We start from the raw sequence: 288,358 nt of genomic DNA, 5'->3' as shown, positions 1-288,358 counted from the left end.
GGGCCCGAGCACTGACAGTGCGAAGGCCCTATTGTAATTGCTCTGTTTATTATTATTATTATTATTATTATTATTATTATTATTATTATTATTATTATTATTATTATTATTCCGGCAAATGAATTGGCCGTTTGAGGGCCTAAACATGCTCGAAAACTCATGAAATTTTGCACACGCGTCAGGTCTGGTGAAAATTTACGTATTTTAATGTTCTCAGACATGGCCAGGGAAAATTAGCTCAGTAGCGCCACCTAGAAAAATGAAAAACGCGAGCCCCCGGTATGGGTATGACCTACATGTTTGAAAGTCGGTACACCTATATAATGTTCAGAGTCGAACAAAAAAGTCTATTATGGCAATGTCCTAAACCCAACAGGAAGTCCGCCATTTTGGATTGAAGGTGACATTTTGGCTCTGATTTTACCGTTTCCATGCCTTGTACTTTAACGAACTCCTCCTTGGGATTTCGTCCTATAAACTTCAAATTTGGACAGTGTCAACTACACCCTTGTGCCATGTTAAATTGCGGAGCTTTTGAGTTTTCACAATACTATGAGGCCGTGGCGCCATGGCGAATTTCGATGACTCGCCATCAAAATCTTATTGCCTCTCATTTTGTCATACATTTTCTGACCTTGACCAAAGTGAACACATATGATAAGGCTCCACCCCTGAACATATTTCAACTGCCATATTTGACATGAAGGACAGCGCCACCTAGTGGGAACAGGAAATGTCATGTTTTACACTTTGGGGTACAGTATTGTGATGGGTGACATCTGCAGCCTCAAATTTCTCCAGGAAAGCCTTAAGGAGTTGGTCTTGGGTTACAGTGAAAACTGTGAGTTTTCACGAAAGGGTGTGACCCCAGCAGCATGGCGAACTTTGATGTCACGCCATGAAGAAACAAATTAGTATAACTCAATGAAATCCAGTCTGATCAGTACCAGACTTTACAGGCATGATGTCAGACCCGCCCTGAACAGATTGATGTGCCCATTGTCGGAAATACGGACAGCGCCACCTAGTGGCAACAGGAAATGTCATGGCTTTAACTTTGTTGTACTGATTTTCACAGGTTGATCGTGGCCACCTCAAAAGCGGTGAATATCACCATCAGTCCCTCGTGATGCTTCAGTGCAAAAATTGTGACTTTAAACTGAATGGCGCACCCTGGTGGCAACGCGGTTCATCATGAAAGATGAAGTGGCTTTTGAGGGGCTTGGAAAGTTTATAGAGGCTTGAAATTTGGCACACACCTCCAAATGGATGAAGGCCTTGTTGTTATGTAACCATTTTCCTTGAATAGCGCGAAATGGCTCCACAGCGCCCCCTACAATATTTCAAAACATCAGCCCCTGCTCTGTGTTTCATCTATGAGTCTGACACTTGGTAAGCTTGTGTAAGATATCAAGATGTACAAAAAAGTCTCTTGGAGCAATATCCCAAATCCAACAGGAAGTCAGCCATTTTAAAATTAATGTGTAATTTTGATGACATTTTCCCCCCTTTTCAGGCCTCATACTTTGACGAACTCCTCCAAGGGATTTCATCATATTGAAGCATTCTTCAGTGTGTAGAATCTAAAGACCTTTGTGATGTTAAATTGCGAAGCTTTTTCCGTTCAGGGAAACGGGGTGGTCATGGCGGCACGTAGAGTTTCAATCACTCGCAAAAAGCAGTAATCTGCTGTCACTAAAAAACACAATGTCCAATCTCTCCCAAAGGTCGCAGGTGTGATGAGACTCGAGCTTGGAAATGTTTGTTATGCTATTTGTCAATAATGGTTAGAGTGCCACCTAGTGGCATGACTATAATCCTGGTTGAATAAGATGAAATGTTAGCTGGTGATTAAAAGCATGAAATCCATCAATGTGACATCACATCGGACGTGCCGGTTTGAGGTGTTGGCAGTGGCTCGACGTGCCGGGGGTGCGAGGGCCCTCATAACGCTGCTTGCAGCTTTAATTATTAGGGCCCGAGCACCGAGAGTGCGAAGGCCCTATTGGATCTGCTCCGTTTCTTATTATTATTATTATTATTATTATTATTATTATTATTATTATTATTCAGGCGAAACAAGGGCCTTTTTGAGGGCCTAAACATGCTCAAAAACTCATGAAATTTTGCACACATGCCAGGTCTGGTGAAAAATTTTGTATTTTAATGGTTTTACATATGAGCACTGGGAAATGGCTCTAGAGCGCCACCTATGCCTTGTTAAATGCAGCCCTACGACCACATTGTTTGAGCTACATGTATGAAATTTGGCACACATGTGTATCATGCCAAGACGAACAAAAAAGTCAGTGGGCCCATTGACGCAAACCCAACAGGAAGTCCGCCATTTGGAAGAGAAGGTGACATTTTGGCTCTAATTTTGCCATTTCCATGCCTCGAACTTTTGCGAACTCCTCCTTGGGGTTTGATTTCATAACCTTCATATTTGGTCAGTGTCAACTACACCCTTGTGCCATGTTAAATTGCGGAGCTTTTGAGTTTTCACAATACTATGAGGCCGTGGCGCCATGGCGAATTTCGATGACTCGCCATGAAAATCTTATTGCCTCTCATTTTGTCATACATTTTCTGACCTTGACCAAAGTGAACACATATGATAAGGCTCCACCCCTAAACATATTTCAACTGCCATATTTGACATCAAGGACAGCGCCACCTAGTGGGAACAGGAAATGTCATGTTTTACACTTTGGGGTACAGTATAGTGATGGGTGACATCTGCAGCCTCAAATTTCTCCAGAAAAGCCTTAAGGAGTTGGTCTTGGGTTACAGTGTAAACTGTGACTTTTCGCAAAAGGGTGTGACCCCAGCAGCATGGCGAACTTTGATGTCACGCCATGAAGAAACAAATTAGTATAACTCAATGAAATCCAGTCTGCTCAGTACCAGACTTTACAGGCATGATGACAGACCCGCCCTGAACAGATTGATGTGCCCATTGTCGGGAATACGGACAGCGCCACCTAGTGGGAACAGGAAATGTCATGGCTTTAATTTTGTTGTACTGATTTTCACAGGTTCATCGTGGCCACCTCAAAAGCGGTGAATATCACCATCAGTCCCTTGTGATGCTTCAGTGCAAAAATTGTGACTTTAAACTGAACGCCGTACCCTGGTGGCAACGCGGTTCACCATGAAAGATGAAGTGGCTTTTGAGGGGCTTGGAAAGTTTAAAAAGTCTTGAAATTTGGCACACACCTCCAATGTGGTTAAGGCTTTGTTGTTATGTGATCATTTTCATTGAATATCCCAAAATGGCTCCACAGCGCCCCCTACAAAATTTCAAAATCACAGCCCCTGCTCAGTGTTTTATGTATGAGTCTGAAACCTGGTAAGCTTATATGAGATATCAAGATGTACAAAAAAGTCTCTTGGAGCAATATCCCAAATCCAACAGGAAGTCAGCCATTTTAAAATTAATGTGTAATTTTGGCGACATTTTCCCCTCTTTTCAGGCATCGTTCTTTGACGAACTCCTCCAAGGGATTTCATCATATTGAACCATTCTCCAGTGTGTGGAATCTAAAGACCTTTGTGATGTTAAATTGCGAAGCTTTTTACGTCCAGGGAAACGGGGTGGTTATGGCGGCACTTAGAGTTTGAATCACTCGCCAAAAAGCAGTAATCTGCTGTCACTCAAAAACACAATGTCCAATCTCTCCCAAACGTCTCAGGTGTGATGAGACTCGAGCTTGGAAGTGTTTGTTATGCCATTTGTACATAATGGTTAGAGCGCCACCTAGTGGAACGACTAACTAATCATGAATGAATGAGTTGAAATGTTAGCTGGTGGTTAAATGCATGAATTCCATCAATGTGACATCAGATCGGACGTGCTGGTTTTAGGTGTTGGGCGTGGCTCGACGCGCCGGGGGTGCGAGGGCCCTCATAACGCTGCTTGCAGCTTTAATTATTATTATTATTCACCCCAAACAAGGGCCTTTTTGAGGGCCTAAACATGCTCAAAAACTCATGAAATTTTGCACACATGCCAGGTCTGGTGAAAAATTTTGTATTTTAATGGTTTTACATATGAGCACTGGGAAATGGCTCTACAGCGCCACCTATGCCTTGTTAAATGCAGCCCTACGACCACATCGTTTGAGCTACATGTATGAAATTTGGCACACATGTGTATCATGCCAAGACGAACAAAAAAGTCTGTGGGCCCATTGACGCAAACCCAACAGGAAGTCCGCCATTTGGAAGAGAAGGTGACATTTTGGCTCTAATTTTGCCATTTCCATGCCTCGAACTTTTGCGAACTCCTCCTTGGGGTTTCATTTCATAACCTTCAAATTTGGACAGTGTCAACTACACCCTTGTGCCATGTTAAATTGCGGAGCTTTTGAGTTTTCACAATACTATGAGGCCGTGGCGCCATGGCGAATTTCGATGACTCGCCATGAAAATCTTATTGCCTCTCATTCTGTCATACATGTTCCGATCTGGACCAAAGAGCACACATATGATAAGGCTCCACGCCTGAACATATTTCAACTGCCATATTTGACACCAGGGACAGCGCCACCTAGTGGGAACAGGAAATGTCATGTTTTACACTTTGGGGTACAGTATTGTGATGGGTGACATCTGCAGCCTCAAATTTCTCCAGGAAAGCCTTAAGGAGTTGGTCTTGGGTTACAGTGAAAACTGTGACTTTTCGCAAAAGGGTGTGACCCCAGCAGCATGGCGAACTTTGATGTCACGCCATGAAGAAACAAATTAGTATAACTCAATGAAATCCAGTCTGATCAGTACCAGACTTTACAGGCATGATGTCACACCCGCCCTGAACAGATTGATGTGCCCATTGTCGGAAATACGGACAGCGCCACCTAGTGGCAACAGGAAATGTCATGGCTTTAACTTTGTTGTACTGATTTTCACAGGTTGATCGTGGCCACCTCAAAAGCGGTGAATATCACCATCAGTCCCTCGTGATGCTTCAGTGCAAAAATTGTGACTTTACACTGAACGGCGCACCCTGGTGGCAACGCGGTTCATCATGAAAGATGAAGTGGCTTTTGAGGGGCTTGGAAAGTTTATAGAGGCTTTAAATTTGGCACACACCTCCAAATGGATGAAGGCATTGTTGTTATGTAACCATTTTCCTTGAATAGCGCAAAATGGCTCCACAGCGCCCCCTACAATATTTCAAAACATCAGCCCCTGCTCTGTGTTTCATCTATGAGTCTGACACTTGGTAAGCTTGTGTAAGATATCAAGATGTACAAAAAAGTCTCTTGGAGCAATATCCCAAATCCAACAGGAAGTCAGCCATTTTAAAATTAATGTGTAATTTTGATGACATTTTCCCCCCTTTTCAGGCCTCATACTTTGACGAACTCCTCCAAGGGATTTCATCATATTGAAGCATTCTTCAGTGTGTAGAATCTAAAGACCTTTGTGATGTTAAATTGCGAAGCTTTTTCCGTTCAGGGAAACGGGGTGGTCATGGCGGCACGTAGAGTTCCAATCACTCGCAAAAAGCAGTAATCTGCTGTCACTAAAAAACACAATGTCCAATCTCTCCCAAAGGTCGCAGGTGTGATGAGACTCGAGCTTGGAAATGTTTGTTATGCTATTTGTCAATAATGGTTAGAGCGCCACCTAGTGGCATGACTATAATCCTGGTTGAATAAGATGAAATGTTAGCTGGTGATTAAAAGCATGAAATCCATCAATGTGACATCACATCGGACGTGCCGGTTTGAGGTGTTGGCAGTGGCTCGACGTGCCGGGGGTGCGAGGGCCCTCATAACGCTGCTTGCAGCTTTAATTAGGGCCCGAGCACCGAGAGTGCGAAGGCCCTATTGTATCTGCTCCGTTTCTTATTATTATTATTATTATTATTATTAGGGCCCGAGCACTGAGAGTGCGAAGGCCCTATTGTATCTGCTCCGTTTCTTATTATTATTATTATTATTCAGGCGAAACAAGGGCCTTTTTGAGGGCCTAAACATGCTCAAAAACTCATGAAATTTTGCACACATGCCAGGTCTGGTGAAAAATTTTGTATTTTAATGGTTTTACATATGAGCACTGGGAAATGGCTCTAGAGCGCCACCTATGCCTTGTTAAATGCAGCCCTACGACCACATCGTTTGAGCTACATGTATGAAATTTGGCACACATATGTATCATGCCAAGACGAACAAAAAAGTCTGTGGGCCCATTGACGCAAACCCAACAGGAAGTCCGCCATTTGGAAGAGAAGGTGACATTTTGGCTCTGATTTTGCCATTTCCATGCCTCGAACTTTTGCGAACTCCTCCTTGGGGTTTGATTTCATAACCTTCATATTTGGTCAGTGTCAACTACACCCTTGTGCCATGTTAAATTGCGGAGCTTTTGAGTTTTCACAATACTATGAGGCCGTGGCGCCATGGCGAATTTCGATGACTCGCCATGAAAATCTTATTGCCTCTCATTTTGTCATACATTTTTTGACCTTGACCAAAGTGAACACATATGATAAGGCTCCACCCCTGAACATATTTCAACTGCCATATTTGACATCAGCAACAGCGCCACCCAGTGGGAACAGGAAATGTCATGTTTTACACTTTGGGGTACAGTATAGTGATGGGTGACATCTGCAGCCTCAAATTTCTCCAGGAAAGCCTTAAGGAGTTGGTCTTGGGTTACAGTGAAAACTGTGAGTTTTCGCGAAAGGGTGTGACCCCAGCAGCATGGCGAACTTTGATGTCTCGCCATGAAGAAACAAATTAGTATAACTCAATGAAATCCAGTCTGATCAGTACCAGACTTCACAAGCATGATGTCAGACCCGCCCTGAACAGATTGATGTGCCCATTGTCGGAAATACGGACAGCGCCACCTAGTGGCAACAGGAAATGTCATGGCTTTAATTTTGTTGTACTGATTTTCACAGGTTCATCGTGGCCACCTCAAAAGCGGTGAATATCACCATCAGTCCTTCATGATGCTGCAGTGCGAAAATTGTGACTTTAAACTGAACGGCGCACCCTGGTGGCAACGCTGTTCACCATGAAAAATGAAGTGGCTTTTGAGGGGCTTGGAAAGTTTAAAAAGTCTTGAAATTTGGCGCACACCTCCAATGTGCTTAAGGCTTTGTTGTTATGTGATCATTTTCATTGAATAGCGCAAAATGGCTCCACAGCGCCCCCTACAAAATTTCAAAACATCAGCCCCAGCTCTGTGTTTTATGTATGAGTCTGAAACCTGGTAAGCTTATAGGAGATATCAAGATGTACAAAAAAGTCTCTTGGAGCAATATCCCAAATCCAACAGGAAGTCAGCCATTTTAAAATTAATGTGTAATTTTGGCAACATTTTCCCCTCTTTTCAAGCTTCATACTTTGACGAACTCCTCCAAGGGATTTCATCAGATTGGACCGATCTGAAGTTTGTGGAATCTAAAGACCTTTGTGATGTTAAATTGCGAAGCTTTTTACATTCAGGGAAACGGGGTGGTCATGGCGGCACTTAGAGTTTCAATCACTCGCCAAAAAGCAGTAATCTGCTGTCACTCAAAAACACAATATCCAATCTCTCCCAAACGTCGCAGGTGTGATGAGACTCGAGCTCGGAAATGTTTGTTATGCCATTTGTCAGTAATAGTTAGAGCGCCACCTAGTGGGACGACTATAATCATGGTTCAATGAGATGAAATGTTAGCTGGTGGTTAAATGCATGAATTCCATCAATGTGACATCACATCGGACGTGCTGGTTTTAGGTGTTGGGCGTGGCTCGACACGCCAGGGTGCGAGGGCCCTCATAACGCTGCTTGCAGCTTTAATTATTATTATTATTATTATTATTATTATTATTCAGGCGAAACAAGGGCCTTTTTGAGGGCCTAAACATGCTCAAAAACTCATGAAATTTTGCACACATGCCAGGTCTGGTGAAAAATTTTGTATTTTAATGGTTTTACATATGAGCACTGGGAAATGGCTCTAGAGCGCCACCTATGCCTTGTTAAATGCAGCCCTACGACCACATCGTTTGAGCTACATGTATGAAATTTGGCACACATATGTATCATGCCAAGACGAACAAAAAAGTCTGTGGGCCCATTGACGCAAACCCAACAGGAAGTCCGCCATTTGGAAGAGAAGGTGACATTTTGGCTCTAATTTTGCCATTTCCATGCCTCGAACTTTTGCGAACTCCTCCTTGGGGTTTCATTTCATAACCTTCAAATTTGGACAGTGTCAACTACACCCTTGTGCCATGTTAAATTGCGGAGCTTTTGAGTTTTCACAATACTATGAGGCCGTGGCGCCATGGCGAATTTCGATGACTCGCCATGAAAATCTTATTGCCTCTCATTTTGTCATACATTTTCTGACCTTGACCAAAGTGAACACATATGATAAGGCTCCACCCCTGAACATATTTCAACTGCCATATTTGACACCAGGTACAGCGCCACCTAGTGGGAACAGGAAATGTCATGTTTTACACTTTGGGGTACAGTATAGTGAAGGGTGACATCTGCAGCCTCAAATTTCTCCAGGAAAGCCTTAAGGAGTTGGTCTTGGGTTACAGTGAAAACTGTGACTTTTCGCGAAAGGGTGTGACCCCAGCAGCATGGCGAACTTTGATGTCACGCCATGAAGAAACAAATTAGTATAACTCAATGAAATCCAGTCTGATCAGTACCAGACTTTACAGGCATGATGTCAGACGCGCCCTGAACAGATTGACGTGCCCATTGTCGGAAATACGGACAGCGCCACCTAGTGGCAACAGGAAATGTCATGGCTTTAATTTTGTTGTACTGATTTTCACAGGTTCATCGTGGCCACCTCAAAAGCGGTGAATATCACCATCAGTCCCTCGTGATGCTTCAGTGCAAAAATTGTGACTTTAAACTGAACGGCGCACCCTGGTGGCAACGCTGTTCACGATGAAAGATGAAGTGGCTTTTGAGGGTCTTGGCAGGTTTATAGAGGCTTTAAATTTGGCACACACCTCCAATGTGACGAAGGCTTTGTTGTTATGTGATCATTTTCATTGAATATCCCAAAATGGCTCCACAGCGCCCCCTACAAAATTTCAAAACCACAGCCCCAGCTCTGTGTTTTATGTATGAATCTGAAACCTGGTAGGCTTATAGGAGATATCAAGATGTACAAAAAAGTCTCTTGGAGCAATATCCAAAATCCAACAGGAAGTCAGCCATTTTAAAATTAATGTGCAATTTTGGCAACATTTTCCCATCTTTTCAGGCACCGTGCTTTGACGTACTCCTCCAAGGGATTTCATCAGATTGATGCAATCTCCTGTGTGTGGAATCTTAAGACTTTTGTGATGTTAAATTGCGAAGCTTTTTACATTCAGGGAAATGGGGTGGTCATGGCGCCACGTGGAGTTTCAATCACTCGCCAAAAAGCAGTAATCTGTGGTCACTCAAAATCAAAATATTCAATCTCTCCCAAAGGTCGCAGGTGTGATGAGACTCGAGCTCGGAAATGTTTGTTATGCCATTTGTACATAATGGTTAGAGCGCCACCTAGTGGAACGACTAACTAATCATGAATGAATGAGTTGAAATGTTAGCTGGTGGTTAAATGCATGAATTCCATCAATGTGACATCAGATCGGAGGTGCTGGTTTTAGGTGTTGGGCGTGGCTCGACGTGCCGGGGGTGCGAGGGCCCTCATAACGCTGCTTGCAGCTTTAATTATTATTATTATTATTATTATTATTATTCAGGCGAAACAAGGGCCTTTTTGAGGTCCTAAACATGCTCAAAAACTCATGAAATTTTGCACACATGCCAGGTCTGGTGAAAAATTTTGTATTTTAATGGTTTTACATATGAGCACTGGGAAATGGCTCTAGAGCGCCACCTATGCCTTGTTAAATGCAGCCCTACGACCACATCGTTTGAGCTACATGTATGAAATTTGGCACACATGTGTATCATGCCAAGACGAACAAAAAAGTCTTGGGGCCCATTGACGCAAACCCAACAGGAAGTCCGCCATTTGGAAGAGAAGGTGACATTTTGGCTCTAATTTTGCCATTTCCATGCCTCGAACTTTTGCGAACTCCTCCTTGGGGTTTGATTTCATAACCTTCATATTTGGTCAGTGTCAACTACACCCTTGTGCCATGTTAAATTGCGGAGCTTTTGAGTTTTCACAATACTATGAGGCCGTGGCGCCATGGCGAATTTCGATGACTCGCCATGAAAATCTTATTGCCTCTCATTTTGTCATACATTTTCTGACCTTGACCAAAGTGAACACATATGATAAGGCTCCACCCCTGAACATATTTCAACTGCCATATTTGACACCAGGGACAGCGCCACCTAGTGGGAACAGGAAATGTCATGTTTTACACTTTGGGGTACAGTATAGTGATGGGTGACATCTGCAGCCTCAAATTTCTCCAGGAAAGCCTTAAGGAGTTGGTCTTGGGTTACAGTGAAAACTGTGAGTTTTCGCGAAAGGGTGTGACCCCAGCAGCATGGCGAACTTTGATGTCACGCCATGAAGAAACAAATTAGTATAACTCAATGAAATCCAGTCTGATCAGTACCAGACTTTACAGGCATGATGTCAGACCCGCCCTGAACAGATTGATGTGCCCATTGTCGGAAATACGGGCAGCGCCACCTAGTGGGAACAGGAAATGTCATGGCTTTCATTTTGTTGTACTGATTTTCACAGGTTCATCGTGGCCACCTCAAAAGCGGTGAATAACACCATCAGTCCCTCGTGATGCTTCAGTGCAAAAATTGTGACTTTAAACTGAACGGCGCACCCTGGTGGCAACGCTGTTCACCATGAAAGATGAAGTGGCTTTTGAGGGTCTTGGCAAGTGTATAGAGGCTTGAAATTTGGCACACACCTCCAATGTGACGAAGGCTTTGTTGTCATGTGATAATTTTCATTGAATATCCCAAAATGGCTCCACAGCGCCCCCTACAAAATTTCAAAACCACAGCCCCAGCTCTGTGTTTTATGTATGAATCTGAAACCTGGTAGGCTTATAGGAGATATCAAGATGTACAAAAAAGTCTCTTGGAGCAATATCCCAAATCCAACAGGAAGTCAGCCATTTTAAAATTAATGTGTAATTTTGGCGACATTTTCCCCTCTTTTCAGGCTTCATACTTTGACGAACTCCTCCAAGGGATTTCATCAGATTGGACCGATCTGAAGTTTGTGGAATCTAAAGACCTTTGTGATGTTAAATTGCGAAGCTTTTTACGTTCAGTGAAACGGGGTGGTTATGGCGGCACTTAGAGTTTGAATCACTCGCCAAAAAGCAGTAATCTGCTGTCACTCAAAAACACAATGTCCAATCTCTCCCAAAGCTCATAGGCGTGATGAGACTGGAGCTCGGAAATGTTTGTTATGCCATTTGTACATAATGGTTAGAGCGCCACCTAGTGGAACGACTAACTAATCATGAATGAATGAGTTGAAATGTTAGCTGGTGGTTAAATGCATGAATTCCATCAATGTGACATCAGATCGGACGTGCTGGTTTCAGGTGTTGGGCATGGCTCGACACGCCGGGGGTGCGAGGGCCCTCATAACGCTGCTTGCAGCTTTAATTATTATTAGGGCCCGAGCACTGACAGTGCGAAGGCCCTATTGTAATTGCTCTGTTTATTAGGGCCCGAGCACTGACAGTGCGAAGGCCCTATTGTAATTGCTCTGTTTATTATTATTATTATTATTATTATTATTATTATTATTATTATTATTATTATTATTATTCCGGCAAATGAATTGGCCGTTTGAGGGCCTTAACATGCTCGAAAACTCATGAAATTTTGCACACGCGTCAGGTCTGGTGAAAATTTACGTATTTTAATGTTCTCAGACATGGCCAGGGAAAATTAGCTCAGTAGCGCCACCTAGAAAAATGAAAAACGCGAGCCCCCGGTATGGGTATGACCTACATGTTTGAAAGTCGGTACACCTATATAACGCTCAGAGTCGAACAAAAAAGTCTATTATGGCAATGTCCTAAACCCAACAGGAAGTCCGCCATTTTGGATTGAAGGTGACATTTTGGGTCTGATTTTACCGTTTCCATGCCTTGTACTTTAACGAACTCCTCCTTGGGATTTGGTCCTATAAACTTCAAATTTGGACAGTGTCAACTACACCCTTGTGCCATGTTAAATTGCGGAGCTTTTGAGTTTTCACAATACTATGAGGCCGTGGCGCCATGGCGAATTTCGATGACTCGCCATGAAAATCTTATTGCCTCTCATTCTGTGATACATGTTCCGATCTGGACCAAAGAGCAAACATATGATAAGGCTCCACCCCTGAACATATTTCAACTGCCATATTTGACATCAAGGACAGCGCCACCTAGTGGGAACAGGAAATGTCATGTTTTACACTTTGGGGTACAGTATAGTGATGGGTGACATCTGCAGCCTCAAATTTCTCCAGGAAAGCCTTAAGGAGTTGGTCTTGGGTTACAGTGAAAACTGTGACTTTTCGCAAAAGGGTGTGACCCCAGCAGCATGGCGAACTTTGATGTCACGCCATGAAGAAACAAATTAGTATAACTCAATGAAATCCAGTCTGATCAGTACCAGACTTTACAGGCATGATGTCAGACCCGCCCTGAACAGATTGATGTGCCCATTGTCGGAAATACGGACAGCGCCACCTAGTGGCCACAGGAAATGTCATGGCTTTAATTTTGTTGTACTGATTTTCACAGGTTCATCGTGGCCACCTCAAAAGCGATGAATATCACCATCAGTCCCTCGTGATGCTTCAGTGCAAAAATTGTGACTTTAAACTGAACGGCGCACCCTGGTGGCAACGCTGTTCAACATGAAAGATGAAGTGGCTTTTGAGGGTCTTGGCAAGTTTATAGAGGCTTGAAATTTAGCACACACCTCCAAATGGATGAAGGCTTTGTTGGCATGTGATCATTTTCATTGAATAGCGCGAAGTGGCTCCACAGCGCCCCCTACAAAATTTCAAAATATCAGCCCCTGCTCTGTGTTCTATGTATGATTCTGAAACCTGGTAAGCTTATAGGAGATATCAAGATGTACAAAAAAGTCTCTTGGTGCAATATCCCAAATCCAACAGGAAGTCAGCCATTTTAAAATTAATGTGTAATTTTGGCAACATTTTCCCCTCTTTCCAGGCACCGTTCTTTGACGAACTCCTCCAAGGGATTTCATCATATTGAACCATTCTCCAGTGTGTGGAATCTAAAGACCTTTGTGATGTTAAATTGCGAAGCTTTTTACGTTCAAGGAAACGGGGTGGTCATGGCGGCACGTGGAGTTTCAATCACTCGCCAAAAAGCAGTAATATGCTGTCACTCAAAGACACAAAGTCCAATCTCTCCCAAAGGTCGCAGGCGTGATGAGACTCGAGCTCGGAAATGTTTGTTATGCCATTTGTGCATAAGGGTTAGAGCGCCACCTAGTGGAATGACTAACAAATCATGAATGAATGAGTTGAAATGTTAGCTGGTGGTTAAATGCATGAATTCCATCAATGTGACATCACATCGGACGTGCTGGTTTTAGGTGTTGGGCGTGGCTCGACACGCCGGGGGTGCGAGGGCCCTCATAACGCTGCTTGCAGCTTTAATTATTATTATTATTATTATTATTATTATTATTATTATTATTATTATTATTATTATTATTATTATTATTCCGGCAAATGAATTGGCCGTTTGAGGGCCTAAACATGCTCGAAAACTCATGAAATTTTGCACACGCGTCAGGTCTGGTGAAAATTTACGTATTTTAATGTTCTCAGACATGGCCAGGGAAAATTAGCTCAGTAGCGCCACCTAGAAAAATGAAAAACGCGAGCCCCCGGTATGGGTATGACCTACATGTTTGAAAGTCGGTACACCTATATAATGTTCAGAGTCGAACAAAAAAGTCTATTATGGCAATGTCCTAAACCCAACAGGAAGTCCGCCATTTTGGATTGAAGGTGACATTTTGGCTCTGATTTTACCGTTTCCATGCCTTGTACTTTAACGAACTCCTCCTTGGGATTTCGTCCTATAAACTTCAAATTTGGACAGTGTCAACTACACCCTTGTGCCATGTTAAATTGCGGAGCTTTTGAGTTTTCACAATACTATGAGGCCGTGGCGCCATGGCGAATTTCGATGACTCGCCATCAAAATCTTATTGCCTCTCATTTTGTCATACATTTTCTGACCTTGACCAAAGTGAACACATATGATAAGGCTCCACCCCTGAACATATTTCAACTGCCATATTTGACATGAAGGACAGCGCCACCTAGTGGGAACAGGAAATGTCATGTTTTACACTTTGGGGTACAGTATTGTGATGGGTGACATCTGCAGCCTCAAATTTCTCCAGGAAAGCCTTAAGGAGTTGGTCTTGGGTTACAGTGAAAACTGTGAGTTTTCACGAAAGGGTGTGACCCCAGCAGCATGGCGAACTTTGATGTCACGCCATGAAGAAACAAATTAGTATAACTCAATGAAATCCAGTCTGATCAGTACCAGACTTTACAGGCATGATGTCAGACCCGCCCTGAACAGATTGATGTGCCCATTGTCGGAAATACGGACAGCGCCACCTAGTGGCAACAGGAAATGTCATGGCTTTAACTTTGTTGTACTGATTTTCACAGGTTGATCGTGGCCACCTCAAAAGCGGTGAATATCACCATCAGTCCCTCGTGATGCTTCAGTGCAAAAATTGTGACTTTAAACTGAATGGCGCACCCTGGTGGCAACGCGGTTCATCATGAAAGATGAAGTGGCTTTTGAGGGGCTTGGAAAGTTTATAGAGGCTTGAAATTTGGCACACACCTCCAAATGGATGAAGGCCTTGTTGTTATGTAACCATTTTCCTTGAATAGCGCGAAATGGCTCCACAGCGCCCCCTACAATATTTCAAAACATCAGCCCCTGCTCTGTGTTTCATCTATGAGTCTGACACTTGGTAAGCTTGTGTAAGATATCAAGATGTACAAAAAAGTCTCTTGGAGCAATATCCCAAATCCAACAGGAAGTCAGCCATTTTAAAATTAATGTGTAATTTTGATGACATTTTCCCCCCTTTTCAGGCCTCATACTTTGACGAACTCCTCCAAGGGATTTCATCATATTGAAGCATTCTTCAGTGTGTAGAATCTAAAGACCTTTGTGATGTTAAATTGCGAAGCTTTTTCCGTTCAGGGAAACGGGGTGGTCATGGCGGCACGTAGAGTTTCAATCACTCGCAAAAAGCAGTAATCTGCTGTCACTAAAAAACACAATGTCCAATCTCTCCCAAAGGTCGCAGGTGTGATGAGACTCGAGCTTGGAAATGTTTGTTATGCTATTTGTCAATAATGGTTAGAGTGCCACCTAGTGGCATGACTATAATCCTGGTTGAATAAGATGAAATGTTAGCTGGTGATTAAAAGCATGAAATCCATCAATGTGACATCACATCGGACGTGCCGGTTTGAGGTGTTGGCAGTGGCTCGACGTGCCGGGGGTGCGAGGGCCCTCATAACGCTGCTTGCAGCTTTAATTATTATTATTATTATTATTCAGGCGAAACAAGGGCCTTTTTGAGGGCCTAAACATGCTCAAAAACTCATGAAATTTTGCACACATGCCAGGTCTGGTGAAAAATTTTGTATTTTAATGGTTTTACATATGAGCACTGGGAAATGGCTCTAGAGCGCCACCTATGCCTTGTTAAATGCAGCCCTACGACCACATCGTTTGAGCTACATGTATGAAATTTGGCACACATATGTATCATGCCAAGACGAACAAAAAAGTCTGTGGGCCCATTGACGCAAACCCAACAGGAAGTCCGCCATTTGGAAGAGAAGGTGACATTTTGGCTCAAATTTTGCCATTTCCATGCCTCGAACTTTTGCGAACTCCTCCTTGGGGTTTCATTTCATAACCTTCAAATTTGGACAGTGTCAACTACACCCTTGTGCCATGTTAAATTGCGGAGCTTTTGAGTTTTCACAATACGGTGACGCCGTGGCGCCATGGCGAATTTCGATGACTCGCCATGAAAATCTTATTGCCTCTCATTTTGTCATACATTTTCTGACCTTGACCAAAGTGAACACATATGATAAGGCTCCACCCCTGAACATATTTCAACTGCCATATTTGACACCAGGTACAGCGCCACCTAGTGGGAACAGGAAATGTCATGTTTTACACTTTGGGGTACAGTATTGTGATGGGTGACATCTGCAGCCTCAAATTTCTCCAGGAAAGCCTTAAGGAGTTGGTCTTGGGTTACAGTGAAGACTGTGACTTTTCACGAAAGGGTGTGACCCCAGCAGCATGGCGAACTTTGATGTCACGCCATGAAGAAACAAATTAGTATAACTCAATGAAATCCAGTCTGATCAGTACCAGACTTTACAGGCATGATGTCAGACCCGCCCTGAACAGATTGATGTGCCCATTGTCGGAAATATGGACAGCGCCACCTAGTGGCAACAGGAAATGTCATGGCTTTAATTTTGTTGTACTGATTTTCACAGGTTGATCGTGGCCACCTCAAAAGCGGTGAATATCACCATCAGTCCCTCGTGATGCTTCAGTGCAAAAATTGTGACTTTAAAATGAACGGCGCACCCTGGTGGCAACGCGGTTCATCATGAAAGATGAAGTGGCTTTTGAGGGGCTTGGAAAGTTTATAGAGGCTTGAAATTTGGCACACACCTCCAAATGGATGAAGGCATTGTTGTTATGTAACCATTTTCCTTGAATAGCGCAAAATGGCTCCACAGCGCCCCCTACAATATTTCAAAACATCAGCCCCTGCTCTGTGTTTCATCTATGAGTCTGACACTTGGTAAGCTTGTGTAAGATATCAAGATGTACAAAAAAGTCTCTTGGAGCAATATCCCAAATCCAACAGGAAGTCAGCCATTTTAAAATTAATGTGCAATTTTGATGACATTTTCCCCTCTTTTCAGGCCTCATACTTTGACGAACTCCTCCAAGGGATTTCATCATATTGAAGCATTCTTCAGTGTGTGGAATCCAAAGACCTTTGTGTTGTTAAATTGCGAAGCTTTTTACGTCCAGGGAAACGGGGTGGTTATGGCGGCACTTAGAGTTTGAATCACTCGCCAAAAAGCAGTAATCTGCTGTCACTCAAAAACACAATGTCCAATCTCTCCCAAACGTCTCAGGTGTGATGAGACTCGAGCTTGGAAGTGTTTGTTATGCCATTTGTACATAATGGTTAGAGCGCCACCTAGTGGAACGACTAACTAATCATGAATGAATGAGTTGAAATGTTAGCTGGTGGTTAAATGCATGAATTCCATCAATGTGACATCAGATCGGAGGTGCTGGTTTTAGGTGTTGGGCGTGGCTCGACGCGCCGGGGGTGCGAGGGCCCTCATAACGCTGCTTGCAGCTTTAATCTTTTACTGCTATTCACTGACGTGCTGGTGAGTTGAGAGAACGGTCGAGTTCCGTCTCGTAAAGTTCACACCGCTTTTGGAAATAGTCCGAAAGTAGAAGGGCGTGTGAGCAACCACTCTCGTCTCTAATACCAGCGAAGGTGATAGCAGCTGTATTGTGTATATATTACTTAAACAAAAATAAGTAAATACATAAATAAGATTGGTAATCAAGCAAGTGAAATTAAAACTCACTCCTGCTGACGAGCAGTGGTGAGAAAAGAAAAGTCCAGACGCCGGACAAAAACAGTGTCTGTAAACTGAGAGATTTAAGAAAACAAAATATAAACAGTCAGAAGAACAGAACTCAACTGCCAGTTTAGTAAAACCAGAAGACGAGACACTGTGCAGTTCCCACAATCTTTTTAGTAAACCATCACTCACTCCTGCAGCCGCATCTGCAGCAACACCCATATCAGGAAGAACATAATAATCCTTTATTAAGTGAAAACTAGAGATCACAGTAGTTTTGTAGTAGTTTAAAAGGGTTGAAAACAGACCCCACTGAGTAGATATAAATATAAAAAGTACGAAATAAAGATGAACAAAGGGAAAGTTACAGTAGAAATTATCTTTAGAGTATTTGAAATTAATAATAGCAAGGATAACAACCTGTAAAGTGATATTAACAATGAAACACAGTTGGCATGATGACCATGCCCACAATGTATAAAATGAATATAAAGCAAATAATTCACACGAAAATATTTTAATAAAATAAATAAGGTATATTAAGGCTGTGTCACTGTTCAGCCAAGGACAGTGTGTGAAAAGGTAACTGTCTCCACCCTGGGAAAAGGATGATTCTGCAGGTCATCTGAAGCCCTTGATGGATACAAAATAAAATATAAATAATATATTATAATAGAACTGCCTGGTCCGCCATGCAACAGAGAGAACAAATGTGACTGCAGATTGGATGAATTCTAAATTATCTGTTTGCTGAATAAGATGATCCTAACTAACAAATTGGCTCAGGAGTAGTATAGTGGTACACACTAATAAAATATTATAATATGCTATTGCTGTTATATAAGACAAAGAGGATAATATTAAAAATGACATAATATTAATATGAAGAGGCACCTTAATCGGTTATGATGTGAGGTGGATAATTGTTAAGCAGTAGTCTGCATCAAGCTTAAGGTTTGCTGAAACTCAGTGTAATGACATGTGAGATGAAGACAATACGGAGAATAACTAAACTAATGAAGTGCATAGAGGCACTTGACCAGCTTGAAACCTATCATTCTAGAATGACACATTGCTGAGATATAGAGCACACCTATAATAACAACCAATAAGCAAAACCCTGTAGACAACAGCTACAACTACAGGATTGAGAAGCTGAATTAAATATGTAGACACTGCTAAGCTGATGAGCATGTTACACATTTTCTTTTCTTTTTATTTATTTGTTTCTTTTAGAGCAGAAGCTGCTGTAACACACCCAAAGAAAGACTCTAGGTCTGACCAACCGTCTCAGTCGTGGGCAAAAAGAGGACAGTCAATAAAATTCTAAAAGATAATTTATTGACGAAAAATATATCAAGAGATAAAAGATAAAACAGTCCAGTGTCCCACTTAAGAATTGTATAAAAACACACAGTCCCAAGGCCAGAGCCAGCTATGCCACACAGCCAAGTTGCACCCCACATGTTGCCTTTAACAGGGTTAGAAGTTGTCCTTGGAGACCCACCACCCTGCAAGCATATAGTCAGTGGTCACTCAAGCCTCTGGAACTCTGCTGCCTTTAGGCTGTGGCATATAATAGGCCCTGGACTGCACAGAGAGACAAAACGACACACTTAATATAAAATTCATAGCGCAAAACCAATCCATCCCAATCATATCTGATTTCATCACATTACATACCTGCACAGAGAGACAAAACAAAACAGCAGTGGTTGTAGTGTGGGCTATAAGTAGACCAGTGTATCAGTGCAATCAAGTACACCTGCCTCTAATTAGTCCAACCCCATTCCAGCCATTGGCTCACCAAAAATGTGACAACCACAAAACCACTCCCAAACCCAGTGCAACTTCACACAATAATATGGAGCTGAATTAACACAGGCACATTAGTCTACCATGTTACAAGCTGCATGCTATTAAAAGCCAACATATGCAGACTTCTGCCTTGTTCGGATGGCAGCATTTTTCTTTTTCTTTTGTGTCCTGACACGTTTATGTTTTTTGTTTTTGTTTGATTATTTTGTTGGTTTTGGAAACGAATTTAAACGAACTTGTGACCATACTTGAGAATCACAGTGACACATAGTGATAGGCATATGATTGAAAAATGCCTAGGTTTAGAGCTGTGAGCTATGAGCTGTGAGCAATGCAAAGTTAAATATATATATATATGTATAAATGGGAAACAACCCTAACTTGAAAGTTTGAAATGTGTGAGATCCATGCATTGTTTGAAGAACTAGAAATTATCTAAAACTGCCTTAAGTGAAAATGTAGAGTTGCATCTATTCTCCCAAACAAAAAAAACAAAAACCAAAAAAAGGGAGAAGCATTCTGTAACTTAAAAATAAGGCTGACTGTTGACAACAGACTAAAACACTAATTCGCAGGTGGCTATCAGGAACAGAGAGGCGAGCAAAGTCACAAACACCAAGGCCGCAGACAGCCACGCAGAAACAGCAGATAACATAGAGACAACGCCTGCTAGAACCGTGGAGAGGAAGGTCACTTCACACGAGATTGTTGCGCATGTGAAATACACAAAGATAAACAAATAACCATTTATATAGACAGCCAGTATGTTTTCTCTGCTGTGCATCATTTTGCAAAAAATCTGGAAAACCAGAGGAATGATTACACCAACTGGCAAACCAGCATGCCAACCTCTTACAACGCCTACTGACTCTTTCATTACTACAGGCAACAATTTTGCTGACAGAGCAGCAAAATAGGCGGCACAACAGGCAAACATCACATTGATGGCAGTAAACACACATCAGATTCCACTGGATGTGTTGAAAAATGAACAAAAAGCAGCAAGCACAGCAGAGCAGGCAAAATGGCTAAAACACGGTGCAGTTCTGACAAACGACTTAATGATGTGTTATGGCAAGCCAGTGTTGCCAAAATTCCTCCACAAAATGGCGGCATTAGTGACTCATGGCTGTACGCATTTGTCAACGGGGGGACTGACCAGTATTGTCAACTCTCATTTCTACACTGTAAATTCTACACAATACTCTCATTTCTACACTGTAAATTCTACACTGTAAATTTTGAAACCTCAGCAAAACAATTTGTCAGAACATGCATGACGTGTCAAAAATGTAATGCTCAGGGAAACCTGAGACCACACAATCCATATGGACTTTATTGAGCTAAATGAATGCCAAGGGTAAAAATACACCCTAGTGGTTATAGATGTATTCTCAAAGTGGCCAGAAATCTACCCAGTGAAAAAGGCAGATACAATTTCAGTAGCAAAATGTATGTCTAAGTTGTAGGAAAATAAAGAGATGATTGTAAATGACGAAGAATGTAATGATGTCTATCAAGTGTCTTGCAGATCACAGCCCGGTGACTGGGTTCTGATCAAAGTGCTCCAAAGGAAAAACTGGAGCTTGCAAAATTGCGGAACGACCATCCTGGATCCATCAGAGTCACTGCAGGCGTGTCAGTGAAGCCATCTAAACACAGCTGACGGCAGGCTTGCCCGCTTGTTGTGATCTCGCCCGGTGGAGGGGTCAGCTTTCCTGGCCGGGGGGTCTACTCGCGACAGGAGGGTGTGTCCCGTCGTCATGAGGTGGTGGCTCTTAACAACTGCAGCGGCCCTGACCATGGCCGGGCTCCTCATCTTTGCTTCCGTGAGGGACAATAAGTCACGCTATATGAAGAAAAGGCAGACACTGTATGACAAAGGAAAGTACACCAAGTTTCCCCATGGCTATGCCACTAATTTCTGGTGGCAGTTTATGAACACTACAGCTTACTTGAATAATAAAACTGACTGCTATGCAAATACACTTTCTGCCCACCGAGGAACGAGAGGAAGTGTATGGACTGTTCACTCAACGAAACCTGTGCCAGTAACGCGACACTGATGAGCCTCAACTGTCGCTCCAACTACAGCTACCGAATGATACTACAAACAAAGACTCATTACCAGACAGGATGTGCACGGACGGCACCAAGCAGTAAAGGAACTAGAGTTTCGCATCTGAGGAGGAGTGAAATTCTTACAGAGCTTGATCCCCGGCATTGGAGTTGCCGAGGTGCGGGATCACGTGGAAATCAACCGATATGCTCTGCTGCGACACATCAACTTAACTAAGGCCCTGGGAACGGCCTTAGCAGGAGAACAGCAGGCCATCAGAACGATGGTGCTGCAGAACAGACTGACACTAGACCTGCTAACAGCATCACAAGGAGGAGTTTGCAAGCTGATCGGGGAAACATGTTGCACTTTTATCCCTGATGGATACGAAACTGGAGGAGACATTTATGAAGCTTTGCAGAATTTGACCGCTCTGCAAAAATATGTCACTGAACACACACCTGGAGCAGCTACAGCACAAGGCTGGCTTGACTGGCTGTTCAGCGGTTCATGGCTGGCTGCTGTAGCAAAGCCATTTTTTCTTCTAGGTCTCATCATGATAGCACTGCTCATATTAGTGTTGTGTGTGTTGCCATGCCTAAGAGTAATGATTTCACAGATGATAACAACTACAATGACTGCTTATGTTGCCGTGCCTGAAGAAGAACAACATCCCGTTGCAATTCTGTTAGAGGAGAACTTGTACTAGCTGCTAATAAATGACGTGGTGATTAAAAATGACTTGTCAAGTGATCATGCACTGATTAAAACATTAGTAGGTTATGCAAGTTTTCATGCTTTTATTTTTTTGAAGTCTTGAGTTTTAAACATAAAGTTTTTCATTTTAAATATAGTTTTCATCCTTTTATTTTTTGAAGTTCTCATCCTTTTATTTTTTGAAGTCTTCATTTTAAATATGAAGTTTTCATTATTTTACATATAAAGTTTTCAATTTAAGGTTTGCATCATTTTAAATATAAGGTTTTCATCCTTGTATTTTTTGAAGTTTTCATTTTACATATTAGGTTTTCATCATTTTTAAATATAAAGTTTTCATTTTACTTTTCATCCTTTTATTTTTTGTAAGTTTTCGTTTTAAAATATAAGGTTTTCATCCTTTTATTTTTTGTAGTTTTAGTTTTATTATTTTTTCTTGTTTATTCCACTTGTTATTTCATTTACTATGATTTTCATTTACTATGTTTTTCTTTTTATTATTTTCTTTTGTTTTATTCTTTAGACCAAATGACTGCCATTTCTGCTATGCTGACATTTTGAAAATTTTGAAAATTTAAAAATTGCCTAAGATACTTAATAAATAACCTTCATAGACAATTGTTGTATACATTTAAAATAAGTTAAAACAGGAGGGAATGTTACAGGAAAAATGTTTCTATGTTTCTTTACCTTCTTTTAAATGTGCAAGCATGCCCTTTTGTCTATGGTTAGATTAGTTTAGAATTATCTTTTTAGACTTTCTCAGCAAAGACATACTGTTTTGGGACATATTGTTTTAGATTGTTTTATCTCTCACAGCCTTCTCCCAGCTCTCTGCTGACGAGACTAGCGCCACATATGGAGTTGTTTATTTTATTTGTTTTGTATTTTCTTATCCTGTTCTCACTGTCTTTCCTATAAAAATTACCAAGCCACTGTGCATGGTGTGAGTTGTCCTTAGCAGCTCACCCGTGTACACGTTTGATAAAGAAAGTAACTTTGTCTCATTGTGTCTTTATTTCTCCTGGGTCTTTTACAGAGTTTTCCCCCAACAGTTTCTAAGTGGAATTGACAATTTAGTAGTCTGTTTCGTTTGTTCTGTTTTGAAACTTAAACGCTTTAGCGGCTGCCTTTTGTGTAGTTTGCAATATTTGCCTTTATTTATCTGAAAAAGTCTCATGTTCCTTAAGTACATCTACCCTGTTGAACTTATTATGGGAAATAAATATTTAAATAAAAACAAGCTGCTGATTATTTCACATTTTACTTGTGAGCAACGGCACATTTAAATCTTACAAATATAGTTATTTGGCTTATATCGTGATAGATATCGTTATCGCCTGAAATGAAAAAAACATATCGTGATATGAAAAAATCTCATATCGCCCAGCTCTAAATAGCACTGATAGTTTTGAGATATCTGAGGTGATGCCACTGAACTGATGTCTTCTTAGCTGGGACATATGATCGACGGTTATGAATTCTTCTGTACAGATGTCACTGGGCTTCGTTTGAGCTTGACGAATTGCGCCTCAACATTAAGGTTTGCCAATAAATCATGTCGAACCACTTGTGTGTTGAATATCAAATACTGTAGGTGAGAATTTCCACAAGCTATCTGTCTCTTTCCTCATGCAATCCAGGTAGATGACATCCTACTACTTATACCACATCCATGTCACCTTGTACTGCTTTGGATGATATGCCCTTTCCTCAAACATCCAAAGCACAAGTGATTCTCATAAATCAAAGCTTTCTTATCATCAGTGTTCTTTGCTGCAAAGGTTGAACACTTAGCAATACCATGACTTTCATAACTGCAGGTGATCGAATGTTTGTATTTAGTGCTCTAGCTCTCTTAGGCAATCTCTCCTCTGGGTTTTGGTATTCATTAAGAATGAAGGTGCTACTGGATTACAAATGACTTTACAAATTTCTCTATTTCCTCCACAACTACTGGGCTTCATTTGTACAAAACACGTTCTGGTTGCTTCCTAAGTAACTTGTGATTTTCTTCACAGTAATCAAGGATGGTAAGACCTTTGACATGAGGTATAGCTTCAGCGCAACCTTAGAAGAACCTTAGAAAAAATCTGCAAAGTGCTAACAGATCATTTGGAGCTATCTTGGGCCATTTAAGCAACTTGATTTTGAAAGCCTTTCATATGACAAATGGACTTTCATACCTCCCTTCTTGAATTGCAAAAACACTCTGATAGGTGCTCTCTGTCTTTGTGTAAGAGAATCCCTCTACATCCTTATGTGCCTCTCCTGCAAGATAATGCTTTAGATAAAGCATTGTCTCATTCGCTGGGAGAGGTTTATGACCTATAAGAACCATCAATGAGATTTTTCATTCCACAAATTGTTGAGGATCACCAGTAAATGTAGTGGGTTCTGGAACAAGTAGGCAATTTAAGCTTGGTGAGTTTGTAATTGCTTGAATTAGGCTGATCATCTCTTGACTTAAAGAGGCCATAGAGATTGGCTGTTGAATTTGAAATAGCACAGCACATGGATTTAATACATGTTGCATTGTTATTTCAAGAGCCTGATTTTGTTTCACGATTATTTTCACCATCATGCCATCATCACCTACTACTATATGTTTGTACTCCAGATGCTGCTATTTATTATGTCACTGTTCAGTTGTAACTTTTGTAACTGTATTATCTTCATGGCGCTTCAGATGCATTTCTGTCTGGCTTTATTTCATATTTAAGTGTATGTAGTTTGGCTTTCTGAGCTTGCATCATTTTAACATCCTTTGCCTATTCTTCTGTGGCTATTAGTTCTGCAAGTACTTCAATTTGTTCACTTGAGTATCAAGGACAGGGGCTTAAGTATATGATCGAAAAGATCAAAATCAAACACATTTTTTAAAAAAAGTAAATAGTAACATGTAAGTAATCACTGAGTCGCTGACAGGTGGTCAATACCAAACTGCTTCCAGGTGTGTCAGCAAGAAAAGTGGGAGAGGCAGCTAGGCCCCTAATCTGAAACACACAACCAGAGTTATAACAAACACACCCACATTTACACACTGATTGGCTGCTGAGATTGAGCAGCCGATGGATCCAGTGGATCCTGGGTTCAAATCCACTGGGTAGTAAGGGCCTTTGTGCTGCAAGTATAAAATGTGAGAACTACTGCACCATCTTCAATGAAAGAAACCACACAGTGAACTCTGTCAGCATGGGCATCATTACCAGCAGCATGTGGTCTCAGCTCTCAGGCTTAAGAATTCAAGTTTTTCAGTCTTGTATTTAAGAACAACTGTACTAAAAGCACATCTTTCTATGCATTGTTTTTGGCCCTTGTGTTGCAACATAACCACTTGCATTTGACGCTCTGGGTCTCTATCCTGTATTTCAAAGGAATTGTATTATTTTTACAACTTTTTGAAATACTTATGCAAGATGAAACACTCAAAGATAAACAAATTAAATGAAATAAGAATCATTTCTCAACAGCACTAAATAGGATGGTTTGCATGAATGTGAAACACAGAAACCCTTTGATTAAAAAATAAATGAATTACAAATGCTTCATTTTGCTTCATTTGAACTATAAAGATGAAAAACAGAAACGTAATCTTTTCTTAAATGATATTTAGTTTAGATTGCACAAATAAAAATACCACTATTTGCACTTAATGATTTCAACATACACAGACTTGTAATTTCCTGGTTTTTAGGAAATGCTTTATGCACTAACTGCATGTAGTAAAGACTTTTTTGAAATACTTAGTAAAGCGTTTATTTACCCATAGTTAAAGAAACTGAACAACATAATTTCTTTCCTTTCTTTTTTAATATATAACTTTCTTTGCATTTGATGGTGGGATTCGTGGCCTAGTCTTGTACATTAGAAGTCCATAGCTAAGAATTATGCAGACGCTGTCTTGATCCTATCACACTTTTCCTGTGACTCAAACCCCACAGCCGTCTACAATCTCTAAACTCCTTGTTATAGACATTACTACAGTCACCATTTATTACCATGCTATTTGTCATGAGTGTGGTGGATATTGCTCATACTTTGAAATCCACAGCGTCTGCACAACCCTGTTAATTCCAGACCTTGCACTATATGACTCTCTACAGCTACAAAAATATGAGGTACCCATCCCTCATCGTTATTCCTCAAGCCTCATTCCACTCTGTGAAGTATCTCCACGGTGCACTGGACCATGGCACAATATATTACACTTTACAGCTTGAAATATAAAATACCGACCCTGCCACACAAACATTTAGGTGGACGACCAAAGATTAAAGTATTTTAGACTGTTTGGATGATGTCATGTAATTTTCCTGTTTAATGATTCCTTTACAAGCAGTTTTTTTTTTCCTTTTTTACATCGAGTAGAGAATGGATGGATGCCTGGATTCACACTTTCACTTCAAGAACAGTTTTCTTTGCCATTACATATCAAAACAGCAGCACTGAAAGGATATAGACCGCTGACAATCTATATATCTGCATTTTTACACATTTCTCATGTACTGTGTGGTTAAGATTCTCTGTCACAGTATGCTCCAAGCAAACTTGTTTGTACAATGTATCATTCAAATGCTTCTGAAGTGTTGATGTCAAAATTGCCAACACATTTGAAAGAAGGCAACAATCATAGGGAGAGTAAAAAGGGGAAAAATGGTAGCCTTCTAGTCTCTGCTTCATGACTTTTATGGTGTTGGACTTCTGTACACACATACAAAGAAGACCAATGTAATATGAAGAATAAAAGAGGAGGACCAGAGACAGAAGGTCGATCCCTGATGCCTCCCATACCTCAATTGTTTTGACCAATTTGTTGTGTAAATTACTCTGATTCAAGAAGCTTCTGGACGGAAACCTCTTGTAATTTCGAGGTAACTGAAAGAAGTGTTTCAAATATCAACAATTTCTATTACCGAGCATCCTGACCTCCAAATGAAATTGCCTTGTTTCTAACCACTACAAAAAGTGGCTTGTTAGAGAAATATTGACATTAGTATGTACACATGTGTACATACCAAAGCAACTACTGATCCTTTTTATGGTAATCACAGTGTCATTTCATCTGTGCTCTTCACATTCCAGTGGGAAATCCTCTGTACTTTTTTCAGTTGTAGGCTGTCATTCTATTAGGTGACTCCACCATCCAAATTCTAATATCCTCCTCATTTCTGCAATGTGCCACACAATGCTACTCGAGCTGTCCTCCTTTCTCTAGTTTAATATGTCCTTACACCGCTGATCATTTTGGTTTTTAATAATTCTCTGCATAGTGTGCCATTAAGTCGCTTTCCAACTATTTCTGTCACACATGTAAAAGTGATTCTGATTCTGAAAAACTCTTCAGGGACCCAAATGCAATTAATATTTCATGTTGAACTTTGCAGAAGATCAACATCTCTTGGTTATAATGAGATTGCATCTCCATGGACTATAAATTATTTCTGAGAGTTTTCAGCTCCCATGATATGAAAATGCCAGTCTGGCTCTTAAGGGAGCAACATTGCAATCAATTTCCTAATGCTAAGTGAAAATGTCAAGAACATTCAATGTTGATTTGCCCTGAGGCCTTTGGTGTTTAGCTGAAGCTCATCATTAAGTGTATATACTGTAAGAAATCTCTATATAACAGTGCTGTCTGAACTGCTTTCAAGGAGTCATTTTTAAACCAAAAACATCAGCCCTGATCCTCCGCAAGCTCTGCCTTTACACAACAGGATAATAGAAAGGTGATGAACCAAGATACATGTATGAACTGATGTGGCATTTTGTATTCTCAAAAACCTCATTTTGGTAGGAAGTCCAAGTCAAATACTAACACACATCAGAGTGCACCTACAATTTTTGTCCAATATTTCTTCCTCTGTGTCTTGCAGGGGTGATGAGCACATAAATGTGAATGAAATACATATAAATCAATATGCATTGGTAAATGTATGCATTCGATGATAACACCTTATTCACAAACACATTTGACAATGTTTGCGATGAACACTGGAATCACTTGATTCACTTCAGTCTTGAAAATGATCTCATCTTCCTTTAATCCCCTCAAAATCTAATGTAATCTGTTAATGACTGGATTATTTATCATTACCTCAAACACAGTATATATATAATTATTAAAATGTTAAATAATTTATGCTTAATATCATGGTGGTTGCCAATGCAATTAACTCATTCTTCATTTAATTTAGATAGTCTTTAATTTTTAAAATATTTACAGTTTCTATAACTTAAAATATACATAGAGAAAAAGCGTACTGCAATGATTAATAATAATCGATAATGACAATATTGACTTCATGTGAAGTCACATGTATGCGACTGTGCAAAAGCATTGAGCTTTGAGCTCTTAGGTGCAGTGGTTTACTGGAAATATGAAACATGTGTGGACACGTAAACACAACATATCAAGCAAAAACAGTTTGTACAATTCTAACGTGCTTGAAAGTCAGTATTTCTCTCAGCATTTCTCTCCACCCCTACAGTGCCTCCTCTCATAGTCTTTGACTGACTTGCTCTTTGTCTTTCACCTCACCCAGGACTAGTTTTCCTTGGGAGTCACTGCCAAGAGGCAAAAGCAAAAGCCTTCAATGTGGGACGCACAGACACCTCCACCATGGTTAGGTGGCAATTCATGGAGGGGGTAACCAAAAACTGCCAGTTTGCACCAGAAATTTGAAACCAGTATATGAGACCTGTTGCCTTTTCATTTCAGTTCCTGTGTTTGGCATGCCTCTGTTCAACTATCATAAATAGTTTTTGTCCTTCACTTACGCAGTTTCCTCAAATTTTTTAATGACGCACTGCACACATGTGTTGGTGTCCGATTTAATGCCGGCCACACTGCATTAAAATGATAATGTAGTATTGCAGCTCCATTATTCAACGTCCTTTAGTTCTGATTTTGATTCTTCACCAACTCTTAAAGGGAATCTTGTTCTGTTTTGCCACTAAATCCTCCTTTATGTTCAGCAAATGGTAACATTGTTTTTGATCTTGGACTGAAAAGTGGCAGAATTTAAACTAATAAAAATGACTTGAAGCCATATGCTTTGGAGATATAAAGTTATTCCCAAAACTTGAAGTTGGGAATTGTGTATGAGCTGAAAACTGTTTTCCAAGCTGCATGACACAGTACAAATTGTCTTTGGTTTTGTTCCTTCCACATTACACATCATTAGATCATTTGATTAACGGAGCTTTAACAAAAATGCATTTATCTAAAAATAAACTAGATCATGTCTTTTGTATTGAAATCAAAGAGTTCTCTGTTTGGATGGGCTGAGCTCATCTACTGAACATGAGAAGTTTGCACAGTGCTCGAGCTATTGTTGTTTGTAGTTATGTGTACTGCAATAATATAAAGCTGTTGCAGTGTGATCCTGTCAAAGCTTTGGTGCAATATGCAGATAAAGCAGTAATCCTCCCCCTCCTAGCCTGCATTTATAGAATACACTGGAGCTGTGGGTCCTTCTTATTGAATTTCATGAAATTCAGGTCATTTCAAGCAGAATGGCTGTGTTTACATAACTGTCTTGGGCCTCTTGAGGTGAAGGCTTGTTGCCTTATATCAGCTGTCCCAACTGAATGAGGTGAACTAGACCCCTTCTCCACTCCACCTGTCTGATAAATGGCCTGGAACCAATTCCCTCGCTTTGCTTTTTTATGTCGTCACCTGTCTTTGATGTCATCAGATAATTGCTCCTTTTAGAACTCGGAAAGGGCCACTCAGCAGTCACGGGATGGAGGAGTATCCATGGCGACAATCTTTGTTATTCCACACTGCAAACAACTGTTTATTGTACCCTGGATGAGGAAAACGCTTTTGAGTGGAGATACTGCACATCTGGTGCTGAGGGAAAAGGGAGGCAGAGAGAGACAGACAGAAATAGAAGGAAAGAAAGACATGGTGAGGGAGATTGGAAAGTAAGATGAGAGGCAAACTAGAAGGATCATATTTTTTTATGTGCGAGTTAGTGACATAGAGAGAGTGAGACAGGTATTTAAATGGATTCCAACTGTTCAGGGACTGAAAAGAAAGCAAGGTGGGGGCTTATGTAGGGAAAAAAAACAAATCAGTGGGTTTTTGTTTCCTGTGTTCACAAAAGGTTTTTATGTGCTAGCACTGATCCTAACCATGCAGGAGAGATATAAATGCCCACACTGGCTACATGGATAGAAAGACAATCCCTGTAGATGGCAGATAGTGCAGCCAAAAGTTTCATAAAATGAACATTTTAACAGTTTCTGTTCAAATCTGCCAGTTTTCTATCATTTTTCATATATTGCAATCACGCTTTATATACAATTTCACAATTTTTTTTATCAGTAATAAATTCATAGAACAACAATGTGAATTATTTCAGGGCCTGTGATTCTGCTGGATCCATCAGCTCAGCAGTCCCCCTCCTCTATTCCTATATTAGACTTGATGACCAAGCTAAACTCCACTATACGTCAAAGCACTTTGAATTACAATCTTCTTCACACGCCAATGCAAAAATGAAATTGGCCAGGCCACGTTTTGCAGTTATTACCAGTGGATATTGCCAAATGCAATTATGGCAGAGAATGCAGGCCTTCCAGCGAAGGTTTGACTTTGACTTGCTGCTGAATTAACTTTATTGTATATCTACAAGGTGATGAGAGTCAGGCATATTAATGTTCTGAAATGATACAGGAAGAACAGCTTCCGGTAAAACAGATGAGCACATAACTGGGACTATGAGACTGCTCATACAAAGAGAATGTTTAGTGTTGTTCACAGTAGGGTTCACTTTTAACGCCAAGTAAAATGGTGAGGGTTTGTTGACAAAATATATAAGAACTTATCAGCAATGCACACTCTGTAGAAAGAGGATTTATTACACGTTTTGAGTAAATGAGCATGAAGCCATATTGTGTGAAATTGCTCCCTTTCTGCAGACATTTTTGTTCTTGGTTATACATGGACCCTTGAATATATCTCTGGAGGCTTGTCCAGCATTTCTTTCCCTGCATTGCATGTTAATGGCACTAAAGAGAAAAGACTAGGTTTAAAGCAGGATGTGGAGGAGAGGAAAGGAAATTATCCAGAGAAGGAGTAAATAAAAAATTCTAACAACTCAACTAATGGAAGTAATCATAGTGGCTCTCAGTGCTTGTTCAGAACATTTTGGATTTCAGATCCACGTCCTTTTGTTTTGTGTATTGCATTTTTGGAGGAAATTATGTGTTCCATATTGTACCGGTTTTGTCTCCCTGGAATTTGATCCAAATCCACATTTACATTTACATATAAATGTGTATTATATATTAACTTTATATCTCTAAATCATAATTTCTTCTTTCATTCTTTCATTTTTGGATCTTTCTACCTTTGCCTTTTGTTTGTACCCCCAAGAAAAGCATCTGCAGTCAGTTGACATTGTTTAACTGCCAAAAAATTTTTTGCAGATAGACAAGAATGGATGTGTGCGTCATCAAACATTGTTTAGAGAGTGTTGTATGCTGTACACTTTGTAAAGCCCTTTGAGGCAGAGTTGTGATTTTGGGCTGCATAAATTGACTTGATTTGAGATGCAAAGAGGGGAGAAAAATAGGACAGAGTAAGTGATAGAGAGGGGAAAAAATGAAGCACTGCAAACTGACCGCAGCCTGAAAGAGAATTACAGGCAGGGAGAAACAGTAAATGATAATGATTGGAGGGTAAATGGAGCAAGTGCACATGAAAGCAGGCCAGTAAAAAAAAACAGAAGAAGGAATTTTAGAGAAACCAGAAAAAAGCCTCAGTGTTATGTGGGCCCATACATCTGAGTGTGTTTTCCAAGACACCATATGAATCCATGGATAATGTGCACTAACACAGCCAGCAAGTAGTCTAAAAACCTAACATAGCTGCTTTCCAGTTTACAGAAGTCTCACTCCCCATGGAGTTTCACTCAGGGAATTCTTGTCATTTTGCAAGGCTGAGTTTTGCAATCAGTGCAGTGTATTGTTCACACATCTCTGTTAATCCTAGCCTAGTCCTGGTGGATTAGAGCAGGCGAGTCCTCTAGGGTCTTGAGGCTCAACTTTATTGATACTCAGTGTTGTTCAGGGGGAGAGAGAATGTCCTGGTTTTGCAGGAGGAGAATCAGATATTGTTCCACTGTCTGTACATTTTTTCCATTAACTTGTCGCCGTCACTTTAATCCCACCTGATGTATTGCAATTTTTCTTTAGCATAACATAAAATCTGTTATATGATGACATGAGAAATGTTAGCGTTTGTTGTTTTATATGTAAGGGAATATGAATCCAGGCTTACATGAAGGGAAGCCAATCAAAGAAGATGTATAGTATTACTAATTGTAATAAATTACCAGTCAGGAAACCACTCTGCATAATTCATATTTTGTCAGATTGAATATTGTATCCACTGTATATGCAAAAAAGACTTTAACAGTGTCTGTGTGCCGGGAATTAAAATTCTCCTCTCTGCTGAGGGACATAGATGATCTCCAAACATGTATATGTCTCTGTCCAGATTTACTGAAATGTAGTTGAATATATCTGTTTATTTGATTCTCACTTCTAGGGATTTGAAGGCTTTAAAATGCAATTTTGGTGAATCCAATCATTTTAGGCACATAGTAAGGCAAGGGAAAACAACTGGAAAGACATTACAGTATGAAAGAATATAAAACATACTCGTGTTCCCCATGCAATGTTATGTAGTGCACTAATCTCAGTTCATTCAAATATAGCAGAATAAAAGAGGGAACCCATGCCCTTTGTTCAAATGAAGCTACAAACAGATGTGCAGATAAAAATAATACCTTTTGCCCAATACAAAAAGAAAAACAAAACAGGCAAACAAATAAATAAAACATTTAATTATCACAGTATGAAGTCAGTTAGGAAGAATAAAATATTGTCATTCAGTTGCTGCAAATGTTGTGCTGTGTGCAACATCTGCTGGTCTACCTTTGTAACCTTAACGGGCTGCAGGTGCTGTCACATGCTGTCTGCAGTGACAAGGTCACTAAGAAAAACGCAAAGTATAGAAAAAAATGGTCGGAGTTTACGTCTTCTGCAAGTCTTGTAAATGTGATAACTTGAGAACAAGTCGACGTAGGATTTTGAAATTGATACCATAGATGGAGAGGATGAGCAGTAGCACTGGCGGTCGCCAGATTTTTTATTTTTATAATAACCATAACTAATTTTATCGTAGGTAAGCAACAGAACTGTAAGTTGTCCCACTTATTGACTGTAGAGAGCTAAACATAACTCCTCATGAGTCAAAATATATTTAGCAAACTTATTAAGTGATTGACTAAGTGACTAAAACTAAGACCCACAATGACAAACCCATAATATTTATAACCCGTTGGTCAAAGTAATACTCCAGACATTAAATATTGCTTGAACAATATTTAAGCATCACCTCAGGCATAAATGCCAATTATTTATTCACTTTTTAAATAAAAAAAACATTAATTATGATTCACTCATTTATAAACTACACTTATAAATTTCAGATGTAGATGCTTTCGGCACTTCAAAACAAAATAAATAATTAATTTAGTCATAATAAATATATATTGGTAATAAATAACAGTAATGTTTCTGTTTATGTGTGGAGGACGAGTTTGGTGATGTAGTCTCAGGTTCTAGGGGAAGAAACTGCTCTGCCTCTATATGCAGAGTAAACACAGTGTGGCCGGCGCAGGTATTGTCTTTAGTATCCTTGGGGTCTGCACAGACACTCACCTCATCGACATCCTGATGCTCCGTCGAAGTGTTGGTGATGTATTTGGGAGTTTTAATCACCCACCGCAAAGCCTTTTGGATGCTGGGCTAGTGCATCACATACCAGTTTGTGATGATTTCAGTTAAAATGCTTTCTATTACAAAGCGGCTCAACCTTCAGAAGATTGTGTGAACTTAAACCCTCCGGTGTGTTTTTGTCTGAACAGAAGCAGTAAAATGTTTTTGACTTTTCTGCAGTTCAAATTCAGCAGTCTTTCCAAAAGCATTTTTTTTTTTGTTTTCTTGTGACACTTTTGCCATTTCTCATTAAATGTGGTCATGACCCTTTTTTCCACGCTGCTTTCATCACCTCCTCGCGGTAACTGGCGGTTTCGCTGTTTGTCTGCATTTTCTTGTTATCCACTGCTGTTTTTTTCCCGAGGCCTTTTGCATCAAAAATGCAGCACCATATTTTACAGTCTTCGGTAATTGAGCTCTTCCTCTTATGTAATCCAGTGCCTCTGAATGCTGCCTGTGTGCTGATGAGAGATAAATCTCTGGCAACATGTTGAAGTTCATACTGGAAGCTGATCACAGGACCTCTTTCGCCAAATTATATACCGTCTGCCTGCTCACTTTATCACAATACCCTGGAGAGAAAAGCAGTAACATAAGCATTAACATACCAGCTGTCTGACAAACTGACTGCGTGAAATCTAAATCAATGAAAGTTTCAAAGTCACTGGACATTTTTAATATGATTTCATTATTAGTATGCACATATGGATTCTTATAATTATAGATTCACAAACAAAGTGCTGTTTCAGCGATTTTAGCTGTGAATCTCCACTGAGGGGTAAGATTTGAAAATATTTCGGGATGCTTTAAGAGTAAGGATCACTCTACTGGTAAGGCAGAATTTGTACTGACTCTGCAAATGTTGATAGTATATTTCTCCTGGGTCTGCGCAATCAATAACAGCTGAGACAGGCATATATTATCACTATACTGTATAAACCCTATCCTTTCCCATTTTTATGTAGCATTTTCCCAGCGGGAATCTTTCTCTCCACTTCAATCAAATTTGCTCATCTTAACTCATTCTTCCCATTTGGAAAATTAATAATTTCAGCCTTTGATGGCTTAATCATAGCTCAATTTTCAAAACAAAGCTTTATCTGAAAAAACATTGTTGCCTTTTTACTAATAAGAATAAAAAAGGTTATCTGTGCATGCACAGAAAAAAAGGATTTAATCAAATGAACAGTACTCAGAAAAAGACAAGCAACTCACAATGACAGTAATTTCAACTTTTTTTTTGTTCAGTAGGCAAGTTTGAAACATTTTAATACAACATTTCATCCAAACAGCTCTGCAGAAAACTCTGTTGACTGAAACGAAGAATCAAATTTCGTTGAAATTTAAACTGGCTTTGATAATGAGCATTACAAAAATAGTTCACTGTGTTTTTGACTGCAGATCAACTAAGGCTTTCATGTCTCCCATAGAAACAACATTTGCAGTAAATAAATGAACAGAAAAAAAGCTGATGGAGTTTGATCACAATCATTATTCCGCGTATTTCTGAACCACACATTATCTCTCGTGTGTTGTTATTAACTCTGACTAAATTATCATAATATTCTCCTTTTTTTAAAAAAAACTTTTAACACCAATATTTTAGATAACTCTCAGTGATGACAACTTTTGATGATAATCATAAATTGCTATGATGTTTGGATAAACATAGTTTAGTACATATTACATGTCATCGTTTTTTCATTGAAACACTCAAATTTTCGACCTGCAATTAAATTTTTGCCCAATTTACACTGATTTATAAAAAGCTGCAGAAAAATTACACTTTAAATTGGAAAAAAAAAATGGATTTGATTGTTAAATCTCCAACAAGCGATGTTTTCATTTTCTCTAGTATTGGTGTTTCAGCTGAACCGAAACACATTAACACTAATGCACAAAGATCTTGAGCTACCCCTCATTTCTTTATATTTTGCTTCCCCAGAGCGAGACTTTCTAGTACTTTAAAAATAAAATCTTGAGTAATAGTTCTCCAGGTTTTCTAAAATGCCTTTCATATTTTTTTCTTTGGACTTTAGCTGCTTTTTCTCTCATTATCAGTCAAGTCCTTATACCTGAACATTGTAACAGGATTTTTTTTTGTTAAGCCACTTAACACTGACATATGAAAAATTCAAGCTTACAAAATGTACCTGCTTAATCAGTATTAGCAAAAAACTGGCGTAGTGTGCAGTGAGTTCTTAAAAAATCTGAGGAAACTGGAAAAGTGGATGACAAAAAGATGATTTAGATCTAGAGCGGATGAACAGCATGTAAATGTGAAGTGTCTACAAACACACCGCCAATGCAGAGTGGGATCATCTTGACAGAGAATGCAAGTAAAGCAGCTAGCATTAAAAAAAAAAGAGCTTTGGATGTTTACTTAAGCCATCCAAGAAACCTGGAGAACTATTCCTGAAAACAAGAGTTTAGTCTGTACTGAAGAATAAAGGTGGTCATACCAAATACTGACTTTCAGTCTTGATATGTTATATATCCTTATATCCTGTATTGTCATTTCTCTTTGCATATTTGTGTTTCAAAAAATCTTTGCCACTAATTCCCATTTTCACAGCAAATACCAAGAAATAATGGGTGGCTCAAGACTTTTGCACATTACTGTAAAATACTCAAAGACAGCACTATGAAGGTGTTAGAATGATCATCAAGAGTAGATAATTTCGTACAAAATAACCATACCTCCCTTCATGACATCTTTCACCTTCTGTCTATCTTGATCTCTGTTTCTCCCAATAACATTTAAAGGGTCTCTCAACATTCAAGACAAGAGGTCATCTGACAGGTTCCACTGCTCAGAAAAATGGAGCAGGAGCAAAAGGTCAAGGATTTCTGCCAGCCAGACAGCAAGTGGGTGCTGCTCTTCTCTGACCTGCTTTTTCTTCTTCTTGATGTTAAGTGGAAAGACTGGGAAAATGAACAGACAGTGAAAAGCTAAGAGGAGAGGGTAGTTACTGAATAGTGAGAGAGGAGTGAAAAGGTGAAAACTGAAGTTGTCATGGTCGGCTGTGTGGCAGGCAGGATGAGGACCCAATCGCAAAACTCACGGACTCAAGGGATGAACTCAAAAGGCAGCTTTATTGCTGACAAGATGACAGGAAAATACAAAACTTAAACTGGGCACAATAAACTAATACTTGGAGAGAGACACAGGGAAATCCACGCAGCATGAGGGAGACTACGACACAGAACTGAGGGAGACGCAGACATAAATACACAGAGGGTTAACGAGGGAAGTGGGAGCACACGGGGAACACAGCTGACACAGATAATCATAACGAGACAGGGCAGGAGTGAACACAACATGACGCATACTGACGAGAGACTGTCAAAGTAAAACAGGAAGTACAGAGGTTCAGACAGGAGGAGAGAGCACGGGGAGAACACAGACATAACAGGCTGGGGAAAACATGGAATAAAACACGAAAGGGGACAAGGGCTCATGAATACATAGAGGGGCACACAGGGGGTGAGAGTCACAAAGGGAAAGCACACAGGGAACCACATAACAGGGCAACTCAGGAAACAGAACCTAAACAGGGAACTGAATACAAAAATACAAGAGAACTAAGAATACTGGGCCAACACGGCCCAGGACCATGACAGAAGTGCACAGAAAAAAGAGAACAACAAAGGGGAAGGAGAAGAGGGGAAAGGATGAGAAAAACACGAGGGTTAGGCTGGGATGTAGACGACTAAAAGACTTCATCACATTATTATGTCATGGAAGTAAATGAGCAGCAAATTACAAATGAACAAAGAAAAAAAAATGTTAAATCAATCTAACAGAAACTCTCTGTGGATCGGGACTCAGGCGATTTGGGATAGGAATTCGATGTTTTTCTACTGAAAAGCAGGTATTGATCAGGATGCCTCTAAGATGCTTCCCTGTGGAGGTTTTCCTGGACCTCTGCCTACTGGGAAGAAACCTTTGGGCAGACCCAGCACACTCTGGAGGTATACACATACTATTTGGGAACATCTCAGGGTCAGATCCCAGAATTATTGACATCATGGTTGAGTATTGAACACAGACTAGTATCACTGTCATTGTCAATGTTTATTTTTCCTCATATCTGGGTCTTCCACATGTCTCTCATCTAACACTGTTGCACAGTTGCAAATACACACCTGGTGCTGCTTGTACAAACAACCATACTTGACTGGGGATGTCTGGGGATATACTCTCATATGCTGTTCATAAGATAAACCCGGTGTCTGCTGTTACTGCATGTATCTAAATGGCCTCAGTTAAAGGCCCTGTTTGTGAATGATGAAGTGTCACTGAGCGCTCCTTTAGATACATAAACTGCAGTCGGGCTGTGGCAGAGACAAATGGATGGACTCTGTTACAGGTACTTCTGCTGCTGTCCACTAACCTTAGAGTACAGCGCACAACATGCATGAATGCACTCACATCACACACAGTGACAGTCACATACATAAAAATCTAAACACGATGCAAACCTCTACAGAGAGCACAAATATACTACACACAGCAACCCCATATGGGTATATAAACACCTCGAGGATGCTTGCTCATGCGTAGATTACCAAGCACACACACTTCAATACAGCTTGATAAGAAATAACTTCACATACGCACTTTTACACTGCAGCAGCTTCCTCATCTGCAGCTTTTAGCTTAGCTACGAGTCCAGACTCAGATAATCCACATGATCGATGCTGATGAAGAAGTGAACAGGGGGAAAAAACACACGTAAAAAATAAAAAATCATGTCTTTTTATTTCTGTTTCTCTCTCAGTCCCTCCACCCACCTTTTCTTTTTTTTGCCAGTATGTAGGCATATATGACTCCTTGTTCGCCACCCTCAGTGTGTACTTTATTGGAATAACTACCTTAAAGCACTGAGTAAATAAAGAGAATACATTACCTGACTCTAATAGTGGTTATTGGAAATGTAGCTCTCACTATAGATTATTCAGGCGGCCAGCCAGCCATCTCTCCTTCAAAAATCATTAAACTTCTTTGCTCAGCAAGCACACACACTAAACAATCTAAACAATAAACCTGTAAACAACTGTGTAATAAAAAGATGTGATTCGATTGGAGCTTAGTGGAAACAAAAACAGAAGAAAAAACTATAAACACAAATACTTTAGCGATTATATGTATCTCTCTATGCATGAAGCTTTATCTCATCTGTGATTATTTTTGACACTGAATCATTTCAATGGTTTTTTTTTTACTTTTCATTTATTTATTTATCTTTTTGACCATCATAAAATCAATCAAACCCAAATCCGGCTTTGAGGCTGCTTCATCTAGACTGCATTACTTTCTTAATTTATTTATAACATATATATCAGCACCGTCAGATTTAGCCTGAAGGCTAGTTTTCATCTGGCAGGCTGATACAAGTAAAGAGAAACAAACTCACAAAACACACACAAGTAGTCCAAGTAATATTTCTTGCAGTTATCAGCGACAGTAGCTCGCTCCGCTCTGTTAATCGCTCAGCAGTTTGCTAAGTTGTGACCAATAAGAGGTAAAGGTTGCTCTAAAGACACCTAATTAGATGGGATCTGAACTATCAGTGGAGCTTAAATGAATTACTGTGTGTTTTTGCCTGGCGTGTGTGTGTGTGCATGTGTGTTTGTAAGTGCCCAATTAATGTGCACATCTTCTGCCAGTGTCAGTATCATGTTGGCAATTAAAACAACATGACTGAAAGCAAAGATGCTGTCTCAGAGGACCCAGAGCAGCGAGCACGGAGATGATATTATTAAAGATCTGTGAAGCAGCCGTGGAGCCACTGTTGCTCAAGGCAGAGACACTTAAGCCCCAAAAAGCAGTGTTGTCTTTCAGGTTAAATGTTGTCCCTGAAGCAAAAAAGCTGACATGTTAAGTTATTTTTACTTGGACTGTGAGCATATTTACAGGACACACGGAGAGACGCTGTGAAAATGCGTCGCAAGAGTTGGCAGCAGATGAAACGAAGACGGTGGGCGCTGGGGGTTTTTTGTGTGAAAGGGTTCATTTTAAGGCAATAGATCTTGCTCTTGGCAACATGTTTTGCCTGCTGACAGGCGCTGGATATGATGCAATAAGCCAAGTAATCTTTCCTCTCCAAGAGCTCTCGCTCACTCAGTCTATCACTCTCTGTTTCTTGCTCTGTTTTCAGTTGCCATTAACAAGGTGCCACAGGCAGCATGGTCCAAATTAACACCTACTGTATATTAACGTGATCTTCTGTGGGAATTACTGCTGCATCCAGCTGCTGGGAGAAATACTCTCACAGCATCTATGTGGTATTTTTCATGAAGAACTCTGAGATAATTAACCGAGTATTGATGTTTAAATCCAAGCTCAACAAAAATAAATAAAAAAATAAAAAGACTGCAAGTGAAGGTCAACAATTTAAGAATGTTTCTCAGCGTTAAATTGCAAAGACTTTGGGGATTTCATCATCTACATTATATAATTAGGCGATTTAGTAAATCCAGAGAAATCTCTGTACACAAGGGACAAGGCTAAAAACCGATACTGAACGTCCATGAACTTCTGCCCTCAAAGGGCCCTCTATTACAAACAGGTCTGATTCTGCTAATTGTGAGTCAATTCAAGTCAGGTCAGTTAATTTTTTTACTCCCAGTTTACAGCAACGGTCACCTCAAGGTGATTTTCTGATTGTTGGGGTTTTAAATCTCCAAACAATGCTTTCGCTGACCCCCACCTCTTTTAGGATGCACCCAGCGAAAATCCAGCATGTGTGAAGGAAAATGATAAAATGGATTTGCTTAGTGCTTTTCTACTATTACCCAGCACTCAAAGTTCTTTTTACTACAAGTCTCAATGAGCCAGTCACACCAACATTCATACAAGAGCTTGGTTCTATTCCCTCGTCTTGCCGAACATTCACACACACACACACACTCACAATCCGATGGATGCATCGGGAATTCTGTACTTTCCCAGGCATACTTCGCCATGCAGACTGGAGGAACCGGGTAGCCAATGGGGAACTATCTGAGTGGTAGAAGACCGTTACTACCTACTGAGCCACAGCTGTCCCGCTAATAGATTAATAGTTGCAATGGGGACACCTTAGCAGGCATTCCTAAAAATGCATAATATTAATAGTGAGAAATGCCTGATATGAACTCTTTTTTTTTCAAGTCAGGCATTACTGATTTCAGCAAGACAATGCCAAGCATTTTTCTGCATGAATTCCAACAGCATCCTCCATGGTGAAAAGAGTATGACCCCCTTTCACTCCAGACAAAGCAGACCATGAGCTGTCGGGCAGCTGAAGTGCCGTTTTAAGTAAAAATAGGGAAATATTTTTTGCTTTGACAGCTGTAGCTATTAGTAGAAAAAAAACCTTTAGAGATTGTTATTAAAAGGGTTGATGAAATACAGCTGTAATTCTCTTGAGGAGAGGATGGTTAACACAATAGAACTTACTGGACAATTAATAATTTCTGTGCTTGTCTTCCTGCCCTCTGATTTAAGGAAGTGAAGTTTGTTGGCAAACTGTTTGTAGAGAGAAAAGGTGCTTTCTTTGTGGCATAAATAAGGAAGTGAGCATTTATTTTCATCAGTCAAAAAGACAGACAATTTTTTTTGAATGATTTCTACCTTTAAAAACTGTTCAAATGATAAATAACATTTTGTTGGTGGATAATGGCAGCTACGCCTGTGTTTGGTGAATGGTGGGTGTCAAGTGCCTTGACGCTGAGTTCATCTCCTGTAGTGTGCGGTCCAAAAACTCCTGTTTTGTGGAAGTGAGTTAAAGACCCTTCAACTGTCTCTCAAAATTCAAATATTAGTATTTGGATTATTAGTGGCTCAAATCACATTATTTTAACAAGACATTGACTTGACAGGCATATCTATTGGGTTAAAAAAAAAATATATATATATATAGATAGATAGATAGATAGATAGATAGATAGATAGAAATCAGTCCCCGCTTTTACACTTGTTTTGTTTATTTTATTTATTTTGTGAGTATGCTTGCAGACCACTTCATTAGTTACAGCTTGCTAATACTGGGCTGAACCCCCGTTTGCCACAAAGTGTTGGAAACATTTCTCAGAGATTTAGGTCCATACTGACATGATAGTATCCATGATGGAAATCTCCAGTTCCACAACATCCCAAATGTGTTCTGTGGGACTGAGATATGGTGATAGCAGAGGCCATTTGAATACATTGAAGTCATGTTCATGGCACGTTACCCTGCACATCAAACGATCTGTACTCTGGTCATAAAAAGAATGGTCATGGTCAGCAACAACACTCAGAGGCTATAGACCCCAGGACTTTCCTACCTCTTTACTGCCACGCTTTCCTCAAACCAAATCCCTCTTTAAACTCATGCATTTGGTAGACACCTGTCAATGTTTGTACCTGAGACTGACTGTGTCTGTGACACACATCCACCTCCAAACAGACAGACAGATACAGCTGCTAAAGTCAAAACTGCCTTTGTGATTCCTCCTGCTACAGTAGACGTGTGCACGCACACACATACACACAAACAAGTGCAAAGTCATAACTGCCTCCAGGCAAACTAAGGGGGGCTTGTTCTGTTTAGAGTGGCCTTCTTCAGAGACTGTGTCACGCAGTCACTGTTTGTGTCACTGAGGCATGTTTGGTGCAGAGTCTGTCCACTGTTTTTTATCAGAGTTTTAGCCGAACATCACTTATTAAAAAGGAGTGCGCGATCCTCTGGGAGAAGAGGAGCAAACAGAAAGGAGAACAAATGAAGCGGCGGCAGCAAATGTTTGGCGCTTGCTGAAGGAGAGACAGAAGAGTTCTTTCAAATTTCAAACGCTGAGGTGAAGTGTTCCTCACCGGCTGTAATACTAACAATGGGGTCCGACTCTTCATCTCTCTTATACTTTTGGGTCTTTTGTTTTTTTTTAAAGCAGAAAGTGGCAGAATGGATTAGATATTGTTTGCTTTTACATTCTTTTGTGTTTGCTGTCCTTGAACACATGTCCTCCATCACTGGGATGAGTTATTGTGAGTGTGCTAGCGTGAGCAAGAGACAGTCTCATCCATCAACATTTGGACTACCCTATGAAACAGGAATGTTCTGTTTTTAACTAACCTCTGTTCTAAAAAGAAAAGAAAAGAAAACCCATACCTTAACAGACCCAAATCCTCATTTCTCCACATCAGAGGGGGGTTTTGTGGCGTTATTTCTCAGAGCCTCCGGTGTGTGATGGGCTGTGGGATGTGAGATCCTTGAAAAAACTATGACAGATCAAAAAGACCCTGAAGTAGGAGGGGGCGAAGCAGAAACGTGTTGTGCTGAGTGCTCAGTCATATCCATGTCTCTCTTACTTTCTCCTTGTCTTTTCCTGTTACCATTCCCTTTTAAGCCTTCACCCAGTCTTCTATATCTTTGGGCTTATATTAGATTTTGTATTATGTAAGTCTTCTTTTTCTATTTTAGTTTCTGCTCATCCACTCGTTTCTACAACTCAGCATGCTTTTCTTTCTATAATTTGCCTTTCAATCCACTTAGACACTGTTTCGCTCTGTTCCTACAGAAGCAAACACACCACCAGAACTAACATGCAGTAGAGCCTATACATTTTTCCACCTTGTGTTATACTCTAATATAATGCCACTTTGAGCTTGTCCCTCGTTCACAAGAGGTTACCACAGTGGGTAGCTCTACATGTTTGATTTGGCAGATTTATTTTTATTTTTTTTTACACCGGATGCCCTTCCTGACTCAACTCCAGAGGTGTTTCTGCGTCCTTCCAGGAAGGAGAGGTGTTATCCTCATGTTAATGAGGTCAATCAGAAGGAGAATGCTATGACGGCTTGATTGGCTTTATATAATAACGCTGACCTTCATGTGTGTTTATACATCAAATGATGTTCATGTACTTTATGAATTTATTGAGAGAATGATCATAAACAGATCAAACACCGAACTGCTGTCTTTACCTGAAGTGGTAAAATTATTTCCGCTTAATTCATGTCATTCACTGCTGGGTTTCCTTTGAATGCAACCTAAACACGTTGGTTTATTTTCCGTTTTCCATTTTGAAATCCCTCACAAGCTAATAAACTGACCTTAGATAATGGTCCATATTTATTAGTGCAAATTGTGTGTTTAAAATGTTTCTTTTCTCAGTACACAGTCCAGGCTTAGACTTTCCCACTGGGTGATTGAAAGGGACTGCTGTTTTCAGTCATGTGGTCACCTCTTTTCTCATGACCAAACCCCTGTTTAGCCTTTTAAATGTCCAGTGTTTTTGCTGCTTTGCCTCAAAATAAACAACTTAAATATCAGGGGGAAAAAGAAGAAAAAAGAGGTAGTAATTAATAATTAACAGCAGGTCTACTTCTTTGTTTACAGTTTATGCACTTTCCAAATTACTGTACCACCTTCAAAGAACTTGTTTAAATAAATGTATGTTCAATTTTAAGTGCCAGATGTTTGATCTACCTGTCTTGATCTATCTATCTTTCCTTTTTTTTTTTTTTTTTTTGCTTAACGCTCCATATAAACTCTATAAATGTTGGATATAGCATGTGCTGTTAGAGGACATGGGTCATAGTACTTCTCTGTGTTTAAGAAGAGCTGAAACAACTGATTTTGGCTACTCTCTAACCTACAGTATACTGAAATGCTTCTATAGAACCAGCATCAAACTACAAAATAAACCAGAATCAGCTAAATTTCACAGTTTTAGTCTTGAGGGCAGCTAAAGCAGTAAAGGCTAATCCCCCTGTTACCGATAGGCTAGCATTTTATATAAGCATCCTCTCCTCTCCTCTCCTGCTGGGTTGAAGGAAAGCTCCTGCGTCATCACAGTGCACCCACATACCTATATTACATTTAAGATTCCCAGAGTGATTGGGATTAATGCACTTCCACAACCGATTCCTTTGATATTACAGCATAGTTCAAAGAAGGTCATCTACTTCGTAATCCCATACAGCAGGAGCAAAATGTAATGATTATACAGTAATAGTCTTACACACAGTGTGACTCATAGTTGTGAAATATACTCATTTCTGCTCATTGGCTCACACCACAATCTGTATGTGTTTCTCTGAGCCTGTTATGAGCCTAGAGGTCATAGGTAGAGGATTAATTTTCCCAAAAGCATTTTAAGTGCATTCATGGTACTCTAACCGGCCACAGAGCAAAGTGATCAGATGGAGAAACCCGGGCATGGAGAGACAGAGGGGTTGTATGACATCCTCCTGTCCTATTAGTTTATTGTTTCAGGTGCTCTTTGGAAATGAAATTGTCAAAGAATCCAAGGAACTCTCTTTTCTAATAATATCTTAAATGGCTTTATTCTCATCTTTAACCTAAAACAAAGCCCTCCCCTGTGTTTTTGGCATACAAGCCTTAATCATCCATCATCATTTATGATGACATAATATCAGTTATCAGAACAGTAATCAATGCATCACAGAGACAGGCAAGAGACTGAGAATACATTTCTGTTTCACAATTTTGATTTAATACTTGATCACTTATGTGAAATAAATTTTATTGGCCTGTGTTGTCAGTTCCCTTTTAAAAACCACCAGATTTTACACATACAAGCAAAAGCAGTGTTCTCCACACTATGAGTGTGTTTTCTCTTACTCATAAACAAGCCTGGTAACTGTTACTTTACAGTGCAGCAGTAGGTGTGCGGTATTGATATGCGCTTCCTCATATAAAACATTCCTCAAATAAAATGAAAAATAAAGTGCATTTTTGTTTTGTTTTTATTAATTCTTTGCAAGATATTTATTATATCTAGAAAATATATTTATTAATTGCTTATAATCATTATTATTTGATAGAGTCTTCATTTATTTGACTACTGCTTTCTTGTACTAGTACCATAGTACTACCACTGCAATGTACATTAATTAATGAAGGTCGTGAGATGTAATTGCAAGCCTTAAATTAAATTCAACAATTGGCCCATACGTTAGACCTTTATTACTTTTACGTGTGTAAAAATGGGGGTTTACAAAACAATGTGCTGCTTCTTTCCATGCATGTGATCAAATATCCTCAAGTGGGACTGCAGCTGTTTTAATGGATTATATTTCATTCATTAGCTGTTGATACACCAGCATTCTTTGCATTGGTATTAAAACATTAATAAAACTTTTTTGAATCACTAACATAGTCTCAAAGAGAGGCAAGTTTGTGAGAAGAATGTAAGAGAAGGTAGAGGAAAGAAAGTTCTAATTTTCACTGGAATTATTCAAGATATTTTAAAGTGAAAATCCCAACTTAAAAAGCAATCCTTGGTGAAAAGGCTCCTTGCAGTGATAAAAATTAGATACACTGTAATTTTATCTCACATACGATCACCCAGCAGAGTATGAGCTAACTTGTCATGCCACAGGTGTCACCTGTAAACTGTCATGCTACTGTATGTCTCACATTCCTGTCTGTCCCTAGCCAGCCTGCCTTCATATCTGACCAACCTTGATGCCTTGGGCTTGATGTGTTGCCATGGCAATGCTTCAGATAGCCACCCATCTTGTGAAGGAAGCGGGCCTGATTGGGGCTTCTTCCTGAAAGTTGTTTTCCTCCTTCCTCTTTTAATGCCTGACAGCATTTATCTCTCTATCAACTGTAAGTGGATTTGTGTCTGAGATTTGCTTGATAGATGATAGCAGTTATACAGTGAGGAGGTTTCCTGCAACCCTTTTTATTATGTGGCCTATTTTTCTGAGTAACCCTCTAAACTATGTGCTATTATGAGTGTGCACACATGTGTATGTGTGTGTGTGTACGTGTGTGCGTGTGTGTGGACTAAATTTAGCACAGATTTTCTTGAGGTTGATGATGTAACAAGCTGTCTATGTAGTTCTCAATAAGCCTCGATGGAGAACTGCACAACAATCCTATACAAGAGAAACGAGTTAGACTCCCTCTCTTGGTTTTTCTCTGAGTAATTTTACTTTCACTGTCAGTCTGTTGTTTTTCCTGTCTTTCTCTAACACTCAAGGGACAGAAATAGAGAAGAGAGGAGGCCAAAATGAGAAGAGCCACAGGGAGATTGAGAATGCATCGTATCATAAATGCAATACCAGTTCCCATTTTAGAAGAAAAATGCCCATCTTCTTTTGCTTTCAACTCTCAGGTGGATTTGATGGCTAGACACTGGGCTTCATTTGATACCCATTTGTTTTAAGACCTTAAATACACCATGCACTGATAACCTGAGCATCACTCATCATCATCAGTGTGTTGGCCTGTCAAAGCAAACTGATAAGTTGCCCACTGCTTCGAGTGCTCAAGAACATAGGAAAATCACTCATTCCTTATTATCTATATGAAGATATATGACGAGCCATGTCCTATAAGTGAAAGTGTGATTTTTCATAATGGGCCTCTGCTCTCTTCTTTTCTCGTTTTTGCTTCTAAACAAACATTCACTCATATTTCTTCGTGACAAACTTTGATTGCTTTTATTGTTTCAGTGCTACACAGCTCATGACATGGGACGGAAACCCCGCGTGCCTCATGATAAAATGCATGGAAACAGCACAGGACACGTCTTGCATGGCAATACAACGATGGCTGCCGTCGCATATAAGCTATATACTGTAGCTACAACACTGAATAAACATGAGCTTGTACATTAACAGCGAAAGTTTCTATATTGATTTGTTTCACCGGTGGATTATTTTTACACCATCCTTAAGACACGACTAAAAGGGACTGTCCCTGAATGAAAGTCTGTGTATTGTTGTTGTTGTTGTTTTTGTCTTTTTGCTGTTTCTATACAGTCACTGAACATCCCCGCTCTCTGATTAACGTATCCGCATTTAAATAAACGTAAACGTTTTTCTTTTTTCTTTTTTTTTTACTCTGGTCATGGTCTGTGGAATTTGCATTTTATAATCTTCTTGAAAGCGTTTTGGAAGTCTTTGTTGAAGTAGGCATATATGATGGGGTTGAGGAGAGAGTTTGAATAGCCCAGCCAGTTTATGACTGCGCCCAGCCACTCGGGCATGTAGCAGCTCTCTGCACAGAAAGGTAGTACCAGTGCAACGATGAAAAAGGGCAGCCAGCAGAAGATGAAAGTTCCCATAATGATGCCGAGTGTTTTCACCGTTTTACGTTCCCTGGCCAGCGCGATCTTTCTCTTCGCCCCCGAGTTCTTTTCATTCATGTTTTCATAGCCGTGCGAGGAGGACTGAGGAGTGTTGGGCAGAGGCAAGTGCGTCTTTGAGTTGCTGATAACTTCTATGATCTCCAATGATTCGCCCTCGTCTCCATGCTTCACCGCGCCATTTACGCACGGAGAGCTGGATTTAGACTCATCCCCGCGCTTCCAGCCTTTGCCGCCGGTTTCTCCGTTGGTTTTCTTGTGAAAGATGGCCGGAGACACACTCAAGCACTTTTCTGACACTTTTGCTTTCTCTGCTTTCTTCACTGTCTTTCGAATCCGAAACCGAGCAGCTCTGAATATTCGTCCGTATAGAACTAACATGAGGATAAGAGGGATGTAAAAAGCTCCAAACGTAGAATAGATGGTGTAGCCCGGGTCCTGGCTGATCATGCAGGCGTCGGGGTTTGCCCTGTCTTCGGCGCTTCTCCAGCCTAACATAGGCGGAATAGAAATGGAGAAACCAATTAGCCAAGTGACGCTAATCAAGAACGCAGCTCTCCTTGGTGTCCGTTTATTTACATAGTCAATAGGGTCCGTTATGGCCCAGTACCTGTCCAAAGCAATTGCGCACAGATGCAGGATGGATGATGTACAACACAGTACATCCAGAGAGATGAATAAATCACAGATCTCCTGCCCCAGAGTCCACTTGTTTAAAACCTGATACAGGGCCGCCATTGGCAGGACCAGCACAGATACCATGAGGTCTGTCACGGCCAGGGATCCGATCAGATAGTTGGCCACATTCTGGAGAGATCTCTCCAGGGCGATGGCTGCCACGACGCACGCATTGCCAAATATGGAGCAGAGGATGAGGGCCCCCAGGAGCATTGAGGTAATAATCTGGTAACTTAGCACCAGATCTGGAAGAGACCCGGACCCCGTGCCATTCTCACCCCCGTTCCAGTCGGCAACCACGTCCCCCCCACTGGGGTAAACACTGGTCGCGTTGCTGTCGTTGTTGCTTGTGGTTATAAAATCCATAATGCAACCACACTCAGAGCGAAACTTTTCCCAAAGTAGTGGGGAGTAGTGGAAGAATAAGCAGGAGTCAGTCAGCCCCCTCAGACTGCTGCTGCCGCTGTGCGTTTTACCGGGTCCATCGGAGTTACCGGGCTCGTGCTGTCGCTCTCAAGACGCATGACGCAGACGTGCTTGTGAGTGCGTGTGAGGGGGCTGTGTATGTTGTAGCCCATGAGTGTTGACAGCCGGGTGCGCACACTGGTACTGCGAATCATCTGAGCTTGGTGACGCCGTGAATTCATTTATACCAACAGCTTTAGGTACGTCAGACCGGGAGGAGGTCGTCCTGGAGGTTTGTGCCTTTACTCTCCCTGTTGCTCAGTTTTTCATCACAGACCGCCGCCGAGGGTGCAGAGAGCTACTGTCCTTTTTGTATCTCCTTTATTTTACTCTTTGGACTCACTGAAAAAAGTATTTTGTTTATTTATTCATTTTTTAAAGTTTAGTTTTAGCCTTCATCGGAAAGGGTTGGTATCAGCCAGAACCAGTAACCAGGAATTTTTCCTTTCTTTTTTTTTTAATATAACGAGATATCAGAAAATTAACTATCAAATGAAGCAAATTTGTCGTTGGGCTACCTAAGACGGATACATTTTAAAAAAGAGTATCTATCGTCGGTTCCCATGAAGTTTTTGTGTAAAGCAACTTCGTTTGAAACGGATCTTTAAAAAATATTTTAAAACAGTTTGAACTAGAACCGAGTAATTCGTAAAGCGTGCTTACGAGTGGAGCTTTGCAATTTTGATGTGAAAGGGAGAAAAGTTCAAATGTCCAGAGCGCTGAGAGAAAATAGTTTCAGGACCAGGAACAGCTCCTCTGCAGTCCTGAAAGGAATGCTGCTGCCCTCTGCTGTACGCGAATGATATTGCACCAAATGGTGGACGTTGCTCCATCAGCGCATATGAGTTCAGGGTAGGTTGTGTGAGTACATTACAGGAAGGAGGGGGTTCCCTTGAAAACAGCTGTAGCCGTTGCCTTGTGTTCAAGTGTATTCGAGCCAACAAATAATGTCAGCTATGAGTCAGAGTGGAGTCTGAATAAACGCAGTTAGTGAGGAACTTCTCAAAGGGGAGGGATGGAGGCTGTGGGTGAGTGTCTGTTATGAGGTGATTGTATGAAAGATGAGTGAGTCTAAAAAACGTATTTAAAAAAATCTTAAAAGTTCTCATTGGAATTCCACACAGAGGCCCTAAGGCCAGGTGATAATTAAAAATTGAAAAAGAAAAGATATTTAGATGCAAAATCTCAATTTAGGAAAAGGGCCATGAAGTGAAAATTGCAAAAGCTAGAAATGACAAAAGCTTAAATGGACAACAAAATGTGTACAAACAGAGCACATAGTGGGCAATTTATATTTTCTCTATTTGTTGAAATACGTTTTTTCCTACAAATTACAATTACAATCCTAATTTGGGATAAGACTCATCCAACATCCCAGCCTGTGCCTCCAGGTGCCCCCCTCCTCCCCACCAAAGATAATACTCAACATGTTTGAAAAAACTCCAAAGTTCTGTTTTAAAAAAACCTTGTTCTGCATTCTTTTTGTTGGATGGTTTCAGTTTTTAGACACTTAACTTTGACTTTAACTGCGAGAATCTGCTGTGTTGGTTATACTGGAGTTTAAAATCAAAATGGATGTATTGTTTTCCCATCCCTCTGAAGCTTCTGAAATACCAGTACAATGATTAGATTAGAAAGTCTCATGCTCTTTCTGTATAGTACTTCCAGTGTGTGTGGAAATCAGCTGACACGACACAGGTAAATATAGCCTTGTGTTAAATTTGAAGGGGGAGGGTATGCAAGGATGTTTTAAAACATATTACCACTTTCAACCAAAGAGTGGTGAATCAGAAAGAACAAAAAAGTAAATCAAACTAAAATTTGGGGTTGTCACTGTGCCATAAATGGCACTTGTTCTCTTCCTTTTTCAAGGTACTTGGCAGGTAGGTTGTACAAAGCATCTTTGAGTGCTTGCCGCTGTTCTTTTGTATAACATCTGACTTTTATTTGTCTCTTGATGTAATTCCAGATTGACTGCTTGGCATTGAGGGAGCCACTCAATTTTCTCAGAATGTCAGCGAAACCAAAATCTAAGTAACAGAAGTACTTACAGTGGGGCAAAAAAGTATTTAGTCAGCCACCGATTGTGCAAGTTCCCCCACCTAAAATGATGACAGAGGTCAGTAATTTGCACCAGAGGTACACTTCAACTGTGAGAGACAGAATGTGAAAAAAAAATCCATGAATTCACATGGTAGGATTTGTAAAGAATTTATTCGTAAATTAGGGTGGAAAATAAGTATTTGGTCACCTCAAACAAGGAAAATCTCTGGCTCTCACAGACCTGTAACGTCTTCTGTAAGAAGCTTTTCTGTCCCCCACTCGTTACCTGTATGAATGGCACCTGTTTGAACTCATCATCTGTATAAAAGACACCTGTCCACAGCCTCAAACAGTCAGACTCCAAACTCCGCCATGGCCAAGACCAAAGAGCTTTCGAAGGACACCAGGAAAAGTATTGTAGACCTGCACCAGACTGGGAAGAGTGAATCTACAATAGGCAAGCAGCTTGGTGTGAAAAAATCAACTGTGGGAGCAGTCATCAGAAAATGGAAGACATACAAGACCACTGATAATCTCCCTCGATCTGGGGCTCCACGCAAGATCTCATCCCGTGGGGTCAAAATGATCATGAGAACGGTGAGCAAAGATCCCAGAACCACACGGGGGGACCTGGTGAATGACCTGCAGAGAGCTGGGACCAAAGTAACAAAGGTCACCATCAGTAACACACTACAACGGCAGGGAATCAAATCCCGCAGTGCCAGACGTGTTCCGCTGCTGAAGCCAGTGCATGTCCAGGCCCGTCTGAAGTTTGCCAGAGAGCACATGGATGATACAGCAGAGGATTGGGAGAATGTCATGTGGTCAGATGAAACCAAAGTAGAACTTTTTGGTATAAACTCAACTCGTCGTGTTTGGAGGAAGAAGAATACTGAGTTGCATCCCAAGAACACCATACCTACTGTGAAGCATGGGGGTGGAAACATCATGCTATGGGGCTGTTTTTCTGCCAAGGGGACAGGACGACTGATCCGTGTTAAGGACAGAATGAATGGGGCCATGTATCGTGAGATTTTGAGCCAAAACCTCCTTCCATCAGTGAGAACTTTGAAGATGAAACGAGGCTGGGTCTTCCAACATGACAATGATCCAAAACACACCGCCCGGGCAACAAAGGAGTGGCTCCGTAAGAAGCATTTGAAAGTCCTGGAGTGGCCTAGCCAGTCTCCAGACCTCAACCCCATAGAAAATCTGTGGCGGGAGTTGAAAGTCCGTGTTGCTCGGCGACAGCCCCAAAACATCACTGCTCTCGAGAAGATCTGCATGGAGGAATGGGCCAAAATACCAGCTACTGTGTGTGCAAACCTGGTAAAGACCTATAGTAAACGTTTGACCTCTGTTATTGCCAACAAAGGTTATGTTACAAAGTATTGAGTTGTATTTTTGTTATTGACCAAATACTTATTTTCCACCCTGATTTACGAATAAATTCTTTACAAATCCTACCATGTGGATTCATGGATTTTTTTTTTTCACATTCTGTCTCTCACAGTTGAAGTGTACCTCTGGTGCAAATTACTGACCTCTGTCATCATTTTAAGTGGGGGAACTTGCACAATCGGTGGCTGACTAAATACTTTTTTGCCCCACTGTATTAAAATGACAATTTTATCACAGACAGACACCTTTAAAGGGATACAAATCACCCTTTCTTGTCATTTGTCTTTGAAACAATTAGACATGACAGTCACTGCAAAAATGATAAAAGCATGTAATAAAAGCTAAGTGCTGAAAAAAAACGAGGATAAATTTAGTGCTTTCATTTAACTGCTCTATAAGTGATGGATAAAAGATCAGATTGCCAGGAAATGATAAATACATTAAAGAGACAAGACACTAGACTGACGCAACAAACTGACAAAACAACTTGGCAAAAGATGAGAGGAAATGTCAAGAATACAATGAGAATGAAGGAATAGAAAACAGGTGAGGGAGGTGTGAAGAGCCACCTTCACAATGGGAAAGGGTGGAAAGGATGATTATTTTGATAAATACTAATATAAAACTTCATGTAATAACCTTTTTAATAGAACCTCAGTTATAAAGCAGGCTCTTTAAATTCCAGTAACCAAGAACTGATAAATTGTTGGGATTTTGTCTGATTGTTGGATTTTCCTCTGTATTATTGTCACATCTTTACCCTACAGTATAAAGCACCTTCAGGCAACTGTTGTTGTGATTTTTGCCTATATAAATAAAAATGCATTTAATTGAATGTTTTTCATGCAGATCTTTTTTGAATTCAGGAAAAATAAATTCTGCTATGCTAGACCACTGAAATGCTTTAACAAGGAAGCAGCAGCAGCAACACACACACACACACACACACACACACACACACACACACACACTGTGCTGTGCTTATCAACCAGTAAGTGAAAAAAGCTGACACCACGGTTGTGGGCATGAGGGGAAAAAAGGTGGCTCTGGCTATTTCACTTGGTTTTTGTGAGTCTGCTGGTTCCATAGTGGTGTGCTTTCTATAGGTCATGAAGGACAATAGCAAGGCTGTTAACAGTGCACCTATTGCAGTGGGGCACACTATGGGGACTTTGTCTTTGTTAACAGAGTGGAATGCCCCAGTGGGCTAACAGGGGCAGGATAGAGAGCACCACTGCTCACCGCCTCTGCACTCGAACAGTCCCTGTAGCTCTTAAAAAGAGCTTCAATCTATACATCCAGAAGAAGTGGGAAAGAAGAGCAGGAAAAGGATGACAGGGGAAAAACCAGGCTAACTGGGTGAAGTTGCTTCAGATGTCTTCCACTGGTGGGCGAGGTGCTTCGAATGAGCCATGATGAGCTCCCATGTGGGAGCTTCTAGTGTAAATGTCTCGAACAGAGTTGGATGTAGCGAAGCTGAGGATGCTGGTGAGGAAACCAGTACTAATGAGACTCACACACCAAAAGTGGAGAGATCTAGGCAAAGGAGTGTAAATCCAGCAGGCGAGGGAAGGTCAAGCAATGTGCTGGTGAGACCTGCGCTGTCAGGTGGAAAAGCACGCAAAAAGACCTGCAGTGAGGACAACAAAGGAAGCTGGAGAGAGCAAAACCAAGACAGGGGCGAGGAGACAATAACTGCTGGAGATTTGGAAGGCAGAGAAAGAGGGAAAAGTATGGAAAGAAGAATGGCGGAAAGAGATGAAACACATGGAGATGAAGCACAGTATAGACAGAGAAGAGAAAGCATTGGAAGTTTGTCAAGTAATAATTCTGATCATCAGTTAAACAACATTTTGGAACTTGGAGAAGGATCGAGCAACTTGCAGAGAGGACACACCTGCTCTCGACTCCAGAGCACTGGCTGCAACTGGACCTTCACTTCCAGTTCAAACGCACTGTCCCGTCGGCCTGCTGCTCATACCAGGTCCATACCCCGGTCACCTCAGACACCTTTATCCAGACCAGCAGCAGGAGACTTGCACCTCTACTCACTAAGTTCATTCAGGGAGCCAGATCCATTCTGGGTGGAGGTGAGACCAGGGTCAGCACCTGGGCGATCTTTGACCTTCTATGAGCTAAGAGGGGAGGGAGAGGATGAGGGTGATGAAGAGAACGTGGAGGATGGTGATGAAGGAGGCAGCGGGGTGGTAAGGGTGATGAGTCAAAGCGTGACCTCAGCAGTGGCACAACCTTGTGTTCCTTGTGAGAGGAGGATGAGTAAAAGGGAGAGGAACAGGATTAAAAGTCTGAGGAGGAGACAGCGAAGAAGGGAGAAATGGAGACAAAATCAACAGCAAGAGAGCAGACAGGTGACTGGCACTGCACACTGACATCACAGAGGTTTAAGTATCACCACGAGATGAGTCACAGAGGCAGTTATTAGATCACTAAATGATTTAGTAATTACTAGATCCAGTAATTAATACCCAGGATAATTTTTTTTTTTTAATATGTAGTCTTTATGGACTTTAAGGATTAAAGACACACCAAATAACAAATGTTTTTAACTGAGTAAGTCCTGAGATTTATACTCAGGACTTACTCTTACTAAAGAAGTATTTATAGCACAACATGGCAGGTATATGTAGTAAAGAAAGAAAGAAACAGAGGCTGCATGCACATAATCACGTGGTACAAAACAACAGGTACAAACATTAGGCCTGTTTCTGTTTTGTTGTTGTTGGGGCTTTGTTTGTTTGGTTTTTTTGCACTGCATCTATTTTTCACTGTTTTTACTCATGGTACTTTATATTACAGCATACACGTGTGTGTGTGTGTCTGTTTGTTTCATCTAGACTCTGGCTCTCGAAAGCTATATCAGCAACCAGCTCATTTCAATAGCCATTGTGTGCGTGGTTTAAAGTGGGGTTACATCTGAATTAGTTGCATGATGAGGCTTGGGCAGAGAGCCCTTCAAAACCGACCAGACAAAAGAGCAGATTCCATTTTGATTGGCTGCTGCAGAGCTGCAGTCACGTTGGCAGACTGAAATTACTCTGACTGCTCTGTTACCAAAAGTCAAATTAGTTTCTTCGACACTTTCGTATGATCGATTTCCTAATCCTTTGTCCTCCTACAGACTGTGCTGTTTTTAGTTAAGATATTCCTATCTGTTATTCATTGGACTTGGTGTGTAAATAAACTGGGTCATGCAACAGGACCTTAGCACACCAGCAAATCTGCTAGCATGGCTGAAAAAGAAAGGAAGAAAGTCCAGACCTACTCCCAAATAAAATGCTGTCGTGGGACCTGTGCATGAACAAATGCCTGCAAATCTGAGTGAACTGTAGCAACGCTGTAAAAAAGAATGGCTCAGATTTCCCCCACAATGATCTGAGAGACTGATAAAATCATACAGAAAGCCATTATTTAAACTTACTGCCGCTAATAATAGTTCTGCAAACTACTGAATGATAGGGTATGCTTGGTTTTTCATACGCTGTGTCTCCATTGCTGTATAGGCTTGATAAATAGATAACGATACTGTAGCATATAATGTGTTGTCGTTCATCTGAAGCTGATAGACTAGCAAAAACCAAATGATTTCTTCTTTTTTTTTTATTATGTCCTAATAATAAAAAAAATAACGGATTTTCAAATAGGTTTGAAGGCGGGTGCATTTTGGTGTACACTGGATGAAGCCAGCTAGCTTCTTCCTTCTGCTTCCATTTATCCTAAGCTAAGCCAATCATCACCTTGCTCCTGCTCCACACCTAGCACACCCTTATATATTGATGTTCTCAGCTAACTTTCAGGAAAAAGGCATTTTTTCCTTAGACTGATAAAGACATTGAAAACCCAACATATATTCAATATGTTTTTAAACAATTACTTTTGTTACCCAGTACCCATTTCTTGCTCATTTATCATGTTGAAGCTTTATTTCCATTTATCAGCTCTGTGAAAATTGAATTTCAGAAATTTTGCACTTATTCTCGATTGGGAGAATATAAAAACCTAGAACACACGCTGCTATTGGGCACACTGGTCAAATACCCTGGTTTAGATTTTGGATTTTCACAATAAGTTTTATCAATATTTTGTACAATACAGAATGTTTTACATTTTTTTAATCCCCTTTTTAAACTGTCTTAACTTACTGCATTCATGTGGCTGCCTTCTTGGTTTGTGCTGGCTTGTTTGAATTTGTTTGTGAGAAAAGTGTCGTAGGACAAAGCTAGAGGAGATGCTGTTGTATAAAAACAAACCACAGGATGTGATTTCATCCTGAGTAATGCAGAGACGTTTAGTGTTGGCTTGTTTCCAGCTGCTGGAAAAAAGCTAAAATGTGGTTTTAGCTGCTGTTCTGCAGAAACACATTTTGTGAAGGAAATGCAAATTGTTTGTGGTGCAGCAGCGCTATCAAATAGAGCTTCACTCAGTTATAGGTTTATCTATAAATTAGCAGTTTTTTTTAGTCTAAACTTTGGTTCTGTATGTCATAGAGCACACTCTTATTCATTTATATACCAGTATATGATTGTAACCTAGACAAAACTGGCATGTCACCATACATGTTGCCAGGAGAGCCTCAGCATCTATGCTTACTTAGACACCCTGTGCTCTGTGTTCTCTCCTCTCTTTAATGACACACCTTGGGAGGATGGGCTGATGTGACTGGGAAGTCCCTGGAGCTCCCCCAGGGTGAGAAAATAGTAATTACTTTGGAAACACCCCCAGGATTCTTTTTAAACAGTGAAGCTTCAATTCTCAGGGGTCTGCCAACACAACACGTGTTTGAGGAGGCGGTGGGTGACTTGGAAAGCCCTAGCTACTATTTTAAAAAAAGAGCTTTTGTTACATCATGGAGTTATAGCTGGAATTTGGAACCATAAAAAGTGAGTGATGAGGATAAATTAACTGTTGAGGAGAAAAGAGGAAGTAAGGAAAGAGTGTAGCAGATGCTCTGCATGATGAAAGAGAATACTAACCAGATCCAAAACCCACCTTCTGTTTTTATCCAATAGAGGTTAAGAGGGCTCATAGTAGGGCTTAACTGACAAACTGCAACAGATATAAAGTGACACATCCTAAGATGCACCTCTATTGGTTTTCCATGAAGTAATAGGAGTTTGAACTAATGCCTATGATGGGTCAGAATGCTCTCTCTAACAAACAATGTTTATGCTTTACAGTAAGATGTGTGAAAATGTAGGTAGGCAGACATTTCACTTGACTGAACTCACACCTGACACCCTCATGTCCTCACACATATTATTATGCTGTTTGGATGGGTGTCAAAGAGGGTTACATTCATCAAAAGAGAAAAGAAATTCAAATAGAAGAGAACTGTGAAAGAGGACATTTTCACTTATATTTAATGCTAACTGGTAGCATCTTGTAGTGATAATTTATACTTAACATCTCATACGTGAAGGGTCAAATCTCTGGATTGCTCTCTCTTATTGCTGTTATCCAATCCTAGGCAAGATACTAATATAACTGTCTCAGAGGTTAGTCCATATAGCCAAAACTGTGCAAAAATGGGTTTTATCATTCTAATATTGGAGCTTTAAATATGCACACATGCAAACATAAGCAGGTTTGTGGTCACACAAGAAAAGATATTTTTAACAATTAAAATGTTCTTTTCTACTTCTGTTTTTTCCCAGAGTTCAACAGGAAACCCATCCAGCAGCAGCAGTGAGGACGATGAGGCCCTGACTACCGGGGACAGAGAGGGCTACATCTGCGCTGTCTGCTTGGATGTGTACTTCAGTCCTTACATGTGCCACCCGTGCAATCACATCTTCTGTGAGCCCTGTCTTAGGACGCTGGCTAAGAACAGCCCCACTAATACCCCCTGCCCCCTGTGCAGAACAATCATCACACATGTTTTCTTCCAAAAAGGTGAGATGATGAGCAAGGACCACTTACTGTATAATCACTTAATCAAACTTCCTCAGCACTAAAGACTGAATAAAGCAAAAAACAACTTCATGTAAAAATCTGACATTAAGGACAAACGATTTCAGCTATATTTTTATTCCTGTGTTGGTTGCTACACAACATCTAAGCTGCAGATTGTTCAGAGGGCCCAGCTGCAGATGTCCCACAGGGAGCAGAGTAGACCTAAGTTCAGCTTTGACCAGATGAGTCACTTAGACTGAGAAGACAAAATCAAACACAGTCTGAGCACTTTGATTCCGTGCTTTCTAATGGAAATAAGAAGTAGTATTCCCCGTGGGTGGAAATGAACTGTAATAATAGGAGCAGATGTTTTAGGGTTTCTTTAAACCAGTAAAAAGTGGAACCCTAAAGCTGTAGGGAAACCTTTTCACCACAATGTTAAGCAGTATAATAGTAGTTATTACTGTAATAATATATGTATTGTGTATATTTCTGTGGTGTGTGCTAACAAATGTATTTTGTCACCTTGGGATAATTTATTAGATACAATTTTGGTTTGATTTTGGTCAAATTTATGAATCACTGAAAAACTTTTATTATTCATCCCAGCCTATTTCTAGATAGTAGCATGGATTAGATGGTGAGGAGGACTGTAGAAACACTGAGGGCTCTTGTTAATGATTAGATGACAAGATTAGACTGTCGTGTTGATTACCAGAGCCAAGGTCACAGAACAAGGAGATAATCAGAGAAGCAAGTGACGCTATATGTGCTGTTAGTGAATGTGTTGAGTAAATCAAACATATCTAGCCAAGCTATGAAGAAGTGATTAAAATGGTCGGGTTTTTTTTATTGCATTAACTTTGTGTCTTTTTTAAAATATGTATTTATATAGAGCTAAACCAAACAGCAAGAACATTCTTTCCAAAGGAATACCTTTCCCGGAAACAGAACTTTCAGAAAGCAAGCTGTGCAAAGTGGCCTCTCCCGAGCTGCAGAAAACTCTTCCGCATCTTTGGAGGCAAGTTTTTAATTCCCTCTAAAGTGGGGTCATATTTAAGCAACGTCATCTGCAACAACAGCAAAACTATATAAAGATAAAGCATAGCTAGTATTTTATGAAGCTGCACTTAAAGAGCGCTGTTGTTTTGTGATTTTTGACAATATGACGCGTGTATGCTGTGCTACCTATTTATCGTAATTGTACCTCAAGGCCTCACAGAAGACTAAAAATAATCCTGTGCACTTTTCATTTGTATGAATTTGTAAATGTCTTCAATAGCAGCTCTAGTTGTATCAAAATCTGTCGTCTAACATTTATCAAAACACTGAGGTTATGTGTGTTAATTACCCCAGAGGAAATTGTTGCTTTTTTAACTACACAAAATGACTTATTTCTCATTTAAACCAGGCTTCCAGAGGCAGTCGAGTCCTATTGCTAGACGCCAGTTCCCCCACGGAGAAGGCTACCCTCTGGACACCATGGATTTCGAGGATGACACTCGTGGCTGGCGATTTGACATGGACATGGTCATCATCTACATCTACTCAGTGAACTGGGTTATTGGGTTCTTCATATTCTGCTTTCTTTGCTATTTCTTCTTCCCCTCTTTTTGATGCCCTGGCAGCAATTTTGGGGTAACATAGAAATAAGGTAAGGCTGAAGATAAATTTGGGGTGGGTGGGGGTAAAGGGGAGTGAGGACATAACATAAACATGATGCAGCGAGCATGCAAAGGGGGGTCAACTTAAGCTGTAAGGTTTAATGAAAACGCAGTGAGTGAATTTCAAGCAGGTGAGGAGGTGTAGTAGAGGAAAACCATCAGTGTGCTAGCTTCACATCTCTAATAAATCACTGAAATAAGGAAAATCCAGTGTTCTCAGTTTTGTGTCTCAACAACACGAACAGCATGTTAATATAACATGTTAGGCTGCAGTGTTTCAACATGATCCCATTACACTTTTCAATGCCTAAACTTTTGTTTAACAGCACAGCCACTTGAACTGTTCCCAGTGTGATTACTTTTCTAATGTCCAAGGACATATTAATTTCAATGTGAAATTTTTAATTACCAACTTCCATCCACTGCAGACACTTCATTTTTAAGATGTGTTACTGTTGATTAAACATATTGTAATGCAGCAAACACTCAATGCAAAATAAGTTTAAATTGCATCCTTGTTGTATTCCTGTAAGTGGAATTAACCAAAATAATGAGCAGATCTTAGTTAAAAGAAAACAGACTGATGAGGGTCTAATAAGACTGTAGAGGTTGGGTATCGCAATAAGAAAAACGAAACGAAACGTTAGAAAAACACACAAAAAAATGTGCTTTAAGGTATGGGAACATTCATTTGTGGTTTCATGAATGCTTTCCCCAACATATTACTAATGCTAATAATGCTTATACCTGATGGGGGCACCATGATGGTGGTGCAGTGCTCAGTACTGCTGGTTCTGGTTTTAAATGGTCTGGTCAGGTGAGGACTTTCTGTTTAGTTTGCATGTTCTTCCTGTTTCCCTTCATGCTCCCTCCCTTCTCTCTGGTTTTCCTTCCACAGATTTGGATGTTAGGTTACTGGTGAGTCTATATTGGCTACATGCATGTTTAGTTTAACTTATTACAATTTATATGAAATAACATTTAAACTTCATACAGGTTTGTAGATGCAACAAATTTTTATTTAAGACATTTTAGGTCATTTTTATTTTTTGCCAAAGAATTCACACATCTCACACATCTTACACATTTCAAACTTTTAGTTTGGGATATAAAAAACTCCTTTATTTGAACTTTTTCTACAAGTTTCCATTATTTCTATAGCAGCTTCATATAAAGTATGCACCAGGCTTTTAATCTCAGTGTGGATGCATTGCTCACAGCTCTAAAACTAGACATTAGTCAGTGCCGCTTAGCTTGCTGTAAATGATGGTTTAAGAAAATCTGTGTTTATTACATACTTCTGGTCCACTTTCCCCATACATTTCAATTTTAAATTATTTAGATCAACTTACATTGCATAAGGCTCAGAGACAAGTGTTTTTAGCTGGTTTCAGAGCTGCTAAGAAGTTGATTGCCACAAGATGGAAACTTCAAATGCTCATTTGGCAGCAATGGCTGCTCACTTTCATGGATGTGCTTATCTTAAACTCTCCATAGCCTAAATCTGTGGAGCTAAAGAAGGTGTAGTTAAACTTTGGGCCCAAGCTGTGGAGAATCTTAAATCTTTACTGAACTGATTGCTTCATTGGTCTCTGCTCTCTAGCCGTTCATCTCCCATTTTTTGTCTTGCCTCCTTTTGGACAAGTTTTTTTTTTTTTTTTTTGTTTTTTTTTTTACATTTTTTGTGTGTGGCTGTTATGGTTCTCTTTGGTTGTTTGTTTTTTGCTGAACTTTTACTGTAGTTGTTCATACTACTGATATGTTTATGGGTTTTTGTTTGTCCGAAAACATTGATCACAAAAACTTACTTTAAACTAATTGTCACTATACAGTAAATATCACAAACTAATTCTCTGCCTTGCCTTTTTTGTGCCACTAATATATGTGATTGCGTCTTCAACTCCACACGCAAGTCTTCCTTTGTGTTCATGGTAATGCATGTCAGGAAGAGCACTCCATACACATTCACTGATTTATTCACAATATCTGCTGCAAACTTTTCTATTTGTGGTTGTGAAAAGCAAGGAGAGAAAAGCACTCATCAACAGCCAGTAATTGATTCTGGCACTCTTATAGTAAAGCGGTGCCCATGCTGAAATAACGTATTTCCTGGATGATCTTTTGTGGTGTAATCAGACACACACACACACAAAACGTTTATTGATCAGTTACACATCTATATACTCATAATATATATAGTAAAAAAATAGTTTGTCTTTGTGCATTTTTAACTTTAATGTATATCTCAACCCCAACTGTGTTTTAGGGTCTGATGATAAAACTGCATTTTTATTAGTCGAAACGAAGCTAAATCTTGAACTATCCAAAATGTAAAATAAACGATACACTATCTACAAGCTGAACGTGCACTTTTTTCCAGTTAAGTAACGGTAATATAGCTATAGCCCACCCTTTTCATTCTTTATGTTAATTATATTCTTGTAAAGGTAGACGGACACACATGTAACAACAGAAACTTAAGCACTTGTTAAGTTAACCTGCATGTGAGTATAAACGCAGTAATAATTTGTGATATTAAAAACTAAAGAGAATCACTTTAGGCTCATTTTTAACGGAAGTGTTCAATTCATTCTTTTTTGTCTCCACTCGGTACTTGTGGTGGAGGTAAAGTGGCCAGTGACCTCAATTTCATACGTACAGGAGTTGATATGTCAGCATGGGGGAGGAGGGGGGTTGAGTTGATGGGCCCTATTAGTATTCGCGTCCTTTGGGTGCGCAGTGTTGCCAGCCACGTCAGGCCTGTAGCAACTGTTCTTCTACTGCCTCTCCAAGGTTAGATATAGGCCCTTCCTAATAGCTGGAAACACTCAAGGAAACAGACTGGGAGCCGACTTGAGACCGCGAGAGCAGGAATTAAGTTTTTCGACGTTTTCCGGCACAGTTGTACGCTGTGAAATTGTCGCCGTGGACACTGGCCGTGTTATTTCGTCTTAATAGGAGGTTGTATAGCTAAGAAAAGACTGTTACCGTCCGTCTTATTGGTGCTTAATGGAAACGCGCAATCATAAAAAATGGTTGCATTTGGAGAATATCCGTGAATGCGATCGTTCCCTCTTGACATCGGTGCGTCAGAAAAGACACCTCAGCTAGCTGGAGTCCGGGTTGGGTGTGAAGTCTTCACTGTGCACCGTGTGCTGCTGGAGTGAAGGTGACTTGCGCCCCGTCGCAGTCAAGGCAATGCGGAGAGGAGTCACGGGCTCTCATCCGGTACTTTACCTGCGCTCTAGGGCTCTTCTTGGGAAAAAATTGCTACCTTTCCCACATTAGGGGGAAAGAACGTAAGACATAGAGCAATAATAGCGTTCGAGTTTCAACACAGCCAATAGCTGGCGAAGGTGAGCTGAGCGTAAATCGAGGAGAGAATAAGGTGAACAGTAAGGTGCAGGGTGGTAAGGCAGGAAGAGAGAAAGTGGTGGAGTTTGGGGGGATAAGACCAAATCGTTCTGTCTTAGGGCTGTTTTAATAGTGGATGTGTATGCATGAGTTCTGCATCGAATGGGCGCAAAAATCGCCCCAGATCCGCCGGGAACATCTTCCAGATCGGCAAGCCTCCTTATCGAGACTCACAAAGGAGGGAGAGCACCGAAAGTACCCGCAAAGCCCAGCGCGCCGTGGCCGACTGCAGAATGGTAGGTTTGCGGCACGTTAGTGCCTGCATGGTGCCTCTGATAAGGAGTGCTGTGCTATTATCGCAACCTTTCTTTGTTTAAGGATGTTCCAATACCCCGTGCATGCACGCCGCACAGGCGACAGCTCTTAATAGCTGCAAAAAAAAGAAAAAAAAAAAGATTCTAACCCGGTCTAGCAGCCTAAAAATAGCTTTATGCATTTGCATTGCTTTGTCGGCAGTGAAGCCAAACAGAACACCTCGGCGTGCAGATTGACTGTGTGATTTGCATTTAAAGTGTGGAAAGCTGCTGGTGATTTGGAATGATTTCAGCATTGCCCGAATGACAAGATTACCCATGGTGGAGTGCATGATCTTGGCACATATGTGCTTTGACAGAAGCTGACAGGAATGATAAAGCCTACTTCACCCTTTCATACATCAGTGATCGTCATGGAGCCTCGCTGTTCGTTTACAGGACTACAGCAGGATGCTATGCAGGAGGTGCACAAAAAGAGCAGAATACTTGTGCCCCAAGCTCAAATTTCGTGGTTGTGCAGACAACCAAATTTAGCATGATGGAAAACCAACCAATTCAACAATCAGCTGGTTTATCGTGCAGTCTTACTTTGCGGGCTGTGCTTCACTTTCCGCGTTTTTCGCAAGGATCGGTGACTGCACATGTGCAAGGCTGCAATTTTCGAAATGAAGCACATGACAGTCTAACTGCACATGGAGCATTATTTGTCCCCATTAGTCTTTTTTTGGGGGGGGGGGGGGGGGCGCTGTAAAATGCTGCTCAGCATTTCCTTCTTGGCTGACGCGTTTTCATGTTGACAGGTCGGACTGAGGATAAAGACTATCCTGCAATTTATTTGTGTGATGCTTACTTGTCTGGTTCGTTAGGTAATAACTTTTTGTGTCTGTGTGACTTATTATCTCACTGTAATGCAGATCGTCCAAGAATTCAATACACTTGTGGCTCTGTACCGTGAGCTGGTCATCTCAATTGGCGAGATCACTGTCGACTGTCCTTCGTTACGGGCCGAAATGCTGAGGACCCGAACCAAAGGCTGCGAAATGGCGCGAACGGCACACCATAGTCTCTCCTTGATATCGGGGTGAGTTGGCACAGACGCTGTCCGTGGTCCTGAAAATGAAGAGCCATCAGTGGCTGAACGCTCTGCAACACTGCAGCGCCGGAAGTTAAAAAAAGTAGCTAATTTTACCAAAGTAAACCTGCACAAGTATCAACATTTGAGCTGCTGAATATTTTTTTTGTGTGTGTTTTTATAAGAATGTTCTTTCGATAGGCCATCTAATGCTTGTCCCATTAAAGGACTGATTTTTTTTTTTCGTGGTGGGCAAAGTATGTGGGAAAACAGAACATGAGATCAGCTTTTAAAAATCATGACATTTCTAATTTGTTAGAAGGAGAGCTTTACCAGGAAGCAATCACAACAACATACTGTAACTGATCACTTCCCATTAGCTGACCTAAAACGTTAATGCACAAAGTGGAGGGAAAGTGGAATGCTTCCCGGGACTAATATCTGAGATAATAGTATCAATAATGTGGAGCCAATGACGTTTTTTTTTCTTCTTTTTCTTGTAATTTATTGAGAGAGTGGCTTCTTCAGTACAGATTTTTTTTAAGAATCGGAATCCTTGGGAGTTTTTTTTCTTTTGCTCATCAAAAACAAATGATATCACAATGAAACAGTAAATTAAAGTGGTTGGATCCAAAGTTTGTTCACTGTTTAGTGATTCTGAGTAGATTTTCATGCTAAATTAGATTTCAAGTGGTTTGTTTGTGATGAAAGCTTTGATTCAAGATACAGGAAAACAGCTGTTTTAGGAGCCTGAAAGGACTGCTGTTTTGGCCCACAATATCTCCTCTACAATAGCGCCAGTAGAAGAAGGGCAAAGGGAGGCTTGGGATTTTAACATCCTCAGTGAGGCTAAGATGCCAGCCAACTTGGCACACTCAAACTTACTTAAATAACAATCGGACAGACTGAAGCCAGTGGTGAGAGAGATTTGAGGACGTCTGCAGTGCCAGCTGCTTGCCAAAGCCTGGGTGCTGCTGGAACAATAACAGCATCATGATTTATCTTGCAGAAGGGGCATATTCCTACCACTGGACATACTGTATATTTAAACCACGAGAGATCCTTTTCTATTAGAAATTATTTGTCACCATATTTTTTACAAGGTCCAGTTTTAAAAAGTGTTAAGCTGAATTCTTTTCTATTTTAATTCACTCTAGTGGGGTTTTAAAACTACATGTTTGATGCGTGACACTGAATATGTTCAGTGCACATCTCCCATCGTGCACATGCATGAATCATGAATGTAACTTTATTTGAATAGGAGCATTTAGTTGCTTTAAATAATAATATACCTTAATGCAGCAGGGCAGTGGTGGAAAATGAACCATTTCACTGTTGTTTTTCAACTGCATGGCTCATAATTATACACCTAAATACAGTTATACCTGTATCTGCAGAAAAAAGACTATTAGCCATTGAAACTGTGCTCTTAAATGTTCCAGCTTCTGCTGCTAAATGGAGATGGTGCAGTAGTTTTAGAGAGAACTCTTAAATTCTCACTGATAACAGCATCTGCATCATTGCCATTATTATCACCAGCACATATTCTAAAAACTCCTTCCCTAAAAGCTCTCTCGGCCATCTAAGTGTCTGTCTCCGCTACTAGAGACAGAGCTTGAATTAAACCAGTTCATTCCCCTTTAATAAAATAAACCCAGTGTGTCAGAATGGTTTGAATGATGCGAGGTCCCTCCGATGTGCAGGGGGAAAGCTGATTAGAGGGATAGCACTGGTGACAGCTGTGCTTGAGCAACAGTAAAGCGGCACTGTGACAAAACGGTGATGGCAAGGAGAAGCTTGCTGTTGGAAGAGGTGAATTCTAGAGCATGATTTGTGTGAGAAAGATTTGTACCAAGTTTCACGCCTTTTATCGCTGTCACTTTCCCATGTGATATTACACCCACTGGATATCACCTGCTGTTTCCCTTTGAAAACCCGATTAATATAGTTGTGAAGCTACTGCGATGTCTCATAAAAGCTAATGATCAGCTCCGGTTGAATGAAAAATATTGTGACGGGCTTTTGTGTTGCTTGAATCTCTTCAGTGCATTTTATTTATATATTCTCAGGGAGTTAAGTAAGCACTACATATAGACGCTTGCACAATCACAGAGACAGCAGCAATTTGAACTTTGCTGTAAAAAACATGGATAAGAAGCACAGTATGTTTATTATCATTGCAGACTCTATAGGCTTACTTTAAGCTTTGATTAGGAAACACTCTGCTCAAACATTTTAATGCATATTTGAGTTCATAAACCTCTCTGGCCTTAAAACCTGGTATTAAGAATTTGCTGTTATTCTTCAGGTTACAGATTTTCTGTAATCACGCACAGAAAATACCACGAGTATCACCAGGTCCAGCCCTCATTTATTCTCTTAAGTAAAGATATTTCCAAGTAAAAGCATGTGACTCGCATTTGTCACAGATGTGACACAGATGTGCACCCTCAAATTACAAGAACAGGCAGTGCATAAGTTACCAATGTAGGTGATCATATTTCTTCAACAGATATTGCATTTACAGTTTAAATGAGTCAAACAAATTAGACATGTCAGTAACACATCCTTAGAGTGGAATATATTTTTCTTCGTTTTAACTTTTTGGTTTAGTACTAATATTTATTTAAGCTGCTGCTGGTTTCAGACTCAAGATTAGCACATACACGGATGAATTAACAACTACTGTAATGCTCATAGAGACTTGCAGAGACTATTTTGTCTACCAAGTTCCACCTGGCTGGTAAGCTTTGTTCTCTTCATGTGCCATTTCAGGCCAGAGGACGGGGAAATCCACCCTGAGATCTGTAGGCTCTTCATCCAGCTGCAGTGCTGTCTGGAGATGTACATCACAGAGATGCTCAAATCTGTGTGCTTGCTGGGATCGCTGCAGCTCCACAGGAAAGGTTAATACACAGACAAGCCTCATGGATAGTTTATAGATAGTATGCTTTGTTTTGTTTTTAATTTTTTTAAAGAAACATGTGGACAAATGGGATTTTGTATCTCTAACGTCACCGTCATTCCAGTAATGCCATCACTAAACCGATCAGTAAACTCAAATAACTGTGTACAAATGACATAAATAATTTAGGTCAGTATCTAGTGAGGAAACACGATTAAGGCATTTCTCTGTGTGCTTTAGGTAACGACTCGTGTGGCCCTCCCGGCTTAGATGGTAAAACGGAGGAAAGCTCAGACATCCCCATTCTGGAGGACACCTCTTCCTCCCCCACTGACTGTCCTCAGCTCTGCTGGCTGGTGGCCACTGACATAGAAAACATAGAAAAGTAGGTAAACAAAGTGTGTTCTGTTGTGTCCTTCGGGATGTACGTAGGTGCTGTGTCTGCACTTGCGTTTTTATTATGATTTAACAAATATTTCACATATATTTTGGTGGGTAATCTGTTACATTTCCTATAAGAACATAATGCAAAGTATCGTATCACATTAAATTGCATTTTAATACACTGGGAATACATGTTGTATTATAAGATTCATTGGGATGTTTATATTTTTTTATCAGCTAAGGCTTTCTTGAAATTACATTTATGTAGTTTGTGTGGGTCTATAGTTTTACCTCACAGTTGGATTTAAGATTTGAGTTTACAAAACAATAAAAGTATACCAAAAATAATCAGATATTTGTGTCAAAGCTTCAACATTTCAAAACAAAAAGTATACACACTTATTTTACTACTACTACTTATTTTTCTAGACACCGTGTGTGTTTACGACTCCTGCTATGAAATACATTATGAAATAAATTGAAATACAGTCCCTAGGTTAACATTAAGTTAAGAGTTCGAGTTAGGGAGGAAAGTCTCCAGAAAATCCAATAATGGAAACCTGATTTTGTGCTTTTCTGAATGCGAGTATGTACTGCATATATTATGGATACTTTATGTACACAACATAAAAAGCCATTTGCCTTACTGCAGGGATATGAGGGAGATGAAGAACCTTCTCAGTAAACTCAGGGAGACAATGCCTTTACCACTGAAGAACCAAGGTGAGAAAGAAAATGCAAAAAGCAGTAACACTTTCAGAATTATTCATTGTGAAGCAGAGGTACTGGTTTAAGTGGACTGCATCGTAGCTCAAATGAGGAAAAATGCATGACTTGGCTGTGGTGTCTGTGTGTTCTTTCGCCCAGATGACAGCAGTTTGCTGAACCTGACTCCCTACCCACTAGTCAGACAGAGGAAGAGGCGGTTCTTTGGGCTCTGTTGCCTGGTAACCAGCTAAGGGCCCCGCCTTTGTGGGTAGGAGGCGGCAACAAAGACACCATTACCCACTGTCCTTCACCACTTGTGTCTCCCACCAATCTATTACTGCCATTTTCAAATAAATTGTCTCTTTCTCTTTTTTTTAACGGCTGCCCATTTTATAATTTTATTTTGTAATACGAAGAAGAATTGTAACTGCAGTGTAATGAAAACAAAAGTCATGAACATATATTTTAAGATATTTTGCAACAGATTTTCCCCTTTTTTGGTAAACGAAGTGCGATATCTGCTTGTCTGATGTAAAAGGGAATGAGAGTTTGTCTGAAATGATAATATCAATGTTCTGTTACTTCCACAAGCCTGAGTGAATGATGTGGATTTATGTTTTTATTTTTTTTAAAAAAAGGGAATCTAAATGTCCATTTTGTCAGAAATAATGTGATAACTTATGAACAGATGCCATTCACACATCTGAGGACGGCTCTTGCAATGACAAAGTTTTACTGTCGTTTGTCTAAGCTGAAATGACAGGTTTGTGAAGAATACGTTTGTGTATTACAGTCTCCGTTTTCTGTTCCTTGCTGTTTTTCTTCTCAATGTACTTAATTTAGTCTTCCATAAAACAAGAACCTGTACCCAACTTAAACTTTCCAGCTTCAAAATGGAATAGAAGATACAATAGTCAAAAGAAAACTTCTTTGCACACAATATCTATCTATAAATCGAGACATTAGACTTGTATATACACATACTCTTTACGCAATGCTCTCTGAATTATTTTCAAGGTTGCAGGTGGTTAGTAAAGAAGCTGTTGGTATAAGCAGAGAGCATCTCTCTCTCTTGGGCAGTCAAGCAGACAGAGCGCAGCTTATTAAATATAGTGATCACTGTTTATGGCAAGCTGAAGGTACAGTAGTCAAAGCTGATATAGGTCATTTTACATTGTTAATAAAACTTTTGTTATTGAAACTCATCCACCAGTGTTTGTCATTGTCTTGCATGAACTGAAATGTCCACCGGGTGGAGACAAACTTGTCTAGCACGTTCTGGTAAAGCTCAAACAGTAAAATTACACTGAATTAATTAGATAAATTGACTGTGTTAAATGCAAATTAGGTGGTTTGCATTCAAAGAACAAACATGTATGCCATTATTTGTGCTTTTTTTTCTCTCTGTCCTTCTTTCATAGATAGATAGATAGATAGATAGATAGATAGATAGATAGATAGATAGATAGATAGATAGATAGATAGATAGATAGATAGATAGATAGATAGATAGATAGATAGGAATTTTTTTTTTACCACATCTCACCCAAAAACCATCAATTTGTATGCATTATCCCTTCAAGAATGGCAGCTCAGATGCACTTTTAACACCTTTCCCCCAACTATCAGTCTTTGTGATCAACATCTCAAACCTAGAAAATCATTCTGCTGACCATAAGTATTTCTTGAATTGATGATAAAACATTAAGTAGTTGGTGTCTTCACAGCTATTCACGGACAGGTTCAGACACACATGCAGACGTGCATTCACACTGTGCGAGGGCTGCAAGCCAGAGGCAGGAATAGACTGTCAGCAGGGGTTTGCTTCGCAGGATGAGCTTTGTCGGGTTTAGTAAGCACAAGACATCTTTTGTGAGAAGCCCTACACTTTCTCGAGCCTGAAAAACAGATTTCCAAACATTACCTCTCAAACCCAACCAACAGTCCATTATGCTATGTTTGTCTGTGAGAATATTACATATCTCTTGGTCTCAATATTAGTAATACAAAAGAAGAAAGATCAAACATGACTGATGTGCTTTTTATTTATTGTTAATACAGTATTGTTCTATTTTTACGCATGCAAAAAATGTGCCTTTAAAGTGTGCTAAATCTTAGCATAAAAAAAACAAAAAACATTGGCTACACAAAAAAATTTGTGGAATATTTCAAAGTGGGATAATAAAAGAAGACCAATAAGAGAGGTCAGTCAATCAGCTCCTGCCCTGAATGCTCAGGAGGTGCAGGGCTGGATACTGACAACAAACACTTTTTCTCCCTTACATCGCCGAAGTCCTGCTTCACATTCACTCATGGTCTGTGTGGCCGCAGTCTCATCCTCTCCAACACGGACACACACGTTATACCCAGGGTTCGCACAATCTGCAGAGTCCTTACAGCGACAGTCATTGGCTTGATCTGAGAAAATCGTGTGAAGACAAACAGCATGAATTACTACAAACTGCTGTACATTATAATAGATCATTTGTCACTTCACATGTTCATACCATCGCAGTTCTCCCACATGTGGCAGCCGGTGCAACCTGTTGTATCACGCTGTGGCCAAATGCAGGTGCTGTCCTCTGCTGTCATATATTTCTTCCCCATACATTGCAATGCATTCATTTTGCACACATCCAGAAGGACCGATTTTCTACCTACAGCAGCTGTGGCACACAACTTCAAAGATGAACTGGCCGGTGGGCACAAAGCACAAAAAACACAGTAAATCAGTATCATTAGCCAGTTTGCCAAAACTGACATGACCAAATTATTTATTAGCAGAATAAACATACCCACACTCAATAGGCATTTTGCAAACACATTTTCCTCTGGAAGGCTTCTCCCACAGTTTACACTGCACTCCAGGAGCAATGCTTGGTTCTGGTGCGCTGTCTGTGGAATACACAGAAATCACTGTTCCACATTGTCTACTGATTCTCTACACTGAATGACTAAATATAGAGCTCATCATATTTCATTTTGTTACATAGCAGTCCAGGACAGTCCTTTAGCAGAGAGCTAAAGGATTATAAAGCTTGATGTAAAATTTACCTTGGATGCACCTGACGTCTGCTGGGTTTGGTGAAAAATCCAGACTGGGATTGCAAATAGCCGTGGCTTCGCCTGTTAGCCGTTTACCCGCTGGGCAGGAGAATGTTACTAACTCTCCTATGCCATAGGTCTCCTTTAAAGGAGAGGCTATGACACCATCTGCAAGGAGTCCAATCTGGCAACTTGTAACTTGAAGAAAATGTGTAATTTTACAATGTGACACAGCAATTCATTATTATGATACACTAAATGTTAAACTTTATTTACTCACCTGTGCACAATCCAGGCCGGGCAGACCAGGTTTGATCAGCAGTGCACTCTATGGTGCTGTGACCAACAAGATAAAAACCTTCAGTGCAGGTGTATTCAACTTTACTACCCACAAGATAAATGTCCTTTGGATCCTGTGACACATGTAATAAAGATAAGATCATCAAGTTCAACTTCTTAGCTTTGATGTGGGTATGTAACTCAGCTCGGTTCAGTTTTATTTATGTTCACAACAAGGGTTGCCTCAAGGCACTTTATAAGACAGTACCACTTGTAGTTCCCCTATGAGGAACAAGTGGCAGCAGGAAGAGCAGCCATTTGCCAAAAATGGTTGGAGGATGAGCACAGAGGAGAACATAGAGACACAAGGACAAAACACATCTCTATTATGGGGAAGAGAAGATATAAAATTCAGCAAAATATTTAAAGATAACTAATAAACTCAGTAACATTGAGGCAAACTCTCTTTCACTTAGATAGGAGATACTAGAGCTTCAGTTTCAAGTCTCTTCCCGTAACTCTTTTTCTAACACTGTACTGTGACTTTGTGCAAAACACTGTTCAAGCACTACAAAAGTAGCAGTTAGTCTGGTTAATAAATACTAAATGTTTGTAATCATTTGTTCCACACCATGGTGAAAATTTCTATTTTTACCAGAATGTAGCCATTGATCAGAGCAGGTGGGGTTCCACACTTCTGACTTGCTGGGAGAGTATAGTCGAAGCACTGAGGCTCCATAGTTCTGTAGAAAAAGTATGTGTTGCATAACTACATATTGATGAAAATCAGTTTGACACTTTCTCTTACTGGAAACTCAATGCAATGAACACAGTGCTTGTTACAAATATGTCACTAAATTCACGCAGCACAAACAAACAAACAAAAAACTCATAAAACCCACAAAACAAACTTAAGCTCTCACCTTAAGTATTGCAGCTCTTCATCTTCGCAGTCGGACGTCTCAGCTGGTTCTCCGATACAGTGCTGTCCCCCATTCTGAGGGTAGGGGTTAGAGCAGGAACGACTACGAGACCTTCGGCCCCCAGAGCACGATGACCAGGCAGACCAACAGGTCCAGCTACCATGGATCACTCCTTAATGACCAGAAATGGAAAATAAGAAATAGAAAGAAATTAAGGACAATAATAAAGTCTGTCTGATATTAGCCTCGATTAAATCCTACCCCCACCCATGATAGTGACTTAACCCAATTTAACAGTTTGTTAATTTCCTTGTTTTCATCCTGAAAGTAAGCCTGACACCAATCTCACATCTGCCAGCCCCACAGGGCTATTTTGGCATTTCTAAGCATAATCACAACACAAAAGCTAAAAGCTAAAAGGAAAAAGAACACTTGTTTTTTAAAGGGGGTTTTCACTGCAATGTGCCCCTTTTAGACTTTAAAAGTAACATTGGTGAGCTTAAAAAACTACAGTAATAAAGATCCTGTATGAAAGACAATACACACCCTGCTGCCCTTCTGCTTCAGTTCCTTGCTCACAGGCTGGTCCTGACGTGTTAGGCTTGCAGATGCACTTACATTCATCTCCATCCATGACAACCATTCCATTGTTCCTGCATGGCCGGCAGTGGCAGGGGGCACTTTCAGCAAGGTACTGATCTATGGCCCTGCGAAGGTAGAGCTTCTTCAAACCAGGACACTGAACCTCCTTCACCAGCTCTGACAGCGGCCGCAGCTGGAGAAACAATAGTAAAATAAAAGCGATGCAAGGTTGCATTAAGTGATAAGATGAAATCCATATAAGATTCATTAAACATTATGATCTTGCTTTTTAACATACAAATAGCTTATTTTACGTTCTCTTTACCTTTTGTTTTATGACCTTTGGAAACGACCTAACAGACTCTGCCCAGTTTGAGTACATTTCCCAGTTTCTCTCTGGATTATCTAGGTTCATCATATTCAGCGCTGCAATATGTGAGACACCTCCTCCCTCCACATCCACTTTTTTCAGATTATTGCTCCTCCTGGTTCCTATTTTTAAAGGTTTGAAGAGATAGTGGATGGCAGAAAAACTTATAGAGGTAAAGTGCTTTTATAGGTACTGGTATCTGTAAAATTATCATCCAAATTGTACCTGTGCCTGATGAGTGAGTGCTCTGGCCTCGCTTACACTTCACTGTGGTGATGGGGAATATGAGAATCCAGCGTTTAGTCCTTGAACATTCGTCATACTGCTCACTTTCGCTGACTTGAAAACAAAGGAAAACGTAAAGTCAGTGTCAGAAAAGTGAGGCAGGACTAAAGCAGGGCTTTATGGCAGCATTTTTATCAGCCAGATGTTTTACTTGGCATTGGAAAAATACTACCACTACAGCTGTGTGATATAGTTAAATCCAGCTGCAATTACAACTTGGATTTTTTTAAAAATAATATCGGACCACCTTATGTTATAAGGAAAATACATATTAATACACACATACATACATACATACATACATACATACATACATACATACATACATACATACATATATATATATATATATATATATATATATATATATATATATATATATATATATATATATATATATGTAAATTATATATACATATATATATATGTAAATTATATATATATATACATATATATATGTAAATTATATATACATATATATATATGTAAATTATATATAATTTACATATATATATGTATTATATAAAAACACCCAGCACGCCCCTGCGGGCGGTTTATCCTTCAAGCTCGGGTCCTCTACCAGAGGCCTGGGAGCTTGAGGGTCCTGCGCAGTATCTTAGCTGTTCCCAGGACTGCGCTCTTCTGGACAGAGATCTCCGATGTTTTTCCCGGGATCTGCTGGAGCCACTCGCCTAGCTTGGGAGTCACCGCACCTAGTGCTCCGATTACCACGGGGACCACCGTTACCTTCACCCTCCACATCCTCTCGAGCTCTTCTCTGAGCCCTTGGTATTTCTCCAGCTTCTCGTGTTCCTTCTTCCTGATATTGCTGTCATTCGGAACCGCTACATCGATCACTACGGCCGTCTTCTTCTGTTTGTCTACCACCACTATGTCCGGTTGGTTAGCCACCACCATTTTGTCCGTCTGTATCTGGAAGTCCCACAGGATCTTAGCTCGGTCATTCTCCACCACCCTTGGGGGCATCTCCCATTTTGACCTCGGGACTTCTAGGTTATACTCGGCACAGATGTTCCTGTACACTATGCCGGCCACTTGGTTATGGCGTTCCATGTATGCCTTGCCTGCTAGCATCTTGCACCCTGCTGTTATGTGCTGGATTGTCTCTGGGGCATCTTTACACAGCCTGCACCTGGGGTCTTGCCTGGTGTGATAGACCCCAGCCTCTATGGATCTTGTACTCAGAGCTTGTTCTTGTGCTGCCATGATTAGTGCCTCTGTGCTGTCTTTCAGTCCAGCTTTGTCCAGCCACTGGTAGGATTTCTGGATATCAGCCACCTCCTCTATCTGCCGGTGGTACATACCGTGCAGGGGCCTGTCCTTCCATGATGGTTCCTCGTCTCCCTCCTCTTTCTTGGGTTTCTGCTGCCTGAGGTATTCACTGAGCACTCGGTCAGTTGGGGCCATCTTCCCAATGTATTCTTGGATGTTCCTTGTCTCATCCTGGACTGTGGTGCTGACACTCACCAGTCCCCGGCCCCCTTCCTTCCGCTTAGCGTACAGCCTCAGGGTGCTGGACTTGGGGTGAAACCCTCCATGCATGGTCAGGAGCTTTCTTGTCTTTATGTCAGTGGCTTCTATCTCCTTCTTTGGCCAGCTTATTACCCCAGCAGGGTACCTGATCACGGGCAGGGCGTATGTGTTGATGGCCCGGATCTTGTTCTTACCATTCAGCTGACTCCTCAGGACTTGCCTGACCCTCTGCAGGTACTTGGTGGTTGCAGCCTTTCTAGCGGCCTCTTCATGGTTCCCATTTGCCTGCGGGATCCCCAGGTACTTGTAACTGTCCTCTATGTCTGCAATGTTGCCTTCTGGTAGTTCAATCCCCTCAGTTCTGACTACCTTCCCTCTCTTTGTTACCATCCGACTACACTTCTCCAGTCCGAACGACATTCCAATGTCATTGCTGTATAGCCTGGTAGTGTGGATCAGTGAATCGATGTCTCGTTCACTCTTGGCATACAGCTTGATGTCATCCATGTACAGGAGGTGGCTGACAACTGCTCCGTTCCGTAGTCGGTATCCGTAGCCAGTCTTGTTAATGATCTCACTGAGGGGGTTCAGGCCTATGCAGAACAGCAGTGGGGACAGAGCATCTCCTTGGTAGATCCCGCACTTGATGGTAACTTGTGCTATGGGCTTGGAGTTGGCCTCTAGTGTTGTACGCCACATCCCCATTGAGTTCCTGATGAAGGCTCTTAGGGTCCCATTGATCTTGTACAATTCTAGGCATTCCAGTATCCAGCTGTGGGGCATTGAGTCATAGGCCTTCTTGTAATCAATCCAGGCAGTGCACAGGTTGGTCAGTCTGGTCTTGCAGTCTCGGCTGATTGTTCTGTCTACCAGTAGCTGGTGTTTTGCACCTCTGGTATTCTTGCCAATTCCTTTCTGTGTCCCGCTCATGTATTGACCCATGTGCCTGTTCATCTTAGCCGATATGATGCCTGACAGGAGCTTCCATGTAGTACTGAGGCAGGTTATTGGTCGGTAGTTGGAGGGGACCGGTCCCTTCTTGGGGTCCTTGGGGATCAGGACCGTCCGGCCTTCAGTTAGCCATTCCGGGTGTCTTTCGTTAACTAGCAGCTGGTTCATTTGTGCTGCCAGACGCTCGTGGAGTGCAGTCAGCTTCTTCAGCCAGTAGGCGTGAACCATGTCGGGCCCTGGTGCTGTCCAACTCTTCATACTGGAGACCCTTTCTTGGATATCTGCCACTGTGATGGTTACTGGACCCTGTTCAGGGAGGTCGCTGTGGTCTGCCCTCAGATCCTCTAGCCACTGAGCATTGCCGTTATGGGTTGCATCCTTCTCCCATATGCTCTTCCAGTATTGCTCCGTCTCCAGCCTTGGTGGTGCTGTTCTCTTATTGTTCCCTTGCCACTGAGAGTACACCTTTGCTTGAGAGTACACCTTTGCTAGATGGATAGCGTAGTGGTTAAACTACACGCCTTTGGAACAGAGGATCGCAAGTTCGATTCCTGCCTGGGGCGTCTGTATCCAGTAAGGGTCCTAAGGCTAGACCCCCTATGCTAAGCAAGCCTACCGCAGACATGAGCGAGACAGATAAATATGAAGGCATGCCGGCTCGGACGTCGCCCGGATCAACAAGGTCCGCGTCAGGTGTTGAGGAACCAGGGCACCCTGACGAAAAGTGGGCTACTGGAACAAGAAGGCATCGGTGGGCAAGGGACGAAAACAGGGCGTTGTTGGAATGCTACTACGCAAGTAACCCCGGCGGAAGGGGCTACATGAATAGGATGAGGGACCTATATATATATATATATATATATGTAAATTATATATATATGTAAATTATATATATATATATATATTATAAATAATTTAATTACATTACAAACTGATTACATTTAAAAACACATTTTAGAAATTTTTGAGCATTTTTAGTCAAATGCATTTTTAAAAAATGTATATTACAACTATTACAAGCAATAGACACATGCAGTGGCTTGTTGTTTAGCACCTTAAAACACTGGGTAGAATTAACCACTAAGACCATATTTTTAAATTCTTCCATTACACTAGTGTTTTATGAATCCTTACCCATATTGTTTTCAGTTTCTTCATCAATTGTGGCAATAACTTTGAAGGAGCCTCCTAAGCTTCCAGCAGACAGGTAGTGCGTTCCAAACCTTTCCAAAATCTTCCTGTAGGCCGAGTAGTCATAGACAGATGGCAGTTTGACCAGTGCCTTCCAAAACGCCTCGGATATCGGGATGTACCGAGGAGCGTTAGTCTGGAACTGAGCTACCTCGATGTCATTCTTTAAAACTAAAAGCTTTTTGGTCTGTAAGAAGAGGAAAAAAAGGTTCCGTTTCAACATGAGATGACTTGTCAAAGGCATTTTTTATTTAAAGTGTTAGGTTTCTACTCACTTGAGTCTTGTCGTGTTGTTCATGAAAATCATAGTTGCGATATCCCGTGGTAGTCCCGGTTACTGTCTGCCTCTTGACAATATCCTTTGCATAGTGCCATTTGCTGGTGTACATCTCATCACTGAAGTCATTCTGGACTTTAACCTGGAATCGGGACAGGGGTTACAATGTCTGGTTTCCTCTAGTTTAGAGATATGAAATGCTCACCTGGACAACTTAACTAGATTTAGGGGAAGACCCTACAGGTGAATAAGATGAAACAGGTGAATTTTTTGTGTTTACAGAAATCTTATGTTAAAATGAGTCATACAAATGAGTCACTGTATGTCTAAAAATGAGCATAAATCTGAACTTTGAATAAAAACAGGTTTAAAATTATTGTTTCAATGTGTTGACATATATATTTACACTTTGTTAGTTTGTTTTTCCAGAGAGGACTTTGGACATCTCTTTTCAATCCACAAATCAGAAAACACCATCAGCAGCAAGACAAACTCTAACGAGCTGATTAACTTTATAAAGAGAAGATGATGAGATGTTGCAGATGATGTGAATGTATGTCAAGTTGAGGGCACCAAATGTGAGTCAATGGCCAAATGCCTAATGCAACAAAAAAAAGAGCAAAAGGCAGCAAGCCAATGGTAATAATGTGTGATTGAATAGATTAAAAAAGTAGAATAGGTAGAAAATATTGCTATATTCACTCCTTAACTCTAGAATACAAATCCAAGGGGTACTTTAAAAGAAATTGTGACCAAAGAAGTATCAGTATGAACTACAGTTCAAGTTCTTCCACAGGTACCAACCAAAAAGCTGTACTGAAGAGTACTAAGGGGCAGTCGATAAACAGAATTGTGAACGCCGCTGAAGATGGTGCGGCACTGGCCACCAAAGCTCTTAGTATTGATGACACTTTCTCTGCTCTTTCCTGACACAGCGTCAACCCTACAGAAACAACAGCGATTGTAGATTAATGTCTCAATGAATCATAAAAAATAAACATCTAGATCAAGACTTTTCTCTTACCCGAGTCCTAGGATCTCAATGTTCGGCGGAGGAACTGAGTTTGAACAAACAATGTATTCTGAAATGTCGCAGTTACTCTCATCAAGTCCATCTTCCTCACAGTCCTGATCTCCGTTACACACCAGAGACTGGCTAACACACTTCCCTGCAAGTCAAAAGACAGATAGATAGTTATTGTTTAACCACTTCAGTAGGATTAAGGAAGTGAGGGCAGTTTCGATTCCTACCCGATCGACAGCGAAACCTGTTTCCACATCCGTCCTCTATAGGGCAGCCTTGTGTGGTTTCACAGGACCTCGTCTCGCTTCGCTCTCCATAGCAACGGTTTCCACCGAACTGAGCGTAGACAACCATGGATCGGGTTCTTGTCTGTAGCATCCACAGGATGACAAAGAAATATTTATATAAAGTAATAATAATTTAATTAATGGCAAAATATCTTCACAAGTTTTAAAAATAACATAATCTTCTGATGGTGAAAAATCTTTATTATGAATACACTTTCTTGTACTGTACTGTATACAGTACGTGAAAATGCATGCAAATTTGTATGGGTAAGAAATTAGTTACCAATGAATCTCCCTGACCTGTAATTTGGTGCAGCTATCACATTCTGACCAACTGCCAAAAGGACCCCACTGGCAATGAACTTCCTGGTTACACATTCTTGAAAATGACGTTTAAATCAACATAACACGATATAAATGACAACGTATAAAGTTCAACAAGCACAATATATTTATGATTTAAAGCACAAAACGAAAACCAGATTTACCCCTTGGCAGTGAACAGGAAGAGGAGCCATGGTAAGACTCTTGCACAGAGTTGTGCAACTTTCTGAGGAGGAAAATGAAAACACAAAAAAGCACAGCAAAGAAAAGAAAGTTAAAGAAAGCAAAAGAAAAGAAAAGCTTTGGTAATAGCAGTCACCCACGGAAATATCACAGCAATGACAATACAAACTTACTCTTACTGAAATCACATCAGTGACATATTTTACAGAAAACTGAAAAATGTATCCATGCAAAATCTACTTGCCTTCATGTTGAGAGAAGCACAGCAACAGATGGATAATGAGCAAGATTTCTATGTTTCGTTCTTCCTAGGGAGTCCAGCTGTTGTAAATACAACACATGGAGCTTATCAGGTTTCAAGGGAAAATTTATGAGCATGTGTGTGTTTGAGAGAGAGAGAGAGGAATATCTTCCTGTCCATATTGTGAAAGAGGCAAGAAAATAATATGTTGGAAGTTCATGCCAAAAAGTTCTTCCAGAGAAGTCATTTTGAAACTGAACAAAGCTTCCTCTACTAAGAATGACCTTTCTCACAACAGATGCTTTTACTCATCAGTGGAGGGAAAACAAGGGTTTAATACAAACCGTCTTCAGAAAACCACCAAGTTACATAATAGTTCCACATTACCACAAGATTAATTAACCATTGCTTAGTCTTCCTTTAAGAAAATGCTTCATTACTTAAGGCAACACATATTAATTAATGAAACAATGATGAATTACAGTTTTGTGCCATTCAGAATTATTTAGTCATTAATCGTTTAATTAATGCCTGAGAATTTAGATTTATTCGTTGATATTTATGAAACACTGATTGACCAGTCACCCAATAATATAGCATCACCCTTTTGTGTTGTATTACGATTTACAGCAGCATTGATTAATGACTTATTGATTTATTTATCAACTGTTCCTTAGTTACTAACCACGCTTCAGTGTTTCTCCTTGTAAACTGTTATCTAAATGACTACTATCATTTTTAACTTATTCAGATGAGTGATTTTTTTGCATCTACAGCTCTGAAACAGTAAAAACAGACATACAGTAGTGATGCATACTGAGATGTGATTTATCCAACCAAACACTGGAGGGCAACAGAGATTTAAGAACTGTTTCCTCTTGGGTTAAATTTGATTCAAGCAAATTTGTGACTGTTTCTGATCTCCACAGTATTTATCACCTTTGAGGAAAACTGCAACACAGCCATTCTGCTTGAGCTCGATTATATCTTATATCTTCATATCTTAATATTCCTGGCATATATGCATGGTAAGGGAGACAGAGAGAGGTTGGGTGATGTCCATCACAGTCAGCTCTGCAGCTTCAAGGAGACATATCTCACGGCCAAACTTGAGATTTTCTGCTGTTTATGAAAAGCTGTTCCTATATGTGTCAAGGTTCTCACTAATGATGAATATATATTTGCTGTCTCAGGCAATCACGGCTTCATATTCATCACATAGTGGCAGCTCAATAGCAAAAACTGAGTGCTGCATCGAAATGCTTTTTAGCAGTCGCGGGGCAGGCGAGGTTGTGTTGCTGTGCATTGATTCCTGCTGCCTATCAATTCTAGCAATAACCAACCCACATTACAATTTAAGGTTGTCAAATGAACGCATAGTGTGATTGAAACTGAGGTAAAATGACAGGAAAGGGAAAGACATGTTGGAGATGAGAATATAGCAATAGCAGAGGAATAAAGCAGAAAAAAAAAGCTTGAGCAAACACTTAGTGCCCAAAATCTCAGCCCTTTATCCACTCAAAAGCTCCCCCAAGGTAACCTCCTTATTTAGAAGTCATTTTCCAGGTGCAGCAATTTTAGAACAAAGTAGAAATTGTGTGATATTTACCTACTGAAGTCAGGACCACTAAGTCCTGATTGCTGTTTCTCTGTTGTGAGGCCTCCCTGCATTTCCACGTGCATACTGCAAAGCCACAGGCAGGGAGAGCAGCAGCAACAGGACAAAGCAGAGCAGGCAGCGGTGACACAGATGATATGTTTTACGGAGCCTTGTATTACTTTATCTGCAATAGCATTACAGATTATTAGCCATGTGTAATAATGCCCGATCATTAGGTACTGTTACAGATGAAATGTTGTCATTTAAAACACACTGTGGGATCTTTGTGTGTAAAGGGATACTTAAACTAAGTTTCCTTTTTGGAATAAGTCTCGATTCTCTGTTCAGGCAGGGAAACACAATTTTACTGTTATTTGATCAGAGTGATCTGCTCTTTCATCATCAGTTTCATTTCAGCCACTTGTTTCTTGTTGTACTACTGTCTGGACATTATCTTATACCGCAGCAGTTCTAATTCTGCTTTAGACATCAAATTTCTTCTGATCCGTTTGACACCTGGTCCCAGCAGATTCGCAAACCTCTTCCACATCACTTGTGATGTCGGTCTGATGTCAAAAGCAATTTGTTCCAGCAGCTCACCAGTATCCATTCTGCAAATGTATCCGAGATATTTAAGATTTTGTCTCTATGATTGCACCTGGTCAGTATCCAAAGAAGCTAGTGTGTGTTTTTGTTTGTGTTTGTCAGTCAAGAAGTCACAAGTATTCCTCTACATATTTGAACTTTTCCTCTAGATCCTAAAACTGGTTGCTATGGAGGAGTTTACATCAGTTTTAAAAAAAAACAAACACCCTCATACAACCTTGGTAATTATTTCATTTAAAAATCTAATAATGTTTTTTTTAATCTGCATGTCTATGCAAATACCATACCTACAGAACTATGCAAAATGTCTTACCCTCAATTAATGCTTTATTAATTACATGTGATGAACTGATCTTTATTATATATTTTCCCTGTCATTTGAAATTTATATTTATTTATGAAACAAGTCTATAGGACTACCTTATTTCATCTGATCGGTATTGAAAAAAAGAAACATCCAGTCTAAGAGTAATGTTGAAAAACTAGTCCATGCTTTTGTCATTCTTAGGATGTAGTTTTAAGATGAAGGTGATGGTTGTGGCTAGCAAAGGTGAAACATCCATTACAAATGCTGCTATAGCCTCACTATCTGAATTTTGCCAACTCTATGCATAGAAGGTTACTGCAGATGTGGGCTGGATTTAAACTGACCACCCAAGATTTTTATTTTTCACGCACAAGAAGGTGAAATTATATTGGGTAATTATGTAGTAATAACCATTAAAGGAAATATATAATTAGGAGAATACTTTAGTCTGAGCGTGTCACCTCAGTTTATGATATAAACTCAAGGCAATCACACTGAAGTCATGCATATCTTTCCCCTGGACTTCAATAATGGATGTAAAAGTAATTTCCAGTATTTCTGAAATGACCACCTAATGCTAAATGACTCAGCTACTGTACAGCAGCAAGCCAAATCCCAGCACCTCAGGCTAGAATAACATTTGGCTCAGACAATATGCCACCAGACCATGCCCTCCTTCATTAGTTCTGCTTGTGTGGTTTTCATGATGTTCAGAGAGCCATCTTTGACCGCCATCTGCCCTGGAAGTTTGGCTTGCCAGAGACGTTAGTAAGCTGCACACACAGGGTGTATCAGTCAATGAATATGCAGCTTTTATCCATACTCATCTCCAGATGAATGTCCAAATTGTGTTACAAACATATTTAAGTATACTACAAGATTTTGAATGGTCAAAAAACCCCAAATCATCCATAATTATTTCTATTTAAAAGAATTAGGCCCACTATACATGTGCTGGAGCTTCCTAGCCTGGTGCTTTAGTGACTAAAGGGGTCATCAGATAAATCCAAGGACATGTGCGGTAATAAGAAACTGAACACCATCCATCCATCCATCATCCATCCATCATCCATTCATCCATCCATCCATCCATCTAATGTTAACCAGAATTGTTAAATACAAATAAAGATGGAGGAAAAAGGCAAACACCCTATAGTATATGGGTTGTCTGCTGATGTGGCATATTTATATGCAGACTGTTTAAAAATGAGTTGTGACTAAAAAGGTCATAAACCACCAGTGGCCACGGACCAACTCTCTCTCTCTTTCTCATGCCCCCTCTCTTGGTTGTCACAAGACTTTTAAGAAAGCTTTGCTTCCTCTGTCTCATTTCAAAGGTCATTAAGTTCTCTGAAACCTGAAAATTTGTGTTGAACATTTATTCATCTGTCCATCCAACCATCTGTCTGGGGAAGAGTTTGGTCACACCCTCCACAGGTCACCATCTATCAGAGGGCTAACACCAAGAGACACACAGTCATTCAGACTTACATTCTCATCTACAGCACAGCTAATTTAGAACCACCAGTTAACCTAACATACCTGCCTTTGGGCTGTGAGAGGGAGCAGGCCCCGGCTGGCCAGTGGATTCAAACCCAGGGCCTCCTTGCTGTGAGGCAACAGTACTAATTACCGTCCCGCCATTGCCCCAGTGTTGAACTTGTTCTTTACTCCGTTGCATGTTTTACACTGTAGGGTGAAGTGCATCTCAGCCTCACCCATAAACGATTGACCACATATTCTGTTTCCTTTTTTCAGCTGTGAAAACCGAGTTAGGATACATGTCTGCTTTTATCTCTGAGGCTAGAAATATATCTTCCAATTCCTAATTCCTTGCGTTTTTAGGACAAGGAAAAATTGTGTTTAGTTTGTTTGTAGCATTCCAATTACTTTTCTTCATTCTTTATTTCCTCTTCATGTCTGAGAGAACAGTTTCCATTCAAAGGATTTACTATACATTACCATATATATATATATATATATATATATATATATATATATATATATATACACATACATACATACATATGCCTCAGAGAAACAGCAATCAGGACTTCAGAACTAGAAACAAGAGTGGCTGGTAAAATTATTCTTCCTCCTCCACACATTTCAAACTTTTCTGAAACTGTGCATTTCACTGCTGCCCCTCTTTAAACTGTCTGAATGCCATCATCTCTACCTCCTACACCTCTACCTCCTCTTCATCTGTCTATTTGCTTGTGCGTGCGTGACAGAAAAAAAAAAGACAGACAGACCCAAACATGCACACATTTTTAAGCACAACAACACATTGGCATTTTTATCATTTCTTCGGGGGAAAATGACTGCAGCAATAACATCCAAGACTATTTCCGTTCATTTTTTTTTCTTGGCATGTCATCCATCAGTCCATTAACATGGTTTAGAAAACAAATAAAAAGCACACTACAAGAACATTTAAAGAATCCTCATATCACATAGAAAGGAATATAAACAGAGAAAGGGAAGTAGCTGTGCCATTCCTTCCCAAAACTACTGTAATGTGCAATCAAAGCACTTAATATCCATTCATTGAGCTAGTCTGTGGCTATCAAAACCACTCTGCTATTGCACACCGCAGCTTCCAAAGAAGGTTGATGACTGCTCACAGCAGTGAGTGCACTCAGTCAATTAACCTCTGTTAATAAGAGTAAAACAGCATTAACATGAGAACTGCATCAAAACTAACCTTTTTTAAGCGAATAACTACATGCTTAAAAACATTAACCTAACAAAAAAAGATTGTAATAACTAATAAGTGCATCATATTAGTCATCATATTAGATACTCTCGAAGGTGCACAGATGCAGGGGGCTACTCTCCACCTGAGTTATCTTTATTTCCTCTTCATGAGCAACGCCTTACTGCAGAATGGCAGATGCTGAATTACAAAACACAGTCTCAGTAAGGTCACCCTGGGTGCCGCTGCCCACCCACCTCCATCCACATCACCCTGGAAACAGGATGATTTTAAGATGCTCCTCTGCACAAATCGAGTAAAAAAAATGCAGCTATGCTGGCTTAAAAGCTGAAAATCTACATTAGATCTAGAGTACCGCCATTTAGTGATTGAATTAGATTAGAATTTTATTATAATGGCCATAATAATGATTTTGTTTTTCAGTCAAGCAATTAAGCAACCAAGCAACCACTAACCACTCAACAAGCCAGACACTCCTGAGGAAATGATACTTCACTTAATAGGCATAGAAGCTTTATTTGATCTGCCATTTTCCACTTAGAACAGAGTCACTTTGAACAAAGGTTTCCGAGTTTTACAACAGCAAAGGACTCTTCACATCAGAACATAAAGGCAGTGACAACAGTTTGGACCAGGAGAGACACAAATGTCCTTACAACACGGTTTGCAAGCATTTTAAAGTCTGCTCATTTGTGTGGGTTCATTCATGATCTGCATGGGCTAGTAAGAGTGCAACCTTTAAAAAATAAATTAATTTAGACATTTGTCTTAAAGGGAAGGAACATTTCCAGCTGAGATGCACGCATGCTCCTAACAACAATATGCAGAAAATAATCAAATTTATGCACAAACCTCATGGACCCTCTAGGTGTACAGAAAACAGTATAATATGTAGAAGATTTCAGTTCATGCAAAAAAAAGTAAAGTGTAAAATAAATATGACAAACGCGGGCGGTGTGGTAGTTCACTAAAACGAAGAAAATGTTGTTAGTGACGATATAATAATCTAAATATCTTACAATTTATCGGCAGTATACTATTTGCAGTTACAGTATGTAGAAACTCTCCACGATATAAAACATTTTAACATGAAACCACATCTTTAAACTCTAAAACTTGAACTCATTTTCACATTGAAGCATAATAATACAAACATGACTTTCTAGCTGAAACTCAGTCACTCACATGAAACTTTTAGAAATGGCACAGATACGCACGAGACACATACATTCACCAAGCCAAAGAGTAAAGTTTTCTGTTTTTGGCTTTACATTACTGAACTTCTTAACACTGTCCTGGCAGAATACATTCTCTACAGAAAATACCACACAGACCATGAGGTGTGTGGATATTTGACTAGTGTGTGTGTGTGTGTGTGTGTGTGTGTGTGTGTGTGTGTGTGTGTGTGTGTGTTTTCCATGCATAAAACCTTGCAACAAAAGATGTCTTTTTGAATCTCATTTCTTTGTACTTTTCCATCTTGATTTAAACCCGAGAAGCGAAAGAATGACATGCACCAAATATAAATAAGAAATTAATGTATTGCCCTAACATTGATACAGCAGAAATTGAGGGATTCATAAACATGAGCGATAAGAAGATGCTAAAGAGTTGCACATATATCTCAACTGAATATTTCTTGTATTATTTTCCTAGTGATAAAACATCATTGCCAAATCAGGACCCCTGACTCTAAATTATGATTTTTTTATTATTTTTTTTTTTTTAAATACAATAAGTCTCTGAGTGGCTGTGAAGCAGTCACCTAGTATTATGAAATACATGATATAGTGATGGAGCTCAGGGTGACTCATTCATTCATTCATATATATATATATATATATATATATATATATATATATATATATATATATATATATATTAGGGGTGCAACAATACTCGTATCGATATTGAACCGTTCGATACGGTGCTTTCGGTTCGGTACGCATATGTATCGAACAATACAAAATTTGTAATTTATTTTATCAACTTTCCTTCTGATGATGCTGTCTGTGTTGAGCACTCAGTGGATCTGCGCTCGACAGTGCAGCCTAGGTGGAGTAGTCGAACGCAGATTCACTGAGCGCAGGGCAAGCTAGCGAGACAGAAGTTAAGCTCTCCTTGCAACATGGCAAATTGAGCCTCCCCCACCCTCATTCAGATCTGGCGTTTGGAACTATTTTGGTTTTCATGTGACGTATGACCCTGAAGGTAAGCGCGTCATGGACTAAAGTAAAACAGTATGTTGGATGTGCCACAATGCTCAATTACATGGGTGGGAGCTAGTGTGTTAGCGCAGTTAGCTCGTTAACGTGTTGGCCGTCCAGCCCCACGCACGGGGCGATCCGCGGTAGCTCGTTAACGGAGATTTGCCGTGTTGTGGCGTTAACGTCATTTCAACGAGATTAACGCTGACAGCACTAGTGGGAACACAACGAATATGACTGCACATTTACTCCGACATCATCCTAGTGCAAAGACAAGTGGAAGCAGACAAAAACAACAAGCACGCATGCTACAAACTTTACCCAAGTCATTTAGACAGCCGTTAGCACATGATTCTCCTTATGGGGACCTGATATGTTTAATATGCTGCTGAGAGTATAGCCCAGAAGAAGCGTATAGTATAGCTTTTATTTTGGAAAGAGCCATTTCTCTGTAATAAACTCTCTTTTCCAAAGATGAGTAATTCCTCAATCAGATACAGGGCTCGCAAAATCGACGACGTCCCGACCAAATAAGACAGGTCAGGGTGAAGAAGTGACAGCCAAAGAAAAGCTTACCACAAAACGGAAAAGTTATGACAAATCAGACTATAAGGCAAAAATAAAGTGCAGCTTTATGGTTTCATGGACAAAATAATTTCTGTGGCTGCAATATTACGAGCTAAATAATAACCAGGGCTGCACATAAGTGGTCCGCAGGTGCGCATTCGCTGTCAAAATAAAAAACGTGCACAAGATAAGAAGTTGCAACGCGTGTTTGCGTACATAAGATTTTCAGGAGGAGGACAGACATTTGTTTAGAACTCTTAAAGATGTCGAAGAAGCTCCTTTAAGCAATTACTGTGATGTTCCTCCACCTCCAAAGAAATGTCAGGAGTCCGAACCACAAAAGAAGCGGAAAAGTATTTGCAGGAGGTGAGCTGGCTTCAAACAAATGATGGACGCACAGAGATGTGGTGCGGAATGTGCCGTGAAAATTTAATCAATGACAAATTAAAAAGGCATGAACATTTTTTTTTGTATCGAAAAAATATCGAACCGTGACACCAAAGTATCGAACTGAACCGTGAATTTTGTGTATCGTTGCACCCCTAATATATATATATATATATATATATATATATATATATATATGCAGACATATATCTGCAGATACATGCAGACTGGGGGCAAGCAATGAGCAAAGGAAATGCAGACGGTGGCACCCAGATATACTGTATTTTTATACTTGGCTATCACGACTCAACACCCACGACAGAATGCAAAAAAAAAAAAGTCACACTGAATGCCTTCTCATTAGAAATGTCTTGCTTCATCAACTTCATTTCCAACAGTGAGAACTGATGCTTGTCTTGCAATATGAATCAAACAGATAATGTGAAAATTACTGTTTTAGTGCTCATGCACAAGAGACCGCTGTGTATCCATCTTACATGATTAGAACACTTGTCGGCCAGCCAAGCTGCACTCTCACTCTCTCTTGCAATATGGTTTTGAATTACTGCATGAATCATTTTAATCTATCGATAAATAGTTTTAGAGTACACAGGTGTCTAATAAACGCCATTGCTGCAAGCTGGCTTCAGTGGAGACTTACTGGGTGAAAATCCCACGAGGGAATACAGTTTCAAAAAGAAATGGGAATGATTCGTTTTTGTCTATGTATTGAATAAACACATTGGAACAACACTTTTTAATCACACTCTGCATTCAAGCTGCTGGAGGCGTTTTCAAAAACACCCGCAGTGATCTGACCAAAGATGCATATTGTTAAAAACAAAAGAGAGAGAATTCACTTGGACAGATTTGCCAAACAAGACATACAACTGCTAGCTACTTACACCGGCCTAAAGTTTGAGATACACAGACTTATTATAAACAGCCTCTGAAAAAACTGTCACTGTCACTAGAATACCACGATTGATGTACCAATACATTTAGCAGACGGTTGATATGCTCTGAGGAACCTACCCGTGATGAAGTGGTAAGCCTGAAAACAGTGCATTTGATCAGTGGACAAAGCAGGGATTTTTACAGCACAGGGAGTAAAGAAAATAAACATTTTACCTGAAAAAACAAACAAAATAATCAAAAATCTTTTGGATCCCCTAAAACTGGACACAAGCAAAACAAAACCTCACTCTCAAAGTGCTCCAACCGAACATCAGCGTTATGTCTACCAGTCTCAACTTGAAATTCCTCAATCTCCTTTTTCCATTTGACCGCTCATCTCACTATAGCCCTAAATAAAGTGAAAGGAGCCGTTTAGCTCCCCCTCCTGAAATAAATGCCAAAGAGAAAAGAGTGAGAGCACAGACGCAACCACTAGTATCAGTGGTGGTGACTGCACTCCTTGACGCCTGCTGCGGGTTCTCAGGTCGCATCGTCGTCTTCGTCATCCAGGTGATAATTGAGGGTGATGACGGCGCTGATGAATTCTCCAAGCTCCACGAAATCAGCTGTGATGATGTTAATGCCGCTCTCCCCGGGTCTTTGAGATCTGATCCACTGCATCATACCTGGTAAAGCCCTGGGAGAAATGAAAAGAAAAAGCATGTTAGTGGAAAGAGTGCAAGGGGAAAAAAATGATGTCAAAAAAAGGAAGAGAGGAAGGGATGATTCACAGTTGGTTAAACACAGAGAGGGGCGTGCTGAGATAAAAGATCCCTGTGATGCTGCATGTGATGTCTGCGAGCCAGACACCAGCTGCGTGAAGGACACTCTGAACATGCCGGACATGTTCACGTGAGCTGAGCAACAAAGAAGAGCAGCTTTCTGCATAAAAATTAAAAATAAAATCTACGCGTTGTCTCCTCGTTGTTTGCTTTCTTGTTATGCTGAGTCCAACGCTGGCAGTCTATGTGCAAAACGCTTGGATGGGATTCTGAAGGATGCCTACATCAAAGTAACTAAATGCCTGGTGAGAGAGGCTGATAGTGGAATTATCAAATGAATAATTCATGCCAGGAAAATTGATGCTTTTGCTGTTGATGCTTTTAACAAACTGGGGACATTAAGAGGGAATGAAACACAGACAAAGCTAAGGGTAAATTAATATAATTTAAAAAAAAGTTGTGTACCATAACTGAAAAGAGGAGACATAACGTGAGGAAAAATTGCCTCTGGTTTATGGCAGTTGTTCCAGACAAAAAAAAGATGAAAGAAAAACAATAACTCGAATTAGGCCAGTGTCAAATGCCTGGGGATACCTGTAGAAACCACCATGCCTTTGGTTGTAGTTACAAAATGCCACAATGACTCACATTTGACTCCTAAAGTGTGTATCTGTCAGGGTACACACGCTTGTGATTTTTTTGTTGCGAGCTGTTATGGCTAAATCGCTTCTGTGGGCTCTGGTGCCTGAGGTGTTTCCATAACTCTGGTCACAAAACTGAGCATCTGTGTATGTGTGGAAGAAGACTGTGTGCCACCACTGGTGGTAACAATGCATTTTTTGCTAGGCCTAGCATAATAGCGATCATGAGCACAAAAACATGCACATAAATGAGCATGCACACCTTTCTGTAATTGTCTCTCTCAGTCCACTAGCCACACCCTTCATCACAGTGCTGGCTTTTGGTGTCAGAACCACCTGGGAGACAAAGAATGTCCCCTTCCTCCTGCAAGAGAAACGTTGAGGGTTTACATGTTATCTTTGCTGTAACTTTCTTCCTTTTTAATAGTCACCATAATATATTTGCTTTACAGAAGTGCTACTTCTTATATAATTCACTGCTTTACCTTTGAATTAATTACTTTGCATTAACTGCAATTAATCTTTTTAAAGCCTGCTTACTTGTAGCAGCATGCTGATGAAATCAGTAAGTTAAGCAAAGGAGCCAAAAGCAAGTCAAATTATTTGTACAGACCTCTAAGCACTGCAATATATCTACATCATGATAAAAAAGATCCATTGTGTTTAATCCTTATGGCTCATTTGCAAAGTTACAAAACATAAAACCAAGTTAATGAAACATGGATCATTAATTAAAGTGATTAAAAAAATTTATGTGGGGAACACAACAGATTTTATCTGATTTCTTCCTCTGTGTAGCAGACACTGGATTCATGAATATGAAATGTACCTGCGGTCAGTGATAGATGCCTGCAGAAACTGAATCAGCTTCTCCGGGTCAGTGGTGTTGGCCCAGGGAGAAGGCATCATCTGGCCTGGCCACAGGAAGGGCACCTCCAGGGCCATGGGATGGTGGTAGAAGACAAGCACCTGGTACTCCTTCTCCCATAGATACTGAAGACTCACCTGAGTGAGGGAGGGAGGTGTTCATAGTAGCAAGAGGTTATAAACTGAGGAACATAAAACAACCTGAACAGGTAGCTGATTTATTGACAGCTTAGTTCTGAATTAATTCTGAATGAATGAATTTCTCTCAGAGTGATGCATCTTCAATATTTAGTACTGACTTATCACAGAAGGTGTCAGATGTGTTATTTTTGAAGTCAGTGGCTCAATAAAACACCAACAGAGAGCTGTAAGTGAACCAAACTACATATAAAATCTATTTTAAGTGAATTGCATTGACTCTAACGTGATGATACATTTCTGAAAGCATTTTTGCAGACGTAAAAACAGTGAGACTGTCTCCCACAAGTTGCATTCTTACAAATACATGCTTATGTGTATAGCTGGACATCAGCAGCACATTTTGTTGGCTACATCCGATGAAAGAAATGCTGGATAGCAATATTAATTAATCGTAAGCAACCGGTAACAGCAATGAGCTAGATGATCCTCAGGGAGTGTCAATTACAGCAAAAATACACCTTTTCATCAGAATCCCAAGACGCATACACTTCACATCTTCTTTTCCAGCTGATTATTTGAGCTGATTTATTTTTTTGAAAAATGGGCTTGCAGCTGAATATTAGTTCTTAAAATAGACCAAACAAGTGCTGGAAAACAGTGCTGAAGTGGATTAACTTTGAATAGCAAAGCAAATGTGGGCTATAGAGATGACAAGGGAATGGCAGATAAACTTACAGTCTCAGGTCTCCGTCTACAAAATTAAACACTGAGGAGAAGCTCATTGTTTTCTCAGAACCTACTAGTCACTCTTGGCCTTTTTGCCCTCTTTTTCTTTCACTCAGCTGCTGCACCTGACAGGAAGGTGCTCATCTTAGAGTGGTGTCAGCGATTGTGGTAGTTCATGAATTGTAGGGCTAACTGGTACTGCTTATTTTAGGTTATTCAGTTACAGGGGAGGGTGGGAGATGAAGATGGGCCACAATTGGATGGGAAAAAAGACAAAAAAAACCCTGAAAAACCTTCAAAGAGCAAAGTCTCATCTTAGGGAGACTTTTCTACTTGTCTCCTAAGCAAATGGGCATGGCGCGATATGGCAGCCTCGCTTCTGTCAGTCTGCCCCAGGGCAGCTGTGGCTACAACCGTAGCATGCCTCCACCAGTGTGTGAATGCGAGAGTGAATGAATAGTGGCATTGTAAAGCGCTTTGGGTGCCTTGAAAAGCGCTGTATAAATCCAATCCATTATTATTATTATTATTATTATTATTCTGAGTGAAAAAATGAACTATGATTAGAGATGTAATAACCATAATTCTACATCGGTACTGATCAAAACACAAAATCACTGTTGTGCGGTGCTGAGAAAACAATAATTGCTTGAGGTCTTTTGAACTCAGCTAAATAAGATGTTCTTGGTAAGACGAAAGAAGCATCAGAAAAATGTTCAGCTGCTCCTACTTCACGTACCCCTCCTCCTCCCTGTTAAAAGTTAAGTGTATTTATACCTCCTGAGCAAAAACAACAGGGCAGAGCTTCTCTCCAAACACCTCCTTTAGCATGGTCACCAGTTTTTCATGGTGCAGGTTCTGCATGCCATAGAAGTGGTTGAAATCCAGGAAGACCACCTCTCTGGCATGAGCTGACAGAAAACTGCTGATCTGCTCTAGGCCTTCTCTGACCTAAAAAAAACAACAACAAAAAAAACAAAATATGCACATTATTAAAATCTTTAGTGATGATATTAAATGTAGACATACAGACTGTGAACTGTGTACTTCAAATCTCTGAAGGACCTTGTATAATTAGGCTCTCAGTCTACACTCAAATATAAATATGTTGCCACACACACAGAGATGGTTAGATATCACTTAGCAACCACAAGCATTGCTAAACAGTCATCACATCAAAAACCATCAAAACTCTACTCTTTTCTAACCGTGGCACTGAAGAGCCCGTGGGCGAAGTACAGCTCATTTTCAGGGTCACGGGGCTTGGTGGAGATGCGCAGGTCAAAGAACCGGATCCCAGCCTCCAGTTGGCTCGTGAAGTTCATAGTCTGTGTAGCCAACCACTTCCTCATTAGCTTCTTGGCCACCGTGCCAAAAACAGAAACGAAGTTCTGCACCGTCTCTGGCTGCTCGGGGCCCACTGGAGACGCCTCATCGATGTAAAAACTGAAGGAATCGTGGGATCCTGGGGGAAACACAAACATGAGTCTGCATACTGACTACTGCAGGTGTCGTTTCTGGTGGGAGACGACTGAAAGTTGAGGTCATTACTGAGAAATAGCCCAAAACCAAGGTAACAAAACTAACTACACGAAAAACAGCATCCAAGGTTGCAAATCATGAACTCGGACAGCTTGAAGAAGAAAATATATTTCCTTGGGATTCTGACAGGGACATAACTGGATTTAACTTTGAACTATTAGAGTATAAGTAAGATGGATGTGTGTGTGTATGTATGTATGTATGTATGTATGTATGTATGTATGTATGTATATATATATATGTCCCTGTCAGAATCCCAAGGAAATCAGATTCCTGATGGTCATTCTCTAATAAAGTTTTATCGTTTACATATTATCCTTTTCCGATAAAACTGAGTTTTGGTGTAAATTAAAGGCAAAATAAAGAATCAAGAAATATTACAGCCTTTGACTTAACAAATTTACAACCTGGATGACAACTATTTTATCCACTCTGGATATGAAGACTTTAAACTAAGCTTTAAACTAGGATAGACCTCTAACTGTGAAATGCCTGGTTTTGGATTCCTGCTTAAATTCAGACACACTTGCTTAACAAGTGAACCTGCCATTAAATTGCTTCCACACAACTACGCTTCTCACCAATATCTCTGAATGATCAAAATTTAAAGATCTATGTCTTCTGTCAGAGTTTTCCCGACAAGCTCTGGAACCGTATCTGAAAAGATACATGCTGTGAAATTTTCCAAATGTCATCTTTGGAGCCTTGGGGATCACAATCATTTTGGAGTGGCAGCAAAAATCTTAGATACAGACATCTACAAGCCTCAGGAAATAAAACAAGTCACATGAATACAGGCAGTGGAATCTGTGAAAAACCTCTAAAAGCATATTTATTTTGTTATTAACAGTGATACAGTTGATGTTTTCTTAGTTGTATTAAAATTGAAATGGTGAAAAAACTACATTTGTGTAAGCCAGTCTGTACACTGAATGGTGATTCCTTTGTGACATTTAACTATTTCCTTGAGACAAACTCAGGATCAGCTGTAAAATAGACCTGAAGGTTGTGTGTTCTGCTTGAGCAGTTAACATCTCCTGCTCCTCTCATAATCACTGAGACTTCTTCATTATCCCCTTTACATTTCACATCCTCACCTTCTACCACCACCACCCCTCTGACACAGAGCCTGAACTGACCTTCAGCTATCTATATAGCGGTGCTAGGTCTTCACAGTCAGCACAGCGAATGACCATAAGCTGAGTAGACAGCTGAATCCTGGGGCAGGGCAGCAGTCACATCACTACTGGCTAAGCCGCACCACCAGGGTCACAGCGTAGCAGAGCATGACCTTAACCGACTCCAACAGCTGCCTCTGCAGAAAATCTTTGCTTTTTAGGGCTCAAAGTTGCGCAACAACAAATCATAATCATCGCAAAATTATTTTCATTATCCAGTCATTCAGTCAATGTTGAAAACTACGCTACTGCTGATGCCTTTAGGGCGCTTGTTACTGAAATGACCCTTGCAGTGTGGTGAAAAAGTCAAACAATTTAAGTAATTTATTTAAGCCCCCATCTTGACATCTTTTTTTGGCATATTTGTCATGCTTACATGTTTCAGATCATTAAATAATTGTAATATTACACAACAATAACCTGAGTTAATACAATAAGCTGTCTTTAAATAATGATTTCATCTATCACGGGGTAGAAGCAACCCCTACCTACATGGCCCCATGTGAAAAAAGTAATTGCCCCCTAAACGTAATAACTGGCGATGCCACCCTTGGTAGCAAGAAATTTGATCAGCCACTTGTGATAATAGACAATGACTCTTTCACATGACTGTATGGTTGGTTTCTGAACATGAAACCAGGGTCATGCCAAACATATCAGTTAGATTTAAATCCAGATTTTGACTAGGCCAAAGTTGGTTTTTGAGCCTTTGAAAGAAGTGTGTACATTATTGTACTTTATTGAGCCCCGTGGGGAAATTGCTCTCTGCATTTAACCATTGGGCGCCCGGGGAGCAGTGTGTAGGGACGGTACCTTGCTCAGGGGTACCTCAGGGTAGCTGTTAAGGGGAATTGAACCCCCGACCTTCCGATCATGGGGCAACCACTCTACCTACTGAGCTATCCCTGCCCTGAGAGGTGGACTTGCTGGTGTGTTTCAGATCAGTTCAATTCAATGCAATACTTTATGGTCCCGCAAGGAGAAATTAGTTAAGCAGCAAGGGCAACAATACGAATAAACAAAACGATAATAAATTGTCCTGCTCCACAACCAAGCTGGACATTCTCCTTCTGGATTTTTCTGGCAAAGAGCATAAACACTGACCATAACTGAGTCTTTACATGCTGTTCTGGGTTCTTTGTGACCACTGGATGAGTTGTTGATGACCTCTTGGAGTAATTTAGGCTGGCCAGTCTTGGGAAAGTTTACAACTATTACAACTTAATTTTGTCTAATTAACATCTGTTTGATAAATATGAATAACAGAAGAAGAAGACATTTAGGAAAGGGGGCAAATACCTCTTCACAATGTATACAAGTAAAAATAAGTAAGCAAATCTTCACATATGAGATGTTTGAAAAGGTAAGTTTGGCCTTCTTTAATTAAAAAGAAAAAAAATCACTGAAACAATTAATTTACACTTGAAGTGGCTGCTGCCCTTTAACCAATAACCTGAATAATTGTTTCAGTTTTGCAACACACACTTCTAATAGCTACACACCCATCAAGCTGCATAGGCCACTCTCCTTGAGATACGCGTTGTTCTGTTTGGGGAAAGAAGAACAGTTATAAGATATAAATTAAATCTAACAGTCCCCAAGGATCTAGCAACAAACTATATTTTATTAGTTTTTAATGAAAGCCTAGCACCTGAGGGAAACTAATGAGGTTTGTTTTGCATTGCTAACAAATACTTCTATAAATATGTATGACAAAAAGCCCATGGTTGATGCCATGTTGCAGAGAGAAACAATCTCACAGGAAAAGCTGAGACAGTATCAACCCTGGAGGGCCAAATCTTTTGCCAAATGTGCAGAACATCTGTGAGAATTTGCAGAAATGTGAGAACTTCACTCCAATACTATTATGATGCCTGAGCCCTGAATGTGATTAATTATTGTTTATGCTCCACCTTGATGGTCTGCCATTTCTCAAGGGAAAAACATTCATTTGGAAATGTGTGGAAGCATTTCAGTTTTTGAAACATACAATCCACACAATTAGTTTTCATTCTCACAAAAACAAACAACAGCAGCTCAGAACTGAGTCATTTCAAACTTGTCTACAGAGACAAAAAAAACTTCTCCTTTCAAAGTGTAAGATTTTAAACTTCTTATACTTCTCATTTTAGCTTTAGAAGCAAATACAACATAACAGGTTGTGACTGGGGTGGATTGTCTTATATAGTTTATCATTTATGTTCCATAGATTGGTACTGGTGACATTCGGAGCAGTATTAATCACCTGCAGTTTCCAGGTCTTGGGATGTGCACATTTCGTGCCAGTTCCTGATTTTTCCAGTTACCAGGCTTTACACTGATCCTCTGTAAATGTTATCAAGAACTTGACACAGGAATTCAGCCCACTTAAGTTTGCTTAAGAAGTACAGCTGTTTCTTAGCTTTTACCAGAGTGCAAATGTGCGGTGACTGTGATACTTCTATCGAGTGTCATGATGAATGAAAAAAAAGCAGCAGGTAAATCAATAAAAAGACCACTGACCGGATAATCTTTGTCACCAAATGCAGACAGTAAATTACAATAATATACAAATGCGCAAAATCTTCATGCTACTGCCATGAGAATGAACATTCCTCTCTGTATTTAAAATATGCAATTACTGGGAAAGGCATTAATGGGGAATAGAGTCCAGTGTTTGATATGAATTACCTACCGCAAACAATATCCAAACAAACTACTGTCAAGCTGTTTGATCACTTTAACTTTGATAAAATTGAAGATGTGTACACAGAAAAAACTAAAGCACCCTGAAAAAAAACATATCCCAGAATAATACAAGTAGATGTCACTTGTGTAGCACTTTCATTGGAAAGCAAACTTAGGGAACTCTTTTCTCCGACATGTAAATATCAGCCGCACACAAGAAGAAGAGTCTCAAACTGCAAAGAGAGAAGATGAACAAGAGTGCCACAGAGACAACAAAAAAGACTTAAACAAGGTGAAACAGAGTGATGATGATGACAATGTTGATGACAGTGGTGCTGGGTGCTGCTACTGTTACCTTAGAGAATTGACCTTTGTTAACTGAGTCATTCTGACTGAATGAGAGCAGAGCATTCAGAGAGAACCACTGGTGGTTTGTGCCCTTTTTCATTACAAAACATTACCACTCTCCACCCTTTTTAGATCTATTTTAGGATGCTGAGTAGAGGAAAGAGGAGAAGAGAAGAAGAAAAATGAGAAGAGAATGAAAACTGACAGGATGGAGATGAGCTAAATGTTACTACAAGATAGATATAGGCTTCTGACTCTACATAATTTTGTCATTTACACTTCTTTTTTTTTTTACAGTAATTCTGCAAGTGTTACTCTTTGCATCTATTTTTCAAACTCTCCAGTTCCTTTTCTCCTGTCTTAACACTTTATTTTCTCCATCTTGTTTGAGCATTAGTGTGCACACTGTATTTCTGATGAGGCTGAATTATTTGACTTTGAGACTATGTGACTATTAAGATAAGTGTCTCTGCTGGAAATGCAATTAACTGCAAATGGTGGGAAAACGAGCCAGTGGAGAATTCCACACTGAACCATTTCTTTTGGATTCTACAATATTTTTTTTAATTTTCTTTAAGCAACTTATAAAAGTGAAAACTCCACAAATATATGATGTTGGCTAATGAGTGGCTAATTATGAGTATCATGCATCAGCATAATACAATACTGCAAACGAGGGAATTTTTTGCAAAACTACTAACTGTAAAATCCTCATGAGCTCCAAACAAGCAAGATGCACACAATATCTTTGGCAAAACAAAATTTCACTCAGATTAAGGAGGGTCTTGATTCACAGATAAAGAGCCATGGCAGGAAATAGCTCTAAGATGGGCATTCTCTCTCTCTCTCTCTCTCTCTCTAACAAAGACCCCCCTTTTGCTTTTGTATTGCACATTATATCCTGTTTTTCAGTGGCTTTGAGTTGACTGACTCCCCCTCTTCAAACATCCGCACTACCAGTGTTTATCTTGGCATCTAATACCATTCATCCATCTTGCTCTATAGGGGTTTAAGTGGCGTCAAAGTGATCTAATCAGGGGACTAATGGCCTTTTACAGCTAAAAGTCCAGGGCAAGCCTTTTTCTCTATCCAGAGGGAACCACTGAAACTCAAGATGCCTCTTCTTACAGTGGATTGGTTGTTATTTCTCGCAAGACTATCTTAACCTAATACCACTGCCTTCACCCATCCCCCTTGGTAATTCATGCTATTCATTGCTTACCTAAAGCCTTGAGCTGTTACTCAGGAGGTGAAGAATGGCTCCCCTGAGCCTGAAAATGTAGTATAGAGAAGTGTAAATCAGCCTTCTTCCCCGGTATTAAAATAATCAATATTATCTGCATGGAATGGAATGGGACGGCACGGTGTTATAGTGCTTAGTACTTTTGCCTCACAGCAAGGGAGGACACAGGGAGGACAAGATTGCATGTCCTCCCTGTGTTTGAGTGGGTTTTCTCCAGGCTGCCTCCCACAGTCCAAAGACGTTAGGTTAATTGGTGATTTGAAACCGGCCATGGGTGTGAAGTAAATAAAGTACTTAAAAAGTGTGTTGACCAAATTATCACAATAGAATGATGCACCATTTAATCATTGTACTCTGAAATAAGAAATAAACAGTAAAAAAAAACCTAAAAGTTGAGATTGCATCGCTTTCTAAAGTAACTGAGAAAGTCTATGTAAACGGGTTACAGCTGCTAGTTCTAAAGTCTTTGTTTAAGGCAAAAATAATATAAATAATAAATGTATAATGTATATAAATTGCATGCTAGCAGTCTATTTTGCAGTTCTTCTGATTCATAATCGCTGAATATTAATTAATGTAGCTTTAACGATCCAGAACGATATGGTTTCACTCACCAGTTCAATTTATTAAGACAATACATTTGAATATTTTAGGTGCTTAAATAAACCCATAAAAAGCATTTCATAATAAGTGACTAATACTGTGTTGCCACTATAGTGCTGATTCATTTAGTTGTCATGCACACCTGCACGACACAGATATTGTACATGCCAGTGAGCACATAGTTCAAATTATACACCTACCACCACACAAAGTACTGAAAATCCATTTAATTACTATGGTAGTAAAAACGTGACAGATCTTCCCTTCCCCCTCTTAAGCTCGTTTCATGGTGACAGAGAAAGAAATTCACAGTATCTCTGGTGGCACACCTTTCTGCTGACCGTCTTGCTGAGAGGAATGCCAGCCAGTCTGCAGCCCTCACCTGGCAGATTTAACAGTAGCCACAGGAAAAGAGTCAAACACTAATCAGCCTGGGTAAAACAAGAAAGGTAGCTGCTCCCTCTCCCTCACCATCTCTCCCTTCAATGACCCAAATATTTAATATTCTACTACGTCTTTCTTTCCTCTCCTGCACAGCCCTTCAACCTAGTTCCAATTAGTATAGGCACAAGCCATTTGACTTTTATAGATGCGATATGTCGACACAGCCGGAGGCCAAAGTGGCATGTAGGGACAATGCAGAAAGCTGAGTCATGCCTAAGTGCTACCATGTTCTTAGGTCTCAAACAACGTAGTCTGCAGTGGATTAGCAGGATTAAGAAAATGAGAGCATGTATTATTCTCACATAATTAATCAAACAGCCACAACGCAACTGTGCTCAGTCATGAGTCATAGCATAAAACAAACAAACAAACAAACAAATTAGAAATGTGCAGTTATTCCAAATAAACTGGACAAGAGCTGTCCCAGTGTCATCCAGTTAAAAACATCTAAATCTGACTCCCTCAGATAACACCCTTCCTCAGTACTATTGTTATATACTGTAATTCTAGAATGAAAGAAAAAGCTCTGTGCACAGCTCATTTCTTTTTTCTGGACAAATCTTCTCCAGGTTTCACAACCACACTGAGTCAGCTCTCCTTTAAGTGTCAAATGATTCACATGTGTTTTTGAACTCGGTAAATCATGCAATTTCAATTCAGCTGGGCCTGCTAAGTTTGACAAAATTGATCATTCCTCTATTTCAGATTGTCTCGACCATGTTGTTGGCATTCAGGATCAGACTTTGCAGTGTTTTGCCCCTTACCTGGAAGAGCAAAACGTTAAGGAATACTTTCCTTTGCAACCATCTCTCAGGATAAAGAAATGCTGTGTTTTTTTCAACCCTCATTTCTTACTCTGGCTGCTCTGAGAACATACACCTGATATTTTGTCCAAGATTCATAGAATACAACATCGTTTATTAAATATGTTGGAGGCTCCTTATGCATGGGAATACGTTGCACAGCAAAATTCATTGGATGACACTTTACAGTGCAGATGGACAGAACAAAAATTGTGTCTGTGTCCAAAACTTTATGGATCTAGCCGTGCAATCTCATTAAGTGTCTCTAAATGAAAACAGATTTTTATCTGTTAATATCTCTCATATTTAAATACTGTAAATAACCTGTATTTAAGTTCACTTGACAGAGGTAGGTGACATTGCTAAGTTTACCGTCACTGGATCAGTCTCATTGTAATTTTTTGAATTGTCCATCAATCACACAAAGTAACAAGAAATAGCAGGAATTTAAAATGAGTGAACAACCACAGTCAGCATCATATGTACTGTAGCATATAAACTGCTTTCATAACAAGATTTTGCAGGTTGAACCACTCAAATGTAACAGGTAAGCACATGCAATCTGTTACACATCTGTTATACAGCTGTTGTAGCCATCAAACACCTGCTACTTTGAGTATCTTTAATGTGCTATATGCACAAATAATTTGGCAGCATTAGCTCATTAACCAGTTACTTGAAGCACAGCAAATGCTGTTAAAACATTATATATATATTTAAAAAATCCGACAGTAATGAATCTGCCACCTCAGTACCCTAAAATAAACTGTCAATCATTCAGATGGTTATGTGTGCTAACAGCTAGACTGTGAAGTTTTCTGGCAACAGCGGAGTAGCAGCCATCACATTATCCTACACTGTAAAGTACTACTTTTCCCTGGATATTTCAAGCTCTGCGGTAGGTGAATTGCTATTTTGAAAAAGTGAGCACAGAAAAATAAACTAAGAAACAGGCAGCAGCGGTTGTATAATAAGTTTTGTACAGCAGCATTTTCCAGTAATATCCTGGAAATAATATTCTTCCAATTAAGTGGAGCTATGAGACTTGTTTGAGGAAATGAATCGCCCATCCTTTTTGTTTCTTGCCTGTCCCAGTTTTATTCCTGCTTGAACAAAGGCTTAATGCTGCGTTCAATGATGAGACAAAAGAATGTGATATGAGATGCACACTTTTGAAAGAACTCGGACGTACACTCCAATAGGAACACATGGTTGTTGCTATAATGAGCTTGGATAGAAATCCTGTGTGTTCTGGAGTTTCTTGGCAAATATGTGCAGGCAAACACAAGAAAGTGCAAAGATTTGGTGGATGTTTACAGAATCTGTATCCAAATGAAGGATAAACTGAGCTATCCTCAGCTGAGCTGCAGGCCACAGAACCAATGAGAGATATTAATGCCTAATTAAAAGGGACAGAGCATGTTCCCATGCTGTCTTGGCATGGATGAACTGTGATTCCGCACAGCACATGATTCAGCAAAATTACAAGCATAGATTATGCATACTATGTTGTTCCAGTCCTTATTTGTATTCCATTACATCTAATTTGACTGCATGTGTCTTGGCATCCTTAAAAGCTGTGATCATATTTGGTCATATGCCGTGCCCTGGACATCAACCACTAATCCATCTGCATGTGAAATGCAATGTTGCACATGCCAACCAATAAACACCTCAGGTATTGGGAGTTCAGCAAGAAAAAGACAGAGAGCGGAAGAGTGAAAGTGAGACAGAAAGGAGGGGGAAAGGGAATGAAGCACAAAGGATTAGAAATTCACAAGAATGAAGAATCGAATCGCTTTGTGTGGAGGTGTGATAATCGCTAGGCAGTGAATATGGATTTAACTGGCTGCTAATAAGACATTCTATCAGTCAGATCAGTGGTGGGCTATACAACCAGCATTTCCCATTTGAATGGAGTTAAAAAGACCGGCACACTGATTGGATAAAGGTCCGACAGCACATTTTCAATGGGATGCGCTGTGATCATCTGAGTGTGCAGACGGCACCCATCCCACTCCGTCTCCCTGTGGCCACCACCCCAGCATAAAAGCACAAACAGAGCAGCGTGGCTCATCTATTCTGAACCTATAGAGTGGTTCTAGATGACCCTTTTCTTTATTATCATTATTTTCTAAGTGCATACTTACTCGGCCGGAGAACGAACACGACAGCTGGGTATTATGATAACCGTTAGACAGGTGATCGCAACACAAGCAACTGAACTATTATAAATACATAGTACTTCTTTGGTTGCGCAACAGGTCTTACCCTTTGTTCCAACGAGGTGCAACGAAAGTGACGGTTGTATTAAATGCACAATTCAAGTTTAGGAAGCGGTAAAACACAAATCTGAAACTGTCAATTTGTGCATTTCTAATCTACTAGAAAAGCTGTACGCAATGCGCGAGGTTAAAAAGACACGGGCATCCTCCTCATCCGATTACACTTGGACAAGGTCTTAAAAAAAAAAAAAAACACTTACCGGGAATAGCCAGGTTGGTGAGCGGGATAGTGTGCATGCTCTGCGGTAAACTTGCCATCCAGTCTGCGAACCGCAGGTCGCTTCTCCCGTGAGACGAAGCCATGCTTCCACCTTGCACAACGCTCCGTTCTCCCTGACCGGTGCCTGCGCCAACCTGGAGCGCGCGCTCTCTCTTTCTCTCTACACACAGACACACTCGCGCCCTGCCTCACTTTCTCTCAGCATCCCTATCTCACGCACACACACAGACACAACTGCGCGACCGAGAAGTCAGCCCCCCCAGCAGCACACATAGGCGTGTTGCACATTTATGAAAATGTGGTTGGATGGATCTAAATATGGCAACATTCGGTGGTTAGTCGCCCAATAGTAACATAGCCTAAACGCCGCAATGGGTATGTTTCAGTACTAGTCACTTACAAAATAAAAGGCAACATATAATCATCTCATGTTTTTAGCATTAATGCACAGAGCATGAATGCTAGACTACACAAACCCATAAGGTTGCCAGAACACCCCCACATGAGAGCAGCATGTTAAATATTTTGGAACCACATAGTTGGATATGAATAGCCTATGTAAAAAGGTCTGCCAAGCTGATTCCATAATTCAAGACATGCTTTTACTGAGGTTAGAACATTTTGGACATTTAAAGCCATCTTTTTAGAGGACTGGATATGTGCATTATCCAAAAAGGTTCAGTTAGTGTAGGGTTTTAACATAAGATGGTCACAGATTAAATTCTAATTCCTAGTTAACCTATGTCTGAGCTAAGGTCATGCACTTGAATCACTGAAAGCTATATGAAAATGACCCATTCTGCATAATCAGTGTGATTACAATCAGCTGGCTGGCCAGCTTAACACGAGTCATTCAGAAAATAGGTTGTAATGGTATAAAGATGGAGAATATACAAAACCTTTTCTTTCATGGTCTGTATCATGTCCAGACACTCCACGGAATTTATTACCTAAATGACAGCAAAGTAGATGACTGACTTCTCTGCCAAAATCAGGTTTTTTTGTTGTTGTCGTTTTCCCATCTGGTTGTGTTTTCTACAATTATGTGTTTGGAGGAGTGTCACGAGAGGAACGGTTTATCAAACCATTGCCAGCAAAAGCACAGAAAAAAGATCAATATTGTCATAAATACTGTGCATAATCACTAATCACTGCCATGTCTCCCAATATAAACATAGGTCTCTCAAATAATAGGCTTTGCCTTGGTTGACCTTAAACCCAGTGTTCAAATGAACAATATACATATTTAAAAAGAAAAAAAGGGATCTGAATTGCCATCATATAAAATAAAATGTCTAATTCATGACAGCTGTTAATGTCAGAGTCAGCTTTCAACAATATTTCGGGTTGGTTGCCACAAACCGGGTTGGTTGCCACAAACCTGAACCTTAAAAAAGGACTTCTGTCCCTTTAATGATGATGCCGTCATTCACCTCCTACATCGTTCCCTTGCTCACCTGGAGACCGCTGGAAGCACTGTGAGAATCATGTTCTTTGATTTCTCCAGTGCCTTCAACACCATTCTTCCCTCGGTTCTAAAGGACAAGCTGGTGAACTCTGGAGTGGACCATCACCTCACTACCTGGATCCTGGACTACCTCACCGACCGACCACAGTATGTGAGGACTCAGGGCTGTGTGTCGGACAGGGTCGTCTGCAGTACGGGGGCCCCACAGGGAACGGTTCTGGCTCCGTTCCTCTTCACCATCTACACTGCAGACTTCTCCCACAATTCCACCCAGTGCTTCCTGCAGAAGTTCTCTGATGACTCTGCAATAGTCGGCCTCATCACTGATGGGGACGACAAGGAGTACAGAGGTCTGACCCAAGACTTTGTGGACTGGTGCCAGCTGAACTACCTCCAGATCAACGCCAGTAAAACCAAGGAACTGGTGGTAGACTTCCGCAGGCACAAGCATTCTCCACTGCAACCACTGAACATCCAAGGTATGGACATTGAGGCTGTGGACAGCTACAGGTACCTTGGTGTTCATCTGAACAATAGACTGGACTGGACTCATAACTCAGACGCCCTCTACAGGAAAGGGCAGAGCAGGCTGTACCTGCTGCGGAGACTCGGGTCGTTTGGAGTGGAGGGCCCACTCCTGAAGAAATTCTATGACTCTGTTGTGGCTTCTGCTATCTTTTATGGCGTGGTCTGCTGGGGCGGCAGCATCTCTGCTGGGGACAGGAAGAGACTGAACAGGGTGATCCGAAGGGCCAGCTCTGTTCTAGGATGCCCTCTGGACCCAGTGGAGGTGGTGAGTGACAGGAGAACGGCGGCTAAGCTGTCATCCCTGATGGACAACATCTCCCACCCCATGCAGCAGACTGTGACAGCACTGAGCAGCTCCTTCAGTGGGAGACTGCGGCACCCACGGTGTGGGACGGAGAGATTTCGCAGGTCTTTCCTCCCCACTGCTGTCAGACTCCATAATAAAGACTTTAACTGATCAAGCACACACATCCATACATATGCAATAATACTAAGTGCAATAATCCTTTCTGTCATCGTTGTATTTTTACTCAGTTGTATATAGTATTTGTATTTGTATTCTATTTTTATCTTATTGTATATTTATTTTATTTTATTCTACTGTATATAGTATTTTATTTTATTCTATTCTGTACAGTTGTGTACTGTATTTATTCTTATTGTATTCTAATTTTTGCCTCATAACTTTTGCACTGTCCACTTCCTGCTGTGACAAAACAAATTTCCCACGTGTGGGACTAATAAAGGTTATCTTATCTTATCTTTAACTAAATCTTGAAAACCCATTTTAATATCCCCTTTTGAAAACCTCAAAAGCAAGGTCATCCATTTGTATTTTTCAGAAACATGTTCCTACTAAAACCCGCTGCGTTCTTCAAATTCCCTCTTCAGTGAATTCAAGTACAAGTATGAGAACTAGGTTACAAGGGCTTATGGAGTATTGCTTTGGTCTGACTCATGAAGGAGTGTGCTGGATTAACATCAACAGCCGGTGGCTGGAGCCCCTGTCACTTTCTTCCATTTTTCTGCTTGATGATCCAACCCAGTTGATCTCCTTGAACCCAAAAGCCTACTGGCTGAATTCGCAGGTTATGTAACGGGCCTCTGGTTATGCCAGCACCTCTCTGCCCGAGTGGAAAAATCAAATCGAGAATGTAAACATTAAGCCCACCATCCATACACACAAAGCTTTAACCTGTAGTGCGTCAAAAACTCTCGATGAGCTAAATCACTTGAAAACACATCTGCTGGTTTCAAGATTCTTATTCAAAAAGAAAGAAAAACGTAGTTTGCTTCACTCTGCACGCCAGTTGTATTTTATTTTACACACAATTGCATCTGAACAGCAAATGTCTCTGTAAAAATTATTAAGGCTTCATGTTTTCTGGTTGAAATATCTGACAAGCCCACCTGCTTCAAAACACCTGAAGTTGAGAAAAATAGACAAGTCTACATTACGGCAGAGGTTGATAGTAAAATAATGGCTCATCATCTTCATTATTAAAAAAAAAAAAAGACAAAACATATTCAACACTGGAAGCCTCATCTACGAACTTTTTTTTCCGTTTCATGTCACAGCACAATTTAAAACAACTCCATACATATTTGTTCTACGATAAATGAATACTCACTTGACCTATAGGACATTGGTTTTCATTCATTACATTTCAGTGAGACACAGGCATGCCTTTCAGCTTATCAATCATATTCAAGTTACAGTTGGATAATATGTAGTCGTTCAACCAAATAATAAATGGTGTCGCATATTCCACTGTTGTTCCTTCACCAATGAAGCAGGCGGGAGAGGTCTGGAGCTGATATAAAAAGTTGCAATGTTTCATATTATATATTGTGATTCTTGAATTACTGCTTGTTTCCACTTAACTGCACACCGATTGCTACTTTTAACATCTACTGTTATAGTGTCGAGAGCCAAAACACTGGAAATTGTCTCACGGTTCAAATATTTGACCTTTCTTATTTATTTCCCAGAAAATCTGATTCAAAAGAGTTTTTGCATCATTTCTTTTAAAAATAATAGTAAAGTTGGAAAAAACAAAATAATATCAATATTTTTAAAGCAATTTTCAAACTGATGATTGCGTAAAAGACTCGCGTAAGTAAAAAAAAAAAAATTAATAACTTAAATGTGTAATAGGTAACAATGCAATTTTCTTCATTCCTTCTAAGAGCACGAAAATAACAGTGTAAAGGGACTTCTGTTAATCAAATTTAGTTAATAATACAGAGGTAAATATTTGACAGCTGCATGCTGATTGCCAAGAAAACACTGGCTGAACCAGGTATGTTTTTTAAAAGCTTATTTGACCCATTTCAGGCTGTTAAATAACCTGATGTTTATCACAGAGAAATGAAGTGACAAACCAAAAACACATCTCTGAGGCCAGTGGAAGCTCCTCTAAATTTGCTGCATAGGCTTCAGGTTGGGAGACACCTAGAAAAAATTAGACAGAGGACAAGTAGAAGTTTCATGTTTAATAAACCCAAGTCCAAAAACACTTCATAGTGCTAGTAGCCTAACTGTTACATTACTCACCTCAAAATCTGTGCCAGTGCATCCCTTGATATCTTCGGGAGTAAGTCCCTCCCATATTTCTACCAGGGTCAGACCTTTTGTCTTATCGACATCAAACACAGCCTGGCAAAAAAAACGAGAGAAAGAGGATAGAAATGAGCGAGAGGAATAAGGGGGGTAAGGGAAAAAGATGGGACATTTAGAGGGAGAGAGATGAGAGAGGGTGATGAGACAAACACAAAACAGGCAGAATGAGCACTTCTGTGATAGACAGGTTTGAGCCTTATGGCGTCCGGTCACTGGGTCACAGTCAAGGATGTGGGGTCCTCATTTATCAAAAAGGACCCAGAAGAGACAACCTCCAGAAAAACACATCAGTGCCACAGGCAGAGGGCCAGAGTACCACTTTAGTGTCATCCATTCAACAGATGACAAAATAGCTGCAATTATTGGTGACACATCTAGGAAAGGCCTCAGAGAGCGGTCCTCAGCTATCTGAAGCTGGACTACTACAAAGCAGTAAGCAGTTTTATTTTAATTGGTGCATCATTTTTAACAGATTACTGTGTTATTGATTAAAATATGAATTTTGCTATAACGTTCAAAATAGTGGTTGCTGTGATGATTTTACATTGTACTTATGCACACTTGTCTACATTTAGGAATTTGTGAATGTGCACTTTGAGAATTTGTGAATAGACACATAAAAATTGATAAACAGACTCCAGGCTTCGAAACAAGCCAACACAATTTGCGCACACAGTGCACTCATAAATGAGGCCCTTGGAGATGTCAATATCTGATTGTAATGAAATACAGTAACAGCCAAAGGCATTGGCCCTGCAAAACAGAACCGAAAATAACCATGTTAAATCCCATCAAACTTACATGCCGAAGGGAAAAATACAGTAAATGTGAATATTTAAAGAAAATTTGACTAATGTTCTGTCTACCGAAAAGTAGCCAAAAGAAGACCCATTAATAGCTTTCCTTCTTTTATAAGCGAAAACCCTTTTCACACATGCACTGTAGCCAAGTTTCCAGACACTGCTCATAACAGGTGCATGCCACAAAGCTAATAAGAGTGGACATTAGCCAGTCTTTAACCTTCCAGCAAGCACAAGTCTGGATGATGTCGGATTACTGTGATGTGTAAGATCTCACCACTAGGTATCAATAGATTGTAGTCAAGTGAATTCTGTTTTCTTACCCCTCCTGTTCATCTGTCAGACAAATATGTGTCCATGTCTAAAACACATGTTAAACTTTGTCAAAGTAGTCTGATAGAAGTCTATGAGTCAATAAAAATCACTTATATCCTATAAGAGCGATACTCAGGTGAGTTGTTGAGGATATCCTGAACTTTTTTGTTGTTATTGAAAGTGGATCTAACATAGTTGGACTTGGACACTTTGTGCATAAACTCTCATTCTATATTTGGATGTATTCAAACTGGTTACTAGAGGTGAAGTGTGATTTTAAGGACCCTCAAGCCTACATAATAATAGCTTCTAACCAGGTAGTAATTTTACTTAGCAGGTTCATTGTCAGATATCTGGAGATGGAAAAGTCGAATGTCTAATCTGCTGACCAAAAGTATGACAATCAGGAATAAATCAGCATATTTATGTTTGTGTTAAAGACCTGACTTCGTTTCTGGACATGAGGTTTGAGTTTGGGAGGAACAGGTGGAAATGAGGTCGGAGAGAAAAGAATGGTGGAGGAGGCAAATTAAGAAGAGAAGAAAGACATAAATAGAGAGAAAGAGATGTACAAATGCTAAATGGTACAGTTAAAAAGAGCTATTTATAAGGTCTACCACTTATGTGGCCGTATGTAGCCCATCTACATGTTTTTAAGATGGTGAGGCAACATGGTGGCTTCCACAATCTGGCGCCCACTCCTGTGTATTTTTAATAGATTAATTTATTCGTTTATGAGAAGGCATTGGTTTGTTGGAAGATATAATTACACACTAAACAATGTATATTAATGAGTAAATTTTTTTTAATTAAACAACCTAACAAAAACATATTACTGTTCTTGCTATTCTATTCTTAAGCTTTTAGGCTAACTTCATATACTTGTGCATTCTTTTGTGTGTACTACAAGCTATTTTATAAAATGTGTCAAATTTGTCTTTTCAAATTGAATGTGACATTATCGTCAGTTAGCAGACTGCAACTTCTCAACACATGTCTAAGATGACAGCTTAAGTAGGGGTTCGTACTGTACCGTTTATATGATAGCTATTAAAAACTGATGCAGGGCAAAATGCCATTATCCTATGCCACTATTTATGCAAACAACGCAAAAATACTTTATATAGACACGCACACTCTTCGAGGCTGGCCCTGTTACTTCCCTAAGCAGGGCCTGACAGACTAAGTCATATTCACATTCAGGCTAAGCCTGTCAGGACTCTCAGCTCATTAGAACTATACACACAGTAACAGGGCAGGAGGAAGATATCTCACTCCAGTATTAGCAAGACAGATGGAATGTCACAAGGAACAGGGGTCTATGGATAACACAGACACTGACATGTATCTCTAATTGTGACACATGTCGCTAGTGATTAGGGCAAATTAAAAAATTGTCAAAATGTGCCAAAGGGTATAAGATAAGATGCAGCACTAATGTACTCGTATGATAGGTGCTGTGCTATGTCAATGTGAAACTCCCTGTTTGCTTTACAATGCAAAAAAGCTTGCCACATAATGGCTTGGGTAAGCACATTTTAAAATGAACTAGGAGCTGATTTCATTTATAATAGCCACACTATACTAATGAATAACCAACCGTGCCTCCATTTGCAAAGCAGCCTTTTGTTATAAAAATGTTGAGTCACCTTTCTTCACAGTCTTCAAAGCCAGCACCATCATTAACCAGATTGATGCAAGTTAGTCATTAAGAAGCCGGTAGTCTTCCCCATGTGCTGTCTGGCGAGACGTGGGCTGAATGTCATGCAACAACACTAAGGCACACTCTCTCGGTCAGCTTAACGTTTTAGACAAATACAAGAGAAAAGGAGGAGAAATTAGCACCTGACCTTCCAACAAATAAACAACAGCTTATCCAGCATCCTGTCAATATACTGCAGCAATTACAAGAAGTAGCTTTTGAGATGTTTTCAGACAAAAGCTCACAGGAGGACCATAAAAGAATTTCAATTTGGTTGCTGAAAAATAATTGCCATCACTGGTATTGCTGTCATTAGGTAATGCCAAAGGTAATGATTTTATGCTCCCATTAAATGATTGAATAATTCAGGAGTCATTGTGTTTCATTGGTAAATGAATGGGCAATTATTGTTTTTTTACTTCCTCATTTTTAAAGAAGGATTTAACTGATAAGATGAGAAAAATACTCAAAGCTAGTGTGGAGACCTTTGTCATGGCAGCATGTAAAGCAACAGTGGGAACAGAGGTGATAAGAATTACTCACACAAAATCATTGCAATAAACTCCTGTAAGTCAACTAACTGTTAAATGAAGCAAAGTAGTAAAGAGTGAAGAAGTGGCAACATGGGGTACAAAAATGATTCCAGCAGCAGAGACACAGCTTGAGGCAATCGATTTCCTACCACACTTAGCTTTAAATCATAACATCACTATTTAGGACAACACTTGAATTGCTATCCCTCCTGGACATGTTGAGCCAAGGAGGATGCTGTGTTTGTGTGAATATATGTGCTAGGTCAGCATGTGTCTGTGCGCGGAGTGTATTTGGTTTTAAAGGTTTTAGTTTCTGCTCTTATTTTAAAAACAATTTGGAGCAGAATCATGCATGAAAAGAAATCAATGGACAATAAAGTACAGATGAGCATTATCGGCTTTATTAAAGATACTATGCATTACTTATGTCCATATCTTCTATCGCCTCTTGTGATCGTCAGATTTTCTTACAGTCCACAAACAGGATTATAAAATCTTCTGGGCTAAAAAAAAAAAAAGAAAAGAAAAGAAAGAAAGTCCACCTTTTTACTGGTTGGATGCGGTATTTAATTTACCCAACCAATGGTTACAGCTTACATTCAGGTCTGTAAGTATTTGGACAGTGATATAATATATAATTTTGCAAATTCTGAGTAAACTGCAGAATTTACTTCACAGGGTTTAAAAAATATTTTATGAACTATTTAGGAATAGTCCTCCAGACATTGGAGTGACAATCAGTTTCATGGCCAGTTCTCTCCTTAGATAAACACTCTTGAGGATGTAGGTGCATCATTTTCTCTAATGCAAACTCTAATGCATTTTCTCTCAAGCAATGCTTCCATAAATATGAATAGAGAAGATTTATGACAAGTTGCACAATCACAAGCAGGAAGGCCAGATTAGACTTTACCAATAAATATCGAAGAGAGTCTGCACAGTTCTGAAAAAACAAATAAATCTTTGAAGAGATTAAATTTAGATTATCTCACACCATTCTGGTAGGAAGAGAAAAGTATTCAGAGGGTTAGGAACAGCTCATGATCTGAAGCTGTCAAACATTATCTGTCAATTATAGTGGAGGCAATGTTATGGCATGAGCATGTATGGCTGCCAGTGGAAGCGTTAGTTGGTGAGGTGAATGCTGACAGAAGTAGCGGGATGAATTCTGAAGTGCACAGGGCTATATTCTCTGCTCACATTCAGCCAAATGCTCCATAACCCATAGCCCTGGTGATTCACAGGCAGTGTTGGGGAGTAACGGAATACAGGTACCGCCGTTACGTATTTAAAATACAAAATATGAGTAACTGTATTCCGTTACAGTTACCGTTTTAAAAGGTGGTATTTAGAATACAGTTACTTTGTTGAAATACAGTGGGGCAAAAAAGTATTTAGTCAGCCACCGATTGTGCAAGTTCCCCCACCTAAAATGATGACAGAGGTCAGTAATTTGCACCAGAGGTACACTTCAACTGTGAGAGACAGAATGTGAAAAAAAAATCCATGAATTCACATGGTAGGATTTGTAAAGAATTTATTCGTAAATTAGGGTGGAAAATAAGTATTTGGTCACCTCAAACAAGGAAAATCTCTGGCTCTCACAGACCTGTAACGTCTTCTGTAAGAAGCTTTTCTGTCCCCCACTCGTTACCTGTATGAATGGCACCTGTTTGAACTCATCTGTATAAAAGACACCTGTCCACAGCCTCAAACAGTCAGACTCCAAACTCCGCCATGGCCAAGACCAAAGAGCTTTCGAAGGACACCAGGAAAAGTATTGTAGACCTGCACCAGACTGGGAAGAGTGAATCTACAATAGGCAAGCAGCTTGGTGTGAAAAAAATCAACTGTGGGAGCAATCATCAGAAAATGGAAGACATACAAGACCACTGATAATCTCCCTCGATCTGGGGCTCCACGCAAGATCTCATCCCGTGGGGTCAAAATGATCATGAGAATGGTGAGCAAAGATCCCAGAACCACACGGGGGGACCTGGTGAATGACCTGCAGAGAGCTGGGACCAAAGTAACAAAGGTCACCATCAGTAACACACTACAACGGCAGGGAATCAAATCCCGCAGTGCCAGACCTGTTCCGCTGCTGAAGCCAGTGCATGTCCAGGCCCGTCTGAAGTTTGCCAGAGAGCACATGGATGATACAGCAGAGGATTGGGAGAATGTCATGTGGTCAGATGAAACCAAAGTAGAACTTTTTGGTATAAACTCAACTCGTCATGTTTGGAGGAAGAGTTGAGTACTGAGTTGCATCCCAAGAACACCATACCTACTGTGAAGCATGGGGGTGGAAACATCATGCTATGGGGCTGTTTTTCTGCCAAGGGGACAGGACGACTGATCCGTGTTAAGGACAGAATGAATGGGGCCATTTATCGTGAGATTTTGAGCCAAAACCTCCTTCCATCAGTGAGAACTTTGAAGATGAAACAAGGCTGGGTCTTCCAACATGACAATGATCCAAAACACACCGCCCGGGCAACAAAGGAGTGGCTCCGTAAGAAGCATTTGAAAGTCCTGGAGTGGCCTAGCCAGTCTCCAGACCTCAACCCCATAGAAAATCTGTGGCGGGAGTTGAAAGTCCGTGTTGCTCGGCGACAGCCCCAAAACATCACTGCTCTCGAGAAGATCTGCATGGAGGAATGGGCCAAAATACCAGCTACTGTGTGTGCAAACCTGGTAAAGACCTATAGTAAACGTTTGACCTCTGTTATTGCCAACAAAGGTTATGTTACAAAGTATTGAGTTGTATTTTTGTTATTGACCAAATACTTATTTTCCACCCTGATTTACGAATAAATTCTTGACAAATCCTACCATGTGGATTCATGGATTTTTTTTTCACATTCTGTCTCTCACAGTTGAAGTGTACCTCTGGTGCAAATTACTGACCTCTGTCATCATTTTAGGTGGGGGAACTTGCACAATCGGTGGCTGACTAAATACTTTTTTGCCCATTGTAAATGGATTACACGGCGGCACTTTCCTGTTTCATATTGTGGCGGGTCAGGACTGTTTGGTTTTGTTTGACAGCTACGTTCTGTTGTTCCAGGCGGCAGCGTTACGGTTGCCATGGTTACAGGGTGACGCTCTCTCTCTCTGTGTGTTTCCTGGGTGAGAGAGAGCTTTTTGTTGTTGTTGTTGTTGTTGTGCTAAGCTAACAGGCAGAATGCTACAGGTATAGCTCTAAAGAATGTAGCCTCATGGGCAGTGTAGTCCGTGCTGCAGGGAGAATGGACTGCCACACTCTATATGTTTCTGTGAGCGCGAGGAGGGAGAAAAAGGCGAGTGGAAAAGTCGGAGCTGTCACCGAGCAGAAACGGGAGCTGGAAGCATGTAAATATAATAATAACCACTGCAGCCGAGAAGAGTGCCTGACGAGCCCAGTTGTAAGTAAGCTATTAAGACTCGACTTACGCTGTGTTCGTGTTTATCTCCGAAACAATAAGTTCCGTTGGAGCAGCCTTTCAACGCCTCTCTTTGCCTCTCGCAAGCAAAGCTGACCCAGACAACAAAGTAAAGCTATTTTTCGGCTACGAGCCAACAGGGACCCCGCCGTATTAGTCAGAGGTTCCTTTACTACGGTTCGGAGCCGTGGACCTTCAGTAATAGTAATAAATCACACAACAATAGTACAAATATGTAGTTGTAAAAAGCATGATAATATATTAGGTAATCCAAAGTATTCAGAATACGTTACACTCACTGAGTAACGTAACGGAATACGTTACAGAATACATTTTGGGGCATGTATTCTGTAATCTGTAATGGAATACATTTTAAAAGTAACCTTCCCAACACTGTTCACAGGGTAAATGCAATATGACCCGAACCTAAAAGAGGATAGAGAGACCCACAAACAAGTAGCAACAGAAAGAGGCGGCAGTAAAGGTCTAGAATTTGTTGAAGTTGACAAGTTCTAGACTTCAGGAAGTCGTCAGCTGTGAAAGTTTTTATACAAGTACTATATTAAAAACAATCCTTATATTTATAATTATATTAATTTTTTGAAATATCTTTGAGTCTCTAAACATGAGGAACTACATATACAATTGGTGTTTGCTGTTTTTAACCATTGTTATTATTATGGAGAACAATGGCAGCAGAGCAGACTATTGACCTACTTTTACAACTATTGCTGGTGAAATTAGATCTCGTCTGTCCTGCTTGGTGCTGTTCCCAAACCAGGTGCAGATGTTTGACGTCAGGACGCTCTCGATGGTGCAGGAGTAGAAGTTCTTGAGCACCTTCAGTGGCAGATGGAAGTCTCTAAGTCTTCTGAGGAAGAAGAGACGCTGACGGGCTTTCTTAACCAGGGTGTTGATGTGACAGGACCATGACAGGTCCTGAGTGATGTGGACACCCAGGTATCGGAAACTGTCCACTCTCTCCACTGGCGTGCCACTGATGATGAGGGGTTTGTAATTCCTCGCCTGCTTTGTAGTGAAGTCCACGATCAGCTCCTTAGTCTTGCTGACGTTTGTGCACGATGTGCACGATAATGGATGCCCTTTAATATACTAACTCATGCAATCTGCCTCTAATGTAGGATGTTCCACTTCCCTATATGCACCTCGAAGAGACAAGAACCACGGAGGTCTATAGACGAGTTTAGTGAGAAGAAACACAGGTATAGACTAGAGATGGACCGACCCGATACTGACGTAAATTACTGGATCGGATATCGGAGAGAAATAAAAAAAATGTAATCCCATCCATTAAATATCAAAAAAGCACCTCACAAAACTTGCGACACGGCGTAACTCTCCTCCTAACCGTAGCACGTCGGAGCAGTGTGCTCACGTGATAGAGCGGCTGTGTGTATTTGTAGCCTCGCTACCAATCCGGCATTTCATCTCCGAGGAAGTGATCCCAGAGAGAAGCAAAGCAAGTGTGTAAGTTCATCTCTGAATGTTTATAAAGCATTCCCGCGTTAAGCTGAACAACCGATATATGGAGCGACTGCCTCTTCTCTCCCCCTCCGTCTCCTGCTGCTACTTCAATCATGAAACTGATCAGTGATCAGCTGATCGGCTTTTCTATCGCGAGTCCATCGCTCTTGTTTGTTTATCTCCCACTTTGCACCAGAAAGAGGAAACCAGCGGCTGAATAACAGCAGCACATTTAACCTTGATAATCTGTTGTTAGAATTTATTAAATATTACTTTCTAGACCAGGATCCTTTTCTACGCAGCTGACGGCTGGTAACTGTGCAGGGGCGGATCTAGCAAAGTTTAGCCAGGGGGGCCGATAGGGCATGAACAGGGAGAAGGGGGCACAAAGGCATACTTTTCTTTCTTATTCTCATTAAAAATGTCTAGCTTTTAATAAATATTTATCTGAATCTTACACCCAAAGTTTTAATCTGATGTAAAATGAATAGAAGTCCATTACTGTATACAGCCTGTACATACTTATAGTTATAGAATATTCACAACATACTTCATACCGTGTACATTATAACATACCATAATAGACCCATTTCTGTAATATACTTACATATCTATACTATTGCTAATATATATTGTAATATATCTATATCACTAAAGCACTTCTGGATGGATGCAAACTGCATTTTGTTGCCCTGTACCTGTGCATGTGCAATGACAATAAAGTTGAATTCTATTCTATTCTATTCTATTCTATTCTATTCTCTATAGTAACTATTAAGTCTAACATACCCTAGTAAGCTATAGTACTTTTTCCTTTGGGAAGGTACCATCTGTGCAGTCTGCAGTTCTGTTGAAGAAAGATGTTGAATCTATTTAATTATTCTTGAAAAATAATTTATTTCTGTGCATTTTTTCCCCCACACTGCATCGAATTAAAGTTGATCACGTCGATTAAGCATCATGAGGTGGTGGGTGGGGGGGTGGTTCCCTTTTTTCTTTTCTTTTTTTTTTGCTGGGAGTTTTAGAGCCCTATTAGTTAGGTTGCTTACTCTTTAAAATACCAGAATAGGGAGGATGGAGTAGGTTTAAGTTTATTAGATTGATCAGTATTGCTGAACTATGAAATATTTTGGGTGCAGTGCATTTTTTTTTCATACAGATATAACAGAATAGCTTTAGTGTTTTTTTGGGGTTTTTTTTATTTTTTATTTTTAACTTGAGTATGAACTTATACAAAAAGCAGCAAGATATTAAAAAAACAGTTTTATTGATTAAAAAACACACTATATCGGATTCCTATCGGTATCAGCTGATATCCAAATTTATGATATCGGTATCGGACATAAAAAAGTGGTATCGTGCCATCTCTAGTATAGACATCCTTCAAGATGTACAAATACCACACCTTGCAATGTGGGACACATTTTAAGGTCACTTAAGACTGATGTTCATTTGGTAGTTGCAGCACCTCCATCCTCACATCATCACTAATCTCACCCTCTCACAATCTGTTAGCATGTAGGCATAAGGAAAGTTGAGTTACTTTGGTATTATTTGGTCCATAAAACATAAAAAAGGAAAATTATATATAAACTTTGCTTTCATGGTTTCAGCATGGCCAAAATGTTCCATGAAATAATAATAATAATAATGGATTGGATTTATATAGCGCTTTTCAAGGCACCCAAAGCGCTTTACAATACCACTATTCATTCACTCTCGCATTCACACACTGGTGGAGGCAAGCTACGGTTGTAGCCACAGCTGCCCTGGGGCAGACTGACAGAAGTGAGGCTGCCATATCGCGCCATCGGCCCCTCTGGCCAACACCAGAAATCTAGAGATGAGGCTTGTAGAAATCTATAACATGAAGTTACACACCTCATCTACTCTAGTCTGATCTTATCAATGTGAACTCAAACAAGCCAGACTGATTTTATTTTCTTCCGTCTCAAAAAAGACAATGACGTATATAAATGTGCTGATATATGTGTGTCAAATAGGAAGGAAGTTGAGCACTGGCTGCAATTTTGCTAAGAGGAATGGATGAATGCCACCATATATTGTTTTCTTTCATTCTATTTCTGAGAATATAATACAAGAGTACTTATGTACAGAGTGAAAGAGAGAGCGGCATAAGTTAAAATGAGGAGGATGAAAAGAAGGAGGTGGTACCAGGGCTAGTGGGTCAATACAAAGAGCTTTAACCTTTATAAATGTTGACAGAAATCTGCTTGCTGAGAAATGTTGTGCAATCACAACAGCAGCCAGTCGAGCAGAAAAGAACTGGGGGTGGAAGCACGGACACACTGTCTGACTTTGCCCCTGACAGGTCATGTTTTCAATGAACAACCTCTAAAGGCAGTAACCACCAGAGGGTAACACGGAACTGACCGGAGTACATGAGGACACAAACTGCATCAACACCAAGCTCTTCTACTTACTGGAATCCCTCACTGTGCTTTTCTTCCTCAACTGCCACAGACCTTTTTCCTACTCAGCATTTATGCCACTTCCTTTCTCCTTTTTACATTCCTTTGAACTGTCATCCGTTCCTAAATTCTGTGATATCTCTATCAGATAAGCAAACGTTTTCAAATCCTTTCATCACGCACACACCAGAGAACATAAACTATAATTAACATAATAACGTAAGAACCAACACACTCAAAAGCAAGCTCAGAGACTTATACCTCAGCTCTAATGGAAGTTTGAAATCTACCCAAGAAAATATTCCAGAAAATGACAATGGCACAATGAAGTTAACCTTTGATCTTTTGAATGTGAAATTCCATGACAACATCATCTTATCCTATTAGACACTGTGTGTAATTTGGCATAATTAGCATATTAATTGAGAAATTAACTTAACCTTTGACCTCACAATTTAAAATCAGTTCACATCTGAGTCCATGTGAACAATTGTGCCAAAATTAAAGAAATTCCCTCCAAATGTTTCTGAAGCATCATGCTCAGGAGAGTAACGCTGACCGACAGATCGATGGGCATGCTAAAAACTAATGCTTCTGTCTCAGCCTGTCGCAATAAAAGGCTGCTGATGCAGCTCAATGGCTTCCACCATCAGTTGTAGAGACCAATAGGTTCTTTGGTGCATGAGTCTGTCAGTGGAACCTGAAGAGCCTACGGACAAGAACCAGATGTCTTTGTTCTGACTGTGTGCCACCCTTTAAGCATAAGACAGGGTGCAAAATATTCAGCTGCATCAAACATTAACAGACAAGGATGAAGATTAATTAAAGATTAATTGAATTTAAAGGGAAACCCAAGCCCAAGAATGAAAATCATAAAACCATAACAAATTAAATGTTTAAAAAAAAAAAAAAAAAAAATCACGTGATTGCTTATGAAAATCAATAGACTGAATTAGGGTTAAATGAACAAATTCAATTTCCATCTACTAGTGTCACTCTCTTTTATCATAGCAATGTATCTGCTGCTTCTGTTTGCTCATTTTTGAATTGTGTTCTTGTGCTTAACAAATTCATTAAACTACCACCAAACGTAAGGTTTATGCCACAGCTACCCTAAATTAACAGGAAGGTAATTACCCAAATCCTTTTTTATGATTCTGTAAAAGTTAATGATATCTTTAATGCTAAAAGATTAGTATTATTGTTATCCATGAACTTTCTAATTTACTGTTTTACAAAAAGCTTACAAAAAACAGTAAAGCACATAATTATTTTTTGATTGATATGCCAAATTACAACAATTTACTGAAAAGAAAAAAAAAGTTTTAGCGGTTAATGTTATGCTTGATTCATTTTTGACTTCTCACTGGAGTCTAGTGTGCCAGCTCAATTTTGGGTATAAAATGTGGATTCAGTTTCTTATAGGCCTAATATATAATAGTATAATTTAATTTTTTTTAAAAATAGGTTTTGGGTAACATTTGTGTTTTCTTGTTTTTATGTTAAGCACATTTTCCAAGATCATGCAACGCATATAGCTTGTGCTTTGCGGCACAGCTTTAGTCCTTTGGTATTAGTTAGTTAGTGTGTGTGTGTTAGTGTGATGTAATGCACAGTGTAGGCACTTGTGTTTTATTCGTTAAGGACTTCTGTGTACCCCTCGTTGTTACTAATACTAATTAGCTTGGTAGAAAAGGAATTGAAATCACTGCCTGCCAAAATGATAATCACTTATCAATGGTGAATAGTTAAATTTCATCAACACTCAGCTTCTCCTGGGAGATCTTCTAGTTTACGTGTGCTTTGTGGACTTTTGTGCATTATTATTTTTTTCATTATTGCTAATGACACAAAATGTGATTCCAACCTGTGTCTGCAACACTATTTACACATAGTACATTTCTGTTCAGTCAGACATTGTATTTGACATCAGTAGAGGTGGACCTTCTTTTTACTCTGAGTAACAAGCGTGGCGTTTACAGTTGTACCTCATGACATCATCTAACAAATAGATTCTGAAATAAATCTGTGTTCAGCTGCAGTCGAGCAGGGGATTTAGATGGATTTTTGTGGGTTGACCATTCTGTGGCATTAAAAAATGAATTTTACATTATTCTATTAACATTAAAATAAATTCAAATCACAGGTATCTAATTCATATAATGCAGTATATTCCAAAACCCCAATTTTTAGAAGATATACTAAAAAACTAGTTCTACAAAACACTCTCATGTCCCCCATGTAAATCCTTTCTAGGCCAGGAGTCCTGTTCAGTCATAGCTTACTCACTTGCACCGTCTATGTAGCAAACCTTAGTAAGCAGTCGAAGTTTATGACGAACAGCTCAATCATCCATTCATCTATCCATCCACTATTCACATTTGCATCCATGGAGGCACATCTGCATCTATTATGTACATATAGAAACAAAAAGATAAAAGTGCACCTTTTCTGTGATGATCCGATCCACACATTGTTTCCCTGTCAAAGGCAGGCTGCACTTGTCCAGTATCTTGTGTTTTCCTCCCTAAAAAGAACAGGACAACATCATTGCCTTCATTTAGTATCTGGATGTTTTTGGAAGGGATCTTTTATGTTGTACATATATGTGTATATTCAGTGTTTCAGCTGGGTATGTATATTGATCCTAAAGGACATCCAGCACAAATACAGTGTGTGCCTCAGTTTCTCCATCAGACATCTTCAAGGAAAAGGAGGGAGAGAGAAAGAAAGAAGGAGAGAGGGAGAGAAAGAGAGAGAGAAGCCTCCAACGATGTCTAAGAGGCATACATCACACACCCTCTCTCACTCTCCTTCCCCATCATGAATGAAAGCAGCCTTCAGGGCAGTAAATTTATGCTCACCTGCTGCACCATCTGGACTTTAGCTGGGCGCCAGACAGAGTCCCATTAGCAAAAAACAGCATGCTTTTGTAAATGCAGAGTGTTACATTGCCCTTGCATCACATTGGTTTGGACTTTCTAAAAGTAAACCAATTCAGCTGGATTGCGTACTGCAAGTGTCAGAACCCCTGTGGGATTAGTCATCTCTTGCTGCAGTCCCGGTCTAACTATCAGCTCGTCTCAAAACACTAAGCCCAATTCTAGACTTGTATTTAAATTAACTGAAGATGAGCAAACAGGAGGTGGATTGTGTGCCTCACTAGAATGAGCCAGCCCTCTCTAGTAAAAGGATATTAAGCAATCCATTAGCAGAATTATCCTTAATCAGCCCTAGCACTCACATTCATTACTGTAGGAAGCAGATACAAGTAACGCTGGTGAAGATATAAACACGGGAAAAGGACGCTGTTAATTTAATTTCACTCACAGAAAGGAAACAAGTCTCTTGAGTGACTCGTAAAGGCAATGTTAGCTAGAAAAACCACAATAAGAGTTCATGCTAACACACCCTTAAGGCCTCAATGGTCGCTTCTATCACCTCCGCAACCTCGTCTCACAGTCACTTTAAGCCACTGCAGTATTCTCCTGAATGATAGGTGTCGCCACTCGGACAATACATAAGCGCTGATATAGGAGGAAAATAAGTCAAAACCAGAAGTCAAGGGGGGGGGGTTGCAAGTTTTTAAACTGTTAAACTGTTCTCCCTCTGTATATCTGTATATCGCTGAGCTTAAATTGGCGGTAAAAAGTGTCACGATCATACACTCGTGTCTTCAATCCAGCTCCTACTGCCAAAACGCAACACGCCAAGTTACACAAATCTAGAGGTGCACAGGCGGCTGACAAACCACAAAGATTGTGTCACACGACACGCGATTTGACTTAAAAATCACTGCGTGACACAGCGAGCATATTGGCCCAACTACATGTTTACACACCTTAGCTGAATGCTCCATGGTGACCACCACCTTAGTTCCAGCGCTTGCCACCAAATCCATGGCTCCTCCCATTCCTTTCACCATCTTACCCTGAGAATAGAAGAGAAACAAACAGACTTTAGTTATTCCATCTAATCTTGGACAGAATGATATTTTCACTTGACTGATTTTTCACAACATTAGCTAGAGAGTATAGTACAAAATTATAGTCGGTCTAATCCCTAGTTAGGATTACCAAAACATTTTACATTTAAGCTTAATTGACAATAGACCATAAAACAGCTACACATACGTTGAAAAAAAAAGAAAAAAAGGGAGAGAGAGAAAGACCATTTAGCTACATTTATCTATAGGATCACACCAGTTAGTGGCACCAATGTGTTTTATGCTGCATTCCATTTGAAGTGGGAAGCCAGAAACCCTTGATTCTGAGTTTGAAGTTTCAAATTCAAAAAAGCCCCGCAAACCCTGACTTTGCAATTCAAGATGGCAGAAACTGAGAAGTAAAACCTGCAATCTGTACTACTACTGTTGTGTATTTGTGACTCTGTAAATAAGTCATAAACAAAGTACTAACACGCTCCATCTATAAATGTGCTGCATTGGTGTTTGTAAGTGCGAAAACCCTAACATTATAGTATATTGCTAGTGATGGATAAATGGCTCTACCTTCCAAGGGCGCAAAACAAAGCCTGTCTTTTCTTGCGTTCTTGACTACTACTATTGGAACGCATACCTGACTTCCAACGTAAAAGTAATGCAGCATTAGAGAAAAAGAAACAAAAGAAAAAGAAACACCAGCAGAGTACTCCAAGCCACCTTTTCTGATAGTCCCACCTACGGCATGTGTGTCCCCAGAACTCCATTTTGTATAGACTGAATCACAAAGTAAAAATAATTCTACCTTTAATAATGATGCTTCACATTTATTGAGAAAACCCAAACAAGTGCCACAAGAAAACATTGACCATTTCTTAAGCCTTTTCAGTCACGGCGTTGAAAGCAGTATCAATCTGTTGAAGTGACAGCATTTTAAAATTCAGACACGGGTCACATTTATGTTAATGTTTCTAACAGTTTCATTCACACATTGCCATTTACTGACGCAATGAGTTCTTGGTATAATGCAGTGCAGATCTCTGCTGGGGAACCACGCCAAAATCTAAGGTCTGAAACCTCTAGTCACAGGCTGGTGTGCAGGTTACCTAACAAACCTCTGCCTGAGGACTGCAAATTCCATACCTGGGTTTAGAGTTGGAGGTCTGACACGTGCAGAGAACTAAGGGGCAGAGAAGGGATTAAGTATTTTAGGATTTTGCACAAGATAAAGGATTCCAGTGTGACCCTTTGAAGATATATAGGGGCTAGTTGTGCTGTAGTAATGTACTGAAAGACAGAGCAACAACAGGATTACAATGTTCTGAAGTCAGAACCAGCATAAGAATTATTCTGGTGCAGTGAATGGAGGATTCTCTCAAGACAGAATGTCTCATTAGTAGTACAGGTAAAGACTTGTGCTGTTAAAATAATTCAGCCATAACTGCTCATGACCGGTCTGTTATTTTCAACAGAAAAACACAATGACAACTGCAAGGAATGTAAGCAATGCAGAGAGCAGGAAGAAAAAGCATTCTGCATTAGAACTGCACTAAACATAACTGAATGATTCTGTGCAGGAATCCAGTGTACTGAAGCTTTGTCATGTCACAATGGATATTTTCTTCAATAACAAATAAAACCAAAACCGTTTTCTTTTCTTTCTTTCTTTTTTTTAAAAGGTGGGAAAGAAAAATGCTAAAAAAAGGAATCTGAGATCCGCCAGCCGGGGAAAAAAAAACTGTCTTCAAGTTAAACATTGGCCACAATAAGGAAGGTTTCCGAATAAGGAAGGTTGATGTGCACATATGGCCGCAGGGTGACGGCTCAATAACTGAATTAGAATCCCATTTCCTCATCAATCATGTGTAGAGCGTGGTTTGCTTTTTGCTCAATAACCGGAGGGTATGTATGCCAAGGGTGACACATTGTAAGGATACTGTTTGCCTGTGGGAAAGGCCAGCTGGGGAGAGAAGATATTAACTGAGAACAGAAAGGAGGTTTGGGAGACAGGAGGTGGGTTAGAATATTGGATATTGAAGAGGCAGCATTTAATTTCATTTACTTGTTTGTCGTCCAATTGAAAGTGCCTGCTGTAACAGCATATCAATACCCCCAAATAAACTACCAATATCAGGTTTAATACAACTGTATCCATTTTGACTTTTAATCTCCAAACTGTCTCACCAGCTTTTTTCCTTCAGCGTTTTTATTTATTACACAGACACTTGAGATTAAACAGTGTTGTTTTTCATATAATCAATGTTAATGCACTTTATGACAGCCAGTGGGCTTAGGTGATGGGTACACAGGCCTAAGGGGATAAGACTGTCTGACCTGCTAAATGCAAAATGTGACCTTGTTGTATATAAATTGTGCAAGAAAATAAGATTTGATGTGGAAAATTAAAGAAAGGTTGATGCTCTGTTTGTCAGTGACCTATGTTGCTAGGAGGATTGGCATTTACTTCCCTCTCATTCACAGCTTTGCACGAGGTTATCTGAGCCTACTTTGATCTAAACTGCTGCATGCAGCAAAACTCAAAATTAACATGATCTGTAAGAGTGTAAAAAAAAAAAATCAAATTAATGGAGAGTTATGATGGGAAAAGCAAATCTATTCCACCCAGAAGGCTGTATTATCAAGGCATGTTGAACCTTGTGTCATGAGGCTGGCTCTTTTACTTACTTAGCACATTCACCATGTTAACAGGGGTCAGCCCAACCTTGTCTGGAACAGGTTTTCCTTAGAATTCAGTTAAAACTTGCCTCTGAAGTTCGACATTACATTAATATATATGCGTTAGGTTGACTTATGTTCCGGTAAACTGCCTAACCTTTGAGTGGCACTCGAATGTTGAACTCTCACAATAACTTGCCTCTCAATGTTAGACGTCTTAAAGACTTGTGTTTTGCAAAATCAACGCTATGAAGATGACAAAGCTACACACAGCATTGAGCCTCTGACCAGCAGATGCTGTAAAGCATACTTTCAGAACAACACCCATGGAAATATCCTCTTTTTAAGCAGCCAACAAGAGCAGAGTAATTTAGTCATTTAATTAACAAAGCTTTAATGATATTAACCTTGTTGGTCTGACTGAGGCTGGTTCCTTTTAAATTTCCTCACCACTCTTACTGTGTCCATTTGTCTGCTATAATCGTAGCACCACAGGGCCACTAGGACACTTAAAAGTATGTCAGGAAACAATTCAGTAGCAGAAACACACAAAAACACGAAACATCTCTCTTCTAAACAATGTTCAGCTCCCAAAAACCCTACAGCTGTACAACTGTATATAGAAGAGAACAACAAATTCTACATAAATGAACATAAGGAACAGACTGTGTTAGGTTTGAGATTTTTAGTAGTTCTACATTAATGGCCTAGTTCAACTGTAGATGTTATTCATCATATAAAATCCAGGCAAAATAAAAGCTACAGCAGCCAGTCAGCCTGGTTCCAAATAACACACAAGATCAGAATGTTAAATAACATGAATCTTCCTGATTGGATGTGTACAGTCATTGAGGTTGATAAAAAATTAAACAGCCAATCAAAACTGACAACTAATGTCACATGTAGGGTGATAACCAGAGACTGGTTTGAATCTAAATGTGTAAGAAAATAAAATAGACAGGAAACATGGAGAAAACCTGCCATTCATTTCCATTGCTGCATAATACTGTTTGCCCTATATGAACAAACTGACAACTCACTTGCAAGTAAGTTACAAATCTACCAGTAAGCACACATGCAGTATTTACTGTATAGTGTAGCTGAACCCGACATATTGATTTGTTTCATCCCTCAAAAGGTTTGTTGTGCGTTTCTCAAGTTACATTCAGCATGAAAAGTTTGAGAACTTCAATCCAACAACAGATGGCAGGTTATTTATCTTGTTCTTCCCAGTGCAGTGGGAACAGGCTTTACGGGAGTAGGTGGGCTAATTCATTCATTCATTTAATAATTTACTTAACAAAAGACCTGGTAAAAATATTCTAACACGAGATAGCACACAGACTCACGAAAACCATCTCACAACTATAACAATGAGTGATTAATGGTGGGGTGGAGGGTGTGGGGCTGCCGGGAGCAGTATAACTGGTGCAGAAACCTGATAAGACCTCTTAAGTTGAAGCTTTGCTAAGATGACACCTATCACAATATGTAAAAGCATAGACAATGACAGTCTATCTCACTAAACCACCGTTCAAAGTGAGCCCCAGGTGCCAGAGGACTAAGACTATTGCTGTTTAGACCAAGTATGGAACAGTTTGAAATGGCTATATATTCTATTCTAAAAAAAACTAAATAAAAAACAAAACGAAATATAATTTAATTGTACATGTAGAATGACAACAATGGGCTATTGTATTCTATAACATTTTTACACTGTGATTTGCTGTACATTCAAAACTGTTGGTCCATCTCTCCAGGAACATGGGACAGCAGGGCATGGGACAACCTAGTACTTAATGTCATCTGTCCTGTGAAGACATTAGATTCTTCCCAAAACAGGTGTAAAAATATTACATAGTAATATTATTTTTCAACTTTGAATGATGAATTGAAAATTAATTTTAATTCTTTTTATTTTAACTCCTTATTTTTTCACTCTTTAAATGCCATTATGTTTAGATATCTCCACTGTTTTTTTATAGAAAAAAACAACAACAAATAATGTCTAAAAACTTTATTTCAAGGAGTGTTTGACTATTATTTTATTCTTTTTATTAGGCCCGGCATCAACGATTGGCAGCAACACTGATTTGAATGCATTCTTATTTTTTTCTACAGTGTCCGATATTTACAAAAACTCAACCCAACACCAACGGCTGTAAAAGTACTGCATAGTAATACTTTAAATGACAGTCTTTTAAAACTGCTTCAGCTTGAAATATAAATATAAAATATTAATTATAGCCTTTGGATTATAGCTGTATAAAGAAGAGGGACTCCAGCTGAGCTAGAGCACAGTTTGCAAATGTACAGACTGAGGTCTTTGAATCTAAGCTTCCCACATGGTGCTGCCAGCTCTTCTTTTTTTGTCCGTGCAAAAATCACTGCCCTTACATTTGCTGATGAGAGGGGCTCATCATAGCACCACCCTACAGATTTGAATTAATTAATTAATTTTTTGACCTGCAAAAACTGTCCAAAATGAGCACTGTGATGACCCACTCCACCCTGCCGTCCTTTTGGCCTCTTTGTGTGGCATGTCTCGTTTGCAGGCATTGGAGGGATGGAGTGGTTCATTCCCAATTAATGACACTGGCAACACCTGGGCCCGGTGTGCCAGTGCTCTATAAAAGCTTTCAGAGCTCAGTTGCTGGGTGGCGTTTTCCCCTGAGACATCCCTCTGGATTTTGCTTGCATTTGGTTTGGTTTTGCAAACAAACAAACTTTGCATACACAATCCTTCCAACCATGCACTCATCTACACCACTGATTGTACTGACTACACACGCCATGGTTTGTATAAGGTTTCTTTTTTTGGTTTTATTTATTTAAAATAAATAGATTTTTCAGTCATTTCTACCCTCACTTAATTTCCTTTCGCTGCTCAGCTGTCACACAGTGGCTCAGCTATGCTACAATCCCTCCATATTGTGGCCAATCACATGCGAGGATATAGGATAATATCATTATGTGAAAAACCGAGAGGGTGAGAAACGCGACAGTCAAGTGGAGCATGCGTCTGTCCTCTCAGTAAGTGAGTGAGACAGTAGACAGCAGTGAGGAGGGCTGTGCGAAAGCAAAGACACATAAATATACCTGACACCCGTAAACGAAGCAGCATCTGGCTGCAGTTTAAAGACTTTTTTGTCTCGGTCTTGGTCTCGTCTTGGTCTCGGATTAGGCGGTCTTGACTACAAGTCTATAGAGAAGTTCACCCTGTGACTTCAACCATCTCCTCTCTTCTCTCACTTTCAGGTGAGTCCCCAGAGGAGGATGAGGCGCCATCTTTACACTCATAAATCGCCTCCTGTGTGCTGTAAAGTCTTGCATCTCCAAAACGCCTGTACTTCTAACAATGCAGTGCAACTGCATAGTCTACCTGAGGAAGAACCACATTAAATTCCAATTATTGTTTTATTTTATTTGCTGCTGAGATATCTTTGAAGATCTGAAAGGTTACTCATCATTTATTATTACTGAATTACTTTATAACACAGAGTGTGGCCTTCTAAGGGAAAAGACTTGAAGGTGAACATCACACACATGCACACACACACTCACACAATTATCCAACATCAATAGCTTCGCGCATTTATCATTTTAGCAGAAAACAGAAAAATGTAAAATTTTGGTACATGCCTTGGATAACAAAAAGAAGCGCCACCTGGGAGACAAATATAAAAACTAAAAACTGAGGGTTAGGTTCTCTTAAAAGAATGAATTAGTTGATGTCATGATAAATGTGTGATAAAAAAAAATGCATTTTCAAAGATTTTCAATGGGGCATTTTTTGGCCTTAGGATAAAATGTGGAGGTTTTTGCATCGCTTAGGATTTTTCAGCTAATTTAAGGAACTGGGATGACAATTTTATAATAACATTTTTTTTAAATGAATATCCTCTGGCAAATATGAGCCATACTAATTCAGCAAAGCCAAAATAGCATGAAAATAAAAAACGCAATGACACAAAAACCCCAGGATCATCTAAGGGTTAAGGCACGCTTGCATTTTTTTGTGTTGCCATGGCTACAGCATACAATTTTCTCATTTGTTGTGCGAGTGTTCGCTTTCTAGTCAGTGGCAGAAACACCACAGAAAATGACCCCCTTCACAATCCAAGAGTTCCCACTTACCAACTGGCCTCCTTTCTCTCCCTTCCAGTTCTCTGACAATCTCCACTGTCTGATACAAACGGCTCTCTATTTAATAACATAGCAACAGACTGCCACAAGCCTTCGTTACCCAGACAACTAATGACAAGAATCAGAGAGATGGAACTGACAGCAAGACAATGCACAGCGTGTTCAAAGCAACCGAAAAACACAACTGTTTACAGTGTATAATTGGTAAATATGCTCCAATCCACTATAAGTAATGCAATTTATTTCACTGTAAAGCTGAAATTTTAAGCAGAGAAGCCCAAGTAAAGTAAAACTTAAAAAATATATACACAAGAAGACACAGAGAGATTACAAATATCCATTAGGACATTTTTAACTTATAAGCCTTCAGTCATGTCTAAAAAGCGCTATACAAATGCAGGCCATTTATATGTCTAAGTTAAATTGTTGTTATAAATATATAAAAAAGAAAAATCTTCTTAAGCAGCTTCATTAAAGCTGCCACCAGATCTTATGAGCACTTAGGAGAGTAACTGCATTTTAATAGTAAGTAGTTTGTAATATTGCTGCACTTAGCTGCACTTATACTGAGCCTCTGGGGTTTTGGAATATATGTCTGAGGCAGCGGCTGTTTTCTCCATTTAAGCTCAACAATGATCAATTCTAATTCTGTTCTGTAAAATACAAACTTCAATGAACAAACAAAGGAAAGGATAAATCATAATCATAGGCTTTTAATAGACTCATAGTTAGTAGCAAATAAAATGAATATTTAAAAAAAAAATAGATAAATACAATTAAAACTTCACTTCTGACACAAGGTTCTTTTCCTACGCTGCCATTGGTTCCTTAAATTAAAAAAAGAGTTTAAAAACATCTCTGTCAAACAACCATCTTAGTTACTGTAACAAGATCGTAGTGTTCCAGACAAAATCACAATAACAAAATTACACATTTATCATTCTACCAAAGCACCTATTTTCAATATGAAGACGCAACATAACCTACCATCACTTGAGTGGGCACGTTTTTAGTAAAATAAACATATGTAGCATCACAATAAACATGAAACTGTAACTTACTCTAAACCTTATTACTCTTTCTTGAACTTATTCACATACTCAGAGAGATACAATTTATCACTTTGAGTGAGAATTCTTCTTCAACTCTATACTTATAATAATAATAATAACAGCCAAAGTTGTGCATAATAAAAAAAAATCTAATAAAAAAAATTGTTTCTCTTGCCTTATCAATTAAAAGCTATATCAATTAAACTATTTAATTTAAAAAATCCAATTAATCTTCACACTGCAGTAAAACCCAGAAAAAAACTTTCTGCAAATACTAACAGCTTTTTTGTGAGTGATTTAACTTTAAAATGTTTTTGTTGACCAGATAAATGTTTATGCTTTCGTTAACCTTTATACGATTGCCTTGAAGTGCTTGTTTATTCATTTCAGTTTTAAAGGAACGAGTAAAACTAACGACAGAGTTTGGTCAAAATAACATTGGAAAAAATAAGTAAATAAAAGAGAGACATGATTCTCAGAATGGGCTCACTGAGTGCAGCATGGTTAAGACCTTGGAGAAGCTTACAGCTGCCGTGAATACTCAGAATAACACCTCTGAGCGTATATTGGGTTACATCAAGGAGAGGTCTGCTCAGAGCAACACCTCTGCGCGAAAGCTGGATTACATCGTGGAACAGCTCACTGCAGTCGTGAGTTCTCAGAATCGGCTCTCTGAGCACAAGAATGATAAGACCACGGAGCGCAAGTTTGATAACATCATGGAGAAGCTCGCGGTTCTCCAACAGGAGATTGCGAGACCAGTGTCGGAGTGTTAAAGAACAGCTTTGAAATTCTCATGAGCTGCTCGCATAAAAGAAAAATCAACAACATCAACATCATAATGCTGATATCCCCTCGGCGCCAGCTATGGGCTCAAGGCTGGAGCCGAACGAAAACTCCCTGATAACGACTGTGTTTGACTGTTCTTCCCACTCTATGCAAGGCCACCTGGGTTGGCTGGTAGACTTTACTTAGCCTGATAGGGCGAAGGACACTGTCTCAGCTGAACTATGGACACGCACACACATACACTTACACTGATAAGCACTCACTCATCCCCCCTCCCCTTCCAATGCCTTCGATGCTTGTTGCCTCCTGGGAACACGAGGCGGGCCTGGGCCCGCGCTGGAGAGTCGGCGCAGTGGCAGGATGGCTGCTGTGTTGCCTGGGATTACTCCTTATCCCCTACCCAACCCTGTTGCTGGTCATGTGCTCTATAATGTTGTACTGTGGACATTTATGTGCTTTCTGTGCAGAGGAGTTTTTTTGTTTCCTGTTCTCATACTGTCCTCCTATAGCCCAGCATGAGTAGAGGTCTCTTTTTTTCCACTTGTACTTTCCCATTGTAGTGTACATTTCAGTGTTTTTTCTGTAATGCAACCGTTCTCTGACTTGTAACCCCATGTGATGTCTGTGTCGTGTGTGTAAGGTTGGGGGGCGGGTTCATTCCACTGCAGGGCAACCTGCCACTGCATGTGGCGAATAAAATTTGAACTTGAACTTGATTCTCATTTTGAAACCTGGAAGGATGTGCATATAACAAGAAGTATTTTGTGTATCTCCTGTGAAAGACCTCTCCATGTAGGACAACTTGATAAAGCTCTCGCAGCCAAAGATAAAATAGCACAACAAGTCCGAATCCTGTATTCTATTACCCCTTTTCACTTCATCTATTGTTTTTCCAGATGTTTCAGCCTGAGTGGAGATGTAAAAGCGTTTCAAAGCCCTCAACTGGAAAATGTTCATCTGCATTTTGCATATTAAAAGCATTTGAAATCAACATAATCTCACTGAGAGTACTGCATCCCCAACTCCTACGTAAAACATTTCCAATTTCACGCTATGCACCCATCTTTAGATAGTGAATAATTTTCATTATTACAAAGGGTTGCAAATGTAATTCTCGTCATCCATCCTTTCTAAAGAGGGGATAATGAAGATTGAAGCGTAGGTGAGGACAGAAGTATGTGTGCCAATGTTCCGCATTGTTTCGCTTTTCAAAATGTCCAGAATTACACAAGAGAACAAAATAAATAAATTCTTTGTCTATGAGCAGCTCCACTGCAGGGCTTCAAAATCTGCATAGCATACTTAATCAAGCACTGGTTAATTAGCAATTACCATGGACAAACAAGTATGAGTGAAGTGGTAAAAATTAAATTAAGTTGCAAAATTTACAAATCACCATCAACAACAGTATTCTATTCACCAAGCTGTTATGCAGTCATTTACACTGTTCAAAACAATTAAAGGAATACTCAAATGGACATCGGCTGTTGATGAATGAAATATTGAAACTCAAAATCTTTACTGATATACGTTGTTTTAGTTTGAAATGATGTAACAATGGTTAGTGGAAACCAAAGCCATCAACCCTTTGAGGGCTAGACTAAAGAGGAAAAACTAAAAAAGGAAATAACACAAGAAATTGCATGGTAAAATTGCATGTCTCCAAGACTGTGCCCGTTTCTAGTTTGTCGCTTAGAGGAGATGTGTCTATAAAATGATGTACATGCTGAAACAACTCTGCACGTACACGTCAGCACTTCAGTGCAAAAAGACAAAACAAAACAAAAAAAAACTCTGTGGCCAGGGGGCATTCTGGTTGAGGACTCCCACATGGCAAAGAGGCTTTTAATGGGTTCTTGACCTTAGTAATCATTCCCAAGGTCTGAGGCCACTGTGGTCTTAGTACCAACTGACCTGATGTAATATCTAATAATAATGTTGTACACCCATTATGCTGCAGCACTCACAAACAAGAGAGTGAAAGGCATTTCCTCGACAGTGCAGTCTAGGCGGAGTAGTCGAACACATATCCACTGAGCTCTCAACACAGACAGCATCGTCAGAAGAACAGTTGATAAAGTAAATTAAAAATTTTGTATTGTTCGATACATATGCGTACCGAACTGAAACCACTATATCGAACGGTTCAATATTGATACAAGTATCGTTGCAAGTATTCTGAAAGAGAATTCGTAGTAGTTACATGTTTGAACTAATATTACAACAAGTAATTATTTATATAGTGATGGATTATTCAGTGTTTTAGATCTTGAAAGCCAGATAAAGACAAAGAATGAGTATGAATATGTACTATACTGACAGAAGGATGTATGTATACAGTTAGAATAATGTAACAATAAAACCGTACCACAACTTTTACATTACCAAACACCCACTTGACACAAACTCAATAAATAAAAATAATTAAATAAAATTACAAAAATATCAGTAAACCCTATCAGCAAACCCTCAACAAATTAAACATTTGGAGCACGCTCATTATACTGCTGTGCTGAACCACAGCAGGTGCTGAAGAAACAACAAATGTGGAAAAAAGTTAACAGCTGTGGGCAATCAAAAGCAAACTTACTGGGATCATCCAGTTGGCTAGATCTCCATGTTTTGACACCTGCATGGCGCCCAGCATTGTCAGGTTGATGTGACCCCTGATGAGAATGACACAACAGAAGAAGACAGCTGTCAACTCCAGAATCACTTCCACTTATGAACTCACAAATCCGCCCATCAGATATAAAATAAAACACAACAGTACTGCTAGAGTGACTCCATTTTTGTGACAAGACACCATACAAGCGTATCAGACTGATTCTCACATTAAATGCCTTCACAATAATAATCTTCCCATCTCAGCCTTTTTTTGATAGCAGTACTTGTCATAGATAAAAGGTCTGTTCCAATGTTTTATTCACATCTTTTTAAACAAACACTTATCTGCTATAGCAGGGGTCGGCAAACCTGGACACGCGTGCCACAGCTGGCACGCAAAGGGTTAACTGATGGCACGACCATAGCTGGACTGGCCATCGGGCATACCGGTGATGGTGACTTTTTGTTTTCATTGGCCGATGTTTTTGTTTTTGTTGTTGTTTTTGTAACGGTATAAACAATGAAAGGTGGTGGACTGGCCGGATGCTGGTTGATGTGTAGAAATAACTCAGTTGTTTGGTGGTGACTGTGGCGGAGCTTTTACAGAAGCCAGCAGGTGGATGAGGGAAAGGGGAGACAGGAGGAGGAGAGATCCGAGGCGGCTGCCGGTCCGAGTGTCAGGTGAACTGAACTTCAGGTAAGAAGTTATGACCTGCAGTCTATCTGAGTCAGATATAAGCCAAGTTTAGGTGGAGTTTATTTTCGTTATACTGACTTTTTACAGTTAGTTACAATAACTCGTACTAACTAGCATGACCGAGTTTCTATATAGCCAATGGCTGGGTGGGTGCTATGATGTTACTGATAGTGAACTTTATTTCATTCATAAGGTTAGTTAGTAGAGTTGCCAACTGTCCCGTAAAAAGCGGAATCGTCTCGTATTCAGAGAAAATATTACGGGTTTCGTACTTCGCATTTGTCCCGTACTTCAGCTAGAATGAAAAAAAAGACACAAAGCTTTAGTTATTTGTGTTAAACAACAGCAGCACGTTTAAGCTTGATCAGCTGTTGTTAGAATTTATTTAATATTAATTTCTAGTATCAGCTGATGTTTGCTGGAGCCACAGCTGTAAAAGCTGCTGGTCATGATATCGGCTTGGATATGTGGTGAGAGGGAAACATGAAGATGAAACCAGGAGATGTCCTTACTGAATCATCAGAGCTGAACAGGTGATGGAGAAACAGGTTTACCTTTAGGTGACATGAATGAGTTGAAGGGAAGTTATGAACTGTTTCTGAGAGACAAATAACACCAGGATCCTTTTCCAAGCAGCTGACAGCTGGTAACTGTGCAGGGGCGGATCTAGCAAAGTTTTGCCAGGGGGCCAGGTAGGGCATTAACAGGGATAGGGGGGCACAAAGAAATACTTTCTTATTCTCATTTAAAATGTCTAGCTTTTAAAAAATTATTATCTGAATCTTAGAACCAAAGTTTTTATCTGACGTAAAATGTATAGAAATCATACATATACCAACAAGACAGTGTACATAACTGTCACAACAGTGTTTGGTTTCATTCAAAGGCTTTATGGCTTTAATACCTGGTGGGCCGGTCTCTAGTCAAAATGCCCGGGCTGATTTTTTGTCCCAGTCCAGCCCTGGGCACGACACGCAGTGAATTAATCTGAGAAGGTGCATTAAAAAAATAAATGGCTGGGCCAGCGGTGCACATCGCAAATTAACTTTCATACACACATTAGTTGTGCTGCTTCTTAATGACGGTATCTTAGCTAACAACCCCAACTATCAGATTCAACTTGTAATTGGCTAAAAATAACTTAGCTTACCGGTGAGAGGGACACTGCTAGCTGGTAGTTTTTTCAAGCAACGTTGAAATTTCTACATTCCGACACTTTAAATTCTTCAGGAGCTGTTTGCCCAGCGCAGCATCAGCACCACGGAAATACAATGATACATCCGTAGACTCACACTCTGTGGGGATCAAAGTTTGCAGAACGACGAATGCAGCTGGAATCCATAGCTGTGCGTGTTCACTGAGCTTGCATTTTCACCTGCTGGACATCACTACCTGACAAGTTTAACTTTCTTCAGAATATTGCAGAGGCCTTATTGACAGTGTTTGGCTCTACATGTCTGTGTGAGCAGATTTTCTCTCACACGAAGAGTGTCCTCAGGTAGCCGTCTGAACGCTGGACACTCGGAGACCTGTGTCTCTGAGTGGGAGACCAGAGATCACATTAACATGTGTATCTCTGTATTAACAAACATGCCATATTGGCCCAGTTTATTTTTCTTATCATTGTTGTGAGGAGACCATAAATAGCATTTGCATTTTCTGTTGTACAGTTCATTTGCTGTTATGGAGTTCTTGTTATGGATAAAAAGTGTCTTTTTTTTGTTTCAAAATAGCTGATAACTATTTGCTGATAGCTGCCAACATCTGCGAACAAATATAATTCTATAAAGTTGGTCTATATAGTGTGTAACTGTTAGTATAGAGCGTTATTAAATTTATTGCTAATGCAATTATATGGCACACTGACTTCTGAGGAAATTTTAGATGGCACTCATCATCAGAAAGGTTGCCGACCCCTGTGCTAGAGGTACCACTATAATCCACTATATTAGCAAATTAAGTTTTACTTGTCTCTTTATGTGTGATACTTTCTTCACTAGAAGCAATCTCTGCTTCAGAATAAGGAGTTTAAAGTCCAAAGTAAAGTCCTGCAACAGGCAGTTAGGGGTATCACTAGGATGTCTACAGCTGCACGGATTAGTGCTGCTGCCTACTGTATAATCATAAAGCACTTTAATCCTTTTTGTTTCTGCAAAAGAATGTAGCAGCTCATGGTGGGTGTTGGCCACACACAAACACATACAGACTAAGAAGTGATAAAGTCTAAATGCCCAAGTGTAACATAATAAGTGTGGTGTCTGAGGTAATGTGGCTCACAGCACACCATATGTTGAGTAATTCTTTCCCAGCATATCTGCACAATAGCAGACACACTCACACATGGACAAATTTAGCGTTGTTCCATTCGGTACCTGCCAGTGTGACAGGACAGTATTATTTATGAGCAATATTGAATTCTTGCTGGGAGGACAAAAAGAATTGATACCGCAGGGAGTCTGGGTGGGCAATCACAGTGAGCTGGCAAATCAATAAGAACCGAAGACCTTGGGAATATTTGGAAGGCTGCTGTGTAGTTGTACTGATGACAGTGTTGTCCAGCATTGTGAGTCATGGTTTTGGCCTCTAGTTACAGGTGTTTGGTGCAGGTGATAAGCAAATATGAAATTATGACGACTCTAAAATTCAGTAAATAATAGATTAGAAATGATGTTTTTAAAGGTCTCACTTTATGTATACCTCCAAGCTATAAGTGACTCAATAATTTTTAAGGGACTTACGTTTAAGTCCACCACTGTTAGGCATATCTTACTTGAATTCAACAAATAAGTTTTGAAAAGCTTGTGTGTTATGGACTTACCCTCGGATCATAGCAAATGAGTCATCACTGGAAAAATACGCTGCCCCAGGGAGCACAGTGACAGTCTCCTTCCCTGCAGAAAAGCAACACAAAGCATTGCAATTCATTTATCATAGCAGTGAATTTAACACTCAACACATCAAAAAGCAACGCACTTTAGAGATGAACATGAAGACAGTAAATAACAAAGAAAAACATACAACAATGGCATTAAAAAAAATTAATGGAAGGCTGAATTCGAGAGGGAAAAACGATGCTGGATAACTGGACACTTGTCAAATGTCAACAAACAAGTATTATCTGAGTAAGTTTGTGCCAAGCATGAAGCAGGCAGGGAAAAAATGGTAAAATAAAATGCTCTTATTTTCCCTAATATTTTACCAGACCAGTTTTCATACTTAACTCTCTTAAATAAATTACCTAATTTTGTCAGAGGACGTGGGAAATTAGATGTTCATTAGGATAACCCTTACCAGCATTAATCAGGTCTGCGTCTACTGCATCCTCAGTGGGGTAGGGACCCTATAAAAAAAGAAATAAAAGGTAAAAAGAAAAAAATGCACACATGCAGGCAGGACACATGTCACTCAGCCTGACTGGCCATGGTCTTTGAAGAAAGAGGCACAATCACATTTCTCCGATTAGATGAGGCATCGATTTTCTCTGCTTTCAACAAAGAGACTGAGGAGGTGGAGAGATCGGTACCTTTTTGAAACTGGCAGTCATAAATATAACATTGACAAATAAGAAATTACCATAGGCGCCTACATTCTGTCAACACAACTGATTGGAGAGCCACTCTATAGCAGCGGCAGCGGCAGCCTTTGTTAAAAGGCTCAGCCGGCAAATAATGAGAAAGAAAAATGGACGAAAAAAAGCGTCAAATTGCTACAATCTCTTACGTAACAATCGAAACACATTTCAAATGAGGGCCCCAACTAGGAATGATGCTGGTTAAATAAATGGCTATTCAGTTTGAAACATGCTTACTGCCACTTCAAAAAAAACGTCTCTGCAAAGAATGAAGAAATATGTAGCTCGTTAGCTTGTTTAGTCAAGATTCAAAGCGCTGAAACCTGAGGGAAGGCAAAAAAAACTAAAACGTAGGTGTCTTACCAGCCCCAGAATCCCATTTTCACTCTGGAGGTGTACAGTGATGTCTGGTTTTATAAAGTTGCTGGCCAGCATGGGGATACCAATACCAAGGTTAGCTTGTATTATTCTTTGTTAAAGACAGTAGCTTCGATATTTGTATTTCTGACAGGGGAAAAAGGTGTTAAGATTAACAAATGCATGCATTGTTTAAACAGTCACTAAACAGTCATGTTAAGTCCAAAAAACACTGAATGGTTAATCACAGATCAGTCGATCAAAAACTAAAGATGATTTCACAAGGAAGGGCAGAAGCTGTCACGATAAAATGTAACTAAAGACCACAGGGAGAAAAAAAAAAAAAAAGCATAGCACATTATGTGCATCATTTATTATGCAACTTGATGATAAAGGAAGCCAAGGTAAAGCATTCTTCTGTGGCAGCTGGATACTTTTTGGTTTGGTTTTCCTGGTGGGCGTTAAAAGTAGGCCACTGCTTCACAAATGTATATGATTTTTTTATCCTCTCACTGCTTGCATTTCCATCAAAGGATACCATACATGCCATCCTCAAATTCCAGAGCAGCCCTGCGAATGATCCTCTCTCGAACAATGTCAGATTCCTTCTTTGGCTTGGGCTTCTCTTCTTGGCTTTTCCTTACTGTGCGTTTCTGGAAACATATGGAAATATAATATAATCTTGAAAAGTTCATTCTGGTTGAGTAACACGACACATGAATAAAACAACAAAGGCTATTTCTGAACAGTGAAAGAAATGGCTTGGGAAAGGTTCATCTCTACAGTTCTATCACTGCAGGATTGATCTTTTTTTCTTTTTCCATTACAATTTCATAATCCAGAATGCTTTGCATGCCTTCCAAATGTAATGTGTCTACTTCTCTGAACTCTTTAATGTATCATTTTGTACCTCAATCCTTTTTTCACAACTGGCGCCCTGGACAACCCTGTGGACATAGATGCTGGGTATGTGGATATCCTCTGCAGCAAAAGCCCCGACATCCACCACCTCTTCCACCTACACAGAGACACAGAGTGATGAGCTCTGACTTCACTTGCAAGGTGTCCCATGATCCTTGAGATTAAAGTTCGGATAAAGAAACCATGCACAGATGGAATTACACCACCAGAAAATAACCTTTGCCTACCAAGCTATGAAATTCAAAAGGTGAAATGATAAAAATCCAGTAGATATTTTCGCACTCTGCAGGCAAATCTGAAGATTTCTTCTTGATTTTTGGGTTACTATACAATTTCTTAAGGCTTTAAAAATGCAAGTACTGTAAATAAATGTAAAAACAAATGAGACAATTTAAGTTTGTTACTAATATAATTCATAATTGAGCTTCAAACATCAGTGGCGTTAATGCTGAAGAAAACATTTGTCCTAATATGGCCTCAGAGGTTTTGAAATTATTCTACTATCATGTCTTTCACAGGGAAGAGACAGTAAATATTTGTGGAAAAGTTGCATTTATTCTTCTAGCAACTCCACTGAGCCCAGTGAAAGCTGTCTGTGTACCCAAAGTCAGCTTGGCTAACAGAAAATAGGAATCGTCTGACACACCAAGCCCAGGGGATGCAGCTTGATCCTAAGATCAAAAGCAGCGAGAGTAGGGGTGTATGGAGGAGATTGTATTCATGCTGTGGGTATGCTGGCCAAACTAAAAATAGAGGTCAAAAGGAACCTTTTCACCATTACGTGGAAAACAATGGTTAGTTCCAAAAACTTTTTTCCAAGGGTTAAATTTCAGATCAGTTTATTCTGATAATATGGAATAAACCATCTCGATCATTGTCGTACTTAACATGACAGCAATATAAAAATCGTGTACATGTAGCAGGCAGTATATTGCTGACTGTGACAGAAAGTGCACCACCTTTATTTAGAAAGTGTACAGCAGCAGAAGAGGAGTATACATCTGGGATTCTTTCTGTCTGACTAACAAGACAGTGATGGAAATGGCTATTGATTTCAAAAGAGTTGGGTCATCATGACTAGGATAGGAACCTAACAACAAACCTGCTTCCTCCTCCTTGCTATAAACTGAGCCTGCAGTTACACAGGTGTTCAGGGAGACTTGTACGGCATGTGTGGGATCCATTAAGCCTTGCTGCCCATGCAGGTCTTCTCTAGGTCTTTTTGCAGTATCCATATTTACAGTAGGCTGTAGCATTAAACACTACAGTCCTAGAGATTTCAAATAAAGGACTCAAACAAAGCTGGGACTGACAAAAAGCCTTTTTTTGAGAACCAATTTTCCTTTATCAAATAGATGAGACTTCAATGGGACGGATGTGCTGTTTCTTTCTTCCAGGAGATTCTTCAAGTGGTTGAAATAATAAAATTAAAATGAAAAATGGAAAAAAAATAAAAGTGTTCCCACACCTCTGGGAACCAAAGACGACTCAGCCGTGACAACATAATTCTCGCCCTCATTTCTACTTTTCAGTGCTTTACTCCTGTGTAGTTCAGAGTGTAACCTGCTCATTCTATTTACATGAGGGGCAAGCAGCCGTTCAGAGCAAATTGAATTGAATCTTTCCTTATCTCTATTTCCTCCCTCAGCACTCAGCCCTGACTGAGAGGAGTCAATGGCTGAGAGTGGATCCCATCTTAGCGTTGTCATGGATACACAGGCTTTGGTCTCTCATGAGCTAGGGCCACTCAGGACCATAAAGTGATTTTAGACTCTTTTGCTGGTTCTACTCTGGTTTATGGTAAATCTCTGATGCTCCAGAGTGGAAACGAGGCCATGCAAGATGAGACTGATGCAGCAGTCCCACACACTCACCCACATCTTTCTCTGGGGGCTTGATCTGTCTTGGTGAGAAGCATGATTTTCTTAGACATCTTCATTAAGCAAGATTGTGCTTGTCATGTTATTAAAAAAAAATGTTTTAGTCTTATGACAAGGGAAACCTGGGGGAGGAGGATTACAACAAATATCTGGGGTGTAAATTTCTAAGAATTTTAAGATGCATATGAAAACAACATCAATCCCTTAATTAGAAAAGTATATACAATTGTAAGACCCTGAAAAACAAAAAACGAAAAACAAACAAACACAGAATTCACACCCAAGAGGCTGGATTTCCTCATATTGTTTCATTGGTCTCACACATGCAAACAAACCATGTATTCAGCTCCATTTTCAATTACCCTCCCAAAGCTAAGTCAAAGCACAATAACAAGCTCATACAATTTAAATGTGCTGTGTACATAAAAAAAAAAGCCTCTCTTCTTTTCATCTATGTGATGTGTCCCGGCTACACCACTGCTCAGATGTAGTTCAGACAGAAGGTTCAACGGATGTGAAAGGATAAAGCACTAAAATAAAATAATACACACACACACACAGACACAAACACACACACAATGAGCAGGTGCGTAACACTAGCAAGCAGGCACACATGGACAGACATTGATATTCCCGTATCTGTAGAACGATTTTCACATCAATGAGAGCGGAGCGAGGCATGAAGTGAGCTGGCAGGAGGATAGAGGGAATCAAAGTGCCCTCTGGGGACGTGGCAAGCGTTTTTTCATGAGTTTGTGCTTTTTTAGGCTGTGAGCTTTGTCAAATCTCGTTAATCTCACACTGATCAGTGTGCAGTGCTATCAAATTCCTAGAATAAACCATAAACGGTGATGTGGTGCACACCCCTCGCTCTTCATTCACTAAACGACACTTGAAATACTATGCCAAGCTAATGAAATATGATAAACATTTAAAAAGAATAACAAAAATAAAATAGATGGATCACATTTTTAAGTTGATTGAACAAAAAGTACTGCAAGATAAACTAAATATAACAGAAATGATTTTACGTTATATCGTTTTAGTGGTTACAATAGTTGCAGCAAGTGAAAATATGTGCACAGTATTAAAAAAAAGGTTACACAATAATAGGTCCGAGACGCTACAATGTTCATCACACCCTTGATTACAAAGGCACTGAGTGGAATAAACAAAGAGCACTGGTAATTGCCCCTTTTTAATAGCCTAAGTGATGAGTGCACAAGTACAGCTGCATTACCACTCCTCAGTGTACACACACAGCACGGTCCAATTTCTCCATTTAGAATACCATAAGAGTGCAGACAACACTCCCTTCTGTACTTAACACATCAGATACCTGTTGCTGCTATCGTGGAAATTTTATACTACTGAAATAAAAATCATTAAATAAATAAAAACAAACAACAGATACTATCGTATATCCTATACTACTGAAATAACTTGTAAATAAATGGAAATTCCTTATATTGTGCCATTTTTATAGAAATTGTTATGCAAATACAAATTCTTATATACGAGTTACAACAACAGCATCTACAGACATCTACAGCAGAGACAGTAATTCCGCTGTGTAGTGATATACTGTTGTTTAGTTGTTCCCCACATAGTGAAAACTTACATTTGGAGTCAGTATTTTTGCCAACTGAACACACCTTGTGAATATTGTCTTAAAGCTGCGTCCAAACTGGAAGCAATGCTCGTACTGATGGCTGATCGCTTGCAGACATTCCAGGCTCCTGTTGCCTAGGTAACACTTAAATGTTTTTATTATCGGGTCGTACATCAATCAACAGTATCCTGCGTTGTCACCTGGAAGTTGAGGGAAATTCATCTGGGTGGGTAACACCCACTTTGCTTAGCCAGTGGTTATTCACCCTGCAGTCACTGAATATCATTCACTTTTTATGGTCTTCCAGTGTGACTCTAGCTTAAGACTGGTTCCAAAGGTGAATTTTGATTGCATGGTTATCCTTTCTTAAACCTCAACTTGACTTCCATTTTAAAGATAATGACTCGATTTAATGTGTTATTATGTTTTGGGGAGTTTTTTGTGGCAGAACTTGCTAATATATGTAGCAAAACTATAGATAAATCACTATAGTTACACAGTAAACTGGAATTATCAGTGTCATTTCAGCCAGAGTTCTAAATATTACACTCAAAGGAGTCACCAAGACTTTCTAAACATGGGATTTGTGGCAGCTGGAGAAAATTCTGCAGTATATGCTCCTTCTGCACCAGGGAGCAGCTGCACCCCTCTGTGACCCACAGTGCTCTCATGCACTGCGAGACCTTGAGGGAGAAGATTCTAAAATTGAATGTCTAATGTTATTTTAAGAAAAAGACAGATCAGAGATTTCGGTGTAGCATGTGTTTGTTAACTAGTTAGCATACAGGCTACTGTATACCTAACTAACTTCCCCAATCAAATGGCTTATCAAAACAACTAAAAACTAATTTGGCATTAAATTTTTTTATTTCGTTACATCTCTTTATTTTATTTAGGGATGCAAGAACTGAAACGTGACAGTCAAAAGGTCAAGGGAAAGAAGGTGTGGCTACAGGCAACCGGCAACAGGGCATGATGATGACAGTGACACCACACTCTCATTACTGTGTTTATTTATAGCCTCTCAATCTTCCTCCTATTGTGCACTTGGCCACGCATGGTTTCCACTTTCAGGGCAAAGCTCCGGCTATATCCCCTGACCTAGTGCACTGACATCACGAGCAATCTGTTTCTCCTCCGTGGAAGCTTGCCTTGCCTGTGACAGATTTTATGCTATCCAGGAAATGGCAGATAGCCAGCCAATGTAAACCTTGACAACATTACAGAACTAAAAATACATTTTTCAGATGCCACACATTGCTCACCAAAGCACCTTGTATCATTTGGAATGGATTTCTGCACTCACAGCTCAAATGGCAATGTTTACATTTCAACTAACACATAAGCCTTCTTGCAATGTGCTTCAGATTCAGATGACGGGCAGTTGCGAGGAAACTTTAAACTTACAGTCAGACATTCGGTTTCTGCATATGTTCAGCAAATCTGTCTTCTATCACACTTTCACAGTGTCTCCCTCTGCTTTTACATTCAACCAGTTCATCAGACCCTATTGACTGTCAATCAGTAAAGTATATTATAGACTGTCAGTGACATTTTCTGATGCATTTATATAAGCCATGAAAAATGTCAGCAATGTTCTTGAAGTAATGTTTATGTCAAGCAGACCTACTCCTAGAAATGTCAATGCCAGCCTTTAAAATGAGGCATGATGTATTCTCTTATGTTCAGGAGAAAACTTCAAAATTGGAACAATAACAAAAAACTAAACAAAAGACACTGCTGGCCAGCTGCTATTGAGCTGTGTGCAATATGTTTTGAGATATCAGTTCAAAACAAGTATGACTACAACAATCTACATTAAAGATTTTTAGTCAATTAGCATTCAAATAACACATTTCACCTTGTGGCAAATGTATATTCTAAATCCCCATAAGCTGTGCAAAATGGGAATATAAAGAATAAACTGCACATCTTTGCACATAAAATTCAATTCATGAACCTCCTTAGGCAGGAAATGATGGAGAAAACAAGTGGTTTCTAATTACTAGAGAACAGTAGCTTGAGTAATGATGTCAGTGGAGGGCACAAGTCAAGAACAAGACTAGAAAACTCAACAAGGCATTAGAAGTTATGCAATATAGCTAAAAGGAATGTTGCCTGTATCAAGTAATCGAAATTTCAACAGTTACTAAAGGAGACAGAAGGCATTCTGATCTACAGAAGACCACAGCAGCGGCTTAAGATAATACCCATCATGCATCCATCGATCAATCTTTTTCCACTTATCCAATTCAGTGTTGTGAGAGAGGGGGACCTGGAGCCTATCCTAGTTGTCATTTAGGCGAAAAGGCAGGTTACACCAGCAAGTCCCCAGTCTATTGCAATAATCCCTATCATTTCAAGGAAAAACACAGTAGTAAACTAAAACTGACACCTTGCAGCTTTGTAACTCTCCAAAAACAGTAAAGCTGCAGTTTACAACCATGTTTGTCTAGAGCCTCCAGTAAATAAAACAAATCACTTTATCATTTAATTATAAAAGATATATTGATCATATCACAAATATGAGGCATATTTTTGAGTTATGGCCAAAGACATTTTATAATCAGTGACTTTTACCTTTAACCAACGAATTCTATACCAATCACCCTCGAATCCAAGTGAACGATTTCCTGAATTAATTGTATTCACAACAACAGCCAGACATGAGGTCACAGTGACCTTAATCTCTGACCTTTAACCGCCAATTCATCTTCATTCCAAGGGAATATTTGTGCCAAGTAATTTAACAGATATAGTGTTTACAAAAAAAGGGAAGGATAATCACAAAAAATCTAATTATCCAGCCAATACAAAACATGTTCCCAAACTATGATTGAAACTAAATTCCTTTTTTAATTAAAAGGTAAATTTCAAAGAGTAAAACAATATACACAAACAATGTTTAAACCCTTAGTTATTGCAATTTTTGTTTCAGCAAACATCCAGTGGGAGGCTGACCTGGAAATCTGAGCATGGGGGTTATTTATTACCAATTAGACTTCTTGCCTGGCTAAAAAACAAAAAAACAAAACACACTTCCAAATACCTTAATTTAATTCATGCATGATTGGATTGCTGTGCGTGCATAATAACACCCACACAACTACACTGCGCTGCTACAAGAGAACATCTGAGTCATTTACTGTGACTGATGATCGAACAACTGCAGAAACCACTGCTTGATTCAGTCTCTGGTGCACTGAATCCCACAATGCACTGGGGCCTTTCACTGTACCTGTGATAAGGGAATAACCGGACCAGCTGGACACCCTGGAATAGCAGAGTTTGGTTGCCTAGCAACCATGGAAGGAGCCAGTGATGATAATGGTAATTTTTCTTTTTTGTGTGTGTAATTTGCTTTTGTGTTATCTTGTTTACTGGCACCCTTCCAATCTCCAGGATTATAAATTCCATTAAAAAAAGTAGACGGCATAAACTGGCACATAAACTACAATCGTCGGTCAACGATCAGCGTGGAGCACTAATGTTAGCTATGTGTGAGACGGAGTTACAATAATGTGAACCATTAAAGAATATAACAAGATGTTAATCAATTTATCTCCAAGATGCGTGAAATGAACTCAGCCGGGTACCACCGCGGGATTATTGATATATACCAGGAGATCATTTGAACTTGCTTTCCATAACTGCCGTTAATTTCTAAAAAATAAAAAAAATTGAGCCTCAGTAAATTTGACTTTGATGACTTTGATTCCTGACAGTATTTAAATAGTTCAAAGAGATGCTTTTAATGAAAGCTATAATTTTATGTGCATATTAAGTATAGATATTCCAGATACTTCAGGTTTCTTCTTTTAGTCTGCGAGTTAAACGCCGTTCAATCCCTTTCAAGCACAGGAAAGAAAATTAAAGAAGAACGGGTTAGCTAAACAAAACTTTATTCAACAATTTAATGGACATAAGCTTTTTGCTGAAGAAGAAAGTCGCCTATGCTTATGAAACTCATTTTGAAACACTTAACTGTGTGGATGTTCTAGTAACTAATTAAAGCCAATGACCAGAATCACATTAATAAGATTTGGGTTTTAGTCTGGCTATGATTACTGGACTTAATTTCACAGATGATTAAGTATTTTCAAGACTTAAACTAATATAATCTAGCTTTCATTTAATAAAACAATCTAGTTGTTTAGGTATAGCTACAACTGCCAGAGTGTGGAAATTATTTCCCTGAAGTTCCCCGGGTTTTGCCAAGCTCTTGACTGCATTTTTGCCCTTTTTCATCAGTAATTGCTTAACAGTTTGGTCTTTCTATACACCAATAAGCCACAACATTAAAACAACTGACAGATGACAGAAATAACACTGATAACCAGTGTAATATGATGACAATCCCACTCCCCCTGCGCCAGCAGGAGGCCCCATACAGACAAGACACTCCCATGCACCACAGAAACTGCTTGGGAAATACAGAAAGAAGACTACAGAGAGCTCAGAGTTTTGACACAGCCTCCATACGCACATATCTGATCAAACATCTGTGGCAATTTCTAGAATAAGCCTAATCCCAAAAAGTCCCACCTCGTAACCCATAGTTTCACTGTCATACACCCCTAGATCCCCTGTGTCCATGCACCAGAGCTTAGAGCTATGGGGGCAAGGCCCTTCACAGTATTAGGTGGGTAGTTTTATTATTAGGTAGCTCAGTGGAAAAATACAGTAGTTGATGTGCAACACAAGCTTGGTGAAATGGCGTGAGCTAAAAAGCTGACCAAGTTAAATGAATGGCTTGAGAAACGCCTCACTCTGTCTGCTCCTTACACCAAGACAACAGGGTCAATATTGATTCCAAAAATCACCAGATTTATGATCAAATATGTCCTGAATCCTGAGGAGAAATGTATTGGCATAAGACAAGTAATTAGTCTCTATGCCAATATGCACTATGCAAGACAAAAAGGCTCTTAATAGGGCCAATCACTTTATAGTCCTCAATAAATTGTCATAATGTTAATATGTTACCTCCACTGCCATAAAAAATGGACCATAAAACTGGCCATCTGACAAATTACTGTGATAGAACGAAGCAGTCAGAGAACCATAATGGGATTTTAAGTTAGACATTTATTTAACATAAGGAACCTGTTATTATTTATCACTCTGCACACTCATTTTAAAGTGGGTGAGCAGAAATGAGGAAGGGGACTCACTTTAGGTCAGTGTCATTATTATATTATAAAAAATTTAAAAAAGAAAGAAAATCAAGTGAATCAAATGGTTAAACAAAGCAGGACTAGACTCAGATTCAAAACATGTAAATTCTATTTGATATCATTTATCAGACCACATCACAAATTACAATGAATGCCTCTTAGATTAAAAAAAAAAGTTGATATGTGGATGACTCGTTTTGTAATTAGAGCACAATATGAAAAAGGAGTAAAGTGGAAAAAACTTCAAAGACTAGTCTGAAACTGGCAGTTGTTTGACACAGTCTAGTTGTACTACTGGCAGGCAACGTCAAATTCCATTTAAAAAAAAGATTAATTAAGTTCAGATGCAGATGCGCAGTTTTCTGTCCTAAAGCAAAATTATTTGTGTCAGATTGGAGAAAGCACTTTAGGAGAGGTTAATTGACTGACATCAGTTCTTTACCTAAATAGAACACTTCAAATGACATTTCTTTAGCTTACCCATATATGTCAAGTACTCTGCTGAAGAGTAAAATATTAATAATTTAGAATAATCCCATTCTAAACATTAAGAGTAAACTTTTTTTTTTAATTTCTCAATTCATGACAATTAGCAGATGCCATTCATGTTCATAACTGTTTTCAGATCTTGCAATGTGAAGTACATCCTGCAAGCGTATGTTGTGATCCAAATCCCACATTCAATTTTTCACGTTGATCAACCTGTCTTTCATCCAATGCCTGCTACTCATCACTATAGGTAAGCAAAAAGGTTGGTAAAAATGTCACAAATGTATCTTATGGAAAACACTTCTATTGTAGCCTGGACCTATAATTGCCAACAACAGCAGCTTCATACATGACTCGGGTGATTCTAGGCTCAAAATGATAGTCGCAATATTCGGTTCAACCAATTATACTTGGATCTTAGCATTGTGATTATTATTATTTAAATTATTATTAAATCCAATAGCTGTAGTAAATTTCTTAGTGGTAATAGGCCATCACAAACATGTTTCAATAAGTAAACCAGTCATACCAGTCAATCCGTAAGTCAAGAGTGCGACCCTTTAAAAACCAGAAAATCCCCATGGGTCACACTCAATCTAAACTCTTCACTCTAATCAAAATACAAGAGAAAGTGATTTTTCTTTCCAAAACAAACAATAAAAGTTGTTTGCTATACATTGCTAATATTACCCAGTAATATCCAAAGTGTTAAGGCCAATGTTTGACCCAACTACTTTTTATATAACTAAAAAAATGTATATAAATAAGAAAAGACCATACTTGTAATTTCAAACTAAATATCTGTTATTACTGCGGCCCATCTGCAGTACTTCTGTTGCCCAACAGGGGGCTTCAGCTCGGAATTTTATATAAATAAAATTGAATTGAGTTGAACTGAACATCGGTAATTACTGCATTATACCAATTGTCAAGAATTAACTGATATTTACACAATATTAGGTCATTATTCCATCAGTTCATTTACCATCATATATCCAGATTTTGGTCACCACATCTACTCTTCTGGGTGAATAATAGGGCACCCAAAGCCAGGCTCTGCATTGGATTGAACATGCCTAAAGCATGACATCTTGAGATGCATGAACAATCTTAACTCTACCACTGGATTTCTACCTTTCATATTTGTGATTCTATTCTTTCAGTCACTACATGCAGCACATGCCCACAGGTGACAGCAGAAACAGAGATAAACCTGTAAAACGTCAGCTGTGCCTGCGCCCTCAGCTCTCTCTTTACTTTAACAAACCATTACAACATCTACACTACTGCAGACACAACCCGCTTGTCAATCTCCTGCTCCACTCTAGCCTCACTCCCCAACTCCTTCCCAACCTGGAGCAGGTAGTTGGCTGCTTTTCATCAGATGTTGCAGGAAAGCTTAACGGCCAGAGTGTTTCTGAACAGCATTACTCATAAATGGATAGTAAATGGTTCAAATGAAATGGGTTCTTTATTATCAATACTCAAAGGTTTGGCTGGTCACTGAGATTTGGTCTGCAATGGTAAATAGAACACATAACAGCTCCATAGTGATAAAAATGTACCCCTATGTTTTCAGACATTTCTAATCAACAGCAGATTGAATCTCCGGTCCAGCAACAATGGAATAATTGAAAATGCACTCAGATTTATGAGAGACCCTTTTCTAGCAATTTATTTTCAGAAAGTGCCAGTTTTTTCATGGTTTTTCACACAGTTTTTCTCCCTGCTGCTCTCTGAAGCAAGCCATGTCTATATGCGAGGTGTGAAGCTGTGTGTTAGATAGGCGGAGAAAGAGACAAACGCACATACACATGGAGGGAAGAGATACGCAATAACATTTTTCTAAACGGTTAAATGCTAGACAGGTGGGTAACCAGACAGAATTCAATTTCACTTCAGTTTTATTCACAGCAAAATTCATCTCAGGGCACCTTGAAGACCGTACCATATTATACAGGGAAACTACGTATGTCACAGACAACCCAGAAATAGGTGGACACACTCTGATGCTCGTCACATAGCTCTAAAAACTGCATTTATTTTTAATGCCAGGACTCTAAGAATATCCCCTGTTCAAGTGGACAATTTCAGTTCACAAACATACACACATAACCTTTTACCTCTATTATACATTTTTAGTTGTTTTGTTTCTACCCAACACAACATGAAGCATTTTCTGCTGGCGAAACTTATTTCAGTGGTCTTCAGCAACGTTAGATTTTAAATAAATTATTGACCTAAGCACTAGATTTTAAATAACCAATATACTGTAAACTAATAACACTGTGATTACATAACACTTAAACTGATTTAGAATTTAATTAAATACATCTGATCTAAACTGGCTTCTCTCTCATATTGGCTGTTATCCTCCCCACTCTCCTCCCCTCATCTTACTGGTTAACTCTTCCCGGCCCCGTTTGTACCTCAAGAGCACTTGGCTAGTTTCAAACTATTTTCTAATAACCTGCTAAGTTGATTCTAGTGAAGAGTTAATACTGCCATTAACTTATAGTTCTGGTTTTTACTGACCAGGCTCCTGACATGCATACTATTAATAGCACGTTGAAGAATTGTGCCTCTGACACTGACAGCACACACAGAGAAAGACAGTGAGCGAGAGGGACAGTGAGAAAGGGAGAACCAGAAATATTTTATGCCATATCAAATTTTTTCCTTTTCTAAATGTTGTTTTTGTTTATCTATTTTTATTTTATTTGTTATTGTTGATTTGTGAATAGCCCAAAAGGGTTTGAGAGTCTTAATTTGGACAGTGTTTACTCATCACTGTGTTTGATGGTTGATTTGTACAACTTATTTACAAGTTTACCTTTTTCAGCTAGTGGGCCTAGAAAATGAAAACTTAAACAATGGATGCAGTAAAACAATAAAGTAAAACTTATGTGTATATTCCACTCACATCCAATCCACTAGTGGAAATGTTTGAAGAGGAAGTTTGCACATGCTTTAAAAAGCATGTGACTGTGATGTTGCAGTTACATACCTCAACTATTGTGGTTTTGGCTGCCTTGCACATGGGCTGGTTGAAGTTCCTAGCTGTTTTCCTAACACAAACCAAGACATACATATTGAATAAAATGTAGTGGCAGCAAATATAATATATAAACCAGAAAGTGATTTCAAAATCTCTCAATGTGGTGTCCATTATGTTATATCCTGTTTAGACTCAGAGTACCAGAGGACACTGCTCTCTTGTGGTGAAGAATTTTACTACATTCAATTTGGACATGCACTGGATTGGTTCAATGTTACTCATGTAGGGACCTATGCATAACCTAAACTTTGCTATAACTAAAAACAATATCTAAACACAAGAGTAAATTGAGAGCATTATTTAGATTTTTCTAACTTTTGCAGCATCAATGCATATAATTGAACAGAGCTATATTAGTAGTAATGAATGATAATCCCAGTGCAGTTCAAAAATATTCTGTCTGAATAATTAAAGACGACGTATGCGCCAAAGTAGATCTGCAGGCTGAGAGCAAACAAGAGCTGACAAAGTTAATAAAGGCTTAAAATGCACTATGGTTTCATATGTTCAAATATCTCAAACTTAACACAACTTTAACACAACAATCCATGTCATTAATTACCTGAAAACAATGTTCCCGGCCTTGTCAGCTTTCCAAGCTTTGATCAGTGCAAAATCTCCAGTGATGGCTTTCTCCATGACGTAGTGCCTGCCACCAAACTCCCTCACCTGTGTACAACCAGGTGAGAAGTTACTTACAGGATGAACTAAACAGTGAGCTGTTTTAAAGTTCTGTTTTTAATTTTAGACTTGGTCTTTGTAGTTGTCTAAACTTTGTCATGCTATTGATTCTGTGGCATTTAAATAAATCTGCAATGGCTACTATTCAGGGTTACACATTACACCACCTGTGTGAAATCTCCAAAATATTTTTTACACTTAAAATATCAATTTTGACGAGGCTCTTTTCCTCAGTCACAAGACATGTGTCGCATGCCAGTACCTAATGGAGATTTATTCAACTCACTGTGTAATTTACTGTATAAAGAAACTGGATTTCAGTGCTGCTGTGCACTACAACAGATCAGACCAGAGCTCTTGGGAATCTGTGCATTATGAGGACAATTCAAGGCTACTATCATGTAACCCGCGAAGTTCAGCTACAGCACTTAATTCCAAAACTACAACAGGGATTACAGCACTCTCACCTCTCTCTTTTCACTGGCAATGGCAATGCTACCATCTTTGTTGTACTTGATAGGAGAGCCACCCTCTTGGATAAGAGTACCATAGCCAGTAGCAGTGAAGAAGGCTGGAACCCCAGCTCCCCCTGCCCTGATTCTCTCTGCAAGAGTACCCTGTGGGGGGAAAAAGTGACAGATTATGAGAGGCGTACAAGAGAAATCCAGATACATGTCCACAGCATGTTTGTTAAAAACTGTATAAGCCTTGTCACTTGACTTTTTTTTTTTTTTTAAACCAACCTGAGGCGTTAGTTCCACTTCCAGCTCCCCTGACAGATACTGTCGCTCAAATTCTGCATTCTCTCCAACATATGAGGAGATCATCCTCTTGATCTGCTTAGTCTGGAGCAGCAGGCCCAGGCCAAAGTTATCCACTCTAAGGAAAACACACACAGCACTAACTTACTAAGCTTTGTTTTGTTTATTAAATTAACTTAAGCAGTTTTTTATAAATATAAGCTGATCTAAAGGGTACACACAAGTGTCTTGTTGTGTTTTATTTTACATTTCATGTTATTATATTTCAAATGAATACATTTTCATTTTTTATTTGACATTAAAGCACTTTTCTGTCAATACTCATTTATTTCTAGCAACTATGCTTCTTTTTCCTCATAAGAAACTATCAACGTCCTATCTTCCTGCAATTTCCACCATTTCTTATTGTTAACGTAAACGCTTAGAGAGGTTATTCAAGGTTGTAACTCAGTCAAGCTGAAACGGATATGGCTCCCTTTTCTGATCTTAAGACAAAGCAAAGACAGTCACAGTCCAGCTGTGGCCTATTCACAGCCATAATCACAGTACATTTGATCAAACACAGCTGCTGAGCCTGGGGTTGCCACTGAGTCAGATTTTTCTGAGCATGTCTTTGTTTATTGTCTGTCAAAACCGCACGGAATAATTGTGCTTGAAAGAAGCTGTGAAGCTCACACTGGTCCGAAGTGTGTCTTACACCTGCTGCACATAGGGTGTCACGTATTTAGACCACCATACCTGGACAAATCCTCATGACTCAACAGTTGTGAATACATTTTTCTAGCCTTCTTTGACAAACATAAATTGCCGAGTCCCTCAAGCAACTGTTTGATCAGCTATGAGAGGACTGGCTTTTTGTGGCTTTAAAGCTCTTTCATACCAAACAAGAAAAACAGATGGCAATCGAATCAAGTTAGTTTCAATCTGTCCAAACTGTATTTTTGCAACACAAAACACTTTAAACATGTGCTTCATGTTAATGCACAGGCAACTAAAAACTCACTTACACTGCTCTAATCTCTAACTACCACTGCTTTGTTCTCTAATTGTAACTCTAATCTCGGGTTATCTTAAAGTATATAAAGGCCATGCCTTATCAGAATGCAAAAACAGATAACTGCAAAGTGCACTTTCACATGCACACAAACCACTGGTGATGCAACACACAATGGAAACACTAAAGAAAGGTTTTGGCACTATTAACTCGTGTTAATGTTTTGTGTGTGAAGCTGGTGTGTATGGAATGATGTTTGAGGACTATAAGCTCTTCAGGCAAATACTCAGTGCTCATTCATGAGAACAGATTCCAGCAGTGATCTTGAGCACAAGTGTCACTGCCTTTTATACAGAATCTATTTGGTTTGTGTCAAATTCTGAAGCAGCTGATTACACAGTACGTATAAAGCTGCAAGGGAAGGCGGTTCTGTAACAGCCCAATAATCTCCTTTTGTACAGCTGAATCCTTCTCAACTCATCGAGGGCATAAAGGGCCAGCTGTGTCAGTTTCATGAGAAGTGAAATATGAGGGTCTCGTTCCTCTCACCCAAAAGCAGTGAGACAAAACACTTATGTGTTCTATATTGCTACAAAAGTCAAAAGATTAAAGATTTATCCTTGATTAGGGATCACTTTAAAGAATAAAGTGACACAACACAACCAATATTTCTGCATGTTAACTTCTTACACTTTCTTTCCACTGCTGCCAAAATAAGGTTAGCAATGCCTAGTTGTCAAATAGTAAATCTAGTTTTCATTCAAAAAATAGTTTGTTCACACTGCTTTACAAGCAAACACACTTATGCAGTACTGTCATTTAAAAAAAAAAAGGAGTCTTTATTACAGTACTTGATTGCCTGCCACTGATATAATTAATTTTCCCAAGGGGTAATATGAGAAACTGGGACTGTTGTGCAGGGCCGAACCATAAAAGCTGAACTCAATTCTGTTCAATATTAACTTTATCTCTTGATATGCTTCCTGGTGCAGCCCAGATCCAGTTTCTCATGTGGCCCCTTGGGAAAATTGATTTCCCACCCATGACTGGGATATATGATCACCAAGAAGGCTTTATTATAAAATGATCATACGAAAACATACACATGTAATTCTTACCCTTTAATAGTTTTGTATGTGGCATAAATACAAAGACACAAAAGGGTACTCAAGTTTCACTATTTCTGCATAAGCACTACAATTAAATATTTACTGGATTGTGACACGCCAGGTTTTGATTACAAAAGAAAGCTGCAATTTTCTTTTTCCTTTTTTCTATCAACAGTATTAGAATTTTATTTGAGTTAAAAGACTGAACGCAACCTTCAGTTAGTTCTTGCTACTGTACAAAATGTACAAAAGGACAAAACGTATAATAAAGGTAATTAAGGTCATCAGCTGACTGTTATGTGTACACTGAATCTGCACTGAGACCAAATACAAACATCACACACAAGATCACCTGACCACACACACCTCTTCCTTGTACCTTATCCAATGACTTATCTACTAGCCTCTGGGCATCTCGCTAGCACAACACTGCCTGTCTGGCGTTACAGTCATAAGGTTGCCAATGCTGCAATTAGACACCATCACAGGCTCAAATCAAGACAAAGAAACACTACTATTCAAGACAATAAGCAAAACGTTCAAGTTCATATGCAAGGATGTGGTTTGGTTAAAAGATTTAAACCAAAGTAATAATTCTAATGTTTTTGTTTTTATTTAATTCTACCAAAACAACCCAACAACAATGAATGGTACTATTCTAAAACAGCACGTACAAATCATGTACACTTCCACACATACCCTGCATTGTTACTGACTGCAGTGATGCTCTTAACGCCAGTCTTCAGTAAACTGTTGATGAGATTCTCCGGAATTCCGCATAATCCAAAGCCTGAGGTGGAATACAAAAAAGTAAGCGTTGCAAACAAGAATCACTGTGAGAAAAGAAAAACGATACACATTTAAACACTACTTTAAATAAAACTGCCAAAAGTATGTATCAGTGTATTTACGTTGTAAGTAAATGTTATGACTTTGTGTTTTATCTTCACTTGTTCAGCTGATGTCTGTGCATTTACTGCCATCGCTAATTTCCTTATATTTTGCTAGGAAACAATAAGAAATGTCTAATCCAGTTAATTGGCTTAAAGCATAAAAAACATTTCTCTGAAAATGCTCAGAGAAATGAAAACGAATGAAAAAGCAGCCGATGTCCAAAGAAAACTTTAAAAGACCTTCAGAAAGCCTGGAGAACAATTGATTAAGACCAGTTACAAAATTACAATTAAGTGCTGTATGCTTAAGTGGTTAAGTGTTAACCAGATATTTTAGGCCAATTCGTTCATAGCAATGTGAGAATTAGGTTGTGATTTGAACTGTGATTCAGTGCTCTCCTCATGGACTTTGGATCAAAGTCCAAAGATACCCCGGCCTTTGATGACACAGTTGAGCTACATGGTGTGAAGGAATTTTATTCGCAAACATATATTTAAGACATTTTAAGATCATATAAGGACCTTAAAATGTCTTAAATACACATTTATATCTAAGGATTAGGGACATGCCAGATTTGGACAGTAAACTAATACAAAAACAATGATCTTGTTAACTATGTCAAACCACACAGAAAAACCAAAGTGCAATCAGCTTGGATCAAGTCCAGGTATTTCTAGACTTGTTTAGAAATATTCTTATATTGCACTGAGGGAAGGTTCATCTGCTTTTCTCTTAGACAGAAGTGCGTCACAATGGAAAACATTTAACGATGTCACTGTGAACAGGACTATAAATAAGATCAGTGGATTGCACTCAGTGTGTGGATGATACTCAACCAGCATTCTACAGACAGTTTGGAATCACTTCATTGCAAATTAGACATTACATTTATTCTAATGAATTCACCTGCCACTTTCTTACGTGCATGCGTTCAACCGCTCATTAACACAAATATCTAATCAGCCAATCAAATGTCAGCTGCTAAGTGCATTTAAGATGACACACTGAAGTTCAAACCAAGAATCAGCCTGGGTAAGAACGGTGATTTAAGTGATTTTGAATGCATGGTTGTTGGTGCCAGACAGGTTGATCTGAGTAATTTAGAAACGGCTGATCTACCATCTACCAGTATTGTTCCACACAACCATCTCTAGGGTTTAAAGAAAATATCCATTGGTTGCCCAGTGGTTCAACAAAAGCTGGATAACAGAAGACTGAAAAAACATTCTCTAGTCTGATGAGTCTCCTAACAATTGGATGGTAGAGTCAGAAAAAAAGATAACCATGGATCTATCCTGTGTATTAACAGCTCAGGCTGGTGGTGGTATAATATTGTGGAAAATATTATCTTGTCACATTTTAGGGCCCTTGGTATACCAACAGTGCACCATTTAAATGCCACAAGATACAGGAATATTATTGTTGTTGACTGTGTCCACCCCTTTACGACCACAGGTCTTCTGATAGCTGCTTCCAGCATGAGAACAAACAATGTCACAAAGTTCAAATGACCTATAACTGCGTTCTTGAACATGACAATGAGTACTCATCACTGTAACCAAATAGCCTCCACAGTTAGTAGAGCACTTTTGGGATGTGATGGAATGAGAGATTTGCATCACGGATGTGGAGCATGTTTTTGTTTCCAGCACCTTGATGAGTCTATGCCATGAAGAAAAATGAAGCTATAAGAAACAGTAATACCAAGGTGTACCTCATAGCATCCAGTGAGTGTATGTAAATATAAAGCATAACATACTGTTAGGTGAACAAAATCATCATAAACCAAGAAGTCCTATCTGACATTGTTACAACATGTTTGTGAAAGTACTATACATTACCTCCCACAAGAATGGTAGCTCCATTATGGATATCTTTAACTGCTTCTACAGGATCCGAGTAGAACTTTGAATTTTTCTGACTTGATGTGGAAAAGTAAGAGCCACAGGTCTGTAGAAAGCACAAGAGCATGAAATACAGCAAATTTGCATTCATAAAAAATGCTGTTTCCGCAACACCAAAACAAACAAACATGTAAATTCTAAATAGAAGCACAAAAAAATAAAGGCTTAAAACCTAATGACCTGCTTGCACAGTTCAAATCCAATTTATTCTGTAGAAGAAAGGAAAAGTAAACCTAACTGCTGAACAAATCCTGCAACAAATGCAGGCGAGATTATGATAGCGCACAGCCAAGAGCCAAAAACCAACAGTCAGCAGAGGATTCAGGTTTAAAATCATGTGTTTAAAACCCTGTGTCAGGCCAATGCGAGCTGCTGTCTTTTGTAAATTCTCATATCTCAGACAGTAGTTAAACGCAAGTTCAACCATGAAGGGCAGTTAAAATCTAAGCTATCACGCAGATTGCTGCAATCACACTGTGTGGGTGATAATTAACTAGCATTCAAGAGAAAGCTTAAGTTCACAATGTTCTTGTCATTACACACAAATACATTGTTACAAATAATCTTTTTTATTAGTTAACAAAACGAGCTTCACATTTAACGACTCTATAATATTGGAACATGTTTTTGAAAGTTTTCCGCACTGAATAAAACGTGCGGCAGGTGTTTAGACCTAAATCTATGATTACTTGGTGTTGAGTTACGCGCACTTGTGATCATCCAACTACACATACCTTAGTCAGATCAAATAACCTGATTCGCTTTATTCATGCATTTCTAGATCTTAGCAGCAGTTTTTGAAAGGATTGGCAAATGTGTTGTATTGCGCGTATCCGCAAGGTTGTGCGCCCTGCAGGCTGAGGTCAGCCCACAATAACACATAAACGCAAACTGAAACAGTATAAACGACGCGAAGCTTGGTTCATAGTTTCATTCCAAATGTAACCAATACTTTAATGACAGTTGAATTATTATATTTTACTACTGTCGTCTCTTTTTTTGCAGCAACATCATCTCAACACTCCTACAACAGGTGTAACGTCGCTGTTGTTATACTGACCTTGCTCAATTGGTGGATGGCGAAGCTTATTTTGGTTCTGTGGTGGGTTTTCAAGAGTATATTTTCCGCTCTGCACAAAGCTTTGAGGGCCGCCATGATTTGGAGCTACAAACTTGGGGTGGGCGGAGATGCAGGGTGAGCGCTGACTGGATCTTTAACCGAGCTAGCTGAGGGTCACAAAATATGGCTACACGCAAGCCCAGCTCGGCGACACGACGCTATTGGCTGTTTTCAAAGAGGATGAAAGGAGAAGCTCTTCTTCGTTATCTTTCCCCCACCTGGTAAGCTAGGCATGTTTTAGTGCATTGCCGCCTACTGTTGGTGTTGTAGCGTCATAGCGTTTGAGAAAGCCCAATACTACCCTTGTTCTCTTGTTCTTTTTTAGTAGGGCTATACTGTATTCAAAGGTCCACGAAGAAAACATTAATTTCCCTGACACAGCTTGCAATGCATGAGAGCAATTTCCAATCTCTGTTTCCCCACTGCATCCCATTATCACATTGATGATTCAGCCTCTCACTAAGGATGCAGTGGCACAGCATCCTGCCAAATGGCACATGCAAATCTACATTTTCTACCTAATCTTATCCACGCCATCAATGCTTTCAATCCCAACATCTGCTAGCACACAAAGACAGTTTCACATTTGATTAAATTTATTTTATTTATATCGAAACCATATTTCAAAACAGGAATTGCCTCCTGGTGTTTAATATTGAAAGGTAAAAACCCTACAATAATGCAGAACAACCCCAACAACTCACAAAAGACGACGTGCTATGAGCAAGTACTTTGGCGACATTGGGAAGGAAAAACTCCCTTTTAACAGGAAGAAACCTCCAGCAGAATCAGGCTCAGGGAGGGGCAGCCATCAGGGTTGGGGGTGAGGGGAAGGAGACAAGACAAAAGACATGCTGTGGAAGAGAGACGGAGATTAACAATAGCTCATAATTAAATGCACAGTGGTGTTGAGAAGGCATTCTCTTTTTTTTTTCATTAGAATTTTGACATAGAAAAAAAAATCATGATGCATTAAAACCCAATTCTTCTGAATTTGGAAAGCCTATATCGACTCTTTAGAAACTTCCAGAACTCAACTGCCAAAAAGGCTAGGCCTTTTAATTTGATAAAACTTTAGTGTTTAATTTGCACAAAGCAACCTAATTGCAGCTACCTACATTTCCACCAGGAGAATTTTTTTTCTGAAGCTTTCAACAACCCTATTGATCATTTGCTACCAAATATCAATATCAAATCTGTATGATCAGGTAAAGGGGAGTCTGGAGAGGTGGAGGTGCGTGCTAGAGGAAAGAGTAATGAAAGTCAGTAGATGCAAGACTGAATACGTGTGTGAATGAGAGAAAAGCATATACAAGAGATGGAGCCAATTGTAGACAAAGTTAGAGAGGAAAGGTGAGATGAGATGGTCTCGACACATGCGGAGGGATAGTGGATATACTGGCTAAAGGATTCTGACTATGGAGCTGTCAAACAGGAAGAAAAGAGAAAGACCACAGACAAGGTTTATGGATGTAGTGAAAGAGGACATGCAGTGGGTTGGTGTGACAGCAGAGAATTGGAGATAGGGATTGAAATGGATGATGAAGATCCACTGTGGTGACCCAGCTCAAAAAAGAATTTAGTTATTAGTTATTTCCCCTTCTGCCCCATGAAAACATAATGTTGAGGAGGCACAAGGCAGATGTCCTACACCAGTTTGCAACACACTTCTTGCAATACCTGAATTTTTCCCAGTCTGCCTCATGTTGCACAGAATTTCCCCTTCTATTTTCCTCATTTAATTTGTATCCACAGGTTCCAGCAATATGCCCCCTCCAACAAACAGAAATCTGTAGCTCATCCCTACATTTCTCATATCTTTCCTCTGCATGCATCCCTGACATTTCAAGCAAAAACCCACAGATCATTTTTTTCATCCGTCCTTTGAAATTTATCTTTCCACTTTGTGTAGAAACGGTTTCTGGCATAGGACTCATTGCACTGGACTAAATAACTAAAAACTCACTAACCCCCCCCCCTTTTTTTTTTTTTTTATTCTAACCGGCTACCAACAGTTTGTTTCCTACTGTCTGAGTTATTATTTTCCAAAGTCGCCTCAGCTGACGTCTAACTTTATAGCACGCACGCTCCCTTCAGCTGTCAGCACCACCACACTATCTAAAAGTACACGTATGTTTACAGGTTAAAGTTAACGTTTTTGCAAACGCAGGGACGACTTACTGATATAATCCTATGGCCGTGCGCGTGCATGCACAGAAACGGAAATTGAAAATTCTTTGAACACGTGAGTAAAATCCGTAGCTCCCGTGACTGGTACTTTTAGTCATGGCCGACGACTACAGACGACAAGGTTTCGAGTTGGAGAGAAGAATATTTGAGTTAGACATCAAGTGTTCGAGTCTCAGAGCTGAAAAGCAAGGTACCGATTACACTGTTTATTTGTTTGCCTTTCGGCAATTCATTTAGTACGTGGCAAACAGTCTTGGTTAAGGAATCGACTAGCAAGCAAGCAATCAAGCTAACTTCCAGCGTACGTTAGCTTGCAACCATGACAACAGCTGCTGTCTAATGAAATATTGCATTTTGGCAAAAAACAAAACAAAACAACCTTTCTGAACACATCAGTGCATATGCAGTTAGTTAATTATAATTAGTGGTTAGCAACGTTGCAGGAGAATGTACATAACTCGCGGAGTTATGTTTGTATTTCACTAGGGTTTTTGAGTTAACTGCTAACGTTAGCTAAAATGCAGTATTGTTGACATATGTGAAGGTATGACACATGATGGCTGGTAATGCTAGCTAAACGACTGTCATCAATAAAGCGACGAAGCATCTACCTTGTCCTTATTGCATGTTAAATGGTGTCGTTAACTTTTTTACTTTAACTTGTATCTGAACCTCAAACGCTACCGTGTTAGTGCGCATTTTTGGCCTTATGTTTATCTGTGAATGCTCGCATGGGCTAGTCAGCTTATGTTTTATGCTAAAATATTTTTTTTCCTGTCATGAGTCGAATTGTGGATGATTATAAAGTCCCGATCAACAATCGCGATAACTCGGGATTTTTCATGAGTTTAGATTTGTACTTGGGTAATATGTTAACATATGGTTCTTCCGTAGATGATGACTATTTACAGAATGCATCTGCCATACTAGACAAGTTGAAAAGCTTTTACAGACAAGGAGGAGAGAGTAGCAACCTATCCAAGCTGCTGCAGGATTACACACAGGTACTTCCTTCCATCAAATTGTATTTACTCTCTTGCGTTTCAGTAAGTTATTTTATTAAGTAGTCAGTAACATGAGGGTTTTTTTTTTTTAAACTACTAGTGATTTTTGTCCCCAAAACCACAGAAAACAGGATAAAATACCCAACTAAGGTGCTCTGAACACAAGGAAATTTTTCTTACTTACACTGCTTAGCAGTATTAAACGCAAATATAAAATGTCTAAATCATCTTAGAAGGTGGAAGCAGAAAGTGACAGGTTTGCAGTAGGTTACTGTTGTATCTACATTTTAATAAAAACCCTGCATATCTTAAAGATGCTTTCAGTTGTTCCCATTTTCACAAGGGGTCACCACAGTTGGTTGCTCACACATATAGTTTTTACTTTTTTGCAACCCCAAGGGGATTTGTGTCTCCTCCCAAAATCAAACCAGGGATCTTTTATTTGTTAGATGGATGTGTAAACCACTACACTATGCAGCCACTAAAAAACGATCATCTCTACAAAGTAAAAACTGAACACATTCCAGTCTCTTTACTTTTACAGTTTAAGTTTAGCATTGTACACACATGTCCAGGGGATTGAATACCCATATTTGTTGGTTTAGTGTCTGTGTAACAGACTAAATTGTCATGTATAGCTAGAAGCAAGTTATAAAATGCAGCTGTACTATAAGGGAGTTTATATAAAAAAAAGTAAATCTGTCTGCACATCTATATTGACTCTGGCTTGAGTAAGTGAACATAGAGCAGGCAAAGGCTAGTTACATGTCAAGAATTGTAGCTAAGTTTGTAAAGTAGTGTAACATAAATGTTGTGTCACAGACATAATCACAAAATTCACCGTCTATTCAGTAATAAACGCTAAGAAATTTTCTATACTCTCTGAAAATAATTTCCTGTGAATTTTAGGGCTGCAACAATTCATCACCATAATCATTGCCATCGACTATAAAAATTTGTTGACGCAGAATTGTATTTTCTTAACTGTTGAGCACAGGCATACGGGTGACTTTGTCCAATAAAGAGGCTCATGCACCTGTCAAATGGCTAAAGTCAGGACAGAGAACATCTTCAGCATGGTTATTAACAGCTGGGAACATCATCTCAAAGATCTCAAAGCTTTATTTGAACTTATGGATAGAAACTATTTTTAGTTTCCTACTTGCACATTTTTTCTTTGTTTAAATGCTACTAGCAAATTAATTTATATTACCTAACATTTTGATTTATTTCATTTTTATTCTGATGGTTCTATTGAGTAATGTTAAAAGAACCATTTGATTATTTTCAAATTCATATGTCATTATTTTTGCTGTGGGACAAAACAACAGGGTATTCATAGGTGGGCAGACTTGAGCAGGTAAGGTACTGGAGCCTAGAATAAGAGGTTTGCCTACAGGAAGTGTAGATAAGAGTTACTGAAATAATTGTTGACTAATCAAAGAAAAATGAGGCACATTAGTCTGCTATCAAAATAATTGTTATTTAGCAACTAATGTTGCTAACATAGTGTCTTCTATAATGAGTTCATTGAAAGGGCCGTCTTTGCAGTTGCTGCTGTCTTCTGTTTAGCTCTTATCTAAATTTTGACATAATTACAGAGCTCATATCAGGAAAACATGGAAACTTTGTCTGAAATGAAAACCCTCTAATTATGAGTGTTTTAGTTCTGTTCCTTTAACGATTTACAGCCTCTGTGTGACATTGTAATAATGTCTAATGCAAACTGGTCTAGATTAACTTTACTAAAGATATTCTGAAGCGTATTGCTTTAAAAATTTAGGAGTAAAATGTTTGCCATAAACTGTAAAACAAAACCTCTAACTCCATACCAACCCACAAGAGATGGTTCAGTTAGGGAAGAAGAAATGTTGAAGATGGTGGTTTTGTTTTACATTTGTTACAGTTGTATCAATGTGATTTTGGGGTGCTTTCCATTCTGCGTACTGTACTTCCTGCCATTCTCATCACTCTATCCTTCAGCCTTTAGCCTATATTTTCCCCTAAATGTATCTCTGAGGAGGTTCAAGAACCATCATACTAAAGCTTTTTGAAAGACAGAAAAAATATTTTTGAGTAGGCAGCTGATCTGATGGGACAGTAAAATCAGTGACTGCATTATTGGAAATTGCTTTACGTGATCTAAATTCAATTCAGTTTCATTTATGTTGTGCGTGCTTATGTTGTATTACAGCTCCAGATTAGATACAGATATCTCTAACCGTTGTTGTTGTCGTCCCCCCCCCTAAATAGTTTTCTTAATTGGTTTAAAGAAGGAGCAACAGCTGGCAGGTTTATTATAGGCCTTTATCCTATTTTGCAAAGTTATACATGGTGCAGGGAAAATGTTTAAGACAATTTTAACACATCATTCAGTTTTACTTTTTTTTGTAAATTATTTTATTTTTCATCATTTAGGTGATTCTAGACATCACTTTTTATGAAGAGAATAAACTGGTGGACCAGGAGTTCCCTGAGGACTGTTCACCATTTAAAATTCAGCAGCTTCTTCAAGATCTGACTGAACCTGAAGTTTTGGCCGCACGGCTTGCACCAGCACAAGAGGTTTGTGTTTGTCTCAAACCGATTTTGGTGTTGTCTTCTACTCCATTTTATGAATAGTGTACTTTGTATCAAATCACAAACTGTCATGTAGTCTGGTTATTACAATATAAGACTATAGAGGTTACTAGGACACAAACCCACAACCCAAAGGATATAAAAGAGGAGCAGACACTCTTTTTTTTTTTTTTTTGTGTCCATGTGTTTCTTTCTTGGTCTGGTTAACTATCCAGTAATTATCCTACTTTCAGTTGGACGTCAGTTCAACTTTAATTTTCCCTTTGATTTGTGGTTTCGCTACTCACACTTGGACACATGCTTTTAAAGTGCTTATGAAATAAATATGGATGAGGCATCATGGAGTGTCTGATATTGATATTCGTGTCTTTTGGTTTATGTTAGGTGCAGTCTGTGTTGGGTTTAGAGCTGTTAGAATGTCTCTACTGGAGACGTGGAGCTCTGCTGTATATGTACTGTCATACCCTTCATCAGCGAAAGCAGTGGATCAAGAAAAACAAGGAAACATTCCTTAAGGTAACAAACAATGCAGAGATCTAAGGAGTTTCATTCATTGTTAGCTGTACAACTTTACTTTGATTAAAACCAATAGTTTACCACTTTTTTATGTTTCTTTTTTAACATTAAAAACATTTTTGACCCAGTGTATTCAGGAAGGTGTGCGATACCTGATGCGGATGCTGCAGGTGAGAAACTCTGTAAAGCTCAATGATGGTGTGGTGCTACATGACACTGCTACAGCAAACATCTTATCTGAAGGTAAATGTGTTATTTATTATAGACGTGATAAATGAAGGAATACACTTGAACCCACAACCTCCACAGTTATGTGATCGGATGTTTGTGTTATATTGTGGTAGGGAGAAACCTGACAGCTTCGCTGGAATCTCTTCTGTCCTTGGAGACAAGAGTTTTGGCAAATAAATATAGTTACTGAAAATTACATCCCAGAGTAATCATTGGCAGGGATCATTAAATGTGGTTTGGGGGCTGAACTCCTTAGTAAAGGAGTTTTTTACTTCTAATTTGTTACCCATCTTTGAAAATCTTAGGAGAATTTAAAAAAAAAAGCAGCTGACCTTCATTGAAGGTCAGCTGCTTTTTCTCTCATCCCAGAGGCTTTTCAATTCTAAAACCAAAAGGTGGAGAGTCCCATACGTAATAATGGGTACAGGTACAGAATTAGGTGTATAGATGTGAAAAAAGGCGTGGACCATTACCACCAGAAGTTTCAAGTGACACTTCGGAAAAAACTTGCCCCAAAAACTGGATATGGCTCACCTTGGCTTGTTTGATGATTCACATGATTAATAGTGGTCAGCAACCACCTCCTAAGGGACAACCCCCACTAGGGTTTAAATACCTGGGGCTCTACATACAGAAGCCAAACTGAAGAAGCCTCTGGGATGAGAGGTGAAAAGTCTTCAACAGAGTTAAAGAAATCCATCACTTTTTGTTTTTCTTCTTCTAATACTACAATGACCTGGATAACTGAAAACTGACACAGAAATTTTTTTAACAATCTGTTCTTTTGTCGCCAACTGGTCTTACTAACTACCGGTTTATCTTTTGGGTCAGGCATTTTCTCAGACACACACCTGTTGACAATGATGTACATTGGCGAAATGTGTTTCTGGGCAGTCAAGTACGAGGACTGCAGCGCTGACACTACGGAGCACAAAGAAGATCGCCTCCAGTTTCGGGACATTGGCACACAGATCCTCAACAAATATGTGCTTGCCTGTGAGGGCCCTCTCCAAGGGCAGGGCTGGAACACAGAGAATGCCAAGGAAATCCTCAGTATTTTACAGTGAAAAATATAGCTTCTCTGTTACAATTGCCCTCAGGAACAGATCAAAGTTCAATATTCAAATGTGTCAATCCCAAATAAAAATGGAGCCCATCGGATGGGGTGCAGTCTTGTGAAAGTTTATGGGGAGGCACAGGGAGAGAGTGAATGTGAAGAAAGGAGATGCTGGAACAGTGTCTACAGGCAACCTAATCCTATGCCAAACAGCCCAGGCCAAAGCAGATGAATGAGAAGTTAGAGTATAAGACAAGCATTGTAATAGAAGGGCTGCACAAGAGGCTGTTGAATAATTATTTGCCCCTGGCCTGCTGAAAAAGCAGTGGCCACTCTGATTCCAGACTGTTGATTGGGGCATTTGTTTTGCTCTAAGAATGTGTCACAATAGCATTAATATTACTAAAGAGGTTATGAATAATAAAAAAGAAAAATTGACTTTTCATTTTAAGATTGTAACAAGTTTAAAGATAATACAGCTGGAAATGAGACATTGCACATTAACATTTATTTATTGTTTTGTTGCCATTTTGTTATGCTTTTAATATATATTAAAATAGCATATGCATTATTTGAATTTGTGTATAAAGTATACACACAGAAGGCAAAGAAAGGTGTTCGAACTGTTTGTCAGTGACGTATTAATGACCAATTCAAAGTATGTTCAGGTTTGTTCATACCAGCTTTGTAATGCACCACTTGTATTTTCATCTATTGCAACTTCCATTTTTCTGCAACTTGAATAACATTGATAGTGTAACTATTAATAGAGAAACTGTGTTGTTTGGGCAAAAAAATCTATCATTTTGTTTTTTAATGTCCTTGTTGACAATAAACGTGCTTTGTTTTAAGAAAAATTTCCTAGTTTGCCTTCCAGATTTTCTTTTACTACGTATTCCTGTTTTGTTTGATGATACTGCACTACAATACCCACAATGCTCCACTGCTATGAGGAAGTGACAGGAAAACATCGGTGTTGGCATTTCCTTGGTTCATAGTGTTTAGTTGTACACAGTAAATATTCGCATATGACACAAATTAAGACATGGCTGAAAAGATCCAGCAGCTGGAGTCTTTGGTGATCCGCAGCCTCAGGCGGTTTAGAGACCGCTATTTCCCTGATAAAGTTGTTGAAGCCGATTTGACAGTTGGAGACTCGGGAAAAGAAGAACAACAGTATGGATCTTTGGATACCTTACCGGTAAGTCGAATCATTCATAGGAGAATTCTGTGTACGTCTACCTATGTAGCCTATATGTCACTCATTCAGACAGGACAAGCATAAAAGGATAGTGTTGCTCTCTTCAGGTTCTACACACACAGTCTGAAAGCTGTTTATAGAAAAAATGATAGATGCTCAGTCTAAGTGTCGCGTTCAACTTGTAGGCTTCCAAAGTAGTCGTAATTGCCTCCCGTCCCCGATTTGGCATGCCTCGACTGCACTATTCTGAGCAGGAACACTGCCATACTTTGAGTTCCTTTGACTTATCTTTGAAGTATATCAGCTGATTATAGAATTGCTTGTATTAGTGATTGTCCATTATCCCCTTCCAATCTGTATTTTTCCTACTTCTTAACCAAATACACATAATTGGTTTAACTAGGAATTTTAACCTCCTAAGACCCGAACTCTTCCACGGCATGCATTTGCAATTTCACTTTGATATTTGGACATATATTGGGCAGATATTGGGGCCCGATGAATGTAAAAACAGAATTACCAGATTTTTTTTTCTTTTTACCTTATTTTTGTTTTTAAGAAAAATAAGAGCCACATGAGGATATTTGTTTAAAATTTTGATAGAACAGTAGCAGTATAATGTCCTCCTAAGTGGATATCAGGCCCTTGTAGAGCACAATTGAGTATTTTGGTCTAGGAGGTTAATCTAGAAATATTTATTGTTGATCTAGGAAAATCAAAATAATTGTGCTCCGCCATTCCTCCCGAAGGTGGATGTACAGTTTCTGATCATGACCTTTCTGTCTCCTGCGGATCTCTGCCACCTTGGAGCCACAAGTCGTTACTGGAGGGCCATGGTTAGAGATCCATTACTGTGGAGATACTTCCTATTGCGGGATATGCCATACTGGCCCTCCATTGATCATGTGACCATACCCCATCCAGACTTGCTGGATGCACCGCTAATAAGTGAAGACGAGAGCCTGGATGATAGAGAAGAGGGAAATGAAGGAATAAAACTAAAATTTGACTACATGTCAGAGTGAGTATCCCCCTGTTATCCTGCATTACCGTCAGTTTCCTGGAAAAATTTCTGAGCAAACCTTGTGTATCAACAGATACCTGAAAGGTTGCCCATCCTCCAGACAGCAGTGGATTCCTACACGACCAGCATATGAGGTGGTGACCTCATTTTTTCAGTCCCTGGTACCCTCGTCTGAACCGCGTTACGCCATGTTTGGTCCTGGCATGGAGCAGCTGGATGTCTCTTTAGTCACAAGGCTTATGCATGCTCCAGATATACTTCCTGTGTCAGGCACTCCGCACAGACAGATAAATGGTAAGATAACACTGATCTAAGGATAAGCTTCTCATGGTATTTTTCTCATCATAATGCATAATATAGTGGCTGATTTTCCCTTTTAATCAATTGTAAATCATAGTTTGTCCTTTAGATAAAAGATAAAATTAGATAAAATGTGATTATTTTAAAGGTAACGTGTAATAATGATGTGTTACAGAAATTACATCAGTGCATTTTAATCACAGAATTAATCAACAGATAAGTTTACTTGCTATGTGTATTGTCTACCACTAGATGGCACTAGATCACTACATACACACAGCTTATCTACCCAAAGAATACAAACAAACATACGTAAACCTTTGTTTATTTCAGGTATTGGCTCGGGGATAAGTTACATGTTCAATAACCAACACAAATTTAACATCCTCACTCTGTATTCAACCAACAGGTGAGCACTTTGTTTGTTGCTGAATGAGTCACAGTTGTTTCTCATCCTTTTTGCAGTTATTAATCTTTGTGTTTTTGTGTCTGTAGGGCAGAGCGAGAAAGAGCCAGAGTGCAACAGGAGAGCATCAGCAATAAACTCTTTACCTTTGAAGGAAATGACGACTCAGGGGACCCAGTGTGCGTTCCTGCTCCTCAGGTTCAGCAGGTGTGCCAAGTGGTGGATGGGTTCATCTATGTTGCCAATGCAGAGCTTGAGAGAGGTAAAATAACACATCTTTTTTTGTAGTGTAGTACAATGACACATCATACTCAATGACTGATCAATGCAGAACATCTGCAGTAGGTTCATGGTTCATGTTGTGAATAGGTGGTGAGAAGTCTGAAGGAGTCCAGATTCGAGCTGTGCTAAACTGCAGTAGGGGTTCCACATCCAAACCTCTGCTGGTGCTCTCATGCATCTCAAGAGAGGAACCAGAAACAGTTCGGACTCCCAGCACCAGATCCATGTGTCGAACTCCCTGTGTTGACATGGCAAAGAGACTTGGCCTACCCCACCTGCCTAACCCCTGGATGGTAATTGCTTGATATTTGATCAGGTGAAAGCTTTTCCATCCAGAGTTCAGCTTGTGGAGCTTTTCAGCCTGTTTCTCTCTTTCATAAACAGGTACAGGATACAGTGGCAGAATCCCTGTCTGGGCTTTTGGATGGCATTTCCTGGCTGCTGAGATGTTCTGGAGTCAAACTCTACTAACACCTGCTGTTGCACGATGGATCAGAACTGCAGACATCGGTCTTTTTTTCTTTTTTTTGACACCAATACACACTAGGACATTTCCTGAGTCCTTCAGGTTCAGGACTGAAGGTTTGCCAATGCAGTTTAATTATATGGACTAGAAGCAAAAGAAAATATTGGGTAAATAGTGATCTTGGACACCTAAAAGACACTTTGGTATTATTTGCAGAAAGATCAATATGAAGGAGCTGTGCACTAACTCGACAAACTACTTTCATTTAACACTATTTTAAGAGCGATGCATAAATGAAGTTGCATTAATGGTTTTGTGGTGGATGAAGGAACAAAGCAACAGGAATGTACAGGCAGACAGACTTTATTTGCAAAATTGGGAAAAACATTCAAATCAAATTAATTACCACTTAATCATTTAAAACCATAAATGCTGCTTTAATTTAGGCATATCATGAGTGGCATAGTGAGTTACCACTTAGTCATGTGGCTGAATGCTTTAACATTTGATAAATGGTATTTTTAAGGCTTTTTTGTGATCTTAATGGAGTAAAATGACTTTGGTGTAAAGGTAATTTCTGTTAACTTCCTATAGAATTGTCCTATAGAAAATCTGCTTATGCAACTTTCATACAAAATATTTTGCCTACTGATCAAAGGTTTCTAGCCACCCAATTTACATCAGCAAATATTGGCATACCATTTATTTTGTTACTACTCAGACTCAAATTTTGTTAATTCTCCATAATGTAATGGCTTACACATTCGCTTAACTAGTGAAAGATCACTTGAAGTGACTCCTTGTGAATAATGGAGCACTAACAATAGCCTTACTTCATAAGAATATTTCTGTCAATGCAGCAATATATTTTTTTCATAAAAGCTGTATTTATTATTTTAATTGTTTACATCTTTTTTTTGTTATTATTGCACATTTTGCTTTTCTTTTACATATAAGAATTGCCGGTGTTGTGATGAAAATCCTTCTTTTTCAAATGATAAATAAACTTTTTTGGGACAATTCTTATTAATCTCTAGGTCACATTTTGTCCTTAAATATTATGTAAGTGATGGCAAAATTGAATTTCTTTCTTGAATTGAATCATGACAGAATACCCTTTGGAAGCTAGGAGGTGCTACTGTAGCATTTCTTACTACTTTTGATTTTCATTTTGTTAGAATTTTAAATATCTTGACTTTTACCTGCTATCATGCCACTTTTAAGATTTCTGACAAACTAATAATGGATCCAGTTTTTAGTGACATACAGAACACAAGACAAATTTTTTCTCTTACCATAAAGTTTTCAATCCCAGAGATAGTTTGTATTATTACAGACAAATAGTTTAGATGGGCATCTCCTACAATGTCGATGGCAGCACACATATTGCTTATTTTGCTTATTTTGTGTCTGGTACACATGAAATGCATATATAATAGAATCTGCATTGACAACGTTGAGGTTTAAGCAGAAATTTCTAAAACTGAATTCCTTTAGAATTGCAGCACTTAAATCATCACGTCTCTCCATTAATGTGCTTAAGTTGTGCGCGCGTGTGTGTATTTTCTCTGAAAATTACCATTACTGTCATATTCCGTCTACCTGGTGATGACGTTCACACCTTCTGCTGGCAACAATAGGATCATTTTTCTGTCAGGTAAGGCCTGACAAGATAATGTGCTTCACTGATGCTCTTTTGTTCTAGTTAAGTCATGGACAAAAGTGCACCCCCCTACCCTTTTCTGCAGGCCTTCCGTCAAAAGTCTCAGTAGTCATTTTCATAGGCTTGCAGTGTTAGAATAAGGCTATGATTGGTGCAATTTGGGTGCATAAACCCTGGGGATCTGTTCTGAGGGCAGGTATGCAGGGAAAAACTTTCCACAATCCTTTGTTATTGCTCTGTGATCCTTGTGTTGCCTTATGGAGAGCTCTACCACAGACTGGCTCTATCAGTGTTCATGACTCAGTTTGCCGTTGCAATCTGAATGAACGAAGAGGCGAAGAAGCTTTTTTCTGGTGATGAACAACTTTTCTGTGAATGCAGGCGAAAGTAAACGATTGCTTTAGTTTGCTGTGCTTTTGCTGCCAAGATGTGTTGGATCTACTGTCGAAACTTGCTTGGAAAGGATATTTTCAAGGTTTGTTTACTCAAGCTGCAGACTGTGAACCATTAGTACACATCTCTGCATAATAGTTGGTTGGTGGGGGAGTGTTTTGGAAGAGTGAATGAGTACCAGACCTCCAGCTGCCTCTTGTCTTCTACAAGCACATGTGGCCTCGGGGATTCCATGTCATGAAGAAGAAGCCTCTATTGACTGACCCAAGACAGTTTACAGATGCAAGACAGACTCTGCAACACTACTAGGGCAGTTGAGACATACTACACGTGTGAAGAGTAAGATGTGAAGAGAGATAGATGCTGAATGTTTTGAAAATACTGTGCACAGAGAAAGGGGAAAAGTCATGCATGTAGAAATGGAGTCACAGTTGGGATTTAAGCTTGGTCAAATGCCAAGTAGAGAAGTGTGTCAGTTTTATAGTGTTTTATTATATCATAGTCTTAAAAAGGAAAAATGGTTGGAAGTAATTTAATTTCATGAATTGACAATTAGCTTATGTAACCTAGTGCAATTTAGTGTTCTGTGTTAACTGTGGCAGAATTGTGGACCACTTTTCTTTGCAGAATTGTTTTCATTCAACCACATTTGAGGGTTTTGAGCATGTATAGTCTGTTTAATGTCAGCCCAAAGCATCTCAAACAGATTCAAGTCCAGACTTTGACTAGACCACTCCAAAACCTTCCTTTTTATTTTTATTTTTTAAGCTATTCAGTAGTGGACTTGCTGGTGTGTTTCAGATCTTTGTGCTACTGCATATTGCAAGTGTTGTTGAGCTTTAGGACATGAGATGCTGGCAGGATATTCTCCTTCAGGATTTTCTGGTAGAGTGCAGAATTCACTGTTCCATCAATTACAGCAAGCCATCCAGGTCCCGAAGCACCAAAACACTGCGGTTTGCTGGATTCCCAAAGCTTTAGAAATGACTCTGTAACCCTTCCAAGATTGATATATGTCAGTGACTTTGTTTTTCATCTGATCTTGTGTTTCTTTAGATCATGGCATGATGTGTTGCTTTTTCACAATTCTGTTTTAGTGATTTCTTGATTCAGCAGGTCTGGCAGCAATCAAGCCTGGGTGTGGCTGATGAAATTGAACTCATCTTTCCAAGAAATGCGGTTAATCACAATTAATTTGCAATTTAACAAGGGGGCGATAACTTTTTCTCTAATAAATGAAGTCATCAATTTAAATCTAAATCGTGCATACACCATGGGGATCTGTTTTGAGGGCAGGTATGCAGGAAAAAACTTTCCAGAATCCTTTGTTAGTAATCCTGCTGTTGCCTTATGGAGAGATCTATCAGTGTTCATAACTCAGTTTGCCACTGCAATCTGAATGAACAAAGGGGGGGTGGGGGTGGGGGGGGAAGCTTCTTTCTGGTGATGAACAACTTTTCTGTGAATGCAGGCGAAAGTAAACCATTACTTTAGTTTGGTGTGCTTTTGCTGCCAGGATGTGTTGGATCTACTGTCGAAACTTGCTTGGATTTTGCATTTTGTATTTAACTGGGTCATCTTTGTCCATTTTTAAAGTTCTTTGATGGTCAGAAACTAAATTTGACAAAGATAAAAACAAAACCAGAAAAGGGGAAAACTTCATTATTTAATTTGATAGAAATAGCACACACATTAGTCAATCACTGAAGTTTGAGAAACCTGTTTAGAACATGGTGGAGCTGCAAGATTGCTAATAAGTATTTCAAAATTTGGTGTTCATTATGAATTGAAAAAATTTGTTGTATAAACCGGTTCTATGGACCCACAAAAAGCAACACCTTTAAAATAAACATCTGACATATTGTATTAATCATAATGTTGCATATTTTGCTTTTCTGTATATTTACTTTCCAGTCTGTATATAGTGGTGCACAAGTAATTATTGAATTGCATGTTAGATGGTTTTTTGTCGTATTTTCTTAATCAAACTTAAAAACAAGCACCAATAATGCATTTTAATATAAGCACAATAGGTAACAATATAAGTAAACATGCCAGTGCAAACATACAGACTAATGTACAAAGTATCTATTATTACTATTAATTTGACTCAAACTGCAAATCACCGGGCTAAACACGCTGTATTTTTCCAACTTCTCTTTTATAGCAGCAACTCTGTGTTCTATCATCCCTCTTCTTCACTCTCTTCTCCTTTCATTAGAATTAAGTCCCTGATTTGTATTCTATGATAACAGCCAAGATTAAAGTAGGTTTAGAAAAAAGAAAAAACATCATTTGCATGATGCATTCACTGATTAAGCTAAGCGTCCCTCTTAATTGTGTTGTTTTGCACATGGTGAGGTTCTCATGCTGATACTCTGTGGGTTTTACTAAACCCATGCAATCTCACCAATTCACTTCAATTTCCTTCCTACTTCACTGTCCATCCCACCTACCTCCCGCTGTCATATGCATGGCAGGTTAGTAGAAGTATTAATAGTGAATTATTTGTGAATCATTTTGAGCTTGTTCAAATCATCATTCACTCTGTACTAAAGAAGATAAAGCACCAGGAACAGTGTGATCCTTCTGTATATTTTCTGTTGTTTTTAGTACGTGCGTGCGTGTGTGTGTGTGTGTGTGTGTGTGTGTGTGTGTTTTCCCCCTGTAGCCATCTCCTCTCTTTTATCCTAATCCAATAGGTGACAAGGAGCTGGCATAGTTGTATATAGCCACAGTTGGCTGTGAAACTATAAATGCATTACGGTTGACTTGAAGGGGATGACACAAAGGGCACACTTCCATTATTGGGAAAATAAAAACAGACAGCCAAACATACATTACATGGCTATTGAAAGACAATACTGCAGAAAAACGATCACAGGAATACAGCTGTGACATGCTGCACAAAGGTAGTTTCAGGCAGTCAGCGCAGATCGAACACAGTTTTAAAGCAACAGCCAGAAAAGGCATTCAAAGAGATCCAAAAGAAAGCAAAACATACTGTAGCTGTATTAATCTCCACATACTAAATGAACCATGTCATTCCACTAAGTGACATATTGGATTTCTGCAACGCACACTGTTTTCTTACGTTTACTTTTTTTTTTACTATAAATATTATTGACATGTCAAAGCAGCCACTGACATTAGTGCGCTACGGAAACAGACTCATCAGAGTTTGAATGCAATTTGGTATAGAGCTCAGTATCTAACTGTTTTAGGAAAGCTAAAGCAATTTGGGTGTAAAGTACAAACCTAAAATAAAACAAAACTCAACAGTGTTATTCTAACAACCAGTGGCAAATGATATATATTGTTAAAGAGTAACATCTCTTCGATTGCTGCTGTAATGACTAAAACTAAACTGCTCACTAAACACCCTGCAGAGCTTAGGTGGTTGCATGGTGGGAACTTAATTCCAGCCCTGTTACCCCCCTCCGGTGCCCTTGCAGTGGCATCAGTCTGTGGGACAGATGCATTGTTATCCTGTCACATTCACTACAGCGTAACTCCACATGATTCAGCAACAAAGCAAGTAATTCACTGAACACCCCCGATCTCCTCCAATCACAGCTCTTTGTCATATACTGTAACTCACCAATACAGTACATGCTCAGTGCCAGTTTTTTTCTTCTTCTTTCTGTTTCTTTAATTAATGTCACAACGTGTCGAGTGAAAGATCAGCAGTGAATAATGGCGCACAACACTTGCAAACCTCATTAAAGTTATTTCAGTTCGAGCTTTTTTCCTCTGCTAGTTTATAATTCACAGTATTTATGTTGCATGGGAGCAGCCCTGGTCTCTCACTGAGTGTTTTTATGCGCACTGCAGTTGAACGACATGGAAAAGCCATAGCTATAAGTTGTGGACCTCATAAACAAGAAGAGGACAGGATATAAAAATAAAAGGCCAGCTCCGCTCTGTAAAGACAGGCCAATTCCATATCTTTCTCATCACATCACAAATTATGTCAACACTGCATCAGTGCATTGGCAGAAAGATAAAAAGCACTGGGACCAAGGAAATACAAGCACTCGTTCTCCTCTGTGCCCTCCTCCGTGTCTTTTTCTTTGTCTCAATGCCCCTCTTGCCTAGGTTATTCAGTTTTTGTTAATAAAACTCCAATCATGATATTGGTAATTGGAGTTTGAAGCTCCTTGCCGTTTTAGAGAGCAAGGGTTAGCTCAGCTTTATACATTACACAGCCTGTGATCCGTACTTTCATAATGGGTATGTGGACACTCGTGTGTTGCAGGCTGCAGCTCTCCAAAATTAGGCTTGGGTAGTTTTAATGAGACAGTTGAACTTTTTTTTGCATTGATCGCATTTGAGTAATCATCGATTGGAAGTGAAATCATGAACACGTTGGAAAAAATGAAAAGCTCTGTGGCGATAATGAGACAGCGTATATGGATGCAGTGCTCAGGGGGGAAAGCAAACCAGCAGCAACAGCTGGCGCATGAAACGTTATTCACGTGTCGGGGCGGGTCGTCCTTACTAACTGGTTGCTTATGGGTGTGGGGGTTTAGGCCCATTGACAGCTGAAATCCTGGCCGAGCCTCTCTTGGCGTGACGTCTCTGGTGGACACTCCACAGGCTACAGTTTAGGACAGAGTCCCCCCACCATGGAAGTGTCCTGTAGTTAAACGATGTCTCTTTCGCACACAAGGACAGGATACATTGTGGCTTATTCTGATGGTTATATAACCTTTGGGGGGAGAATATACATTTCACGTGAAAAAGAAAAGCAAAACGTTTTTTCTTCTAAGACTTTATCATCTAAATAATAAAGAAAACTACATTTCACCGCATTCCTAAATATCTAAAACATTAACAATTAACATAAACAACTATTCTAAACACACCCATTCAACTACAGTACAGTTCGTCTGCTCTAATAAGCTGTTCGTGCAGGTCGCTACTTTCTCTTCACTTTTGCTCTCACCAGAAAGCATGGCAGCGTATTAAAGGGGTTTTATTTTGGAAGTTTGGCCCGGCAGTCATTCTCCCTAGCTGCCCCCTCTGTGGTGGTGGTCAACAGAGCAGAGTGGATTGCTGGCGGATGAGGGCGCTTGATCGCTACGCGAGACACACTGCCCACTTTCTCTGTTTAAGCGACGTAGCGTGTCTCTACCCCTCCAAGTGGTCTAGACGATGAGCAGCAAATAAGGCAAAAACCGCACCAGGAAAGCACGCGTCCGATCCTGAGATTGAGTGATATGTAAAAGTCGTCCCGGTGAGGACTGAGTCGGGCCGAGCAGTCTGCAGCGAAGAAGAAGCAGGACTTGTAACCCGTTAGTGCTTGCGCTGGCCATCAGATGAGCAACTTCTGAAAAGTAAATCTGCGCCGTGCTTGCAGTTTTCAGCTCCACGCTTCGGATGAAGTAAGTTAGTTTATGTTTTTAAAGAGTGAAATGCGTTGTTTGTGCCCATAAAGCTCCACATTTTAAGCATGTTATGCACGTCTCGAGGCTTAGCTTAAATGCAGCACTTCTTTTTTTTACGCAAAAAAAGAAAAAAAAAGAAAAAGAAAATCTTTCCAACCCATCACAAACTCATTAGTTCTTCTGGTGCGCACTTTTAAGAGCTTACAGCAGAATCAACAACGAATGGGATTTTTTTTTTTCCTGTGCTGCAAATTGGCGTTGCAAGAGAAATTTGGAGAGCTTGGGATGGGATGCCAGCCATAGCTGGATGTGACGGATGTATACTTTTCTATTGTTACCCGTTAAGTCCCGTTAATTACAGCTCCGGGGTGTTTGTACAGTACAGTCCCGCTGTGTTAAACAGCATGCTGACAAATACCGAAACCTCAGTGGAGAAATACAAACATCTGGAATGAGACAGAAGCGCTGGTTCTTTAAAAAGTGATCAAGCTATTCTAAAATGCTCAGAAGGTGCTTGTTTTCTTTGGTGTCTTTGCATGCATCAAATTCAGAATTGAGTGATTATGATATCTGTACAGTTATATCTGTTATTGTAGACGCAAGACATTAGGACAGTGGTTCTGCACAGGCTTCATTGGTGGGCATGTGGGTGGTGGGGGTGGCACACCTGGGGGAAAACGTGGAGTGAATTATATGACTTAAAGGGGGAATAAACAAAAGGAAGAGCTGATGCTGCGATTCTTAACTTTTTAGTTCATCTGAAATTAAGATGGGATCTTTTTTTATTGTTAATGATTGTGGAGTGTGAGCTTTCTTTGGCTTCTAAAGTTTGAGAAGTACTGCATGTCGAGTACAAATATTATGATTTTCTCTAGAAATTGGCAGTTTTCTTTTTAAGTATTTTCTCTTTTATCCCACCAATATTGAGCTGTGATTTACCTAAACTGCTCAGTTGGATTCAACACCATCCAAAGACACTCAATATCATATGAAACCAGTACAATAATATTAAGAGGAACTGCAAACATTCATGTAATCAAGCTTCTTACTGACTAAATGACTTCACTGTTTACAATATATTAAGAAATGGTAATTGATTTAGCCTTGCACTAATAGGTTAACCGAGTTTATATCATTCCAGAAAAATGACCACCATCCAAACACCTGCCAAAAGAGTAGTCTGGGACTTTGTTTTTCCTCCTTATTGCGTTTTTATTAACAGCACATGCATTTACCAGTTTCGCAAGCTCCTAATCTCAGTTTGTTTGCTCTTCATCAGTGAACGCTTGACCGTTTTACGAACCACAGGAGAACAATGTTTCTCATTTTGCAGTTTTGATTAGGACGCACACTGCACTCTGATGAGATACACAGAAGGCAGAGTTCCAGCTCTGCTTCTTCTTATTCATCACCCAAAATTTGTGGCCATCTGCACTTTGAGCAGTCCAGGTTGTGTGTTTTTGGTGTGTTTTGTGCCTTTTATTTTCTAGAAGAACCATATTTACTTTCACTTCAGAATCTCATAAATCCATTTGTGCAGTTGCTTGAAAACAGTATTTTACTTTAAAGTTTTACCCATAATCGATTCTCTGTATAAATACAGATATAAAAAAATCGTCGGCAGTGTGTCTTAAACATCACATCAATTTTTATAGATGCATAACTTGCTAATATTCATCCTAATGTAGCTAAAGCATCTTCAGTTGGATGCTTTATTTGATCACTTCTGCATTAATGCACTCTGTCAGTGCGCCCCAGGGTGGCTGTGGCTACAATGTAGCTTGCTATCACCAGTGTGTGAAAAAGTGTGTGAATGGGTGGATGACTGGATATGTAAAGCGCTTTGGGGTCCTTAGGGACTAGAAAAGCGCTATATAAATACAGGCCATTTACCATTTACCATTTAATGCAGAGAAAAGCAACGATGAGACATGTGGTGAGAAGCTGTGTAACTACAGCAATTACACACCAGCCCCTACTGTGCAGCTGAAAAGAAATTTCAAAACATGAGGCGAGTAGTTTTAAGAGACATTACAGCCATCGGTTTGTGTCTCGCTGTCGTCACACACAACATTAAGTACAGCTGTTATGTTCCAAAACCTCTGACAGCTCAACAGCACTCTGGAAACCATTACATTTTGCACACATCCATGTACACCTGGGCTTCAGTCATGGTTTTCAGAATGTGCTTGTGTGTGTCTGACATACAGAGAGAAACTGCAGATTTAGACCAAAAGGGAAAGGTACATGTTGCACAGATATAATTAGTCCAAATAACAGAGCTGGAAGGGGTTAGACTGGATAGAGACTTGATTCCTTCAAATTAGATTGAACTCCAAAACCTCAACCACTAAATTTGAACTATTCAGTAAATCACAATAAATCATTAAAGCCTAATGGCACAGTTAATTTTCCAGTTCTGATTAATTTTTTTAAAAACTGTCTCTGAAATGGCCAAATTTGACTAGTAGCAGCTTTACCACCGTCAGGCACCTGTAAAAGATGAAAAACCTGATTTTAAAACATAAAACATTTAATAGTCGATAGCTTTAGACAAACCGCTGTATGCCCGCGTGCGCACAAACACAACTGGAAATTTTGTAAAGCAATTTGACTCTGCTGGACTCGTGCTTGTGCTCATTACTTTTGTCATTCTCTCTCTGACACGCATGCTTGATTTTATTTATACACATATGCATGCATATACACACAGACACCCACTCTTTCCCTTGCTGGTCTCCCACACACATAGACATGAGCGGGGTTTGCAGATGTGTGACCTGATCTGCTTCCAGCAGAGACTTTTCTCATGCCAATGTGCTGACTCTGAGTTTTCCGCACTCTCTTATGAAATAAGAGCAGGGGACGTTAGAACCATCCAGTAGCCATATTTATATAGGGAAGTGGACACACAAACATATATGTGCATAGGTTAAAAATTACATATATATTTATATGTACCTAGCTTCTTCACAAATATACTGATTTCCAGACAAATGTATGTAAATACATCCAGCAGCACAAGGCTTATTTAGAGGAGCTGGTTGCTGCTGTTTTCAGGTCCTTACTCTTGTCTGATTGGCTCTGCCGAGGTAGACTCTCACTCACTACCTGGTGTAATGTGCAGACTCATGTGGAAGTGTTACATTTACTAAAATGTTGAGGCTGGGGTTGAAGTTAAGGAAAAATGTTTGCATGCTATCTAGAGATATAACAATTCTGAACCCGAGACTGAAATTGCACTGCAATCATCCACAATAATGCATTGTGGTTCCATTTTTCCTACACCGTGATGCTCCTGTGGAGTTGTTATACCTGGTTAAATTATGCTAGTTTGGTGAAAGCTGTAATGTTTAAAGATTTTTCAGGGCCTAAGTGAACTGGAAATATCTCAAAACAGCATAGTTTAGTTTTCTTTTATTTTTTGTTTTCATGATGATGATTGTCAAGCGATCAGGCCTGTGGTAAAAATAATTTTTTCCACCATAATCATTTTGTGTTGTTCCACCCCTCTAAAGAAAACCCCGTAGCTTTGGCACAGAAACTGACGTATGATTTTGGAGAAGTACACTCCTGCTGATACGTATTACAGGAACCAGTAGTGGGCAAACGCACAACACAGTCATTGTTTGAATAGATTTCGTTAAAATGACTATAATTTCTGCCACAACCTTTTCCAAATTATGTTTATTTATTGTCCTTCAGTCACAAAGTATAGCTAAACCATGTTGAGACACAGTGACACGCTCTATGAAACCATAAATAATAAGCCTGTTGGGTTGCTGGTGAGAAAAAAATCACGGCTCCATAACATTATATTCCACATTTTTCTTGGTTGTTTATGTTTACTTTGTCTTGTTTTGAAGACGATGTAGTTGTCTGGCATCTGGCATCTAAATTATATTTGTTTTAAAGCTTCCCAGGGTGATGATTTTTACTGACATGCTATCATTATTTCATGATTAAAACTGTATGCAGTTAAAGATGCCCTGTAGACGTTTTTCTTCCACAAAAATTCCGTTGTTTACATCACAGATTTTTAAGATTGATTGTATTTTTCTGCTCAGGGGACATCAGAAATCCAATTGCAAAAATAAAATTATGCATAATTTACTGCATGTGTTTGCATCCTGGGGCAGGATACACACAGATCCACTCTTTAAATCACAGTGCTCAAAAACTTTTTAATGTCTCACGCAATTGTTATAAATATTTTGTAGCATTTAGCAGAGTAGCTATGATTTCAAAATTCCACTTTTGTTGTGGAAATGTGAAAATGTTAATTCATTTGCATTCTGTCAAAGTTGAATCACCTCAGGCCATTTAGAGCTTATAAACATTCGTTTTTCTTTAATGCCCCACGAAACAATAAAACACTGAAGTGGGGAAAATGAAAAATGCAGGTCAAATTGCCCAAAGCCTCCCCCCCATCTGTTAGTGAATAAAATAATCTTCCTTCTTTTCTTCGTAATCCGAATCAGTGTTTCATGATGGCCTTGAAGACCTTACGGCAGAATTTCTTTCTTGTAATGACCAAATGCTAAATCTCATTTCAAATTTCCTGTTGTATTATATGTGGACATGAGCACAGACTGTTTTGCTGACTTCTGTGTTGTATTGCGAATGTCATTAACATGAAACCAAACTAAGCGGGCCTCTTGGGGTTATTGAGCTTTTAGTTTTCCAGGGTGCTGGTTTTGTCCGATAAATTAACACTCTTCTATCCTCTTACCCAAATAAATTTGGACATTTATGTCTGCAAAGGAGCTTGAGGAGTGCCAGTATGATAAAGACAAAACGTTAGGGCACAGTAGTCCAAAAAACAATGTCATTACTATTACGTTGCCCATATTCTATATACAGTCTATGGTTTGGATGTAGAGTCCTTAAAAAGAAAGTATGGTTCTTTTTCCATTTTAATACAAAAACAAGTTATTGTGGACACTGAAGATAAAAGAAAAAATGTATTTTGGAATGACTTGCTTTTACTCCCCTGCCCTAAGACACAATTCAAAAACACAACAGTGCACATAAGTAAATTTAGAGTATGAAATTAGTGTCCATAGAAAATATTTATTGACTACAAAATGTCAGAGCGCCTACTACACAGTCTTTCTGTTTTTTGCTTTCTCGCTAAAGGAAGCTCAAACTAAACTCTAGCTTGCAACATTGCTCTGCGAGTGTTTGTGTACATGTTGTCCTTCTTCAGTTATAGAAGGGACTAACAGAAACGATGTGTCCTTTCACCCCCTAACCTTTTTTTCTTTGGCTTCTGCCTCCCCTGTCAGCTTCTTTAGAAAAAACATAGATGATTATAGTAGATTTAAGGAAACATAGGAGAGGCATGGTGCTGGCAGAGGGGTGCCAAGTCAAGGTCTGCATCTGTGTGCCTTAGTATGTGTGATGTGTTCATGTTGTATGCACGTGTGTGTGTGTGTGTGTGTGTGTGTGTGTGTGTGTGTGTGTGTATGCTTTAGGGCAGAGGTAGTGGGAGGAGGGTTGAGGACGCAGGCCTTAAATGTTTACCAAGGGACCCCAAGAGGCCTGGGTTTAGCCTCCCTCTCTTCTGATTGGCTTAGACAACTCTTCCTGTCAGCCTGTGAGTTTGTAATTGGGTGAGAGAGGAAGAAAAACGGGGGACAGGCTTGCACAAGATGGAGAAGAAGCACCAGCCTTGCCAGGATGTCCACAGATGCTTCCAGATGTGAAAGGGTGAGACTAAAGTACGGATTAACATCAGGACATATTTTGGGGTAAAGGGGCCACCTTTGCTCCAATTTAGTACTTTTACTGGAAGAATGTTAAAGAAGTAAAAAAAATTATGCTAAAAAAAAGTGCAATGAACTTAACTTTTCCAAGGGGGAAAAAACAAACAAACAAGCAAAAAAAAAAAAATTTCTTATCTGAAAGTGTTTATCGGACGGGTTAATAATTGTTCAACAGAACGGAAGCCAAAAATATGAAATTCATTTGAGAAACATTTAAGTAAGTCTGCATGAGCTTGCCTCTTGACAGTTCTCTGCCATAAATTCTTGCACTGTGTAACTTGGCTTTATATGACCTCTGGACCCTTGGAAGTCATCAGCACAAATATGACTGACTGCTTACAGTGGACCTGTCTGTTGCCACATTCATTAAAAAATTTGCTACATGTGACGAACCAGAGTTGCAAAATTATGTTGATTCTTGTTTTTTTTGTCCATGTTGCAATGTTTAGTTTTTTGTTGTTTTTTTCCGTTTGTTCTTGCTTTAGTTGTGCTTCATGTTTCAGATTTACTGACATGGATTAAGTCTATCCTTGGACTAAAAGCCTGAAATGAAAACCTTTTCTTTTGTCAAACTGAGATGTTGTTTTCCCTTAAATCTAGACTCTTTGTTTTAATGTGTAATAAATCTAAGCCAAATCAAGTAAATGGATGACTAGTGTGGTAAATATGGGCTAGTGAGCTGGATCCAGACATTTTCTTGTCGCTAGGGTTTTTTAAGATACCAGACTTTTCCAGTCTTGAGCAGTTCCTGTAACCTGTGGGATCTGCAAGATAAGATAAGACAAGATTACATAAGATAATGTGGAAGATAAGATAAAATGAGATAAGCTTGGATTCAGGAATCTTAAGATACTTGGACCACGTAATTTAGGCAAATGTATCCTGTGGGGATGGGGTTGTTTGCTGCCCAGTAAAGTCGTGGAGCCACAGCTGTAAATAGCCAAGGGTGCGGACTGAAAATTTGGCCTATATTTAGAGTTTGTCTCTAACACTGACTTATTGAGCGTTTTGTGAATTAGCTGCCATCATAATTTCAAATAAATAAACTACTAAAATATATGTTTTACAAAGATGGCAGGAGAGTTTGTGTTAGAACTTTTGTTGGGAAATACAGTTTCTACAAGTTAAGCCTCAACAGCTTTTTCTTTTAAGGATATTTTACCCTTTTTGTGTCATACATTAAAATTGCCATTAATTGCCATACAGGATTTCATAATTAGATCCAAAGTGCCAAAGTCAAACTACTTGTTGGTTTCTATCTAAAATATTTTGGTCTTGAAAAGCCAGTTTGTTGGGTTTGACATTCTTGGCATCATTGTGGATTTAGATAACTACTTTTTGCTTACCCACCAGAAACCGACCCTACAGAAAATGCTAATAACTCTAATTTAGCAAAGATCTATAATTCCCAGCTGATACAAAAGGAACATGATTTTCCCAGAAAGTTGGTTCTGTTCAAGCGGATGTGACATTCTCCCACTGCAAATCACAGAATCAAGTTTCCGGAATTTCCTTACCTGGATGATTAAGCATGGATCGGAACATGATTTTATTCACTCAAATGGTGACAGCTATTCCAAACAAATGCTAATTTTTCTTTTTATTTGTTGGAAGTTTTAACTCACATCTGTTTCCACTAATAACTTTAAATGTAATAGTGCATCAGTTTTCCAATACTGACACATTTATCGTTAATAAACCAAAGAAACATGGAGCTAAGTAATGTTTTAAAAACTTGCCCTAGCGCTAATAACAGGCTTTCAGGAGCATATATCTGTCTAATGATGTAATCGACTGTGAAACGAATGGATTTAACCATCTAAACAGTCAGAAGGTAGCGTGTACGTCATGGAAAAGTTATTTCAAGTAGCTGTAACTAATAGAAATGTTACTGAGATCTTTTCTGAAATGATAAAAAATGTTTTCTTTTAGAGTTCACACAAAGCGAAACAACACACGGAAACCCCACCATTCATATTTTCAGCTTTGAAATGCCGTAGCTGCAAACTCCCGTGATAATTCCTTACATCCTGTCCAGTGTTTGGTTTCATGTACACCAACTGAAATAAATAGCGGTCACAAATTGTGCTCACAGGCCAGAGAGAAAAAGATGGCGTTAGTGGGGGAAGGAGGCTAGTTCACATGGGAGTGTCACCATGGAGTTCAGCTGATAATTATAATCACAGTGTCTCTGTCCTCTCTTATTCTATCCTCTGTCTCTCCACAGCATCATGGCTCTCTCACTCGCCTCTAATCTCCTGATTCTTCTCATTCTTTCCTCCCTGGATTGGCTGCCCTCTCCAGGATCTACATTTCTCACAGACTGGGACCACACGACATCATCAGGTAAGTTACTGGTGTTCTTACAGCTTTGTGTCACAACCAGTTAGAGTGAGAAATAACATGTGAGAAAAAAAAAAATTCTTCTCTCTTTCTATGTTCACCTCATCAAATATTAACAAGTGTGTTTTGTCAGACATCAGTTGCAGAGTGCTGTTTGTTCAGATTCATGTGGAAAGGTTCACTGTTGAGCAAACGCTGCATTTTCCTGATCTGGCTTGTCAGGCAGGATAGTGATCAATAGACTCGGGGTAAATATATGACTGGGGCTGCTCTGTCAAAGTCCAGGGACAGGATGATGCAGGATGTTCAGCCAGCTAACCCAGGTGCCACTGATCTATCTGAAATAATTAGGTGAAAGAATACTGCAGATGAGGGAATGAGTTGATGTTGCCATAATTTACCTTTTAAAACCAAAAACTTGCAAACAACCACAAAATAAGTGTGAAATAATGAATTGACATTTTAGCCCAATGATAGAAACAACTACAACTAAGGTAAAAGTGTCAAACCTGGAAAATAAAAATGGTGCTTATTCTGCAACAAACAGGTTTGAGAAATTCCTAGCAACCCCCAAAAAGTGATCAGTCGAAGGTGGTCAAGAGGAAAATCTCTTGTGCAGCAGTGTCTGCATTCCTGGACGTATTTTATGAGGATTACTTCTGGAAGACGGATAAGAAGGCATTTTCTGACCAAAGTTTTTTATTGCAGATGGACCTGGTTCAGCTTGGATAAAACAGAATTGACTCTTGTTCAAGCAATGAATCAGTACATTGTGGATTTAAGGCATCTATTGGGATTATAGTTGTGCACATTTGGATGAAAAGACTTTATTTCCATCCAAATTAATTGGCTGTAGTTTATTATGGTAAGGATTGTAGTCCAAAAAGATTGAGTTAGCAGCTTAACCATCAGCAGGCAGCTTAATTCTGTCTTAATCTGTTGATTGAATGTTTTTGTTTGATCCAGAGAAAGGCCTATAATTGAAATCAGATGCTCAATACATTTGCATACATTTAATGACGCTTAAAGCGTGCAAACCAGTTATATTTTGGCAAGGTAGTGTGCTCTGAGTATATTCTTAGATGCATCTGTTCATTGCCATTAAAAGGTGAGCCAGACAGCATGAGTCAGTGACCTGAGATCTCCAGGCCATTTCTGGGCAGCCTGCTGGCTGCTGCAGCACCTGTTGCCAGAATGTTAAGCATGCATATTACCTGGAGAAACATTAGTGGAATTTAAACTGTTTGATTTTGGCCCTGCACTTGCACGTGCACGTATTACATGCAAACTATTTATCATTACCTTAGATTTGCATTAGTAAAATCTCTCTCTATACTTGGATTGCCTTTGAAAAAGAGCACCTAAGCATCGCAGCACATCATGTCTGCATGGTTATGGAAGGTATGGCATGCCTTATATGCTATTTTAAGTTATTAATAGTGCAGTTGACAGCATTGGACAATTTATTTCCCTCTTGTTTTTACAGTGCTTTGATGTAGGTGACATTTAATAGTGTGCAGTGTTTTCCTGCTTTTAGAATGCAAACTCAGATTGCTGTAAGCAGAGAGTACAAAGAGCCTGCAGATCATTATGTTCAAGAAAACACAGCTTGATTGACTTATTTATCAGTACACAGTTTTATTGATTGCGTAACCAATAAATGGAATCAAGCAGTAGTTTTAGTTTTGTAATTTTGCCATATCTTCGGTATTCTTAAACAGGGAAATAGCTTGCCAATTTACTAAGACATTTCATCTTCCTTTGTATGGGTTTAATGAGAAACAGATGGAAAAATACCACTGGAATCCACCGAAGAATGCCAACTCATCGTGTTTTCTCCGGTCAAATTAAGATCAAGTCCACACTAGTGCGTCTTTTCTATTTTTTTTTTCCATTTGCTGTTATGCAATCTGCAGCAATCTGAAACACAGTGACAATAAATTAACGTTTCACCATCTTTTATCTAGCTAAAGTTCTTCTCTTTCCCTCATTTAAAGTTTTTTTTTCCTATAAAAATAATTGATTCCTACTTTAAAATGTCTTAGAAGTAACTTTCCACCTTTGACTTCTTTAGTGTGCGGGGGTCAGGCCCCCTCCAACGGTCTGTTCACTGCTCTAAAACTACTTTATATTTAATTATGGCAAGTTGCAATTCAGTCATACATGTTCAGGATGGTACACAGGCTCTCTAGGTTGATTTTTATAGCAGGAATAAGTGGAATCAAGTTTGAAAGTTCAAGTGCTGAACATATTGTTATTTCTCTTCCCGATGCCAGTACTGGTGCAAAAGAAACCGTTCTTTCTCAGATTTTTGTTGTAAATCAGTCCATCTTCTTTGCCTCGGGCCTGAATTGTTATTTATAGTTGAGGTTCGTGTTACGGGTTATAATTTCTATGCCTTCCCGTGATTGTTTTCATATATTTTCTGATGTGGCAGGAGGAGGCGAGGAAGCAGGGAAAGGTACGTAGTTCAGGTAATAAATTTGGTGTAGCTGAGACTAATGTCTGAGGATACATTTTGAGCTCTGTGTCTTTGCCCTTGGGCCTTTTGACGTTGTTAACAAAGTGGATCAAATATCTTTATCTCTGTCACTTTTACAGTACCATTCTGATAAGCTCTCAGGAAAAACTGCTGATAACCAGGTGATGTCAAAACCATTGAACATTCTGTTTGGTTCACCTCAAATGTTGAAATGCTTCCCAGTGACCACTGTGGTAGTTCAGTCCTGGTCTTCCTCAACAACCGTTAAAACATCTGTAAACACAAAGCAGCCTGTGATAGCATGAGCAAACACATGCAGCCTGTGCCTTTCCCAAGCTCACCACTGCACAACTTCCAATCTGGACAGCTGCTCTTCTCACTACGGCTTAAATGGAAAATGCTTTGCATGGGCTTTTTTATATACCTAAAAAATAACGCTTACAGTAAGAATGCAGTCTTGTGCAGTATGTGAGCCACCCTCAGCATTATGCTTTTGGAGTTGTTTAAAATCATTTTGTTGCTCTGCTTATGGACTTAAAAGAGTCTTCCTGGAATTCTGTGTCTGCAGCATATTTATGTCTGTTGTTAGGCGAGCCACAGAACAAGCCAAGAGTAGACATTTGGAGATGCTCCTATGTAGTTAAAGGCTTACCATAGTGATTATAGGCTGTGTTAGTCATTTCATTCTATCTATCCTTGCTCACATATACACTCACACACACTTTCCTTTTTCTTTTCTTTTCTTCCACAACCTTCCTTCCTTGATTGTCTGTGTGGCTCAAAAGGACCTCACTCCTTAAGCGCATAGATTGATTCTGTTCAACAGGGCTGTGTTCCTTACCACAGAGGTGGTAGCTAGTGGTAACCGTGCAGAGGTTTGGTCCATCTGGCTTGTACACACAATCCACAGTTACATCTGCTTCAACGACAAGCGGTGGGTGTGAGCTTCAAAGTTGGGGCCTTGTGTGGGTAATGGTGCCTGAAGTTAAACACAAAGTTGGAAGAGCAGAAGAGAGACATGCATATTGTAGATAGCAGAAGCTGAGGGGAATTCATGGTTGGGAAAGTGCTGTGTGATGGAAGCAATGCTGCAAAGAAGACTAATTTAACATTTTGCATGCAGGAAAATTTGCCCTGATTTTCATATCTGTACATTGAATAGGAAAGTGTCATAAGCTGCAGGATGGATGGAGGAATACCAGAGGATAGATTAAAAAACATTTTCACACATCAGCAACAGTCCTGGACTGTTGTCTGCATTTCCTGGCAGAGAGACAAGAATTCAAATACCTGACTCTGACAGCTTGGACATTAAAATGTCTTTTCTCTGCCATGTCCAGAGTTCAAGGTCCATGTGGTCTGATTAAGCGCATGTGACACTAGAGCAGGTAAATCCGATGCATGCGCAGCAAATGAGCAGTTGCCATCTGACCCGACTCTTTGCACTCACTACCCAGGCAAGCACGCTTTCCTACACCGGAGTGCTGCCAGTGGCGAGAATGCATCTCATGCGGTGTATCTCCCGCTACACTCGCATAGATAACTGCAGTCGCTGTGCCTCGTTCTCTAATGTGATTGGAAATGGTCTTACTTTGCGCACTAAATACGTTTACACGACAAATTGTTGATTCACAAGAATCAGAAGAGTTGTTTTGAAATTGTGCTCATTATATGGAGTCTTCATACTGCAAATAAAGGACTGAGAGTTGTGAAAGTGGGAAGGTTGCTTTAAGACAGAAAGCTTCCAATTAAAGAAAAAAACTAAATGAAAATAAAGTGTTTTTTCAGGGGAGATAATAATTAAGAAGAAAAATGACAGCTATGGTGTGTTCACACCAAATGCAAAGCCAAGTTTCACTTTGCATTACTCACATACAAATACAGTAGATGGATTTTTTTTTTGGAAAACCACAAATATTCATCACACAGTAGGAGTGAAACTGTTACCAGGGGCCCGTTCTTCGTACCTCGCTAAGTAAGTTAGCTGGATTTGATTGTTGACGATTTCGCGCGATCCTGGATCCTTCGGTTCTCTGAAGCTCATCCGGGACTTGCTGTCATAGCAACAGATCCGTAAGCGTAAACCTGCTCGGGAGCAGGTTTACTTTATGTAAACAGGATTAGATCGCGGCCACTCAGGTATGTCCGCTTCATTTATACGAAAGCAACAGCGATATTTTACCACTGTTTGTCCATAAATAAATATTATCAATGTAACTAAAGATAATGCAGTACTTGATCCTTTTATTGATTTCATACAGATACATACAGGTCATTTCCTAAAAAAAGGGAAATGTACTATTAATCATTCTATTTCATGTATTTGATTATTTCAGATGTAATTCATATTTTAGAGTAGTAATTGTAAATTACGTCGTGTAATCAAGATGAGAGACCACGGCTATAAAAGCGAAGGTGGATTTGGGAAGTCTGTCGCAGCCATGTCCTGTCCGTATACCAGTGGCGTGTCTAGAAAATTTTTGTTGGGGGGGCCAGGTAGGGGCACAGATTTGGAGAAGGGTGGCAGATTTAATTGGCAGATAATGTTTTAAAAAAAAATTCTACCAACCCTTAACCATAATTCAATAATCCTATAAACCTAATAACCAAATGCACTTTTAACTCTTATTAGAATGAGATTTTAACCACTACGGTGCAAAGTTTTTAGATACTGCGTTGATAAAGTACAAGAGATACAATCAGTGCTTTGTCAGTGTTTACTCAGCATTCAAGGACAGCAATATTTGCATAGTATTTTTACTGACATATACTGCACATATGTTTTGGGCAAAAACATTTTTGAATATTAAAATACGAACATTTGTAGCAAACAATTGACAAATTAGCCAGTTCCAATGTAAAACTTTCTCTGCCTGTTAAAAAAAGAAGATAATCTTCTCACAAACTGGTGTTTGATTTTGAAACAGGAAAAAAGTGGAGAAACAACTGAAAAGACTAATATTTGAATAAAACCTGAAAGCAAGTAAATACTTTCTATGCTGCCTTATGGTAAACTTTGGTAATATTGATAAAGAACAACACTGGCTGATGATGAAATACATTCAGCTGGCATGGTGACACTGCCAGTATAACCTGCAGGGCTGGACTGGGACAGAAAATCTGGCATTTTGACTACAGACCGACCCACCAGGTATTAAAGCCATAAAGCCTTTGAATGAAAACAAACCCTGTTGTGACAGTGATGTACAGTCTTTTTGGTATATGTATGATTTCTATACATTTTACGTCAGATAAAAACTTTGGTTGTAAGATTTAGATAATTATTTAATAAAAGCTAGATATTTTAAATGAGAATAAGAAAGAAAAGTATTTCTTTGTGCCCCCTTTCCCTGTTAATGCCCTACCTGGCCCCCTGGCAAAACTTTGCTAGACCCGCCCCTGCACAGTTACCAGCTGTCAGCTACATAAAAAAGGATCCTGGTGGGTGGTCTTCACGTTTCCCTCTCACCAGATATCCAAACCGACATCATGACCAGCAGCTTTACAGCTGTGGCTCCAGCAAACATCAGCTGATACTAGAAATTAATATTAAATAAATTCTAACAACAGCCGATCAAGCTTAAACGTGCTGCTGTTGTTTAGCGCGACATCTGCTGGTTTCGTCTTTCTGGCGCAAAGTGGGCGATAAACAAACAAGAGAGAAAAGCCGATCAGCTGATCATCGATCAGTTTCATGATTGAAGTAGCAACAGGAGAGGGAGGATGAGAGAAGAGGCAGCTGTGCAGCGTAAAGACAGAATAAATCCAGCTTTGTGTCTTTTTCCATTCTAGCTGAAGTTCGGGACAAACGTCTCTTCTCAGCTCAATACGAAACGTGTAATATTTTCTCTGATTGAGGGACCATTCCATTTTTTTAAGGAGCCGTTGGCAACTCTACTAACTAACCTTATGAATAAAATAAAGTTCACTATCAGTAACATCATAGCAACCGAACAGCTGTATAAAAACTCCAAGCTGGCTAGAACGCAGTATGAGTTATTGCAACTGACAGTAAAAAGTCAGCACAACGAAAATAAACTCCACCTAAACTTAGTTCATATCTGACCCAGATAGACTGCAGGTCATGACTTCTTACCTGAAGTTCAGTTCACCTGACACTCGGACTGGCGGCTGCCTCGGGGCTCTCCTCCTGCCTCCCCTTCCCTCATCCACCTGCTGGCCTCTGTGGAAGCCCCGCCATAGCCACCACCAAACAACGGAGTTATTTCTACACATCGACCTGCATCTGGCCAATCCACCACCTCTCATTGTTCATGCCGTTACAAAAAAAAATAAAAAATAAGTCAAATAAGTCCGATGGCCAGTCCAGCTATGTTAACCTGCAACCAAATCTGCAGCTCCATACAGCAATGTTACGACTTAGATTATATCTTATAACTCATAACTCTTATGTTAGCTGCCCTCTGTAGCATACTGTCTGAAATATTCCATGGCTGCAATAATTCTTTAAGTGTTATTTTTTCCTTGGTATTCTAATTTCGCCGAAGTTTACTAAACTCAACAAACTTAATATTACTTACCGGGACATTTATTCTGTCCTCATTTTCTTTCACCGAAAAATTGTTTCCTGCAGTGACGTCTTTCGTGCTTGGCTCTCCTACCTTTGCTAACGTGATGCGCATAGCGCAGAAGCGATGCTGCATTCACTTACACTCTGATATCTGAGCGTCACCGTGAAAACATAATCGGACATTTGATATTTGATTGAATTTTATTGTTTTGCCTTTGGGGTGGCACCTGGGGTGGCCAGTCTGGTTGGGGGGGGTGGCCTGTGCCCCCCCAGGCCACCCCGCTGGACACGCCATTGCCGTATACGCGAGCCACCCATTGCGGAAGGTGCAAGATTGACAAGGAGAGTCCTCAGAATTCAGCGTATATTGCGGGATAGACAGGATCCTTTAGCTCAGCGCGACAGTGTGCTCATAGAGAGATATCGATATTCCCGTGAGGGTATTATTTACTTAACCAACTTGTTGACGAGGGGGTGCAGGACCACCACCTGTCTTTTTTTGCTCTGTCCTTTTCTTGGTTGCTGTTATAAACAAACAAACAGATTATTTCAGGGTCTCTTTGCAAGAGACTAAAAGCAATATAGGTGATAAATATTACCATTCTGTAGAATATTCTTATATTTCACTTTTACTTGTTCCCATGTTCTAGTGGGTCCTGTCGTGGCTCTAATGTGAAAGAGGATATAATGTAATATGATATAATAAATTTACCCTACCGCCTACTGGTGTTGGCCAGAGGGGCCGATGGCGCGATATGGCAGCCTGGCTTCTGCCAGTCTGCCCCAGGGCAGCTGTGGCTAAAACACTCGACTTCCCGCAAGTCGAGCTGCCCGAGATTCACAGAATTAACAGATAATGTTACATTTTTGTGATTTATATCTTATCAGGACGATAGAATTCTTATATCGGGATATGAGATTTTGGTCATATCGCACAGCCCTAGTCCCAGATACAAAGAACTGTAAGAAAAGCCTTAAAGAAAGTTTGCTAACAATCGTGAATATAGCAGAAAACATAAATAAAAACCTATAGGCTAATTGAATACCAGCTAACCTAGAAATTATGTCTTTATTTCACCTCCCTACAGTGTTGATGTATCACACTGTAATAGAGATTTGATTTGTCCCATATGAGGATCTCTGACACCCTCCAGTACAAAGTCCAAAGAACAAAATTAGGAGCAAGAACAACACTTGTTCTTTACTTGAACGTGGACATAATATGACATAACTAAGCTAAATCTGTGAGCTGTAATGGCATTAGAGAAGATTAACATCATTAGTCACTGTGACTACAATAAGCTGACTGGGTCACTACGCGGCTAAACACACCGGGCTGTGTCTCAGGGACTTCAAAGCTATGAACATTGTCATGAGGCTCAGATGAATCTAGAACTTGACATCCAGTCAAGCTTCAAACGAGAAGAAGCCCCATTGCATGTTCTGTTGTGTTACTGAGCAGAGAGGCAGGATGTATTCAAGGAACAGAACAATGGCATATTTTTTGTCGCTTATTGTTTTCAAGGTGTAAGTTTAGTGCATATGCATTTGTGTGTGTCCGTGCACTTGAGTATGGAACTGCATGTGCAAGCTGGGAGTTATTTATATCACCTATTTACATTCCGTTGTTTGTATCCTGTTGCAATCGCTCACCTTTCTCCCGCTCTCTTCTGGCCTGCTTCTCGCTCTTACTGGCTCTGTCAAGAGTTGCACCATGTCCTAAGTCACTATGTAACCTTCACCATTAAGCCCAGTTTGGCGCTTGTAATTTTCATTGCCTGTTTTATTTGAAGATGACGAAGATGTATGAGAGTATTATGAATATGAAATAAATTTCTTCTAGACTTTGTCCTCAAATTTTTCTCTCTGATTCTTTCTTTTCCTCGTCATCCAAGACATGTTCCCATGGAAAAAAAATTACGTTGTGTGCTGCACACAGTTATACTTCTACCGTGTGTGCGCCTGTGCATGTGTGCGTGTGTCTTTGGGCTCTGGTGCAGGGATATAATGTAGGACTTGGCATGTGCAGACTGACAGGCACTTTTACTCTTAGCACAGTGTCAGCATGTGCTGCCAACTTCTCCATCTGGATAACAGAAATACACACAAACACAAACAGAATGATGGCGTTGGAAAAAAACGATCATATGGCAGAAGTTGGTGCTGAACAGCCAGAAAGGTCTCAAGTTTGCTAGGCAGGTACTACGGCTCGACACCTGCCAAGAATAGATGTGTAATAGACATGGGGAGCGTAGAATAAGGCATATGTGAAATGACTGGAAAACTAGCACCTTCAAACACAACCCCAATTCCAAAACTGTTGCAACACTGTGCAAAATGTAAATAAAAAAAGAATTAAATGATTTACAAATCTCATAAACATGTTTTATTCACATAGAACACAGAAATCACTGTCTGCGAACTGTGTTCAAAGATGGTCTTCTGTGGAAGTGTTCCTGAGCTCAGTCAGTGACTTCTATGACAGGATCATTCCTGCTTTTAGTGCAGTGCTGCCTGAGAGCCCGGGTATCCGTTATTGATTTTTATCCATGTCTGTTGCTCACAGAGATTTCTCCAGATTCTCTGTCTGTTTTGATGACATTATGTACTGTCTTTGCAATTTTACATTGAGAAACCTTATTCTGAAATAGTTTCACATTGTAGACACAGTTTGTTGCAGACTGGTGAATTTCTTGCTTTCTCTACTCCAGAGAATCTCCGTCTTTCTAAGATGTTCTTTTTGTATCCAGTTGTGTTAATAAACTGTTGCCAGTGAACTTAATTAGTTGCAAAATGCTATTCCAGCTGTTTCTTTGTAATACCGTTTAGTTTTCCAGCCTCTACTTGCTCCTGTCCCAACTTTTTTAGAAACTTGTTGCCAGAATCCCCCCCTCCTTTTTTTTTTTTTCAAATTTTCTCAGTTTAGATATTTAATATCTTTTCGTTTTTTGGTTAATAAATATTGGTTTATGCAGTTTGCAAATCATTAAATTCTGTTTTTACTTACATATCTCACATTGTCACAACATTTTTAGCATGGGGGTTTATGCTAAATTATTTTAAAATTGTGCTGTTTAAGTTATAGTTTTACTCCTATAAATGTTATCATTTATATTTATGGTTTAAATGAATACTTCCAGAAACAAGGCTGCTTTTAGTGTCATGTCATTTTATGGGGTTTTTCTGTGGTCAACTGAGAGCAGACTCTTGAGTTATGTGAACAATGTGACTGGGGACAACAGGTTCAGTTGGCAGGTCTGTGTGTTCTCTTAAAGTACAGGGCAACCAAATCATTTTTAAACTAAAACCACAATGAAGAGACATCAAGAAGTTCTCATTTACATGTCTTTTTGGCATTGTTTATAGTGATCATAAGTAAGAAGTGGACAAAAATACCTAAACATGTGCCCGAACAAAAAGTCCCAAGTAATAGATGTAGCCCACAATATGGGGTAAACAGGGCTAAAGAGCTTTACGGTTGACAAATGTAATGGAACATTTACATGGAAATCTATTAGTGCGAATCTAATTCATGATAAAACAAAATCATAAACTTTTACGTTTTCACAAAGATACAGAAAGTAGTTTTTAAAAAAATGCTAAGGCATTTCTGTCATGACATGATCAAAGTAGCGTAGCTAACCATATGTATTTCATTTTCATGCTCCTTATGCATCAGTCAGTAACTACTAATATTTGCACACATGAAGAGTGTGCAAAGAGTAATGGACCCAAAACTGAACCCAGGGGAACGTCACATGGGGTGACAGTTGGGACAGATTATAAATGATCTGCAGCGTATAAACAGTCGCCTACACTGACTTAGTTTGCCTTTATTAATAGAAATATCGATTAAAAGAAAATGCTGCTCTGATTTAATTTCAAAACATCTCTTTTCATCAAGTGACATTTGTAGTACCGGCTAATGTTTGTTTTTTAGTGGCGTCACTCTTCCTTCTTCGTTTTCCATCACATCTCGCTGTTCCTTTAGTCAGCCTTTTGGAGCATGACTAACCTCAACATTAACTTAAATCTGCAAATGAGCTGGAAAAGGTGATCATTCCACTCCTCATTACAATCGAGCATTTCGCAGTGCGGTAACTGGTAAATGCTGGTTGCACCTTTTTCTCTCGCCTTTTTCAGTTCTGTTTGCCAGCCGATGTGAGAGCCTAGGGCCGAGTGCTTTATTTAGGTTTCTTAGTGGATTTAAACCCTAATGGCTAAAGCTGACATGGAGGTAGATAAATGGTTTCCTAGCTCCTCTACACAGACTGATGAAGAGAGGACGTGAAGCTAAGAGCTGTTTATCAGTCTCAGCTGCACATCCACGTGGACAGACAGATACATATGGACAGCCAGGATGAGGCAGTACACCCACACACACACATGTACACACACATGTACACACACATACGCACACACATGTTCAAATTAGTTTTCTTCTTCCAGCCACAGGCTTTCAGCTCATTTAGTACCTGGCAGGTACAGGCAGGATTTAGCTTTCCATTACTGAAACTCAAGTATAGTTATATATGTAGTTATATATGACTACATGCTGATAATGTGAGCACAGCCTTAAAAAAATATTACAAGCCTATGTAGTCAGGTAATCAACATCCTCCTGTCAAAACATTACCCCTGGCTTGTGAGTCAGTTACAGCTGGAACGGTCCAGTTTTTATCCTTTGAAATACTGAAAAGGAGGAAATGAGAGAGAATGACAAAATTAGAGTGTGACCCTCCAGGTGTTGCGGCTCAACCTTTCACCTTTGACATGGTTTTAAGTTCAAAAAATGCAAATAGCTTTTTAAAAATACGGCATTGCTCTTTGACCTCAAGATTCTTCTTCTCTTGCAGACAAGAATAACAACTGGAAGATGAAACGCGTAAAAAAAAAAGCACGTCTTATTACGTAATTATTGATGATCATAAAAAGTCTTGTGAGTTGTGAGTAACCCCAAACATTTTCAGACGTGTAAGTACCAATCAATACAAATTATTATCCCCCCAAATTTACAGCCCATATAAAAACCCTAGGACCTTAGAAGTTTTGCTTCTGTAGTATCCTATTCTTCTGTAGTTCTAAGGCCTTCTTGCATTCAGCGTCTGCAGAAAGCTCTTTGATGGTTGCAGCTGGAATTTGTTGGATGGGGAAGGGAAGCCGAGCTGAAATAGCAAACCTCGGGGAAGCACAACAGCGTGCAAAAGGTGAAGGGAAGGGAGGTGGGAAAGGCACAACTGCACAGGAATGCAGAGAATTATGAGGTTATACTGGCACCAAATAGCATGGAAACGAAGTAGGTTTATATTCCACGTGAATAAATGGTGTGTGCGTTGACTGCCCTGCCTGAGTTGGTCTTGTTGATAGCTTGTCTTGTTGTAGTTAGATGTGTGTAAGTTGAATCAGGATGCATGCTTGGTAGGTGTATGTCTGTATGCAGATGCCAGTAACGTGCCTTTCTTCTTCTTCTTCTTCTTCTTCTTCTTCTTTTTTTTTTTTACAAGTGAACAATCTTTAACGAGTCTGTGTGGAGATATGTTTTGGTTTTATGTTTAGAAACTATCAGCTCCAGTTGGTCTGTAATTTCTTTCCCCTGTGTTTTGATGCATGTTTATGTTCTAGGTCTGTGTGTGATTTATAATGCAGGCAGTGAGAAGAGAGAGCTGGCGGAGAGCCAGTGGAGCAGAAATCAATGGTACTTTCAGCTGCTTATTTATGGTTGCACCAAACTCTGGGACTCTATATTCTGCTGGGCGAGAAACTGATCTCCGACAGGAGCGGGGGGGCTGGGAGGGAGGAGGGGTTAGGTTGTTACGAAATGTTTGGACACATCGAAACGTTAGCAGCATAATACTTTTTTAGCAAGTTCTTTTTTTTTCTACTCGTATGTGCGCGCAATGATATTCATGGGATTCACAGGGTAGCAGCAGCGGTTGTTAAAAGAAAGGAATAAAATATTTCTGGCACATTTGCAAGTTTGTATTTGTGCATTGTTTCAGAAATCATGTGGAAGCATGCCATGGAAGCATTTTCCATTTGTCTAGCAACTCTTTGAGTATAAATAATGCAGGATTACACTTAATACCCAGAGCTCATCTGATAGTCTTTAAATGTGGATTGTAACCTTAAGGTGCTATTATCTGTTGTGTTTTTATTGTTTTCAACTGTGGCAAGTTTCTGCAATTCTGAGGTTAAGATTAGATTTCAGCAAGTTTACTCAGCCTTTCCGTGAAAAAGTGATGTCTGACACCACCAGAAGTCATGATATTAGTGCAATTAAAGGTGACTGAGCTGTAAAAGGCTCACGCAGTATTGGTGTCACACTACCGGGCAAGAGGGCGGATGGGCAAGTGGTGCAAAGTTTGTGAATGTTATAACTCGAGAACAAGGAGACATAGGAGCTTCAAAATGATATTATAGGTGCATCTACTAAAAATCTCAGATGAGTTAGAACCTCAGTGACCTCAAGGTCAAGGTTTCTGAATATCTCGTGAAGTGAACAAGGCGAAGTAGGATTTTCAAGGAATGGAATATTGGTGGGGGGAAAAAAAGAAGATGTACTTCTGCGAAAATTCAAGTTACTTTTGCAGAGTCCCGAAAAAGTTTTGCGAGATCCTGAGAAAGACTTTTTCCGCGCATTTAGCGTACATCTATCAGTACCCGAGTACTGCAGCTGGCTGTTAATGAATTCAGCCAAGACTGCCAGGTCAGAGTACTCCTTCGGATGAGTGTGTCCTCTTGCACTAAGAACTCTCTTCAGATGTCTCTCACTTATAAAAACGGTCTCTACTGTCAAGCACTGATCTAATTTCATAGTTTAGGCCAAGCTCAAACTAAAAATCTATTCATCTGTCCCACGGGTGTGTGTCCTCCATAACTGTGGTTTCCAAGGTCTCATTACTGACCTGGAAGTGTTTGGAGTTCAATCAAAAACTTTTGCGGGATCTCGCACAAGTAACTCAGGCTCTCGCAAAAATACATCTTAAACTTTTTTCTCCAATGTCCTTTGAAGGGCTCCATATGAAATTGATACTAAAGGTGCATCTACTAAATATCTCAGATGATTTTGAATCTCAGTATGCTTGACCTCAAGTTCAGAGTAAGCTTTCTGAAAATCTTGCGCATTTGATGATTTGAAAACACAGCAATGATTTTCAAATTGATAGTGGGCCCCTAGGAGACCGTGTATCTCTGTATTGTTAGACGAATAAAGCAAAGCCCCTGCAGACGCTGATAGATGTTAATAAAGGTGATTCATTAGCCTAATGCAGTCTCACTTCCTTTCTAATCGTTGCTCTTCTAACTCTGTCTTTCAGCTCTCATTGAGCCTCATTTTACTGAGTGTATATCAAGGGACCAGGAGACGTTCCGCTGCTGGTGGAGTCCTGGCACCTTCCACAACCTCTCCTCCCCTGGAGCACTCCGAGTCTTCTACCTTAAGAAAGAGTAAGTGTAATCTCCAAAATGCTTGCTTTACTCTCAGAAATCCTAATAATTGCTTGTTTTGTAGAAAACTTCACGTAGGCACATTGTTTTGTGTGAATCAGTGAGCTCCATTAATGATGGTATAACCTTTACTTGACAAGAATTTAGTTTTTTACTTCTTCTTATGTTTCTTCTGCCATTGTTTCACTCATTCAGGTCTCCTACCAGCCAGTGGAAGGAGTGTCCCGAGTATATCCATTCAAATAGGGAATGTTTCTTTGATGCAAATCACACATCCATATGGATCACTTACTGCATGCAGCTTCGCACTCAAAACAACATCACCTATTTCAATGAAGATGACTGTTTCAGGGTGGAGAATATTGGTTAGTAGCCAAGATTTGTGCATATTTACAGATTTTTTTAAAAGTTTTGATTTATCAGAAAATTTGACATCCTACTGTTTCTCATTTTCAGGTTGTCTGTAAAAATTCTTTGTAGCATTAGGAGATCTTTACAGATGTTACTTAATGTATTCATATGTAATTATATATTCATATTTCAGCACAAAATGGTTACTTCTAGCTCAATGAATTACTCGTGCAGAAGGATACCTGGAAATTCTACTTGTTTTTGGACTTATGTCAGATAAACAGTGCTTAAGTGGTAAATACTTTGAGTCTAGAAGATGCTGACAAGCAGTATATATTATCATATGGCAACGTCATATGTTGCCTGACATCTTCTTCATGGAAAGATCTTTGTTTGTTCTTTTTATGAGTATAAATTAATTGTGGATGTTGTCTTAGACACTTGACCTGTAGTAGGGTCAGGCTTTTAGTTGCTGCTTATTCTTCCAAACCTCTTTGTTTATAGAAGGAGCGTAGCAACTACTTGTTGAATCAGCTCCAGATGATTCTTGACATTGTTTAAAATGCCTTCTCCCCCTCTTCTTTATGGCCAACGTTTCCAGTTATACCAAAGAAATATCTATTTGTGATGTGTTCATGATAATATCAAATCAGACCTGTGCAGTTTCAATCAATATTGCTTGCATTTGCTCCAGTCTCAGTTCAAAATATCAATGTTTTACACAAATGTAATGTGATGGGAGGACTCCTTCTTTAATAATTATGACTTCGTGGAGGTTTTCACTTCTTTGCTTTGTCCTTATGTCCTCATCAATCGTGTTAAATTAATGAAGAAAAAAGAGAAAAACAAAACGTGTTGATCATTTAGTTTTAAATCTGTTAAATGGAATTAAATGTTTTAATCTTTGTAAAGGGAGTGACACAGTCTGGATTGAACAGATATTGACCTTTTGAACATAAGCAGTATTTTTTTAGTATTCTGTTAACCTTTTTTATGTGATCCTAAATTAGCATACCAAATCAGTAACTAGAAGTGTCCTTTCCTTCTGTTCGAATATGAACTTTTGCCTTTTCTCTGACAGTACGTCCTGACCCGCCAGTGTCTTTAAACTGGACCCTGCTGACTATAAGTCCTTCCAGGCTAAATTATGATGTCATGGTTAACTGGGAGTCCCCACCTACTGCTGATGTTAGGTTGGGATGGATGCGTTTGGAGTATGAGTTGCAGTACAGAGAGGGAAATACCACAAACTGGGAAGCAGTAAGTCTTTTATTCCTAACTTTTTAATAATCTTGCCCATTATTTCTTTTTACACACAGTTCCTCACATTGACAAAAGCAGATTTTGCACATGCACATTAACACAAATAAAAAAAGCAAATCTCATGCTCTTAAAAATGGATTGTAGGTCATCGAAGCAGAGTGTTATGTTTCTCTTTCCCTCCCCCCTGAACACTTGTAGTTAAAATGCAGTTGGAGCTTTGTTGGCAAGGCTGTGGAAGCCAGAGCAAGGCCTTAGCATCTGTGAAGGAAGAGAAGGGAGGGATCTGTAGGTCAGAGGCCATGGGACTGTGTACAGGCTCGTATTCATTACCGCTTGGCTTGCCTGATGGTTGGGGACCTCACGTCCATCTGTTATAATAGCATGTCATCTATCCAGTCTATCTGAAGTGCATCAGTAATTGTGTAGTTACAGGTGCCAAAAATAAAAACGGACCTCTTGACACCCTCCTTTTCTTACTCAGCCTTTAACATTGGTGTTGTTACTATTTCTGTCAGGATAGCTGCATCATTCTTTTTAAGCACATCATCATCATTTCTTTTTTTAATTTACAAAAGGTTTGTCTGTTTTTGCAATTTTCAGTTGGAGATTCAGCCACACTCTCATCAGACAATCTACGGTCTGCACTTAGGAAAAGAATATGAAGTACACATCCGCTGCAGGATGCAGGTTTTCATTAAATTTGGCGAGTTCAGTGAATCCATCTTCATTCAAGTGACTGAGATTCCTAGCACAGGTAACGCATGTGTTAAAATGATGCAATGCATTTTTGGTGAACTGCAAACTGTTTTTTTTTTCTTTGAGCATTTAACACAGTATGATTGATGAAGCCAGAGGACTGGTTGTCATCATTATTATGACGAGTTCTGTTTCATTTTGCTTCTTAGAGTTTCCTGTCCATCTCACACTGGTTTTTGTATTTGGGACTGTGGGTATCCTCATACTCATCATGCTCATAGTCATCTCTCAGCAGAACCGGTACGAGCACTCACGCACTCCCTCTCTTTCATGCATCTGTGGTGTCCAAAACATCTGTGAAACAATGAGACATCTGCTAAATCACAGGTGCACATCTCTCTCTTTCTCTCTCGTTCTTCTGTCATTGCAGATTAATGATATTTCTGCTGCCGCCTGTTCCTGCACCCAAAATCAAAGGCATCGATTCAGAGCTATTGAAGGTATTTCTGGTCTGTGATTTTTCAAGCAAATGCTAGACCCCCGCAGTCAAGTAGCGTGACTGTCAGAGGGGGATCAAAATTGTTGTGTATTTTAATCAGATTTTAAAAAAGGCAACGTTTGGAAGTAAAACCATTATATAAGGGATTGTGTAATCACATTTTTAAAATTATATTTCAATTGTAATTTGGATAGAAAACAGATTCCTGTCTGTCTGTGCGGCTCATACTGTAGAGATATGTTAGGTCACAAAATCACCACATCACTCCCTCGTCTCTCTCTCACACTCACTACCAGTTTATCATCTGACTCAACCACCAATTAAACGTGAAACAAAACTGAATATAAATAACAAGAAAAAATGGACATAAGGACCACTCAGAGGGAATTAGACAGAAAGAGCATCATGATTCAGGATTGTGTTGTGGGTGTATTATTCACAGAGTGCATTTAAAAGCCATACAAAACAATCTCACCTCTGAACAATTAAAAAAAAAAAATCCTGATGTAAATTAATAAATAAGTTATGTTGTTAATTTGTGAGTAGACCAAGCTGCCATACACTTTTTGTTGGGTTTAAAATTTTAGACGTAAGTCTGCAAAGTCAGAGTGTTTTACAGAGGAAACTGTCAATTTCTGGAGCCTAAATGTCAGAACACTTGTTTGTACACTTGCAGAAGGGGAAGCTGGATGAGCTGAATTTTATGCTGAGTGGTGGAGGAATGGATGGCCTGCCCATTTATGCACCAGATTTCTACCAAGATGAGCTGTGGGTGGAGCTCATGGAGGTCAATGAGACAGAGGATGTAGATAGTGGAGAGAAGGAGGATAACCGGGGCTCAGACACCCAGAAACTCCTGGGTCAGTCCCAACCTGTCAGTCAACACATCAACATAAGTTGCTCTAATTCAATCAGGTATGGCAAAGATTTACATTTAAAGGTGTTATTTGTTTAATCAAATAGCTCCGTGAATACTCATTTCTTTGCCTTTCTTGTTTTTTTGGCTTCTCCTCAAGTGGTCCAGATGCTGAGTCCGCCCAGGCCACCTGTTACAACACAGATCTCCCTGAAGAAGAAACACTAATGCTGATGGCCACGCTTCTACCAGGACAACCTGATGAAGAGGAAACCTCCCTTGATACTGTAGAAAGATCCTCAGCCTCTGAGACAGGTGAAAGACAGCTCATCCAAACCCAAACCAGAGGGCCCCAGACCTGGGTCAACACAGACTTCTACGCTCAGGTTAGCAATGTTATGCCCTCTGGTGGTGTGGTGTTGTCTCCTGGACAGCAACTCAGAATCCAGGAGAGCATCTCAGCCGCCGAGAAGGAGACAAAAAAGAAGCGGAAAGAGAGTGAAGACAGTGAGGAGTCTGAGGAACGGAAGCAAAAAGAGCCACAGTTTCAGCTGCTAGTAGTGGATCCAGAAGGAAGTGCCTACAGTACAGAGAGCAGTATCCAGCAAATCAGCACTCCTCCCCCTAGCTCTCCCATGCCCGGTGAGGGGTACCACATCATACATCCTCAGCCAGTGGAGCCCAGACCTGCAGCCACAATGGAGGTTAATCCGTCGCCTTACATTCTTCCTGACTCCCCCCAGTTTTTTGCTCCTGTTGCAGACTACACAGTGGTTCAGGAGTTAGACAGTCATCACAGTCTGCTCCTTAACCTGCCTAGCCACCAGACCCCCCCTTCCTGCCTGCCACAGCACCCACTCAAGGCACCTATGCCTGTGGGGTACATTACCCCAGACCTGCTGGGAAACCTCTCACAATAAAATGACAAAGACATCAGACCTTTACATGTAAGGCTGATTCACCAGGAAGTTACCCGCAGTCGTCCTACCCGATTCCCGTTGGAAACCAAGTAACTCCCAGCACACTGGGCGGCTGAGATGTGTACGGGTGTCTATTTTCAGAGGATGCTGAAAGGCAGATATAAAAGGCTACAAGATACTCTCTTAACTTCTTTGCATCTGCTAAAGCAGTTCTTTCTTTTGAGGCAGCCAAATATTAACATCATAAACCAAATGCACAGTTTGCTCTGTTTCGTCAGCATCTCATGCATCCATGCATGATTACAGTGAGCCAAGCAAACATAATATCAATGCTTAACTGCCTTGTGTTGCATTGTATCTCTGGCTTATTGTGTCCAGAGCAATGACACTGTTACAGTCTTAATTTTACAGAGTGCTTTCAGTGCATGACTGATGGTGTGAGTTTTCACACCAAACAAAGGTCATTGCTGACGGTGATGCTGTTTACCCCACGAGGTACTTTATCAGTTTATCAATAGACCGTTCTTATCTCATCATATCATATTAGCACTTCACTAGAGATATATTTTTATAAAAAAAAACAACCAAGTACACTGTTCAATACCTATCCAGATTTAGCTTGCATTCCAGTCTTCATTTTATCTAAAAGGTAGCTGTTCATATTTTCAGAGTAAGTAATGGAATTGAGGTCGTATAATGTCAAGCTATGTTCCTCTTAACCTCTAGTTCAATAGAATGTTTAATGCTTTAAACAAATAGAAAAAAACATCCAGCACGCGTATACACACACAAGAGATACCAAAGTCAGGGCAACAAACACCAACAGCAAATTAAAGTTAGTCCAGTCACAGTTATACCTCTTTCTTTTCGTGGAAAGTGTTTAAAGGAAATCTGGGAAATGAAGGAAACCACTAACTTACACATAAGTAGACACAGTAGAGAAATTAAAACACTTCATGGACTAGTACCCATAATTAATTGAATATCACACGCTGATATACATATCTAATTGTGTGGTTTGTTTGTTTTTTTTGAGGTTATTTATTGACATTTAATTTTGACGCCAAGTTCATACGTTGCACTGAAGTGCAGCACTTGTATTATGAGGAAGAATTCTATCAGTTTCACTCACAGCTGGGAGAAAACTGGGCTATACGTTACAGAGCACCACCAAGTGCCTTGCTCAAGGGCACGTTGATTAAGTAGTTTACCGGAGAGAAAGGGACACATGCACACAGCTAGCAATTCAGAGAGACTAGGGCAGCGTATTTTTTTTAACTTAAACCATAAGCTCAAGCTTTCTTCTTGGGGTTTGTATTCCTCTGGTGTAAATGAAGCAAGCTGAAAGACTGTGAAAGTATACTTTAAATGTAATTAGCTAAATCTTTCTACCTATTAACTGCCAAGTGTTAACAGCCTGTGCCTATAATATTATAAGTGGCTTGCCAGTTCTGTGCTATGGTACTATGTTTATGCAATCACAACTTGTGCATTTATGCATTGCTTTGTGCAGGCAAGATCTAGAAGTGGACAGTGTAGGTGAACTGTGCAGAGATATCGCTTTTAAAAATCTGCACAAGCACTGCAACGGCAACACGCACGTGCGTGCATGCATACAAGACAATAATGCGTAAAACTATTTCCCTTAATCATATTTTAGTCTTTGCCTCGTTCACCTAGTTTATCAGCTGCAAACCACAATAAGCATCCTGCTAATCATGCTCACAAAACCTTTCAAATCCAAAGTGATTATGAAAGTTCGTACTGACCACTTGCAAACTGACATGTATGTAGCTGCGAGCATTCCTCCCCAAGAAAAGCTCAGTTATATATTGTTGCTTAATAAGTTAGATATCTTTATAATGTTTACAATAAATTTGTCCTGGGAATTGGGGGATTTTTGTAATACTATCAGAATCAGAATACTTTATTAATCCCGAAGGAAATTAGGGTTACAGCAGGCAGCACGCTAATGGCGCATGCGCACAATGTGGGTGAAATCAATCTGAATCTGAACAGCCTCCATTTGGCAGCCTCCAAATGAGCTTTTCTCACCATAACACAAATGTATTCTACAGAGCAAAGGAAGCACATCCAGCATAGAAATACATCGTTAATACAGATAAGTGGATAGATGAGTCAGATAATATATGCCTTTTAATCCGACATTCTCATAGCAATGCAAGAGCCATAAAATGATTTTTTTTAATGGGAATCTGATAAATATGTGCCACTTCTCTCTATCTCGCCTTTATATCTCAGCATTATGTCGTTGCAGCCTGGCGCGAATGATCCCAGCGAGTCCTTGCTGTTGCAGAAAAGTCTTAATATATTGACTGTTGCTGTAAAATTACAAGCATTTATATTTTGCGTCATTAGTAGTAGCCACAATATATTGCTGCTCAGTGCATGTATATTTCCCGCATTGAGCCTTACTGTGGTGTCAGTCGAGAGAGCGCAACGATCATTATAACATGTACGTAAGTGTTTTGCAGGCGACGTCCGTAATCAGTAGCATTGTAACGTGACCGTTTCGCCCCGAGAATCTTTCACAGTGTTTACACTCATCCAAAGACCCCCAGAAGGCTCTCTGACTTTATGAAGGAAGATCAGATCATGGGAAAAGCACTGTTTTGATCCTGTATCAGTTGTACCATGGTGATTTTTAAAAGTGTACAAACTGAAATGTGGAAAAAGGAAAAAAAGGAAGAAAAAAAAAGTTTAATCTGTTAAAGTGTTTTTTAAAGGTTACAGTACGATAGAAATATTTGGGAGGTGCTTCTTTTCTTCAAGCTGTGCAAATGTTTACTACATTTCAAATGTTATTTCAAGCTTATAAATGTTACAGACACTTTAGAAGAAGCACTTTGTACACGTACAATATATATCTGATGTAGACATATTTTGTATCAAGTGAGTGAAAAAAAACAGCGCTATAAACTAGTATTATATATTTTCTAGTCAGCAGAGTAATCAGAAAGTGAGGAACAGTATCAGTGTCGATAAGCTTCAGTTTTGTTTAAAGAACGTATTTTACACAGATTGCTTTTAACAGATTACTAGAAAGATGTATTGTAATGTAGTATTTAATATTTGCTAGAAGATTTATAGATAGATAAATGCAGATTTTTAATGAAGTCATATCAAAAAAGAGGCAGAGTGAATAGGTATATTGTAACTCTGTGCTCGGACTTTCCTCCCGCTATGTGATTTCAGCATTTCATTATTTGAAAGTGCATTTTTTGACGGGGGTAAAATATTTTATAATGATGCCTTTTAGCCCCCAGCCTGTCAGTCCAAGTGTGGCTTTTGTCGTTCTACAGTGTCTGGAAGTAGTTTTGCTGGAATCTGTGCTGGTTGTTGCTCGTTATCAAGCAAAGAGCACCGAGCCACACATTTTTCAGCTTGTTGAGGAAACACTTTCATTCTTGACTTGAGTACAGCGGTATACAGCCTGATTTTTAATGACCTTCAGTGGTTTCACTCTCTTTCCTTCCATGTGCTATTTATTTGTCTGCCCCACCACCTTAGCCAAATTAACTGTGAATGGTGCTGCATGAGTAATATTTTCGCTGCCGTGTTGTCATCTTGATTAATAAAGCTGGAAATGTTCTGCATGCCAAAATCAGACCCATCACCATTGTGGTCTCAAGTATGACGTTTCGGTTTGCATTGGCTTTTTTTCTTCATATTTTGACACAAACCCCTCACACCCACCCCCTCCGTCCTTGGAGCCGCTGTCCTTGTCTGTTGGCTGCTGTTTTACTCGGGGCTAAGAACTTGTTTGTGATGTTTATTTGATATTGTTCTCTTGCCAATTGAGCCTTTCTGATGTTGTATATGTGATCAATAAGCTCTCGACAAGTTACAAAATAAATATACAGCATCTTGGTCATTATTTTTGTCATGTTGTCTTCAAGAATGAAAAAATAAAAATGTTTTCAAAGGCAAATCTAACTGCTAATGCTGTTTACGAAGCGCCTTTCTAAGCTGCATTTAACTCCATCTCCAATTTGTACGCTGTGTGTTGGACCAGTTATTTTATTTTCAACTAATCTAGCGTTTTAAATGCAAACGTAAACTAGACAAATTAGATTTCCCCGAGTTATCGAGATCATGTTACTTATTATAGATAATTTACAACAGTGTTTATGACTAATTCCGTTTCAAGATGCAGCTCAACAAGCTCTTCACAAGACCTCCCAAAACCACTGCCAGCTGTGTCATTAAAAGTATAATGGCATTGAAAGTGCATACTGCACAGTAAAGGTCAGCTCAGATCAGCACTGAGTGACAGAAGAAGGCTGTTAATGAAGAAAATTTGCTGCCCAATGTGGTCTTAGAGTTTAAATGCAAACAGATTTCCGTGTGTGTGTCTGACAGAGATGAACACTGGAATTGCATCTGTGTATGTGTGGCAGTTGGAGTGGGAAGAATGTGAGCTTGTTTGTGAGAAACACAGAGGAACTTTGTGCGAATGAGTTCACAAGCGTGTGAGTCTCTGTCGCTGCCGGTATAAATGGAGAGAAAACGGCTGCAGGAAACGTTGTGCATCCGTGCATCGAGGGGAAAGCATATCGGACAATTAAGACAGGCTGTGTACTGCCCAGCTCTGTGTGGGGCTGATTGAATCAGAGAGACAGCCACTCACAGCTCTTTGTCTCAGGACATTGCAGGTAATTACCCATAAGTCACTGTTCCTCTGTATTGGATCTTCAGCCCAATTACGCCCACACAAGCAGTCCACCTCAGCTTCATTTATTACCTCCGGTTGCTTGTTGACCTTTTCAGACACACAGTCCAACAGGCAATTCTGTCACGGTCCTGGGTCTCCTGACCCAGCGTTTTTAGTTCTTTGTGATTTTCGTATTATTGTACTTGTGTGATTTATTCTATGGCTTCTAGTTTTGATCCCTTGCCCTTCATGTCTCCCTGTGTGCCCCTCTGTGTATCTGTGAGCCCTCGTCTCTCCTTATGTTTTATTCCATGCTTCCCCTGCCCATTATGTCTAAGTTCTCCCCGTGCTCTCTCTTCCCCCTGTGTGCCCTCTATGTATTTATGAGCCCTCGTCCCCTTTCGTGTTTATTCCATGTCTCCCCTGCCTGTTACGTTGGTGTTCTACTCGTGCTCTCTCTCCTCCTGTCTGAACCTCTGTGCTCCCTGTTTCACCTCTCCCGTCAGTGTTCAGTTCACCCCGCCCTGTCTCGTTATGGCTATCAGTGTCACCTGTGTTCCCCGTGTGTTCCCACTCCCCTCGTTAACCCTCTGTGTATTTCTGTCTGCGTCTCCCTCTGTTCAGCGTGACGTCGTCCCTCATGTTGTGTGGATCTCCCTGTGTCTCTGCGTATGTTAGTTTTTCCCCAGTCTAGTTTTGTATCGCCTATCATCTTCTGTTACGCAATAAAGCTGCCTTTTGAGTTTATTCCCTCGTGCCTGTGAGTCCTGCATTTTGGGTCCTACTCCTGCCTGCCGCACAGCGTTCCATGACAGTACGACGTCAACAGATATGGACCCAGCAGACTTACCCGGGGAGAGCGATCTGATACGTGTCCAACGCCTAGTCGAGTGGATAACTCACACTTCCAATACAAGGGCCAAGATTGTGGGGATAAATGCTATCGAAGCAATCCTCAAAGGAAATTCTCATCTCCGCCAGGTCAGTGGATGTTTGGACCTATTGGCCAATTTGAATAACGCCCGGGAGGCGGCGCGAACTCGGGAAATATCAGACTTGGCCCAGCAGCAACAGACAACAGCCACCCTGGAGCAGCCGCGTCAGTTTCACCGGCCGGATGTGGTTTTTCCCGGCCCTTTGGAGCCATCTGCGGGGAAAAAGAAACGGCATTCACGCCGCCGACGCGCCACCCCACAGCCGGACATTCAGCCTTCTAATTCACCTGTTGTGCTACCAGAAGCTCAGTCGGCTCCCTCGCAGCCCGTCCCAGCTCAGTCGGCTCCCTCGCAGCCCGTCCCAGCTCAGCCAGCTCCCTCGCAGCCCGTCCCAGCTCAGCCAGCTCCCTCGCAGCCCGTCCCAGCTCAGCCAGCTCCCTCGCAGCCCTTCACAGCTCCGTTAGCTCCCTCGCAGCCCTTCACAGCTCCGTTAGCTCCCTCGCAGCCCTTCACAGCTCCGTTAGCTCCCTCGCAGCCCTTCACAGCTCCGTTAGCTCCCTCGCAGCCCTTCACAGCTCCGTTAGCTCCCTCGCAGCCCTTCACAGCTCCGTTAGCTCCCTCAGCTCCCTCGCAGTCCTTCACAGCTCCGTTAGCTCCCTCGCAGCCACCCTCAGTTCAGTCTCCTGTGTCCCCGTTAGCTCAGCCATTAACTCCACCACAAGCTCCATTTTCACCTCTACCATCGCTTCAGTCATCAGTTCGGTCTGCCACTCAGTCGCCCTTAGCTCCATCATCCACACTGCCACCTGTTTCTCTTCCACCACAACCGTCACTACACCCAGCCACTCAGGCTGCTACTCAGCCAGTCATTCAACCCATAGCCCTGCCGTTGCCATACCCTGTAGCTGAGCCACTAGCCGTCCGACCCACAGCCACTTCAGCCACTCCTTCACCCGTTACACCTCCACTACAACCATCAGTGCAGTCTCCAGTGTCCCCAGTGCAGTCTCCGGTGTCCCCAGTGCAGTCTCCGGTGTCCCCAGTGCAGTCTCCGGTGTCCCCAGTGCAGTCTCCGGTGTCCCCAGTGCAGCCTCCTTTAGCACAGTCACCCACTCAACCACCAGCACCACAACCGTCACTACCTCTAGTTCATTCCCCTGTGAAGTCATTAACTCCACCACCTACTCCACCCTCACCACCACCGTTACTACAGACATCAGTTCAGTCCCCTGTGCAGTCATTTACTTCTCCACCGTTAGCAGCTCAGGTCCCCGTGTGTCCAGCAGCTCAGGTCCCCGTGTGTCCAGCAGCTCAGGTCCCCGTGTGTCCAGCAGCTCAGGTCCCCGTGTGTCCAGCAGCTCAGGTCCCCGTGTGTCCAGCAGCTCAGGTCCCCGTGTGTCCAGCAGCTCAGCTCGCACCTGAACCTTTGGCCCAGTTCCCCGTAGCAGTGCGGTTTTCTAGCCAGCTTAACATTGAGCCCGGGGTCCCAATCCTCTCTGGCTCTACTTCAGCTCCTGCTGGAAGCTCGGATGAGCTCATCCAGGACTCCGCGGCTTCCACGCCGCCATCTACCTCGTCCGCTGGGGGTTCCAGTGAGCCCGGCCAGCACCTCCCTGTCTCCGCTGGAGGGTCCGAGAGGCCCGTTCAGCCTCCTGTCTCCGCTGGAGGGTCCGAGGGGCCCGTTCAGCCTCCTGTCTCCGCTGGAGGGTCCGAGGGGCCCGTTCAGCCTCCTGTCTCCGCTGGAGGGTCCGAGGGGCCCGTTCAGCCTCCTGTCTCCGCTGGAGGGTCCGAGGGGCCCGTTCAGCCTCCTGTCTCCGCTGGAGGGTCCGAGGGGCCCGTTCAGCCTCACGCCGCATCAGCTGGAGGGCCCGAGGAGCCTGTCCAGCCGCCATCTGCGACCGCCTCGTCATCACCTGGCCCGGCTACATCCGCCTGTGCTTCTGCTACGCCTGGCCCGGCCTCAGCCTCTGCAACCTCGCCTGGCCCGGCCTCAGCCTCTGCAACCTCGCCTGGCCCGGCCTCAGCCTCTGCAACCTCGCCTGGCCCGGCCTCAGCCTCTGCAACCTCGCCCGGCCTCAGCCTCTGCAACCTCGCCTGGCCCGGCCTCAGCCTCTGCAACCTCGCCTGGCCCGGCCTCAGCCTCTGCAACCTCGCCTGGCCCGGCCTCAGCCTCTGCAACCTCGCCTGGCCCGGCCTCAGCCTCTGCAACCTCGCCTGGCCCGGCCTCAGCCTCTGCAACCTCGCCTGGCCCGGCCTCCGAGCCTTCGTCTGCTGCAGCCTCTTCAGAGCCTTCGTCTGCTGCAGCCTCTTCAGAGCCTTCGTCTGCCGCAGCCTCCTCTTCAGAGCCTTCGTCTGCCGCAGCCTCCTCTTCAGAGCCTTCGTCTGCCGCAGCCTCCTCATCAGCTGCCTCGTCTGGTCCAGCCTCCTCATCAGCTGCCTCGTCTGGTCCAGCCTCCTCATCAGCTGCCTCGTCTGGTCCAGCATCCTCATCAGCTGCCTCGTCTGGTCCAGCATCCTCATCAGCTGCCTCGTCTGGTCCAGCATCCTCATCAGCTGCCTCGTCTGGTCCAGCATCCTCATCAGCTGCCTCGTCTGGTCCAGCATCCTCATCAGCTGCCTCGTCTGGTCCAGCATCCTCATCAGCTGCCTCGTCTGGTCCAGCATCCTCATCAGCTGCCTCGTCTGGTCCAGCATCCTCATCAGCTGCCTCGTCTGGTCCAGCATCCTCATCAGCTGCCTCGTCTGGCCCTGCGCCCACCGGGCCATGGCCAGCACGCCTGGGACTGGAGGGCCGCCGCTGCCTTCCGCGCGGTCGGCCTCCTGAACTGCTCCGTCGTCTCCTTCGCCGCCGCCGTTGCCTTGCGCACGGCCGGCCTCCTGAACTGTTTCCGCGTCGCCGCCGTTGCCTTGCGCACGGCCGGCCTCCTGAACTGTTTCCGCGTCGCCGCCGTTGCCTTGCGCACGGCCGGCCTCCTGAACTGTTTCCGCGTCGCCGCCGTTGCCTTGCGCACGGCCGGCCTCCTGAACTGTTTCCGCGTCGCCGCCGTTGCCTTGCGCACGGTCGGCCTCCTGAACTGTTTCCGCGTCTCCGCCGTTGCCTTCCGCACGGTCGGCCCCCTGAACTGCTCTGTGTTTTGGGTTGTTTTCTTGGGCTCCGGTGTTTTCTGTGCTCTTTGTTTTCTGTTCCGAGCCCTCCGTCCTGGGCCCCCGCCGCCCGCCCTGGGTTGTTTTCTGTTTGGTTTTGTTTTTCTGTGTTTGGGCTGTCTGGAGCCAGCCCTTGAGGGGGGGGTACTGTCACGGTCCTGGGTCTCCTGACCCAGCGTTTTTAGTTCTTTGTGATTTTCGTATTATTGTACTTGTGTGATTTATTCTATGGCTTCTAGTTTTGATCCCTTGCCCTTCATGTCTCCCTGTGTGCCCCTCTATGTATTTATGAGCCCTCGTCCCCTTTCGTGTTTATTCCATGTCTCCCCTGCCTGTTACGTTGGTGTTCTACTCGTGCTCTCTCTCCTCCTGTCTGAACCTCTGTGCTCCCTGTTTCACCTCTCCCGTCAGTGTTCAGTTCACCCCGCCCTGTCTCGTTATGGCTATCAGTGTCACCTGTGTTCCCCGTGTGTTCCCACTCCCCTCGTTAACCCTCTGTGTATTTCTGTCTGCGTCTCCCTCTGTTCAGCGTGACGTCGTCCCTCATGTTGTGTGGATCTCCCTGTGTCTCTGCGTATGTTAGTTTTTCCCCAGTCTAGTTTTGTATCGCCTATCATCTTCTGTTACGCAATAAAGCTGCCTTTTGAGTTTATTCCCTCGTGCCTGTGAGTCCTGCATTTTGGGTCCTACTCCTGCCTGCCGCACAGCGTTCCATGACAGTACGACGTCAACAGATATGGACCCAGCAGACTTACCCGGGGAGAGCGATCTGATACGTGTCCAACGCCTAGTCGAGTGGATAACTCACACTTCCAATACAAGGGCCAAGATTGTGGGGATAAATGCTATCGAAGCAATCCTCAAAGGAAATTCTCATCTCCGCCAGGTCAGTGGATGTTTGGACCTATTGGCCAATTTGAATAACGCCCGGGAGGCGGCGCGAACTCGGGAAATATCAGACTTGGCCCAGCAGCAACAGACAACAGCCACCCTGGAGCAGCCGCGTCAGTTTCACCGGCCGGATGTGGTTTTTCCCGGCCCTTTGGAGCCATCTGCGGGGAAAAAGAAACGGCATTCACGCCGCCGACGCGCCACCCCACAGCCGGACATTCAGCCTTCTAATTCACCTGTTGTGCTACCAGAAGCTCAGTCGGCTCCCTCGCAGCCCGTCCCAGCTCAGCCAGCTCCCTCGCAGCCCGTCCCAGCTCAGCCAGCTCCCTCGCAGCCCGTCCCAGCTCCGTTAGCTCCCTCGCAGCCCTTCACAGCTCCGTTAGCTCCCTCGCAGCCCTTCACAGCTCCGTTAGCTCCCTCGCAGCCCTTCACAGCTCCGTTAGCTCCCTCGCAGCCCTTCACAGCTCCGTTAGCTCCCTCGCAGCCCTTCACAGCTCCGTTAGCTCCCTCGCAGCCCTTCACAGCTCCGTTAGCTCCCTCGCAGCCCTTCACAGCTCCGTTAGCTCCCTCGCAGCCCTTCACAGCCCTTCACAGCTCCGTTAGCTCCCTCGCAGTCCTTCACAGCTCCGTTAGCTCCCTCGCAGCCACCCTCAGTTCAGTCTCCTGTGTCCCCGTTAGCTCAGCCATTAACTCCACCACAAGCTCCATTTTCACCTCTACCATCGCTTCAGTCATCAGTTCGGTCTGCCACTCAGTCGCCCTTAGCTCCATCATCCACACTGCCACCTGTTTCTCTTCCACCACAACCGTCACTACACCCAGCCACTCAGGCTGCTACTCAGCCAGTCATTCAACCCATAGCCCTGCCGTTGCCATACCCTGTAGCTGAGCCACTAGCCGTCCGACCCACAGCCACTTCAGCCACTCCTTCACCCGTTACACCTCCACTACAACCATCAGTGCAGTCTCCAGTGTCCCCAGTGCAGTCTCCGGTGTCCCCAGTGCAGTCTCCGGTGTCCCCAGTGCAGTCTCCGGTGTCCCCAGTGCAGTCTCCGGTGTCCCCAGTGCAGCCTCCTTTAGCACAGTCACCCACTCAACCACCAGCACCACAACCGTCACTACCTCTAGTTCATTCCCCTGTGAAGTCATTAACTCCACCACCTACTCCACCCTCACCACCACCGTTACTACAGACATCAGTTCAGTCCCCTGTGCAGTCATTTACTTCTCCACCGTTAGCAGCTCAGGTCCCCGTGTGTCCAGCAGCTCAGGTCCCCGTGTGTCCAGCAGCTCAGGTCCCCGTGTGTCCAGCAGCTCAGCTCGCACCTGAACCTTTGGCCCAGTTCCCCGTAGCAGTGCGGTTTTCTAGCCAGCTTAACATTGAGCCCGGGGTCCCAATCCTCTCTGGCTCTACTTCAGCTCCTGCTGGAAGCTCGGATGAGCTCATCCAGGACTCCGCGGCTTCCACGCCGCCATCTACCTCGTCCGCTGGGGGTTCCAGTGAGCCCGGCCAGCACCTCCCTGTCTCCGCTGGAGGGTCCGAGAGGCCCGTTCAGCCTCCTGTCTCCGCTGGAGGGTCCGAGGGGCCCGTTCAGCCTCCTGTCTCCGCTGGAGGGTCCGAGGGGCCCGTTCAGCCTCCTGTCTCCGCTGGAGGGTCCGAGGGGCCCGTTCAGCCTCCTGTCTCCGCTGGAGGGTCCGAGGGGCCCGTTCAGCCTCACGCCGCATCAGCTGGAGGGCCCGAGGAGCCTGTCCAGCCGCCATCTGCGACCGCCTCGTCATCACCTGGCCCGGCTACATCCGCCTGTGCTTCTGCTACGCCTGGCCCGGCCTCAGCCTCTGCAACCTCGCCTGGCCCGGCCTCAGCCTCTGCAACCTCGCCCGGCCTCAGCCTCTGCAACCTCGCCTGGCCCGGCCTCCGAGCCTTCGTCTGCTGCAGCCTCTTCAGAGCCTTCGTCTGCCGCAGCCTCCTCTTCAGAGCCTTCGTCTGCCGCAGCCTCCTCTTCAGAGCCTTCGTCTGCCGCAGCCTCCTCATCAGCTGCCTCGTCTGGTCCAGCATCCTCATCAGCTGCCTCGTCTGGTCCAGCATCCTCATCAGCTGCCTCGTCTGGCCCTGCGCCCACCGGGCCATGGCCAGCACGCCTGGGACTGGAGGGCCGCCGCTGCCTTCCGCGCGGTCGGCCTCCTGAACTGCTCCGTCGTCTCCTTCGCCGCCGCCGTTGCCTTGCGCACGGCCGGCCTCCTGAACTGTTTCCGCGTCGCCGCCGTTGCCTTGCGCACGGCCGGCCTCCTGAACTGTTTCCGCGTCGCCGCCGTTGCCTTGCGCACGGCCGGCCTCCTGAACTGTTTCCGCGTCGCCGCCGTTGCCTTGCGCACGGTCGGCCTCCTGAACTGTTTCCGCGTCTCCGCCGTTGCCTTCCGCACGGTCGGCCCCCTGAACTGCTCTGTGTTTTGGGTTGTTTTCTTGGGCTCCGGTGTTTTCTGTGCTCTTTGTTTTCTGTTCCGAGCCCTCCGTCCTGGGCCCCCGCCGCCCGCCCTGGGTTGTTTTCTGTTTGGTTTTGTTTTTCTGTGTTTGGGCTGTCTGGAGCCAGCCCTTGAGGGGGGGGTACTGTCACGGTCCTGGGTCTCCTGACCCAGCGTTTTTAGTTCTTTGTGATTTTCGTATTATTGTACTTGTGTGATTTATTCTATGGCTTCTAGTTTTGATCCCTTGCCCTTCATGTCTCCCTGTGTGCCCCTCTATGTATTTATGAGCCCTCGTCCCCTTTCGTGTTTATTCCATGTCTCCCCTGCCTGTTACGTTGGTGTTCTACTCGTGCTCTCTCTCCTCCTGTCTGAACCTCTGTGCTCCCTGTTTCACCTCTCCCGTCAGTGTTCAGTTCACCCCGCCCTGTCTCGTTATGGCTATCAGTGTCACCTGTGTTCCCCGTGTGTTCCCACTCCCCTCGTTAACCCTCTGTGTATTTCTGTCTGCGTCTCCCTCTGTTCAGCGTGACGTCGTCCCTCATGTTGTGTGGATCTCCCTGTGTCTCTGCGTATGTTAGTTTTTCCCCAGTCTAGTTTTGTATCGCCTATCATCTTCTGTTACGCAATAAAGCTGCCTTTTGAGTTTATTCCCTCGTGCCTGTGAGTCCTGCATTTTGGGTCCTACTCCTGCCTGCCGCACAGCGTTCCATGACAGTACGACGTCAACAGATATGGACCCAGCAGACTTACCCGGGGAGAGCGATCTGATACGTGTCCAACGCCTAGTCGAGTGGATAACTCACACTTCCAATACAAGGGCCAAGATTGTGGGGATAAATGCTATCGAAGCAATCCTCAAAGGAAATTCTCATCTCCGCCAGGTCAGTGGATGTTTGGACCTATTGGCCAATTTGAATAACGCCCGGGAGGCGGCGCGAACTCGGGAAATATCAGACTTGGCCCAGCAGCAACAGACAACAGCCACCCTGGAGCAGCCGCGTCAGTTTCACCGGCCGGATGTGGTTTTTCCCGGCCCTTTGGAGCCATCTGCGGGGAAAAAGAAACGGCATTCACGCCGCCGACGCGCCACCCCACAGCCGGACATTCAGCCTTCTAATTCACCTGTTGTGCTACCAGAAGCTCAGTCGGCTCCCTCGCAGCCCGTCCCAGCTCAGCCAGCTCCCTCGCAGCCCGTCCCAGCTCAGCCAGCTCCCTCGCAGCCCGTCCCAGCTCCGTTAGCTCCCTCGCAGCCCTTCACAGCTCCGTTAGCTCCCTCGCAGCCCTTCACAGCTCCGTTAGCTCCCTCGCAGCCCTTCACAGCTCCGTTAGCTCCCTCGCAGCCCTTCACAGCTCCGTTAGCTCCCTCGCAGCCCTTCACAGCTCCGTTAGCTCCCTCGCAGCCCTTCACAGCTCCGTTAGCTCCCTCGCAGCCCTTCACAGCCCTTCACAGCTCCGTTAGCTCCCTCGCAGTCCTTCACAGCTCCGTTAGCTCCCTCGCAGCCACCCTCAGTTCAGTCTCCTGTGTCCCCGTTAGCTCAGCCATTAACTCCACCACAAGCTCCATTTTCACCTCTACCATCGCTTCAGTCATCAGTTCGGTCTGCCACTCAGTCGCCCTTAGCTCCATCATCCACACTGCCACCTGTTTCTCTTCCACCACAACCGTCACTACACCCAGCCACTCAGGCTGCTACTCAGCCAGTCATTCAACCCATAGCCCTGCCGTTGCCATACCCTGTAGCTGAGCCACTAGCCGTCCGACCCACAGCCACTTCAGCCACTCCTTCACCCGTTACACCTCCACTACAACCATCAGTGCAGTCTCCAGTGTCCCCAGTGCAGTCTCCGGTGTCCCCAGTGCAGTCTCCGGTGTCCCCAGTGCAGTCTCCGGTGTCCCCAGTGCAGTCTCCGGTGTCCCCAGTGCAGCCTCCTTTAGCACAGTCACCCACTCAACCACCAGCACCACAACCGTCACTACCTCTAGTTCATTCCCCTGTGAAGTCATTAACTCCACCACCTACTCCACCCTCACCACCACCGTTACTACAGACATCAGTTCAGTCCCCTGTGCAGTCATTTACTTCTCCACCGTTAGCAGCTCAGGTCCCCGTGTGTCCAGCAGCTCAGGTCCCCGTGTGTCCAGCAGCTCAGGTCCCCGTGTGTCCAGCAGCTCAGCTCGCACCTGAACCTTTGGCCCAGTTCCCCGTAGCAGTGCGGTTTTCTAGCCAGCTTAACATTGAGCCCGGGGTCCCAATCCTCTCTGGCTCTACTTCAGCTCCTGCTGGAAGCTCGGATGAGCTCATCCAGGACTCCGCGGCTTCCACGCCGCCATCTACCTCGTCCGCTGGGGGTTCCAGTGAGCCCGGCCAGCACCTCCCTGTCTCCGCTGGAGGGTCCGAGAGGCCCGTTCAGCCTCCTGTCTCCGCTGGAGGGTCCGAGGGGCCCGTTCAGCCTCCTGTCTCCGCTGGAGGGTCCGAGGGGCCCGTTCAGCCTCCTGTCTCCGCTGGAGGGTCCGAGGGGCCCGTTCAGCCTCCTGTCTCCGCTGGAGGGTCCGAGGGGCCCGTTCAGCCTCACGCCGCATCAGCTGGAGGGCCCGAGGAGCCTGTCCAGCCGCCATCTGCGACCGCCTCGTCATCACCTGGCCCGGCTACATCCGCCTGTGCTTCTGCTACGCCTGGCCCGGCCTCAGCCTCTGCAACCTCGCCTGGCCCGGCCTCAGCCTCTGCAACCTCGCCCGGCCTCAGCCTCTGCAACCTCGCCTGGCCCGGCCTCCGAGCCTTCGTCTGCTGCAGCCTCTTCAGAGCCTTCGTCTGCCGCAGCCTCCTCTTCAGAGCCTTCGTCTGCCGCAGCCTCCTCTTCAGAGCCTTCGTCTGCCGCAGCCTCCTCATCAGCTGCCTCGTCTGGTCCAGCATCCTCATCAGCTGCCTCGTCTGGTCCAGCATCCTCATCAGCTGCCTCGTCTGGCCCTGCGCCCACCGGGCCATGGCCAGCACGCCTGGGACTGGAGGGCCGCCGCTGCCTTCCGCGCGGTCGGCCTCCTGAACTGCTCCGTCGTCTCCTTCGCCGCCGCCGTTGCCTTGCGCACGGCCGGCCTCCTGAACTGTTTCCGCGTCGCCGCCGTTGCCTTGCGCACGGCCGGCCTCCTGAACTGTTTCCGCGTCGCCGCCGTTGCCTTGCGCACGGCCGGCCTCCTGAACTGTTTCCGCGTCGCCGCCGTTGCCTTGCGCACGGTCGGCCTCCTGAACTGTTTCCGCGTCTCCGCCGTTGCCTTCCGCACGGTCGGCCCCCTGAACTGCTCTGTGTTTTGGGTTGTTTTCTTGGGCTCCGGTGTTTTCTGTGCTCTTTGTTTTCTGTTCCGAGCCCTCCGTCCTGGGCCCCCGCCGCCCGCCCTGGGTTGTTTTCTGTTTGGTTTTGTTTTTCTGTGTTTGGGCTGTCTGGAGCCAGCCCTTGAGGGGGGGGTACTGTCACGGTCCTGGGTCTCCTGACCCAGCGTTTTTAGTTCTTTGTGATTTTCGTATTATTGTACTTGTGTGATTTATTCTATGGCTTCTAGTTTTGATCCCTTGCCCTTCATGTCTCCCTGTGTGCCCCTCTGTGTATCTGTGAGCCCTCGTCTCTCCTTATGTTTTATTCCATGCTTCCCCTGCCCATTATGTCTAAGTTCTCCCCGTGCTCTCTCTTCCCCCTGTGTGCCCTCTATGTATTTATGAGCCCTCGTCCCCTTTCGTGTTTATTCCATGTCTCCCCTGCCTGTTACGTTGGTGTTCTACTCGTGCTCTCTCTCCTCCTGTCTGAACCTCTGTGCTCCCTGTTTCACCTCTCCCGTCAGTGTTCAGTTCACCCCGCCCTGTCTCGTTATGGCTATCAGTGTCACCTGTGTTCCCCGTGTGTTCCCACTCCCCTCGTTAACCCTCTGTGTATTTCTGTCTGCGTCTCCCTCTGTTCAGCGTGACGTCGTCCCTCATGTTGTGTGGATCTCCCTGTGTCTCTGCGTATGTTAGTTTTTCCCCAGTCTAGTTTTGTATCGCCTATCATCTTCTGTTACGCAATAAAGCTGCCTTTTGAGTTTATTCCCTCGTGCCTGTGAGTCCTGCATTTTGGGTCCTACTCCTGCCTGCCGCACAGCGTTCCATGACAAATTCAGCTATAACACTGAACAGAAGCTGGTGTGCTTTAAGTCTTTAAAATAATTTCACAGATTTTGGAGCTGGACACTGGCATCATTACACCAATGTTAGTATAGAAAGATGAGCTTAAGGTGCCCCTCTTCTAGATGACACTTCTGTTAATGTTTGTTGCATCTAAAGCTATTTCAATAACAAGCAAACAGTCATACAATGCCAAACCAACAAGAACTCATCAGTGCAATCACTTTAAACCAGAAATGTAAGCGTGTCATCAGCATGTGCAAGCAAAGTGTTTTCCTTTAGCCAAATAAATAATTGCATAACATAAACTGGAAGTGCGATGTGTGCTTTGCTTCTGCACATTTGTCGATATGTTGCAGGAAACTAGAAACAGACACCTTGATCCTTGAAAATGTGAGAGTAACCCAACAACCTAAGAAGTCCCTTTATTTCATTGTATGAAATGTATGAAATATGCTAATTTGGGAGGATTTGTCAGTGAATTTGTCAATTAAAGGCTCTATCAAATCTGTATGAATGGAAGGGCTTCAACAGTATACACATCAGCTCAATGGCTCAATGGTGGTGTAGTGGTGGTTTATTGTCTAGATCTTTATCGCCACCTGCTGATACATATTTGGGAAAACAGTGAAAACACTTTTTACAGAAATCATCTCCAGATCATCTAAAGGGAAAAAGTATCTACTCACAAATTTTCTGAGTTGCTGAAACATTAAATCCCACTCTCTAAATCAGGAACTCCTCAGTGTCCTGAGCCAGTTTATCAACTTTATGACAGTTTTCATCTAGTCGGAGACTATTTGTGTGTGTGTGTGTGTGTGTGTGTGTGTGTGTAGTGGTAACCACAGGTAACAGGGGATAAACGGATAAACATGACTGCATCAGAAATATCATTACTACATTATTACATAACAAGAAACTTTAATAGAGTATGTTCATACTAGCGCTTTGGGTGCCTTGAAAAGCGCTATATAAATCCAATCCATTATTATTATTATTATTACTTGTTTGTGGAATGATAACATTTAAGAATTTCCCAATCATTTCAACAGTGAATTTTAACTGTTTTAGGCTAATAGGCTAATGTGTTTAATAGTATTATTTACCTATATTTTCTTATAAAGCGATGTTTATTTGTATCATAATTTCCATAATAAAATTACTTTTACTAGGTAATGTTTTATGTGACATCTAGTATCTTCACTTTTCCATTTTCCCTTGAGCTTTGTAAAGGTGGGTACCCTCTGGATGGGCCTCCTGTCCATTACAGGATTAACACAGACAACCATACAATCATAAAAATACTCTCACATTTAAACCTACCTGGCAGCACCACTCATATTTGAGCTGAGAGAGGAAGGCAGTGAGAATATTTCCATTTCCTATGGAAATGAGGAAAGCCAGATATCACACCATTTTAGCAGACTTCCTTTTTTATTCATGTTTCAGTAAGCAGTCCATTACTTACAATTATTCTTCTAGTGAGAGAATAGTTTCCTTATGTTGTAAATTGCCCACATGAAGGTGTAAGGAAGATCAATGTTTTTTTTGTTTTTTTTTTAATGTATGAGGACTGTTTTGATGTAAACAGTATCAGCTGTGACTACTGAATTAAATGGGACAGGATACTATATTGCAGCTAATATGATCCCCCTCATTCACATGTAATATATACACTGAAAGAAAAAAAGAAGATACTCGAAAACTAGAAGAGTAATTGAGCCATCTTTATTCAACTCTCATTTTTCACCTTGCATACAATTCCAATACAGTTCTATGTCCGATCTTCAGGTTTTCAGGGTGACTGATGTCTTCCCACTGAAACCATCACTAAGAACAGAGCGTATTCAAACAGTCATTCATTGCTTTACTCTCGTTTTTCCTTGCTGTCTTCCTGAACTTCAAAAAAAAGAAAAAAGCCTTGTAGCAATGTGTGAACTTTGAAGGCTAAATACCAAATTTGGTAAAAAGAAAAGTGAAAGAATAAATTGTACTGTTAGTACTCAAAATTTGAAGATTTTCTCTTATGGAAAAAGGTCACACCTGAGATATGTTAAAGCTTGTGCACAAAACATGTGTTAGTTACTGCTGTTATATATGTACTTAAGAATGATAATCGATAGAATGCCCCACAAAAAAATGATTGGTCTATAGTTTTTAGATTTATATTTAAATGTCTTTTAGGGGGTTTCCTCAGTAATGGATCAGTGCTATTGGACTTCCCTAATAAAAAAGCAAATACAACCTTAAGACATATTTTTAACTAATTCATAAACTGTGATGCTCTTGTTTACTATTTCCTCTAAATTACTTTTACTTTTATTTGCAGTTTTTTGTGTCATTTCTACTTCTGAACTTTAAAAACTTTGAAGCGTTTATCATGTTTTGAACTACCCTCTCCTTTTTCTCCAGCCTGACATCATACAGACGCCACTAGATCATAGTTTCTGCATCTGGTTTCATAAAGGATGGAAAAAACATAATGGGGGGGCTAATTTGAAAACATGACAATCACATACACTCCTGAGAAAGGAGGAGGGCAACCCACTGACAGATACATTGAGATAGTTAAAATTGCGATATTCTTTAAATGATATTCAAATTACTTCAATGATAAGCTCACAATAGCTGCTTGACTCTAATTTAACCCATTGCTCTACTGTCAGGAATGCCCACCCTCCTCTCTCAGGGTAATACTTGTTGGTAAAAAGAGCATTTGGCCCCGGTGTTGCTGACTGGTGTTAATATGAAGCTGACATCAGAACCAGCTTACAGCTGCTCTCATCCTCAGCTAACAACACCTGGGGGTCAGGCTCACTGGGCTGGCTGAGGCTCCTGTCAGGCAGCGTGAGGCAAGCGTCACTGTCAGGTTTCCCTAACGTCATTGACTGCATCGCCTATCAGCCCGTGTCACCGTCAGGAGGTGGGTAACGCCTCATCACAGTGTCAGAGACCGACTGGCTGCTCACTCCCTGCCTCGCCAAACAGCCTGCGTCAGTGTCAGCATCAGCTGCTCTTAATTTCATTGTCAGAGCCCGTCAGACCCTGTCAGTTGTACTTTAACTTTCACCTGTTCTTCCTAGATAATCAAGGCCTTTCAATGACTGCATGAGCCTCCTGTGCCACCTGTTGATTGTGCACGTCCTGGGGAATCTGGCCTAAATCAAAATGATGCTGGGTCTGAGGCATGTCACCTTCATGGAAATGCCCATGTGGTCTAACACCGTGCTGTGTCTGGTCGGCACCATTGTGATTTCTATGATGATGGCCATTGTTGTGATCACTGCCATGGCCAAAGCCACGAGGATGAACATCGTGATTATCCCCATGGTGGCCGTGACCGTGACCATTCTGATGACCATGACCATTCTGATCACCGTGACCATTCTGATGACCATGACCATGGTGATGACCATGTCTGGTGTCGTCCTGTTCAGCTGGGACATCAGGCTGGACCTCTGCATTATCTTTGCACTCCTCTGGGATCTCAGCACTCTGAAATTACAAGCAGAGATTCAGTTTAAGATCTTGCCTCTGATTAAACAATTATAATATGATGATCATATTACCTCACTTAAAAAACAACTCTCTGTTAGATTTGATCTATACCTCATGTGTGCAGTCGCCACATAGGCGTTTGCAGTAGGTGTCTTTGATTGCCTGCGCAATATGGCCCTGTCCAATGATGGAGTATGGAAGTGAAATGCGGTGGGTTAGACGGCCACACCTGTTTGCAAAGGGACAGAAAAGCATTGTAAGATTAGGCTTGTGGAGGTGAGATATGTTGTCCAAAATTACAATGTTCTATTGGTTTTTCCAGAAAAATGTAACTGAATTTTCCACTTCATGTCAAACCTGTCATAAATGAAAAAGTCATCTTTCTCTCCAGCCAGAGTCTGCCAAACATCAGGCTGTTGCCCGTCCTGCTTGTAGAGTATGATGTTCTTGGAAAGTTTGGCCTCCAGCAAAGGGTGCAGATGTCGTGATTGCTCCCCCTGGTGGTTAACGACCATGTAGACCACATTCTTAAGACCCTGACGTTCCAGCTTCTGCTGCAGGCCATCTAGTCTGCTCAAAAGAAGAGCATTGGGAATCAGTATCAAAGCAATATGTCAAAGTAAAAATGTCTTCTATGAATATGAATAGAAAGATTTCTTTGACAGTTTTAACAAATTTAAAAATCTCCTATAATATCTCAGTTACCAGTCTCTTGTGCTTTGCCACAGGGCTGATCCATTGTCATGACACTTTTTGTGTTATAAATAATGAGAAGTGTGATATACAACCATTGTCATATGACGGGCACATACCTGGAAGCCTGCACCAAGCAGAACAGTCAGCTGGCCTGTAAAAGGGCCACTACCGTCACTCGACCTACTGACCCCTTCATAGGCTCCACGTCTCCTATCCTCCAGTCTGAAGGTGGCTGACAGCGGGGCCCTCCCCCCTCACTCTCTGCCCCACCCCCATGGAGCAGGCAGAGAGTGAGGAGCAGACTGAGGCCTGCCCACATTTCTGTGGCGCCTCCTTACTGCCCCAACTTTAGTTTCAGAGAGGAACAGGGTAGAAAAAACAGAAAGGAACAGAAAGAAATGCATGAAACTCAGCAGAAAAACACAGCCTATTAGTACAAAAGGTCAGAGAAGGTGTTCAATTTTTTACATTCCTCATATCATACTAGGAATCTTTCTGGACTTGATATAGGGTATATAACAAAATCTGTGCAATTAGTAAGAGTGAGCAGAGCACTTTTATGAAGTTTTCACTGGTGTTGCAACACAAATTTTAGTCCAGTGATGCAGTAAATACAAAAAGTAATATAAAAATATAACTTAAGAGGATTTGTGACTGAATATTATATTAAAAAATATGTTCTGCAATATATGACAAGCAGAAAAGTTCAAGCAAAATATTTGTTGTAGTTTATGCAGAGAGAACCTGCGCACTCATCAAAAAATTCTATATTGCGAAATACCCCAACGTCTGGTTTCTAATGGGGTTTTTTTTGGTTTTGTTTTTTAACAGTTTACTTATTGCAGCAGTTAAACATTGACTTATAGGTCTTTACTTTATGTAAGTTAACAGAATATAATAAATGTTGTTACTTACCCTTTGGTTAAAAAGTTTCCTACCCTCTGTTCAGCTCTGCGTGGCTGCAACTCTCTGAACAAAAACAAGCCTCCTCCTCCTCTGTCCCTCCTTATATAGCCTCCCTGTTGTTTTTCTATCAGGAAGGAGGACAAAGTTCAGTCACAGCAGTATGCTGATCATCACACTTTTATCAAGTTAAAAAGTCACAGTGCATGAAATCCGCTTGCTGACAGGACACAGATGTTTATAATGGCACATGTACAGTTTCCAAAGGGTAGTTTGTCCTTAAAGGGACCTTAAGGAATGTGTGAGGACAAAAAAGTTTTGCCTATCTTATGTAAGTGCTGGAGATAGTGTGTGCATTTGACTTGTAAATCAAAGCTGTTGATTTGTTAATATGTAACATATCATATATAGGTATATCATGAAGCCAAAATATGGAAGAAGATTGTGCAATTCTCTTTCTTACTTTCTGCAGAACACACAGGGCGGGACTCTGGTGGGTGTCCAGCATGCTTCTGAAAAGTCACAGAAAAACATGTAGGGAAGGCCCATGCATATATGCATATCTGGCACAACTGAGGAATGCTGCAGCTTAATGCATAAGCATGATAAGATAAACAAAGCTTCATGAGTAATGAATAGTACAGAAATTTAGAGATCAAGTAAATAATACTCAAGTTCTTATATGCTTCCACTGAAAGAGGAATTTAAATCACTCAAACAACAAAGGGGAAAATGCTAAAGTGCAGAGAACCAGTAAGGCTAAGAACAGCAAAAGAGTCTAATGAAAAAAAATACTTTGAAAGTACATTCGGTAACCTTGTTAGGGGCCATATTGAAGTAAGCAAGCAATCCAAAGTTTGATTATATAAAAGCTGTAAACGGACTCAAAGTACAAACACTCTTAGAGTGTTATCTTTCTGCAGATGTGGGCCATGTAATTGAGAAAGCGCAAAGTCCAGTTTGGTTTTAACCAGGTAAGCAAATATCGGTGAGTTTGGGGTTCATCAAGGAATTAAAAAGCCTTAGCAGACATGGTGATGTAACTATAAGGTGATATCTGGAACTGACTGTGTTTTTGCACTGTTCCAACGCCCTTCATGTCTCTACAAGTTCATCCTTCCATATTCCCATATTGATATATTTGATACAAAACAGATGACAGATGGAGCAGCAAATTTCCTGCTGATTCAAAGAGTCTGTGCCAGGAACACAACGGCCAAATACTGTAGCAATATCTGTTGTAGTTTTACCTCGGGGGATGACAGAGGATTATGCTAATGATAAGAAGTAAGGAAAAACACCAGCAGTTATGCACACTGCAGCACGTAAGTAAAAGCACAAGTGATACTGTAGAGTTAATAGGAGGTTATGCTGTTGCAGTCCACACATGGAGTGCATAGAGTGAATGTGGTTACTAATGTCTATGAATTTAATTCAATTTAGCCTCATATATATATAGTGCTAATTCACAACAACAATTGGTTTAAAGTGCTTTATATTGTATGGTAAAGACCCTATATTAGTACAAAGAAAACCCAGTTGATCCAATGATTTAGGTGTACTGTTGTCTACAATTAAGAGATGCCTGCTATATTTATTACTGTAGCTGCATTTCTCTATGAGTGTTGTGGGATTATAATATTATCTTATGCCATGTTATGCCCCTAATTAAAGATTGTGAAATTATTTTGTAGTTTTAGTTTGTATTATTCTCCTGAATTAGAAGAAGGTGATAACTATTACAGTTATTAAACTGATTTGTATTACATTAGACTGCTGATTCAGTGTGAATGAATGATATTGTTTATGATGCATTATACTGCTGAGTTATAAGAAATACTGTTTTCAGATAGTCAGGACTTTGCTTTTTCTGACAGTAGAGGAGACAGAGCACATTCCACGGGAGCTTCACCCCCACCGTTGTTGAAGGCAGACAAAATAGGGAGCCAAGGCCATAAGTTAGGCTCGCTAGGAGTTAGAAAGAATGTGAATGTTTAAGTTTTTACAACTAGGTGGGGGCCAGTTTGAGTAACCCTCCACCTAGTTTGAGATTTGCTGTGTCCCTCTTCATGCATGTCTCCCCATCCGGATGGTTCATGCTCAAAAGTGTTGTATTGTATGTAATAAAGTAATTGTTGATTGGGCATTTATACACCGAGTATTGTCCTTCCTTCAGCCCAAAGATCGAAAGAATTGGGAGGATTTAACAGTGTATTATGCATATACGGTTGTAATTAATAATATCTTATTTTGTTCGTTGCCTGGTCAAGCAAAGTTGGTTGCCTGTCCAGTTCAATATGGTCTGGTGCCAAACCTGTCCCAGCAGCTTAAACCTATTGCAGCATAATGGATTGTAAACAGTCACCTCACCCAGCCCTCCCTGGGAGTTGGTTCCACAGGAGAAGGGCCTGATAACTGAAGGCTTTGCCTCCCATTCTACTTTTAGAAATCTAGGAACCAAAAGTATGCATGCAGTCTGACAGTGAAGTGCTTTATTTGAATTTTTAAGATAAGCTGGAGTTTCTCTTATTAGGCATTTAGTATATGAAAATATTTTAAATTCAATTTTGAATTTAACGGGCAGCTAGTGAAGAGAAGCTAAAAAGGAAGAAGTGTGATTTTGATTTCTAGTCCCTGTCGAGCATTAGATTTTTATGGCTGAGCAGCGTTATCTCAGCCTGTCTGAAATTATGTAGGATATGTGTTATTTGACTTTATGAATAAACAAAGCTGGGTATCATCTGCATAGCAATAGAAATGTCTTTGGTTTTTTATAAAATTGCCTATAAGGCAACCATGTTTAATGTAAAAAGCACTTGATTCAGAAAAGAACCCTGGGGAACTCCATGACAAACTTTGCTGTGTGAAGTCCCCCTATTTACATGAACACATTGGAGTCTATCAGATAGATTTGATTCTCAATTTTCCCCAGTGCAGCACATTTCTTTTAATGCCAGTGATGTGTTCTGATTTCTGCAGTAAATGATCAACAGTATCAGATGCTACACTGAGGTCTGGCAGTTCAAGTACAGAGATGAGTCCACAGTTAGAGGCCATAAGAAGATCACTGATAACCTTCATTGGTACTGTTTCTGTTCTATGATGGATTCTGATTCCTGACTAAAGGTCTTTAAAAGAATATCACCTGATCGGTGCATTGAGGTGGTGTCGTAATTTCATTGTAGCAATCAGCTGACAAAATAGAACATGATGTGACTGACCTGCCAAGTTATTGATTTATAGAGCCTGGGGCTGTGGTATATACTGTAACCTATTTTAATGCCACACTGATCAAATTACAATAATGCATAACATTTTCAACAGAGCCTACTAACAACTATTCACCAAACTAGTGTATATGAAAGAGCTAAGTGTCGTGGTCAGTCTTGGACACAGGTTGTATTGTTGATATTTTTCCTGGATGCGATTTATATATTCCAGAGGTCTATGTGTGCCTAGGTTAAGTAGCATTTAATGAATTCCCTTTTGTGTTTCATTCTGTTCTAGAATCCTCACTGTGTTTTGTCTTTCAGTGTCTCCTGTGTCATGTTAATTTAGTGTTCTCATTCAGTTATGGTGATCTTCCTGTTTTATTCTGATGTTTTATTCTGATGACCCCTCCACGAAATGCTATCTTATCGTGGTGGAGGTGTCTTGCCAAATTATGTATCCCCGAAAGAATTTGTTTCCCCTGTGTCGGGAGCATGCACTGGCCTTTTGAAATCACGGACAAACAGTATCCCACATTCATGATTTTTAGTTCATAAACACTTCTAATAATGACTAACTACTCCAGAAATTTGAGAGATATTAGCTCTTTATACAGTAAAGTTACAGTGGGATACAAATAATATCAGGGTGATCCTGACACAATTTGTTCCCCTTGTCCAAAGACTTATTGCTTCTGAAATTTTGGAGGTTTTAGCTCAGTACAGTTCTGTATAGTCACTGAAGGATACAAATAATGATCAGTCAAAATGTTATTGGTTTATTGAAATAATCCCGTCCGATGTTGTGCCAAGGTCCCGATGCAGGGGAAACAATTTCTGTCGGCGATACATAATTTGGCACGACTAGATAAAGTTGGGCTCACCTCAACGCATGGCTTGAGCTCTGGAACCAGTGTCCTGGAGAGGGGCTGGACTCTGTCTCAGTCTGGAGTTGCCCGTGGTGAGAGGTGGCGTGCTGGGGTGGGTATCCTAGTATCCCATCGACTTGCTGCCTGTACGTAGGACAAGAGGGTTCGTTCCCCGCACCTTTGGGTGGGGAACTGTCGAGGTAACTAAGGCAGTTAAATAATTCCTTGGTTATGCACCCCTGGGGTGGATGAGAGGTTTGCCCTGAGTTATTGAAGGCTCTGGATGTTGTAGGGCTGTCTTATCAACACACCTCTGTAATGTTGCGTGGAGATCAGGGGTGGTACCTCTGGATTGTGGTGGTTCCCATCTTTAAGAAGGGGGACAGCAGGTGTGTTCAACTATTGAGGGATCACACTCCTCCTCAGCCTCCCTGATAAAGTCTATGCCAGGGCGCTGGAAAGAGAGTCCGTTCGTTACTTGAACCCAGGATAGGACATCCCAGGGCATCATGGTTTAATTTAACTTCCTTCTGAGTACTTTGATAGTGGAGTCATCTGTGTCCTCACCTGTTACATCTCCCTTCAATATCTTGTGTATACTGTCTCAGTATTCTTTTGTCTTTTGTTGTCTCCTGTGTTCTGCTATCCTGCGAATGTTTTGGACTTGTTGTCTTCCTGTGAGGTTCAGAATTAAAGATGGATTTTGAGTGTATTTAATGCTGATATCCCCTCGGCGCCAGCTGTGGGCTCAAGGCTGGAGCCGAACAAAAACTCCCTGATTACGACTGTGTTGAGTCTGTTCCTTCCCACTCCATGCAAGGCCACCTGGGTTGGCTGGTAGATTGTTTACTTAGCCTGGTAGGGCGAAGGACACTGTCTCAGCTGAATTATGGACACGCACACACATACACTTACACTGATAAGCACTCACACATCCCCCTTCCCCTTCCAATGCCTTCGATGCTTGTTGCCTCCTGGGAACACCAGGCGGGTCTGGGCCCACGTTGGAGAGACGGTGCAGTGGCAGGATGGTTGCTGTGTTGCCTGGGATTACTCCTTATCCCCTACCCAACCCTGTTGCTGGTCATGTGCTCTATAATGTTGTACTGTAGACATTTATGTGCTTTCTGTGCAGAGGAGTTTTTTGTTTCCTGTTCTCATGCTGTCCTATAGCCCAGCATGAGTAGAGGTCTCTTTTTTTCCTCTTGTACTTTCCCATTGTAGTGTACATTTCAGTGTTTTTTCTGGAATGCAACCGTTCTCTGACTTGTATCCCCGTGTGATGTCTGTGTCGTGTGTGTAAGGTCGGGGGGCGGGTTCATTCCACTGCAGGGCAACCTGCCACTGCATGTGGCGAATAAAATTTGAACTTGAACTTGAACTATTTCTCATCTCATGAGTCCTGCATTTGTGTCCACAAACTGCCAGTTACACTGCCAACATGTGACATGTGGTGTGAGACTACCAAGTTAAAAGTGTAGTAAGTTTTATTTTAGAGCAAAGTTGTCCTGGTGCACCCATCTCCTCAATTTAACAGAGCTTCCGAGTTTCAGCTGGAATTTCTTAAGATAATTAACTCAACTCGTGTTAATCATCAAGCGCACTAATCCCCCTTATGTAGTAGGATGAACTTAACCGAACTTTGATCTTCCAGGCCACTATCCGGTGAAAGTTTCCATTTGGCCATTTTTTTGTTTTCATACTTTTATTTTAATTTGTCATACACAAGAAAAAATTGGTTCAAGTTAATACATGCGTTTAATAAAAAGTAAATGATGAAAGTGAGAGTTCAGTTGAATTAAGTTTTTTTCCCCCAAAATGTAGAATGTGGATATGTTGAATAAATTAAAATAAAGGAACTTCAGTGACAAGAGAATAAAGTTTTTAAATTTTTGTTTGTTTGGTAGTCGTTATTTCCCCCAGCCAGGTAAGTGTTTGTCTTTTTCTATTGTCACCAAGCAACGCTCCCCGGCGTCCTTGACTTCGCAAGGGTTTCTGGGAATCCGAGGCCTGAAGCTTGAACGACCGCCCTTTTTGGAGCAACGAGAGTAGGACATCGGTACATGCGTCGAAGGAAATATTATCGCTAAATAACTTTCTAAAGCAGCATAACCAAACTTCAGGTATGTATGCCGATGGCTTGCAATGTGTATTTCGACCCTCTATGGTTACAATTAGAATATCTGTCAGGGAAAAGTGTTTTTTAATGCGCGGTTTGATGACGTAATGTTGATTGTCAAACGCGAAATGGCGAGCGTGCTAAGAGGCCCGTTACCTGCAACACTGTGGAGCTGTACCATGTTTATTTCCGTCATGTTACAGTACCAAAAGGGTTGTGGCGATGTGTCTATTCATGGTAAGCGGGGTTGCGGTAAGACGCGTCCGTCGAGTGTGTGAAATGGCTTATTCTGTGTCTCGGTTTGGGGGGAGGGTTATGTGTTGGCTAGTTAAGCTAACACGGAGCTCAGCTAACATGTGCCAAAAAAGGATTTGAAGCACACCAAACCTTTCAGTGGTATTATTTAATATCCGGTAGTAATTAAATGTTTACGATTTATCGTTCAGGTCTCCCTTCTTTTAAGACACCGCCCTGTAATTCTAAACATGCTCCCTTAATGGGAAAACTTTTGACGTTTACATTATGTTGTACCACATTAATAAGGACGTATCAAATTGTGTAAATCGCTGACTACAAATCAAAGAAACAAAAATTAGTTTAACTTGAGAAAGTGGGAAATATCACGTAGTGCCATTACTGTACAGCGTTACAAAGGGCAGCAACTTTCTTCCTGTCAACGAAGCTTTTAATAACACTGTTGTTTACTGGATTAATCAACTAATCATTTCCTGCTGTTAAATGCTCTGCTAGGCCATAACTACGCGTGCCTTCAGTTCCTGCTCGTCTCTTTGTGAGTCTCTCTTTTCGGAATTGTCAGTATCTAAAAAGCATGAACTGTTGAGCTGAGTCCGGAGAAGTTTCACTGTGGTTGCAGGAATGACGCCACCCACATTTGGTTGAATATGAACAGGGTGTAGAGCCCTGTACACTTTAGAATTCATCCTGCTGCTCTGCGTGATCAATAATCACCAGTGAAGATGTGGTCTGTTACAGCTTATGAGCTGTTTGCCTGTTTTTGACTTTGCCTGGAATAGTCTTAAAGACAAATTGTTGTAAACCCAGTTTTTGCTTTTATGAAGGCTCTTGATTGTTAGACAATAGTACACCTCAAACCTCAAGTGCTGATTCTATTAGATGTTGGGAAGGTTTTTTTTCCCCCTAGAGCAGGAAATTGTAGTCCTCTTCTTTTGTGGGTGCTTTTTGGGTGTTTTTGTAGCTGAGCTAGCTCTTTTCAAGAATTTTGCAGATTGTTGGCCAATTCTAAAATTTCTTCTACCTCTCTAATAGGTTTGTTTTGAATTTTCAGCCTAATCAGCACCTTCCCTCATATAAGTATTTTTGTGGACCTCATCTTGAGTGTTCCAGTGAAAAGCTACTAAGTTGATTCCAAATCTTTTGTGTGCGTAATTTGTTATGGAAGCACAAGGCATCATGCCTCACCTGGCCATGAAACTGCTTCTCAGTTGTGTGGTTACTTTTGAGCCCACGAACATGGCAAACTATATTTTAAACAAACTTGTTTTAAAGCCTAAATGACCTTCTAAACAGTTAATGCACTTTAATCTATACTTGAATGTTTCATTTAAAATATTATTTGGTTGTGTGCAGAGGCAAAATTGAATCGTTGTCCAAATACTTCTGGACCTGACTGAATGTCTGTTTTGAGAGCAGTGTAAACAGTTGAGCTGGAGCACACCCTGCTGGACAAACTGTGTATTGACACAATTTCTAAAATAAGCCAAACATCTTCATATGTATTGTTTTCTGCCAAAAAACCAAAACTAAAAAACGCACTAAAACATTTTCATATTGACACATCAGATGAGATGATTGGCGAATATCAGTCAGTAACAATCTGAACAAACTGGTGAACTTCCTGCTTTACTACAAAAGTCCTTTCCTTTTTTTTTTTTTTTTTGCTTTGGATTTAGTGTCAGCTGCAGTGGTCCCAAAATATTTTCTTTGTCTTGTAATGCATAAACAATGAGCAGTCGTTTCTATATAATAGTAGGGAAACACAGCTGTTACTAATAACATTAAGTAACTTAAAAGAACCTTCATTAAATGCCAGTATGTAATTAATAATATTTAAATAAGGCTGCGAGAAAGATTTGTGTGGTAAAATTGTAACAACGAGCAAGGTTGATCATGTTGTGTATATATATATATATATATATATATATATATATATATATATATATATATATATATCTTCCTCTCTTCCTACAGAAGACAGATCAGACAATAATGGCAGCGGAGGTGGAGGTGGAAGTGGAGGCCACTGTGGGCAGCGAGTACCCAGCACATTACAAAGTCATGATGGACAAACTTAACGAACAGCGACAGCTGGATCAGTTTACAGATATTACCTTGATAGTGGATGGTAAACAGGCATTTGGTGTAAGTAATCTTTATAAGTTTAACGTTAAATTCTGAGGCAACACTAATTTCCATTTTTCATGTCTTTTCCAGGACACCAGTTCAGAGCCCATAAAGCAGTGTTGGCAGCATGCAGTCAATTTTTCCACAAGTTTTTTCAGGATTATACCCAAGAGCCACTGGTGGAGATAGAAGGTATGTAGTGTGTTAGTTATACTTGCGGCACTACATTGTGTCATAACAGGAAGAATATGTCCAGAGAGACTGTTCCACCTATAGATGAATTTCGCTGTCACTATTAATACAGTAGTTTAGAGTAAATGTGGTTTTACAAAACCGAATGATTTTAACTCAACTTTTACTAAAGCTTTTTTCCCTCCTTCCCTTCCTTAATCCAAATAAGTACTCTTGATCATAGCTTGAGCCATAGTGGATTATGAGAAAAATGAGAAGATTGCTGTTTGAGAACTTAACAAATTGTATAATAGTATTGAGCTTGATGTCAGATTTATGTTTTAGTTTGTTTGTTTTTAATTCATGACTTAGATGCCTTCTGAGAGGACACATTACAGTTTATTGCAGTTTATGGTTTAGCTCTCTGGTGGGCAAACTTTATAGTGGAAACACTTGGAAACATTATTTAAGAACTCCTTTGCATACTGGCTATAATATATCCTTAATATAGATTATACTGGTTAGTGTTTGACAGCTGATTTATCAGTCAGTCTTATTGCTTGCTTTAACTTTGCTTGCTTGATTTACAGTTTTCAGTTTGTTTGTTTTTTAATAGTTTGACCATTACACTCTCACCTCTTGGTAGTAGAGCTATGTAGAATATTTTTCTAAGTGATAGGAACATATGAAAGTACATCCCTGACTATGAAAAATGCAGACATTCAAAAATTAAATTGGTGTCAGAAAGAGATTTTGCATTATATTTAATGTAAGTATTCCAAGTTTGTTGTAAGACTTGCTGTCTTCCAAGCTGGGACTTGCTGCTGATAGACAGATATTTTGTTACACACGATCAGCTTTTACTCACCACTGCTTTTACTGTCATATTTTAACAGGTGTGAGCAACACTGCCTTTCGTCAGCTGATGGAGTTCACATACACAGCCACACTAGCTGTAGCTGGTGAAGAAGAGGCATATGATGTCTGGAAAGCAGCTGAGTATTTACAGATGCAGGAAGCCATCAAAGCGCTCAACAATAAGTGAGAACTCATCACTTTTGGCTTTAGAATTGACCAGATTTCACTTAAAAATAAATAGAATAACATTTGACCTCTTAATGATCCTCTTTTGTAGAATGAATGAAAGCTCTTCATTGACAGCAAGGAGCAAAGGAAAAAAGAGGAAAATTGCTGAGACGTCGAATGTGATTACAGAAACCCTACCCTCAGTGGAAGGGGAGCAGGTCAGCATGCTTGCAGTGCACTTTTATAGTCAGCTTGATGTCCTATATTTAGTTGTTAAGGCTGAATATTTTCCCTGTTCTGCAGGTGCAGATTGAAGTTATAGGTGAAGGGCCCATTGAGGTGGAGGAGTCGGGGCTGGAGGAAGTGGTTGATGCGGCAAAGAATGCTCAAGCTGCATCAGATGATTCTGCTTTGGCTCTTCTTGCTGACATAACTAGCAAATACCAGCAAGGGCAACCAACAATACAGGTGATCAAGAAAGGAGGAATAGAAGAGGTATAAAAGCTGAAATGCACATTTTTTCTGATTTCTACTGTTAAACTGATACGCATGAAATAATTAACTCAGAGGTTTTGTTTTGTTTTTTTTCTTTCTGTGTTTTTTCTTAGCATGAGGTTGTGTATCATGAGGAAACGGTGACTGCCTCCAAGGTGCTGGAGAATGTCGAGATTGTCGAGGTCCAGATTTCTCAAGCAGACAACATGTTCCGTTGCAACAAGTGTGACCGCAGCTTCAAGCTGTACTACCATCTTAAACAGCACTTGAAAACACACTTGGGCTCGCTGGAGAAGCCCCACGTGTGTAACCACTGTGGTAAAGCTTACACACGAGAGGGTGCCTTGAAGCAGCACATCAGCACATTTCACTTTGATGCCGAGGAACTGTCTCGAAACCAGAAACCCCAAAAGAAAGTGCATGTTTGTGAATACTGCAAGAAGCACTTTGACCACTTCGGACACTTTAAGGAGCACTTGCGAAAGCACACAGGTGAAAATTTCACACTGTTTGAACTCACTTTGTTTATAATGAAAAGTACAAAGGTATGGCAACTAAACATAAGTTATCATAGTTGTCCAGTAGATTTGTTTTTGTGTTTCTGACATTGAGACACATGTCTGTCTTTTGTGCCCATTTTTAGGCGAAAAACCTTACGAGTGTCCAGATTGTCATGAGCGATTTGCACGGAATAGCACACTGAAGTGCCATATGGCAGCCTGTCAGAATGGGGCGGGAGCCAAGAAGGGACGGAAGAAACTCTATGAATGCCAGGTACAGTTTGTCCTCAATCAGGGCCATCAGGTTCTCACTGAAGGGATTCGGAAAGTTGTTCAATGGGGCAGCACTGAAACTTGTGTCAGTTTTCAAAGTAAAAGTCCCGGTACATACTGTTGTATTGTTGTATTGTAATTTGTTGTATCACTTTACTCCCTATATTACTGTGCTATGATCATGACCTCTTCTTTTGCTCTCCACCTTCTTCAGGTCTGCAGTAGTGTGTTCAACAGCTGGGACCAGTTCAAAGACCACCTTGTGAGCCACACCGGAGTCAAGCCCAACCATTGCACCATGTGTGACATGTGGTTCACCCAGCCGAAAGAGCTGAAGGCACACCTCAAAGAGGTCCATTCCATCGAGGATAAGTTAAACGACGAACTGGTCATTACTGACTCTGCTGCAACCGCTGCTCTCACCATAGCAGCACAGAACATAGAGGGAGCCGAAACTGTCCTGTTGGAAGACGGCATTCAGGTTGAACACGTCACAGTGGAGCCTGTAGATGTGATGGAGATGGAAGAGACTGCCACGGTTGTAATGGAGGATGGAGGGGTGGCAGAGATGTGTGAGGAGGACATGGAAAGATTAAAACAGGCTGGAGTGCAGATCCAGGTTGTACACGTGACCACAACTGAAGTTGACGGGCAGCACGTGGTGAACTCTCAGGTGGAAGTACAGATGGAGGGAGAGATGGTGAATGTTGAGGAAGCAGAACATGCAGCGGTTGTATGAGAATGTGAAAAAGAGTCTTTAATGAACTGCTGGACACTCTTAGTCCCTAACAGCTTTATTCTCCTCCAATGGACATTTTATTTTTGGTACACATCTCTGCATGTGAGAAGCCGCATGCCACCTCAGTACGTCCTGATGTCTGTTATGTTGAATGTCAGTTCCCACCGCCTTCACTGCTATGGACAGAGTTACCATTGTCTTGCTGTAGGTGCTGTTTGCCATCGTATGCCATATTCTCGATGTCGGCAGTCCTCCATCAATTCATTTTTGTGTTTTTCTTCAAATGTTTTTTTTTTTTTTTTTTTTAACTTGGGTCACGTTCTATGATAAATTGACCCAGATGTTGCTGCAGCTCATATGCTGCAGATTTCTCTTGTTGTTAATAATGATGTTTATTTTATTAACTTTTGGTGGTTTGTAGGGGGAAAATCAGCTATGAAATAAAACCGGTTTCAAGAGTGGGCTAGTTCTCCAGCTTTATACTTAGATCTTGAAGATTAAAAAATTAACACTGTTTTAAAAAACAACAACAACGGAAACACAAAATTAAAAAAGCATTTCAATTAGTGCAATTTCAAAGAGTTCAGTAATACACACCAGGTGTATGGTGCATACATGCATATTGCCTTATATACATCCATTAGCAGGTAAACACAGCTGCTCCTTTATCCAATCAGATTTATCCACCAAGACAAACCCAATAAATAAATAAACATTAAAATAAAAGGATAATGGAGTTGCATATCTGCTGGATGTGATTGTGCTAGAAAATTCATGGCTCAAGAGTTGGGAGTTCGCCTTGTAATCGGAAGGTTGCCGGCTCGAGCCCCGGCTTGGACAGTCTCGGTTGTTGTGTCCTTGGGCAAGACACTTCACCCGTTGCCTACTGGTGGTGGTCAGAGGGCCTGGTGGTGCCAGTGTCCGGCAGCCTCGCCTCTGTCAGTGCGCCCCAGGGTGGCTGTGGCTACAATGTAGCTTGCCATCACCAGTGTGTGAATGTGTGTGAATGGGTGGATGACTGGATATGTAAAGCGCTTTGGGGTCCTTAGGGACTAGTAAAGCGCTATATAAATACAGGCCAGGCCATTTACCAATTTATCCTTTTATTTATTTTGTATCATGGATACATACCTGTACCATATATATTGTTTTGTTTTTTTTAACTTGTACCTTTTGCACAGGTTATCCACAGAGCACAATAAAGATGTTGGTAAGTATTTGTTTTAAGCAAAGAAAGTTACTGCAGTTTCATTGTAGTTTTTGGCCTTCTGAAGTGAAGACTCTAAAACGTCAAATGTTTAGTTTATTTTAATTAAGCATTCGTTTTTAAATGAACGACAACTAGTGTGTCCCGAAGGCAAATATATATATATGTGTGTGTGTGTTTGTAGGTATCTGTGGACATGAAAAACGTTTTAAGATAAGATAAGATAACTCTTTATTGTCATTGCACAGTCATACATAGTACAGTAGTACAATGAAATTGGAAAACAATGAAATTGGAAATTTTAATTGTCTCCTGCACAAACTAAAGAATTTTCTATTTTTGTTTTCATTTAAATCTACATTTTTAAATTTCTGTTTGCGTGTTCATTAATCTGGACAGCCCACGTAGGTCTCCTGACCCTGACTTGAACCCCTGCAGCGTTAATAGCCTGTACAGCTAGCACGGGGCGTGACGCGCAGGTTAGGTTACCTGTTGTGTATCGCCGCATGCCCGGGACAGCTCCTGAAGTACTGAGTGAAGTGGTCCTAATTCCCGGCTCTTATTGGTTACGAGATAGACGGCGGACTCCTAGAGACGCCGTTGATTCGTCGGTTCACCCGCTCGTTCAGCGGATTTCCTTCACAACAGAGAGAAAGCTGCAGCAGAGCCGGTGAGCTCAATGTCACCGGGTACGGGAGAGGATGGATTTGGGAGCAAGGTCGGTATACATTGTCGCCACGGGCCCATGAAGATGCTCACCCAAGTAAGACCGATTCTCACATGCAGCATATCCGTTCTTTTGGGGTTTTGTTACGCTATTCTTATGATCATAAGCCTTGGGTAAATGAGAACTGGCCTGCTGCTTGTAGATATCGCTATCATTGAACGTAAATACTCAGTCATTAGCTAATGCTGTTTAAAATGTTTCCTCGATAAGTGGGTGTTGTTTGAAAACGTTGCCAACAAAGATGCATTTAAAAAAAAAAACCCTACATCGAAACCTCAGTTCTGGCGACCCAGCAGAGCTTTATCTCGTTTTCTCTGAGGGTGGTTGGCTAGAGCCCCTACAGTGGACCCAGATTTTACTGCACTGGACTTTAATCTTTTCGTTTTACTTGTTTTTTTGTTGTTGTTGTTGTTTTTTTAATTCTGTCACGTATGCACATGCATTCAAAGTTAAAGCCACCAACCCCGCTTGTTGGGGGTTGCACATTTATGCATGAAACCTACAAAATGCAACACTTAACTGGAGATCCACCTAAACTCTGTTCAACTTCTCATACCGCTTTTGACCGGGCTCGATTACATCGGGCTCGGAATGAATAAAGTCTGGCTCTAACACCTGTTGGTTTTTACCAGTGTGTTATGACGAATGCCAGTCATTTCCCCCAAATTCACCTTTTACATCATCATCTCCCTCTGTGGTAAAGGCTTGGGAGCACTGCTTTGCTTCCTTATAGCCTGCTCTACTGGTTTTCCTGCATTAATAATTTAAAATCTTCCCTCCTGTCATGTCATAAGGAAATGATATGAAATTAATAAGTAATACTTTTTGACTTTTTGGTTTGCCCCAAGGAGCAAATACATGGAAGATGTGAAAAGTTAAGAAAGTAATCTACACTGCATTATGCTGTGTTTTGCACACTTAAACATGAAGCTTAAACATTTTTCTATCTTATAAAGGCAAAAGGAGGAAAATAGCCTTCTTGAGTTAATTTTATCTCCACTTGAAGCAAAAAAAGTTCTAAAATTATATTTCTTTTCATGATCATTCAGTCAGTGAACATGAAACATTGTGCTTCATGTGTCTTTCTTTGATGCACGCCTCTTTGATGTGCTGACAGTGAATAACATGCAAACTCAGACGGCTCTTTAAAGCCAGAAACATTAACGACCGAATAGAATTTAGATTTGAAGCACCAGATGCAGGATATGTTGTCTGCAGCATTGTCCTGTTATTGTGTTCCCCTCTAATGATGTCATGTTGACTTTGGTTAAGGCTCTGTTGCTCACCAAGATGTACTTGAATCTGCACAGTGCTGTGTATTGCCAGGCTTAGGGAATAGTAGCTCAGGTGAGTCATGCTGCATAACAAGAAAAAAGAAAAACATTTTTAGCATTTAATCACAGGAGCAGAAAAGTATATGTGGAAACCAATTAAGCAGCGTCTTTGCAAAGCAACTTTGTCAAAGTTATTTCCTTGTAATAAGTTGCTGTGTATCCTTTGAAGCCTCTGCCACTGTGCTTTGGACTGTGTGTGTAAATGTGCGTCAGAGGAAAGGGATTTAGAGGTCACTCTGGTTTTCTTTTCCTTTCTTTCTTTCTTTTTTTTTTTTTTTTTGAATTGTGAAATATTTGCCCCATAGATTCCAGAGAGGCCTGCTTCTCTGTTCCTAGGGCCCATGGTCCCCATTGTTGAAACTCTTTCACTGTTGAGCTTTTCACTCTTGTCAGCTGTGCGCCTCTGTTAACACACTGGGGAGCTTTGTGTGGGGTGAGCTCGCTGTCTGCACATGTGTATGCTTTCACGTGCATGTGCCTGTCCGAGGAAAGAGTCTGTTAATGTGCATGTGCACTCAATGAGAGAAAATGAGATACAAGCGCGGGTGAACTGAATGAATGGAAAGTAAAGTGAGGGGTTTTTCAGAGAGGAGGAACTCTTTTTCATACAGCAGCTTTGTACCCTTCTTAAGTAAAGACACAAACAGGCATTTTTGCAATAGGAACCATAACAGATGGAAAGAGCAAGTAAATCTTGATCCACAGCTGCTGTGGATGGGCTCTTGTGTTTTCCGTTGTTGGAGCGTCTGAAGAGGCTGCTGATGCTAGCAGAGTGATCAGCAGCCGGCAGACCCTACTTCTTCCCTTTAGGGATCTTGAGACAAGTGACTGGCTGTCTGGTGAGTAAAGAAGGACTCACACTTGGCAGAGCTGATTGTGTTTGCTTATGAACGCCCAGCTGTTTGCAGTCTTATACACTTTCATACATTTCTATTATTTGTTTTTTACATTTGGTGCTTCAAACAAGTGAAGATTGCATTCAATATTAAGTCATAGCATTAACTGTATGGGGAATGCAACTAATTTAGAATTTAAAATATTTAGCATTACTTCCTCAAATAACTCAATGAGGAAAATAACATGAAAATAACTCATAACACCTTAGGTCTGTTAGTTTTTCTCATTATCAGTAACTTTCTTTGTTACATGGACAAAAATATAATTTTTTTTATTGCAATATTTCATTTTTCAACAACTTTTTGCAGCAACAGTACCTCAGTGCAATCTGAGTGGAATCCCAGTGCATTCACCACCGTGAACGGTTCATGAATCCGCTGTTGTGCACGTGTTGGTGTGTTTATGTCTTTCAGTCTGCTCATATACACGATTAGCACGGGTACTCGCAGGCTCAGTGCAACTGTAAATATGACACTGTGTACTCTCTTCCTTGAGGAGATCCAGTTAATGCCTAATCCTCAACCCTACACAAACACGTTTGGTCAGTGTTCATCACTAAGCAACCTGCTAGATGTGTTATACAGTGGAAGCCGAGGACAAAGCATTCTCAGTAAATACCCATTTATGGACCTTTTCTGAAGATACTCTAAACTCAGTTGCTATCAGTAGAGCCAGTGTAGTTTACCAGTTGTTTTACTCAATATGGCAAATGTTTCCCTGATTATTACATCACGTTTGAGACTATTATAGTGTTTGTAATGTTAAGAAATGGAAACATGTCTGTATTTGCATATATTCAGACATATTAATCAATCCTGTTCATTCAGGAATATCCTTAAAGAAAATGTCTGGACAAAAAACTGGTAATAATGGTGATTGGGGTACCAAAACTTTCCATGCTCTCCTTCATTGTTAACCAGTTTATCTCATGCATGGCTGTCCTTTAGTGTTTTTATTTACTCACATAAAAGGCATGTATTCGGCACATGTTGCTTTGTGCTATAAAGCGCGTCTCTCCTCCCTTAGCAAGTCCTTTTAGGCTGCCCTAGATCAATACGCAGATATTCATGGTTCCATGGCAGGAAGGTGTTTGAAAGCTGGAAGACTCTAGGCCTCACAAAAGAGAACCGCTTTGATTCTCTGGCGAGCCTTCAACACAGATTCATTCATTTTAATATATGGACAGTTGATGGAGAGCCTTTGAAAGCTCCATGATACACTAACCGTTTCTGTTCTTTCCTTTACGTACGACTTATTACTATTTGTTATGCCAGCACAAATGTTTTCTTTGGGCACAGTTTAATTAGTTTATTGTTTATTAGTTTGTTCAGATGCACCAAGCCCATCGGGCCGTAGTGTTGATATACAGGGATTTTGTTAAAAACAAAACAAAGCAGTCAAACGGGTGTAAATTGTGGATTTACCTGGATAATTGGAGTCTTGGTGAGTGTATGAGACCAGTCCGGTGTGTGTGAGACTGAATCTAAGTATTATGCCCATGGTTGCTGTAACAAAAGAAATTTAACACCCAATTTGAATTTGTGGCTCATTCATATATATATATATATATATTTTTATTGTTTTGGCTAACAGTGGAAGAAACCTCATCAATTATTGTTGGTTAATTGATTGTTTGGAGTCTCTCTCAGATATATACAGGGAGTGCAGAATTATTAGGTAAGTTGTATTTTTGAGGAATAATTTTATTACTGAACAACAACCATGTTCTCAATGAACCCAAAAAACTCATTAATATCAAAGCTGAATGTTTTTGGAAGTAGTTTTTAGTTTGTTTTTAGTTTGAGCTATTTTAGGGGGATATCTGTGTGTGCAGGTGACTATTACTGTGCATAATTATTAGGCAACTTAACAAAAAACAAATATATACCCATTTCAATTATTTATTTTTACCAGTGACACCAATATAACATCTCCACATTCACAAATATACATTTCTGACATTCAAAAACAAAACAAAAACAAATCAGCGACCACTATAGCCACCTTTCTTTGCAAGGACACTCAAAAGCCTGCCAGTCATGGATTCTGTCAGTGTTTTGATCTGTTCACCATCAACATTGCGTGCAGCAGCAACCACAGCCTCCCAGACACTGTTCAGAGAGGTGCACTGTTTTCCCTCCTTGTAAATCTCACATTTGATGATGGACCACAGGTTCTCAATGGGGTTCAGATCAGGTGAACAAGGAGGCCATGTCATTAGTTTTTCTTCTTTTATACCCTTTCTTGCCAGCCACGCTGTGGAGTACTTGGACGCGTGTGATGGAGCATTGTCCTGCATGAAAATCATGTTTTTCTTGAAGGATGCAGACTTCTTCCTGTACCACTGCTTGAAGAAGGTGTCTTCCAGAAACTGGCAGTAGGACTGGGAGTTGAGCTTGACTCCATCCTCAACCCGAAAAGGCCCCACAAGCTCATCTCTGATGATACCAGCCCAAACCAGTACTCCACCTCCACCTTGCTGGCGTCTGAGTCGGACTGGAGCTCTCTGCCCTTTACCAATCCAGCCACGGGCCCATCCATCTGGCCCATCAAGACTCACTCTCATGTCATCAGTCCATAAAACCTTAGAAAAACCAGTCTTGAGATATTTCTTGGCCCAGTCTTGACGTTTCAGCTTGTGTGTCTTGTTCAGTGGTGGTCGTCTTTCAGCCTTTCTTACCTTGGCCATGTGTCTGAGTATTGCACACCTTGTGCTTTTGGGCACTCCAGTGATGTTGCAGCTCTGAAATATGGCCAAACTGGTGGCAAGTGGCATCTTGGCAGCTGCACGCTTGACTTTTCTCAGTTCATGGGCAGTTATTTTGCGCCTTGGTTTTTCCACACGCTTCTTGCGACCCTGTTGACTATTTTGAATGAAACGCTTGATTGTTCGATGATCACGCTTCAGAAGCTTTGCAATTTTGAGACTGCTGCATCCCTCTGCAAGATATCTCACTATTTTTGACTTTTCTGAGCCTGTCAAGTCCTCCTTTTGACCCATTTTGCCAAAGGAAAGGACGTTGCCTAATAATTATGCACACCTGATATAGGGTGTTGATGTCATTAGACCACACCCCTTCTCATTACAGGGATGCACATCACCTAATATGCTTAATTGGTAGTAGGCTTTCGAGCCTATACAGCTTGGAGTAAGACAACATGCATGAAGAGGATGATGTGGACAAAATACTCATTTGCCTAATAATTCTGCACTCTATGTATGTATGTATGTATGTATGGATGGATGGGCTGCTAAATTATGCACCTGAGTTTGCTTTGAAATAATACATGGTTAGATATAACATATAGTATCTAAGACAAACCATTTTTTGGACTCAGTTTGGTGGAATCAAGGTTTATTTATAGCGCAGTTCTGAAACAACTCCAGATTTACTCCAATTACTATTCACCAAATTCTGTCATTAAGTTATTTTATCTGCCAGATTAATCACTGTAAAACAGACATTTTATTTAACTTGCGCCTTGCCAATCGGATTCGCCTTTTCTTTTCCATCTCACGGGACATTGTTAGACGTGTGTTCCCAGAGCAGTACACAGTTATCACCTAATTACACTCTTTTGCACTCCCACACCCCACATCAAACACAAACAGCAGGAGGTGTGACATACTGCAATGAAATGATCAAGGTTAGTCATGCAGGTATTTCAGGTTGTGAGTGTCTTCTTCATCGCAGAGAGTAATGAGTATCTCAGATTTGTTTATTCTGGCTCTCCTAGCAACCCCAGCCTGCAGCACATTTGGAGCATGAGTCAAACAGCAGACGAAGTAGGAGCTTCTGCGCACATTAACAAGCTCTCAAGAAGATACTGCACAGGTACATTTGTGTTTATCCTTTTAAAAACAAACTTAAGATGGAATCTAGAACAAATGTGTTTTTTCTGGAGACACTTGATCCATATAGAGAGTAGAATACTGCATGCATGTTCTTAGGTAGGTAAACCAACATTAAGCAAAAAAAGGCACCAAAGTAAAAGAGGCTGTCATGAGCTTTGATATAGACAGAAAACATAACATAGAAGACGCTTACTTTTATGTCTGTCTTTTCCTTCATTACAGGTAACCACTCCATGGCTGCACCCTGACACTATCATCTGTTCATCCCCTCTGCCCCAGCCTGCCCCCTCTTATCCAGCTCCTCTCCCCTCCTCCTCACCCCGTGGCCTATTTATACCCTGGAGACTCGAAGCAGTCTATTAAAGCCCACGGACCTGTTCAGAAAAAGACTCCAGTAAGCCTAAATTCCCCGTTTATCTTATCTCCGTGCTCGTCACCTTTTCCTGAACATCCGTAAGTGAGGAAAACTAAAATATCAACAAGTGCTTTAGCCTTCAGATTACAAGCTGCAAGGACAGTTTAAGCTACAGCAGATTTTTGGAAATTCTGGATGAAGCATGAGCCTTGGACCCACTGATTTTTTTTTACTCATTTAGTAGAAAAGCAGTCTTCCAAGTTAAACCATGCTTATTGGCTCACTTGTCTATGTGACTTTGGTAGATTTCGACAAGAACACTAAAGGACTTACTTTCTAAATGGAAAAGGATCACACATTCAAAGGTAAGTCAAGGCTTCTGTCGCATGCAAATTTGCTTTATCGGTTTTCATATCGAATCCATCATAGTACAGCAGAACCAGGATAGTAGGCTATAAGCATAAATTCAAAATTGATACTATCGTGCATACGTTTCGCGTTCTCATTTCACGTCACGCAGATTATGTCTGCAATAATATTATTGCTGTTGTGAACATATTGTAAAATTGTGGAACAAAACAGTCTCACAGCAAAGTTAAAATTTATTGTTAATCTGCTAATAAAAATAGAGCACATATTGAAGTGGGCATCACATTTATGATATATTACATGTATTTTACAGTTTTAGGACTGGAGACACAAACATTATAGTTATCATAAGAGTTTAATCGGCATTTAAAAAATTACTTTGAAGGTGATTCTGTTAAGAAAAACGGGGTATTCAAAATGTATTGAGAAAAATTTATTTTTTAAAAACGACTTTTTTTTTTCTTTCATATTCTGTATCCAGTCTTGTATCAATTCCTGCTATGAACTAAGCCCAGACCGCCTTGTGTGTCACCTGCAGGATGACTGCAGTCTACCCCTCTGAGAGTAGCCCGGACGGAGCTGAAGCTGGGACTCAGACAGCAGGCTCTAAGGGGTCAGGAGCAGGAGGAACCACTGGGACCAGCTCAGTAACTGGGGTCAAGAGCGCGGATTCTCATGGAGACTCGATCCGAGGTTCCATTGGAAGCACGGTGGCCTCTACTAGTAGCAGCCAAAGGAACGCCCGCTGGAGCCGGCAGGACAGCTCTGACATAAACACAGATGATGAAGGAGCCACCGTCCGCCGCCTCACTCCCCTGGAAAGGCTGAACCTGGATATGTGCCAGGATGAAAGGTATGGTGATTGTAAGTTACTTGTTATATTTTTCATTGTGGGTTTTTTTTTCTTTTTCTTTTTTTTACTTGCCAAATTGTGAAAATTGGTGTTAAATGCTTTATTATCTAAACTGCTGGCAGGTTGGTCCGTGAGCTAACAGTGGGCAGAAGAATCGGCTTCTACAAAATTCATGGAGAGCTCGGGTGTGGAAATTTCTCCCATGTTAAGCTGGGAATTCATGCTCTCACCAAAGGTAAACCCCACTGTGAAACGAATGGCAATATTTACAGACATTTGCACAGCGTCACATAAAAACATCGCCTAAACACATTGGAATAAAAAAAAAAAACACGACGCACAAGCTTCCTTTTATTACGGTGGCTTCTTATTAGACTTAATAAGTTGGGTGATAACCTGTTTCCATTAATGGGCTGCAACACTACCAAATGTGTGCTTATAGCAATTTACTAACATGGCGATTTGTGCCTGGCCAGGGGGCTGATTCAGCCACAAAGAGACAGACTGTCTGCTGCCCTTGAACAGATGGATTGATTAGAGATCTCCAGTTTCCTTAGCGACGGGTAAAATTGCCGCATGCCTCATCAAAGGCTACAACGACAGAGGAAAATTAGTGTAGCTTTGTTTGTCTGTCTGCGTGTGTGTGTTTGTGTGCGTGTTCATGCATGGATTTTTTTTTTTTTTTTTTTTTTTTTTTTACCATTTAAGGTTTTTAAGGCGTTTTTACTCTGTGGCTGGCTCTGGTTCTGTGTGTGTGTGCGCAATGTTTAGGTCAGTGGTGTCATTTAGTCAAAACACAAAATGAGCTGCAGTGCATTTTAAATGCTCCTATTGAAAGCTATGTCACAGCTGAAAGAGAGTCTAATGCCAGCCTTAATAATGCATACTGTAGAACAATTAGATATCTCAACACCATTTTGCCACTTAAGAACTTTTCTGTATTCAGTTACCTGAGGTCTACTTTATGCATCTCTATGAATCATTTAACGGAACACAGCCAAGATATCAGTTTTTCAAAATTCAGAGTGCATTTGATCATTGTAAAACTGCATTTATTTATTCATTTTTAAATTTGAATTTTGATTTTTAACAGCGCAGCTAATGTAGCACTCTATTCCAGTCTTTTTTTATTTTTTATTTTTTTTAACCCTTTGCCATCCTCGGTGTGAGCCTACATATCTACTGAGACTTGGAGTAATTTATGACTGTCTAAGAAAATAAATCATATGACCCCCTGGAAGAATATAATCATGAAAATTTAGTTCAGGATCAGCAAAACTTTCATCTCAGTTATCCAGACCAGAGTGTTGTTTGAACTGCTAAGTGGAACCAGGCTTACAGTGTCTATCATCAGTCTACAAAAGATTTATGTAACAACTAATTTAAAATTTATTAGAAAAGTGATTAAAAACTCAACCTTTTTTTTTTTTTTTTTTTTTTTCCCTGTGTCGAGATGTATTATGTGTACAGCAATCAGTGACCAAATGTCTCCTTTTGCATCACTAGACAAAGTGGCCATAAAGATCTTAGATAAGACCAAGATGGATCAGAAGACCCAGCGGCTGCTGTCCAGGGAGATCTCTAGCATGGAAAAACTACACCATCCCAACATCATACGCCTCTATGAGGTATTTTGGACTTTCAAGTGTCTTTCTAATGCCATTGTGCTTTTTTTGATCATTAAATCTATCTGACATCAAGTACTTTTCTGCTTATGTATTCTAACATATGTAGTTGCACTGTATGTGTTTAGGTGGTGGAGACTTTGTCACGTTTGCACCTAGTGATGGAGTACGCAGGCGGAGGGGAGCTCTACACCAAGATTACTACAGAAGGAAAGCTTTCTGACACTGACAGCAAGTTTGTCTTTGCTCAGATTCTTTCTGCTGTTAAACACATGGTCAGTGAATTTACGTTTATATTAAAATTGTCTGATAATATAAAATCTTGATAGTCGTATAACTTTGACATCTATAGTGCTGCCTGTTCTCTGCTGCTACGGTGACCTGAATAAGCCAGTGTGTTCATCTAATCCTCTAACCTATTAAATCTCATATGACAATTTCTGTCAGGGCTGAATGTTTGCACAATAGCTGTGTAATGATTCATTACTTGTAACCAGCACTTTCACTCTTTTCATGTGCACCGCATTTAGATTTTAGTCATTCATTCTCTCTCCATCTGCAGGTTGTCAAAGAATAAAAATAGATGAAAAAAAAATATTGCATTGTAATATTTCACTAGAATATTTAATATGTGGAAGAGCAGTTCACATGCTGACACAGATCGACGGAACTATAGTTGCAGCTGCCATAACTAATTCCTACTAGACAAAATAATTAATAAAGATCTGTTCTTGATATCAGGATGAAATATCCAAGAAGTAACAAGGAGCAAAACATGTTTTTTTAATTCGAGATAGACGCGATGCTTCTGCTGCTGTTTTCACTGTGTCAGGTTACATGAACAGAGGTGGCAAAAGTACAGACTTTCTTTACTTAAGTAGAAGTACAGATAACGACAAACACTCAGTCCTTCCTCTATAGTTAGATTTTCGATTCTCATATAATATGATCTTCTTTTTGTTCTCCCACAGCATGAAAATAACATCATTCACCGTGACCTGAAGGCAGAAAATGTCTTCTACACCAACGGCTCTTGCGTGAAGGTGGGGGACTTCGGATTCAGCACACTGAGCCGCCGCGATGAGACACTCAACACATTCTGTGGCTCTCCGCCATACGCTGCACCTGAACTCTTTAGGGATGAGCATTATGTTGGCATCTATGTAGACATCTGGGCCCTAGGGGTGATGTTGTTTTTTATGGTGACAGGCACAATGCCATTCAGGGCGGACACTGTGGCCAAACTAAAGCGATGCATCATGGATGGGGCCTACATCATTCCCTCTTGGGTGCCAGATGCATGCCAGAAGCTAACCAGGGGACTCCTCCAACCCATACCAACTGACCGCTGTACAGTGGAGCAGATGATGGGCTGCGAGTGGTTGCTCCCCGTGGACCTCCCGCACGCCATGGAACCCTTTAAACTGGATCCATCCTACCTCGCAGAGAGTGATCCATCAGATCTCACTGAGGAAGAGATGGAGATAAAGTCTTCGCTGGAGGCACTGGGAATCACCTCGGAGCACATCCTGAACAACCAGGGCAAAGACTGCAGGAGCTCCATCACTGGTGTCTATCGGATTCTGCTACACCGTTTTCACAAGAGACGGGTTGTCGAAAGCATTCCTGTGGTAAAACAGGCAGTCAGACCCACAGCAACAAGTAAAAAAGAACGGCTAAAAGTGTACCGCAGTTTACGGCAGACATCTAAACTCTGTGCAATTCTGTGACAAAATTCTTTGCTCTGGAAATTTAATTAAGTTATGGACTTGGATGCATGGATTTATTACAAATAAAAAATTAAAACAAGAATATTTTCAGTCCAGTAGTATAAATTGAAATTATGGTATATAACCCCACTCAAGTCCTAAAATTGGTCTTTTCTTATGTCTCTGTAGCTATGTTGCTGCTGTCCTCGTCTGTTTTTTTTCTTGCAGGGACAGGAAATCTCAAGAAATTTGAAATGTTCTGAAATCTCATTTATCCAAGTCAGCATAGCAATGATTAGATGGCATGCAGAACTTATTATTTGGGTCATGCAGGCCATATATTTCTAATTCACACTTGGCCTACGCTTAGTTGTGTTGTAACAACAAGCCCTATGAGAATCACTGTAGCTTATTTTTTATGAAGAGACATAAATCCACAATATTTTGTTGAAAAAGTGGCGAAACATGCAGTATCTACACAAAATGTGTTTATGTCTTAAATATTTAATTGCACTTCTCCTCGATGCCTTAGTTTTTTTTTTTTCATCTGTTTATGAAATCAGACAGCCTGGTTTCATTGTACTCCTTAATGCTTGTGATGAGATAGTAAGTAGAGATTTTACATCTTATATAATACGTCTCTATGAGATGTCCCTGTTCTTAGACTGGCTGACCTCGGTATTTTCCCTGTGGCCTGAAAAAATCCACTAGATGACATTAAGCTATGAAGACCAACTAACAGTTAGTAGTTCACATGGCAAAATAAAATTTCAGTTTTGAATGAAACGATTCTGGTAAGAGTTTGAATCTATTTGTCTTTTTATGATTCCGTGTCCATGCAAATGTGCTGAATGAAATAAATTTAAAACTAAAAATGCTGCTTCGTCTTCTTGATGTTAAAATTATTTAGTGTGTGTGTGTGTGTGTGTGTGTGTGTGTGTGTGTGTGTGTGTGTGTGTGTGTGTGTGTTTTATAGCTGTAAATCCAAACAGACATTATACGCAGTGAATTCATATCATTATAAAATAAGTTGCTAACATGCATTGTTGGCTAATTAATTTTTATTTAATTTATAATTATATATTTTTACCTTTTGACACCTATTTATTATTTATTGTTATTTATTTGTTATGTATTTGTATTTATTTTTAACACCGAATTTTACATTTACCAGATTTATTTATTTTTCTATATAATAATTCCTGGTCTATTTATAACATGATCCATACATTAGCTTAAAGAAAGCAGTGCAATTATCACGTACCGGAGATACAAAACTAACTCTATTTCCCAGAAACACCAAAGAAGACCACGTACTCATTTCCGCCTTTACATGATGACGCAATTTTTGCCTCGTTGGAAGGTGGTTTCAGTAGGAAGCGGTCTGACGGTATACAGCGGCAGCTGAAAAAACACGAGTAGAGTAACCAAAAGACACTCGGACGCACTCACTCGAATGGTATTTCGTCTCTTGCCATCAAACGGTAAGGAAATTAATGCCAATCTTACCAGTTGTTGATGTTTCCCTGTGTTTTTAATGATACAGGGGACCACGCCCTCAGCAGAAAAAGATTATAACAGTATTATAAGGCTAATGTTAATGCTAGACCGGAATGCTGCTGATTCCTCGATGTTGGCCTAAGAAGACGTTTCCTGCCTTTTGACGATGATTACACTTTTGAGCTTCTTAAATTCATAAGCAAAAAAAAAAATCACCTACGCAAACTTCTAGCTTAACTAAGTCATTTCGTTCATGTATAAAATGGCTAATATAAATATCAAAAAATTATTAGTAGTATTATTTATATTATTGAATACCAGCACCCTGCATTCGGCGCACAGCCATTTTCAAAACCTCGGCAAACTGCAGCGTTCAAACAGTCGTTTCACGATATTGGATAAACTAAAAATTATGCAGCTTATTTATTTTGACACTTGATATTGCATTCAGACCCCGTGACAAAGGCATGGGGGGCGGGGCTTACTATAGGATGAGGTCATGATAAAACCGTGGCGCTGATGCAATAAGAGGCTACTATACGTGTTACCGGCCCCTTGTCAGGGAACTACATCTGCTTTTCATATACTTACACGGCTGACATGCATTCAATACAGCTATGCACCTGCAGTCTCCGCGTGGAGGCTAAGGCAAAGTACAGAGCAGCATCCAGTGGATGGTTACTGGACCGTCACGGTGCAATGTACCAACGCTGATGTATCAGGCGCACTTTGACCTGTTATAAAAATCGTAGTATTTTGTTGGGTATCAGCACTTTTACACAGCAATCAGGGAAGGGAAGTAATGACATGAACTTTAATAAGCAAGCTAAGTCACGTGGCTACAAACCCCCAATAACAGAGAGATTCATGGGTCATTTAAAAACGGTTTGATCCATTAGAAAACATAATGATTCAATTGTAGAATTAATTGAGCCTCAATTTAAAATCATTTTAGGATCATAAAAGAAATTCCAGTAGACTTATAAAATCCTATAGAATTTTATCCTATTAAAGCCAACCATCCATACTCCCTTCTTCTGCTTATCCAGTTCAGTGGTGAGGTCAGGGTACACACTTGACAGGCTGCCAATCTGCCACAGGGCTAACACATAACCATTCACACCTGTGGCCTATTTAGAACCAGTTAACCTAACCCAAACTCCTAACTAGGTGATCGCACAACTGAACTGTAATACACTATGAACTTTGCTGTTCTCAATATTCCAGACAGTGATGTTATACTTCTGTTTTAGCAGCATAACTTCTATATACATTAAAATGTTATTATTACCAGATATTAAATATGCTATCCTCTGTATTTTGTTGTTTATCTGCAGATGTCAATAGCAGAAGATCTTCCGGACATGGATGGAGCAGACCTGTTTGGACTGCTGTTCCATGATGGAGAGAATGGATCCACTGAGCCCTTCTTTCCTGATGGGAATGGGCTCATTGAGTCATGGCTGTCTGAACAAGATGTAAGAGGAAGTTAATGTTGTTAGTGAAATTGGTTAGATGGCGGTTTAATGCATTATCTGAAGTAACTAGGTGCTAAAATGAGTCATGCTTTGGAAGCAGTAATATAAACATCTTTGAGTCTTAATACCAGATGTACTACATGGTAATACAGCTTCTTAAAGCCTAACAGTCTTATATGTATGTGTGTGTGTTTGCTTTAGAATTTAACACACCTTTGTCTCCCAGATGCTGCCAGACATGGATACTGAAGATTTTCTATCCAGCTTGTTAGATGGAGAGGACAACACGGAGACCATCTCTCCCTCCCATTCTCCACTGGGCAGCGACAGTGGCATTTCAGACGACAGCAGCTCCGGGGCTGGAAATAACAACCATGTTGGATGCCCCAGTCCTCATAGCAGTGATAGTGATGTTGTGCCCAGTCCCAGCTACTCCCAACCGAGCCCGGTGCACTCCGACCTTGCCGTGACTTATTCAGAGGCACAAACAGAAAGCTTTGAGGCCTTAACAGTCCAAGCAGATCACAGCTACTCTCTGCTGCAGAGCGGAGGGAGGGATATGGACGTGCTGCAGAGTGTGAGGGCAGAGAAGCCAGATACAGATGTCTTCATTGATCTGGGTATTTATCATTTATTGAAGAACTACTGAAACTTTAACATTTTATTTTATCTTAGAATTTCAAATCTCTTAAAAGGAACATGAGATGTGGTCTGTGTGGAATTTGTGGGGGATGGAAGATTTAAATGACTAGTCTTCCTCTCACAGATGACCTTGTGACTGAGGCGATGGAGGAGGATGTCAGCAGTGAGCTGCCTTGCACTTTGGCCATAGAGGACTCGGTACAAGATACAACAGAGTCCATCAAAGAAGACCAGGTCAGTTTCTTTTGCTATTCTTATGCCAGACCAGAAGACCAAAGAGACTGTATTTGATGTTTTCAGTGATGTTTGACACATGTTGTTAACGAGATAAGAACACACAGAAAATTTCTAAAAGAAAAACTTTGTATTTCCCTTCTTTAGTTCCAGTTTAAAGAGATTGTGCTCACTGAGGAGGAGAAGCGGCTTTTGGCAAAAGAAGGAGTAACCATTCCCCAACACATGCCCCTCACTAAGGTAATTTTCACTTCAGGTGTTTTTGATATCTCTTTAGTTACATACTTACTTTGTTGGGTGCATATTAAATTGGTCTTTCTGTGGCACAGCTGCTCAAAGCTGTTTTATACACATCGTCATCTGTCTTGTGAGCGTGGTGATTGAAAGCCTGCTCTGCTCTGCGTAACAGGCAGAGGAGAGGACTTTGAAGAGGATCAGAAGGAAGATCCGCAACAAGCAGTCTGCTCAGGAGAGCCGCAAGAAGAAGAAGGTGTATGTTGATGGACTGGAAAACAGGTGAGATACAAATGATAAATCAAAATCTTTAATATAATCTTTAATATATATTATTATTATTATTATATAGTCACTGACTCCAAGGATGTGGCTACATTGTTTTGTAATCAGTTTCAGAATATCTTAATTATCTAAATATTTTGACTGACTACAGTGGAACCCCGACTTACGAATACCCCAGTTACGAAGGCACTTAACGGCAATATTTCTGCCCGTGTTACGGCAAAATGCCCACGTAACAAAATCTGCTGGCTCTGATTGGCTGAGCCCAGAATGCCTTCCGAATCATGTGACAATCCCTCGGCTTTCGTACTTGTGCTTCGCTGTTCCACTTGAACGACGTATTGTTGTTGCAGTTAGCAATTAGCCTATAGCCTATTGTTCACTCAAAAGGCGCGATGGGTACTTCGACTTACGAAAACTTTCGACTTACGAAAAACCCTCGGGAACAAATTCATTTCGTAAGTGGAGGTTCCACTGTATTTCATTTTAAGCTCTCTTGTTTTAAACTTCAAGATTTTTATCAATATATTGATTCGTTTATGGCAGGACAGGATGGTATTATTGATAATGGTAGACAAGGACTTGTTTGTGTTGTTGTTGTTCTTGGCCAGATAAAATCATGGTCAATAAATTCTCTAATTGACTAAAATCAAATTAGAAGAGAAGAAAAGATTTTTAATATAGAGCAAACACTTGTGTGTCTGATTCTTGATAAATGCTAAATGATGAATTGATTTCTGTCACAGGGTGGCCATCTGCACTGCACACAACCTGGAACTACAGAAGAAAGTCCAAATGCTTCAGAAACAGAACATGTAAGAAGCCATTTCTTTGCTTCTGGGTTTTTACATAGTCGGGTCAAGCTTCTGAATCGGTTACATTGAACACGTCCTCTTGTTTTTGTTTGGTTTTTGTAAATAAACAGGTCGTTGATTGAACAACTGAGAAAACTTCAGGCTATAGTGAAGATGTCAACCATGAAGGCCAGCACAACCAGCACTTGTGTTATGGTAAATTGGCTTTTTTTTTTTTCTCAGTGTGAAGGTCTTTGTCACGCTCTGCTATTTTTCTCACTTTTTCATTGGACTTTCAGGTTTTCCTGCTCTCCTTCTGTCTGATCATCTTCCCATCAGTCAATCCGTTTGGTGGAAACACCCAAACAAAGGAGCTCTACACGCCCTCCTCAAGTGAGTTGTATATAAATATCAAGTCTGTCTTTTATTATATTTCAGCTATCCTTGCTGTACCTTAAGATATGCATGCTTTAGTTAATAAGATAGCTGATTTCATAAATGAAATTTCCGGCAGTGTCGCCTAACCTTTGTAAACTATCTTTTCAATCATGACTAACAGTCGTCTCCAGGAGCCTGCGATCACTGCCAGCTGAAAGCACAGATGCCGTATCCTCCTCTGAGGCCAAAGAAGGTTTGTTAGTTCACCAAGTAGAGGTGGATAATGTTAAAGCCATCTTTGCAGGCGGTCAGAAGAATCACACTCCTGACTACGAGAGGGTGGAACAACCTGATTCAGAAACAGGCGTCAACAGCAACTCTTCGGCAGACTTCCCGAGTCCTGCTCAGGCAGCAGAGATGAAGCAGGGGCCAGCCGGGGCATTACAGGAAGGATCCATCAATGGTGTAGTGGCGTCTGCTGTCGCATATAATGCAAAAGCTTCCAAGGACGCCTGGATAGACCGGAATCCTCCGTCTGTCATATTACAGCAGCACCGCTCTGATGAGATGTAGTAAGGACATGTTGTTCAGTATAACCAGCAGAGGGAGCTGTATTCCTAATGATTTGGGTGCCAGAGGGAACATTAATATTAAAAAAAGGGAGAAGGGAATAATGCAGTTATTCTTCCAGATATAAGATCCATCTTTTCGTCCATGCTTTTCCCTTCTGAAAGTCTTCTACTAGTTACTTTATTTGCACTTTGTTCTTGTTTCCCTTCTCCAGCGGTCAAAAGAAACTTGGGAGATATTTTCATATTTCAAAAGGACATTGCAGAGATTAAACAAATGCCTGCATTACTAGAGGGCACATGCTACTGAGTTAGCACTGAGAGCTGTCAAATTATCGTACAACATGTTGAGCTTTGCCTAAATTTGTGCATTTATTCACCAGCACAGGAATAATTGAAGTGAATGGGCAGTAGATTACTTAAAGACAGACATGAATTGATGGCCCGACTGTCACTAAATCTTGAGTGAGTTTATCTGAAAATGTCCAGCAGATCTCAGTGCTAACAAATGCTGCTTATCAGTGACTTCCCAAAAATCATACTTATCATAGCCATAGTAAATTATTATGAAAAGTAGTCTAGTCGTTTGTGCTGCAAACTAGTCAGCAACGTTTATGAAGTAGTAGAAGATAGAGTGCTTGATTCTCATAAAGCTTGATCACCGTGGTTGTTTGACCACAGTAATGCTTAAGCCATTGCAGGACATTTGGCCATTTTAAAGACTTGTAAAGTTTGTCATTATCTCCCTTGTAACAAGGGTATCCATGCTCCTTTTAATTTGTGAATGCTTTGTTTTTATGTTGTACAGTAAAGCGGCGCAAAATGTGATAAAAGAACCTGAATCCTGGACTTAACCGTTGTTGGCTAACCAACTCTGCCCCTGCGATCTTCTCTTTTATAACTTCGCTGCACAATTCTTACCTTCGTAAACTTGTCTGGAATATCTTAGCACACGATGAGCAGAATGAGGGGTTTGACTTATTTGCTCAGTAAACTTGCAGTAAATATTGCTCCAAAATGTTATGACCTGTTTTATCAGTGATGCATTTTTTATTTTTGTGTATTTTTTCTTTGTTACTGTTGGTATTGTAAATGGTATCGAGGCTACTTTTTGTTATACTTGACAGGCAATGAGATTTTAAATGTTAATCACTTTGAATAAAAAGCACTGGCATTTGGTGTAGTCCAAGAATGACATGTAAATATTAAAAAAAGTGATTGTAGCTCTTTATGTACATTTCAACACTTTATGTATAAGACATGTCTGAACAACTATAATAAACTTTTTATATGTCAGAGTAAATCATCATCCATGTCGTTGATGCAGAGATGCAGATGTGAAAAAGAAAGTATACTTTCTGAAGTCTAAGGATTTATGTCTCGGGACATCAAAAATGCAGAAAATGGATGGAAAGGTAATCATGGGAAATAAGAGGGTAGGTAGCAGCCAAGTGCTGCTAATTGCATGCAGTTGATTGACTGATCACGAGCAAGTTTGACCACTTGAGGTCATCCAGGTGTGTTTTAACACAATATCAAAGAAGAAAACCAAAAGCAATGATCTTAAAAGAGCAACTTCTGCTGCCTCTGCTGAAAGCCTCTTCTCTAAGAAACGATCGGGGTGATCGTGGCTCAAGAGTTGGGAGTTCGCCTTGTAATCGGAAGGTTGCCGGTTGTGCGTGAATGGGTGGATGACTGGATATGTAAAGCGCTTTGGGGTCCTTAGGGACTAGTAAAGCGCTATATAAATACAGGCCATTTACCAGGCCATAAGAAACAACATGGCAGGACAGCCAGGGGTAATGATTTGGATATAACCACAGAACCAGTCACCTTTAAGTCACTGAGTTGGCCGTGAACTCTTTTGTATACTGAAGTACTCTAGAGACAAATCTGAGGCCACCTGACTGACAGCTATAGCTTGGATGAAACTGGGTCATGCAAAGGAATAATGGTCCCAAGCACAACAGCAAATCTACAAAAGAATGGCTGAAAAAGAAAAAAGGATAAAGGTGTTGCAGTCCAGATCCAACTACAATGACGTGGTGGGAACCTAAAGCGCAAAAAATGCCTGCAAATCTCAACAAACTGAAGCAATGTTTGTGAAGAAGATTGGGCTTAAATTCGACCACATTGATGTCAGAGGCTGATACAGAAAACAGTTATGTAAAGTCATTGCAACTAAAAATACTGAATCATACGGTGTATGTAGATTTTGGACACACACACACACACACACACACACACACACACACACACACACACACACACACACACACACAGTTAAACAGCGTAATAAGACGTGTTGTTCGTCTGAGGAAGGATTTAAATATTTTTAGAAACTGGTAAGCACCAGACTATTTTTTTAACGTCCTGATAGTAAGACTAAGACGTAAACAAGGGTTGTGAAAAAAAGCCTGCTACCAATTCTAGTCAACCCACTTACAGGAGATGGATTTATTTAATATTCTCCACTCACTCTATCCAACTTTTCTGCAGGTGTGCTGTGCAATTTTGCAGCCACATTGGCAGAGAAATGAGGACTTACAATCTCACAGTTATAAACTCTCACTGGAATTGTTTGCCACACCTTGTAACATAGTCAGGTGTTTTCCTCGAGATCACATGAGAGATATTTCTAATGTATTCTCCAGTGGGGTTTTCACAGGCACTCTGGAATTCCCCCTATTGTATAACCTTATCCAAATCGTCTGACCTGTTTATTGTTTGTCTTAACAGACCACTTTATTGATTTATATGTGAGTAAAATGTGAATTTATGCATGGGTAATCCTGTTCTAACTTTATATTATGTAAATGTACCTTTTATTATTTCTTTCTTTTTTTTTCCACTTGCAAATCTCTTGTTTTTGTATCCCCTTGCTATTCCTGCTCCATGACTGGAAAACAGTATTTGTCTGACCTCAGCTGTGTGGAGGGTAACAGCACAGAGACTGGTTGGTGACTCACCATTGTAAGGCTGGAATCATGAGTCATGTGGCTTATTCAACATGTTGAGACAAGTTGTTTAAAGGACACGCCAGCAGGTGGAGGTGTAAATCCAGATTTGTGACACAAAGCCCTCTGTTTGCTGCGGGCCAAGTTTGTTTTCATCAGTTGACTGTGTAGGCTAGATTAGGTTAAAGGTCATTCCGTTATCATGTAGGCATTTTTTTGCGTCCAAACAAATGTCAGCTTGGCTTATTATTTGACTCACCATTTAACATGAAACAGATCATGAAAACAACCTTTAACAGAGCGCGTTATTCCTGTAATTAGGCCCATTTGTGGGCACGTCTCACTTGTTAAGAAGATATTAGACCTCATAGATAGATAGGAGAAGTTGTGAAGTTGTGAGGTTTTTGGTAATTCATTCACATTCAGTGCTCATTAACTGCTCACACGTGGACAAGTTCAGACAACAACCCAGTTACATGCACGGCCTCGCTGTGGTCGCAACATCTGTCGGAAAAAAGGGACTGATGATGAATGTAAACACGTGCTTATCCCACCGATAAGATAAACTGACCAGAAAAGGCGCGGCTGCGACGCGTGGCGCTTTTTTTGGGAAGGGCCCGTGCGCATCTGTCGGGCATCTGGCGCAGGGCACTGAATAGATCTGGGTAATAAAACACGCAGGACGCACACACATACTGATCCACATCCCCCAGCGCCATGGAAAGTCCGGAGACAGGTGGAGGGATGTAGTGATGTTGTGTGGCGGAGCTGCACTTTACCTCTGTGCAGAAATGCCACGCGCCCCAGACAAACTGTTTAAGCCTTTGCTTTTTCAATAGGCGAACAAAAACTGGCGTGTGGCCATAAGCTGGTTGGTCAGTCCCACAAAACACATCGCCACCAAGAATTCTAGTCCTATTCGGGTCAGGACAGGCTTGCAGATTTTCCTTCCGGGGACATTTCGGTAACTGCTGGGCAGACTGTAAACACATGAGCACGTTGAGTAACAGGTTAGTAGGGTATGACGCGCCAAGCAGGTGCACCAGGAACCGGCTGTTTATTAAGAGCAATGGAAAGCTGCACAAGGAAAGTTCGGATAGATGATATATATAAATATTTCCCCAGTGACTCTCCAGACTGGGGAAATCCGCTACTCCGATAAAGGATTGTTCCAGAGTTTATCACACATCAAATTAATCGTCGCTACAGTTTTAATGCGGCTCACCCACAGAAAAAAGATCTGCCAATTTTCCCTCGGCTAATCCGCACACTCAGTTCTGTTGTCACCTGTAGGATAGTCTGAATTCTTCTATGCCCACTGTGGAAAAACACGAGGCGTAATAGTTACATAATTCCAAAAACCGGGGATGTTGCTACGAAATGGTAAATAACGCCTCTGCAAACTATGATAATAATAATAAATAAAAGAGAATCTCTTAGAATGTCTGACTGTGTATGTGTGACTTATATGTTTTCTAAATATCATAAACATGTCATCGTGTCCAGGGGCAAACTGAAGCCACAGTGGTTCAAAACAAAACAATGTTGTTTGCAATGACTGTGAAAGTTCATCGTAAACATCACTTGTAGTTTTTGCCCTTAGTGGTGATGCTGGATGTTGACAAGAAAAGGAGAAATCGGGAGTGGGTGGGGGGGATTTCTTGAAAGGTTGTAATCTTGCCCCACGTGGGGTTGTCAACAAGCTCAGTTCGACTGCTCGGGGACTTTTTTTTTGCTTTCCTCACCAAAGCTTCTCTGAGCCAATGGTAGGAGACAGGATCGGAAAGACCGCCCCTTGCCGAGAAACGACGCCAAGTGCGGTATAAAGCCACCCACAGACTGTTCCGAGCTCAGAATAACGCAAGAGACTACACAGACAACTACACAGCCTTTTCTTAACACTGCAACATCCCGATCGCGCTTGGATTATAACTATGACTCTGGAAGAGATTCACGGACAAGAGAACACAATGGAAAACGCTGATAGGTGAATATTTTACTCATCGATACAACGCTATTTAAGCTCCTGGATTAAAGCGTTGTAGCTGTTATTTTTGGGGAGGGTAATGTGATCAGTGTGCTGATGATGTATTTTTCTTTGTTAAGGGTGCAAAGTGCAGGCGCAGCCCTGGAGGAGCTGCTGATCGCTGCTAAGAAGCAGGACTACCTGACAGTTGGAGTTTACGAATCTGCCAAAGTCATGAATGTGTAAGTATTGCATTTCGTGCCACTTTCAGTTACATTTGCCCTTTAAAAAACAGAAAAGAAAAAAAAAGTCGAGCACACGCACAGCAGGATATGCGCTAATCACCTTGTCTTTCCTACAGTGACCCAGACAGCGTGGCGTTCTGCATTCTCGCCACCGATGAGGAATACGAGTGTGACATTGCTCTTCAGATCCACTTCACTCTCATCCAGGCTTTCTGCTTTGACAACGACATCAACGTGGTGCGTGTCAATGATATCGACCGCCTGGCCGACCTCGTGGGTGCCGATGAAACCGGCGAGCCCAAAGACGCACACTGCATTCTTGTCACGGTACGTTCCCACTCAGTTAGGAGCTGGTAGCCAGTGAATCATACATGCATCACTACCGTGTCTGACTTTCTTTGCATGTCTTGTAGGTGTTGCCACTTTTGTGACTCTAAATATCTCCCTCTTTTACAATTACAGAGCCCTAGTGCAAACCCATGGAAAGACCCTGCTCTGGACAAGCTGAGTGTATTCTGTGAGGAAAGGCGCAGTGTGTATGACTGGGTGCCCACTATCACACTCCCAGAGCGCTGAAGTGACACCCCCCTGAAGTTGCTTCACATGATTATGATGATGATGAAAAGAAAGTCAAGGAGCTGAGCTTCAGCTGGGGGCCTCATGCCTTTCTGCCTCACATGTCTGGATTAAGAGGCTGTGGCTGTAACTCCCCCCTTCTGCAAGAGCACACTCTTCCAGTGCATCCTGGGTGAGCCCGTTGGTTCTGGATTACCCTGTGCAAGGGTTCAGACCTCATGTGTGAACTTGTTCAGGTGTATGTGGAGTGGACAGAACGCCTGATGGACACTGAGAATGGAGCTGGACTGTACTGCATAGTACCTTAAAGATGGCAAATGGTAACCCAGTGACTGCCCTTTAACAGACTGGCGGGACTAAGCAGAGAAGGTCACAGAGAGCGATACTGTGCAAGAGATGGACTTAAGAAAGTGGACTGGACTCGTCAGAGGGGAACAAGTCAGGTGCAGATTCAGAAGAAGGTGTCTGAAAGTGTCTAAACAAAGGACTTTTCTTTATGAGTGCAGCTGTCAGGAAGTTCTTGGAATAAGCAGAAACTGCTTGCAAATCCTGATGTAAAGCTGACACTTTTTTAATGGACTATTCAGTTTTCTTTCACATATGCAGACAGAGCAATGCAGTATTGATTTGTGTTGTACTGACTTGAAATGCTTTGTGAATAAACATTTGGAATCAAACTCATCTTCTCAGAAATCTCATTTTCTCCTTTACATTTAGCTACACAGACATTAACTTACACCTAGGGTGCCACATAATGTGGGGCGTCATGGCAGACTGCAGTGATGCAGAGGTATCAGGAAAGTGTGGTGCTACTGGTTACAACTCTGCTTCACAAGAAGCTAATCGCACAATGTGGGTGGAAGGAAAGTAAAGATCAAATGATTAGGTGGCTGAGAGGGAGAGAGTAAATGAAGAAAAGGGAAGCTAAAAGTTATAATGTAATGATGATTGAGATGTGGGTTTTTTGCAGGCACTGACCTTTTACTGCTGATACACTAGCTGCCTTATAGCACAGTGCACAATTACTTAGGCTGGAACTGAAGCCTGTGTGTGCGTGTGTGGCTAACTAATAGGTCAGTAGACAGTGGAGTTAGTTGTAGTTTTGTACATTCAAACAAATTTGTTACAAATTAATTTAACATCACTCTTCTCATGCTTGATTTTGATTTTAAAAAAGTCAATTTTCAACAACGTAGAACTTATGCATAATACACGGTAACAAATCTAGGGAAGGTCTTCCTATTCCTGCAGCCACGTGCACACACAGCCACGTGCACATTGAAAATTATACCGAGATGAGAGCTGCAGCTGAATGAGGGTCAGCAGATCAGCAACGGCAGGTATGGGGAAGTGTGTGAGTGCTGCGGTCAGCTCAGAGCTCAAGCTGACAGAAAAAGGTAGCCCACATCAAAGAGAAACCAGACTTCAGAGGAACTCATTTCGATTTTCTTGGCAGCAACTCAGTCGCCAGCCAACCGCTGGTCATTCTCTGCATGTGTACTCGCATGAGCACACAGGTGCACACAAAGCATGAAGCAAAACAGGCTACTGCATGTGCACAATCTTGCACAAAGTTGTGCTCAAGATCATGCATAGCACACATGCACACACAACCAAAGGATGCTGTGTTAGACAGATGTCAGGTGATTGCTCAGTGTTCTCAGAACAGAGGAAGGTTCACTCAGTCAGAATTAAAGAAGAAAAAAGAATGCAGGCTTGTATCTGGGGGACTTTCCATGGGCTTTAATATCTGCACTAGTAGGCATATGGGAGAAATTACCATAAATGCTAAATGATAAAAACTAGTCATTTTATTGCATGTGCTGTCAAAACTGTAGATTGGGACTTAACAGGCTTGTGGGACAACAATATGAAGACTAATGTGGTTGGTGATCACTTGTTGTCTGTGGTTGGTGTGCATTGGATTCTGTGATTAAACATGAAACCTAATCATATCTGAGTGAGAAATGATTGTCCCTACCTATAAAAGTCCCAGCCAAGTCACAGGTCAGACGAGGAAACATGTAAAACATTTAGAAAATAATGACAGAGCCCTGAAAAAATAATTCCATTTTTTTCTTTATTTTGCACACCTTTCCAAAAGCCTCCAAAAGATTTGAGGCTTTTTGTCCAAACAGGTCAGTGTTCTTTGTGGAGCCCTCTTTGTTTTCTGCAATGAAAAAAAAAAAAAGCCGTAGCAACAGCAGACACAGTTGTGTCTAATCTTGACCTGTTTTTGCAAAAAGCAATATTTAATGCCCCAGATAAGACCTATTTTATCAAGAATATAAATGTTGGCCTGAGTAAACAAAGTGTTGTGTTCGTATAGCAGTCACAATTAAGCACTTGGAGCATTGTTGACTAAATCCTTGACCTAGTTTAGATAGAAGTTGGTATAGATCTGATTTTTCTTTGTGCTCTCTAAAACATGCAAGTATGCCTATCTCAGGCCTATATACAGCAATAAACATGCCTATATTATGCATAATATAGGCCTAATTCCTTCAACTCATACAAGCACTATGCAAGACTAGAAAACAGCGACATGCTTGTATTTATTCTGCATTCCTTTTGGGTACAGGTATAATATGTGCTACAAGAGAACAAAAAAACTAGCTGCTGGAAAGGACTTCTTGTCTCTCCTGCTGCTATTTGCACGATAGTAACAAACATCTTCTCCCTGTGTTGGCTGGGGTGCCAAAAGCCTGGAGCAACAGTCCAGACTGCTCAGGCAGCCGACTGTCTGCACAGAGTCTGAGCCAGAGATCTAGAGCCACGATAGACTGAAAGTGAGGCAATGAGACCAGACAGATGTAGTCTAACTTGGGAATATTAGTGTTTTCAGCTGTGACACAGAAAATGGTAAACAGAGTAGTTTGAGTAGTAGTTTGCTTTTTAAATTATTTTAATTCCAGTAAGACTATTCACTGGACTTATTCTACACGAGGGCACAACACTTAGCCAGGAAAGACATTTTCTCTACCTGAAACTTTTAATGCTTTTTCCAAATGTTACAAATTCCACCTTGCACTGTAAGTAGAATAAAAATGTCACATGTGTGTTTAATCTGTCCAAAAAGCTATGCACAGGACTTTTTCTGGGTCATTCCCCACAATGGCAAAACTCTAGATGCATTTTATGAAGCATAAAGCTTCAGATTGAATTGAGGTATAAAACAGTTCTATGATTTTATAACCAGCTCTCAGCAAAACAGTGCACTAGCTAAAATGGAAAGCTACTGTTTTTGAATGTGAGCTGTATTTGAAAGCAGAATTATTTCGAGATAATCTTTCCAATTTAGAAACAATTCCTAAACTGATGAACAGAGATGGGCAGTAACGCGTTACTTGTAACACGTTACTGTAATCCGATTACTTTTTTCAAGTAACGAGTAAAGTAAGGGATTACTATTGCAAAAACGGTAATTAGACTACCGTTACTTTCCCGTAGGAACGCCGCGTTACTGCGTTACTAAAGCCGTGATTTTTTTTGCGAGAATGTCTCATGACAGTGACGTAAGCAAGTGCGACGTTTGTGAAAACGGCTGTGTGCAGATCAACAATGGATAATATATCGAGTGCGGGAGAGAGTATGAGCATGCAGCGTTTATTAAAGCGTGGAAGTACTGACCTTACTTTGAGTTTGATTCCGTAAAAAGTGACAAAAACATTAGTGTCCGTTGTGCGTGGGAAGAAAACTTATTTTTACAGTGAAAAAAAACCCTAAACTTCCGAGCAAGCACCGAGTGCACTATGACATAATGGGAAATTCACAGAGAAACTCGCGGATTCTTCCACTGACCGCTGCGGCACACCTGCACCAGGGTAAACCTCCGCCTACCCTACTCCTGCTTTACAGGTGAAAAGAGAGCAAAAGGACCGCTGAGTCTTTGACTTTATTTATTTTCTGCTGTGTTTTACTTGCATCTATTTGAAAAAGTGAGTGTAAACACACACAAAAAAATATTTTATGTGCTGGAATGTGCAGAAAATAGCTTTAAATATTAAACAAATTTCTTCCAATCAGAGAATGTTGCATATAATTAAATTTTTGCTTGATGCATAACGTTAAAAGATTCAAACTAATAAAACAAGTTTTAAAAAGGGACTTTTCCATTTGATTACATTTTGTATGATGGATTATACAGAAAAAGTAGAATTGGGCTGAAAGATCTATCACTTTATCACCTATTCAGGTTGTAAATCGTGTTTTTAAAAAGTAACTAAGTAACTAAGTAATTAATTACTTTTGAAAATAAGTAATCAGTAAAGTAATGGGATTACTTTTTGGGGGAAGTAATCCCGTTACTTTACTGATTACTTATTTTCAAGTAACTTGACCAACACTGCTGATGAATCTCCTTTATTTGACACTGACCCACTTGAACAAGACTGGCAGTTGGTAACGTGATAACCTTTTGTTCATCCATCCATTTTCTTCTGCTTATCCAATTCAGGGTCACAGTGGGGCTGGAGCCTATCCCAGCTGCCACGGGGCCAGAGGCTGGGTACATCCTGGTCAGGTCACCAATCTATCACACATAGAGACAAAATACCATTCACACTCACAACTGAGGCTAATTCAGAATCAACAGTTAATTTAATGTGCAAGTTTTTTGGCTGGGGGAGGTTGAATTACCCAGAAAGTAACTCCACACGGAAAGGCCCCAAGCTGGCTGGTGGATTTGACCCCAGAACCTTTTAGTTTTAAAGCAACAGTTATAACCACTGCATGACTGTTCAGCTGAAAATGTGAAAATGTGATGATGCTAACAGGGCCTTGCTTTCACCTGGCTAAAAGAAGAACAGTGTGTTGTGCTGTGATGTCAAAATATCTAAATGCTGCTTTTTTGCCTGGGGAAATGTTTTGCCATCCTGGGATACCCCAAACATTTGCAGGCTTATGGTTCAACTGTAAATATTCTGCCCTTCTCAGAGTCATTACTTTAACGGCTAACTCTCATATTCCTGCTTCAGTCCACTTACAGTAACCGCAGCAAGATGAGATTACGCAGCGAGCCGGCAGGCAGCATCCCCTCTCACCCCACCCTACCCATCTCCAGCTCTCTTGCTCGTGCTTGGCCAGATATGGTACCATGAGATCACGGCCCAGCTGGCCCTGGCAGGCTGCAGAGAGAGATAGCTAGGCTGACTGCTGGTGTTGGGTGTCTCTAATCTAAGTACGGGGTGTGTGTGTCACTCACTGGAGAGATGACCTGCACCCTATCTACTTCTGCAGTTCACTGTTTCTCACCATGAGCTCATTCCACAGAAGTTATGTGATGAACCGGCACAACATGCAACTTTCAGAAGGCCTTAGATTGACAGCGCAGGGAATTTCACATTGCTGTGGTGGCCAAGGTGATTCCATAACAACAATATGTAAACACACTTTGGCTCCTGTTTGTGAAGAGTCACTATCAGTCTGTTAGTATGATATCACTCTGGTGGTTTTGAGGTTTCAGTCAGGCTGGGGTAGCTGTAAATGTCGAAGCGCTCACATGCTCACACCTGAGCCGGTGGGATGACCGCACCACAGCGACAGGGATGAGATCACATGACATAAACCTCTCAGTTGAGCGGTAATGATCGCACTTATCTTTCAGCAGAGCCTATAATCACACTGGGCAAAACAGCTGTGTGTAAGCAAAGGGGAGGGTGACCAGGTTAGAAGCACACCCACACAAACACACACCTGCCCTACACTTTAAAGATCCACTGTGTCCCTTTGGGGGGTAGAGTGACACACACACACATACAGCAGGTCATTGCAGATGAGCTCATGATACGAACTTAACTACTGTTAATATCAAATACCACACTTAAGTCTCTGGTGAAAGCCAAGGAGACCTTTCTCTCTCTTTTTTAATATATCAGCTGAGCAGAGATAATTATTTTTTTAATTTAGAAGTGAATCCATCCACTACCCACCATTTGCACAGGATGCAGTCGTTTGGATGTTTGTTTTCAAATTGGTATGTCTGCAATTGCCTTGGGATTGCATCAGGGTGTTTGTTCAGTAGCAACTGAATGGATTGACTGGATGAAATCTGTAACTTCTGAGTGAAATATCTATAACATTAGCTCTCATTGCTTGTTTTGCTGTTTTCCCAGGGTTCCTAAAAAATATATTATATAACTCATGACACCAGTGACCTCATGCAGTTAAATTTAGATCACATGATCCAAGTGCCAAATTTCTAATGTGATCGTGCCTGAAGTGATTTTTTTTTCCACAACTAATATTTGACATTTGTGAAAATACTTTAAGGTGAGTGTATGTAAGCTCCAAATACACAAATACAGGAGATCCAAACATACAACAAGCGTTATGATGCCAAATCCATTGATCAGATGAGACTGCGGGTTTTGGCTTGCCTCTTTATATAAACTACAATAAGTACAAGTGACAAAGGCAATCTCAGGACAACTGAAACAGCTTACGGTCTTATAGTCTCATCTGGTTTCATCAGACAAAGCAGGGGACATAAGAGGAAAAGAGAAGAATAGAAAATGAAAGCAAGCAAAAGGAGACAAATATAGCACAAAATGCCATTAAACAAGGACTCTAGGTTAATTATTCATTCAAGAAAATAGAATTTAATGAATGCAAGAATGTATCTTCTTTATCACTCAAACTTTTTCCTCTTATCCCTGCTCTGCCTCTAAATTCCTTTCATATTTTCTGGTTTACTCTAGCTGCCAGTCTGGCTAAGGTGGGGCAATGCTAAGTAATTTTCTAAATATGGGGAGAAGACTGTAACCTCACCGGGGCTGACACATTACTGACATTGCTGAGCTTATCGTTCCAGAAACACATGTACTCCGAGCCATGCCAGGAATCCCCTCTCAGAGCCCACAATCCTCAAGTAGAGCAGCGGGCCGGAAGGCACGGCCATAGAAGTGCAGCCAGGAGGAGGAGAAATGGGCTAACACTGCTGTCTGCAAAAATACAGGCAGACATTCAGACACACAAATAAAATGTGGGGAAGTTGCAAGCTATTTGCTCATCCCATGATAGAATTTCTGCTCCGTCCTGGCATGCAGAAAGGGCAGACAGGGTGATCAGGTTGACTCAAGGATAAATAAAAAAATGTGCATAAAAACAATTAGATGGATACATAGCATAGACAGATTTCAAATTCCATTATGCTGATGTTGAATATTTCAGGACTTACAGTGTCATGTGTGACATTCTCATGCATGGAGATTGTTTAAGTCGAGTGCACGGGAAGACATAGTCCACTGAGCATTAATTGTTTAGTTATATCACAGTTCTGTGGAAGCATTAAAAAAAGGAAAATGAAATGACAGACATGCTGCTATTTTGAGTGTGTTCATGTTGTTTTAGTGCAGGCATACTGGGGAATGGGTTAAAGCACAGAGCACAGAGTAAACAGTGTGACAGACTGCCCCTCTACTTTTAGCACACGTGCTAATTAAAGGACTTAAAAGAGAGGCCGAGCCAGCCACACTGCCTGCCCTGACACAGAGAGAACAAGACTGCAAGGGGAAGAATAGAAAAGATGGCAGAAGACAGAGGACACAGACAGAAGACCAAGAAGCAAAGGAAAGGGCAAAGGAGAATCCCTAATGGCAGCCTTGTTTGCTTTGGCTGTGCCGTCACTCGATTACGGTTCAGGGTTATTAGGAGAGTGATGATGCAGCCGCTCACTATCGCGATACCTTCCTCCTTGTGCACAAACAAGTAGACTTTCTTTGAAAGAGTGTCTCTCTTTCAACGAAGTACACACATAGGAATGCATAACAAGAAAAGCACACGGTTAAACATTAAATTTGACCACAACATGTTTTCAGATTTCCTACATGCATGTGGGGCTCCGATGTTGTTTTAGGAGTTAAAAAAATGCTCCTTGAACCACTGAGCTATTGCATAATAGCATTAGATCTGCCCTGACCGACAATGTTCTTGGCAACATATCTTATCAAATGCTTTACCAACAGCCTCAGAACACTCACTGCCAGATTAAAATAAACAGTAGCTGCTTGGATGTTCATGCGCTTTGTCTCAACAAATAAGTGGAAAAAAGAGAAATGACCAGTGCTTTTTTTTTTTTTTAAACACCAATGAGCAAAAGCACTCAGAGAAGTTAAAGTTGGAGTCTCCTTCATGCATGAAGAGCATTTAAAAGTTTGCATGCTGTAGCTTCATGTGCTGCATTTCAATTTGGAATTCCTCCCAGAGGATGACTTGAAAGTCCAATTAGAATTTTGCACAGAGCACAAAAGGAGAAAGATGTGTTTTTCAAGGACTTTTCAAGGGAGTGATGCAATTGCCCCTCTTCCTTACACTAGGGCTTTTTTTCATAGCAACATATCATACTTAACCTGGTAACACAGTGAGGGCGCATGGCAACAGTGGTTCAATTTATCCCTCCTCCTCACCCATACCCTCCTGTCTACTGTACATTATTTTCAGCAGTTGTCAAACTTATACTTTTAGATCTAAACAAGTCCGGTGTTTATGTGGGTGCACTGTTACTGATGAAAAACAAAAATAAGCTTTTTGTTTTTGCCGGTGTCACTTAATCTGTGGGGATGTATGGGCAGGCAGAGGGAGAACAGGAGAAAAGGGGAAGGGGGAAGGGGATGTGCTCCCGGGCCCAAGAAGAAGCCAATAGGAGAGCAGGATTAGCTGGAGGTAGGCATAAACATGAGTTGTTGCTGTTGGTAACAGAAATCTGATTGGCTGTTGAGGGCTCTTGCACAATGGGATAGGTGTTTCAGTGTTGGGGTATTTTGATCACTGTTATGAATGTGTTTATCTGCTGTTATGCTCTTTAATAACCTTGTTATTATTCCCCCTTCTGTTTTCACTTACCAAGGAGGAGTTTTTTCATCTGACGTGTTACGTATCAGGGCTAATCTGATGAACTTTGGCTACCTTTACTTGCAGGCCTGAAGAAAAAAACAGACACACACACACAGAGACACACATTTTTATGCTATCTAGACTGCAGAAGTAAACACACACAGCAAGGCTGGACATCCCGTAAAACACCACAAGGGGAGGGGAACATGTGACACCAGGTTGTGGAGACAGGTTGGTGTCCTAGTGCATGATGCACCTGCACCTGCTTTGCCACACTGACGTAAGACAGTTGTTTACATGGACCAGACCTCATACATATGGACAAATAATTTAATCCAAACTCTCATAACTTGTTTTTCAGCGTGTTTTGTGAATTTTCATAACCCGGCATCGTGACACCATGTACGAGCCTTCAAATACTTAAAGTGCTCAAAGTCAAGAAAATAACATGTAATCCCAGAGGTCAGCTGCACTGTGTGCACACAGTCACACGCTGTTTACAACAGAGTGAGGACGAGCTCAGAGTGCTGCACATGTCACCTTTGTTTACATGCGCTTCCTTCCTGAAAGGGGTGGCGCCACACTCACACACACAAGCAGTATTCCAGTGTTGCTTTGGAAACAGAGCTCCAACAGCAGCCAATAGGAGGGGAGGGATTATGACTTGTGTGTGTGTGTGTGTGTGTGTGTGTGTGTGTGTGTGTGTGTGTGTGTGTGTGTGTGTGTGTGTGTGTGAATTAATCAAACAGCGCTATCAATCAGGCAACGTGTTGACAGGGGAAGATTTTTTTTAATCAGGTCTTTCAAGAAGGAATAAACACAGGGCAATAATGCCAGGCTCAAGCAGACACGCGACTAATCCAATTAAAGATCAACAGTTTAATTTGCAAGTGGAGAATTATGAGGAGTGTGTGTATCTGCCCGTGTATCCGTAAGACTATTTGTGTATGAGGCAAAGTTTTCTGCACTTTCATTTCTTGCTGAATATATTTGTGAATGAGCAGCTGTCACAGCCACTGTGGCATGCCCAGTACATGTTTTTTCCCTGTTTGTGGACATGTGTACATGCACGTGTGGTCATGTGTATTTTATACAGCTGTTATTGTTATGAGTGATTAATTGCTTGTGCTGGCACCTGTTTAGGGTCCTTTACCATAAGGATGTTTCGGTCTTCCTGTTCGCACTGAGTTTATCAGTGTGGACCATAATAACACACAATAACAGAAGCTTTGCTATCTACTGTGTTATAAAATATGATTAACTCACACACTAGTATGTAAACATAAACTCGTGCCATGTGCACTTTGATAAAAACTCCAATCCCTTTTAATATTTAACATCTCTTACAGCTTATTCTCTTGCGGTTGCATAAAAACATGCACACATCGTGACTGATGTTCAAAGACTGTAGGTTGAGTGAGTTTGACCGTGTGATTAGCTTGTTTGGGTAAGCTGCAAACAAAATGAACTTTTTGGGATTAATAAAGTTACCTGAATATGAGTGCATGCTGTAAAATGCGAATCGGAGAAAAAAAATGGAAAAGAAATAAAACCCTGCAACGTGAAAATAAACCAGTATCACTGTCACTTCCGGGGTAACAATGGTAGTAGATCTTATTACCTTCAGTCAAAATTACTCTAAATTCATTAAGTGAGATGAGCTCGCCAAGATGTAGCTGATTTTGCTGCTGATTCCGAGGGGAGAGAGTGGCATAATTAAATTCCCCTTTTCCCCCAGTTCATTTCAGGCTTTAGGAAAACATAGGAGGAATATGTCTTGGGAGCAAAATAAAATAACAGCCCACATTTTTTGACAGATGTAGGTCTTTAAGTAAGATGGGCGCAAACTAAGAATAGCTGTGTAAATAACAATGTTCCAGTGGTCTAGTCTGCAGAAGGACTAAAGCGAGCATCCAAGCAGTGCACACAATGAACAATAGTGGGGAAAAGCTTTAATATTTGTGATTGATTCGGGTGTGTATTTATATGTAAAATGCATTTTGTTATTTAGATCTTAATTTGTTTAGCTGTAGAAGGGACTACCCTTTATCTGTGGATATTTTCATGTATTTGCAAAGGTGTAGGGAAAACAAAGAGTAATTCTGGTGCATGTGTGTGAGAGTGAGAACTGTTACAGAGTAACCCATGTGTTACCTACCACACAGGATGCAGCTGCAGCAAGTGAACAATAGCTTCTTCACAGTGTGGGATTGTGAATGTCTCTGTGTGTGAGACTTTACTGATCAGTTCCTTAAAACAGAGCTTCTTTGTCATTTCTGTCTATCCTCTTTTCCTTATGTGTACCCTGGATGTAACCTTAAGGCATAAGGAAGGTAATCTAATCAGTAACCTACTGTTTCTTTTTTCTTTGCACCAACCACCCGCAAAGCATGCAAGTGCAGTCATGTTTGCCTAATCACTGCAAAACAGGGATGTAGTAAATGAGTGACGGTTCATCTAAAGCTGCAATATGGACAGACCAAAGTAATGCTTGATTCATCCCCCCGCTGGGAGGTGAAATAAGTTTGAGATCAGCCTTCTGGGGCTTCAGTGTCTTGCATAAGGCTATTTTTGAAGCGTGAATTACTTCACAATGAAAACAGCGGATTTACAGCAAAATCCCAATAAAAGGAGATTTAAGTATGTTAACTTAATCTGTTTAAAAAGGGATCCAAATAACACTGCATTTAATATAAATCACACTAAATTTTCTGAAAAAAAATTGATGTAACAAACCAAATAATGAGAATGGACTGAACGCGGAGAAAGTGTAAAAAACAGAGGAATAAAACCTTGAAATACAAATCAAAAAAGCATAAAATTGTAGGCATATTTCTGCTTGGAGTTACAGTGGATGCTTTCTTGAGTACAGTATACATTTAAAATAGCTGCTTTGTCCTGGTCTAACAGTGGAGTGCCAGACACAGTTTATGAAACAAAGAAAGTGGATAGCCAACCACAGCAACCTCAGCAGACTCCTCAACTCTACCCAGCAACTATTACATTCTGATACTTAGCCGGTGTGTTTCTGTCGCAAACAAACACAGACATGCATGTGTGCTCACAGACACACAGACTCAAGGCCACAGTGAAAAGATCTCGCTTAGCTTTGGAGCCAAAAGAGGATCTTGTTGCTGTCATTGTAGATATTATGTATCAAAGCCCCTTTGCATGCATGCATGCCTGCATACATGCAAGGAGGTGGAATTAGGAAGTCCTGCATATGATGTCGGTATATATCAGAAACATTATCTTGTACAGTATCTAGTACTGTCTGCAGTGTGGGTGCGGGTAGCTACTGTCGCACTTGTAGACGAGTGGACTACGTGTAGGCATATTTATCCACAGCCTCAGCGCAAGGCAGCTTACTGACGTCTGACTCGGAAACTGACAAAGACGGACTTTGTTGCCTTTGTGGGTGAACCGAAAGAACCTAGCCTTTCAGCATCCCCCTTTGACTGCGTAAGTGTGCGTTTGTGTGTAGGTGGGTGTATATATGAGAGCAATGGAACTTTATTTCCAAGACCAAAGGAAAGGGTATCCCCAGCCTTGTTAATAAAGGCGTAACAATAAATTTCATTGCTGGATTTAAGATGATAACAATCGATACACCCACGCATCCTACAATGAATTTTCTTATAGGGAAATTTCACTCTCTCCTTCTACCTCATCCCTCATCTTTCTCTTGTTCCTGTCAAACTCCATATGCCAAGTGTGGGTTTTTTTGTCTTCAATCTCTCTTTCTTTGCAAAGCCAGACATGAGTCTCTCATTCAAATAGAGTCCTCTTTGTTGGCATGGATTCAGAAGCAGTGAATGTCTCTTCAAACAGACGCATGCAAACACACATAAATGCACGCACGCATAAAGCCCCCAAGGGCTTGTTTCCTTTGATCCAGGTCTTACTCAACCTTAGACAGTGCAGCAGGTGTGAGGCAGCCGTCAGGTGTGTGTGCACAAGAGCAAGCGTGTGTATATATGTGTCATCGGCCATATGGCCCTTAGTGACTAACTACACACCTAACCCACCTCATGCACCCACTCGAACAAACACGCTGGCTTTCACCGTGTCTCCAAAGCAGCTGCAGAATCTAGAAAACACTGGTGAACACATAACCAAGGGCAAATCACAGCAATTGCTTGGCTGATACTCCACCAATCATGTAGCTTAGCCTGAGTGCAGTCTGCAGCTGAGCCAATCAGGAACAAAGAGTGAGGATAACCAATACCAGCAGGAGCCAGAAAGTGAAGCAGTTGGAGATAGAGATAAACCAATCAGAGCCTAAAGGTTGAATCCATTGATGTGATGTTTTTGAATTTCTGCTAAGAACTTTTCCTTTATAACCAAAACATACAAGAACTTAATGCCCCTTCTCAGCAGTGCTAACTCTCTATTAAAACACGTGCAAATCCAATTATATAGAAGAAAAAAGTCTCCTGCAGATGTTGCAAGATGATGAAATTCCAGAAATAGGCAGTGCAAACAGTATATCTGTTTTTGTTTTTTCTGCTCTTGACTGGTTGTGTTTTTGAAAGGTTACCTGACTTCCTTACTGTCCTCTATTTGAGCACATAGATCTCTGTATAAGTGTGCCACTGTGTTTGGCCCAGGTCACCCCAAACCCTCTGACTTCATGGACAATAAAGGAGAGAGGCGTGTCATTGACACACGTGCTGCCAACTGTTGCTGAGACACAAAGTGAACATAAAAACCACTTTACTGACTGTGAAGGGCCCCCCTCCTCATGACCATGGCACACTCCAATATCATGAGCCCCCCACACACATACACACTCACCCCTATCCTGGCTCCTTTGTCCCAAATGAATGAGTTGGAGAAGTGTGTGTGTGTGTGTGTGAGGACAGCTGGCTCTCTGGCTCCATCAGTAGCAGCTGCCCCAGCCTCGGGCCCTCAGGGTGGAACAGGGCAGATTAGAGGCTGACTGGGGTGGGGTGAAGTGTGTGTTTGTGTGCATGAGTGTGTCAAGGGGACATGTGGTCCAGTCTGCGGCCTTACATTCAATGAATGGGCCAGCCCTCTTCTTTGTCCCATCTCCTGTATCATTTTCTTTTTCGTGGCGTCTCCCTCCAAAAGCAAAAGGAAGCACTTTTTTTTTCCTAAATGAAAAATTAGAATGCAATATAATTAGAGGGAAAGACGGAGCAGAAAGAGAGAGAAAAGTAAACAGAGAGAGATGAACAGGATCTAAAAGAGAGACAGTGAAAGTAGCCAGTGTCAGCCAGGCGAAGGGCTAGACAGTGGGATGGAGACACTGAAAGACACAGAGCGTTTTGGGTCCCCACTTGGTGCTGAGTGGGGGCCAGCTATGGGGACAGCTGTTACTCATGCCTATAGGATATCTGAGCCAGGCCTTTTCAAAAATACAGGGCTGCTATGAAGAATGGAGGGGCCACTTTTCTGTCGTGTGTGTGTATGTGTGTGTGTGTGTGTGTGTGTGTGTGTGTGTGCGTGTGTGTGTGTGTGTGTGTGTGTGTGTGTGTGTGTGTGTGGTAGGAAAAATAAAGAGCTTTTGAAATTGATGGGTGTGGATTCTTGCCAAGACATAAAGAGTGGCACGCTTCACCCGAATGTCTCGGCAAATAAAAAGAGCATTCTGAGTGGACTGATACGAAGGAGGGGAGGGAGACAGACTTTCACCCCCTAAAGAGCCATTTATAGACATGTTTTCATCCATGTTGATTTATTAAAACACAATGGCATCTCCAGGACAGAGCCACAGTTTGTTGACACAGAGGAGTCATTCAGAGCTTCACAACAACATGATATTTACACAGTAACTCGGCTTATGGAGACACATGCAAATCATTCTGGCGTGATCCAGTCTTAAGCATGAGACGTTGTGAAAAGTACACAGATCAGATGGTTAAAAGCCTTAAAGAGCATTGAGTCATATGTTTGCAAAATCCCTGTAATGGAGATAAATCACAGATAAAGGTTAAATGACATGAAGTCCCATCAGACACATAGTATATAACACTTAGCAAATAGCATTTTGAAACATCCCTAATGCAACACTGACCTTCAGAGAGTCTGTTTCAGTGCTTTTTAAAACTGCTTTTGTGAAATACTAATGCAAGACTGACCCCCAGCAGATTCTTGGCTATAGATTCTCTTTACAGCCTCTACACTTCTGTCCTCCTCCTGCTCCTCCTCTCCTCCTCCGATCTTACATCCTCCACATGAACTGCAAACCCTCTGACCCTCGTTGCCAAGGCAACATGCCAGTCTGATCCAGAGTGACAGCTCTATTCAGGTTGTCATTGTCTCCCATGACAACCAGTGAGCAATCCTTAATTAGGCCGAGGGATGCTCCAGAAAAGAGAGTGACGGTTGATTCAATTACGAAGCCTTTGTCTGGTCTTTGTTTATTACGCACATTGTTATTCGCTGCAGTGAAAAAGTCGTTTGTCTCAAAGCGTAATTTTGACAAGAAAGGCAAACATACGACAATGTGTCTTTTTATGAAATTTCAAAATGTTTGACCCCACATGGCTGTGTGTAAAGAGATCAGGGCAATGCTGGCTTGAGAATCTAATTTAAAGAATAGCACTGAATGTGTTCTTTGAAGGTGTTTTCTTGTCAGGGGTGTAGAAAACAACAAGGAAATAACTAAAAGGAAGTTAGAGTAAGATATCACTGAGGTCATAGGTCAGACTGCAGTTGTAGTGAGAGGTACAGTTTAACTGATATTAGCTTGATAGACACCAGAACTGAATGACAAATACACGTTGTTACCACCATGTCATGTAATACGCATACTTTGTGCTACGCTGCAGTCTTAAGAAGACCTCATTGAAAACTGTTTGACAACAGATGCACTGTACCATGGATTGCACTTTGAAAAAGTTCAGATCTTGCGGAAAGCAAAATTTGCAATGACCCATTATTTTGTTACTGGTTGTATCTGATGCTGGTAATTCTCAGAAAGCACATTAGCAAGCAGAGATTAATCTCATCCTCTGCTTTTAGGAAGCTTCATGGGACCTTCTGCATATTTGGCAGATATTATCAGAACCTATTCAGTAAGTAATTACTAAGTAAACAGGACACAGCATGTATTAAAGTTAGCAGCTTGATGCACTTAGCTGAAGCAAGGAAGTCCAATATTTTAAAAAAGACAAATTAAATATAGCAACTTCACAGAACTAGAGCTATAGTGTTGTGTAAAAGTCCAAGAAACCTTCTTTGATATTGCAAGATAATGGGACATTGGTGCAGTGATTAACTGACACGTGTTCAAAAATATATGGAAATACATTATATAAGGCAAAAGCAGAGTTTGTACAATTATCTATAGAGCTTGGAACTCAATATATATGGTGTGAACACCATCTTTAACACAACCTGAACTCAAGGGTGCATGTTTTATTAAATTAAATTAAATTAAATTAAATTAAATTAAATTAAATTAAATTAAATTAAATTAAATTAAATTAAATTCAAAAAAACTTTATTGATCCTGAAGGTTGACCCCAAAGGAAATTGTAATTTTACAGTCTTCGGGACTCGTTCTCCAGACTTCTTGAAGGACATGTTCTGTTCTCTGTCAAGATGATCCCACACTACTTCAGTAACTTTGATGTCTGAGCTTCAGAGGACCTGGTTATTGAATCTTCTGATTGATGGTGTTCACCTGTGTGTTTTTTCAAGTATTCTTTTACTCCATTGGTAGTGGGTTTGGGATCCGTGTCATTCTTAAAAATTAATGCATTGCCAATCAGATGCTTATCAGATGGTATTGGATGATATATGGCTCAAAATCTGGCGGTACTTTTCTGTGTTCATAATTTAGTAATAATACAGTTTTGGCAAGATCCCAAACACCACTGGCTCACATGCATCTCCAAACCATGACAGAGCCTCTGCCATGTTTTACAGATGGCTTGCTGGAGCTGTCTCCTGACCACCTTCATACATACTGACAACAATTTAAATCAAAAGTTTCATATATAGATTTATCATATGACCCTGTGTCCACTGATTTTCAGTCCAGTTCTTGTGCAATTTGGTGTACCTCAGTCTTTTCTTCCTTAAGAATGGCTTCTTATGAAACCCTTGCTCTGAGACCATCTCTGATGAGGCTTCGGCATACTAGAAGCCTGTTCTCTGAACATTTCTCAAGTCTTGTGTGAGCTGCATTTTCCACCTATATATTAAGGATTTCAATTTCAGATACTGTTCATCTGCACAACATGTCAAGATATCCCAAGTTTTCAGCTAGTAGCTCTTGGGGGGCTTTTGTTTGCCTGTCAAATTGTGTTATCTTTGGCATTTTCCATAGTTTCGTGCAAAGAAATGGGGCTACTAGTAACAAAATGCCTGCAGGTACATTTTAATTTTTTTTCTGTAGACATAAATTACTGGTTCATCAATGACTTACATACCTTTTTTATGCTTGAATGATTCAAAGGTCGGTGTTAAGTTACTTAAGAGACAAAAAACGCTCACACACCTGAAATGGTCAGGTACAAGGACTGGACTGAAAATGAGTGAAAAGGCAGCCAATGTTCAAAGAAAAACTTTGAAAGATGTTCAGAAAGTCTGAAGAACTTGTTCAAGATCATTTTAAAACTCAAAGAAATCCTCATCAGTGCTAAAAAAAAAAAAAAAAGATTAAATAAGTAGCTGGGTGCTGACCACATTGTTGGTTTACATTTGTTGATGTTTCCATGCATGTATTAAAATGTGATTTTTCTTTTTACCCCTTTTTTTTTTTAAACAAAACTAAATATATAGATATATATATATATTGGAGCATAACCTAATGGTGCATAAGCTTGCTCATAAACTTGTCATTGCTTAGAGTTTAAGCAATGACAAGCTTTTGCTATCTTATACTTTACACTACACCATCTGCTGAGGCCATCAGTGATGCACCTTTACCCCCCAAAAAGTCTGAAAACTAGACTGGAAAAGTACTGCAGAAATACACACACATGCACTCACTTGTTCACAACAAATAAACTGCACACTCCTGCTGTTGTCTATGCAGACACATCTGGATGCAGAATGGATGCATGCGTGTTGTGTTGCTCTTCTCTCTCATCTGTTTGCACTTGCAACAATGCACACTACTGCATGGCTGATAACAATCTGTCTGGCTTGCTATCTGACATTGTACCTGTATCTACCTGTCGAGTCCTGTTGTTTGCTGTCGACCAGTCTTCAGACTATCTGTCTGCACCTCCTAAAACCATTTTTTAACCTAACAACTTAATTAGGGGCCTATATATATTTGCACCAAGAGAATGAGTATCCACACTTGGAGCGACAACTTGTCTTTAGAGCCTTCCGACTTCCATTATTGCGCCCATAGTTTAGGCTGACAGTTGGATAAAATCGGGGTGATTAAGCCGTCTAACATCCGTGTTTTTCATGAGTCACAGGAAAGCCACTTTCCAAAATGCTATGAGCTCATATTTACTTGGTTATATACATAAAAACCCATCACATGATGTATGTTTGAGCAATGCTTGTTCTAAGCACTTAAAGACTACTTGATTATGTGACTCTAAAGAAATAAACAGACGTGATTTGTTAATATGTATAGATCAAAGTATTTAGAAATGTCTATTAAAATCTGTGTTCCTTATGTTCGCTTGTTATTGCATGTCTTCACGTTTTGTTTGTGGGCAAAATCCCTAAATCACACTGAATCCTCAAAGTCTTACCTCTTTTCGGATAGCATTAAGTTGTAGTTGGCATCAGAAAATGAGATGGAGTAGGCAAACTTCATAGAGTGCTGTGGTTCAGTCAAACAAGAAAACACTGATGCATGACCACAAAGTTCGTGAGTCAGTACATTTAACAGTGCCTTGAGTCAACATTAGTCTTAAGAAATGTAGCAGGAATATAATCTAAGAAGAATTTGCAAAACATACAAAAAGGCATTTTGCTTTGCCAAGCACTTGGACACAAACTTGGTGATAAACCACAGCAGTCACTTGAATGTAAAAAGCAACGGTTACATTTTGGTTAACAGTTCTGCACAATTAGAATTAGGAATATATACAACAAAATGTATTTGTATTGGTAGCAGTTGCCTCTGCCACTGTGAGTCCTCCTATTTTTATTTGCCACAGAGAGGAGTCACACAGCAAGTGCCACTCTTGTGCTCCACTTCTTTATGTCCAGCTGTGGAGAGCTCTGTGCTAAGCTCACTGCTGGGCTTCTTGTTCCACTCGTGTTTGACCTCACACCTACTGGAGAGGTTAATTAGTTAATTAGTCATGTCTGACAGGAGTGCCACCTTCCCTCATCCGGCACTCCTCTCTAAAAAAAACACCGCTTCACCTCTCCATCCTGCGACTGAGCCCAGAGACCACACCCTGCAGCCACAGTATGAAGTGCAAGAGCATAAGTTTACATCTGACCAAAATGCTAAACATTGTCAAATATATTTGCTTTAAATTTTTGATAACCATTGAGCAGGTGTGTAGTGTAATGCTTCTTGAATCTGCTTTGGTTCTCTGTGTGTCCAAAGGTACACAAAAGTTCCAAGAACTGACCTCCATGCACTTAACCCCAAGAGATGGAATGACCGGGCACAGAGTGTTTTGTTTACTCTGCCATATCTAAGAAAGACTCAGTATTTCTCAGATAGGGTTCAGGTTAGGCTGTGAAACTAGATTCCACATTGGCACACTGTCACACCCAAGTAACAGTACACTTAACTTGTCCACCCTAACTCCTTAGCCCCACAGCCAAAACTGGGAGAGTGAAGAGAAAAGGTGAAAGATCAGCCTCGCACTCCTCTGAGACATGAAGCTGCCCGAGAGGCACCCTAATCCTCAGCCAAGGGGGTATTCCAGTTTTCTTTTAACCTTTAGATGGGTTTTCAGGGTAAAAATTGAGCAGTGATGAGAAAGGAGAAGGTGAGATGTGAAATAGCGGTTCCCTTGTAGATTGTGCATGTGAGTGGTTTTTTTTAGAAGATAACAGGAAAGGCACCGTGAGGTGACTTCTAGAGAGTTCAGAGGAGAGGCTGGAAAGTCCAAGCTGACTCACTAAACTTTCACCTGCTCAAAATGCACAGGAGAGAGGGAATGAAAGAAAGAAAAAAAGAAAGAAAGAAAGAAAGAAAGCTGTTTTAAGTGCATAGTCTGAGGTATTATTAGCAACTGTTCTGTTTGCCAGGTTTCACCCTTGTGTCTGTTCTAGGGAGGAGTCACACAGCAAGTGCTTTTTTCTTCTTCTTTCTGTATTTTTTTCTTTGTAAAGCAGAAAAGTGTAAGATGTTCGAGGGCTTTGAAGTCTGGAAGACAAAAAAGGCTCCTAAGAAGAACAAGTTCTTTGATCATGTGTCAGCGAGTTTTAGCTTTTGTTGCAGAGATGAGTGAGTTGAAATAACTTTAGTGATCTGGTGTCATGTCCACACGGGTAGCATACAAGGTTTTTGTCTGAACGTTGTCATTGAATCGCTATTGCATCAGATTAGTGCATGCTTTTGGTCTTCACTGAACGTAAAGACAACAAAAGACTAAAAGTTATCATTTATCAAATGATACATTAATCACACCAAAAGTGCAGCTATAACACCCTAAACACCTTTGGTCACTGTTGATAGAACATCATCATACATTAAGGTCCTCCTTTGAACAGGAAAGACTTTAAGACGCAGCATATTAGCTGTTATTTTTAAACTTCCCTCAGTTTTAGCCAAAAAACATAACTTCCTAATACAAACACATTAAAACCAGACAACTCACTGAAGTGGGATTTTTATTACTCTGGCTAATGCAACGCCACTTTGATGTGAACCCAAGCACCATCTAATGTGAGCCAGACATCCCCTTTCTCAGCAGAGCAGAACTTACCTACATCCAGCGCTCCTTCACTGGGCAGCTTTGTGAAAAGACGGCAAATGTGCTTGCAACAGCCAAACACAGAATAAATGGGTTGACTGAGCGTCAATGTGCATCTGTTGGGGTGCAGTATTTCCAGCAGTTTTTTGATCCTTCTTAAAAGAAGGATCAAAAAAGAAGTTTGTCTAAAGTGTGTAAATTGGTCCAAAAGCCACACTTATTATCCACAAATGGGCAAACCGATTCATGAATGACTCAAATATTGTCTCTGATGTGATGCTTCCCCTTATGGCAACATTACTTTTGGCTTTTCTACATATTAGATTTAATTCTTCATTCTGTTGCATCCTAAGCAAACGCTCAGGTTTAAGGGGGGTTAAATTAGTTGAATGAGTAAAAAAATAGTCTAAGAGTGATTTAACTAATGAGACAGGCAAGTGACCGACTGGGTGGCAAAAATGATTTAACAGATAAATATACAAAATCTCACTTTTGTAATCACAAAAGTTGTTTTTTTTTTTCTCAGTCCCATGGATTTCCCTCCTCACTGGTATGCTGCTTGTTTGAAGTGGCTGCTGGAGACCCAGCCTGTAAAATGGGCTGAGGAAGAAAGGAAGCCAAGTCCAGCTGAGTACATAAAGATACATACAACCAGCTGCAGATTGAGTATTTGACAGAGAAAAAGAGAAGGGAAGTCAAAACCACATTGTTATTGCGTAAATTCACAAATTCACACAGCTGTCCTGCAGCCAATCATATTGCCTTATATGTGTTTATACTCCCCTCAGCTAATGCGGGTTATCTAACCTAATGAGCATGCTCTCCCACACTGGACATTTACTGTTAAAGTTCCTCCAGGAAAAAGAAAGCAACAGCAAAACCCCCTAAAGCAGCAGCGTTCGTTCCTGTAAACTGAAACAAACTGGCTGCCCAGCACTGGCTCACAGAGGATATGGTTACATTCTAAGAAGTGGCTCTTACTTTCTGAGTACTTTGCGTCTTGCTCTTCTGGCGAATTAACAAAACACACAACGTGTTGCTGTCAAATGAAATTCTTCCAAGTTATTTTTCTGTAGATGCTGCTCTCTAATAGAGGAAAGATGCTTCATGTTAGCGACATGTAACAAGCTTCTATAACAGAATCCACGGCGTTCAACACAGAATCTTCTGTCTTGCTGAGATGAGAAGCTCTTTCCAGGAAACCTGAGAGACGCTTCTGAATCATACATGTGCAAAAAATACCTCTGCAGCGAGTCTGGCACCTCAGAGAGGTGAAGGAGCAGAAGGCCTTACGTGAGTCACATAAACATGAAGTTTTTATATGGCATTATAATTCCACATAATCAAGTAGTCAAACTAACCAATTCCTGCTAATTTTGAACACCGTGCAGCTATCTTAATTGACCCCCCTCTCCGACCATCCGTCAGCTCACTCAGCCCGATGTGTAGTGTCTCTTGAGGGCCTACTGTGGAGCAGGAGCAGCAGTCAGTGGTAAAGTTTCATAAACACAGACACATATGGGGTGACAGATTTACACTTAAGGCATTCTTTCTTTTCCTGACATGTCCAGACACATGCGGCAAATCACCAGAAGGATAAATAGATATACTATATGAATGGAGATATGAGTTTGAGATCTAAGCGGGGATACTTTTACAGTTTCTGCCTGCTCCTTTTTCCTTCTTATCAGGCTTTCAAGCCACAGCAGCTGCCCCATACACATAAAATCTTCAAATCCATCTCCAAATGGACAGGTAGTGCCACATGTGTGGAATAAAAAGCCTCTTGGATAACTCAGTCTCGGGTTACCAGCTGCACGCGACAGCTGCCTGAAAAAGGATCTGGTTTCTGGTGGTTTTTGTACAGTTGGTGATGGATGCAGAGCAAAACACAGGAATCGTTAACCTCCTCCTGAGCCCTACCAGTGAGTAAAGGGCAGTTTGACTGCCAGAGACAGGAGGAGCATTGTCTTAGCTCTCTGAACTCAACAACATACGTTGCAGAGAGAAAGATATATGCCACTTAAAAAAAAAATATGACCATAGAGCAATGCCTACATTATCCTATCTTTAATGCATTTAATTTCATATCTTTACCCCCAGTTACTCAGAAGTCTTGTTTTTACATTGAACTGCTGAGACATAAAGCACCCACGCAAAATATATGGCATATAAATGCTATGGTCAAGGTGAGCTGCCCTGCTGATATATGCACACCAGCAATTTTCATCTGATATGAGCACAATACACATAGACAACTTAATCTCCTCTCCTGTACAAGACAGGCTGAGAGTGCGTACAGACTGTGGGTGCCTGGCCTTTTCTTAACAACAAGGCAGCTCTAAGATGCATGGTGAATAGGCTCTTGTCTAAGAATACTGTGGTGGTTGTGAGATAATGGCTGATTCATATGAGGACATGACAAGCTGTGAGGGTTTATGCAAGTAGAAGTCAGATGTCAGATGCTGTCTGTGACTGCTGTACTGTACTACCTATCTCCTCAGCAAGACCTGTACACTCTGTATCTCCTCTTAACGTGTTTGTTAGGAAGATTATAGATACTGCCAGCAGAAGATGATGTCATACTTTCACGTCTGAATAGGATACTATGCTCTTTATCTAAGGTTTGCATATCTCCAAGGGGAAAACAAATGCTTGTCTCCAGGATAGCGTCTGCAGCATTTATATTGCTGAAACATGGTTTACACACATCGCCTTGTGTACAGAATGGAAATGAGCACACGGAGATCATAATCATCTGTAGGGAAATTCTTTTGAGTATGACAGGATTACTCAAATGTGAAACAAAGTCATCATAATGGAATGTGTTTTCTGTGTGACTCACTGTTTATCAGCCCTCCTGCGGATGACATAAAGTGTAAACATATGCATAATGGCAAACGTTTTACTACCTGTCACATCAGTCACACCACTTTATATATTTAGAGAGTGCTGAAAGTGCATCCCAGTAGTATCGATAAGAGGCAACTGTATGCATCAGTGAAACAGTTTTTCAACTTAGGTAACAAGTGGCATTCAAAGAGTAATAGCTTGCTGAATTTCTAATTAATTCAACTTTAAAAACATCATTAGGTGACCTAAATGACAAAAGGCTGGAGACATTCTTGCTTCCAGTTTGTCCTAGTGCTCGTTGGTGGTGTATGCACTTTATGTAGCGTGGTTTATTAAATAATATTAAATAGGGCATGCTGCACTGATAAAGTGTAGAGTTGAAAATATCCAGGAAAGGTACTTTTTTCTTCTTTCAAAGGCTGTCTGGTTAAGTTTGATGTTTCAAAAAGTTGAAACCCCAAGAACTTTTCCTAGCCACAGTGCTGTGGTTGCACAACAGTGAAGAAATGAACTCTCAAGACAGCTCTGGAGCAAGTGTGACAGCTGTGCACCTTTCAGGGCACTTTATCTAAAGGTCATTGAACCAAACCTTCCACAATATATAAGAGCAGGTTAACCCTTACATAAGAATACCAGGGTCTCGATTGTCACATGGGAACAATGCAAACCCTGATATATGTGCATTACAGCAAAGCCATGTTGGATTCTAGCTAATAGTCATGTGGAGATTTATACCTTAAATAGCGAAAGACATCAACTAATTGCACTAGTTCTGATTCCCTGATGCTCAGGGTTGTATAACTTTGTGAAAGCACGGGGATACATCACACTGCATATAATCCCTGCCTGTGCTTGCTCTCTTATAAGAGCACAGCAAGGAAATCTGAACTGTCACATGGCATCTGCACTGGCCAACGCTGTTCCATTGTTGCACGTAACAACTTCCCTGGTGTGTCTATTCTCATATCAGATGGAAGAAAGAGAGGGAGAAGCACAGAGAGAGCATTGCATGCACTGGGTTTAGATGCACACGTGTTGTTT

At 40.6% G+C, this 288,358-nt stretch overlaps 14 protein-coding genes and 1 long non-coding RNA gene across 19 annotated transcripts; 9 read left to right on the top strand and 6 right to left on the bottom strand.

The window, feature by feature from the left end:
- The first annotated feature begins 19,497 nt into the window (after nucleotides 1–19,497).
- LOC309719767 lies at nucleotides 19,498–23,247 on the top strand. The gene is made up of 2 exons (XR_014280313.1): nucleotides 19,498–22,619; nucleotides 22,672–23,247. It is a non-coding gene; the product is annotated as an uncharacterized lncRNA (long non-coding RNA).
- Nucleotides 23,248–47,550: 24,303 nt separating this feature from the next.
- htr1aa (5-hydroxytryptamine (serotonin) receptor 1A a) lies at nucleotides 47,551–49,620 on the bottom strand. The gene has a single exon (XM_082556006.1). It carries the CDS (start codon nucleotides 49,185–49,187, stop codon nucleotides 47,904–47,906), a length of 1,284 nt encoding a protein of 427 aa, XP_082412132.1. The 5' UTR covers nucleotides 49,188–49,620; the 3' UTR covers nucleotides 47,551–47,903.
- A 13,361-nt stretch (nucleotides 49,621–62,981) lies between these two features.
- rgs7bpa (regulator of G protein signaling 7 binding protein a) lies at nucleotides 62,982–71,255 on the top strand. 2 transcript variants are annotated; one of them, XM_082553252.1, is made up of 6 exons: nucleotides 62,982–63,532; nucleotides 64,887–65,053; nucleotides 67,820–67,950; nucleotides 68,190–68,334; nucleotides 68,986–69,056; nucleotides 69,201–71,255. In XM_082553252.1, the coding sequence occupies exons 1-6, from the start codon at nucleotides 63,503–63,505 to the stop codon at nucleotides 69,290–69,292; spliced, it is 636 nt and encodes a 211-aa protein (XP_082409378.1). In that variant the 5' UTR covers nucleotides 62,982–63,502; the 3' UTR covers nucleotides 69,293–71,255. The 2 variants fall into 2 exon arrangements, with proteins under 2 accessions (XP_082409378.1, XP_082409377.1); XM_082553251.1 differs by having other exon boundaries at nucleotides 62,982–63,954.
- On the bottom strand, nucleotides 71,073–80,629 carry c7a (complement component 7a). Its single transcript, XM_082553248.1, has 18 exons — nucleotides 80,497–80,629; nucleotides 80,238–80,295; nucleotides 80,050–80,128; nucleotides 79,690–79,831; nucleotides 79,463–79,607; nucleotides 79,243–79,381; nucleotides 78,437–78,580; nucleotides 78,105–78,348; nucleotides 74,466–74,579; nucleotides 74,196–74,362; nucleotides 73,835–74,063; nucleotides 73,289–73,460; nucleotides 73,021–73,108; nucleotides 72,367–72,499; nucleotides 72,096–72,284; nucleotides 71,837–71,936; nucleotides 71,549–71,733; nucleotides 71,073–71,459 (listed from the first exon to the last, which is right to left on the bottom strand). Exons 1-18 carry the CDS (start codon nucleotides 80,504–80,506, stop codon nucleotides 71,275–71,277), a joined length of 2,523 nt encoding a protein of 840 aa, XP_082409374.1. The 5' UTR covers nucleotides 80,507–80,629; the 3' UTR covers nucleotides 71,073–71,274.
- Nucleotides 80,630–87,582: 6,953 nt separating this feature from the next.
- plcxd3 (phosphatidylinositol-specific phospholipase C, X domain containing 3) lies at nucleotides 87,583–104,548 on the bottom strand. Its single transcript, XM_082553446.1, has 6 exons — nucleotides 104,258–104,548; nucleotides 94,153–94,409; nucleotides 93,722–93,895; nucleotides 92,040–92,215; nucleotides 91,473–91,574; nucleotides 87,583–90,484 (listed from the first exon to the last, which is right to left on the bottom strand). Exons 1-6 carry the CDS (start codon nucleotides 104,358–104,360, stop codon nucleotides 90,328–90,330), a joined length of 969 nt encoding a protein of 322 aa, XP_082409572.1. The 5' UTR covers nucleotides 104,361–104,548; the 3' UTR covers nucleotides 87,583–90,327.
- Nucleotides 104,549–107,561: 3,013 nt separating this feature from the next.
- oxct1a (3-oxoacid CoA transferase 1a) lies at nucleotides 107,562–160,218 on the bottom strand. Its single transcript, XM_082554400.1, has 17 exons — nucleotides 159,964–160,218; nucleotides 158,841–158,949; nucleotides 156,805–156,895; nucleotides 153,985–154,120; nucleotides 153,709–153,858; nucleotides 153,123–153,229; nucleotides 152,510–152,570; nucleotides 140,334–140,441; nucleotides 139,962–140,076; nucleotides 139,430–139,524; nucleotides 138,787–138,835; nucleotides 138,314–138,386; nucleotides 134,782–134,857; nucleotides 123,430–123,519; nucleotides 122,035–122,115; nucleotides 108,831–108,932; nucleotides 107,562–108,728 (listed from the first exon to the last, which is right to left on the bottom strand). Exons 1-17 carry the CDS (start codon nucleotides 160,057–160,059, stop codon nucleotides 108,693–108,695), a joined length of 1,575 nt encoding a protein of 524 aa, XP_082410526.1. The 5' UTR covers nucleotides 160,060–160,218; the 3' UTR covers nucleotides 107,562–108,692.
- Nucleotides 160,219–162,054: 1,836 nt separating this feature from the next.
- rimoc1 (rab7a interacting mon1-ccz1 complex subunit 1) lies at nucleotides 162,055–168,458 on the top strand. The gene is made up of 6 exons (XM_082554403.1): nucleotides 162,055–162,403; nucleotides 163,108–163,217; nucleotides 165,636–165,782; nucleotides 166,182–166,313; nucleotides 166,442–166,556; nucleotides 167,376–168,458. Exons 1-6 carry the CDS (start codon nucleotides 162,310–162,312, stop codon nucleotides 167,609–167,611), a joined length of 834 nt encoding a protein of 277 aa, XP_082410529.1. The 5' UTR covers nucleotides 162,055–162,309; the 3' UTR covers nucleotides 167,612–168,458.
- Nucleotides 168,459–168,538: 80 nt separating this feature from the next.
- On the top strand, nucleotides 168,539–172,291 carry fbxo4 (F-box protein 4). Of its 2 annotated transcripts, none has more exons than XM_082554401.1 (7): nucleotides 168,539–168,802; nucleotides 169,513–169,823; nucleotides 169,900–170,120; nucleotides 170,460–170,535; nucleotides 170,622–170,794; nucleotides 170,902–171,107; nucleotides 171,199–172,291. In XM_082554401.1, exons 1-7 carry the CDS (start codon nucleotides 168,647–168,649, stop codon nucleotides 171,283–171,285), a joined length of 1,230 nt encoding a protein of 409 aa, XP_082410527.1. In that variant the 5' UTR covers nucleotides 168,539–168,646; the 3' UTR covers nucleotides 171,286–172,291. The 2 variants fall into 2 exon arrangements, with proteins under 2 accessions (XP_082410527.1, XP_082410528.1); XM_082554402.1 differs by having other exon boundaries at nucleotides 168,543–168,802; nucleotides 169,552–169,823.
- Nucleotides 172,292–178,309: 6,018 nt separating this feature from the next.
- Nucleotides 178,310–209,838, top strand: ghra (growth hormone receptor a). Of its 2 annotated transcripts, none has more exons than XM_082553250.1 (10): nucleotides 178,310–178,723; nucleotides 186,722–186,840; nucleotides 201,167–201,296; nucleotides 201,492–201,661; nucleotides 202,729–202,907; nucleotides 203,511–203,664; nucleotides 203,816–203,906; nucleotides 204,037–204,106; nucleotides 204,782–205,020; nucleotides 205,122–209,838. In XM_082553250.1, exons 1-10 carry the CDS (start codon nucleotides 178,719–178,721, stop codon nucleotides 205,879–205,881), a joined length of 1,917 nt encoding a protein of 638 aa, XP_082409376.1. In that variant the 5' UTR covers nucleotides 178,310–178,718; the 3' UTR covers nucleotides 205,882–209,838. The 2 variants fall into 2 exon arrangements, with proteins under 2 accessions (XP_082409376.1, XP_082409375.1); XM_082553249.1 differs by lacking the exon at nucleotides 178,310–178,723 and adding an exon at nucleotides 184,255–184,438.
- A 3,393-nt stretch (nucleotides 209,839–213,231) lies between these two features.
- On the bottom strand, nucleotides 213,232–216,107 carry LOC309718220 (uncharacterized protein). The gene is made up of 2 exons (XM_082553245.1): nucleotides 213,731–216,107; nucleotides 213,232–213,465 (listed from the first exon to the last, which is right to left on the bottom strand). The coding sequence occupies exons 1-2, from the start codon at nucleotides 214,255–214,257 to the stop codon at nucleotides 213,435–213,437; spliced, it is 558 nt and encodes a 185-aa protein (XP_082409371.1). The 5' UTR covers nucleotides 214,258–216,107; the 3' UTR covers nucleotides 213,232–213,434.
- A 7,736-nt stretch (nucleotides 216,108–223,843) lies between these two features.
- On the bottom strand, nucleotides 223,844–227,361 carry selenop (selenoprotein P). The gene is given in 8 exon segments (XM_082555420.1): nucleotides 223,844–225,185; nucleotides 225,189–225,203; nucleotides 225,207–225,224; nucleotides 225,228–225,632; nucleotides 225,747–225,864; nucleotides 225,993–226,205; nucleotides 226,448–226,677; nucleotides 227,247–227,361. Coding segments are annotated over 7 exon segments (1,014 nt in total). The 5' UTR covers nucleotides 226,651–226,677; nucleotides 227,247–227,361; the 3' UTR covers nucleotides 223,844–225,143.
- Nucleotides 227,362–233,523: 6,162 nt separating this feature from the next.
- znf131 (zinc finger protein 131) lies at nucleotides 233,524–239,475 on the top strand. Its single transcript, XM_082555559.1, has 9 exons — nucleotides 233,524–233,668; nucleotides 235,661–235,814; nucleotides 235,904–236,005; nucleotides 236,881–237,025; nucleotides 237,120–237,228; nucleotides 237,314–237,505; nucleotides 237,619–237,997; nucleotides 238,149–238,279; nucleotides 238,493–239,475. Exons 1-9 carry the CDS (start codon nucleotides 233,654–233,656, stop codon nucleotides 239,015–239,017), a joined length of 1,752 nt encoding a protein of 583 aa, XP_082411685.1. The 5' UTR covers nucleotides 233,524–233,653; the 3' UTR covers nucleotides 239,018–239,475.
- Nucleotides 239,476–240,582: 1,107 nt separating this feature from the next.
- On the top strand, nucleotides 240,583–252,823 carry nim1ka (NIM1 serine/threonine protein kinase a). Of its 2 annotated transcripts, XM_082555561.1 has the most exons (9): nucleotides 240,583–240,987; nucleotides 246,921–247,018; nucleotides 247,261–247,432; nucleotides 247,699–247,758; nucleotides 248,301–248,615; nucleotides 248,738–248,850; nucleotides 250,122–250,243; nucleotides 250,369–250,515; nucleotides 251,212–252,823. In XM_082555561.1, exons 5-9 carry the CDS (start codon nucleotides 248,302–248,304, stop codon nucleotides 251,968–251,970), a joined length of 1,455 nt encoding a protein of 484 aa, XP_082411687.1. In that variant the 5' UTR covers nucleotides 240,583–240,987; nucleotides 246,921–247,018; nucleotides 247,261–247,432; nucleotides 247,699–247,758; nucleotide 248,301; the 3' UTR covers nucleotides 251,971–252,823. The 2 variants fall into 2 exon arrangements, with proteins under 2 accessions (XP_082411687.1, XP_082411688.1); XM_082555562.1 differs by lacking the exon at nucleotides 247,261–247,432.
- A 478-nt stretch (nucleotides 252,824–253,301) lies between these two features.
- On the top strand, nucleotides 253,302–259,366 carry creb3l3l (cAMP responsive element binding protein 3-like 3 like). Its single transcript, XM_082555560.1, has 10 exons — nucleotides 253,302–253,433; nucleotides 254,787–254,927; nucleotides 255,154–255,547; nucleotides 255,694–255,803; nucleotides 255,951–256,043; nucleotides 256,213–256,319; nucleotides 257,069–257,137; nucleotides 257,248–257,332; nucleotides 257,416–257,509; nucleotides 257,676–259,366. The coding sequence occupies exons 2-10, from the start codon at nucleotides 254,787–254,789 to the stop codon at nucleotides 258,065–258,067; spliced, it is 1,485 nt and encodes a 494-aa protein (XP_082411686.1). The 5' UTR covers nucleotides 253,302–253,433; the 3' UTR covers nucleotides 258,068–259,366.
- Nucleotides 259,367–262,858: 3,492 nt separating this feature from the next.
- On the top strand, nucleotides 262,859–264,484 carry gadd45ga (growth arrest and DNA-damage-inducible, gamma a). Its single transcript, XM_082556005.1, has 4 exons — nucleotides 262,859–263,007; nucleotides 263,127–263,228; nucleotides 263,348–263,558; nucleotides 263,694–264,484. The coding sequence occupies exons 1-4, from the start codon at nucleotides 262,955–262,957 to the stop codon at nucleotides 263,805–263,807; spliced, it is 480 nt and encodes a 159-aa protein (XP_082412131.1). The 5' UTR covers nucleotides 262,859–262,954; the 3' UTR covers nucleotides 263,808–264,484.
- Nucleotides 264,485–288,358: the final 23,874 nt, after the last annotated feature.

This window comes from Aulonocara stuartgranti (assembly GCF_965226115.1).
Source record: "Aulonocara stuartgranti genome assembly, chromosome: 12".
NCBI classification, from domain to species: domain Eukaryota; kingdom Metazoa; phylum Chordata; class Actinopteri; order Cichliformes; family Cichlidae; genus Aulonocara; species Aulonocara stuartgranti.
The sequence above is the reverse complement of the archived record's forward strand: the minus strand, read 5'-3'. Positions and strand labels throughout refer to the sequence as shown.

Bases quoted from the DNA above. Each gene is read 5' to 3' on its own strand.
- plcxd3 (XM_082553446.1), bottom strand. From the start codon at position 104,360: ATGGCTTCGTCTCACGGGAGAAGCGACCTGCGGTTCGCAGACTGGATG. The intron at 93,896-94,152 runs GTTAGAAAAGAG...TGTTTTTTTTAG, and splicing joins ACGGGCTCTTCAGTGCCACG to GTCAGAGAAGGCCTAGAGCA. The intron at 92,216-93,721 runs GTATAAATACAC...TCCCTCACTCAG, and splicing joins CTGTTGTTTTTGCTCAGGAG to GTGAGTCTTCAGTATCTATG.
- znf131 (XM_082555559.1), top strand. The intron at 236,006-236,880 runs GTATGTAGTGTG...ATATTTTAACAG, and splicing joins GCCACTGGTGGAGATAGAAG to GTGTGAGCAACACTGCCTTT. The intron at 237,998-238,148 runs GTGAAAATTTCA...GCCCATTTTTAG, and splicing joins GCACTTGCGAAAGCACACAG to GCGAAAAACCTTACGAGTGT.
- creb3l3l (XM_082555560.1), top strand. From the start codon at position 254,787: ATGTCAATAGCAGAAGATCTTCCGGACATGGATGGAGCAGACCTGTTT. The intron at 257,138-257,247 runs GTAAGAAGCCAT...GTAAATAAACAG, and splicing joins ATGCTTCAGAAACAGAACAT to GTCGTTGATTGAACAACTGA. The intron at 257,510-257,675 runs GTGAGTTGTATA...CATGACTAACAG, and splicing joins GCTCTACACGCCCTCCTCAA to TCGTCTCCAGGAGCCTGCGA.
- c7a (XM_082553248.1), bottom strand. The intron at 79,608-79,689 runs GTAGGAATCGAA...TTTGACTTGCAG, and splicing joins CAGGTTTCGCTGTCGATCGG to GGAAGTGTGTTAGCCAGTCT. The intron at 71,937-72,095 runs GTAAATTTTACA...TGTATTCCACAG, and splicing joins AGACGTCAGGTGCATCCAAG to ACAGCGCACCAGAACCAAGC.
- gadd45ga (XM_082556005.1), top strand. From the start codon at position 262,955: ATGACTCTGGAAGAGATTCACGGACAAGAGAACACAATGGAAAACGCT. The intron at 263,229-263,347 runs GTAAGTATTGCA...TCTTTCCTACAG, and splicing joins TCTGCCAAAGTCATGAATGT to TGACCCAGACAGCGTGGCGT. The intron at 263,559-263,693 runs GTACGTTCCCAC...TTACAATTACAG, and splicing joins CACACTGCATTCTTGTCACG to AGCCCTAGTGCAAACCCATG.
- ghra (XM_082553249.1), top strand. From the start codon at position 184,419: ATGCTTCCAGATGTGAAAGG. The intron at 186,841-201,166 runs GTAAGTTACTGG...TCTGTCTTTCAG, and splicing joins GGACCACACGACATCATCAG to CTCTCATTGAGCCTCATTTT. The intron at 203,907-204,036 runs GTACGAGCACTC...CTGTCATTGCAG, and splicing joins GTCATCTCTCAGCAGAACCG to ATTAATGATATTTCTGCTGC.
- rimoc1 (XM_082554403.1), top strand. From the start codon at position 162,310: ATGGCCGACGACTACAGACGACAAGGTTTCGAGTTGGAGAGAAGAATA. The intron at 166,314-166,441 runs GTAACAAACAAT...TTTTTGACCCAG, and splicing joins ACAAGGAAACATTCCTTAAG to TGTATTCAGGAAGGTGTGCG. The intron at 166,557-167,375 runs GTAAATGTGTTA...CTTTTGGGTCAG, and splicing joins AGCAAACATCTTATCTGAAG to GCATTTTCTCAGACACACAC.
- rgs7bpa (XM_082553251.1), top strand. From the start codon at position 63,805: ATGAGTTCTGCATCGAATGGGCGCAAAAATCGCCCCAGATCCGCCGGG. The intron at 65,054-67,819 runs GTGAGTTGGCAC...GTGCCATTTCAG, and splicing joins AGTCTCTCCTTGATATCGGG to GCCAGAGGACGGGGAAATCC. The intron at 69,057-69,200 runs GTGAGAAAGAAA...TCTTTCGCCCAG, and splicing joins TTTACCACTGAAGAACCAAG to ATGACAGCAGTTTGCTGAAC.
- htr1aa (XM_082556006.1), bottom strand. From the start codon at position 49,187: ATGGATTTTATAACCACAAGCAACAACGACAGCAACGCGACCAGTGTT.
- oxct1a (XM_082554400.1), bottom strand. From the start codon at position 160,059: ATGGCGGCCCTCAAAGCTTTGTGCAGAGCGGAAAATATACTCTTGAAA. The intron at 153,859-153,984 runs GTTGGTTTAAAA...TTCCCCCCACAG, and splicing joins AAGTGGAACTAACGCCTCAG to GGTACTCTTGCAGAGAGAAT. The intron at 139,525-139,961 runs GTATCCTTTGAT...GAATAATACAAG, and splicing joins ATTTGAGGATGGCATGTATG to CTAACCTTGGTATTGGTATC.
- nim1ka (XM_082555562.1), top strand. From the start codon at position 248,302: ATGACTGCAGTCTACCCCTCTGAGAGTAGCCCGGACGGAGCTGAAGCT. The intron at 248,851-250,121 runs GTAAACCCCACT...TTGCATCACTAG, and splicing joins AATTCATGCTCTCACCAAAG to ACAAAGTGGCCATAAAGATC. The intron at 250,244-250,368 runs GTATTTTGGACT...GTATGTGTTTAG, and splicing joins ACATCATACGCCTCTATGAG to GTGGTGGAGACTTTGTCACG.
- fbxo4 (XM_082554401.1), top strand. From the start codon at position 168,647: ATGGCTGAAAAGATCCAGCAGCTGGAGTCTTTGGTGATCCGCAGCCTC. The intron at 170,121-170,459 runs GTAAGATAACAC...TGTTTATTTCAG, and splicing joins TCCGCACAGACAGATAAATG to GTATTGGCTCGGGGATAAGT. The intron at 171,108-171,198 runs GTAATTGCTTGA...TTTCATAAACAG, and splicing joins ACCTGCCTAACCCCTGGATG to GTACAGGATACAGTGGCAGA.
- LOC309718220 (XM_082553245.1), bottom strand. From the start codon at position 214,257: ATGGCCCGGTGGGCGCAGGGCCAGACGAGGCAGCTGATGAGGATGCTG. The intron at 213,466-213,730 runs GTTGCAGAGGCT...GGGCCAGGCGAG, and splicing joins CGGAGGCCGGGCCAGGCGAG to GTTGCAGAGGCTGAGGCCGG.